This window comes from Triturus cristatus, chromosome 2_1, assembly GCF_964204655.1.
Source record: "Triturus cristatus chromosome 2_1, aTriCri1.1, whole genome shotgun sequence".
Taxonomy (NCBI): Eukaryota; Metazoa; Chordata; class Amphibia; order Caudata; family Salamandridae; genus Triturus; species Triturus cristatus.
Genome location: NC_140581.1, coordinates 65,038,035 through 65,326,392, shown reverse-complemented (window position 1 = coordinate 65,326,392; position 288,358 = coordinate 65,038,035). Strand labels below are relative to the sequence as shown.

The following is a 288,358-nucleotide window of genomic DNA, read 5'->3' as shown; positions in this document are numbered from 1 at the left end:
AATTGCACAGACAGCGTAAGTTAGGGATTGACAAATGTTACCCAGCTTTACCACATTCTAAGCAGAATGAGTTAGAAGAAAAGGAGAAAGATCCCCTGATGTCGCATTTGTTGAGTTCGCCACCCCCATATGCTCAAAATGCCATGGCACCTCCCCAGCTTGTGAATATACCCCCTCCAGTCAATATACTGCAAGCCTTGCCGCTACCGCCAGTTGCTTTGCAGCCGGCTCCTATCCCTATAGCGCAGCCCTCTCAAGGGCCGCCAGCTCTGTTCCCGACTGCCCCCGCGCTTCCTGCGACTTTGCCTAATTCAGCAACTGCCTCCCCTGACAGTCTTCTTTGCACCACTCCAGTACCTGTTTCTACATCCTCTTTTCTTCCCTCTGTTTTTCCCCCTGTTTCCGCCTCAACTTCTCCTTCAGCGCGACAGCGTTTAGCTAATGTGGTTACTACATTAATGTCGCCTCTCTTTGAGTCATCTGGTGCGACTCCTGGTTTACAGCGTAAGCAATTGCGTAGTCAATTGCCTAACCCTGATGAGAAAAAGGTAATAGACAGCATGGCGCGTAGATGGATTGTTTTCCCTTCATTGTATGATGTGGAATCAGTTGTCAACGTTTTCCATCAGTGGGATGCCCCAAAACAGAGATATGTGTTCGGGAAAATGTGCGAAATTCTCTGTGAAGAATTGGAAGATAGTGGTAAAAATCCGAGCCCGCAGGAATTGTGTAGAGTGAGGTTTGATTTTGGAACTGGTATAATTGTGGACCGCGAAGTAGATAAAGCCGTTGCAGTTGTATTGTCCTTCAGGAATGATGATTGTCACCAGTCATTGTTTGAACAAGATGTCCTTGTGGGGAAAAAGGTAAAAGCGCGACAATACCCCATGTGAGAAGTTCCCCCGGTATGGAAGGAAGCAGTTGCAGCTGGTGCCGGTATCGCCGCTGTGCCAGCGCATTTCCAGCGTGTTTGGGTGCATGTTCCATGGAAGCGCTCTGAGGTGTTAGCACTTAAGCAGTCCTTACCTGATCCCCGTAAAAACCCAGCAGGTTATTATAAAGAGTTGTCACAGACGGCAGGGTCATGCGTTATGAATCTGGCCGACATAGACATGTTATTTGGTAATGTTGTTCCACAGCCTCTATGGGGATCAATTCGTAATGCAGATCACGATGCAGAACTAGGGGATACATGGGCTAACATCGTTGCTGCTGATGCTAGACAAACTGGTGGCGCGAAACCAGAACCTTTAGTAGCTGAACTGCCTGGTAGAATCATTACGTATATGAAGACAATAATGCCCGCGATGCGCGTAAATTGGGAAAAGTTATCTGCATGCAAGCAGAAGAAAGATGAGACAGTGTCAGACTTCTTTACTAGGTTTGAAGAAACATTTATTGACCACAGTGGGCAGGATATGAGTACTGAGGGTGGCCAACGGTTATTTGTGGATAAGTTTGTGCAGAATTTACTTCCTGACCTGTGTAAAAAGTTGAAAGACTCAGAGAGTTCTTGGGCTGTTTCTTCTTCAGCGTAAATACTGGCTACTGCACAGTATTATGAAAATAGAGATAAGGACGAGAAAGATAGAACAGAGAAGAAAACGAAGGAATTAAAGACAAAAGTCCTTTTACAGCAGGCTTACCCACCACGAGGAGGTCAGAACAATTATAGACAACCCCAAGGTGTCTATCACCAACCCCAACAGTTTCAGAACAACCAGCAAATGAATGGGTATTATCAACCAAGTGTCCCTGTAGGTCCCAACCAATGTTCATACTGCAAAGAGGAAGGTCATTATAAATATAGTTGCCCTAAATTAATGCAGCGGAACGGTAATGCGTATGGCGCAAGAGGTAGGGGTGGTCAGCAAGCTCCTAGAGGCAGAGGGCGTGGAAGTGTTCCCCAGAACGCGCGTCCTCTTCCGCCCCAAAGCGCCATTAATAGCTTTGATCAGCAAGCTAACGCGACTAGTAATACGGCCCAGTATTATAATAATGATTATTATGCAGAGGAGGGCGATACAGAAAATAATGATTATTAGGACAGCCATGGACAGAGAGAGGGAGTTGTTTCAGTGCCAGTGGATCAGAGTGGACCGTATGTTGAGGTGACTACAGCAAATGTAACGGAGCCTTTTCAGCTAGACACTGGTGCTGCAAAGAGTTCAATCATGCATTCAAAACTCCCTGGCGCACCTTTGTCTGGCGATATAAATGTTTCAGTAGGTTTTTCTGGTGCCCCAGTTAGGAACCCGATTTCTAGTCCCATGTCACTCTCTGTTGGACCTTGCGAGCTGAAAGCACCCCTGATTCTGACAACAGGTTGTGGTGAGAATTTACTGGGATTAGATTTGTTGAAAAGATTGCACGCTACACTGTATTGTTCTCCTTCAGGAGTACAACTTACATTAGGCAAGAAAGTGATTTCCCCAATGTACTTGTCTAAAAACACAATGCCGCCTGAATTGTCATCCCTTAGGATGCCCTTTGGGCTACTGGTCCCAATGATGTGGGCCTCTTGGAGATACCGCCATATGTGGTGACTTTAAAGGCTAATGTCAGACTGCCACGTATTCCCCAGTACAAGATCTCTAATGAAGGGCAGAAAGCATTGTTAGACATTGTCAGCGACTTGATTAATAAAGATGTGATTGAGGAGACAAGAGGCAACGTTTGCAATAGTCCGATTTTACCTGTCTTAAAACGAACGGACCCTTCACAGCCACCTGTTTACAGATTTGTGATCGATCTCAGAGAGGTTAATAAGATTGTTGTGTCACAGTTTCCGGTTGTCCCTGATATAACTGCCTTGTTAACGATGATTCCAGCCTCTGCTGCATGGTTTTCAGTGATTGATTTAAAGAATGCTTTCTTTAGTATCCCAATTGCAGAAGAGAGCAGAGATATTTTTGGTTTTAGTCTGGGAGGCCGAAGCTTCCGCTTCAAACGCGCTCCCCAGGGCTACTGTGAAAGTCCATCAATATACAGTCAAGCTTTGAAAGCGCAGCTTGATGCACTTGTTTTACCTAGTGGCGCTATCCTGATTCAGTACGTGGACGATTTACTAATCGCTGCGGATACTGAAAAGATTTGTAAAGAAGCCACATTGTCATTGTTGCGCCATTTATCTGCTTTCCATCACAAAGTGTCTCTCTCTAAGCTGCAATATTGTCGACAAGAAGTGACCTATTTAGGTCATCTCTTATCGAAGGAGGGAAGGAAACTGACCCCAGAAAGAATTCAAGCCATTGCACAGTTGAGTGTGCCGAAAACACAGAGAGAAGTAGGTGCTTTCTTGGGCATCACTTCATACTGTAGGCATTGGATCCCTAGTTTTTCTTTGTTGGCAAAACCTTTAGTAGCCTTAACATGCAAAGACACATCGAATCCTATCCCATGATCTGAAGAGTGCCAGAGAAGTTTTGTGGAATTGCGTAATGCATTGTGTTCGGCTCCTGTGTTGGGTACCCCTGACTACAGTAAGCCTTTTACATTGTATGGTTACGAGAAAGATGGATTTGCGTTGTCAGTGTTAACACAGCCTTTTGGCGACAGACCGCGCCCATGCGCATATTTTTCATCAACCTTGGACCCTGTAGCGAGGGCATTGCCAAGCTGTCTGAGAGCGACAGCTGCTGCAGCAATGTCTATCCGACAATCTGCTGGTCTGGTAATGGACAACACATTGATCGTTATGGTTCCACATGCTGTAGACACATTATTAAATAGGACCAAGACACAACACTTGACTAGTGCGCGATTATCAGGCTATGAGCTTACACTGTTAGCAAATCACATACACATAAAGACTAAAGAGATGTAATACGCTGAATCCAGCTACGTTATTGCCAGTCCCAGCAGACTCAGACGAGATTGAGCAACATGACTGTCTGTTCAGGACAGAAGAAGAGACGAAAGGGAGAGTAGATCTAAAAGATACTCCCCTGACTGAGTGTGATGGTACTCTATGGGTGGATGGCTCGTGTTTCAAACTCCCTAATGGTGACACGACTGCTGCATATGCTATCACGACTTTACACACGGTCGTGGAAACTGCACGAGTGCCACATAATTCGGCCCAAGCAGCAGAATTAATCGCCCTCACGAGAGCATGTGTGTTATCTGAAGGAATGAGAGTAAATATATACACAGATAGCCAGTACGCCTTTGGCGTGGCTCATAATTTTGGGCGTGGGTTCCTGACGTCGCATGGAGCTAAAATTCAGAATGGCAAGTTGGTGAATGATCTCCTTGAGTCACTGACCCTACCGTTGCAAGTTGCGATCATGAAATGCAGTGCGCACAGGAAAGTCACAGATGATGTTGGACGTGGGAATGCGTTTGCTGATGAGACGGCGAAAGAAACAGCACAGAATGTGAAGACTAGAATGTATGTTGCAGGCCCCGCAAGATGGGTTGACGATGTTAGGATGTGTGAGAACACCATAGAGAGCGTGAAGTCGCTTCAAGCTGAAGCCACAGAGAAAGAGTTAAGCAAGTGGAGAGAAAGTATGGGTAAGTTGGATGAGAATGGTTGTTGGATTGATCTGACAGAACATAGGCGATGGTTGTTGCCTGACGCATATGTGCTCCCAGTGGTTACTATGGCACATGGAATGGCACACATCAGTACGAAAGGAATTTGTAAGTTGTTGGCTCCAGTATGGCAGAATGCTGGGATTCCCAAGTGTGCAGAGAATGTGGTCAAGAATTGCATAGTATGCTTGAAGTATAACCCTGGTAGGGGAACCCCAACTCCAGCTGGTCACTTTGCACCCCCATCATGTCCATTCGAAGTTTTGCAGCTGGACTTTATTCACATGGAAAGATGCAACAACCTGAAATATGTACTGGTGGTTGTTTGTGCTTTCTCAAAATGGATAGAGGCTTATCCTCTAAAAGATAACACTGCCCTATCCACAGCCAAAGCCCTTGTGAAAGAATTTTTCCCTAGGTTTGGGATGCCAAGAATGGTGTGGTGTGATAATGGAATTGAGTTTGTGGGTAAACTGATGAAGAATGTATGTGAAGGGCTAGGGATAAAGCAGAAGTTCCATGCTGCAAATCACCCCCAATCAGCTGGACTAGTAGAACGCTACAATAGAGCCTTAAAGCTCAAGCTGGCCAAAATCCAGGCGAGCACCGGTCTTAAATGGCCTGACGCTCTGCCTTTAGCACTCCTGTCCACCAGAATGACCATACACTCACGAGTGGGACTTAGCCCTTACGAGGTCGTCTTTGGCCGCCCGGCCAACGTATGGGGTGTACCGAGGCCTACGAAGTTTAGTGAGATTGAGCATCCAGTACTACTCGATTACTTGTATGATTTGACTGTTAAACTGCGTGTTTTGCACCAACAGGTACATGATACTCTTCCCCAAGCTTCTGAACCTCCCGGACACCCTATCAACCCTGGCTCGTGGGTCCTGGTCCGAAATTTCCAGCGTAAGAGCAACGACGAGCCTCGCTGGATCGGCCCTCACCTTGTACTTCTGTCGACAAGGTCAGCGGTGCGAGTAAAAGGGAAGAAGCACTGGATCCATGGTACCCACTGCAAAGTAGTCCCCTTGCCTCTGCCATATGACCAGTGGGTCCAGGAGGGTATCGCCGACTCTGAGACAGACACTGTGACTCGTTTTGTACCATTCAGTGACGCACGCCTAAAAGACACAGTTTCAGACCAAGAGAGTGACAATACTCTGCAGGAAGCTGTGCCACCATCAAATCGACTGGACACCACTGAGCCTGAACTTTTGTTTCAAGACCAAACAGCACCTGGCCGTCTCCGCTATAATTTGAGACCAAGACCCATGGACAAATAAAGATTTCCTTACTATTTCCTTTTTGACATTTTCGCTCTCCCATCTGAAGGACTTTCTTGATTTTTGTTTTTCGAACCACCATCCGGGTTCTGCCGCAGGGTCGCGGTGCCAAGACTTTGGGGTACAGGCCGAAGACGCTAGGTCAACGGTTCTGGTTGGTCTAGGGCGTTTCCCTGGACTGACAGGCGTACTCCTTAGCAGAAGAAACACATCCGCCGCGAGCGGCCCGATTAGAGAATGGAGTTTTTTAAGATGGAGAGACCCGTTGAGGAAATGAACTTCAAAGCAAGGATGTGTAGAATTGTAAAAACTAAATGTTTTGTATTTTTGTGCCTTTTTACACTGTAGTATCATGATGTTTATTGTAGGATTTGTGTTCTTCTCCGCTCAAAAGCCCATTGAACCCACCGAACAGCCTATACCCCTTTCTACTGCCTCCTCTCACTCTTTTCACCCTTTGCCTGAGCACGAACAGACCAGACGATCAGAGTTTGTAAATAACTCGTTTATCCAGCTCTTGCACCAGCACCAACTGGTAATGAATACGACCAATTGCTGGGTGTGCGGGTTAATGCCACATACCATTAACAAGGGTATTCCTTATTTGGTGCTGCCGTATAGTTACAATGGATCGTCATGGGCATTCCAGACCATGTTTCTCTATGCTCTAGATACGTACTCCCCTCGCCAACCGCGTTCCATTAGACCTATCACCAATAATAAGGCTTTGATGAAAGGAGTTGCTGATATGAGTAGGGATATTGATGCATACTCATCCATTCCCAAAGAAGAGCTGAGACCTTATGTAGGATGGAACGCGACGGGGTATAGTATTAGTCTGGGTGAAAGACAGCGAAAAATCTCATCTCCAATCTGGGTCGTACCCCACATGGGTCGGTTCTGCTTACAGGGTAATGGTCAGAATCCTAGAGCTCAACTGGGAAGAAGTGACTGTACTGAAACGTACACTTTCCCGTCACAGTTCTCCCCTGCGTTTTTGGCTGCCAAAGGCACATATTTCATCTGTAATGACCGAGCATATACATGGCTGCCCCCTGATTTCTCGGGCACATGTTATATTGCGAACTTGCTACCGCCGACGTTTACTGCTGCCTCTGACTATCACAAGACCAGAGTTGTGAGAGGTGTGATTATTAAGGAGGATACTGCCGGTCAGGAAGCGGGAGACTTCTTCTTGGGTTTCCTGCCGTTTTGGGGACCTATGGTCAATAGTAGGAACCTGAGACAGCTGACACGTGTGGTTGAATCCACTGTCAATGTAACGGCTGGTGCCCTTGGTAATCTGACAGCTGAGCTCCAAGCGGATCGCCTTATGACTTTGCAGAACCGCATGGTTCTAGACGTTATTCTCGCAGACCGCGGTGGGGTATGTAAGGTTATTCAATCTAGTTGTTGCATTTTCATACCAGATAACGCTCCAACAGTATATCAAGCCATCTCCAAACTCCATAAAATATCTGAATCCATACACGTGGATAAGGGAGATTGGTCACTAGTGGGGTGGTTCTGGGAATTGATATCTGCCTGGGGTTGGAAAGTTCTGATGGTCATTGGAATGATCTTAGCCATTCTTTTCCTGTTCTGTCTGTGTATACAGTGTGCTCCTACGATATGTGGCCTCTGTGCTACCTTATGTGTAAGGAAACCTGTATCGAGGGACGAGCTAAGTAATAGGATGATGCTACAGCAACATCTCCATGACTTCGTGAACATCGACCTGGACTCGGATTAAGATGAGTATAGTGATTGCCTATGTAAGGGCAAAAGGAGGGTCTGTCGTACTTTGATATTCGGGACCGCGTAGGGGACAGGGCACTACCCCTGTCTATCTTGGTATTAGCAAACCGCAAATGGTTAATGCGGTATGTACGAGTGCTTTATATATCGTTCTAGCTATGAATGCACTGTGTACGCGCTATTCTGCTTCACTACGCGGGTTCCATTTTGGAAGCAGTGGCCATCTTGTCATTGCCCTCACATAGGCTATAATGGAGTAAATACGGGCATCACAGTACATGGGCTTCTCCTCTGACTTCTCTGTGACCTGGGCAGCTGGCTCTGCTGCCCCGGGTCAAACTGGTCTCACGAGCTCCCCTTCCTCCGTCCACCTGTGATTAGCATCAGGGCTTGACCCGTCATAAAACCCTTTCATTCTACACAATCCTCCGGCTAATCTCTTTCACACCTGCTTGTTCCTGCTTTATGACTTGTTTCCCGAAACAGGAGATGCTCATGTTTAGTGGGGGCCTATTGATATCAAATGTGGGATCTGAACCTTACTGTATAAATCATTGTGGGCTGACCGAACTGGAATGTGGGATGTTCATCATGACTCTGCCTTTTCTTTGTAATTTACACTTGTAATGGCCGTATCATAAAACCTAGGAATGTATGCTTGAGGCAAGAAAAAGGGTATTTAAGATGAAGTCCGTTCCTATGATTTTCAGCAGTCTCCTGAGAAAATACACGCTGTTGTACTTCTAGGATACCTGTAATTGGTCTGCAGCCAATAAACAAATCTTTGACTTCACCCAGAAGACTCTGTGTTTCTGTAGGTCTGGAACAGGGTGAACCCAGAAGTCATAGGGTGTGTGCCCCTGCACCGCTGGGCCTAAAATACCCAGTACTTCAAGGTTCCTATATCTCACCATACACACACATATAAACCTATCAGCCACCCCTATGTCAGGCCCTATCAATCCTGAGGGCAGGGTGCTTGGTTTACTATGTGAGGGGGTGCTTCTGCATGAGCAGGACCCCTCTGCAGCTGGCAGAGTCTATTCTCTGTGGCTGTTTGTGGATGCGGTTAAACCATATACTCTTAAGTGCATTATAACCTAGCGGTAAATGCTAACTTTGGAATGACTGCATCAAAACATGTTGTGTTTGGTGTCAAACAACTTGGAATCATACCCCCACACCAGTAACTGGTGTGGGAGTATGATCCCACCCTTCTAGAGGGGATGATATGTACTCACTGTACTTAAATGATAGAAATTTCAAAGAGCCCTGGCATCACAAAATGGATGCCACCAGCACAGACACTGGGCTGCCCTCCTGCTGCTGACTGAAACTCGCAGTGGAGGAGGCCCAACAAAAGGCATCCTGTCACAGGGAGGTGTCACCATCTTCCAGACAGGATTTAGTGTATTGGAGCTGGGTGGGTGCACTCTTAGAGTGCTTTGAAGTCCTGCACTTGGGGAGCAGTAGGCTCCCTGTGCATATGCCAACTCAAACCAGTTCAGGGGCTACCTGCCCCTGCTCTGGTGTGAAACTGGACAAAGGGAAGTGGGTGTAACCACCCCCTACCCTGACCCTCCTAGAGGAGTGGTCATAGACCTAGTCCCTCCCCTATCTTCACCATAAGATAGCAAGCATTGCCATTGCAAAGCAGATAACTCTGGACGACGCTCTACAAAGAAGATTCCTGGCCCTTCGATGTTCCACTACCTTTGGAAGACAGAAGAATCTCCCTTGGAGTCAAGGAGTGACTCCCCTGCTTGACAGGCACCAAAAACCTTAATCAACAGTTGCAAACTTTCCCGCTCCCGCCGGAGTTCGAAGTCCCTGCTGCCCCAGAAGTGGATTTCCTGACTTCTCGATGGCCATTGTGAGTCCCCAGCAAAGCTGTGGCGAGTGGACCCCACGAGTGATGAGGAACAGCAATACCCGGGGACCGTGCACTATTGTCGAGTGCAAACCCTAAACAGTCATTTTGCAAGTCGACATTGTTATACCATTTTTTTAGTATATGGTCTGGTACGCCCCTAGGGCTCCAGCCATATTTGTGCTTAATTTATTGTGAAATGTTGACATTTGAATGTGTACCTGGCTTCTAATCTCATAAAGAGATTAGTAGAGTGTGTCTAGTAACAAATACATATATATGGGATATATATACCTGTGTGGTGTCCTTTCATTTGGTAATTCAAGAGATTATAAGGTAAAATAAGCTGCTTTATATTCCTCTGAGACTCTCCACAGCTATCACTAGGATATCTTTCTTTAAAAGGTTGTCTTAAACCTATCTACCATAAGAGTCGAATTGGACTGGTGCAAGGTGGTCACTATGACTAGTGACCAGCATATGCCAGGCCAACTTCTCACACTCATTCCACTGAATTATGGGACCTCATTCCCACCCTTGCACCCGACATAGTCTTTCTCATTTAGACCTGGCTCAACTCACATCCAGCCCAGACATTTCCACCGTGATCCGCGACTGATACAAAAAATCAGATACCAGGAACTTACCAACAAGCCAGGAGAAGGAACAGCCATCATCCACACAGAGAACATACAGTGTACCACCACCACTGACTACACCACCACCCTCATGGAACATCTCAACTTAAAGCTCCACATGGATGACAAGACAACCATCATAGCCACACTTGCATTCTGACCCTCAGGCCCACGCTGCAGCTTCTGCAACACTATGGCAGACTTAATTGTGCCACTAGCCTTTGACCCCAAGGACTACATCTTAATCAGCAACCAAAATGTATACATTGACGACCCCAATGAACCCAGTGACAAAACACTGCACTCCTCCTTGACAGTATGAGCAGCCTCGCATTGACCCAGATCATCGACGACCCTACACATACCGCAGGATATGTTAGACCCATTTTCACCAACAGCAACCGAGTCAAATGCAGCCAAGTCACAGAATTCAAGATCACTTTATCATCCACTTCAGCATCTCCAGACCACTCACAGACACCCCCAAGATAATCAATGTCCCCCACTGGAGGTGGATTAAAAATTCAGTGACTAGCTGCGTGAAGGCTCGCAACACCTCCAACCAAACTACCAGAACCTACCTCGAACAGTGAGTGAAAAACTCCAATGCCTAGTTCACCAATTGTGCAAACAACATCATCCCCATCAATAGCAACATTCAGAGAAAAAAGTCTAAAAAGGCCAGCTGGTATACACAAGAACTCAGAACAGTGAAACGAGGTAGCAAACAGTTGGAGAGGAGATGGTGTATCAACAAGCACATCTCTAACAAGGCAGCCTTCAACACCTCCATAAGTGAAAAGTAGAAACGTATCACCCCTTAAGGTTTCAAGGCACTGGGAACCATCAGGGAGAATAAGTGAGCTATTGCCCAGAGTCTCATGATGCTGAGATGCCCTAGGCACCTGGGGTCGGATCATGAGCCCCGTACTCTGGAGTCAGGCTCTCTGGCTGCTTTGCAACACCTCATGCAACCTCTACCATCGGCAGCAAAGAGTATAGGCTTTGACACGCACATTGAAACAAGCATCAAGAACACCAAGGAAGTTTTCAATTTTGTTAAGGAATTCTCCAACCCGTCTGCCAGCAAAAACAACATCACACCGTCACCCACTTCCTTCAGGACAAGATCATAACCATATACAGAAACTTTGAACTCCAACCCACACCTACGGATATTCTCAACAGATATGCCACCACCCTAACTGACACAAACCACACACTGACCACCTAGAACATCCTCTCTCCCGGGGACACCACCTCCACCATGAAATCCATCCACATGAGAGTTCTCATGGACCTATGCCCGCACCACATCTTCAACCTCAGAAACCAAAGGATCGGCCAGGTACTCACCACCCTACCCAACAACTCTATCAACATTGTAATATTTCCAGATGCCTGGAAACAGGCCAAAGTCAGATCACTGCTCAAAAAAACACTGTCGACCCCTGCAAACTCAAAAATTACTGGCCAATCTCCCCGCTCCCATTCCCAGCGAAGGTACTAGAAAAGATCATCAGCAATCAACTCATGACACACCTGGGGTAGGACCAGCTACTCGATGCCTCCCAATCTGGCTTCTGCAGCAACCATAGCACTGACACCGCCCTGAGAGCAGCCACTGACAACGTCCAAACCCTCCACGATAAAGGAGAAAAAGCAGCTTTGATGCTCCTCGGCCTCTCTGCAGCCTTCCACAGCATATCCCACCACACAGTGATACAAAGACTCCACCACCACCACCTCGACATCCAAGGGGACATGCTCAGATGGAACACCTTTTTTCTCACTGGAAGAACCAAGAGGTTCCATCTCCAACTTATCACATCTGAACCCAAGGAGATATGCTGTGTCCCCCAGGGCTCATACCTCAGCCGCACACTCTTCAATGCATAAATAACCCCACTGGCCAAAACCATAAGATCCCATAGTCTCAACATAATGTCCTATGCAGATGGCACCCAACTCATTGCCTCATTCACTGATGACCCAACCACCTCCAGAACCAACTTCCACAGATGCATGTAAAATATCACTGACCGGATAAAGTACAACTGCCTGCAACTGAACGCAGGCAAGAAAGAAGTACTGATCTTTGGAAACAGCAGTAACACATGGAATGATTCCTGGGACCCACACCTCCTCCCTCCAGCCACGCAAGAAACCTCAAAATCATTAATGACAACAAGCTCACCTTCAAATCACAGATCAACACCTTCCCCTCTGCCAGTTTCCTCACTCTATGAATGCTACATAAGATCTTCAAGTGCTTATACCTATACACAAGATGCACCATGACACAAGCCTTCATCACCAGCCAACTGGACTAAAGCATTGCCCTCTATGTAGGAATCTCGACATGCCTTCTACAGCAACTTCAAACTATACAGAACGCCGCAGCCAGTCTCATCCTCAGCCTTCCCCAATGAACACACATTATTTCCCACCTCAGGAAACTCCACTGGCTCTCTTAAATTAACCACCCCCTGAACTTCCACCACCCTTCAAGAAGACTATGGTCCACCTCCCTTTCACTTGCCCATACTTCCTGCATCTACCAAAGCACAAGTGGAGAGTGGTCCTCACAAATCACATCAAAGACCTGAAATAGCCTCCCCACACACCTCTGGACCATGGAATTCCTGGCTGTTCAAATATGCCTCCTGGGTCTGCAAGTGTCTGGATGACCAATTGGGTGATTAGCCACGCTTTATACATTTTGATTAATTGATTGATGCACCAATGATTAAATTGTATTTAATCCTGGATTTACTGAACTCAGAAAACCTGTGATTACACCAAAATGGTATACCACTCTAACCATGGTGCAAAGAGAAAAAATATATTTATTTATCCTTGTTATTTCCTCCTTCAATTCTTGATGCATTCTGTCAATTGCTTCGTTGGATTGTTTTATGCAGGAGGGTAATCCTTTCTGCACAAAAATAATCCTGCCCATAACGGAGGAACCTTTCCACCATGTGTCAGGGTGCCTGCATTGGCGCTAGGCAGCCACAAACTGTTAGTTGAGAGTTGAAGAGCACCATATCTTAGTATATCTTAGTATATTTAGGTCTCTCCGATTAACATAATAAAAAAATAGCAACTTTGCTTGCTGCCCTATGTTTGTGAACATCTAGTAACTATACTTCCTTTTTCCAAGGTCTAAAGGTCACCATCTGAGGGCACTAGGCCACCTCTCATTTCACCAGTCATGCTAATCCTTCCAAACTGTGGAAATGCTCTGACAGCTAAAGAAAATGTGGTCTCATACAATGCCTAGAGTAAAACTGGCTACAAGTGCGCATCGAGGAAATCCCCTTCCTGCTTAGATGTTGCACAGGACATTCACAGGCGAAGGACCTCGCCCTGCCTCACCGGTGTCTTCCTCACTATAAACAATGGAACCGGCACACTATCATAGATCAATTTCATATAACAAAATACCTGTCTGTAGGCTTTCTTATAGAGCAGAGGTATCCAACCTTTTGTTTAATAATAGCTTATTTTTTCAATTAAAAACATCACAAGCTACTTATATTATTCGTGTTGTAAAAGTGACCACATCAGACAAGATTACATTAGTGGGCACCAAATGCAAGATACCCATCTGTGATCAGTGCATCAGGCAGCATTGCCAGCAGTAATGTTAAAAAGGCTTTGTCAATTCAACCAAGTAAAAAGCTCTAATTTAGTAGGCTGGAATGCACAGTAGGGAGCTACTTACAGGTAGCTGCCGAGCTACCAGTAGCCCACGAGCTACTCTATGGAGGAGCCTTATATAGAGAATTAGCAATTTTCTTCTAAATGCGTATTGAGTTTAACAAATGCTTTCCATAATAAACAAATCTAACTTATTTTGTCAGAAATGTTGTTCTCCTAGTGAACCTCTCAGACTTCTAGATGTTATATTTGGCTTGCCACCATAAACAACCTCCACAAGGCAACCTCCGGTCACTAAATCTTGGTTGGCAAAGCAAAATACTATATCTCCTAAGGGGGCCTTACAAGGGCAAATCTTCTGCATCCTCTGTTTGTAGAGGGGGTAACTAGCACCAAAATCTTTGCCTACTAAGATAAACCTTGCGATTCCATGTAACAAAATATCTATCTGTAGGTTTCAATAGATAGATCTACCCCTCAATGCCTATTAACATTAACATATGCTTTTCAACATCAATATGTCAGGCCTACTAGATTTTGATTATAAACATTAAAACCAATAATTTTATTATTGGCTTGTCACCAAGCTAACTTAAGCCTACTATAATTCTTCATCATCCATATCCTCCAAAGCCGCACTATTCAAATGTTTGTTGCACATAACTAATTTAAAGATAGGAGCAAAATGCCCTTTTGAATTGCATCTGAAGCTAAATTGCCTTTTTTCCACATCTATAGCAAATCATGTCTTTTACATCTTCTGCAAGCTATCCACAGGCCAACTATCTGGGTTACAGTCATATATGTACAAATGTAAAGAAAATCATAGATGGCACAAACAGAAGACAATCTCTCCTAAGAGAACTTAACAAGGATTATTGAACTCACAGGCTGTGTTCGGGTGGATCAGCAACACCAAAACTCTTGCCTACAACTTAATCTGTGAAACTTCCATCTAACAATACACCCTCCAATAGCCTGAGCACAGTAAAATAACAATCCACCCTTATAAGGCTATTGTCTTTAACACATGCTTTCCACAATACATAGGTTGGGCTGACAAATTTTCCAAATTGATTCGTGATAAACAGATGAATCCTATAAAATCTGTCATGACTTTCACCTTTAACCCTTATGATTTCTTTACACCTTAACCATGACATGCTTATTCAAGTGCTCATAAACTTTCAACCATCATGCATACAGATATAAAGTTACAAATATATAATAACATAAAGTTGCAAAAAATAAGCAATCCTTCTTGATAAGGTCTGTCAAGGATAACCACCTCAACGTTTGCCAGAGTGGGTGGCCAGTGAAATATCCCTTGCCCTCTATGGTAATCTGTGAGATTACATGTAACTAAAAATCAGTCTATAGCCTGTAATACCATGTAATAACCAACTCTGAAAGGTTTGCCGGCTTTAACATATGCTTTTCACAATTAATGAGCTAGACAAACTGCCTTTGTCAAAATGTTTCATAATAAGAACACCAGACCTAAGTCATTGGAGATAATGCTTACAGTGCACCAAACAGGCATATCGTTTGTCACTATAACCATCTCAGGTTTACAGTTTTGAGAGTAAGCTTTTCTATAGGAGAACCATCACACACAGTTATAAAACTAGAAAGTTATACAAAATATGGTATGTCCAAATCGGGCCAATAAGGATTCTCACACAGCAAGCCATCTATATCCACAGTGTGTCATCCTAAGTGACCAACACAAAAACATTGCCTACTATGCCAAATATGTGAGATTCCATATTACATTATAGCATGAGGCTTTAAAATAGACTAAGAACATTCCAACCTTGTTATGTTATGTTATCCAAATTTAATATAGTGCAGGGGTATCTTGGTGCAAACCACTGTCCCAAGATAAGAAAGGAAAAGAAGAAATATAGTCAATAAAAGCTAGGTTTTAAGTAGCTTCTTAAAGCAGAAAAATCCGTACAAAGGCAAATGTGAGGTGGAAGCCTGTTCAATGAAAAGGACCCAGGTACGAAAAGGATCGACCACTCTGACTAACTGTTCGAATACGACATGGGCAGAGCACAAATTGATCCTTGAATCTCACATTTTTGGTAGGTTGATAAATTGACAGGCACAGAAGATTGAAAATCTCCCCCTGTCTAATGGGAAGCCAGTACAGAGATGTAAGCATGGGTACAGAGGGTGTATGAGTTGGAAGTTTGAGAACAAGCCCGGTTGTACTGTTTTGAACTACCTTTAGTCTAGTCAGGAGAATCATTGGCCACTGCCATGAGTGCATTTCCATAATCTAAGCAGCTGACCAGAAGGGCCTGCGTGAGAGTCTTTCTTGTATGGAGAGGCAGCCATTGAAATACTCATTATCCTGAAGCATCTCATTGAGAGGCTATCATTGATTAGAATGCCCAAGTTTGTGACTACCATTTTTGTTTGAGGGGTGTGGCTACTTAATTCAGGTGACCACTAATCATTTGTCCAGTAGTCATGGGACTTACAGAACAACACTATTTCTAATTTGTCGCGATTGAGCTGTAAGCAATTGTGTGACATCAATCAATCAATCAATCAAGCCATTTATAAAGCGCACTACTCACCCGGAGGGTCTCAAGGCGCTGGGGGGGGGGGGTGCCGCTACTGCTCGAACAGCCAGGTCTTGAGCTTCTTCCTGAAGGAGTGATGGTCTTGGGTCAGGCGCAGGTCGGTCGGGAGGGAGTTCCAGGACTTGGCGGCCAGGTAGGAGAAGGACCTTCCTCCTGTTGTCGCTCTTCGGATGCGGGGGACGGCGGCGAGGGCATGGCTGGCTGATCGGAGATGGCGTTTGGGAGCGTAGAAGTTGAGGCGGTTGTTGAGGTAGCTCGGGCCTTGGTCGTGTAGGGCTTTGTGTGCGTGGGTGAGGAGGCGGAAGGTGATTCTCTTGTTGACGGGGAGCCAGTGCAGGTCTCTCAGATGTCCGGAGATGTGGCTGCTTCGGGGGATGTCGAGGATGAGTCTGGCTGAGGCGTTCTGTATCCGCTGGAGTCTCTTCTGGAGCTTGGCGGTGGTTCCGGCGTAGAGGGCGTTGCCGTAGTCCAGTCGGCTGGTGACAAGGGCCTGGGTGACCGTCTTCCTTGTCTCGGTGGGGATCCACCGGAAGATCTTCCGTAGCATGCGCAGGATGTTGAAACAGGACGAGGAGATGGCGTTGACTTGTCTGGTCATGGAGAGGGAGGAGTCCAGGATGAAGCCCAGGTTTCGTGCGTGGTCTGTCGGTTTGGGTGCGGTGCCCAGAGCGGGGGGCCACCAGGAGTCGTCCCAGGCGGAGGGCGAGGAGCCCAGGATGAGGACTTCCGTCTTGTCTGAGTTCAGTTTCAGGCGGCTGGTCATCATCCACTCGGCTACGTCTTTTATCCCTTCGTGGAGGTTGGCTTTGGCGGTGGCGGGGTCGTTGGTCAGGGAGAGGATCAGCTGGGTGTCGTCGGAGTAGGAGATGATGTTGAGGTTGTGTTGGCGTGCGATGGCCGCAAGGGGGCTCATGTAGACGTTGAAGAGGGTGGGGCTGAGTGAGGATCCTTGGGGGACGCCGCAGATGACTTCGGTGGCCTCTGACTTGTACGGTGGTAGGCGGACTCTCTGTGTCCTTCCGTCAAGGAAGGAGATGATCCATTCCAGTGCCTTCTCCTGGATTCCGACGTTGCTGAGGCGCTGCACTAGGGTGCGGTGGCAGACAGTGTCAAATGCCGCGGAGAGGTCTAGGAGGATGAGGGCCGCTGTTTCTCCGTTGTCCAGCAGGGCTCGGATGTCATCGGTGGCAGCGATGAGGGCGGTCTCGGTGCTGTGATTGGCTTGGAAGCCAGACTGTGAAGGGTCGAGGGATCCATTCGTCTCGAGGAAAGCGGCCAGCTGCTTGTTGACGGTCTTCTCGATGACTTTGGCTGGAAACGGGAGGAGCGAGATGGGGCGGTAATTCTTGAGTTCGGTGGGGTCCGCTGTTGGTTTCTTTAGTAGAGCGCTGAGTTCGGCGTGCTTCCAGCTCTCAGGGAAGGTGGCGGTGTCGAAGGAGGTGTTGATGATGTCTCGCAGGTGGGGTGCGATGACAGCGTCGGCCTTGTTGAATACGTGGTGAGGGCAGGGGTCGGTCGGAGATCCGGTGTGGATAGAGTTCATTGTGTGGATGGTGTCTTCTGTGTTGATCGGGGTCCAGGCGCTGAGGGTGGTGGTGGGGGGCGTTGGTGCGGTCGTGGGTGGCGTTGTTTGTGGGGTGAAGCTGTTGTGTATGTCAGCGATCTTGTTGTGAAGGTAGGAGGCGAGGGAGTTGCAGAGGTCTTGCGATGGGGTGATGTTGTTGTTTCCGGCGTTGGGGTTGGAGAGCTCTTTCACGATGTTGAAGAGTTCCTTGCAGTTGTGTGCGTTGTTGTCCATCCGGTCCTTGAATGCAGTTTTCTTGGTGGCGTGGATTAGTTGATGGTGCTTCCGGGTGGCGAGCTTGAGGGTGGTCATGTTGTCCGGTGTTGGCTCCCTTCTCCAGGCTTTCACGATGGCTCGGCAGTTCTTTTTGGAGCTCTTGAGTTCGTCGGTGAACCATGGGGCCTTCTTGCTGCCGGGTCTGTTGGGCGGGGTCCTCAGTGGGGCGAGTTCGTCCGCGCAGGTGCTGATCCACTTCGTGAGGTTGTCGGCGGCCTGGCTAGGGTTCGCTGAGCTGGCTGGAGGGTGCTGTCTCAGGGAGGCGGCGAGCTGGTCGGCTGAGATCTTGTTCCAGCTTCTACGAGCCTCTTGTTGCTGGTGGTGGTGGATCGTGGTTCTTCTGAAGGTGAAGTGGACGCAGCTGTGGTCCGTCCAGTGGAGTCCAGTGGCGTGGCTGAAGGCGATGTCTTTGCTGGATGAGAAGATGGCGTTGAGTGTGTGTCCGGCGAGGTGGGTGGGGGTGGACACCAGCTGCTTGAGTCTGAGGTTGGCGAGGTTGTCAAGCAGGGTGGTGGTGTTGCGGTCGTTGTTGTTCTCCAGGTGGAAGTTGATGGCCCCCAGGAGGATGTAGTCAGCGGAGGGGAGGGCGTGCAGGCTGATGAAGTCGGCGATGTCTTCGCTGAAAGTTATGCGTGGTCCCGGGGGTCGGTAGATCAGGGTGCCTCTGAGGGTGGTCTTGGGGTCGGTGTGGATCTGGAAGTGTAGGTGTTCGGCGGTAGTCAGGGTGTCGTCAGTGTTGGTCGTGATGCGGATGGTGTTCTTGTGGACGATGGCGATGCCTCCTCCAGTCTGGTTGTTGCGGTCTCTCCGGGTGATCTTGTATCCCTCTGGGATGGCGATGGCGATGTCGGGCGCTGAGGAGTCGTTCATCCAGGTTTCCGTGAGGAAGGCAACGTCGTGGTGTCGAGGAGGTTCCAGAGTTCGATGGCGTGTCTGTGGATGGAGCGGCTGTTGAGCAGGATGCACTTGAGGTGGTTGCTGCTAGTGTTCGGCTTGGCGGGTGCTGGTACGGGACAGGTCCGGATGCAGGTGAACTTGCAGGCGAGGCAGCTGAAGGGTCCGTGGGTGCGTCTCGGGGTGGCTTGGTGGCATCCCGGGGTTCGGCCGGTGTTGAGTGCGTTGAGGGTGGCGGCGTCGTACGTCCGGCGGGTGGGGTGGGGTCCTCTGGGGCCAGGGGTTCAGGCGCTGGGTGCGGGCCAGGCACGGACGGGCGCAGACGGGCTTACCTTTGGCGCACCTTCGGCGCACAATCGGCGCGCCCACTGCGCGTGCACGCTGCGCGTTGGCCACTCTGCCATATGAGGAGAGTGGGGGGGCGGAGCAAGGGAGGGGCAGCTGGGAGGGGGAGCGGGGTGGCGAATGGGGAGTGCGTGCGAGGGGAGGGGGCGGGGCCGCAGGGGGGCAGCGGCGGGGAGGTGGCGGGAAACACGGCCGGGGCTGGGCGAGGGGGGGGAGCCCAGGGGCTGGGAAAACGGCGGGAACGATCGGCGGCGAAGCAAGCAGGTGGCAGGGGGCACAGACAGGAGATCCGCAAACCAAGCGGAACCGGCGGTCAGGGCACGGCAGAGGGGGCAGGGCCCAGCACAGGGTAGAGGTGGCACCAGGGGACGGGCTCACTCGCGGGGAGTGTGCTCGGGGGGTGACCTGTCCGGGGATCCAGGAAGCAAGCTCCTCTTGCACTCTCAGAACTTCAGTTTATTAGAGTGCGGGTTTGGGCCCATGGAGATGATAGGATAGGATAGGATAGGATATAGGTTTTTAGAGCGCTTGAATGCCGTAGCGTCTTGGCGCTGGTAAGTGTCGTGATAGATCAGTCTTAAGCGCAAACTCCCTAGAATAACCAGATTTTCAGTACCTTCCTGAAGCGTTGATGGTTTGCTATGGATTTTAGGGAAAGAAGGAGCTTGTTCCAGAGTCCTGCGGCACAGTTTGAGAAGGCTCTACCTCCCCACCTAACTCTCCTAACCCTGCTCACCTGAAGAAGACTCAGGGTGCTGGACCTTAGGGCATGGCTGGGGGTATAGGGAGTCAGTATTTTCTGACTAACCTTGGCTCCACCCCCGAAGACAGCTTTGTGGACCAGGCATAAGGCCTTAAATTCCACTCGCTGTTGTACGGGGAGCCAGTGTAAAGTTCTAATTCCCGCCGAGATGGATTGATCTCTGGGAATGTCCAAAAGTAGTCTTGCGGCGGCATTCTGCAGAGACTGCAACCTACTCAACTGGGCCTTGTTTATCCCTAGCAGTAGGGCATTACAATAATCCAGCTTAGACAGCAGGACCGCCAACACCACTGTCTTACGTAGCTCTAATGTAATGAAGGGGAAGATCTTTCGCAGGGTCTTTATTAAGAAAAAACATGATGAAGCAAGGCTGTTCACATGGGCCGATAAATTTAAGTTACAGTCGAACAGCATGCCAAGGTTTCTCACCTTGGACGCGGGGCGGGGGCATTCACCAGCCTTCGGGGGCCATCAGGAGTTGTTCCACAGGGGTTTCCCGTGGCCAAACTCAATGATCTCTATTTTATCTGTGTTGATCTTCAGGAAGCTCTCATTCATCCAGGTCATAATTTCCAATAGGCACGTATGGAATCTAACGGCTGTGTCATCTGATTGCTTGGCCGTCGATATTATGAGCTGGGAATCGTCCGCGTATGACACTAAGGCAAAATCATGCTTCCTGATGAGTCTGGCCAGAGGGGTAACATAGATGTTAAACAGCATGGGTGACAGCGCTGAACCCTGCGGAACCCCACAGGGTAGATGGAAACTGTCGGAATAAAGGCCGTCCCAGTATAAGCTCTGCTCCTTTCCTTCCAAAAATGATGAGAAGGGACAGCGTTGGGCCCTCAATTCCAACCTCCTGCAGTCTCTGTATCAACACCATGTGGTTCACAGTGTCGAAGGCAGCCGACAGATCTAACAGGACGAGAATCGCCCTACCCCCTTTGTCGACTATACTACGGATCTCTTCTGCTGCCAAGAGCAGAGCTGATTCCGTCGAATGTTGTGAACAAAAACCATGTTGGGTGGAGTCTTGTAAATTGGGAGTATCTAGGTACTCCATCAGTGAACTGTTAACTGATTTCTCTAAGATTTTAGCTGCAATGGGTAGCGCAGCAATAGGGCGGTAGTTCTTAGGTGCACAGGGATCTAATGTGGGCTTCTTCAGTAATGGCCTGATTGCAGCTATCTTCCAACTGGAGGGATAGTTACCAGACTCCAGCACTCGGTTAATTAAAGGGGTTAGTTCATCGGCAATTCTGTCAACAGCAAGGTGGAAGATCGTGGGGGGGAGGGGTCTTTTAGTGAACCTGATTTAGTAGCAGTGATAAGTTTACAGGTTTCTTCCCTTGAGATTGGTGGAAACGTCATCAAACTAGGATGTGTCGTGACTTTGTTGGTCAATGGTTGTTCTTGCTTCTCTGGGCTAGGGTGAATGTTCAAAAGTTCTTTGTAGATTAATCGGACCTTTTGCTGGAAGAAGGAGGCTAATTTATTACACATCGCTTGGTCGGGCTGAAACGTTTTAGCCTGAGGCGGTTTAGAGAGTAAGGTTACTGTTTTAAAAAGTTCTTTAGTAGAGTTACCTGATTCCCTAATCCTGGTTGCATAAAATAAACTTTTTGCAGCAATTATTGCATCCCTATACTGTTGAAGGGCACAGTTATACCTAATTTTCGTTTCAGGACTATAGTCCGCCCTCCAAAGGCGCTTGACCTTTCTGCAAACTATCTTTAAGCTTTGAGCTCTGAACTATACCACGGGGCAGACGGTTTTGATCTCCTAACAGCTAGCACCTTTTCAGGGGCTACCACGTCAGCTGCTGCCACCAGCCATTTGTTGAAAACAAGAGCCGCCTCTGAGTTGTCCTTACTAAGTGGAAGAGAGTAATGGCCAAGTACAGTGATTAAACTATCGGCATGAAACTTAGACCATTGTCTGGTATTTACCCTTACTGGTTTTGGACGGGTTGAGGTCTTAGTAAGCCTGACTTAATGGTGAAATTAATCGCTTTATGATCAGACCAGGGAAGAGCGGTAATTCTGGCCAGATCCAAATCTATACTGTTGGCAAAAATGCCTTCTAAAGTATGCCCGCCCTGATGGGTGGGCTCATTAACTACTTGACTAAAGCCCAAGGCTGCCAAGTTATCAAGTAGTTTAATAGAATCTGGATGGGTGGTTAGCCCAAGGTGATAGTTAGAGTCACCGAGAAGAATGAAGGGGTGGGGATCCATGCGAGATTCTAGATGGTTCATTAAAGCTTGTAGAAAGGAGGTCTTGGGCCCGGGTGGGCGATAAATCAGAAGACCCTGAAACTTAAAAAGATTACTTAAGTAAATGGTAAAATAGAAAGCTTCTGCCAGTAAGTCGAGATTAGCTTCTATTCGCAGTTTCAGACGATCCTGATGAATGATGGCTATCCCTCCGCCCCTCTTTCCCACTCTATCTTGTGCAGTAACGACATAGCCATTAGGCAATGCTATGTTCCAGTCTGGACCGGAAGTGTTATCGGTCCAAGTCTCGGTCATGAAAATTAAGTCAGGTAGGGTGTTGTCAATCAAATCCGCGATCTGGTATTTGTTTTTATTTATAGATCGCACATTAAGTAGGACGCATCGTAATGTATGATCCTGGCCCATCCTACTATCTACGAGGGGGATAAGCCTGGGAGAGTCATCAGTCATGATCAATTGAGTATCATCAGCATATGAGATGACATCAAATTCATAGGACCTGATTACTTGAGCCATAGGTGCCACATAGATGTTAAAGAGTACAGGGCTCAGTGAAGAGCCCTGACAGACTCCTCTGCCTAATGACATCACCCGAGATTTAAAGGGGCCTAAATTGATAACTCTGGAACGGTTGCAGAGGAGGCTGAAACCAGCCACAGGCTTTGCCGCTGACATCAGAGTATCCTTGAATCATGATCGAATGCGAGATGATGTTGAATGCAGCCGAGAGATCAAGTAACACCAGCATGGCTGGACAGCCCTCGTCAAGGGAGAGTCTTAAAGTATCTAGATCCCCATCAGTGCTGTTTCAGTGCAATGAAAAAGGCATTAAACCCAGATTCCAAGGGGTCAAATAGGGTATGATACAAAATATTGGGTAAGTTGTTGGCTAACTAGGCTTTTCATAATCTTGCCAAGTTAAGGGAAAAGGGAGATGAGCCTATAGTTTGCTGGCTTCAAAGGGTCTGCATTAGGCTTTTTCAGGATGGGCAATAACCTGTGCTATTTTTCACTCCTCAGGTAAAGTGCTAATATCCAGTGAAAGGTTACACAGTGCTGTGATGGTGGAGATGAGAGAATTGGCAAGTGCCACCATTATGCGAGGGGTAACCCAACTTAATCTTGCTAATCATGTCTAATACTGATTCCGGGGTGACTGATTAAAAATACTCCAGGGCAGTGAAGGAGTTATGAGTAGAGGGAATGATGGAAACAAACAGAGCCAGGAAAAGGGAAGCAGTTGGAGAGACTCTTATAAATATTCTCAATTTTATCCTCAAAGTGGTTAGCTAAGGTGTTGTACAGTTCCTGTGAGACTGGAGATGAGAAGTGAAAGCTGTTGGTTGTATGAATTCATTGAAAACTTCCAAAAGTTCTTTGCTCAAGTTTATAGCGTTATCAATGCTATTGATGAGATGAAACTTACGGGTGGCTCTAATTTTTTTATAATAGTTATTTAGGGCTGACTTGTAGATCATTTTGTCAGAGGGAGTGTGGAAAAATACCTTTTTAGATCGTGACCTTCACCTTGCGACCTGTCTGCAAGAACTTCCTGTACCTGCTGATAAATAGAAGACAAGCTGTCAGTTAACTGGGACAAATAGCCACTCATCAACACATGGGGTACCTCATATATAGGGCGAGGCTTAGGGACCCCCCAACTATTCATGGGCCTCCCAAAGAGTATTTCATGCGGTGTAAGGCCAGAACGTGTATGTGATATCAATCTGATGGAAAGCAGAGCTAGCGACAGTGCATCAGGCCATTTCAAAGACATGGAAGCCTGTATTTTGGCCAATTTCAATTTCAAGGTGGAGTTTTAATGCTCCACCAGGCCTGCTGATTGTGGGTGAAAAGCGATGTGAAATTTCTGCTTAATCCCCAACCCTTTCATGACATATTCTACAATTTGCCCAATGAAATGAGGTCCGTTGTCCATTTGCAGGATCTCAAAAGGTGCAGTTGGTGTCGCAAACCCTCCTGTTGGAGTTTGCGTTCACTTTCCAAGATTATACTGGAGACAGACCAGACAAGACTGGACTATCTTTTTAGCAGTGCCGGCAATATCAGGATGATCCCAAACTCACATAAGTTGTTTTGCTATTGAGGATGCATAAACATGTGCCAGTCCATGTGAATCAAGGGATATAAGTAGGCTGTGGGTAACTTCCATTTGGTCATATCTTTATTCCTCCAACAGCCCTCATCATCCAGTATTCCCTCTTTAGACCACTGATCTAGTTCATCAGCAGAAGCAGATTGTTGCATGTCCAGCACTTCCTGCCTGGTATCATGCCAACGTTTAGCTTGTGACTCCACCACATACATGGAGATGGTACTTCACTGCATTGCATTCTCACAGGCTGTTTGATCCGCAAATGTATTTACCTGCTCCTATTTTATCAGTCACTTTCCTCTGTGCACTACATTTAACAATTGCTACTTTCTTAGTATAGGTTAGGGCAAGAAGAAGATTATGCACTGATTCTCCATGCACGATCTGTGTCCCATGTGAGGTGAGGAAACCTCTTTCTTTCCATAAGCGACCAAAATGATATGCCACCTCGAATGCGTACTGGCTGTCGGTAAAAATATTGACAAGTATGTCTGTACTAAGCTCACATGCTCTTGTTAGTGAGTGTAGTCTGGAGTTCCTAATACTGGTGCAGAACAAAGAGCTTGGCGTGACTGTTGGAAGGCAATATGACATTCAGTAGTCCATGGGAAAGGTATCGGAGTGTCTTTAGTCAAAAGGGGGCAACAAAGTTTTAATAATGTGTGAAATAATGCCTACAAAAAGAAGTGAGGCCAATCAGTGCACAGCCATCCTTCTGAGTAAGAGGCACAGGAGTATTAAAAATAGTCTGAAAGCAATCTGATGTGGGTGCACGTCCCTCCTTAGACAGGAGGCGACCTAAATAGGTAACCTGCTGTCTACAATAATGCAATTTCTTTCTAGAGACTTTGTGACGATGGGAGGCAAGAAATAGGAACAATAGCAGTGTTCCTTCTTGTTATGTTATGTTATGTTATGTTAGATGTATTTCTATAGCGCACGACTCACACGGGGGCATCTCGGCGCTTACCTAGCAAAGAGAGGAAAAATCTGCCATCAATTAATGTGTGTGTTAAAACAGAAAGGTTTATAAATGTTTCCTAAAAGCAGTGTACAGAGTACATTTGCGCGGGGCTAATGGAAGCTGATTCCAGTACCGTGGGGCAAGGTACGAGAAGGCTCTGCCCCCAGTACGAGTTAGATGTATTCGGGGGACCTTTAGAAGAGCTAACAAGTTGGATCTGAGGTTACAGCCGAAACCTGCTTAGTGAACTTCTTTTGCAAATAATTTGGACCCTTGTCATTTAAGGCATTATAGGTAAGGCAACAAATCTTAAAAAAGGTTAGTTTCTTCACTGGTAGCCAGTGAAGCTCTCTCAGCAAAGGGGCTGAGCAGGAGCCTGAAGGGTGATTCAGATTCACCCTTGCGGCGGTATTTTGAATCACTAGCAGTTTTGCAAGCAGCGTCTCACCTACTTCAGCCAACAGTGCATTCCCATAGTCAAGGCAACTAATCACCATAGCCTGGACCAAGGTTCTACAATGTTTAATAGGCAAGTAGGAAGTATCTTGCGTAGAAGACGTAGGCTGTAATAGCAAGAGCTAATAGTGGCCGCAATGTGGTCTTTCATAGTTAGTGACTGATCCAATTGTAATCCAAGATTTTTCACGTATTGAGTTGGAATAGGGGCAGTTCCCAGCTGACAAGGCCACCAGTCATCATCCGTCCAGATGGTTGAGGCTTTACCCATAAGCATAACCTCGGTTTTGCTAGGATTCAGCTGGAGGCAGTTCTCCGTCATCCAACTAGAGAAGGCAAGCATACCTGCCGAGAAACGGATTTTCTCGTCTTCTAAATTAGAACCTATAGGGAACATCAGCTGACTATCGTCAGCATAGGAGATCATCTCAAACCCTAACGGTTCAACAATTTTTGCCAGAGGGGCCATATAGACATTAAATAATGTTGGACTTAGACAGGAGCCCTGAGGCACACCCTTGTCTAAACAAGATTTCTGAAACAGATAAGGTCCTAACTTTATCATTTGCCATCTATCTGACAAAAATGTTACCAGCTATTTTAAGGCTGTACCTCAAATGCTGCAAGAATATAGTGTCTCCACGAGCAGTATATGTGAGATAGTATCAAATGCCACAGAGAGATCTAGGAGGATCAGAACAACTGATCCCCCGGCATCCATTATCTGCCTCAAGGAGTCCGTTACTGCCAGGATAGCGGTCTCAGTACTAAAACCTGGACGCAATCCAGATTGTGAGGGGTGTAAAATTTTATTGGACTCGAGATATGTACTTAACTGCCTATTTATAATGGTTTCCAATTGTTTGCCAAACAGGGGTAACAAAGATATTGGTTGGTAGTTACTAAGTACCTGAGGGTCAGCTGTAGGTTTTTTCAAGGTAGGTCAAACATATGCTTCTTTCCAAGGGGTAGGAATAATGCTTGAATGTACAGAACAGTTGAAAATTTTAAGAATTTCTGTGACACAGCAGGGAGATAATAAGGCCATGGTTTTTGGAGGGCAAAGGTCACCAGGCAAACCAGATTTGGCAGAAGATAATAATTTAGAAAGCTCATCTAGCGTGATAGTTTCGAACTGATCCAGAGTACTTGCAGATGGTATCTCCAGTACTTCTGGTCCTGTAAGAAGTGCCAGCTTCTGAGACTTAATAGTTGGAAAATTAGCGTAAATCTGCATAATTTTTACCTGAAAATAGATTGCTAAAGAGTCACAGAGTTCTTGAGATTCAGCTGGGGATGGTCTACAGGCTTGAGGTGATACAAAGTCTTTAACTATGTTAAATAGGGGTTTAGATGAGTTACTAGACTGATCAATTTGATTCATGATATATGTTCGCCTGGCCGTTTTTATGATCTGGTGGTAATTGGATAAAGCTAGTTTGTACGTTTTTCTGTCAAGGGACTCTACTACATCTCCAACGTCTCTCTAGTGTCTTGCACTTGGATTTGTCCATTTTTAACTCAGCTGTATACCGGGGGCAGATTGCCGCTGCTGGGCTGAGCTGTGTTTTATTTGAGGAATTGCAAAGTCCAGTGCTGTCACTACGTCCGAGTTGAAACCTTCCAACATTCCGGAAATGTCGGAGTCATACGGGCCAGGTTCCAATGAGTAGGGATGGAATACCTCCTTCAAGGATCCCAAGGATAGTTTATGCCAAGGCCTGCATAGCTCTTTCTTCTTCTGTTCCAAATTTCCCATTAGGGTCAGGGTAGACGGAGATTGATAGGTAAACATGACCATACAATGGTCAGGCCAAGTTAAAGGGCAAGGGGAATAGGTGATGAGGTGATCTATATTGGTAAAAATTAGATCAAGAGTGTGGCCAGCCCGGTGGGTAGAGCCACTAACCCTTTGGGAGAGTCCAATTAGATTAAGACTGGTTACAAGCTTGTTCACTTCTGAATTGGCAGAGTCTTCGCCAATCAAAATTAAAGTCCCCCAACAGAATAAATTTGCTGGAAGTTTTGCAAGCAGCGTCTCACCTACTTCAGCCAACAGTGCATTCCCATAGTCAAGGCAACTAATCACCATAGCCTGGACCAAGGTTCTACAATGTTTAATAGGCAAGTAGGAAGTATCTTGCGTAGAAGACGTAGGCTGTAATAGCAAGAGCTAATAGTGGCCGCAATGTGGTCTTTCATAGTTAGTGACTGATCCAATTTTAATCCAAGATTTTTCACGTATTGAGTTGGAATAGGGGCAGTTCCCAGCTGACATGGCCACCAGTCATCCGTCCAGATGGTTGAGGCTTTACCCATAAGCATAACCTCGGTTTTGCTAGGATTCAGCTGGAGGCAGTTCTCCGTCATCCAACTAGAGATGGCAAGCATACCTGCCGAGAAACAGATTTTCTCATCTTCTAAATTAGAACCGATAGGGAACATCAGCTGAGTATCGTCAGCATAGGAGATCATCTCAAACCCTAACGGTTCAACAATTTTTGCCAGAGGGGCCATATAGACATTAAATAATGTTGGACTTAGACAGGAGCCCTGAGGCACACCCTTGTCTAAAAGATTTCTGAGACAGATAAGGTCCTAACTTTATCATTTGCCATCTATCTGACAAAAATGTTACCAGCTATTTTAAGGCTGTACCTCAAATGCTGCAAGAATATAGTGTCTCCACGAGCAGTATATGTGAGATAGTATCAAATGCCACAGAGAGATCTAGGAGGATCAGAACAACTGATCCCCCGGCATCCATTATCTGCCTCAAGGAGTCCGTTACTGCCAGGATAGCGGTCTCAGTACTAAAACCTGGACGCAATCCAGATTGTGAGGGGTGTAAAATTTTATTGGACTCGAGATATGTACTTAACTGCCTATTTATAATGGTTTCCAATTGTTTGCCAAACAGGGGTAACAAAGATATTGGTTGGTAGTTACTAAGTACCTGAGGGTCAGCTGTAGGTTTTTTCAAGGTAGGTCAAACATATGCTTCTTTCCAAGGGGTAGGAATAATGCTTGAATGTACAGAACAGTTGAAAATTTTAAGAATTTCTGTGACACAGCAGGGAGATAATAAGGCCATGGTTTTTGGAGGGCAAAGGTCACCAGGCAAACCAGATTTGGCAGAAGATAATAATTTAGAAAGCTTATCTAGCGTGATAGTTTCGAACTGATCCAGAGTACTTGCAGATGGTATCTCCAGTACTTCTGGTCCTGTAAGAAGTGCCAGCTTCTGAGACTTAATAGTTGGAAAATTAGCGTAAATCTGCATAATTTTTACCTGAAAATAGATTGCTAAAAAGAGTCACAGAGTTCTTGAGATTCAGCTGGGGATGGTCTACAGGCTTGAGGTGATACAAAGTCTTTAACTATGTTAAATAGGGGTTTAGATGAGTTACTAGACTGATCAATTTGATTCATGATATATGTTCGCCTGGCCGTTTTTATGATCTGGTGGTAATTGGATAAAGCTAGTTTGTACGTTTTTCTGTCAAGGGACTCTACTACATCTCCAACGTCTCTCTAGTGTCTTGCACTTGGATTTGTCCATTTTTAACTCAGCTGTATACCGGGGGCAGATTGCCGCTGCTGGGCTGAGCTGTGTTTTATTTGAGGAATTGCAAAGTCCAGTGCTGTCACTACGTCCGAGTTGAAACCTTCCAACATTCCGGAAATGTCGGAGTCATACGGGCCAGGTTCCAATGAGTAGGGATGGAATACCTCCTTCAAGGATCCCAAGGATAGTTTATGCCAAGGCCTGCATAGCTCTTTCTTCTTCTGTTCCAAATTTCCCATTAGGGTCAGGGTAGACGGAGATTGATAGGTAAACATGACCATACAATGGTCAGGCCAAGTTAAAGGGCAAGGTGATGAGGTGATCTATATTGGTAAAAATTAGATCAAGAGTGTGGCCAGCCCGGTGGGTAGAGCCACTAACCCTTTGGGAGAGTCCAATTAGATTAAGACTGGTTACAAGCTTGTTCACTTCTGAATTGGCAGAGTCTTCGCCAATCAAAATTAAAGTCCCCCAACAGAATAAATTTGCTGGAAGTTTTGCAAGCAGCGTCTCACCTACTTCAGCCAACAGTGCATTCCCATAGTCAAGGCAACTAATCACCATAGCCTGGACCAAGGTTCTACAATGTTTAATAGGCAAGTAGGAAGTATCTTGCGTTGAAGACGTAGGCTGTAATAGCAAGAGCTAATAGTGGCCGCAATGTGGTCTTTCATAGTTAGTGACTTATCCAATTTTAATCCAAGATTTTTCACGTATTGAGTTGGAATAGGGGCAGTTCCCAGCTGACATGGCCACCAGTCATCCGTCCAGATGGTTGAGGCTTTACCCATAAGCATAACCTCGGTTTTGCTAGGATTCAGCTGGAGGCAGTTCTCCGTCATCCAACTAGAGATGGCAAGCATACCTGCCGAGAAACAGATTTTCTCATCTTCTAAATTAGAACCGATAGGGAACATCAGCTGAGTATCGTCAGCATAGGAGATCATCTCAAACCCTAACGGTTCAACAATTTTTGCCAGAGGGGCCATATAGACATTAAATAATGTTGGACTTAGACAGGAGCCCTGAGGCACACCCTTGTCTAAACAAGATTTCTGAGACAGATAAGGTCCTAACTTTATCATTTGCCATCTATCTGACAAAAATGTTACCAGCTATTTTAAGGCTGTACCTCAAATGCTGCAAGAATATAGTGTCTCCACGAGCAGTATATGTGAGATAGTATCAAATGCCACAGAGAGATCTAGGAGGATCAGAACAACTGATCCCCCGGCATCCATTATCTGCCTCAAGGAGTCCGTTACTGCCAGGATAGCGGTCTCAGTACTAAAACCTGGACGCAATCCAGATTGTGAGGGGTGTAAAATTTTATTGGACTCGAGATATGTACTTAACTGCCTATTTATAATGGTTTCCAATTGTTTGCCAAACAGGGGTAACAAAGATATTGGTTGGTAGTTACTAAGTACCTGAGGGTCAGCTGTAGGTTTTTTCAAGGTAGGTCAAACATATGCTTCTTTCCAAGGGGTAGGAATAATGCTTGAATGTACAGAACAGTTGAAAATTTTAAGAATTTCTGTGACACAGCAGGGAGATAATAAGGCCATGGTTTTTGGAGGGCAAAGGTCACCAGGCAAACCAGATTTGGCAGAAGATAATAATTTAGAAAGCTCATCTAGCGTGATAGTTTCGAACTGATCCAGAGTACTTGCAGATGGTATCTCCAGTACTTCTGGTCCTGTAAGAAGTGCCAGCTTCTGAGACTTAATAGTTGGAAAATTAGCGTAAATCTGCATAATTTTTACCTGAAAATAGATTGCTAAAGAGTCACAGAGTTCTTGAGATTCAGCTGGGGATGGTCTACAGGCTTGAGGTGATACAAAGTCTTTAACTATGTTAAATAGGGGTTTAGATGAGTTACTAGACTGATCAATTTGATTCATGATATATGTTCGCCTGGCCGTTTTTATGATCTGGTGGTAATTGGATAAAGCTAGTTTGTACGTTTTTCTGTCAAGGGACTCTACTACATCTCCAACGTCTCTCTAGTGTCTTGCACTTGGATTTGTCCATTTTTAACTCAGCTGTATACCGGGGGCAGATTGCCGCTGCTGGGCTGAGCTGTGTTTTATTTGAGGAATTGCAAAGTCCAGTGCTGTCACTACGTCCGAGTTGAAACCTTCCAACATTCCGGAAATGTCGGAGTCATACGGGCCAGGTTCCAATGAGTAGGGATGGAATACCTCCTTCAAGGATCCCAAGGATAGTTTATGCCAAGGCCTGCATAGCTCTTTCTTCTTCTGTTCCAAATTTCCCATTAGGGTCAGGGTAGACGGAGATTGATAGGTAAACATGACCATACAATGGTCAGGCCAAGTTAAAGGGCAAGGGGAATAGGTGATGAGGTGATCTATATTGGTAAAAATTAGATCAAGAGTGTGGCCAGCCCGGTGGGTAGAGCCACTAACCCTTTGGGAGAGTCCAATTAGATTAAGACTGGTTACAAGCTTGTTCACTTCTGAATTGGCAGAGTCTTCGCCAATCAAAATTAAAGTCCCCCAACAGAATAAATTTGCTGGAAGTTTTGCAAGCAGCGTCTCACCTACTTCAGCCAACAGTGCATTCCCATAGTCAAGGCAACTAATCACCATAGCCTGGACCAAGGATCTACAAGGTTTAATAGGCAAGTAGGAAGTATCTTGCGTAGAAGACGTAGGCTGTAATAGCAAGAGCTAATAGTGGCCGCAATGTGGTCTTTCATAGTTAGTGACTGATCCAATTTTAATCCAAGATTTTTCACGTATTGAGTTGGAATAGGGGCAGTTCCCAGCTGACATGGCCACCAGTCATCCGTCCAGATGGTTGAGGCTTTACCCATAAGCATAACCTCGGTTTTGCTAGGATTCAGCTGGAGGCAGTTCTCCGTCATCCAACTAGAGATGGCAAGCATACCTGCCGAGAAACAGATTTTCTCATCTTCTAAATTAGAACCGATAGGGAACATCAGCTGAGTATCGTCAGCATAGGAGATCATCTCAAACCCTAACGGTTCAACAATTTTTGCCAGAGGGGCCATATAGACATTAAATAATGTTGGACTTAGACAGGAGCCCTGAGGCACACCCTTGTCTAAACAAGATTTCTGAGACAGATAAGGTCCTAACTTTATCATTTGCCATCTATCTGACAAAAATGTTACCAGCTATTTTAAGGCTGTACCTCAAATGCTGCAAGAATATAGTGTCTCCACGAGCAGTATATGTGAGATAGTATCAAATGCCACAGAGAGATCTAGGAGGATCAGAACAACTGATCCCCCGGCATCCATTATCTGCCTCAAGGAGTCCGTTACTGCCAGGATAGCGGTCTCAGTACTAAAACCTGGACGCAATCCAGATTGTGAGGGGTGTAAAATTTTATTGGACTCGAGATATGTACTTAACTGCCCATTTATAATGGTTTCCAATTGTTTGCCAAACAGGGGTAACAAAGATATTGGTTGGTAGTTACTAAGTACCTGAGGGTCAGCTGTAGGTTTTTTCAAGGTAGGTCAAACATATGCTTCTTTCCAAGGGGTAGGAATAATGCTTGAATGTACAGAACAGTTGAAAATTTTAAGAATTTCTGTGACACAGCAGGGAGATAATAAGGCCATGGTTTTTGGAGGGCAAAGGTCACCAGGCAAACCAGATTTGGCAGAAGATAATAATTTAGAAAGCTCATCTAGCGTGATAGTTTCGAACTGATCCAGAGTACTTGCAGATGGTATCTCCAGTACTTCTGGTCCTGTAAGAAGTGCCAGCTTCTGAGACTTAATAGTTGGAAAATTAGCGTAAATCTGCATAATTTTTACCTGAAAATAGATTGCTAAAGAGTCACAGAGTTCTTGAGATTCAGCTGGGGATGGTCTACAGGCTTGAGGTGATACAAAGTCTTTAACTATGTTAAATAGGGGTTTAGATGAGTTACTAGACTGATCAATTTGATTCATGATATATGTTCGCCTGGCCGTTTTTATGATCTGGTGGTAATTGGATAAAGCTAGTTTGTATGTTTTTCTGTCAAGGGACTCTACTACATCTCCAACGTCTCTCTAGTGTCTTGCACTTGGATTTGTCCATTTTTAACTCAGCTGTATACCGGGGGCAGATTGCCGCTGCTGGGCTGAGCTGTGTTTTATTTGAGGAATTGCAAAGTCCAGTGCTGTCACTACGTCCGAGTTGAAACCTTCCAACATTCCGGAAATGTCGGAGTCATACGGGCCAGGTTCCAATGAGTAGGGATGGAATACCTCCTTCAAGGATCCCAAGGATAGTTTATGCCAAGGCCTGCATAGCTCTTTCTTCTTCTGTTCCAAATTTCCCATTAGGGTCAGGGTAGACGGAGATTGATAGGTAAACATGACCATACAATGGTCAGGCCAAGTTAAAGGGCAAGGGGAATAGGTGATGAGGTGATCTATATTGGTAAAAATTAGATCAAGAGTGTGGCCAGCCCGGTGGGTAGAGCCACTAACCCTTTGGGAGAGTCCAATTAGATTAAGACTGGTTACAAGCTTGTTCACTTCTGAATTGGCAGAGTCTTCGCCAATCAAAATTAAAGTCCCCCAACAGAATAAATTTGCTGGAAGTTTTGCAAGCAGCGTCTCACCTACTTCAGCCAACAGTGCATTCCCATAGTCAAGGCAACTAATCACCATAGCCTGGACCAAGGTTCTACAATGTTTAATAGGCAAGTAGGAAGTATCTTGCGTAGAAGACGTAGGCTGTAATAGCAAGAGCTAATAGTGGCCGCAATGTGGTCTTTCATAGTTAGTGACTGATCCAATTTTAATCCAAGATTTTTCACGTATTGAGTTGGAATAGGGGCAGTTCCCAGCTGACATGGCCACCAGTCATCCGTCCAGATGGTTGAGGCTTTACCCATAAGCATAACCTCGGTTTTGCTAGGATTCAGCTGGAGGCAGTTCTCCGTCATCCAACTAGAGATGGCAAGCATACCTGCCGAGAAACAGATTTTCTCATCTTCTAAATTAGAACCGATAGGGAACATCAGCTGAGTATCGTCAGCATAGGAGATCATCTCAAACCCTAACGGTTCAACAATTTTTGCCAGAGGGGCCATATAGACATTAAATAATGTTGGACTTAGACAGGAGCCCTGAGGCACACCCTTGTCTAAACAAGATTTCTGAGACAGATAAGGTCCTTACTTTATCATTTGCCATCTATCTGACAAAACTTTTACCAGCTATTTTAAGGTTGTACCTCAAATGCTGCAAGAATATAGTGTCTCCACGAGCAGTATATGTGAGATAGTATCAAATGCCAGAGAGAGATCTAGGAGGATCAGAACAACTGATCCCCCGGCATCCATTACCTGCCTCAAGGAGTCCGTTACTTCCAGGATAGCAGTCTCAGTACTAAAACCTGGACGCAATCCAGATTGTGAGGGGTGTAAAATTTTATTGGACTCGAGATATGTACTTAACTGCCTATTTATAATGGTTTCCAATTGTTTGCCAAACAGGGGTAACAAATATATTGGTCGGTAGTTACTGAGTACCTGAGGGTCAGCTGTAGGTTTTTTCAAGATAGGTCGAACATATGCTTCTTTTCAAGGGGTAGGAATAATGCCTGAATGGATTGAACAGTTGAAAATTTTAAGAATTTCTCTGTCACAGTAGGGAGATAATAAGGCCATGGTTTTTGGAGGGCAAAGGTCACCAGGCAAACCAGATTTGGCAGAAGATAATAATTTAGAAAGCTCATCTAGCGTGATAGTTTCGAACTGATCCAGAGTACTTGTAGATGGTATCTCCAGTACTTCTGGTCCGGTAAGAAGTGCCAGCTTCTGAGATTTAATAGTTGGAAAATTAGCGCAAATCTGCATAATTTTTACCTGAAAATAGATTGCTAAAGAGTCACAGAGCTCTTGAGATTCAGCCGGGGATCGTCTACAGGCTTGAGGTGATACAAAGTCTTGAACTATGTTAAATAGGGCTTTAGATGAGTTACTAGACTGATCAATTTGATTCATGATATATGTTCGCCTGGCTGTTTTTATGATCTGGTGGTAATTGGATAAAGCTAGTTTGTACGTTTTTCTGTCAAGGGACTCTACTACATCTCCAACGTCTCTCTAGTGTCTTGCACTTGGATTTGTCCATTTTTAACTCAGCTGTATACCGGGGGCAGATTGCCGCTGCTGGGCTGAGCTGTGTTTTATTTGAGGAATTTCAAAGTCCAGTGCTGTCACTACGTCCGAGTTGAAACCTTCCAACATTCCGGAAACGTCGGAGTCATACGGGCCAGGTTCCAATGAGTAGGGATGGAATACCTCCTTGAAGGATCCCAAGGATAGTTTATGCCAAGGCCTGCGTAGCTCTTTCTTCTTCCGTTCCAAATTTCCCATTAGGGTCAAGGTAGACGGAGATTGATAGGTAAACATGACCATACAATGGTCAGTCCAAGTTAAAGGGTAAGGGGAATAGGTGATGAGGTGATTTATATTGGTAAAAATTAGATCAAGAATGTGGCCAGCCCGGTGGGTAGAGCCACTAACCCTTTGGGAGAGTCCAATTAGATTAAGACTGGTTACAAGCTTGTTCACTTCTGAATTGGCAGAGTCTTCGCCATGAAAATTAAAGTCCCCCAACAGAATAAATTTGCTGGAAGCTAAGACCTGCATGGCTATTTGCCCAATCAGATAATTAGGGAAATTAGCTCTCAGGCCAGGAGATCGATAAATGAATGCTCTGTTCCAGCTGTCCGTGGGAGACATGGTTATTTTAAAGATACCCAGTTCCAAGCTGTTGGTGCATAAGGTGGAAGTCCATTGCACCTTAAGATGGTTTTTAAAAGCTATGGCAATACCTCCCCCTATTTTGCCCTCTCTATCTAGGTGGATGTATTTGTAGCCATCCGGAATGGCTAAATTAATCGATGAATGGTTTGTGGGTGTTAGCCAGGTTTCTGTGAAAAAGCAAAGCTCTGTGGAATGCGAAGTGATCATATCCAATATTTCAATTGGATGTTTTGCCAAAGATATTACATTGCAAAGGATTTACTTAGGACTAATTGAGTCATGGTCAGATTCATTTTGTAGGTCAAATGAGCAAGTAGTGACCAAATAACTCTGAAAAAGGCAAGTTCTTCAGACTACAGGCAGACGGGTGCAGACGGGCTTGGCTTTGGCGCCCCTTTGGCACGCAAGCGGCGTGTACGCGCTAGTACAGCCATTTATACTATCAGGGCAAAGCAACTGGCCCGCAAGCTTTAATTCCCCCAAGATGGCGGCCCCATCGACCAACAATTCTCCAATGCAGCCGAGTGCCCCCCCGTTCAGCACCTAAGCGGCTGTTGCGGTGGGTGAGTGGGATGGCTGAACGCAGTTAAAAACAGTGAAAGTGCAATTCTAAAACCAAGCGCTAATGCTGGGAAAGTAAATTAAATGCCTCCCGGCTTCTGCCTCAGGAGTTGCTAGATAGGCCGCGTACACGCTAGCGCAATCATTTATACTATCAGGGCAAAACAACTGGCCCCCAAGATGGCGGCCCCGTTGACCGCCAATCCTCCAATGCAGCTGACTCCCCCCCGCGGTCAGCACCTAAGTGGCTGTTGCGGTGGGTGAGTGGGATGGCTGAACGCAGTTAAAAACAGTGAAAGTGCAATTCTAAAGCCAAGCGCTAATACTGGGAAAGTAAATTAAATGCCTCCCGGCTTCCGCCTCAGGAGTTACTAGATAGGGCGCGTGCGCACTAGCGCAGTCTTTCTACTATCAGGGCAAGGCAACTGGCCCGCAAGCTGTAATTACCCCCAAGATGGCAGCACCGTCGACCGACAATCCTCCAATGAAGCCGAGTCACCCGGTCAGCACCTAAGCGGCTGTTGCGGTGGGTGAGTGGGAGGGCTGAACGCAGTTAAAACAGTGAAAGTGCAATTCTAAAACCAAGTGCTAATGCTGGGAAAGTAAATTAAATGCCTCCCGGCTTCCGCCTCAGGAGTTGCTAGATCACACTAGGTAAGGACGCCAGAGCGGCATCTTCATTGATAAGACATGATCTCTCAACCATTGGATGATTGGTATTCAAAATAACACGCACACCTTCTGGAGAACAACGTATTTTGGCATGAAAATATTTAAGCACATCAATACTAACAATGTTGTCTGACGTGTTAGGGGAAAGCAGAAATGGCCATGCTGCAGTGAATCTATCAAGCCTGAATTCAAGTGGCTGTGAAAGTGGGATAGGTGTAGGTGTCCCATTGAATCCTATCGATGTTATCATGGTGCCGGACAGGCGGGCCGTAGGAACCAATTTGTTTAGACAGAGCACTACGGGTAGCCCCTGTGTCAACCAGAAACCAATCAGTAGATCCCAAGATGCTTGCATCAACATAAGAAACCATTTGATCTACTGGCGTCTCAAACGGTTCCTTACTCCGTCCTAGGCATCCCTTTGTGTAATCAGAATCTGCAAGGACCTCCTCAGAATAATCAGACATCTTATATTGATTTTGTCTATCAAAAGTTTTAGAGTAATTTGGTCCTTATTCAACTGCCTCAAACCTCGGACGAGCTCCTGTACCTCCCCTGTTTCCTGAAATCCCTTGGGCATCTTCAGATACTACCTCTTCCCTGTTGGTACTGCTGACCTCGCAAAAGAGGGCACTCAGAACACCAATGCCCAGACTCTTTATAATAAGCACACTGATCAGGGGACAAATTTGCTCGAGGGAAAGGGGATGCTCCAGGTGTATACATTACACGTCCTCCTCTTCCACCTCCCCTAAATGGTGGACCATATACTTGAGCCACCAAAACTTTTGTCTTTAATTCTTTAACCTTCTTATCCTCCCTGCCTTTTGCTTCCTGTTCCTTTTGCTCATAATATTCGGCCATAGTCAACTCCCTCCTTAAAATCTTTCTTTAATATTATGCAGCAAGTAGCTACTTCTAAGAATAAAGTAAACCCGCCCGCTGTATCTTCCAACACCTCTAGTAAAAAAGCCGATAATCAGATAAATTTCGACATAGTGCATCCCCAACTACGGGTTGAGAACAGATTTTCTCCCTTAATGTCTGAACCTAATGTGACGACCCAAATAACCTCTCCTGTAGAAATTATTCCTGAACCTCAAACCCCTCTAAAATCAGCCCGTTTGACATTACCAAGCCCACAAAATGAAGTCATTTTGATGGATATGGTGGATATTGAGAGGTGTTGCTCAGGGGGTTCAGATAGCGGAGGCAGTCAGCTCTCGCAACTTATCCAATCTCTCCGTGGAGATATATTGTCTACATTTGAAATCTCGGAGTCTATTCAGAAAGAGATAAACGAGAAGTGTACAAGTTTGGAGCAGAAGTTGGAGGATATTAGCAATCGAACAAAGGTGCTGGAGACTGAGGTCGCTACTTTATCTCAAGTTACTCAAGACCACTCTAAAGATATAGTGGATTTAAAGGCTCAAAATAGACTACTGCAAATGGATATTGAGCGATTAGAGTTACATGCCAGAAGAAATAACCTCAAATTCCTGAATGTACCCGAAGGGGCGGAAAATGGCGATGTTAAGACTCTGATCTGCACGCTCCTTAGAGATGGAATACTAAGAGACAAACCCGAGATTGACCTCGAAAAAGAAATCCAGAGGGCGCATAGGGATCCTTTTAGGCAGCATCCCAATAGGAAAGCCCCAAGGAAAATCTTGGTCAATTTTCAAACATATGCAGTCAAGGAGCTGATATTGGGCCGAGCGTTAACTGATAAATCCCTACAGATAGATTCCACTAAGTACCTTATCCGCTCAGATGTGGGCCGGGCAACAGCACAGAGACAGTGGGAGTTAGGTTCTAGAATGCCAGATTTGAGAAGCATGGGGGCTCAGGTACAAATGAAGTTCCCAGCAGCCCTGCGGGTCGTTTGGTGTAACAAAACACATAATTTCACATCCCCACAGGAAGTAGACACATTTTTGTCTGATAACAGAAAAACTCCACACTTATAAAAAAGAGAGAAAAGATTTAAAAAGGGGGAAAAATGAGAGAAATAAGAGATGTGATTGCTTCCTCTTCTCCGTCCTTTGTTTTTTGCTTTTTTATTCGATATATTCGAATTTCGAGGTCCCACTACTAACATCTCTCAAAGGAAGAGAAGGGAAGAAGAAAAAAAAAAAAAAAGGGGGGGTGTAAGTATAGACGAGAGAAATGAGTGGGACAGAAGGAAAGGAAAAAAGGAAAGGAGAAGGGGAGGGGGAAGGAAGGGAAAAGAGGGAATAGAAAAAAAAAGGGGGAAAACAATACAGAGTAAAGGAAGACGGCACATCACCGTATCTTGATCCTACTATCCATGGGAGGCTCTATCCCGGGTGGGTTCAGCGACTCCCGACAGGCGACAAGATCGCCAAAGATCTCAAGGGTGCGGTTCCTCAAGGGGCGAGGGGGGTTGCAGGAGGGAAAGGGAGTAGAGGGAGCAAAAAAGAAAAATGTCCTCATATAATTTTGGAAATGAAAGTAGGGACTGAAATTGGGGCAAGAATAGAGTCAGAAGGGAAAATGATCCACCGTAGGAGAAGCTTGGAAAAAAAAATAATAATCTCTAGATGAATATTATGCCCAATAAAATTAAAATTATTAGCTGGAATGTCAATGGATTGAGAGATAATAGGAAAATGGCTAGAGTTTATGATTTTTTAAATAAATCAGAGGCCCATATTTGTTTATTGGAAGAGACCCACCTGGAGGCACATGAATGCGAGGCAGCGTTTGGCAAGCATAGGTGGATTCAAGAGCTTCGCTGTTCGAAACAGATGGGAAACACAAGGGGAGTGGCAATTATAATTCGATCTAATAAGGGAATTAGAGTCGAAAAGTTTGAGACGGACCATTCAGGGAGATGGTTAGTTGCATCCCTTCTAGTTGAAAGCTCTCCACTAGCTTGTGCAGTATATTATGGGCCCAATCAGGATACACCCAGAGCTCTGTCATGTTTAAAAACTAGTCTCTCCGCTTGGACTATACCAGTTGTGCTGGGAGGAGACTTTAATCTGGTTTTGAATGAGAATCTAGACCGCACATCTAGGGCTAAATATATCCCCCCCCGTAAGTCGTTAATGGAGTTGAAAAATATTATTAAGGACTTCAACGTAATAGACATCTGGAGGGTAAAAAACGGTAACAGGTGGGATTTTTCCTTCTATAGCCGCAAGTATAGACACCACTCTAGGATTGATTACTTTCTGTTGGACCAAGTCCTCTATCCCGATGTGGAATCCATAGCATATATTCCAGCTATACTCTCCGATCACTCCATGGTGGAATTGACCATAAACCTGAAGAAAGAAAATCAGCAGAGAAGGTGGACATTAGATAGGTCTATACTATCACAAGAGGAGATCATAGGTAACTTAAAATCGGGGATAGAGGAATATTTCAGGTTCAGCAAACGATCAGACCATATGGGAAGCATTTAAGGCGTACATCAGAGGGACCATAAGTGCATGGATGATCAGGAGAAATAATGCTAGAAGGCGGATCGAAAAAGAGAGCCTTGTTAAGATTAAACAACAGGAAGAGCAGCTTCAGCAGGCCTCTGTAGATCCCCGAAATAATATACTCCTTATCCAAAGTGAACTTGATGGCCTGCGGGCAGAATACCAGGCAAGTCTTGATAAAATCTTAAAAGATAGGTGGGATTCAAGTAAGCTTCAGAATTTCTCCTATGAGGAAAAATGCGTCCGACTTCTTGCCTGGAAAGTTAGAACAGATAGAGTCCGAAATCAGATTGGGTGTATTCTGCTTCAAGATACAGGAGTCACCACGCATGATGACGTCCTTATCCGAGAAGAGGCCAGATCGTTCATGCAAAACCTATATAAAGAAGATACATGTCCTTCTATCTGGAAAATAGAAGATTGGCTAAACCAGATAGAGATTCCCCGGTTAACGGAAACAGATTGCATCTTCTTAGCTTCGATTATCAGGGAAGAAGAAGTCTCCGCCCAGATAACAAAAATGGCCAGGGGTAAGGCAGCTGGCCCAGACGGGCTCCCAATTGAACTATATCAGATAGAGTCTGAGGAAGTTGTCACTGCCTTGACGATTTTGTTCAATAAAATATATGTATTGGGTGATACTACTCCGGATACTTGGTCGGAAGCCACAGTCACTCTGATCCTAAAACCTAATAAAGATCCCCTGAAAATTGAGTCTTACAGACCAATCTCATCGTTGAACACCGACTATAAAATCTTCGCAGGGGTCTTAGCAGCAAGGTTGGCCAAAGTCATTAAAACAATAGTGCATCAGGATCAGAGAGGTTTCATCCCGGACAGACAGTTAAATGAGTTAACCTTTCAAGCTATCGCAGCAGTAGATGTTGCAGTGGCTAAGAAGCTCCCGCTGACCCTTACGGCCATCGACGCCGCTAAGGCTTTTGATCAAGTAAATTGGTCCTATCTATGGTCGGCTCTGTCCAGGTTCGGACTCCCTTCTAATTTTGTTTCAGCTGTTCGGTCCCTATATAAGAGCCCTCGAGCAAAAGTTTTGGTAAACGGAGTGCTCTCAGACTGGTTCAGAATCTCTCGCGGCATTAGACAAGGGTGTCCTCTATCACCTCTGTTATTTAATCTTTATATTGAACCTTTTGTCTGTCAGCTCAGGGCTGATTCTGTGATCCATCCTTTTAGAATTGCAGACCTAGAACTAAAATTTGCTTTATACGCTGATGATCTCCTTATGTTTACCTCCAATCCAGCCGAAGCTATCTCAAGATTGTTCGAGCAAGCAGAACTGTTTGGAGCAATCTCGGGGTATAAGGTAAATAAGGAAAAAACAGAGACTATGCATTGGAACCAAGTAGGAGGGGCAGTTGGAGCTAAGACACACATGAGGTATTTGGGCATAATTTTGGCCCAAAATATTTCGGAAATAGCTAAAATAAATCTCACGAGAGTCTATAAGGACATTTGTGGTCTATTGCAGCGATGGTCTGGCCTCTCCTTGAGTATTTTTGGCAGAGTAAATCTAATTAAAATGATTGTTCTGCCGAAGATTACTTTTTTGTTTGGCTCTATTCCATTGACATTTCCAGCATCAGACATTGCCAAAATACAGGGGAAAATAGGCTCATTTATCTGGAACACTAAGACATCAAGGATCTCCTGGAGAAAATTAAGGAGAAGCCTTAAAATGGGATGGTTGACTTTACCGGACTTACTTGTCTACTGCCACTCCTTCCACTTTAAAAAGTTCAGAATGTTAGCCGGAAAGACAGATGCCTCCTCTCTGGGTTTACTGTTTCAAGCCCTATTACACGGTATACCTCAAGGGCAAGAAGACATTTTATTCAAATATGGCGACCCAAGGTTTTTTAAGAGGGTTAGACTAAATATTCTGGATACTGCTCTTAGGAACTGGCTGTACGTTAGAAGGATTCTAAAAATCCCATACTATGCACCTCATGCTCCGATCTGGGATTCCCCGGGTACACCAGATTGCCTGAATGATCAACTATCTCGCCCTCTTAAAGTGGCAGGCTTGTTTTACTGGCAGGATCTGCAGAAAGACTCGCAGCTTCTGAATTGGGAGTCCTTATCTTGCCTGACAGGTGGAACCCTATCAAGGTATAAGTTTTATCGGCTGTCAGGATGGTGGGCAACTAAATCCTGGGAATCTGAATCATTGAACCCCAAGTTTGATTATGTATCAAGAAGTGGTAGATGGAAGCAGGAGGTATCCTTTTGGTACTGGGCCATGCTAGAGGTGGAAGCTATAACAGAATCCGAACTTTCTAAACTTTGGGGTAATGTCATAAACTCAGCTTCTAATTTAATGAAATTATGAGGGGATTCTTTTACCATGTTACATGCAGTGGTTTAATTAGCTCCACTTAAAAGAAATCATCTATATGCCGCATACAGAGTCTATATATCCCCAAAAAAGCTAACAAAGATAACAGGTTTATGTCATCATTGCCCTAGATGTAAACTGCCTGCAGCTGACGATTGCCATATGTTTATAGAATGTCCTGAGATAGTAAGCTATTGGGCCACGGTGCGAGATTTTTTAGTCGAGGTATTACATAAACATATTGAAGTCACCCCAGAAATGATTATGTTTGGATTGCATACAGACTATCATCTTAATGATCCGACATCCAAATTTATTTTTTACGTGATTATCTTGGCAAGACGAGAGATATGTAGAGCCTGGAAAAACATAAGTGCCCCTATCTTTAAAGAGTGCCTGAAATATATAATATATACTAGTGAATCCGATATGGCATGTGACGGAAACAGTTATGGAAAAATATGGGCAGCCCTTGTTGCATGGCGGAACAGATAAAGAATATTCCAATGATTCTACCTGGGCACTGTTGGTCTGGTCCCTCCAAATTGCGCCGGGTCATCTGGTAGCGCGAAAAGGAGTGGACACCGAAAACAGTGGTTGCCTGAGGGTTTGAGCTTCTCTCTCTCCGCACCGGTCTCCAACATCAGGTCTGGGTTACGTTGATTGGTGGGGAGAGGTTGTGGCCTCCCATCAGGAAAGCCCATCTTGGAATATGAGGAAAAAATTAAAAAAAAAAAAAAAAAAAGGGAAACAGGGGAAGACGCGGTCCAAGAACTCTCGCTGGCCTTTAAGCGACTAGCTATTTCTGGTAACATATTAGCGACAAATGTATCAATAAACAAATGTTTACCTGTATCATCAGCCAATGACTGACCACTAAAATCATGGAATGTCTCTTCAAAACTTGAAAAGAAGTCAGAAACAAACTTATCCTTTTTCTGTTTACAGGAGGCTAACGTAGTCCAATCTATTTTCTTAGGGGGTATGAGAGTCTTTAACTTAGTCACAATAGCTGTAGGAAGATCTAATATCTCCTTCTGAGGTTTCTCCGCAGGCTCCCTTTCCACATCTATTCTTTCTAATTCCACCCAGGTATCACCAAATGCTGCATTGTCATCTATTTTATATATTGTTCTCCACATGTCGGGGGGCAAAATAAGTCCAAAGAACATATCAATATCTGGCAAGGTCATAGTGCAGGAGCTAATATCTCCTTCCACCTCCTCATAGAAGGTGGCAGGATTTTTCCGGGGGTCGGGCAAAGCAGCTTTAAGAGGCATAACATCAGCTCTACTCCAAGGAGTATAAACCCAATATATAAAATATCCCTTTGGCTCTAATTCTTGAGAAATTTGTCTATAATCAAATATTACCTCCCAAATGAATTTTTCAACAGAATAAAATTACTATTCCACTGTTAAACCATAGTTACAATGAGCGATGACGCGTTAGGCCAGCGAGCCTCCTCCCTAGCAGCGGCTTTTAATGTATCTTTTTCTGCTCTAGTCAAAGTAGAGCGAATCTGTCGACCCTTCTCGTTTATCTTGTTCTCTGTCATCTGAAGACAAATTTTCATCGTCAGAAGCTTCATCAGGAGCACTTGGAGTTGGGAATGTATACGGGGGTGGGGGATGTTCTAATAGGATGCAGTCATCCTGAGGTTTATTAAGTATAGGATACATAGGGCGCCTAATAGGATAGTGGCCATTTACCCCTAATCGACGTTCCCTATCTTCTTTTTCAATTTTTTTCCTTTATTGTTTTTTTTATTCTAGCGCTTTTTGATATATTGTTTTTCGTTGCTCTTTTTCTGCCATAGCTTCTGCTCTTTTCACTCTCTCTCGTACTTCTTTCTCCCACATACACACACAATCAAACATATCCTGTCTATTCTTTCTTTCAAATAAACACTACTCTACATATTGAACCTTTTAAAATCAAATGACCCATTCACAGGCCATTGTATATCAGAATCTTTCTTTGTGTATTTGTCCCATAGTGTACTGTACATTATGGAAGAAATACCATATTTGACATATATGTCTTTATTAGGTGTCCCCTCTGGGGGAGCCGGCTGACTTTTTTCTAAACGTTGTTTTGGTACCACCAGAGCAGCAACACCACCTACAGAGTGTGCTGAGAATAGGCATGCATCACCAAACATTTAAAAATATTATCACTTCAAATACTTCAAAAGGAGAAAAATATCCACATTACCTGCCTTCAATTTTTGCAAAAAGTGAATCACAAATTCAAATAAAAAGCCCAGTTTTAACAAATCAAGGGTGCCGCTTTAGCGACCTTACCAGACAAAAGTCTCCAACTCCCACCTGCTGATCTCTGGTCGACCTAATAGTCACTAGAAAAGTGCGCTAAAGAAAACCCCAGTTGAGACCGGCACCACCTGTAGGGTCAAATCAGGAAAAACTGAAAAGTTACGTCGTCCTGCAAAGACAAAGATCTCCTCATGCAGTGCGCTTCCTCAGTGAAATTCCAATCCTCCGTCAAGACCACTCCTTCGGACGGCCGATGGGGTCCCACAACAGGCACCAACTGTGGAAATATACCTTTTTAGGGGTACACTAGTTCAGGGTCACACTTTTGTCCACGGGTTCAAAAACCAACAAAGTGGAGATCAGCACTGAAGTAGGAATAAATAACAAGATTATTAATCACTCACGAGAGGGACCACAACCACACTGCACTCTCAAGTGCTGTAGGATGTAGTACACTGAAGTCACAGAACACAGAGATTTCATATCATTTTTCTACAGTGTAAGCCCGTGAACAGAAATAGGAAGAGCAAGTAATGGAAAATAGTTATCAACAAACAAGGGCAGATAAAAACTACATGGTCAGCAAAGTAGGAGGGGGAGCCGAAATGCTTATGGCAGCAACAAATGATTGAAACAATCAGCATATAAAATGCTTGTAGCTGAGTCAGGGAGTCAACTAAAATAGATAGCAGAGGCAGGAAAAGACGAGCAGCAGAGGACGGGAGAATTACGAAGGAAAGGAAATGAACACCTCAGCCAAAATGGCTGCTGCTTATGCCAAATAAAATATTACACTTTTTCCACAGGAGCTTTAGATACTCACCATTTATTTTCTAGTTTCCTACAAGCTGAAGTATCTTTCTTAAGTTCCAACGATAACCATGAAGCAGGGGATCTACTGAACTTGTGGTGATTGGGTCTTAAACATGCAATATTTTCCAAAGTCTGAGTGACTGACTCATGAAAAGTAGTGAGTGCACTATTTTTGTTCAAGAATTCTGGAATGTATTATATTTAGAGGAGAAGAAAGATTCAGGAATTGTCTTCCAGTTTTGTGTGGTTCCTTTAGAAAATATACAGCATCTGCACGTTTAGACAACATACACTGTAGGATTGTTGTCAGACGAACTCTGATCACCCACCACCGGGTATGTTGGCCCTTATACCAACTAGCTCACAGTGCCACTAGAATCTCCCCTTACTAAGGAGAAAATAGTTCTTGGCAAACATCGGACATGACAACCCTGATCCATCAGGACCGTGGAAACAATATACTACTTTTCGCTCAGTCACTTGTGCTTACTTAGTCGGTCTCAGAAAGATACAACGAATAAAACAAGCTGGGCGTTTTTCAATAATGATTTATTGAACAGTTGTTATTCTGGTGAAAAAAAGATGTGCTGCAACAACTGATGGACAGTATAAGATATAAACAATTAACAGTACTATAAAGGTAAAAGTATGGTATAGTTCCACCATCTTACTAAATCATGAATACATTCAAGGATATAAAACACATGATAAAAGATGCGTACTCCTATGATGCCTCCATATCTAGATAACCCTAAGAGTACCTAGCATGGGTGTAGGTGTTAAGCCAAGAAGTCCTCTAGGATTCAGTCAACCTCATTACCTGAAGTGAGACTATGGGACCCAGTCCTGGTCTTGAGCTGGACACCAGGCAAGGAATGTTTGACCACTGCGAGCTGGGGCATTTGCATGCAGGAACCTCAGCTTCTCTGGTCAGTGTTTTGGCCGGGAGCTCTCAGTCTCCTCTAGCTATCTTAGCAAGATTTGATATACATATACCCATAGGGTTCCCCAGGGGTCCTACCTTGCTGTATTATTGTGTTGGCCTACAAATGATGTTGGCATGAACTTTGTACATAGCTTTTATACAGAAAATGGCAGTCCTGCTGTGCTTCCAAGAACCCTCATGAGATTTCGAACTAGCGAAAACCTGCATTCTGAATGAAGTGTAATATCTACTTAAAAGGTCAGTCCCTGTAAACCGTGACAAGTGTAATGTAGGGAGAGAATATAGGTGAAGGGTAACAAGTTTACTGAGGCCTATATCATAGTGTCTATATGGAATATAACACCCACTCCTCTTCCGAATTGATTACATAGTTTTAAATGTACGCGTATTACTAGGTGTTCTAGATATGTGTTCACAAATATATAAAACATTAGTTTGTTTTAGTGGTAAAAACATTTGTTTAAAAAGTGTTTCTAAAAAATCTATAAAAAAATTAAAAACGGAACGTATTAGAAGTTGACAGATAGGCTACTGCTCTAATATGTCTGTAGGTATAGTTCAAACTACTACAAGCATTTTGAAAACCATACATGCGTGAAAGGAATGTCAATTTTGATATAGAGTTTTAATCTTCCTGGTTTGTTTTTCAAAAGCCGAAATTCTTCCCAGCACACAACGGAAATGAGTCTTTACGTGTCCTTGCTGGTAGATGCAAACATTCTCGTTGCTTGCTTCCGAAGTTGGTGGTCCCTGTAAAACCTCGCAGATTAGGTCTATTGAGCACAGATGATTTTCCGCACTGTCCACAGCTGGTGCTGGGGCAGCCTGTGCAGCCTGTGTGCCATCCAAGGCCTGGTTGTCAGAGGAGGAGCCGGTGTCTGTACCAGCAGGTGCTGATATTACCTGCATTGGCTCTAAGAATGCCGACATCAACATGGGAATACGCTGGGGACACTGCAAAACATAGGCCGTTATCAGGTCCAGAAAAGGGTCAATGTCCAGTCGCGCACATGATGGGAGTGTCAGACAGAAATCCAAAACACATTCTTCTCCGCAAAACAGGCATCGGAGGACCGGTAAGATGCACCCCATCCAGACTGGCCTAAATGACAAGAACCAAGAAGCACTTAGTTCCCTTAGGTGATGTGTGCCTAGAAGTTTTACCATGCGAACACAGTAGTTTCACACTGGGAGTACTGTTTCCATCTCCTTGGTGACTGGGACATCCATTGCGTAGCAGAAACACGACAATCAGGATACCTGCTTTTAGAAACAGGATCAGCCACAGTCCTCCAAAATGCTTCCAAATACGGAGTGTATAAAGTTTGGTATAACTATGAGGACCGTCTGAAAGGTGCTTAACATTCCAGCGCCTATTTTCTTAAATAGATGGACAATGCCTGTCGTATTAGACATGTTAAAGATATGATTTACCATTTCTACAAAATGGAAAGGGTAATTTGTACTTATAAGTGCCTGTATCTCTGCTGAAGATCTTGCTACTTGGTGATCAAAAGTCTCTCGAGCGGAAGTTAAGGGCACAGATTTCTGTGTAAGCATGGCTTTCATTCTGCTCAAGGTATCAAACCACAATAGTGAAATATTTAATGAAGGCCATAGTGGCACCTCCTGACTGTATGTTTTGGGGGAACACTACTTGCATACAGCAAGTAACCCTGGAACTTACAGTTACCAGATATGCGATGCCCAGAAGCATCCCACAGAAACCTTGATCATTCAGCATCAAGTAACTGCCATTTGAAAGTAGTTTGAATACTGGAGTAATGATAGCAGCTGGGGCACCCTCTAAGTGATAGGACAAGTTTGCTGCTGAACTGTTACAGGCACCATGAAGCAGTATATCCTGGCATATAAGAGATCCACTTAAGCTATTCTCGCAGTTTGTATGACTTAGAAACACTTCTTTTTCCCCACTCCGGCATCAAAATCTGTACAGAAATTTCCAAGATTCCTTGATGAATTCCTTACCCATTTCTTCATATCTTCCTGCCTGCATTTGTTCTAGGCAATATTGGAATTGAAAGGTTGTGACTGTTAAAGTTATGTGGCCATGGATTAACCATTCAGTGAATGGGGATTCTGCCAATGTGAAAGTGAATCTGTCCAATTTTTCAATTAACAGCATCGTATACTTTGTTCCCCTCTGTGCCATTTCTATCTGTTTCTCTGTCAGATTGTACGAGGAAAACAGAGACGTGATGTTTATAAAACGCCATAGCACATAGCCTCCGCGCAAAGATTGCAGCATCCAGCTTAGTAACATAATAGAACGTAACTGTGATTGCCCGTGTTGTAATATAGACAAATCTTGATAGAAGAAGATACAATGTTGCCCAGTGAAGATATCCTCTGTGTTAATGTTGTTAACCCATTATTGACCACAGCTGGAGCTTTCTCCAGATTAATACAATCTATTTCTCGTAATCTTTCCACGGCCTCCAGTTGTGAAACCTTTCAAATCTCATTGTAGACAGCATAGTAGAAATGTTTGTGACGTGGTTTCCTAGGACCTAATAAAAAATCCTGTAGGTACACATCCCCTGTAAGTAAGGATAATTGTTGTTTCACTTGTGTGAGTGTTGAGGTTTGCAGCCAATCGAGGCATAACTTCCCATCACTGTATGATGTCACTACCCCCGGGTGTTGTCTTTGCACATAACGTGGATCTGGCCTATTGATACTAAATCCTTTAGTTTTACCCAAGACTCTTTTTTGACAGTTATTGGTGTCTACGGGCCAAACCAACCATTCCTTCTAATCTGATCTATTGCTTTGCAAAATGTCATCTACTGTAACCCCTTTTTGTGATGTTATGTTATACTCAGTGTGTGATGGTGCTGGCACCCGAGGTGTATTCAAATCTTTATTCCTGGCTAACCAAAGACAAGTTGTTTGTTGCAATGTTTCATTCAGGAACATTATTTGTTGAGGAATAAGACATGCTCTAAATAGTGCTTTTGTTCCTGGACCTGTCAGTCTCTAGTCCCCCAGACGGATTTTAAGTCTATAGTGTCTTTCCATAGGTCGAACCCTTTTTCTGACAACTGAGCAATAAAGGAAACAGAATAGATCTGTTTGGTGTTTTCAAATTTTTTTCTGTGCCGGTGTGTTTGAAACCTTAAAATAATATGCGGCTGGATCTGGTGTATTAAACCCTGAACAATATGTCATTTTTTGTGCAAACGTCTTTGAACTGCTTTTTGGCGGTGTCAGGCAATGTTCCCATTGGTGATGTGAAAACATTCCTATGGTTAGCAGATTTATGCAGAAAGTGATGACCATAATGTTGATAGCAATACATTTTTTCAAAGTCTTATGTGTCTTCTAACATTTCATTATTAGAAAAAGCAGCAGATTTCTCTAAATCAGACAACATATTATTTACAGTTTCATAATCCCAATCATCGGCAAATGTACTGGAGGTAATGATATCACTCAATGTTATTTTAAATAAATATGGTATTTTTAAAAGTTCAATCGGGCCAAATATATCAAAATCAACCTTGTCCCATTCTATGCCATCAGGTATAAGAACCGCTGTAATGTTCACTGACGGTAGGTCTCTTCTTTCACTATGTGATGATAGGTGCGGTTTCAGAATCACATTCATGTTTTGTGTTGCAGAGGTTTCTCGAAGATAATTTCCATTAATAATCATACTAAAAACAATTACTAGGCCTAACCAGAAAAGAAAGAAACATATTCCTGTAGATACCCAGAGTTCCACCCAAGGTGATACTTGGTAAGTCTTCTGGAGAAAGTTTAGAAAATCTTTAATTCACTGTTGGCGAGTTTATTTGGGCTGGCGTATTTTCAGGTTTGCTTGGATCTAACGAAAAGGTGTCAAAGTCAATGAAATAGCCATATGCAGTTTGATCAATGTTTGTCAGTTCCGCAGATTTTGTGGAAACTGTAGTTTGGTCTTGTTGGGGCATGTTGACGTTGACATCCCTGTTTGATCGAATTGAAATTTGTCTTTTAGTTGAGTTCTCATTTTGAACTTCAGTATCAAGAGGGACGAGTTCCATTGCATTGTTGCTAAGTCCTTCATTCCGTGCAGGTGACCCTTCAAACGTGATGAGTCTTTCTGTTTGAATTTCTTGTATAGTTGTGGCAGGAGTTTGTCTATTACTTCAGAGTCCACGAGGCCTACTACTCAGTATCAACCACATAGTGTGGTTTGATTAGGTCAATTGAGACAAATCTTTTCTCCTTCTTACTGGCAAGAGGTGGCAGAAGTACTGTTCTTGTTCCTTCTACTGCCAGGACAGGTACAGGCTTTCTGTATGATGGCCCAATTTATTTTTTGTCTGCTATCTTGTCTCTGCCCAGATCCCCGACTTTAGGGATATAGACCGGTCTTGCTGTGAGACTTTTTGCTTCCCCAGTGGCGTTCTTCTTTATATTGACATTACATTGTAGTGCCCTGGTTTCGTTCAAGTCCTGTAAAACAGCCAAACGTTTATGGATGTTAAAAGGTTTGTCATCCGTCACTGTGCGTTCACAATCAAGATCAGGTACCCACATTCTCATCCCAAATAGGACCTCATAAGGAGTGACCCCCTCCCCAGAGAGCTTCTTGGCTGATTGTTTAATGCCCTTTGGTCTCCATACAGATGTTTTACCCAATTTCCACCGAGCCTAATACTCTAGCTGTTAAAGATTGCTTTAAGTCCGGTTTTTGCCTCTCCACAACCAAATTTCACTTGGGATGGTAGGGAGAGCAGTACCACAATGCTATTCCCAGACTTCCCATAACTTCCTTGTAAGCCCTACTGCTAAACGTGGTGCCACGGCCTGAATGTAGTGTGCCGATTGCGTATATCCCTATTAAGACTTGCAAATCTTTTATAACAGTTTGAACATCAGCTGAGCGCTGGGGCCACACCCATAGGAACCTAGAGCAAGAATCGACTACAACCATGATATACTTGTAAGCCCCATCAGATTGTAAGGGGCCGCAGTGGTCCAAATAAATACACGTGAGTGGTTTGTTGATATTAGTAATGGTGTCTGCACTGGATGTGTTACGGTGGAGCCTTTCATCTGCTTACAGATGTCGTATTTCAAGACATAGTCTTTAGTCTGCCTTCTTAGCCCTGGCCACCAGTAGTGTTGTTTCAATAGAGAAACAGTAGTAGAAACTCCTGCTTATGCAGAACCTATACCCTTTGTGCTGCTAGAATTAATCATAACCTTTGATCCATATTTGGTATTACCCTTTCCCCCACTTCTGGAATCTGAGCAAATGGATCATTGTTTGAATCTAACTTGTAGGAGTACTTGAGTGGAAATCTTTTTGGTACTGCTGTATTATTGTGTGTGGCAATAATTGCAACCATTATCTCACCGTCTATCCTCGTTTTTTAAAAAGTGATTGCAGCTACGGAAGCCCTGTGTATAGCCCCCTTTGCGGCTTCATCAGCCAATGAATTCCCTTCAGCGTGAACGCCATCGAGCTGATGACTCAATGTGTGTATCACATGAGCCATTAGTAGTTTGTTTTTCAACTTCACTGAATGAATGAACGAATGAATGAATGAATGAATGAATGAATGAAAAGGCATTTGTAGAGCGCATGGCTACCCGGAAGTGTCCCAGCGCTATAGACTGATCAGGAAAGGAAACGGACTAAGGGAATAGCAAAGTCTTTAGTTGTTTGCAAAAAGTTTGGTGATTGGAATTTGTGCGTAGTTGAGGCAGGAGGGAGTTCCAGAGCTTGGAGGGATTGTAAGAAAAGAGCCAACCGCCGCTTCTGGCCCTTTTTACTCTGGGTACCTTGGCAAGATGCAATTCGTCAGATCTAAGTTCCCTGTTGGCTTTGTAGGGGAGGATCAAGGATGAGTTGATGGGAGGGCCTATCCCCAGCAGAGTCTTATGCGCAATACACAAAGTCTTCAATTTGATGCATTCTTGCATGGGGAGCCAGTGGAGGGAGTGAATTGAAGGTTTGGCCGATTGTCTGTTGGAGATCCCTGTTAATATTCGGGCTGCGCTGTTCTGGACTAGCTGAAGTTTGGAAATTACAGATGAGGGGGAGCCTAGGTAAAGTGTGTTCCCGTAGTCCAGCCTGGAAAGTATGAGGGATTGTATCATTACCTTTTTGGCTGGGGGGGAGATGGGGGAGGCATTTTTGAGCCATTCTAACCAGGCCAAAACAAGTGGCTGCTGTCTTCCTGGCCTGAGTCCTAAAGTTCAGATCCTGGTCCAGCTAGATACCCAAACTCTTGATCTCGGTTTTGGGAGGGAGGAGGGCCCATGCTGGGTGACCACATAAGGTGGGGCTGGAAACTACAGGAGTTACCCAGTACCATAATCTCCGTTTTCCCACCGTTCTGTTTGAGCTGGGATATGTCCATCCATTTAGAAATTTCTTCTAGGCAGGAGAGGAGCCTGTTAGAGTTGGAGTCTGACTGGTTGAGTGCGACCACTAGATGTGTGTCATCTGCATAGGTCACTATGCGGATTCCCGAAGGGGCTACGATGGCTGCTAGAGGGGGACATGTACACATTAAAAAGTGTCGGGCTAAGCGAAGAGCCCTGTGGGACCCCGCTAGTTACGGTGGCCGGTTTGGATAGAACATTATCCTCGAAAACCTGAAAGGTTCTTCCTTCTAAGAAGGAGCGTAGCCATTGAAGAACAGTGCCAGTGACACCGACATTTCTCAAACGCTGGATTAGGGTTGAATGGTTCACAGTGTCAAATGCTGCACTTAGGTTGAGGACAATAATGGCTGTGGAGCCTCCAGATTCAAGGATTTTTTTGCATTCCTCTGTGACTGCTAGCAGGGCCGTTTCGGTACTCTGATGGGGACGGAATCCAGTTTGGGAGGAGTGAAGCAAATTATGTGTTTCAAGAAAGTCTGAGAGGATCTAATTAACAAACTTTTCAGTCACTTTACTGATTCCAGGGAGGAGGGATATTGGACGGTAGTTACCCAGTTCGGTTAGATCTAGGCTTGGTTTTTTAAGTAGAGCATTGACCATAGCTTTTTTCCAGTTTGGGGGGACCATTCCGGTGTTGAGCAATGTATTGATCAGGTGCAATAGGTTAGGAGCTAGGGTGGGGACTGCCTGTTTCAAAATATTCAGAGGCACAGGGTCCCTAGGAGATCCACTCTTTACGGAAGCCAGCAAGGGTAGCAGAGTTTCCAGAGACAAGGGGGGGAAGGTTTCGAGAGTGGGCTTGGTGTTAAGTGGGTCTGAATTAATTAGGATCTCCGGGTCTTCATCCCTCTAAGGAAGGGATTCGATGATAGTTTGAACGTTGTCAGTAAAAAATTACGCTAGTTTATTGCAATGTTGACCAGTGAGGTCGAGAGTTGCACGGGGGGCGGGTAATTTGAGTAACCTATTGATGATGGTGAAGGTTTCCCTAGGGGAGTTCTGAGCGGATAAGATCCTATCTTCGTAGTAAGATGCCTGGGCTATTTTTGTCTCAGCTTTGTACTTGCGATTAACAGATCTGTATTCAAGTTTTTTCGAAGGGAGAAAGTCTTTTCTCCATTGTCTTTTCTTAATTTTACATTGCTGTTTATGAACACGAAGATTGGGGGTGAACCAGGGGGCATTATGGGACCCTTCTAACTTTTTTTGGGAGGACTGAATCGAGTGATTGATCCATCCAGTTAAGAAAATCTTCATTTGCTGTGATGGGGCAGGGATTAAGTCTTGGTTTGGTTCGTTCTAGTACTTGAATCCATTCCTCTACGGGAAGCTTAGACCAGGGTCTGCCGAGAGTCCAGGAGGGTTGAGGGGGGGGGTTTGGTATGTTGAGGGGACCAAGAGAGGTTGATCAAAAAATGGTCTGTCCAAGGAAGGGGGAAGGGATCAGACCATTGAAGGTCCTCTAAACTTGAGAACACTTGGTCTAGGAGGTGGCCTTTCGCATGTCTAGCTTGTGTAATTTTTGGAGTCAGTTGAAGCATTGCGAGATCCCTAGTCAGCTCAGTTGCATTTGCTGCTGATTTAACATTAAAGTGGAGATTAAAGTCTCCGAGTAGGGTGAGATTAGGCGCAGAGCTTGCTAAATTAGATGCAGCCTCCAGAATAGATTGGTGGAAGGAACCCAATGAGCCCGGGGGGGCGATAGATGAGGATGCCAGTAAATGATATGAGGGGAGAGAATTCTATGTTAAAGTGGGCATTTTCGCAGTCAGAGACTGGGTTCCCAAGCAGGCGGCAGGTGTAATTATCTTTATAAATAACTGCTATCCCGCCACCTCTGCCTATTGAGCGGGCTACTCTTTGGATTGCGAAGCCTTGAGGAAGGGTTTGAATAATGTCTGGTTCTGATCTGGTATTCAGCCAAGTTTTAGTCAAGAATAATACGTCTGGGTCTACGTCTTTGAGGAGCATCCAAATCTCCGTAGTGTGTTTAGGGACGGATCTACAGTTTAATAAGAGGATTCTGAAATGATCAGAGAGTGTTGAGGGTTCCGGACAAGTAGAGGTAAATTTGAACTGGCAGTGAGGGCAGTGGCCCAGGAACTGTTCTGGTGCAATGGAATGGGCACAGGAGGTAGCAATGATTCTATTGAACTGTCTGAGCTGGGAGATAGAGTAGTGGTAACGATGGGGGGAGGAGGATGCAGGGTTTCTGGCCCCTGGGCCCTGTCGGGCGCGGACAGGCGCAGACAGGCTTGCCTTAGGCGCATTTACGGTGCGCCAGCGGCGCGCCCGCTGCACGATCGCATCATCACGCACCTTTGAAGCGGAGGAGGGAGATGCCTCGGTCCTGCAACTAGAATGCTGACCTGGCGCTCACAAAATGCAGAAGAGAGAATGATCCCCAGCGCGCCTCAGAGCATTGAACACAGCTCTGCCCCCACAATACACAGAAGTATATGCAACAATATGGTTAAAATCACAGTTCTTTAAAAAGGCTTTGGTTAAAATGAAGAGACTTTTGTAAGGGACCAGGAGACTGACACAGGTGGTCCGCCTCCGATCACAGCCAGTCTAAGAAGGTTGCGTCATCACTACCTGTTCACATAACATTTTATGCTTAATTGTGCCACCTTTTGTATCTTTAAACCCATTCTGCACCAGTGATGTAAATATTGATTGTATGACTGTACACAGTAAAAGGAATTGCACACGATTAGCGTGGGGAATTCTCAATCCGTATTTACCAGTGCCAGTATTAGTGCTTTTAGTTCTCCCAGCTGTGCAGTCTCCGAGAGACTGTGTTTTGGTGTAATTCGGATGAAACTTTCCATCCCGCATCCGTCCTTTAATGATAGGAAACACGGCACTGTATTGTTGTTTACTTCCTATTGCCGTTTACGCAGAACCGCCATTGTAAATAATGTACTCATACTTATCTAGAGGCATTATTTCATTTGGTAAAGGATATTCTTGTTCCTATTGCAGAAATGCTTGTGTTTTTAAATTTTGGTCGTAACTGTATTCTACATCTGTTGCAGTGAGAGAATTAGCCCATTGTATCCATCTTGGATGTAAGGCTTTAGCATTGGGAGCGATTGCCTTTGTCGCAGCCCCAAAGGCTCGAACCGGGGTAATGACTATTATGCGTTTTCCTTGAGCCAGGGCTCTTTCTCAGTCTGTACTGCTGTTAGAATTTTTTTCTGTAGATGCAATACGCATCTCAGCATTTGTGTACAAATGTGATTTGTATGCTATTGGTACTGTCTAACCTTCATTATAAGTTAGATATGTGTACCCAGATTGACCCACAACTATATGGATCACCAGGTTACGTACGTGTACGCATGTCTGTAAGGGTTTTGAAGCTATCATGTCAGTTTTAAGGAACAAAGTATATCTGTGAGAAAAATCAGGTTGTATTAACTCATAGAAAGGTTTTACTCTTTCTGTTCAATCCAAAATGTATGTTCTGCCAAAATTCAAGAATCCCAAGATTGATTGTAAGTTTTTCAATGATTTTAGAGGTTGGAGCAGCGCACACTTTTCTCAAGAGTTTGCTGCCATGCTTTTTCCTTCACTTGAAAGCTCATATCCTAGAAAAAGTACATTAAGGTGGGCTTTTTTTGATTTTTTAAAGTTGAATTTGTAACCCTCAGAGGCGAATCCCAAAATGATGGTATTCACTCTGTTTAAGTGTTCCTCCAGGTCACCGTCCGTTAGATATACATCATCCACATAGGACAATGCCTCTTCATCCAGATTTTGAAGTAATTCAGTAACTCTGTCTGTTCTTATAACCCTGGGGGAGATGACAAAATTGCCGCTGAGACCCTAGCGCTGAGAATGCTGTCAAATATCTGCTCTCTGGCGCTATATTTTGGCAAAAGAATCCATTTGAGATATCTATTGTTGTTTTGTATTTTTTCCGCACAATATTATTCATTAATGCGGCACTGTGTGCATTTTGGACTGCAAACGTCTTAGTGTAAGTATTTAACTGTCTGTAATCTAAAACTAAATGATATGAATTGTCTGGGTTTGATACTTGAAACAAAGGGTTATTAATTTGAGTGGTGCAAGTTTCACTCACCCCTTTATATTCAAGTTGATCTAAGATCTCTCTGACTTGTTTTTTTAGCTTCTTGTTTTATAGGATACTGCCGTTGTGCAGTTGGAGTATTTTTCAACGGAATTATGTGGTGGGTTGAATCTTCATCCCATCCAACATGGTTTTTGCATAATGCTCGAGCCGGAGCTACCGCCTACCCCCACGCATATGCATATTTCAAATATTTTGGAAAGGGGTCAGAAAATACTGGTAAAATTACTGTTTCTGCTCTAGGGCAATCCATGAAGAATACTGGTGGTCAATCTTGTTCAGCTAACAAAATGTCATCGCTAAACGTTAGGTCCTCCCAAAAGAGACCTCTAACTATCCTGAACTTGTCCTCCTCCATTTGGAGTGTTAATTCATACAATTTATGTGGGACGCTTAACCTAGTATCAGGTGTTTCCACCGTGATATAATCATTCAAGTCCGCTGTCACCAGAAATATCATCAGGTTCTAATGAGCTATTGTTACTTCTGCCGCACTGTCTAGCATCGTCAGAGCCCATTCCCCATTCAGAAGTCCAGTCCTCAGAATTCTGGGCATGTCTGATCTTTAAATCTGCAACCTTCTTCTTTTTGAACTGTGGTTTTGGTTTGGCTTTTTCTTCTTTTTTAGAAGTAAAGTCTTGAGAGTTCTGCATGTCGCTGGACTTTGTACGCTATTCTTGTCTGTCTGACCGCCCTTCCCTCTCGGAGGAACATGTATCAGTATCCTGATACCTGTCAGGTTTCCTAATATTATTCCTATTCCTAAGGTTATACCTCCTTTTGGAGGGCTCCTGTGAAGGAGATCTACCTCTGGACTGAGATCTGTTTTCTTTAACATTTTGTTTTTTGTTGTTGTCCCACTTCTTTTTAGAAAAAGTAGGTGTCTGCTTGAAAGTCCCCTTCTCGGGACTACGCATCAGCTATGGTTTTAACGCTTTTCCAACCAAACTGTCCCTGCCTAACTCTGTTTACGCGTTTTCAATTATTTTGGGTAGTTTGTGCTCCTGTTGTAAAGGACTGAACTCCCTTAGGCGTTGGCGGATAGTCAGTGATGCTGCCTGCCTTTAATATTTGCTAATATTATGGCTGATACCTGGGTATAGTTACCTAGTAACTTCATCCCCAACTTCAGAGCAGGATCTGCTCCATACTCATTTTGTATTTGTCTTACTACATCTGGTATTACTACTAATGACGGGATACCATGAGTTCTGGTATATATGGCTGCGAAAACTGTATCACACGAGGTACAATCCTCTATCTGTGGTGTGATCCCCAAGGGCAAGCAAATTGTCAGCATTCTGTGTTTTTCATTAGGGGTTGTATTTGGGAATACTGCTTCTAGCTATGTTATTTTCTGAGCTATCCAGAATGGCATTTGTTCACGTTTTGCGGGCATCTTACCCATTACTGCGTATAACTTTTGTGGTGTAATTTTAGTCATAGTATTTTGAACTAGAGCTGTATTTGTTGTTGCCATTGCTGGCTGGACTGTAAATGTCCTCATAACGTATTGCATAATGTTTATGTAAAGTTTTATTAATTCATTGTAATGTATGAGTAAGTCTCCTCCTGGCATTGTTTCGATGCAAGGGTGTGGTGTGTTCGCTGTTAATTTTGGCCATGTCGCTCCTTCTCTTCCGAGCGGACTGAGTCTTACTCTTATTCTTATATGGGGTAGGTTTCCTTTAAACCAGTATAAGTGTTCCTGGTACGTGAGCGGAACCTCAATGTCCTCAAATGGACAGTATTCCACTGGTGCATCACCTTCTGTGTAGGTGAGAAATGTTTTTGTTCTTGCATTTGCTGCTGGGAATGTAACCCATGAATGAAATACCTCTGTTCTGTATAATTCGTGTGCCTCAATCACAACAGCTACTAAGCCACCGCTAGGTGTTAGACCATGTGCAAACAGTTTCAGGGTGACTGCATTTCTAATATTTGCTGCTATCTGTATTGCGTTTGCATCTTCCTCGTCTTCTGAGGGGGGCAGTGCTTGCTATAGTGGGTCTGTGTCCTGGTTAGTCATTGTGTTTAGAACACAAAATAACTTTTCAAAGAAACTAAGATAAGGTGTTTTGCACAATTTTAGGAACTTTGTGTCCTTCAAGCTTCATTAACCAGCAACTTATAAATAGGATCTTTTGCCTACTCAGCTGTGGCGGATTTTTGACCTACCCACTCCAGACGTCTCTGGTTTTTTGTGAATAGGGATTTTTGAGACTCCCCCTTGGTTGCCATGTGGTGTAGTTCCTATAGAAAATATACAGGATCTGCACGTTTAGACAACATAGACTGTAGGGTTGGTGTCAAACGAACTCTGATCACCCCCACAGGGTACGTTGGCCCTTTTTGTACCAACTAGCTCACAGTGCCACTAGAATCTCCCCTTACCAAGGAGAAAATAGTTCTTTGCAACCATTGAACATGACAACCCTGATCCCTCAGGACTGTGGAAACAATATACTACCTTTCGTTCAGTCATTACTTAGTCTGTCTCAGAGACATACACAAATAAAATAAGCTGTGATTTTCAATAATCATGTATTTAACAGTTGTAATTCTGGTGTAAAATAGATGTGCTGCAACAACCATTAGACAGTATAAGATATACATGATTAACAGTACTATAAAGGTAAAAGGATGGTATAATTCTACCATCTTACTTAAATCATGAATACATTCAAGGATATAAAACACATGATAAAAGATGTGTACTCCTACGCCTCCCTATCTAGATGTACCTAAGTGTACCTAGCATGGGTGTAGGTGTTAAGCCAAGAATTCCTCTAGGATTCAGTCAACCCAATTACCTGAAGTGAGGCTATGTGACCCCGTCCTGGTCTCGAGCTGGACACCCCACAAGGGATGTTTAGACCACTGCGAGCATCTTCATCCAGGAACCTCAGCGTCTCTGGTCAGTGTGTCAACCGGGAAGTCTTGGTCTCCTCTAGCTATCTTAGCAAGATGTGTTGTATAAATACCCATAGGTCTTCATAGGGGTCCTACCTTGCTGTCTTACTGTGTCGGCCTAAGGAAGACATTGGGCATGAAATTTGCACATAGATTTTATACAGGAGATGGCAGTCCTGTTGTGCTTCCAAGAACCCTCATGCATATTGTATGAGATTTCAAACTAGGGAAAACTTGCATTCTGATGCAGTGTAATATCTAGGTAAAAGGTCAGTCCTTGTAAACCTTGACAAGTGTAATGTAGGGAGAGAATATAGGTGGAGGGTAACAAGTTTTCCGAGGCCTATATCATAGTGCCAATATGGACTATAACAGCAGGGCCTGATCTGCCCTTGTGGCTTATTGTTCCTACTAGTTTGCATTCCATTGAACGACATCTGGAAAATGAGCATGCAGTAAGTAATATGACTAATTTAGGGGAAGCGGAGAATTAAACCTTGAATATCTATTGACTTAAACACAAGTTTTTACAATAAATGTGTCAGGTCTAATGCTTTTATCATAACATTTAATCATAGACAGTTCAGGCCTATAGTCATAATCGCTGGCTTGCCACTATAAAACTGCTCAGTCCTGATGCATTGAGTGTACATTTTGCCAAAAGCCAAGAAGTACAATACAAGTAGCACTTTGGTGGAAGAACACACATTTGGCGCATTCAAAAACAGTAGACAGAAGAACCATGGTGTGGGTGGAGCCTATGCCCCGCTCTCAGTAATACTTCCAAAGCTCTTTTTTGATGATCATGTAAGGTCAAGTAACAGTTGCACTTTCACATTAGAAAAAAAGCCCATGTAGATTAGCAAAGCCCTGGCTCTCAAACACAAAACTATAGTCTGAACTGCAAAGTGAATATTCAACCTCCTGTCATCTGTGCAGCCGCCATAGAAAAGCAAACATTGCAAATGGTATCTTAAATTAATACAATGTCATTTGTGAACCCATGAAAAATTAAGCTCTGGCAGCTGGCTAAATAAACAAAATAATCACATCTGTGTGGATGGTCAAGCAGGTTTTTTTTTGTATGAGCCAATAACTGTTGCCTAATCAAAATAAGTACTCCAGGCTACGAACATGAGGATGAAGCGAAAGTCTCTCACCTGTTAGCACTCTTTAAAGTCGGTTTTTTAGATTGATCGCATAATGTCCGGAAACCGCTGCAATATCAGCCAGATCCCATGAGCTTGCAGATGAATCCAGATGAATGTTTTTTACGTGATGGGATGGTAGTTGGTGAGGTCATCAGTGTTCAGTGTAGGATTCTTTAGCAGGGGAGTATCCGGCCTGGTTTGAAAACTTCTGAGGAGATACTTTGAGAGAGGGAGGCTTTGGCAATGGAGAGTACGGGTAAGAGGGAGTTCCCTGAGTGAGCTTTGATGAAGGGTGAGGGTAAGACATTATTTTTTATAAGAAGTGGCTTTGAGGAAGTACAATATGATGGTGATATCTGGTACAGATATGAATTTGAAGATAGTCTGATGCTGGATTTTGTAGAAAGGTGCAGTTGCAAGAAATGAAGCAGGGTTGGTGTTGGTGATCTGCTGTTGGATGTTCTGTATTTATTGACTGAAGAAGAGGTTAATGGGATGTCACTTTTATGTGTAATGAGGAACAGGGGGTTGATGCTGTGCTTGATTTATTGCCATCTTTAAGCTAGAGGACCTTGTCAGCTAGCAGCACATTGACAATTAAGGAGCGAAGTTTAACCAAAAGTGTTGCATAGCAAAATGCAAGAAAAGAAGCATATGGCAGGGATTTCAACATACTGCAGTGAAAGTTAATAAAATGCACTGCTTTTGGATGCTGCAGTTTCCTTCACCCTACTGTTAGCCTCTTCCATTTTATGTATGATGATTGGTAATCTAGCAGAGATCAGGTGTGAGTAATCTGTACTACTTTCAGTCAGAGGGCGAACACTCCCGACGATATTTTCAAAGACTCTCAGCAGACCATCAAGTATACCACTGAACTCCACGTACACGTTGGCTGCACTGGTCTTGACAGCCAGCATGCTCAGGAAATCGTTGCATTTCCTCAACAGGATGAGGGAATTTTTAAATTTTAGATACAGCTCCCTTTCCGATTTTACGTCCTGTTGGAGTACTTGAATTTTTTTATAATAGTTATTTAGGGCTGACTTGTAGATCATTTTGTTAGAGGGAGTGTGGAAATATACCTTTTTAGATCGTGACCTTCACCTTGCGACCTGTCTGGAAGAACTTCCTGTACCTGCCGATAAATAGAAGACAAGCTGTCAGTTAACTGGGACAAATAGTCACTCATCAACACATGGGGTACCTCATATATAGGGCGGGGCTTTGGGACCCCCCAATTATTCATGGGCCTCCCAAAGAGTATTTCATGCGGTGTAAGGCCAGACCGTGTATGTGATATCAATCTGATGGAAAGCAGAGCTAGCGTCAGTGCATCAGGCCATTTCAAATACATGGACGCCTGTATTTCGGCCAATTTCAAATTCAAGGTGGAGTTTTAATGCTCCACCAGGTCTGCTGATTGTGGGTGACAAGTGGTGTGAAATTTCTGCTTAATCCCCAACCCTTTCATGACATATTCTACAATTTACCCAATGAAATGAGGTCCGTTGTCCATTTGCAGGATCTCAAAAGGTGCAGTTGGTGTCGCAAACCCTCCTGTTGGAGTTTGCGTTCACTTTCCAAGATTATACTGGAGACAGACCAGACAAGACTAGACTATCTTTTTAGCAGTGCTGGCAATATCAGGATGATCCCAAACTCACATAAGTTGTTTTGCTATTGAGGATGCATAAACATGTGCCGGACCATGTGAATCAAGGGATATAAGTAGGCTGTGGGTAACTTCCATTTGGTCATATCTTTATTCCTCCAACAGCCCTCATCATTCAGTATTCCCTCTTTAGACAACTGATCTAGTTCATCAGCAGAAGCAGATTGTTGCATGTGCAGCACTTCCTGCCTGGCATCATGACAACGTTCAGCTTGTGACTTTACCACATACATGGAGATGATACTTCACTGCATTGCAGTCTCACGGGCTGTGTGATCCGCAAATGTATTTACCTGCTCCTATTTTATCAGTCACTTTCTTGTGTGCACTACATTTAACACTTGCTACTTTCTTAATATAGGTTAGGGCAATAAGATGATTATGCACTGATTTGCCATGCACTATCTGTGTCCCATGTGAGGTGAGGAAACCCCTTTCTTTCCATAAGTGACCAAAATTATATGCGACCCCGAATGCGTACTGGCTGTCGGTGAAAATATTGACAAGTATGTCTGTACTAAGCTCACATGCTCTTGTTAGTGAGTGTAGTCTGGAGTTCCTAATACTGGTGCAGAAAAAAGAGCTTGGCTTGACTGATGGAAGGCAATATGACATTCAGTAGTCCATGGGAAAGGCATCGGAGTGTCTTTAGTTAAAAAGGGGCAACAAAGGTTTAACAATGTGTGAAAAACTGCCTACAAAAAGAAGTGAGGCCAATCAGTGCACAATAACAATAACGGTGTTTCTTCTTGTTATGTTATTTTATGTTATGTTGGATGTATTTCTATAGTGCACGACTCACTCGGGGGCATCTCGGCGCTTACCTAGCAAAGAGAGTAAAAAAACGCCATCAATGAATGTGTGTGTTAAAACAGAAAGGTTTTTAAATGTTTCCTAAAAGCAGTGTACGAAGTACATTTGCGCAGGGCCAATGGAAGCTGATTCCAGTACCATGGGGCAAGGTATGAGAAGGCTCTGCCCCCAGTACGAGTTAGACGTATTCGGGGGACCTTTAGAAGAGCTAACGAGTTGGATCTGAGGTTACTGCCCGAAACCTGCTTCGTGAATTTCTTTTACAAATAATAGGGACCCTTGTCATTTAAGGCATTATAGGTAAGGCAACAAATCTTAAAAAAGGATCGCTTCTTCACTGGTTACCATTGAAGCTCTCTCAGCAAAGGGGCTGAGGAGGAGCCTAAAGGGTGATTCAGAATCTTCCTTGCAGCGGTATTTTGAATCACTAGCAGTTTTGCAAGCAGCGTCTCACCTACTTCGGCCAACAGTGCATTCCCATAGTCAAGGCAACTAATCACCATAGCCTGGACCAAGGTTCTCCGATGTTTAATAGGCAAGTAGGAAGTATCTTGCGTAGAAGACGTAGGCTGTAATAGCAAGAGCAATTAGTGGCCGCAATGTGATCTTTCATAGTTAGTGACTGATCCAATTTTAATCCAAGATTTTTCACGGATTGAGTTGGAATAGGGGCAGTTTCCAGCTGACAAGGCCACCAGTCATCCGTCCAGATAGTTGAGGCTTTACCCATAACCATAACCTCGGTTGCTAGGATTCAGCTGGAGGCAGTTATCTGTCATCCAACTAGAGATGGCAAGCATACCTGCCGAGAAACGGATTTTCCCATCTTCTAAATTAGAACCGATAGAGAACATCAGCTGAGTATCGTCAGCATAGGAGATCATCTCAAACCCTAACGGTTCAACAATTTTTGCCAGAGGGGCCATATAGACATTAAATAATGTTGGACTTAGACAGGAGCCCTGAGGCACACCCTTGTCTAAACAAGATTTCTGAGACAGAGAAGGTCCTAATTTTATCATTTGCCATATTTCTGACAAACATTTTACCAGCTATTTTAAGGCTGTACCTCGAATGCCGCAAGAATATAGTCTCTCCACAAGCAGTATATGTGAGATAGTATGAAATGCCAAAGAGAGATCTAGGAGGATAAGAACAACTGATCCCCCGGCATCCATTACCTGCCTTAAGGAGTCCGTTACTGCCAGGATAGCGGTCTCAGTATTAAAACCTGGACGGAATCCAGATTGTGAGGGGTGTCAAATTTTATTGGACTCGAGATATGTACTTAACTGCCTACTTATAATGGTTTCCAATTGTTTGCCAAACATGGGTAACAAAGATATTGGTCGGTAGTTACTAAGTACATGAGAGTCAGCTGTAGGTTTTTTCAAGATAGGTCGGACATATGCTTCTTTTCAAGGGGTAGGAATAATGCCTGAATGGATAGAACAGTTGAAAATTTTAAGAATTTCTGTGGCACAGCAGGGAGATAATAAGGCCATGGAGGGCAAAGGTCACCAGGCGAACCAGATTTGGCAGAAGATAATAATTTAGAAAGCTCATCTAGCGTGATAGTTTCTAACTGATCCAGAGCACTTGCAGATGGTATCTCCAGTAATTCTGGTCCTGTAAGAAGTGCCAGCTTCTGAGACTTAATAGTTAAAAAATTAGCATAAATCTGCATAATTTTTCATGAAAATAGATTGCTAAAGAGTCACAGAGTTCTTGAGATTCAGCCGGGGATTGTCTACAGGCTTGAGGGGATACAAAGTCTTTAACTATGTTAAATAGGGCTTTAGATGAGTTACTAGACTGATCAATTGGATTCATGATATATGTTCGGCTGGCCGTTTTTATGTTCTGTTGGTAATTGGATAAAGCACGTTTGTACGCTTGTCTGTCCAGTGACTGTTTACTACATCTCCAACACCTCTCTAGTGTCTTGCACTTGGATTAGTCAATTTTTAACTCAGCTGTATACCAGGGGGCGGATTGCCGCTGCTGGGCTGAGCTATGTTTTATTTGAGGGATTGCAAAGTCCAGTGCTGTCACTACGTCCGAGATGAAACCTTCCAACATTCCGGAAATGTCGGAGTCATACGGGCCAGGTTCCAATGAGTGGGGATGGAATACCTCCTTGAAGGATTCCAGGGATAGTTCATGCCAATGCCTGCGTAGCTCTTTCTTCTTCCGTTCCAAATTTCCCATTAGGGTCAGGGTAGACGGAGATTGATAGGTAAACATGACCATAAAATGGTCAGTCCAAGTTAAAGGGTATGGGGAATAGGTTATGAGGTGATTTATATTGGTAAAAATTAGATCAAGGGTGTGGCCAGCCCGGTGGGTAGAGCCACTAACCCTTTGGGAGAGTCCAATTAGATTAAGACTGGTTACAAGCTTGTTCACTTCTGAATTGGCAGAGTCTTCGCCATGAAAATTAAAGTCCCCCAACAGAATACATTTGCTGTAAACTAAAATCTGCATGGCTATTTGCCCGATCAGATAATTAGGGAAATTAGCTCTCGGGCAAGGAGATCGATAAATTAACCAGCTGTCCGTGGGAGACATGGTTATTTTAAAGATACCCAGTTCCAAGCTGTCGGTGCATAAGGTGGAAGTCCATTGCACCTTAAGATGGTTTTTAAAAGATATGGCAATACCCCCCCCTATTTTGCCCTCTCTATCTAGGTGGATGAATTTGTAGCCATCAGGGATGGCTAAATGAATCGATGAATGGTTTGTGGGTGTGTCAGATGCCGGGTTCTGGAATACCGGTTTTGCCTTCACTTGACCCACTGTCAAGAATTCCTGTCATGCGAGGGGAGGAAAACGGTAACCAGCGAAAACGGACTACATCTCCCAGGATGCTTAGCGGTTGAGAGGTTATGTAAACAGGAGAACTGTTACATAACTCAAGGAAAACACGCCCTTATGTAAACAGGAGAGCTGTTACATAACTCAAGGAAAACACGCCCTTATGTAAACAGGAGAGCTGTTACATAACTCAAGGAAAACACGCCCTATAAAGGGAGGAACCGGGAGGTACAACGCTGTCGGATATTGTGTTTACACCGACGTACCTGCTTCGTGAAGAGCAGTGTTCCGGAGTGGTGCTCCAGTAAGGCAAGAACGGAGGTAGGTCGAGTCGTTACTCCCTGGGCCGTGTCTTGCCCCATCGTCACCTGTGAAGGACCCGGAAGCTCTACTGGTCAACCTTTGAGCTTCGCTTTTTGACTCGGCAGAGTCAAGGCGCAGTGGCGCTTTTGCTGGTTAGAGTCGTAACTCCCAGCCAGACCAGAGATACAGGGACTGCCAGCTGTAACGCACACCAGGAGGTGTTTGCCGCGTTACAGACTCGGAAGTCCACAGGATCGATCGAGCGGCTGCTCTCGGTTCAGTCTTCTTGCTTTTGAGTGGGGTATCGGTGACGCATCACCAGGAGGTGACTCCGCGTCCTGGTGCAGTCTGAGGAAGAGGTTGAGCGGCTGCTCCCTTCAGGTAGAGACCCCGGCTGGGTGTTTCCCTGACTCCTCGATTCTCCCCAACACTCTTCGTGCCCCTCACAGCCTACCGATTGGCATTGTCGGCCATTTCATTTCTGCCCTCTGTTGGCATACGCCGGGATCGGCGTATATGCAGAGGACGGTTAGGACCATCTGTGCTGTGGGCTGGTAACGTACTTAGCCTGGAGGATTCCAGTGACTATAACTTTTGTTTATTCTTTGTATTAGTTTTGCCTTCATTAAAATAACTAACCCTTCACAAGTGGTTGCGTCCTCATTATCGTGTCTGTTAAACGATCCTGAGACGTTCAGGGCGTTACACCCACTCACCGCTGTTTTCCCCCTTGCAGTCACCAGACCCAAACACCGCTTGGACGCGTCTTCCGACTCTCCCTCTTCCGGGTTCTGGCCCTTTCAGGAAGAGACGGACAACTCCTGGCCCCGCCCCTGGGGGTGGAACCGCACCGCATCATCGGCTGCAAAAAGCACAGCGACCAATGAACACGGCGGCGTAACCGGGAAGGAGGAAGGAGCCGGGAGAGATGACAGACGGAGCCAAGAAGAAGAATCGAGGGATCCCATGGCATCGAGGATCTTGGAGGAGCCCGCTGCAGAGAAGCCTGGAGGTCATCGTCCCCGTGTAGCACCCTGCCTTGGTCCCGGAGGAACGTGGCTTGAGCAGGTATGGCAGCGTTTGCTGTGTACCGGGAGGCGGGTAGGGCCAAGAACCGAGGGAGGAGTGGGGCTGCCAGGTGGGGAGTCCTAGTATCTGCGCACTCCCGACTCCCTAACCCTCCTTAGGTTACGGAACCCCTCCCTACACAACCCACAGCCTTACAGAGACCGGTGATATCCCTCACACCCTTTCCCTCAGCAGCGTTACCTCCAAACGCACTAATTGGTGTCCTTACTTTTTTTGTTGTTCTGGTGACACCGCTGGCCAATCTCTACCCGGACGAGGGAGACAAGACAACGTGCATCAAAGAGGGAGAAAAAAACTCCCCCTGGAGGAACTTTGGTTCTCTCTGTACCCCTAAAAGTACAATTCCCCATTAAACTATAAGCAACATATCAAGCCTGAGTCGCGGTATTCCTGCCCATTCTGACAGGGTGTTAGCCAGGTTTCTGTGAAAAAGTAAAGCTCTCGGGGATGCGAAGTGATCATAACCCATATTTCAATTGGATGTTTTGCCAAAGATCTTACATTGCATAGGATATACTTAGGACTAATTGAGTCATGGTCAGATTTGTTTTGAAGGTCAAGTGAGCGAGTAGTGACCAAATTACTCTGAAAAAGGCAAGTTCTGCAGACTACAGGACCTTCCAGGGCAGTTGGGAACTTTGTTGGACAGCATATATTGGGAGAGTGACTAATTAGTCCTCTCTTTCCAATATCGAGCAGGGCTTTTCCAGAATAGGTGAGGCGGTTAGTAGTCAGAGTCTTGGTCCTAATTTGGCCAGCATTTCCTGCCTCTGGGCGTGTCCACTGTGCATAGGAGCTAGCGCAGTCATTTATACTATCAGGGCAAAGCAACTGGCCCGCAAGCTTTAATTACCCCCAAGATGGCGGCCCTGTCGACCGACAATCCTCCAATGCAGCCAAGTCCCCCCCAAGTCAGCACCTAAGCGGCTGTTGCGGTGGGTGAGTGGGATGGCTGAACCCAGTTAAAAACAGTGAAAGTGCAATTCTAAAACCAAGCGCAAATGCTGGGAAAGTAAATTAAATACCTCCCGGCTTCCGCCTCAGGAGTTGCTAGATAGGGAGCGTGCGTGCTAGCGCAGTCTTTATACTATCAGGGCAAAGCAACTGGCCCGCAAGCTGTAATTACCCCCAAGATGGCAGCACCGTCGACTGACAATCCGCCAATGCAGCCTAGTCCCACCCCCCCCGGTCAGCACCCAAGCGGCTGTTGCGGTGGGTGAGTGAGAGGGCTGAACGCAGTTAAAACAGTGAAAGTGCAATTCTAAAACCAAGTGCTAATGCTGTTAAAGTAAATTAAATGCCTCCCGGCTTCCGCTTCAGGAGTTGCTAGATCACACTAGGTAAGGACGCCAGAGCGGCATCTTCATTGATAAGACATGATCTCTCAACCATTGGGTAATTGATATTCAAAATAACACGCACACCTTCTGGAGAACAACGTATTGTGGCACGAAAATATTTAAGCACATCAATATCCACAATGTTGTCTGGCGTGTTAGGGGAAAGCAGAATTGGACATGCTGCAGTGAATCTATCAAGCCTGAATTCAAGTGGCTGTGAAAGTGGGATAGGTGTAGGTGTCCCATCGAATCCTATCGATGTTATCATGGTGCCGGACAGGCGAGCCCTAGGAACCAATTTGTTTAGACAGAGCACTACGGGTAGCCCCTGTGTCAACCAGAAACCAATCAGTAGATCCCAAGATGCTTGCATCAACATAAGAAACCATTTGATCTACTGGCATCTCAACCGGTTCCTTACTCCGTCCTAGACATCCCTTTGCGTAATCAGAATCTGCAAGGACCTCATCAGAATAATCAGACATTTGATATTGATTTTGTCTATCAAAAGTTTTAGAGTAATTTGGTCCTAGTTCAACTACCCCAAAGCTCAGACGAGCTCCTGTACCTCCCCTGTTTCCTGAATTCCCTTGGGCATCTTCTCATACTACCTCTTCCCTGTTGGTACTGCTGACCTTGCAAAAGAGGGCACACAGAACACCAATGCTTGGACTCTTTATAATAAGCACACTGATCAGGGGACTAATTTGCTCGAGGGAAAGGGGGTGCTCCAGGTGTATACATTACACGTCCTCCTCTTCCACCTCCCCTAAATGGTGGACCATTTACTTGAGCCAACATAACTTTTGTCTTTAATTCTTTAACCTTCTTTTCCTCCGTGCCTTTTGCTTCCTGTTCCTGGTGCTCATAATATTCGGCCATTGTCAAAAGGGAAACTGGGGAAGACGTGGTCCAAGAACTCTCGCTGGCCTTTAAGCGACTAGCTATTTCTGGTAACATATTAGCGACAAATGTATCAATAAACAAATGTTTACCTGTATCATCGGCCAATGACTGACCACTAAAATCATGGAATGCCTCTTTAAACCTTGAAAAGAAGTCAGAAACAAACTTATCATTTTTCTGTTTACAGGAGGCTAACGAAGTCCAATCTATTTTCTTAGGGGGTATGAGAGTCTTTAACTTAGTCACAATAGCTTTAGGAAGATCTAATATCTCCTTCTGAGGTTTCTGCGCAGGCTCCCTTTCTACATCTATTCTTTCTAATTCCACCCAGGTATCACCAAATGCCGCATTGTCATCTATTTTACATATTGTTCTCCACATATCAGGGGGCAAAATAAGTCCAAAGGACATCTCAATATCTGGCAAGGTCATAGTGCAGGAGCTGATATCTCCTTCCACCTCCTCATAGAAGGTGGCAGAATTTTTTCGGGGGTCGGGCAAAGCAGCTTTAAGAGGCATCACATCAGCTCTACTCCAAGGAGTATAAACGCAATATATAAAATATCGCTTTGGCTCTAATTCCTGAGAAATTTGTCTATAATCAAATATTACCTCCCAAATGAATTGTTCTACAAAATAAAATTGCTCTGCACTGTTCCACTGTTAAACCATAGTTACAATGAGCGATGCCGCGTTAGGCCGGCGAGCCTCCTCCCAAGCAGCGGCTTTTAATGTATTTTTTTCTGCTCTAGTCAAAGTAGAGCGAATCTGTCGACCCTTCTCGTTTATCTTGTTCTTTGTCATCTGAAGACAAATGCTCATCGTCAGAAGCCTCATCAAGGGCACTTGGATTGGGGAATTTATACGGGGTGGGGGACGTTATAATAGGATGCAGTCATCCTGAGGTTTATTAAGTAAAGGATAAATAGGGCACCTAAAAGGATAGTGGCCATTTACCACTAATCGACGTTTCCTATCTCCTTTTTCTATTTTTTTCCTTTATTTTTTTTTTAATTCTAGCGCTTTTTGATATATTGTTTTTCGTTGTTCTTTTTCTGCCATAGCGTCTGCTCTTTTCACTCTCTCTCGTACTTCTTTCTCCCACATACACACACAATCAAACATATCCTGTCTATTGTTTCTTTCAAATAAACACTACTCTACATATTGAACCTTTTTAAAATCAAATGACCCATTCACAGGCCATTGTAGATCAGAATCTTTCTTTGTGTATTTGTTCCATAGTGTACTGTACATTATGGAAGAAATACCATATTTGACATATATGTCTTTATTAGGTGTCCCCTCTGGGGGAGCCGGCTGACTTTTTTCAGAACATTGTTTTGGTACCACCAGAGCAGCAACACCACCTACAGAGTTTGCTGAGAACAGTCATGCATCACCAAACATTTTAAAATATTATCACTTCAAATACTTCAAAAGGAGAAAAACTTCCACATTACCTGCCTTCAATTTTTGCAAAAAGTGAATCACAAATTCAAACAAAAAGCCCAGTTTTAACAAATCAAGAGTGCCGCTTTAGCGACCTTACCAGACAGAAGTCTCCAACACCCACCTGCTGATCTCTGGTCGACCTAATGGTCACTACAAAAGTGCACCAAAGAAAACCCCAGTTGAGACCGGCACCACCTGGAGGGTCAAATCAGGAAAACCGGAAAAGTAACGTCGGCCTGCAAAGACAAAGCTCGCCTCATGCAGTGTGCTTCCTCAGTGAAATTCCAATCCTCCATCAAGACCACTCCTTCGGACGGCCGCGTCTCCATTGGGGTCCCACAACGGGCGCCAACTGTGGAAATATACCTTTTTAGGGGTACACTAGTTCAGGGTCACCCTTTTGTCCACGGGTTCAAAAAGCAACAAATTGGAGATCAGCACTGAAGTAGGAATAAATAACAAGATTATTAATCACTCACGAGAGGGACCACATCCACACTGCACTCTCAAGTGCTGTAGGAGGTAGCACCCTGAAGCCACAGAACACAGAGCTTTCATACCATTTTTCTGCAGTGTAAGCACATGAACAGAAATCGGAAGAGCAAGTTTTGGAAATAGTTATCAACAAACAAGGGCAGATAAAAACTACATGGTCAGCAAAGTCGGAGAGGGAGCAGAAATGCTTATGGCAGAAACAAATGATTGAAACTCTCAGCATATACATTTCTTTTAGCTGAGTCAGGAAGTCAACTAAAATAGATAGCACAAACAGGAAAAGACGAGCAGCAGAGGATGGGAGAATTACGAAGGAAATGAACACCTCAGCCAAAATGGCTGCTGCTTAAGCCAAATAAAATATTACACTTTTTCCATAGGAGGTGTAGATACTCACCATTTCTTTTCTAGTTTCCTACAAGCTGATTTATCTTTCTTAAGTTCAAATGTTAACCATGAAGCAGGGGATCTACTGAACTTGCGTTGAATGGGTCTTAAACATGCAATATTTTCCAAAGTCTGAGTGAAAGACTCCTGAAAAGTAGTGAGTGCACTATTTTTGTTCAAGAATTCTGGAATGTATTATATTTAGAGGAGAAGAAAGATTCATGAATTGTGTTCCAGTGTTGTGTGGTTCCTATAAAAAATTTACAGGATCTGCGCGTATAGACAACATACAATGTAGGATTGTTGTCAGACGAACTCTGATCGCCCCCACCGGGTATGTTGGCCCTTTTTATACCAACTAGCTCACAGTGACACTAGAATCTCCCCTTACTAAGGAGAGAATAGTTCTTGGCAACCATCGAACATGACAACCCTGATCCCTCAGGACCGTGGAAACAATATACTACCTTTTGCTCAGTCACTTGTGCTTACTTAGTCGGTCTCAGAAAGATACAACGAATAAAACAAGCTGGGCGTTTTTCAATAATGATTTATTGAACAGTTGTTATTCTGGTGTAAAATAGATGTGCTGCAACTTCCGTTAGACAGTATAAGATATAAATGATTAACAGTACTATAAAGATAAAAAGATGGTATAGTTCTACCATCTTACTAAAATCATGAATACATTCAAAGATATAAAACACATGATAAAAGATGCGTACTCCTGCGATGCCTCCCTATCTAGATGTACCTAAGTGTACCTAGCATGGGTGCAGGTGTTAAGCCAAGAATTCCTCTGGGATTCAGTCAACCCCATTACCTGAAGTGAGACTATGCGACCCCGTCCTGGTCTTGAGCTGGACACCCCACAAGGGATGTTTAGACCACTGCGAGCATCTTCATCCAGGAACCTCAGCGTCTCTGGTCAGTGTGTCAGCCGGGAAGTCTCGGTCTACTCTAGCTATCTTAGCAAGATGTGATGTATATATACCCATAGGTCTTCCTAGGGGTCCTACCTTGCTGTATTACTGTGTCAGCCTAAGGAAGACATTGGGCATGAACTTTGCACATAGATTTTATACAGGAGATGGCAGACCTGTTGTGCTTCCAAGTACCCTCAAGCATAATGTATGAGATTTCGAACTAGGGAAAACTTGCGTTCTGATGAAGTGTAATATCTAGGTAAAAGGTCAGTCCTTGGAAACCTTGACAAGTGTAATGTAGGGAGAGAATATAGGTGAAGGGTAACAAGTTTTCCGAGGCCTATATCATAGTGCCTATATGGACTATAACAGCAGGGGCTGATCTGCCCTTGTGGCTTATTGTTCCTACTAGTTTGCATTGCATTGAACTACATCTGGAAAATGAGCATGAAGGAAGTAATATGACCAATTTAGGGGAAGCGGAGAATTAAACCTTGAATATCTATTGACTTAAACACAAGTTTTTACAATAAATGTGTCAGGTCTAATGCTTTTATCATAACATTTAATCATAGACAGTTCAGGCCTATAGTCATAATCGCTGGCTTGCCACTATAAAACTGCTCAGTCCTGATGCATTGAGTGTACATTTTGCCATAAGCAAAAAAGTACAATACAAGTAGCACTTTGGTGGAAGAACACACATTTGGCCCATTCAAATACAGTAGACAGGAGAACCATGGTGTGGGTGTAGCCAAAGCCCACTCTCAGTAAGACTTCCAAAGCTCTTTTTTGATGATCATATAAGGTCAAGTAACAGTTGCACTTTCACATTAGAATAAAAGCCCAGGTAGATTAGCGAAGCCCTGGCTCTCAAACACAAAACTGTAGTCTGAACTGCAAAGGTAATATGCACCCTCCTATCATCTGTGGTGCCGCCAGAGAAAAGCAAACATTGCAAATTATCTCTTAATTTAATACAATGTCATTTGTGAACCCATGAAAAATTAGGCTCTGGCAGCTGGCTAAATAAACACAATAATCACATCTGTGTGGATGGTCAAGCAGTTTTTTTTTGTATAAGCCCATAACTGTTGCCTAATCAAAATAAGTACTCCAGGCTACGAACATGAGGATGAAGCGAAAGTCTCTCACCTGTTAGCACTCTTTAAAGTCTGTTTTTTAGATTGATCGAATAATGTCCGGAAACCGCTGCAATATCAGCCAGATCCCATGAGCTTGCAGATGCATCCAGATGAATGTTTTATACGTGATGGGATGGTAGTTGGTGAGGTCATCAGTGTTCAGTGTAGGATTCTTTAGCAGGGGAGTATCCGGCCTGGTTTGAAAACTTCTGAGGAGATACTTTGAGAGAGGGAGGCTTTGGCAATGGAGAGTACGGGTAAAAGGGAGTTCCCTGAGTGAGCTTTAATGAAGGGTGAGGGTAAGCCATTATGTTTATAAGAAGTGGCTTTGAGGAAGTACAATATGAGGGTGATATCTGTTACAAATATGAATTTGAAGATAGTCTGATGCTGGATTTTATTGAAAGGTGCAGTTGCAAGAGATGAAGAAGGGTTGGTGTTGGTGATCTGCTTTTGGATGTTCTGTATTTATTGACTGAAGAAGAGGTTAATGGGATCTCACTTTTATGTGTAATGTGGAAAAGGGGGTTGATGCTGTGCTTGATTTTTTGCCATCTTTAAGCTAGAGGACCTTGTCAGCTAGCAGCACATTGACAATTAAGGAGCAAAGTTTAACCAAAAGTATTGCATAGCAAAATGCAAGAGAAGAAGCATATGGCAGGGACTTCCACATACTGCAGTGAAAGTTAATAAAATGCACTGCTTTTGGATGCTGCAGTTTCCTTCACCCTACTGTTAGCCTCTTCCATTTTATGTATGATGGATGGTAATCTAGCAGAGATCAGGTGTGAGTAATCTGTACTACTTTCAGTCAGAGGGCGAACACTCCCGACGATATTTTCAAAGACTCTCAGCAGACCATCAAGTATACCACTGAACTCCACGTACACGTTGGCTGCACTGGTCTTGACAGCCAGCATGCTCAGGAAATCGTTGCATTTCCTCAACAGGATGAGGGAATTTTAAAATTTTAGATACAGCTCCCTTTCTGATTTTAAGTCCTGTTGGTGTACTTGAATTTTTACGGTGTTAGCCTCAATTGTCTGTTCTGTGGAAAGGATTGTCGTCCTGCATGATTGAAGCTGAGATTCATTCTTGTCCACAGTGTCCTGGTAGTTCAATTGCATCTGTTGCATTTTGAGCAGCTTTATTTGCATTACTGATCGTGATACCACCTAACAGAAATGGAAAAAGACTACATGTTTATTGGCACACTGTAACATTGAAGTGTCTGAATGCATATCAATTATGATATATTCAGGGCTATCAGTGGACAAAGCATATAGTTGAAAAGTTTTAGAACTTGACTATGAGGCACCTTCTTGAAATGATTTCATGGTTTACTTCTAGGATAAAATGCTAACTATTAATATTAGACCTGGGTAGATTTTTCAATTGCACCAGCGGAAACTGAAGAATTTGGTTACTCTTGTCACACAGAGTTACTGATAAATTCTGCTGCTCTGCTGGTGGAATTAATCTGCAGTGGCAGACATGACAGAGGGAGCAGTCCTGTTATGTTTAAAAACCACTGCAGAATAAAGTTTTAATATGCAGTGTTCTTTTAATGAAGAGGGGCCTCTCCCTCTTCCAGCCCTCTTTAGAAACCACAGACTGCACTGCAGTGATTACTGAGGAGTATGTAAGGGCATCAACAGGAATGCACTGCAGTGATTTCTGAACACTGCCAGAAGGATGAAGTAGTCCCTCTATGTTTAAAAAAACAACAGATTAATCTTTAATCTGCAGTGTCTTTTTAAAGTGGAGGGATGCTCCCACTTCCAGTTCAGATTAGAAACATACTCTGCAGTAATCCCTGTATAAAGGGCTGAGGGATATGTAATGCAGTGCATTTGGTATCTGGCTGAGCTAAGACTAAGCGCTAAATGCATCTTCACATCCATTGTTTGGACTCATGGGTGCATTTTCCATTAACAAAATTGTTTCAAATGCCCTTTCTGCCCCATCAGAATTCCAGGGAATCTTGTTGAAATTTTATGGAATTCAGCAAAATAAAACTCATATGGAAAAAACTATTAATTCCTTGAAAACAATTCAAATAACACTACATCTATGAATCATTTGAAATTCACTGTAAATGGTATGTGCAGATCATGAGTGAGGGTGTTTTCAGTCTGCCCCATGCAGATGAACCATGCGCTATTGATTGTAGACTATACTTCTCATGGACAGACTGAAACTTAATATATTTCGATATTGCATAGATTCAAGGTGAGCGTAACATAACATGTACATTTACTAAACGTCTATGCAATGTAGGGCAGCAAGCAAGATGCTGAGCTGCACTGCTTTGCATAAAATGGATAGAGCAGAAATACTCCACAGTTACAAAGATATCGAGCGTTTATGCTCTCTTCTTGAGCTGGTATACTATGTTCAGCTTAGCGCCAATGCGGACACCATTGCATCATAGTGCAAGGGGGCCTGCGTTGCAGGCAGGATTGTTTTTTTGCAGAAAGAGTAACTTTCTGGCAAACAAATTATCCTTAGAGGTATTTTCCTTTTTCTATGTCTGCTGCAGATTGCAGCACACCAGAAAAAAGTAAATAAGAAACATAAATAAAGATGTTTCTCCTTATGACACCTCAATTGGGAAGGTGCAACATTCTGACGCACTCCAAGGTGTACTGACCTTATTGAATATGGAATTGTGTCAAAATTCAAATGTGGACCCATGGAACACTTTCTCAGTTCAAAGCAATGCAAGGCACTGATTTGTGCTAAGCCACCTAGAGCCACTCAAGGTGGGTTTGCATGGCTTAGTAAATCCCATTTAAAGGCCTGTGTTGCCTTCTGTCGCCTTGGGCCTTGGTGTCTCTGTGTAGATATGCCTAGAGTTGGTATTTGTCCAGTGTGTGTGTGTGTGTGTGTGTATGTGTTTGTGAACTGTGACTTTGCAGCTGAGCCTCTTTCTCTGAATGTATGTGTGTGAGCATGGGGAGTGTCCGTGAATGTCTTTCAGTGTGATGTGCCTGTCTAGGTGAATGTGTGTGTAATAAACCAGGGTCCAAATTTAAACAAATTTCACATCTAGTGTGTGTTACTTTTTAAACAAAGACTGAAATGCATAAATCAATGCAAATGATGAGTTGTATTGGCATATGACCAAAAGTAATGCAGTGCAGTGCAACCCTCTGACTTGCAATCATTTGCATCAAAGCAGTGTTCAATGGACGGCGCATGGGCATTCCTGTGTATCCACCCTTAGATTGTGATGCAAATTGAAATCTATCAAGACTTGTCTACATGGATTGACACGTCTCTGAGTGTAGCATAATGAGAGAATTATTTGTACACTTCCTTCTTTCTTCCTCTCTGCATGTGGCAGCACCCATGGAAATTGCATTAAAGCATAGTTTTTTGCAGTAAGGATATCCTTTCTACCCAAAACTATCCTTCCCACAGCTCACATACCCTTGTTGTGTCTGTAAGGATGCCTGCCTTGACACATATAATAAGAAATATAGATATAGAAAGTGTACCAGCACATGAAGACACCTCCGGGTATTTGTGCGCTCAATAAGTTGCATTAACATAACGTAACACAACAAGAGATCATTACTGTGCCAATTCTTTGTAGATATGGCACAGTTCATCTCTTGCCAGGTCACACACACACACAAAAGCAACTTTTCTTGCTGCCCTTGTTTATTTGGGTGTAGCCTGTGACTAAGTAATATGAATTTGGTTTTGTTATTTCTTTTATGACATCCAATATGAGCCAAGAGCAATTCATACCTAGGATCGGTCCAACCATAGGAAAAAATAACAGGCCAATGCCCTTTTTTTCTCGTTCTCAGCATCATGCCATGCTTGAATTGCTCTGTGTTCTTGCACATTAACACTCAAAGCTTTCACTTGTGCCAGAGATGACTGCTCCGCCTTTGAAAGGCTTTTGTGAGATTAATGCAGGAGTTGGAGAACATTTTGAATGCCTTGCAGGAGGTCGGGGCTAGTCAGCAATTTTTCAGCAACAGATGTCCAGGTATTTAAGCCATCCACAAAGGGTGGCAGAACAGCCTGTTCATAACTCTTTTTTGACTCCTAAAATGTGACCCGGAAGCACTGTACCTTGAAGGGGAGAAGGGAAGAACAAAGGTTAGAGACCTATTCAGGAGGAGGCATTCATGTTTTCCAATAATTTGGGATAGGGGGAAGTCAAAATTCAAAGATTCTGCTCTACAACTTGACAATATTTGATAGATAACAAAGCTAAGATTTTTGGGGCTTCAAAACAGTGCTGTAAATGCAGGGTATCTTCCTGAATCTTGGATCTGGCTGCAATTACAAAGACAGATCTGGTTAGCACCAGTGAAATGTGCCAACTTTGTCCTGGTGCCGAGACCATGGCACTTTCAGCAGAGTGGCACATTAGGGGCCATATGTAGGTACTTAAATACCAGTCGGTAACGGCCGAAAATCGGTAAATATACCGTTACCGACCGGTATTTAGGCAATTGAGATGTAGGTGGCAGGATGTCAGGATTCAGTAATTTACCGAATCGGAATTTTAAGAAATCGGTAAAATACCGATTCGATGAATTACCGATTCCTGAAATCCTATGTAGGGGGCACTCAAGTGAGTGCATTTTTTGTTTCTGGATTTGTTATTTACCACCAACTACAAGTTGATGGTAAATGGCGAATACCTTTGAAAAAGCAAGTTTGTGCTGTTTGGAAAGTGCAATGTGGCAGACATACATGCCCTTAGGGCATGTATGTGCACCACATGTGCACACATGCTCGATTCAGGGGTGCAACAGGGTGTCAATGTGCCACCCTGCCACCCATGATTATGCTCCCCTAATTACCGATTTGGTATTTACCGAATCGGTAATAGTGAATGGCTTCCCATTCATTCCTATGGGCCTCCAGGCCCTTAGGAATGAATGGGAAGGGATGCATTATTACCGAATCGGTAATTACCGATTCATAAATACCGAATATTACCGATTCGGTAATAATTACCGAATGTTTACCTACATTCTATTTACCGATTCATAAATACCGATTCGGTAAAATTCGGTATTTATGAATCGGTAAATATACATTATCTACATATGGCCCTAGGTGCTTTGCATTCAGAACAACCTGTAAGGAGTAAAGAAGGCCTTTTTAGTTCAGTTTCAGCTGGGCTCCACATAAATGCCTCAAATAAGAGGTTGAAAAATACTTCACAAACAAATGATGGATGGAGTGCTGAACAAATCAAACATTTACCCAGTCAAAAGATATGGGTTAATTCCACTGTTCTTTTGCTCACCATGCCACCCTAGTTTGGACCCAGCCATAGTAATGTGTGTCTTGACCCTGCTTCTCATGGGAACAGTCCAGGCCAAAAGTCCAAGCCAGGTCCTCCTTGGACCAGAAAGAAGCATACTGGGGCTGTTTTCAGGGTATCACCCACCATCAGCCTAGGCTAGCTTGAATCTAGTAGTACAGCAAGCAAGGGACCAATACCTGGGGACACCCATCCCACTTAGGGTGAAAACTTCTGCACAAACAAATGATTCTTTTTACATCAGTTAAGAGGTGAGCACACCTCTTTTTGTTTGAGTCTTAGGGCCACATGTATGAAGCATTTTTGCAGTCAGAAATAACCCATTGGGCCATAACGGCCGCAAAAATGCTGATGCATATTTTCAAAACATGAATTGCAATTCAATAACGCATTACCGAATAAATATTTGTTTGCAATTTGGTATTTAGAAAGGCATGATTGAGGCATCCCTTTCAAACACAGAATCTGAATAGGATATATGAATGTTTTTCGACTGAATTACAGCCGCAAAACATTAATATTTTGCCGACTCCTTAAAGGAGGAGGCAACTCATTAGCAAATGGGAAGGGGCCCCCAGAGGATCCCTTCCCCTTTGAAAATAGAAATAGAATATATTTTTAGAGCAGACTGTGGTACGACAAACCACTAGCTACTTTCAAAAAAAGGAATCTGCAAAGTTTAAGTTTTTCTTTTTAAATGCATCCTGTTTTCCTTTAAGCCAGGCATACTGCATTTAAAAAAACAATTGCTTCATTAAAAAGCAATCACAGACATGGTGGTTTGTTAATCTCAGCAGGCCACCATCCCTGTGATGGCTTCATTTCCTAATTTCTTGCAAATTGTGACCTACCTCCTTAATATGCATGAAGTAGGTTGATTTGGGAACCACAAAGAATCAATAATGAAACTCAAAAGAGTTTCCACATAAGGAATACAAATATCCTAATAGTGATTGGGATGGTATTGTTGCAGGGATTCTGTTCATGCACAGAACTATGAACAGGAAACCAGGACCTCAGTGAATTGTGGTGTACCAAAAACTTACCTCAGTACCCAGAAGCCCTATCCGGCTAGCATCAGTGTCTCATTCTCTCTACGTACTACAGCGAAGCTACCAATGATTAGACAACCCAGAACAAGTGACTTAGGATATTCTCAGGAGTGGTGGGAATCAAGAACACTCTTTCATTTTTATTCTCATATCACTCCACAACGTGAGTAATCAGAGACACGGTTTATTTAGTGGATCATAGATGGACATGTATGTTTACAATACTACGTAGGTGTAACTATCCCACTAACCATGCACTGTTTCACCCACAGATGCATCTCCTGGGGATTCGGACGACAGCGGCCGGCTGATTATTTCCGAGACTCCTGCCGATTCCGACATGGATACAGCGCAGGATACGCACTCACCACCTCCACCTGCAACACCACCACCAGCACCACCAGCACCACCAGCACCAGCATCAGCTACACCTGCTCCTGCTGCAACTTCTACTAAAGCGTCGAGACGCAGGTCCCAAGTTCCACCCATGCAGGTGATGGAAACACCCGCTACACCATTGGGTCAAAGTCTGCGCAGCATCACACCCCCTGCTGCACCACCTGCACGTGCCAGACTCCCACAGCGGCGCAGGTCTCGGCACAGTTCACTCTCCTTAGGTGACGTTGCTATCACCCCAAATGCTGGCATAGAGGAAAGGATGCTGCGTGTCCAGCGCCTGCAGGGAAGACACATGGCGACAATCAGCTCCAACATAGCACACCTTGCAAAGGAAATGCGTTCCATGACTGCGGCGATGAGGGACATGACCACTGTGGTGGCAGAGGGCAATGGGTACCTGAGGGAGGACATCCATGAGCTCACCTGTGCCATGAGGGAAGGCCATGAGAGTGAGAGGAGGAGGCACTGTCAGAACTTGGTGAGGTCCGCGGCCTCTACAAAGGCCATCACAAGGCTGTGCAATAGCACCGCAGTGTTGGCACGCCGCTCAGTGTCACTGCAGGTGGACCTTGGACACTTTTACGGGGATGTTGCCATGGCTCTGGGGCAGGTCACCGCTGCAGTAGAACGCCTGCAGAGCGGCACATTCAGTGCTGGTGCTTTGGGAGGGGAAGACGGCAGTGAGGCTGCCTCGAGAGTGAGCAGTGTGTCTGTGGCAGAGGCCAGCACCAGGCGCCGCAGTTCGTGGTGCTCCACGGGGACAGGCCGTGGTGAGGCGTCGGAGACACCTGAGAGGAGGCTTGGCGCACGTGGCAAGCGCCACTAGACTGAATGACAGTCATACTTGACCGTGGTGGGGCAACCATGGTCCTCCCCTTCCTGACGCTGCACAGCCGTGACTGAAACGGACATTTGTTGTTACATTTTTCCTGGGGAGCATTCATTTCATTGCTTGTTTGGTCGCACATACCTCAGTGCACCTGTGCATTAAACAATTGCACCGCCAATGATATTGCAATGTTTCATTCTTACCTGCTTCAGAAATGATGTTGCATGATGTGTGTCCGCCTCCTATGGCCCTCTGCTGTGTTAGGGACGTGTGCCTGTCGGTGTTGGGCGGGTGGTTGGTCATCCCGGTGGTCGTCATTCCTGTCAACCTCTATGGGTATCCCCCTTCTGGTCGCAATGTTGTGCAGCATAGCACATACAGCTACAATCCTGCAGCAGGTATCAGGTTTGTATAGCAAGGCGCCGCCAGTCTTATGTAGGATTCTAAAGCGACTCTTCAGAATCCCAAAGGTCCTCTCTATGACATTCCTTGTGCTTATGTGGGCGACGTTGTAACGTTGCTCCTGTGGTGTTGCTGGATTGATGTAGGGGGTGAGTATATATTCACGCAGGGCGTATGCACTGTTGCCTAGAAGATAGAAGCAAAGACTTAGCAATGGCAATGTACAGACATGTGTGGTGCTCATGTGTGGAAGAGGTATGTGTACGTACCAAGCAGGAGTCCCTCTCCAAATTCTCCGTTGAGTAGACGCCTGTGGATGCCACTGTGTCGGAATATGTAGGAGTCGTGTGTGCTCCCCGGGAATTGTGCCACTAGGTCCGTGATGATGTGCTTGGCATCGCACACAACCTGCACGTTGATTGAGTGGTATAACTTGCTGTTACAGAATATGTACTCATTTGCAGAGGGTGGACAGATGGGGATATGCGTACAGTCGATGCATCCAATTACATGGGGGAATTGTGCCACCTGGTAGAATGCCTGTTTGGTGCGGTCCAACTGCTGTGGGGTTGTGGGGAAGCTGATGTGGGTGTGGATCATTGTCAGCATGGCGTCTAAGAATTTCTGGAAGAAGTGTGAGAGTGCGCTTTGCGATACGCCTCCGGCTACGGCGATTACCTCCTGGAAACTTCCTGAGGCCAGTAGGTGCAGGCTGCATAGGAACCTGGACATGCGCAGGGATTGCATTGGTCCGATGTGTCTGGTGCTGCAGTAGTGGTTCCAGGTCTGCAATGAGGTGCATGATCATGGCACGATTCAGTCGATACTTCTCGTACACCTCGTCCTCATTCTGTCCGAGCAAGGTGATGTGCAGTCTGAATACTCTCTCCTGGACCCTGTTCCTGCGGCATTGATTCGCATCCTCCTTACAAGCACATAGAGGGCTGCCATTTTGTGCTAGCCAACAGGGTCTCCTGGGCCACATTTAAGGGTTTGCTGATTAGCACAATCATTTGTACATGTGTAATTTTTTTTTTCTCTTTAATACATTTTTTTTTTTTACTTTACCTCCAGGTTCTGATTCCCCTTATTTTGCTCATGCTAAATTGCGATTTTTGGGATTTTCGGTATTTGCGAGTGGTGTTGCATTGGGTAGAGATTGGTTATTAGCCATTGGCACTTTCCGGGAGCTATTTGTGAGTTCCGGTAATTGCGACTTCGGTATTTAGCGATTCCGTCATTTTGAGGATTGGTTAATTGCGATTAGTTATTTTTCTGGTATTTATTTAGCGATTCTTTATTTGCTCACATTTTGGGTTGATGCATTGGAAATCGGTTTTTCACACTCGCTAACGGGTGATTTTAGCGATTCTGATTTTTTTGTGCCAGCAAGTTCATATTTTGCCAAACCGGATAATTGGTAGTGATAAGTTTGAAGTTCTGAGGTTAAAAAAAAGTAAAAGACCAAGCAGGGGCGGTAAACTGCCCAATCTGGAGCAATGAAAATAGTTTTAAAAAAATATTTGAGTAAGTACGTGTTGAAGATGGACAATTGCCAATTTAATCCATCAGCGTATAGGCACAGTATGTTGCAACAGACTCCAAGAGGAAGTCATTGTAATCTTCAGTAAAGGATTCAGCCATCCGATTTAATAAAGTAAATGAACATACATGTTCCTTGATAGCCGGAGCCTCTAGCACCATCAGAGGACAACTTGCGTGTTCTTCAAGACAACTTCGTGCCAGGAAGTCATGCACATATATACTAATTCCCTAGAACTCCATGCACAGCTGCGCAGGCCATAATCCCGATACGAGAACGGTACAACTCATAAGACACTGACTCATTATTCGATCATAACCTGGGGCATGAAACGCCGTGTTGGAGATGTACAAATCCAGGGCCCATTCAAATGAACAATCCAGGCAATGGAAAAAAGGTTGCACGCAAGTAAAGTATGAGAACCGGAAGGACAATCCATAGGCTACACTTAAGGTGGCCAGAGGTAGTGTTCCATAGTATTCAAGCATCCGGTAGCAAAGCTGTAGCAGCCGGGGTAGGCTGTCTTGTGACACAGATTGTGCAGCCATTGAGGCGCAAACAAATAAACAGCAGCACACCGGCAGCCAAGGCGAGAATTAATGGTAGCCCGCCATAGAGGCTGGAAAAAATAGAATGAAAAAATGCCGGTATCACACCAAATATATTTTTGGAACGAGGTCAAAAGGCCTGAGCCCACAACTTTGAAAAAATGTACCAAGCCAGTTGTTGACGAGGCATTGAATATAGTGTGAATCAGAGCACCAAAATGAAGTGGGAGATCAGTATTCAAAGGCGCATGCACCTCGGTGCGGGTGTTAGCTACGTGAACGACAAATGTATCACAAGAAGAAGATAGGCTGACCGCTTTTTGGGACAACAGAGCCCTTATTCTGCTCATCTTGTTGAACTCTGCTTTCAAGGTTGGTATGGAAGGCCAGATGGATATGTTGAGTCTCCCATGTGGGGGCAGGAAAAGCACATTTTTACAAGAAACTACACGTTGGGAGACAGTTACAATGTACAGAATCCCTGCTAGCATCCCGCAACACGCTTCATTATCTAAAAGCAAATAACTACCATTAGCTAGTAATGTAAAAGTGGGTGTAATACCTGGCACAGGATTTCCCTTTCAAATGCAAGCAAAATTCAGAGCTTTAATGTTACATGCGGTGTGTAATTATATATTTTTGCAAACCAATGAGTGATCAGGTGTAGAAGTGCACTCCTCTCCTTTTAAATAAACGTCTTTACCCTCTCTCAGGCACCTGTATGTGAATGGGAATGACCAAACTTCATGGAGAAAAGCACTACCCAATGGTTCATATCTGCCTAAGACATAGGGTTTCATACATGAACTGAATATAAACAGAGGAAAAGGTAATGTCATTAACACATGAATAAGCCATACAGCCGAGTTCGATTCGGCCATAGAAAATGGTAAAGGTTCCAACTTTTCAATATGCAATAGCGAATATGTAGCATTCTTCATCAACTTGAACTGTTGTTTATCAGTCAGATTAAACGTCAAAAACAACAATGAGGTATTCATGTAGTCCCAGGGAATTTTCCCAGACTTCAAAGTTTGTAAAGTCCATGCAAACTGCATTGTAGAACGCAATTGATTTTGACAATGGTATAAAACAGACACGTCATTCTGTACAATATCCACAACAGATGAAACAATATTATCTAATGTGTACATTCTGGAAGACAGAGTATTAATGTTATTTTCAATGACAGCAAGCACATTTTCCAAATTAGCTTGATCAATAGCTCTCAATCTAGAAGCAGCTTCAATTTGAGATAATTTCCAAACTTCCTTGTAAATAGTATATACCCATCTCTTGTACGTGCCTCCTACAGGGCCTTTAACAAAATCATTCAAATCAACATTGTCAGTCAATTGGGACAAATTAAGCTTAAGTGACGCTAAGGTGGAATGTTTAAGCCAGTTTTGACATAATTTACCTACTGAATAGGTAGTAACAGAATGGGAAGTTTCAAACCGGGGGTCCACTCTAACCTGTGTATAGCCTGATCTCAGACTTAGAAAACGATGTTGGCATGAATCTGAAGTTGGGGATCTAAATTGGAAATATTGAAGGACATATTAGTGATTAATGACTGCAATTCATCAAGGGACAGATCTGTGTGATTGCCCCAGGTAGGATAAGCACCCAGATCAGGAATGATAGGGGCATTCATTTTATTAGAAGGAGCCAATCCAAAGCAAGTGGTTTGAAAAATAGTAGAATTCAAAAACAACATATGGTTCGGGATAAGGCATGCACGATGTAAAGCTTTGGTGCCCTGCACTTGCCAGCATTTAGAACCCCAAACAGATTTAAGATCAATGGTATCTGTCCACAGCTCATTGCCCCCAATAGCTAATTCATCCAGAAAGGACTTTGAATACAGTAATTTAGTGTATGTAAGTCTAACTTTGAAAGCAAATTTAGCAGATATTTTGAAATAAAAGGCTTCTGGATTAGATTCACTGAAATCTGTAAAATATGTACATTTTTTCAATAGAGTTTTCGAACTACCTTCAATGGGAGCTAAGCAATTTCTAAATCAACATTTCTAAATTTATTGGCTTTATGCAGGAAATGATTGCCATAGTGCTGGTAACAAAACAACTCTCCATAATTCTAAGTACAAATCTTCAGCATCAAAAGCAGCATAATATTTCAAATCAGAAAAAAGAGCCTCAACGGTTTGGACATCCCAATCATCAGAGCGTATGTTTTGTTTCACAACATCTCCCATAGAAACACAAAGTACATTGGGGACACTAATCACCTCTGTAGGGCCATTAATTTGAAATTTTACAGCATCCCATACAATCTTATCTAACACAGGTCAGGCAGTAATATTAACAAAAGTCTGGTGCCTCTTCATGATGTGTGATGAGGAGTGGGGTGCCAAAGTTCCATGAATTAATCTAATTGCAGATCTTTCGGTAAGATAATGTCCATTCACTAGACGAAAAAAGACAACCACAAATCCAATCGATATAAACAAAAAAACAGATATGAGCCCCATCCAAATGTAAGTCCAAGGGGTGATTAAAAAATGTCATTTGATCCAAACAGCAAAAATAGAAAATTTCAATGGGGCACTTGATGTTGTAGAGTTAGGGTCAAATGAAAAATGTGACAGGTCAACTGCACTTGTCTGCACACCAGGCAACAACACATCTGTGGGATAGGTATACTCAGTATCTTCATGGTGATCACCAGTAAGTGTATTCACCAATGGATTAGTAACTGTATGCATCTCGATGGCAATGTCAGGTCTGTTCGTATTTGCCAGGGCCAGAACAGAATTTCTCAGCATTGCTGGAGAACAGACTGCTGGAGTCATACTAAGAAGAATCGGCCACTCGTCTTAGTTGGACATTGTCAATGGAGATGTACCTGTTATCCTTGCGACCAGGAAGTGGAGGTAAAATGACTGTTCTTGTACCCTGCATGCCAAGCACTGGAACAGGTGCACGATAAGAGGGGCCAAACTCCTTCTTGTTCTCCACCTTCTCACGGACCAGGTCACCGACTCGAGGTAGCCAGCCATCTACCGGAATCTGAAGTGCAGCATCAGTTTGTGGAGGGCAAGTGTTCCTTTGCAAGACTGTCTCGAGCCTCTTGTATATTCTGTAACACAGCAGAATGATCATCTACATCAAAGGGTGCGGCCGATGCCGCCATGTCTAGACCATCAAGGTCCGGGACAAACATTTTTATGCCAAAGAGCATTTCGAATGGGGTCCGCCCACCCAGAGACCTTCTTGGGAGATTATTAAGTGCACATTGTACGCTATACAAATGGGCCAACCAGTTTCTGCCAGTACCTAAAACCCTAGCTGTCTAGGATTGCTTTAAATCACGGGTCATTCATTCCACAACAGAATTGCCCTCAAGCCGGTATGGAGACAATTTTTTTTTTTACTTGGAACCCCAAAGACCTCATGGCTTCTTTGTACGCCTTACAGGCGAACGCCGGACCCTGGTCCGAATGGTGGGTACCACATGCAAAAATTCCCACAAAGACACACAAATCCCTGATGACAGTTCGAGCATCAGCACTCCGTTTGTGGCCAAACCTATAGAAAGCGTGTGCACGATTCCACCGCAACTAAGATGAACTTATACACAGTATCAGAGGATAAAGGACCACAGTGATCTAAATAAACACACCCAAATGGTTTATTAGATATGTACAACTGTGTTTGAGGTGGACGTGTAGCAGTCAAAGGTTAATCTGCTGGCAAATGTCACAAATAAGGACATAATCACGAGTCTGTTTATATAATCCGCGCCACCTGTAATGTTGTTGCAAGATAGTGACAGTCGCTGAGACGCTTGCATGAGCTGAGGCCAGACCGTTCTCATGTGAAGAAAAAGCAAGCAAGCCATTTTACTTATAATAACAGTTACCTGTAGTGTCATGTGCAAAAGCAACAAAGTGGCAAGATGGCGTTTAACTTCTAATGCGCTCATGCTAACATAGCAATGTGTGCAAGCAGAAACCTGTCTTCACTACAGTATCACAATAAGGAAATCAGATATTAATGCAACTGGCCTTAAGTCTTGCCTAGGCGCTCACTGGAGCTTTAGCATCTTTTACATCTTGATGCCAGGAAGCAAACACACTCATATACTCACTGCATAGGTAGTCAAGAGATAAACTGGGAGTGTTCCAGTCTAAACAACTGCCATGGCCCAAGCAGGTAAGAGCGGCGGGGCCTGGTTTGGGGGATTCCAATGGACGATGACCAGGGAAAATGTATTATTTATTTCATTTTCACCCCTTCATCATCGTCCATCGAAATCCCTCTCCACCGGGTTTGTCAACCCCACCACCCTAACCTGCACGGGCCACGGCTGCTAAACCTCAATATTTGTTTAGTTTTGAGGAATGCGGTATAGCCGTACTACTAGGAATCTTTTAAAAACCATCAATTGAGACTTATAGCTCATCTAATGGCTTGTGGTATCATTACCAAGATAATTTCAGCCAGGGCACTTTAGTGACCTGTTCAAATCGTTATGCTCCCCTTTAAAGCCTGAGTGAACAGGATTAACTTAAGGGGGGGCCGTGGTGAAGAAGCTGCAATTAGAAGCATGAGTAATATAAATCATGAGAATAATAACCCTGGGCTGAATAAGAATGAGACTGTATCACCAGCTCAATAAAAATGAGACATTGGAATGTAGCAGGGATTAAATACAAATTTAAAGATAAAGAACGGTTAGGTAACAAAGTTAGTGCAACTCTTGTGTCATCAGGAAACAGCATACACAACCTTTCTATATTGATGGTTTTGTTACTATATCCATCCCAGTCACACCAACTTCACATGGGTGAGTCAAAGCAATGCCGGGTCCCGCAGGAGGCTGGGAGCCGGCGGGAACCACGGGGACCTTGAGGCTCCCCCCGCGGTCCCTGATTACCTGGCCATGCCCCAGGGGATGGGGTCACCAGGGCCAAAATAGGCCAGGGGAGCAGGGCAATGTGGCCCCCCTATTTTTAACCCCTTAACTGCTGGGACTTTTCCCCCCCAGTGCTGAGCCCTTTTTTGGATATTTTGGGTTAGTTTGTGATTAGGCCTCTGTAACCTTTTGACCACATAAGGTATCCACGCCAAATTTGCGTCCTTTTCTTCCAACATGATGGTAATTCTAAAGGTACCCAGGGTTTGTGGATTCCCCTGGAGGGGATCCAGAAATTAGCCAAAATACAGGTATATTTTGTTTTTTGGGTGAAAAATGGGAAAAAGGGCTCCAAATGAAAGCGTCTGTTTTTTCCCTGCAAATGGTATAAAAAAAGGGGTTGTGGTGTTGAAATCACCATCTTACCAGCTTTCAGGAACAAGCAGACTTGTATCATAAAACCAAAATATTTTACACAGTTTTGGCATTTTTCTGGGACGTACCCCATTTTTGGGGCATCAAAAGTGCCTATCACAAAACAACCTGATTTTGCAAGGGGGTCACCTCGGTTTTTGACTCCGTGCTCAGTGGGCAGCTAGGAAAACCTATCAAACCAACACATTTCTGAAAACTAGACACCCGGGGGATTCCAGGGAGGTATGCCTTACGTGGATTCCCCCAATGTTGTCTTACTCAGAATGCCCTGCAAACCTAAAATTTAGCTGAAAAAATCACTTTTTCCACACATTTTTGTGAGGGAAAGTTGTGGCATCACCGGGAAGAGACAAATTTCCTACCATCCAGCGTTCCCCAATGTCTCCCGATAAAAATGGTGCCGCACTCGTGTAGGAGGCCCAAGTACCCGCGACAGGCTAGGGCCCAAAACGTATTAAGGGGACATAAAAAATGCCTATCACAAAACAACCCAGTTTTGCAAGGGGGGGTCACCTCGGTTTTCGGCCCCGTGCTCGGAGGCTAGCTATGAAGTACTGGGTTTTTAAAACCCAGCGGTGCAGGGGAACACACCCTAAGACTTCGAGTTCTTCCTGTTTCAGACCCACAGAAACACAAAGTCTTCTAGGTGAAGTCAAAGATCTTGTTTATTGGCTGCAGACCAATTACAGGTGTCCGAGAAGTACAACACAATGTATGTTCTCAGGAGACTGCTTAAACTTACAGAAACGACCTTCTCCTTATATACAAAATATCATGCTTCAGGCACACATTCCTCGTTTTACGATATGGTCATTCATATGTATTCATTACAAACGTGATGACCATCCCACATTCCAGTTAAGCCATCCCACAATTATTTACCCAGCGAGGCTCAGATCCCACATCAGATATCAGCAGACCCCAATAAACACGGGCACCTCCTGTTTGTAAAACAAGCCATAAAGCAGGAAGAGTCAGGTGTGAAAGAGATTAGCCGGAGGCTTGTGTGGGATGAAAAGGCTTTATGGTGTGTCAAACCCTGATGCTAATCACAGGTGGCCGTAGGACAGGGAGCTCGTGGGACCGGACTGACCTGGGGCAATGGAGCGAAGTCGCACAGGTCACAGAGAAGTCAAAGGAAGGCACATGTGTTCTAAAGGCCGGTGTTTGTCCTTGATGTGCAGCCTATGTGAGGGCAACCATATGATGGCCACCGCTCCAAGATGGAACCCACAAAGTCAATGTGTAATATCGTATACACAGTGCATTTATCGATGAAACGTTATGCAAAGTACTTGTACATACCGCATTGGCCATTCGCGGTTCGCTGATACCGGAATAGACAGGGGTAGGGCCCTGCCTCCTACGCGGTCCCAAATTTTAAAGTACCACAGCTACGGAAACCTACCAAACCCACACATTTCTGAAAACTAGGCACCCAGGGGGTTCCAGGGAGGTATGGCTTGCGTGGATCCCCCAACTGTTTCTTACCCAGAATCCCATGCAAACCTCAAATTTAGCTGAAAAAATCAATTTTTCCACATATGTTTGTGTGGGAAAGTTGTGGCATCACGGGGCAGACACGAATTTCCTACCACCCAGCGTTCCACAAGGTGTCCCGATAAAAATGGTGCCTCACTTGTTTGGGAGGCCCAAGTACCCACGACAGGCTAGGTTCCAATACGAATTGAGGGGACATCAAAATTACCTATCACAAAACAACCTGGTTTTGTAAGGGTGGTCACCTCGGTTTTTGGCCCCGTGCTCAGCGGCCAGCTAGGGAAACCTATCAAACCCACACTTTTCTGAAAACTAGACACCCGGGGAGTTCCAGGGAGGTATGGCTTGCGTGGATTACCCAACGTTTTCTTACCCAGAATCCCTTGCAAACGTCAAATTTAGCTGAAAAAATCACTTTTTCCACATATTTTTGTGTGGGAAAGTTGTGGCATCAATGGGCAGACATGAATTTCCTATCACTCAGCGTTCCACAATGTCTCCCGATAAAAATGGTGCCTCACTCGTGTGGGAGGCCCAAGTACCCATGACAGGCTAGGGCCCAAAACGTATTGCGGGGACATCAAAATTGCCTATCACAAAACAACCTTGTTGTGCAAGGAGAGTGACCTCGTTTTTTTGGCCCCGTGCTCGGCAGCCAGCTAGGAAAACCTATAAAACCTCACATTTCTGAAAACTAGACACCTAGGTGGTTCCAAGGAGGTATGGCTTGCGTGGATCCCCCTTCGTTTTCGTACCCAGAATCCCCTGCAAACCTCAAATTTAGCTAAAAAAATCAATTTTTCCACAAATTTTTGTGTGGGAAAGTTGTGGCATCACCGGGAAAACACAAATTTACAACAAGCCAGCATTCCCCAAGGTCTCCCGATAAAAATGGTGCCTCACTCATGTGGGAGGTTCAAGTACCCGTGACAGGCTAGGGCCCTAAACGTATTGAGGGGACATCAAAATTGCCTAGAGTTGTAACGTGTGACTTTGGAAATCCTTTATAAGGTAAGACCGCTGCGTTTTACTACCTGGTCACCTCTTTCTATGGCCCACCACTTGTTCCCTGGTAGTAACTTCTGCACTTGTCCCCTTCCCTCCGTCCCATAGACCTCACCTAAGCCACTCAACGCTGCCTCCCTTTAAGTGATGATTTTACAGCGGCTCCAGGCGAGCGGAGTTGACCCTCTGGATTCATGCGCCCCTCAGTGCCTTCAGGTATCCTCCTTACCACCTACCTAGCGCTCTCCCTCGTTCTTTTGCTTCAGTCTTCCTTTCTCTGGGCTTTCATGCAAATTGATTATTTCTCGTTTCCTTCCCAATTTTACAGAGCACTTTTCAAAAATTATGTAACCATCGTCCTGTTGATGACCTTAAGTTAAATAGGTCGAAACGCTGTCAACTCCACAACGCTATTCGCGGCAACCGAAGGGTCTCTTTACAAACAAAGAAACAATGAAATTGTACCTGTAAATTGTAAATACTTTAGTTTGACCCCCACTGTTTATTGTTTCCTCACCGCTTCACGTTGTTTCATAATCACTTGTGTCACTGCACCGTTCACTCACTGCAACACTTCCAGTGCACATTGGTTGTTATGGTTACCACAATCTAGTTGTATTTAGTGCTTCTATATGCAAATAACAACCCTTCCACCTTTTTCTGGCCTCCCTTGTCCCTTTTCCTGTGCTATGTGATTGATACCCTTTGATGAACAGTCCCCCTGTTTGATATACCAGTTGAGTCGTTGTTCTATTGTTATCCCACATGAGTGAGGCATAATTTTTATCGGGAGGCCTGGGGGAACCCTAGGTGGTAGGAAATTCGTGTCAGCCCGGTGATGCCACAACTTTCCCACACAAAAATGTGTGGAAAAAGTAATTTTTTCAGCTAAATTTGAGAATGCAGGGGAATCTGGTAGGGAAACGTTGGGGGATCCACACAAGCCATACCTCCTTGGAACCCGCCTGGTGTCTAGTTTTTAGAAATATGTGGGTTTGGTAGGTTTCCCTAGCTGGCCGTCAAGCACGGGGCAAAAACCAAGGTGACCCCCCTTACAAAACCAGGTTGTTTTGTGATAGGCAATTATGATGTTGCCTCAATACGTTTTGGGCCCTATCTGCAGTGAAGGCAGCGATTTAGATACATACATTGCTATGTTGGCATAAGCGCGTTAGATGTTAGAAATGCCGTCTTGCCACTTTTGTTGGTTTTGCACACGACACTGCAGATACATGTTATTATTTGAAAGCTGCTTATTTGCCTTTTCTTTGCATGGGAACTGTCTGTTGTTCACATCCCTAGACGTGCACTGCGACCTTGGTCTGAACATTGTGTGAAGAAACAGTATGGGTCGCCAGACAATGCATGTTTTTGAGTTCAGGTTGATCGGCCCACTCTTTAGCCATAACACGCACACAGCTGCAAATACCTGAAAGTCGAGAGCCTTTAATATTGGAGTCTGCATGCATTACACACACATTCTGGAGAAGAACCTTTCCAGGCGCAGAGCAGAGCTGATCTTTACAGTATGGGGTTCCCCATTCAAATCTAGAGACCTTCTATTAGTCTAATAATACTAGCTTACTAGTGAAGGGAAGGTGGCTGTATTCCACTGTCATTTATAATATGCTTTCTCCTTTCATTTTCTATGGAATTGTAGCAATGCTGATGGTTTTAATTTTAATCATTTGTCTGCTTATGTTAGCCAAAGTACTGCATCTTAGGACACGTAGTTTATAAAATAAACGTTTTAAACTTTACCGTGTCTCTGATTTCACTTTTTGTGGATTGATATGAGAATAATAACGAACAGGTATTTCCGATTCCCACCATTCTTGAGAGTACTCTAAGTCGCTTGTTCTGGGTTGTCTATACATTGGGAGCTCCGATAGAATACGGATAACGATGGGACACTGATGCTGGTCAGATTGGGGTTCTGGGTTCTGAGGTGAGTTTTTGGTACACCACAATTCACTGAGGTCCTGGTTTCCTGCGCATAGTTCGGTGCATGAGCAGAATCCCTGCAACATAGCGCACCTAATGTTTGGTCTTTTGATTTGAAATGCCTTAGTAGTGCTTATATTAGTCCACGACACCCTCACTCTTGTTTCCGGATAGCGGGAGTTACGGATTTAACCTGCCTATTAATACGATAGGTTTCTCTCAAGCTTGTTCATTAAAAAGTTTTTTTTATATTTCTGTACCCTTGTACTACAGTGATATCCATTGTTGTTCTTCTCTGTACCCTTATGGCGTTCGAAATTGCAGCGCATAGCTGTACACCTCTGCGACGTGATTTGACACAGTATGGGGTGCCGGACAATGGCATGGCCGTTATTTTTGTGGTGAGTGCCAATGCGTCTTACCCCTACGAGTTGTTTTACTCTTGGGTGACACTGCTGGCAGTGAATGCGGATCATAAGATGTTTCACTCGTATACACACACACGGGTCCCAGCAAATTATATACCATTTAGGACGCAAGAGATTCCCCTTTCAGCCTGGCAGCATAGCATTTGGTTTAATGGCGCCCTTCCCCATGCGGTTGCACATGGCCGGTGCTGGCCGGTTTCACGCCTGACCCCCGCTATTTGACTATTGCGGTGGATGAATTGCGTGTACTCCATACAGCCCTCATTGCCGTATATAGGGCTTTAGTGCAATGCGTTGCACGCAACGTACTGGTGAGGGCACCTGCTGTTGTGGGACTATCAGCTGGCCACCCTGCGGTTGTTATTAGCCCCGTCATGGTTAATTCGGTAATGGCCAAGCGCCCCCAGAATAAGGACGATTTGCTTTATTGGCTTGCCGAGAAGTTTGACCAACTGGAAGCAGTATTTCCGCACTCTACTCCTGTGGAGAAACACAGGATCCTCACCATTAGTTTGCAGAAGGACTTAGTCCCAGAGGTTTCCGATTATGACAACTGGGGTAAGGTTTTTGCCGCAGTCTACTCGAAGTGCTTTGGCACTCCGTCTATGGCTGTGCTTCCCTCCGTCATTAAACGTGTTGTGGTAAATAAAAATTCCTTTACCGGGACTGAATTTGATACAGAAACATTATAAAATAGCTCAGTAAAATGAGAGGCAGAATCCGTGATATTAGAGTTTCGGAATGGGCTTTATTCCAGTGATCGATTATAATCGGATGCTCCAAGTTCCATCACCACGGGGGTTCAGGAAGTGAAGTACATACTTTATTGACAAGAAGTAACTTTTATAGTACATACATTATAATGAAGTGAATACAGTAGGCGTAACAATTGATAAAGAAATTGACGTTTTGTCTGCGTAACCGAAAATGGGTGTAATAATGAGTAAAAAGGAACATAATTGGTTATGATGTCATGTATAGGTGGATCTATAAGATAATACTTGGCATAGATGCGCGCGCAGCAGTATGACGTGTAATTGACGTGTAACTAGGGGGTGAAGGGGACTTGACATTTAGCTCTACATGTGGAGACGAAAAGTCTGGGGGGTCAAGTCAACCTAATCCCAAATCATATCTAACATCCTATGTTTAAAGAACTATGTTATCCACAAAAGAAGGACTCTCGGACAGAATCTATTCTATACTGACTGTGCGTGCGTGTACAAGCGTCTAAGTGTCTACACTGAATGCGAGGGGGTAGGAATATTCCATGGTAACAGGGCTATGAATTACTTGCATGAGGACAGAGAAGCCGGGCCTTTTGCTTGGTAACTGGAAGAATGTTTACTTAAACTACTAGGCAGGAATGCATCGGCTGAGGGGGAAGCAGATAATTCGAAGGTGAAATACAGTTCTTGGCAGAGAATAGGCTGATGTCAGGCTTCGTGAGCCGCGCAGAGAATGAGACAAAGTTCATGGTCACAGATGCAGGCTCAGACCGGAGCTTTCAGAGGCAGAAGGCAAGAGGAGTTTTGATGACAGAATCAGGGCCTACTTGCCTGGACTGTAAAATGGCATAAGTGAACCATACAAAGCCGGTGGCCTTTCATATTTAGGAATGGAATATCCGGCCTATTCATGGCGGATCTGACAGAGGACATGTTGACGGTGGACGCACATGTATTTGCGTCTTCATAACTGGAACTGGAGGGAACATACATGTACTTGTGACATGCACATGGAACCGTTGGGGTCCAAGATAGGGGACATAACTGACCAGAAAAATCCATATTTCCACATTCCCTCCTTGTCCCCTACTTGCCCTTCAAGAGATATCAATCTTCATCAATCCATTGATCTGTTCATATAGCATCATTTGTTCTTCTTTCTTCTTCCGTGACGAATGAAATCTTGGTGGTGGAATACACGATGTGGCACACAGACCACAAATCGCTGGTCCACATTGTAGACATAGACAGCAACTGAATAGTATGAGAAGGCCAATACCTAGGAAGGATAAAACTCTCCATCCCCAGGCTGATACCACATTCCAAAACCAACTGGACCAAGTCCAAGTGCCTGGGTTCTGGTGTATCTGGCTTACAATCTTATGAAGGCGAGTGATGGCTTTATATACAGATGGCGAATTTTCTGGTATGAATACGCAGCAGCTTGATCCGATGACCCTACAAGCTCCGCCCCTATCAGCCAGGATGACGTCAAGGACAAGACGATTTTGAAGCACAACAATCCGCATAGCAGACTGCTCTTCCGTTAAATTGCCTAAGGCGGAAATAGTCTCATTCACTACTGCTTCGAGGGTTCTAGTTAATCTACGTATCAGCTTACTATTAGTAACAGTACCTATATAGGGAAAGATACCTTTATTAAAATCTACATACTTGTCCCATGCCGTCTCAGTGTAATCGACAATGGGGAGATCTCTCCGCTCTCTGTTGTGTACTAAATGAATATTTCTGTAATAATCAGGAGGAGCTAGGAAAACAGGTGGCAAAAGGAATGCAATGTAGCAGGTACCATCCCAATCTAGAGGTAGACGCATATATGCAGTCTGACCACATATAAAGTAGGAGTGGCGAGAAGCTTTAAATGAAGATTTGCCTTGATCACTGAATTCTACTATAGTAGTGCATTTACTATGGCCCATATGTATGGAACCAACCTTTCTTACACACAATTCACCTTTCGCTGGGAATACTGACATGGTGGGTAAGACTAGTTCAATCTCGGATTCGACATTTAGAATCATGAGATTAGGTGTAAAATTACCTAATCCATATACTTCATTTTCTAGATCAGTTCCTGTTCTTTTGGGGCGACCCTCCTTGTCAGGGTAGCAGACCTTGAGTAAAACTAGGTTCAGGTTTCCCCATATCCAATGATCTTGGTAAACTGCTGTGTCTGAGTCTATGGAATTGATTAAACTGAACCATGCTCCACAGGAGCCATTATGTGTAAATGGATGTGGAAAGAAAGGCAGGACTCCTTCATAATTCTGATAGGGAGGGAGTCGGCCACACACCCAACAATTAGTGGCATTACTAGTCTGATGGGAATGATGTAACATACTAATGAAAGTGTTATTGCGCAGCGCAAGTCTATAAGACAATTCATGCGGAGGTAAGTCACTAAAAGAATGTTCAGCAGCAACATTATAAACATGTCTAGGGATAGGGTAATATATGTGCAACAACATACTTGTAATAATTATTATAAGACTCAATAAAAACAAAATTAATAATGTCACTATGCAGTGGCTACGCAGTGATTTACAATACGCCTGTCGTTTCAACATTTTTCGGGTATTTTCTCTACTCAGGTCCAAGGGATACATGTCAGAGACAATTCAACCGCTTCACCTTGGAGAGGACTTAAACAATCAAATTGCTCGACTTGTTGGGCCTAAGCTTTAGTTTGTAATTTTCAGAATTGTTCGGTTCAACAAAAGGAAGCTTTGTATCAGTCTGTGAGGGAGTGCAGGGCACAATGTCTATATCCGAGGATAGTCCATGAAATTTCTTGATATGGCTTGAATGAATCCAGCCCTTGCGGCCCTCGATCTTCACTGCTGTCCTCGTGGTCAGCAGGACCAACTTGGGTGTCTTCCACCTGGGCTCCAGCTGAGTCTTTCGGTCGAAATTCCTCACAAAGACAAGATCACCCGGAACAACGTCATGGGGTTTCACCTCAGTGTTGTCGGGAAAGGCTGCAGCTACCTGTGAACGAGAAGATTGTAGTGCAGACATCAAGGAAGCCAAGTAATCTGTCAGCATATTACAGTCAATATCAGTTATTTTGCGTGGTATAGGCGTCCCCCACATATTCGGTGGTCTGCCGAAGATCACCTCATACGGGGATAGCCCTGTTCGAGAGTGTGCTACCATTCTCATGTAAAAGAGTGCAACTGGTAACGCTACTACCCAGTCGACACCTTTTTCTCTGCATATTTTGGACATTCTGATTTTCAGTATCTGGTTATGTCTTTCTACGAGACCTGCTGCCTCGGGGTGTCGGACACAGTGGAATTTCCACTGATATCCTAACAGAAGTGAAACGTGTTTCATTAATTCGGATGAGAACGGCTGGCCGTTATCTGAGTGAACAGCACGTGGTAAACCGTATCGTGGGAAGAATTCTCGAACCAACTGTTTGGCAGTAGTCGGGGCAGTGTAATCTGAAACCGGGTATGCCTCCGTCCAACGGGACAGAGCGCAAACAACTACGAGAACATATTTGAATCCTCGACATCGTTCCATCTGGATATAGTCCATCTGGAGTACTTCAAAAGGATGATTAGGAGTATGAAATCCACCCTGTTCTACGGGAACGCTTTTTCCTGGGTTGAACTGACAACAGATCATACAGGTACGGACCTTTTGTTTAGCTGCTGCTCGTAAATGTTTATTGAACCAAATGTGTTGAATGCTGTCTAGCATAGCTTTTTCTCCTAGATGTGCTGGACTATGTATAGTGTTAATTATAACTTGGACCATTGAATCAGGAAGGAACCATACAGACTTTTCCTTCATCATCCATCCTTGGTCCGTTTGGATCCCTCCTAATTCAGTCCATTTCTTTATTTTGTCTGGTGTAGCATGTGTCTGTATGTCAATTACGTCAAGAGTAGGATCTTTAACTGTCATACAATGTGTCGGTGTCGGGACTATTGTCTTTGTCATGTCGGGGGTTTGAGTTTGAGCAGTCAGTTTAGCTGTTCTGTCGGCTAGATCATTGCCTTGGGAAATGATATCAGTAACCTTCGTATGAGCCTTACATTTCATAATTGATATTGCAGTGGGTAGATGTATTGCATCTAATAAGGCATGAATAAGGGGTCCGTGCTGAATGTGGGCACCGTGGGAAGTTAAATAACCTCTCTCTCGCCACAGCACGCCGAAGTCATGTACAACTCCGAATGCATAACGTGAGTCAGTGTATATGTTGACTTTTTTATTCGTGGCTTGAATACAGGCTTGTGTCAGAGCGATAAGCTCTGCGGCTTGAGCTGACAAAGTATTTATACGATTAGTTTCAATGACTTCAGTATCTGTGGTGACTGCGTAAGCAGCCACTAACTCTCCTGTACTTGTTCTCATACATGAACCATCTACATACAATGTTAGGTCTGGATCTGACAATGGGACATCGGTTAAGTCTTGTCTGGGTTTTGTCGTTATTGTAATAACTTCAATACAGTCATGAGCTAGTGGGTCTGTTCCGATTACAGGTAAAAGTGTGGCAGGATTCAATGTGTTACAGCGTCTGATTTCTATATGTGGCTGAAACAATGTAAGTTCGTACCCTGTAAGTCGCGCTATAGTCAAGTGTTTTGTTTGCGTTCTATTCACAAGAACCTCTACTGCATGTGGTACTTGAACTGTCAATGGATGTCCTAACACTATGGCATCGCTTTGTCTGATTGCTAAAGCTGTCGCTGCTACTGATTTCAGGCATGCAGGCAAAGCCTGAGCTACGGGATCTAATGTACTAGAAAAATAAGCACATGGTTTGTGTGCTCCTGCTTGTTCCTGTGTGAGTACTGACAAGGCAGTACCTTCGCGTTCTGTAACAAAGAGTGTAAACTGTTTTCTGTAACATGGCGTTGCTAAAACGGGTGCTTGACATAAAGCTTTCTTTAGGCTTTCAAAAGCTTGTGTGTGTTCCTGAGTCCAAGGGAGAACAGTCGGTGTGGCTGCCTCCTGTGTGGTTAACTGAATGAGTGGTTTTGCTAGAAATGCATACTGAGGGATCCACTGCCTGCAATATGAAGTGAGGCCTATGAAAGCTCGTACCTCCTTTTGTGTCTTGGGTATTGACATGTTAGCTATCAACTGAATGCGGTCGGGTGTAAGCTGCCTTCCCTCCTTGGACAGCGAGTGTCCAAGATAAACAACTCGCTGGACACAGAATTGCAGCTTAGAAGGGGACACCTTGTGCCCCTTTTCGGCTAGAAATTGTAAAACTGTCAGTGATGCTGTTTCACATTCCGGTTCGCTTCTCGCGGTGATCAGCAGATCATCGACGTATTGAAGCAGAGCAGTGTTAACTGGCATGTGGATACTGTCAAGTTCTCGTTTCAGTGCTTGGCTATAGATGCTGGGGCTTTCTGTAAATCCTTGAGGTGCGCGTGAGAATTTAAAGCTACGCCCATTTAAACTAAATCCGAATAAATATTGGCTTTCCGGATCTATTGGGACGCTGAAAAAGGCATTCTTGAGATCAATTACAGTAAAGAATGTTGCTTCGGAATCAATAGCTGTCAATAATGACGAGATATCTGGGACCACAGGAAATTGTGGCACAATGCATTTGTTTAACTCGCGCAGATCAATAACCAATCGATATACTGGCGGGGCTGTGGGATCTGTTCGTTTAAGAATCGGAATTATCGGTGAATTACATACATTGGAGTCTGTTTCTACAACTACTCCTTGGGCAATAAGCTCGTCAATGATTTGTAGTAAAGCCGCTACAGCATCTGGTGGTAACTTGTATTGTCGCATTCGTGGTAGCACCACTCCTGCCTTTAATGTGACTCGATATGGTGTAATATTCATGCAACCAACATCAGTAGGGCCTTGTGCCCATAGATGTGTAGGTAAAGTCTGCAGTCGGGGATCCATGTCTCTAGACACATAGTGACCTTTAAAATCACGTAAAAATAACCTTACTCCTTCCGGAGAACAACATATTATGGCTCCTAGAGCTTTCAGGGTTTTTATTCCTAACAAGTTTTCTGGACATGATTTAGTAAGCAATAAATCTGTAGTTCGGGTCAGAGGTCCTATCGTAAGTGGAAGAGGCTGTGATACTTCATTAACAATAGGTTTTCCTGAAAAACCAAGGGAAATATTCTGAGAGCCTGAGAGGGGTGCCCCTGGAACTTCACTACGTTTTATAGTTGTTCGACTTGCCCCTGTATCGAGTAAAAATTTTCTATCTTGACCTAATAATTCACTATGTACATAAGGTCCTTCTTGGTCTACAGGAATCTCGATAAGGGGTAAGTCAACTTCCCTCTCTAGGCTAGTTCATGCGTAACGCTGATACTCAGGATATTCATACTGTGCAGTCTGATACATTTGTCGTGTTGTTGTCTGTGTGGCAGCAACAGGCAACGGTGGTGCAGCTGGCACAAACTGTATTGGCTGTTGTGCGGCTGGCATGGCCTGGGCATGCTGCATAGCTCCTTGTTCATTCTGATCTTGTCTTAGTGGCCGTGATCTTTCTTGTGTTTTACCTATGGCGATATTATGTTTTAAAACTGGACAATCGTGTACGTAATGACCTGGCTTTTTACAATAATTGCATGTCCCTTTTACAGGTCCTGCTGAATTGGAATGTGTCATACCCTTTTTATGTCCTTCAGCTGGAACTGTCTGGGAAACTAGCATTTTCATTTTCGTGTCTTTCATGCGTCTGTGTTCATGTTCTTGTTCCTCTCTAATTCTATTGTGGTGGTACTGTAACATTTGTAACATTTGTGTTGGAGTGTTACCTTGCCAGGTACTCTCGAATTTTAATACTCTATTCTTTACTGGGGGCAGGGCATTTTCCACTAATTTTGTTACAAACAGATGTGGGTATGATTCGCTACTTGCTTTTATGCCACTATTTATACCAAAACATTTCTCGAATCGGGCATAGTAATCACTAGTGTCTTCATCTTGCTTCTGTTTACAGGCTAAAATTGTACCCCAATCTTCCTTTTTCGTAGTTAATAAACGTGGCAGTACCTGTACTAATAAACCTGGTAGTGCTTTAGTTTTATCCCCAAGTCCTGCTCCTGCAGTTCGGGCCTTTTCTTCTGCTTCTAACACTGACCATTCTATCTTTTGGTCACCTACCTCCCACTCTTTTTCCTTGAGTTTCTCGTAAATACCAGCAGGCATCAATACCTTTAGTATTGTCATAATGTCGGGATAGGTATACTCTCCCATGAGTAACATGTCTTTAATTTCTCGGTGAAAACCCGCTGGATCTTTGTCATGACTGGGTACCACTTTCTTCATTTGCAACAATTCTATTTTTGATATGGGCGTATATACAAATACGCGCCTAAACTCGTTGTCCTCGCCTTTTATTGGGTGTACTTCTCGTAAGGGATTCTGTCTATCCATGTGATACGTGGTTCTTTCCTTGCCGGGCAATGAGACATGCTCTGAGCATACAAAAAGAATATACTGCTTTCTTGATACTAGAATTTCTTTAATTAATTTAGTACCTGGACCTCTCCATTTATTCATAAGCAATTCAGTCAATATGTCAGGTAAGGGACCAGGGTCCGAATGCTGACTCTGATATAGTATAATGAGTTGTTGAATCATATAAATCCCAGCTAACCTCTGTTCATCTGGGGTGAGATTCAAAAATGTGCGTACTACTGTCTCATCACTATATTTTCCGGGACTGTCCACCCAATGGACAGCTGCCCTTGCTAAATCTTGTTCATCCATAGAATCGAGAAAATGATAACCCCTTCGTTCTCGGAGTAGTTTGTCGGCGGTTTGGAACGAATGCTCGTTAGACCTTATATTAATTATAGGTATTTGGAAATTCCTGTCATTATCTGGACATATCGGACGTATTGAGTCAGTATGACATCTAGTCTGATTCCTATTACAAGATCTTCCTCTACCTACATAGGCTATGGTGTCCGACTGTCCTGCGGGCAGTCCTGACCCTTCTTCCTCACTTTGTTCGAACTCGTCTGTCTCTAATCTCTCTTCGTGTAGGCGTTCTATTTCTTTACGGATCTTTCGGCACATGGCTATTATACAATTTTGCTTATCGTGTCTCCCTTCTGATATATTCTGGCTCCACCTTGTAAGAATTTGCATTGCATCCGGATCTACCCCCGGTCGGTCTTGATTTCTGATCACACAGTTTATGAGGAAACGTAACAGTTCCCCCTGTATCTCTACTTTCTGGTATTCCATAGCTCTGTAAATACATTCTGGATCTCGCCCTGTTTGGACAAAATGGTATATTTTATCTAGATGCGCAGTCATTCCTGGTAACTTCGCTAAATACGCTGCGGCTCGTCTGATACGCAAGGATGCCAGGATCATTTCGTCATCTATACCGGGCACCGGGTCATATCTACAATCTACAAGGAGTTCTTTAAGCGCTCGGGCACTTACGAATTTGGGTGTACGTGAATGTGCTGACTCTTGAAAAGTAAGTTTATTTATTCTAGGTGGCGTAGAAAAAATATTGGTAGCACCTCCCGTGGCCCCATCTGGGGCGTCGGGTGTGAAAGGATTCGTCGAACGTGACACGGCAACTATAGGTGTGGACTCAGCTATAGAAGTACCTGTAGGAACAGATGCAGAAACAGATGTGCTTGCCGGAACTTGTGACTCGATTTGTTGCTGTAGGGATACGGGTGCTGGATCTTGGCGTTGGACCTCCCTGGTATGCGGTCTATGTGGGGCGGAATTAGCATACTCGGGAGCTGCGTCATCTAAATATGAGGAAAGAAAAACATCTTCTGCGGTTCTAGGATGCCCCTTAGGATGTACCTTGATTGGGAATAGTGGGGGTGGCAAGTCTTTCGGTATCTCTGGAGTAGCCTTAGGTAATCCTTCGGCCAGAAGGGGATACATACCATTCATAAGGGCATTTCTTTGTCTGTCTACTTGTTCTGATTTCACTCGGATACCTTCCTCAATTAATAGATTTTCTTGAACTTTGTTTGAACTTTCTTTACTCTTCTCTTCCTGTCTACGTGCTTTTTCCGTACGTCTATGAGATTCTTTACGCCATAACTCGACGGCGTCTTTCTGTGACTGTCTGACTTTCCTTTTCCATAACTCTTCCTCGACTTTCATGATGCACTCTGCATCCCAGGTTCCCGCTGCGGGCCATCTCTGACTTTCTGGCAATCCCTTGGTGTAGTCTACCCATAAATCAAGAAATAATATAGCGTCTAAGCCATGTTTGTGATACATGAAGTGCCCTGGAGTATCCCTAGGAGGAATAGGGACGGCTTCTTCAAGTACCCCTTTTCTAGTAGTGATCTGTCTTAATTTCGAAAAGAGCGGCATATTGACAATCTGATCTGATACTTAATCTTGAACACACTTAATACAAAAGCACAATAATGAACAACCATTCATACCACAATAGGCAGGACGTTTAACACATTAAACATTAAAACATTAAACCTTTAACTGAAACAACAATGATGATCGTCTGCATAACTAATCACCACGCTTAATTCTTGACACTAACTAGATACTTCGGAATACTTGATATACTGCTAAACAGTACAGATACACTGCTAAAACAGTGCAGACCGGATTTGTGTACCCAAACCCGTCTTGACCGGCACAACCTATGTGCACGTCAGAAATGCCTCCCCAGTAATGGTACTCACCGGGTAGCTTCGGAAACAGAAGGCCTCGGTAACTTGAACTTGAACCGGACTGGACTCGACTCGACTCGTCGGAAACTGGGCTTGACTTCGAACTGGTGGGTCTCTGTATACCTCGGATCTTGCTCTCTCAGCTAGGCTCTGGTCGGGATACTTCGCACTTCTCACCGCCTCGTCTGGGTGTTGATCGCAGTCTCAGTCGCCCCCGCTTGACCGGAGGGAGATACAGGAAATCCTGCTGGTACGCGTTATTGTCCGTCCAGCTGTGGCAGGAGACCGGGCCTGCTACTCACCGCCGGCGCGTGAGATGAGAAAGTGTCCCTGTTCGGGCGCCATCATGTGGTAAATAAAAATTCCTTTACCGGGACTGAATTTGATACAGAAACATTATAAAATAGCTCAGTAAAATGAGAGGCAGAATCCGTGATATTAGAGTTTCGGAATGGGCTTTATTCCAGTGATCGATTATAATCGGATGCTCCAAGTTCCATCACCACGGGGGTTCAGGAAGTGAAGTACATACTTTATTGACAAGAAGTAACTTTTATAGTACATACATTATAATGAAGTGAATACAGTAGGCGTAACAATTGATAAAGAAATTGACGTTTTGTCTGCGTAACCGAAAATGGGTGTAATAATGAGTAAAAAGGAACATAATTGGTTATGATGTCATGTATAGGTGGATCTATAAGATAATACTTGGCATAGATGCGCGCGCAGCAGTATGACGTGTAATTGACGTGTAACTAGGGGGTGAAGGGGACTTGACATTTAGCTCTACATGTGGAGACGAAAAGTCTGGGGGGTCAAGTCAACCTAATCCCAAATCATATCTAACATCCTATGTTTAAAGAACTATGTTATCCACAAAAGAAGGACTCTCGGACAGAATCTATTCTATACTGACTGTGCGTGCGTGTACAAGCGTCTAAGTGTCTACACTGAATGCGAGGGGGTAGGAATATTCCATGGTAACAGGGCTATGAATTACTTGCATGAGGACAGAGAAGCCGGGCCTTTTGCTTGGTAACTGGAAGAATGTTTACTTAAACTACTAGGCAGGAATGCATCGGCTGAGGGGGAAGCAGATAATTCGAAGGTGAAATACAGTTCTTGGCAGAGAATAGGCTGATGTCAGGCTTCGTGAGCCGCGCAGAGAATGAGACAAAGTTCATGGTCACAGATGCAGGCTCAGACCGGAGCTTTCAGAGGCAGAAGGCAAGAGGAGTTTTGATGACAGAATCAGGGCCTACTTGCCTGGACTGTAAAATGGCATAAGTGAACCATACAAAGCCGGTGGCCTTTCATATTTAGGAATGGAATATCCGGCCTATTCATGGCGGATCTGACAGAGGACATGTTGACGGTGGACGCACATGTATTTGCGTCTTCATAACTGGAACTGGAGGGAACATACATGTACTTGTGACATGCACATGGAACCGTTGGGGTCCAAGATAGGGGACATAACTGACCAGAAAAATCCATATTTCCACAGTGTTCAAGATAACCATTGTCTGGAGGCGGCTGTCGAGTTGCGAATGCGGCTTGTCGGTGTGCCTCTCTCGTCCTTGGTAACCTCAAGGGAGATGCGGTACAATTCCAAGTGGCTAATGGCTTAGCCCGTGTCGATGAGCTTGATAAGCCCAAAGATTTGCCTAAAATTATTGCGGAAGCTTATAGAACTATTGGCCGCAGTAGCTTAGGGATTAAGCCAACTATAGTCATTCCTGACTTGATACAGCACACTAAGGTGAGCTTGTCTGTTAAAGACAATCGTCCAACTTTTCCAAAGCAAAATTGGCGAACAAAGAAACAGGGGAAGCAGCAACAGAAACAGGGGTCTCATCCTGCGTCTCCCGTACAGCCGACTGGTGAACGCAGATATGATTTGCGCGACCGCACTAGTATTAGGTCACCTGATATATTTCAGGTTACTGAACAACGTTCTCATCATTCTTCACAGGAAACATTGGCCTCACAGTCCGGTGGTGGAGAACGTGGCAAAGGTCGGGGTGCCCAACAAGGGCGGGAGCAACCCTGTCAGGTTGACGGTAAAGGCAAGCAGAATGAGTTTGCACGACAACTTCCCCCGTTTCAGAAGAAGAAAGTTGCTGCACTAACAGTGAGGTATGCCACAGATAGTGAGAACGCAGCTTCGGAACCTGACATGGGCTCTAATGCTGCTCGATAGCGCAGTGGAGGTTACAGTAGTGCGGCAAGCACTGCGTCCATATCTGGAGACAACAGCAACTGACACGTTCATTACTGTAGAAACTGCTGACACTAGAGTGGCTCCCCCTGACAGACTATATGACATAGTCCTCTTAATTGAGGATGACATACAACGTACAATTCAAGGGATTTTCTGGGATAATCTGACCTCTTCCTATGATATTATCTTGGCAGAGGCAGACTGGCCCCCGGCTTTCATTTTAGATGCTCCTAAAGGGGAGGAGGTAATCATCCCGTCCTTTGTGCACACAGTGCCAAAGGAGCATGCTGACAAGTTTGCAGAGGAGTGGGCTCAGGTGCTTGCTCCGGCTTTGTATCGTACTCAGGTAGGCTGGGATAAATTGTCCCCCAGCCATGAGATTCCCTTGCGGTCTATGCCCCAGCCACAGCCCCAATATCCCATGCTCCGCGAAGCTAGATCTCACGTCGCGGAAATCCTTGAGCAATTGGAATATCAAGGTGTTATTGAAACACGTGTGTCACTAATGAATAATCCTTTATTCACTGTAATGAAGCCTGATGGGTCTTACCGCCTAGTTTTGGATCACCGGCATTTGAACTCTCATTGCCGGGCGTGTGCTGTACAGAAAACCCACAGTTCTGCTCTTGTTGATAGTCTCGTGAGAAAACGGTTTAAAACCACACTTGACATTTCCAATGGCTTTTACAGCCATTACCTGTCCTCCAGTAGTAGTCAGTGGACAGCGTTTACTTCTGGCGGCAAACAAAAACAGTTTAAGAGATTAGCCATGGGCTATAAAACAGCCCTGAAGTCTTTGCCGCACGTGTTGTCTCTCTGTTAGAGAGCATTGACCCTGATGCGTACTCGTATGTTGATGATATCTATCTCACGGACGACGAGTTGTGGCCGCATCTGTGTTGCGTTAATCGCATCGTTGTTATGTTTGCAAACTTCAGTTACCAGTTCAACTTTGCAAAGTCTCACATTGCAGAGTATACAGTGTTGTTCTTGGGCTACGAGCTCAACAATGAGGGTCGAGGATTAGCTCCTCACTTTCTGGAGAAGTGTGCATGCTTGCGTGCGCCTACAACATTGAAAAAATTACAATCTTGGCTGGGTTTTCAGAATTTCGGTCGTACTTACATTCCTGATTATGCCCAGCGTATCAAGCAGCTTTATGCCTTGGTACAACCTACTTTTTCCAAATCGAGCTGGCTGCCAGAGCCTTCAGCTATTTTGCAATCTCTGCAAGCTGATCTTCTTGCTTCGAAATACTCGTGATTACCACACTAACCTGGTAATAAGAATTGTGCCAGGCGCAGTAGGTTTCACGTATTTAACGTTCATTGAGGGCGACACCGTCCCGATTGCATACAAATCACACTTGTACACTTCGGCTGAACTGCGCTTTTCCTCGGTCGAGAAACTTTTGACGGCAGTGCAGATGGCGATTCTTAAAGAACGAGCGCTGTCGCAAGGAAAACGCATGCTGGTGGTTACACCATATCCTGCCCTAGAGGCAGTGACGAAAGCAAGTGTACCCAATTCTAAAGCTTTTCATCCACGTTGGATACAATGGGCCACTTCTTTGACATTGCCCGTTGTCACCTATATCTTTGATGCCTCATTGCAGACTCAGGAGTACTTGCAGTATGAGTTTGTTCATCCAGCTCCTCTGTCTTTGCGCACGCTTAATGATTACCATTATGTCATTTACACTGACGGTTCGGCGCAACCGGCGACGGAATCGAAGCATGCCTATGCAGCGGCTTGCGCAATTGTGGCGGGTACTTTCGTGAATGGTGAATTCCAATCATATGTCGTGATTACACAGTCATTGGGTGATTGTACCGCACAGTTGGCGGAGCTCCGTGCTTTGGTGCTTGCACTGGAGTTTGCTGATCCTCGGGTCACTACTCTTATAGTAAGTGACTCGTTTTACTGTGTTCTGTCCTTTAACGACAATCTATTCTTTTGGTCTCAAAATGAATATCGGGATTCCAAAGGTAGCACAATTAAGCATAAAATGCTTTGGGTTTGAGTGGCAGAACTTAAAGAACATCTGCCTCTCGTGAATGTAATTCACACTCTTGGTCACCAGCCAGTTGGTGTCCACGCTGTTGGCAACAGCTTAGCTGACGAAGCAGCAAAAGCAGAAGTGGCGACATATCTGGTAGCAGCAGTTACAAGATCCAAAAGTAAGATCAATGATGACATCTTGGCAGCTATTGCTGCTAAAGAGAAGGGAAGTAATTACCCGAGAGGTTTCCCTTCTCGGTACCATTATCACTTAAGTCCTGATAACGTCCCATTAGTGAGAATTAACGACGTTGGTGACAGATTGATTCCCAACGCGGGCTGCAGACCATCCTTGATAACAGCAGCTCACGAGGGTATGGCCTCTGCCCATGCCAGTGTTGCAGCAACTGTTACTCTGTTACAACAACGTTACTGGTGGCGCGGGTTATATAAACAAGCCCGCACTTATGTTCTTGATTGTGACATCTGCCAGCAAATTAAACCTTCAACTGCTGCGCAAACTCAGTTGTACATATCTAATAAACCACTTGCGTGTGTTTATCTAGATCACTGCGGTCCTTTCTCCTCTGATACTGCCTACAAGTATATCTTAGTTGCAGTGGATTCGTGCACACGTTTTCTGTGATTATGGCCACAAAGGAGTGCTGACTGCTGATGCCCGTACTGTCATCAGAGATTTGCATGTCTTTGTGGGAAGTTTTGCGTGTGGTACCTTTCATTCTGATCAGGGCCCTGTGTTCGCTTCTAAGGCGTACAAAGAAGCCATGAAAAATTTGGGGGTCTAAGTCAAATTTTCGTCTCCATACCGACCGGAGGGTAATAGTGTAGTGGAGCGAATGAACAGTGACTTAAAGCAATCCTTGAAAGCTAGGGTTTTAGGCACTGGCCGGAACTGGTTAGCCCATCTGTATAACGTCCAACGTGCACTTAATAATCTCCCTAGAAGGTCTCTGGGTGGGCAGACCCCATACATGATGCTCTTTGGCATAAAAATGTTTGTCCCGGACCTTGACGGTCTAGACATGGCGGCATCTGCCGCGCCCTTTGACGTAGATGATCACTGTGCTGTATTACAGAATCTACAAGAAGCCAGAGACAGTCTCGCGAAGGGACACTTGCCCTCCACATCTGATGCTGCGCTTCAGATTCCGGTAGTCGGCTGGCTGCCCCAAGTTGGTGACCTGGTCCGTGAGAAGGTGGAGAACAAGAAGGAGCTCGGCCCCTCTTATCGTGCCCCGGTTCCAGTGCTTGGCGTGCATAGTACAACAACAGTCATTTTACCTCCACTTCCTGGTCGCAAGGATAACAGGTAAATCTCCATTGACAATGTCAAACTACAGCGAGTGGCCGATTATTCTTAGTATGACTCCAGCGGTTTCTTGCCCAGCGATGCTGAGAAATTCTGTTTTGGCTCCGGCTTCTACTACCATGTCTGATATTGCCATCGAGATGCATACAGTTACTGATCCTTTGTTGCTACCACCGGCTGGTGGTCCACCTGAAGATACTGAGTATGCTTATCCTGCGGATGTACCACTGCCTGTATTACAATCCACCGCAGGTAACCAGTCACGTTCCTCCTTTGATACTAACTCTATGACTTCCGATGCCCAATCAAAAGTTTCTATTTTTGCTGTTTGATTTAAAAAACATTTTTTGATACCACCTTGGACTTACATTTGGCTGATGCTCATATGTGTTTTTTTGTTCATGTCCATTGGATTTGTGGTGGTATTTTTCCGTCTTGTGAATGGACACTACCTAAAAGAAAGATCTACAATTAGACTAATTGATGGAACTTTGGCCCCCCACTCCTCTTCGCACATCATGAAGAGGGACCAGACTTTTGTGAATATTACTGCCTGCCCTGTGTTAGATGGGATTGTGTGGGATGCTGTTAAGTTTCAGATTCATGGACCCACTGAGGTTATCAATGTTCCGAATGTATTTCGTGTTTCTATGGGTGATGTGGTTAAGCAGAACATCCGCTCTGATGATTGGGACGTTCAGGCCATAGAAGCACTGTTTTCTGATTTGAAATACTATGCCGTGTTTGATGCTGAGGATTTGTATTTAGATACTGCTAATTATGGCGAGCAGTTTTGCTATCAACATTATGGCAATCATTTCCTACACAAAGCCAATACGTATCAAAATTGTGTTAATTATACGCAATGGGAACATTGACCGACGCCACTGCTAGGCAGCTCCACCACATTGGTGAACAAATTCACATATTTTTCTGATTTCAGTGTTTCAAATCCTGCCTCTTTTTATTTTAAAGTGGCAGCAGAGTCTGCCTCGAAGGTTAGGCTGACACACACTAAATTATTGTATTCCAAAACCTTTATGGATGATTTGTCAATCAGGGGTTATGATCTGTGGAAAGCTACTATTGATCTCAAATCGGTTTGGGGTTCTAAACCCTGGCAGGTACAAGGAACAGAAGCTTTGCATCGTGCCTGCCTCATACCGAACCACATGTTGTTTTTGAATTCCACTATTTTTCAGACAACCTGCTTTGGATTGGCTACTTCTAAAAAACTGAATTCTCCCTCTACTCCGGATCTGGGTGCTTATCCACATTGGTATAATCATAGAGATCTGTCCCTTGATGCGTTACAGTCATACATCTCAAATACATCCTTCAGTATTTCCAAATTAAATCCGGAAGGAAGGTTAACATGGCAGACGAGCTCAGATTCCTGTCAACATCGTTTTCTGGTTCTGAAACCTGGGTATACGCAGGTTCGTGTGGACCCCCGCTTTGAATCTTCTCATTCTGTTACTACCTACTGTGTAGGGAAGTTATGCCAATCTAGGCTGCAACATTCCACCTTGGCATTTGTTAAACTTCATTTATCTAAATTACATGACAAAATAGATTTGAATGATTTTGTTAAGGGTCCTGTAGGTGGCAGGTCCAAAAGATGGGTTTATGCTGTTTATAACAAAGTTTGGAAGTTATCACAAATTGAAGCTGCTTCCAGAGTGAGAGCTATTGATCAAGCCAATCTGGAAAAAGTACTAGCTGTTATAGATAATAGCATTAACACCCTTTCTTCCAGAATTTACACATTAGATAATATTGTTTCATCTGTTGTTGATATTGTGCCGGATGATATGTCTGTTTTGTATCATAGTCAAAATCAATTGCGTTCTATAATGCAGTTTGCATGGACATTGCAAACGTTAAAGGCTGGGAAAGTCCCCTTGGACTACATGAATACTTCGTCTTTGTTCCTTCCCTTTAATCCAGCTGCGAAACAACAATTCATGTCCATGAAGGATGCAGCATACTCGTTACTGCATATTGAGAAGTTAGAACCTTTACCTTTCTCAGTGGCCGAATTGAACTCCGCTGTGTGGCTTATCCATGGGTTAATCACGTTACCATTTCCTTTGTTTAAGTTCGGTTCTTGCATGAAACATTATGCCCTAGGCAGATAAGAACCATTGGGTACTGCCTTCCTGCATGAAGTTTGGTCACTCCCATTTACATACAGGTGCTTGAGAGACGGTAAAGAAGTATATTTGAAAGGTGTGGAATGCATTTCTACACCTGATCACTCTGTAGTATATAGGCACATTCAATTGCACGGCGCATGCAATGTGCTCGCTCCTAATTTAGCAGGCGTCCTGAAGGGGATTCCAGTGCCAGCTATTACACCCTCTTTCACGTTACTAGCTAACGGTAGTTATTTACTTTTAAATAACAAAGCTTGCTGCGGAATGTTAGTGGGAATTCCCTACATAGTGACTGTATCACAGAGAGTTGTCTGCTGTAAGAATGTCCTTTTCCCACCCCGGCACGGGTGGCTGGATGTATCCATCTGCCCTTCCATTCCAACCTTGAAAGCAGAGTTGAACAAGATGAGCAGAATAAGGGCTCTATTGTCTCAAAAAGAAGTCGCACTGACTTCTTCTCAGGAAACATTTGTCCTTCACGTAGCAAATACGCGCACCGAGGTGCATGCGTTTTTTAATACTGATCTCCCACTTCATTTTGGTGCCCTGATTCAAACTATATTTAATGCCTCGTCAACAACGGACTTGGCGCATTTTTTCAAAATTGTGGGCTCCGGCCTCGTGACCTCCTTCCAAACTATTTTTGGTGTGATACCGGCATTTTTTCATTCTATTTTTTTCAGCGTCTTTGACGGTCTCCCGTTGATTCTCGCCCTAGCGGCTGTGGTGCTGTTGTTGGTCTGCTTGCTGCGCAATGGCTGCACAATTTGTGTCTCACGACAGCCTGTCTCGGCTGTTCCATCTTCGTAACCGGATGCTTGAATACTATGGAACATTACCACTGGCAACCCTTAGCATAGCCTATGGCTTGTCCTTTCCGGTTTTCTTACTTTACATGCGTGCAACCTGTTTTTCATTGCCTAGACTGTCCATTCGAATGGGCTCTGGATTTGTGCTTGTCAAACTCGGTGTCTCCTGCCCCGGATTATGATCGACTAATGAGTCCCTTAGAGGCTCATGAGTTGGACTGTTCTGGTGTCAGGATTATGGCCTGTGGAGCGGCACACGCCAGTTGTCCTCTGATTATGCTAGAGGACCCAGTTGTCGAAGAACATGTATGTTCATTTCCCTTACTAGACTGGATGGCGGACACTTTTACAGAACATTCCAATGACTTCCTCTTGGAAGCTGTTGCTACTTACTGTGCTTATACGTTGATGGATTAACTTGGATGTCGTCCAAATTTCCTCGTCCATCACACACACATTTAAAAAAAATATATATATTTATTTTTTTGAATCAACATTTCGGCTCGCTGAGCCTATCCAAGATGTTACGATTTGCCATTATTTTCCCCATTCAAATTTTTTTTCCTATTATCGTTTTTTTTTTTTTTTCTCTTCGAACCTTCACTGCCCTTTGTATGGATCTCCAATTTGTGCACTTGGTTCCATTCTATGGAACTTGAACTCTGCGTTCCTTAATTGTATCCCTATTTGTTCGTGGTCCGATCAAGGGGGGGTTTAGTGAAGGCAGCGATTTAGATACATACATTGTTATGCTGGCATAAGCGCGTTAGATGTTAGAATTGCCGACTTGCCACGTTTGCTGCCTTTGCAAACGACACTGCAGATACATGTTGTTATTTGAAAGCTGCTTGCTTGCCTTTTCTTCGCATGAGAACTGTCTGTTGTTCACATTCCTGGATGTGCACTGCGACCTTGGTCTGAACATTGTGTGAAGAAACAGTCTGGGTCGCCAGACAATGCATGTTTTTGAGTTCAGGTTGATCGACCCACTCTCTAGCCATAACACGCACACAGCTGCAAATACCTGAAAGTCGAGAGCCTTTACTTTTTGCAGTCTGCATGCTTTACACACACATTCTGGCGAAGAACCTTTCCAGGCGCAGAGCAGAGCTGATCTTTACGGTATGGGGTTCCCCATTCAAACCTAGAGACCTTCTATTAGTCTAATAATACTAGCTTACTTGTGAAGGGAAGGTGGCTGTATTCCACTGTCATTTATAATATGATTTCTCCTTTCATTTTCTATGGTATTGTAACAATGCTGATGGTTTTAATTTTAATCATTTGTCTGCTTATGTTAGCCAAAGTACTGCATCTTAGGACACGTAGTTTATAAAATAAACGTTTTAAACTTTACCGTGTCTCTGATTACTCTTGTTGTGGACTGATATGAGAATAATAACGAACAGGTATTTCCGATTCCCACCATTCCTGAGAGTACTCTAAGTCAATTGTTCTGGGTTGTATATACATTGGGAGCTCCGATAGAATACGGATAACGAATGGGACACTGATGCTGGTCGGATTGGGGTTCTGGGTTCTGAGGTGAGTTTTTGGTACACCACAATTCACTGAGGTCCTGGTTTCCTGCGCATAGTTCTGTGCATGAGCAGAATCCCTGCAACATATCCTGTCACGGGTACTTGGGCCTCCCACAAGAGTGAGGCACCATTTTTATCAGGAGACCTGTGGAAACGCTGGGTGGTAGGAAATTTGTGTCAGACCAGTGATGCCACAACTTTCCCACACAAAAATGTGTGGAAAAAGTGATTTTTTCAGCTATATTTGAGGTTTGCAGGGGATTCTGGGTAAGAAAACTTTGGGGGATCTATGCAAGCCATACCTCCTTGGAACCCACCCGGTGTCTAGTTTTTAGAAATATATGGGTTTGGTAGGTTTCCCTAGCTGGCCGCAAAGCACGGGGCCAAAAACCAAGGCGACCCCCCTTACAAAACCAGGTTGTTTTGTGAGAGGCAATTTTGATATCGCCTCAATACGTTTTGCTTGGGCCTCCCACACGAGTTAGGTACCATTTTTATCGGGCGACCTCGGGGAACGCTGGGCAGTAGGAAATTCATGTCAGCCTGTTGATGCCACAACTTTCCCCACACACAAATGTGTTAAAAAATAGTTTTTTTTCAACTAAATATGAGGCAGCAGGGCATGTTGAGTAAGAAAAAAGCAGTGAGAGCCACGCAAGTCATTCACCCTTGTACTTCTCCCTTTGTCTACTACTCAAAAATGTGAAGGTTTGCCTAGGTGACGACTGCGCTAGGACTGAAAGTCCCCTGCTACCCATTTTGACAATAAGATGCTAATCCACCAGTTACACTGGTTGGTTTTAGCACCTCCAGAAATACTGGCTTCAAAGCACAAATACTTATCAAAGTATAAAAATATTGAAGCCAAGTCTTCTGAAGGTGAGCCATAAAGCCACTTCATGGCACCAATCGCTTTGTGGTCCATTCACACACTATTCACACACCACACACAAGACTTCCACACTGCCAGCCACGGGCCCAAACAACAAAATCACTTCCACTTATACAAACATACCACCGCCATGCAAGAGCCCATCACATTCATATGCCACAAGACATAATGAGTTTGACTAAATTTTACCACCTGTCAAGTCTCCCCCTCCTTCTTCCTGAACATTACCGAATGCATGCTGAGTGAGCCTTTACTACTGGCTTCCAAGAAAGCCATATGAGGTTCAGGAAGACATGTCATTCATGCGCCTTTGGCGCACTCACTATGCTAAATCCAACTTCTTCCAGTTTGTGGATTGAATTTGGGGGGTGTCCGAGTATCCTTATAGGCCATATATCAAACTGAGCGAGCATATCTACCTTTGAAACTAAGGCAAACATGCTGGAACTTTTCAAAAGATAACATCCTAAACTATGAAGAACGGATGAATTTGAAACACGGGTAGTCTGTGATAACGTAGCATATGTCCAATCCACCGTTATGTGCAGTGACTGTAATGCACTTATCATACAGCAAACTGACCACCTACTAAGTTCTAACGGAGGATGAACATGGCAAGCAGCATTGACCCATAAGTAGTACAGTAAATTCAGTGTGAGTGAGGAAGCAATGGATTTGAATCTATGGGTGAAGATGAAGTCAGGACGTGTATCTATACTACCTTTACTATCTGCCTTCTACCTTTGTAATATTCCTCGGAAAGCGCACCTACCGTAAGCTGTTCTAACCTGTTTGTGTGTCTGTCCTCAGAGTCCTGACTAATCCTGTCCAATTGTTAAGAGACCCTATACTAATGCCTTCCATCTCTAGCTGCTTGAAGCTTGAGTGAACATTTCTGTCACGTGCTATCAATGCTCTACCAACTCCTTCCAGTTTGTGGATGCAAGTTAGGGGGTGCCTGAGTATGCCGCAAAAACATTTCTCGCGCTGAGCAAGCGCGTCTACCTTTGAAACTAAGGCACACATGCTGGAAATTTTCAAAAGCTTCCAAATGAGAATATCATAAACTACAGAGAACGGTTGAATGTGAAACACGGGTACTCCATGACAACATGGCATATGTTCTGTCCACCAGTATGTGCAGCGTGGGGAAACATCGCCCCCAATGGCTTGATTGTGAACAACTTTCTTCGCCTCTTTCTGGATGACCCTGTGTTAAAAAAAGAATGGTCCCTAACGTCATGGAAATGCACTAGGCCCTTACTAAGTTTAATAATAAATAACGCTAAAAGGATAGCTGATGCTCTCCTGGCTCGAATACAATTAGCGGAAGGTGCTTTGAAGGCTGCTATCCAGAACACTGTGTTCAAGTGTAAACTAACTGAGATTAATCACGAAATCAGTGAAAGCAGGGAATTTCTGATGAAGCAAAAAATTAGCAAATTGCAAAAAGACATCAATAGGTTTGACAAAGAAAAAGTCTATCCTTACCTTAAGGCTGACTTTACCTCTAACAAAGCCAGCTATTCATCTGATGAAAGCGTGACTGACACAAGAAGAGGCTCCTCTTCGAACAGTTGGGGCAGTAACTCCTCCAGATGTGCTACACGCCCTAACTACTACAATTATCCCATGCCACCCTACCAGGGTCCTCTTATGTGGCAATACCCAGGGTTTCCACCAGGACCACCAGGGTACCCACATGGACCACAACAATTCTTCCAGGGTAACAACCAACCTTTTTTAGGAAGAGGTTGGGGCAGAGGAAGAGGGCGGCGAAGAGGCAACACCAAACAAGTGCACTGGCAGGAACAGCCTCAGAATGCCGTAGAAACCCGGAGCATGACGAGGGGGAACAGAAACTCAGGGAACTGACTGAGATAGAACATGATGTCCTCCAAAAAGGTTTAGGCTATGTTCCAACACCGAAGCCTGATAACTTCAGAGTTCATTGTGAAATTCACAATCTCTTTTGCAAATTAAGACTGAACACGTTCTTCAAAGATAGACAATCCCCTGATAACAACGATACAGGGTTGCGCAATCCTTCAACTTTTACACCTAACTGTAGCATGGTACCCAATGAGGTGCTCACATTTGAACAAGCCATGCTTAAAGACTTAAAAAACCTGACTCCACATGCCCCCTTTCAGAATATGTCTAACGCTGAATGGAAAGCTGTGAAATCATTGGCGAATGATCCTAACATAACCATAAAACAAGCAGACATAGGGGGAGCCACCGTCATAATGTCTACTTGTGACTACGACACAGAATGTCTCCGCCAACTGTCTAATGACAGATATTACACCCCCATCAGTGAGAATCCTACCAAAAGACTGACTACCATCATATCTACCATGGTATTCACTGCGGAAACTGAGGGGTGGATTTCCAAAAATGAGTCAGACTTTTTGTTGACAAAAGACCCTAAGACACCGTACTTCTATATCCTCCCCAAAATACACAAAGGGATGAATCCGGTACCAGGGAGACCAATAGTCTCGGGCATAGGGTCGCTTTTGGAACCACTCTCTAAGTTCTGCGATCACTTCCTCCAGCCTCTAGTGAAACAAACACCAGCCTTCCTCCTCGATACCACGTCTGTACTACAACTAATTGATGAATTCCCCGACAAAGTGAGATTGACTTATTAGTAGGCCTGGGCAAAATTTCCGTTCCGTTCGCAGAATTTGCGATCATTTGGCATTTCCGCGTTCCGCGGAGAGCGCGGAAATGTCAAAATTTCCGCATTCCGCAGCTTTGCGATAATTTGGTTCTTGCTCGCGCTGTAAAATAATACAATCTCGCGCGCGCGCGATCGCCTTACCTGAATACTCGCGTTCGTCGACAAGTTTTCCCGATCCGGTCGCCTTCTCCATGAGATGTTGTATTGTTTTAGCCATTTGTGCTGTCTCGCGACAGTTCGCGTCCGCAGTGACGTCATGTGTCGGGTGATCACGTCTTTCTTCTCGCGATCATGCACCGCGAGACAACGGAAAACAAGATGGCCGCGCCCGCGAGCAACCGCAGGGGTAAGTTAGCGACCCGCAACCATGCAGAAAATATCGTGAACGGGCGGGAAAAAAACTTCTGCATCTTCGTGATATTTCCGCTTGTTTGCGGAGATTTTGAACATTTTCGCGATAATTTGCGAAAGTCGCTTTCGCAAATTCCGCCCACCCCTACTTATTAGTCACCCTTGATGTGGAATCACTCTACACAAACATACCCCAGCGTGCCACTCTTGAGGTCATTGAAGATGCCTTTGGTTCCTCAGAATGGACATCACCCACACCAATACTGTTTGTAATAGAATGTGCTACCCTGGCCCTTACTGAAAAAGTTTTTGAATATGACAAGAAACTTTACCATCAAACACAGGGTACATCCATGAGCAGCACATTCGCTCCTAGTGTGGCCTGTCTGTATGTGGCAGCATTTGAGTCCAGATCCATCTTCAACCCTTCCAACCCCTACACTAGCAATCTCATTCTATGGAAGAGATACATTGATGACATTCTAGTGTTCTGGAAGGGAGACATGGGTAGCTGTGTAGACACCTTGAATCCCTACCTTAAGATTACTCATACCATCTCAGACTCCAGTGTCCCCTTCCTAGACCAGAACATTAATCTGGTGTCAGGGACACTAAACACAACACTCTACAAAAAACCTACTGACTGCAACAGTCTTCTACTTTCAGCAGCCACCACCCCAGGGCTCTAAAAAACAATCTACCATTCGGACAATATCTCCGCATTAGGAGAAATTGTACGTATATTGAGGACTACAAGGTGGAAGCCACCAAACTAGCATCAGATCTACGCCAACGAGTCTATCCAAAACAGACTGTCTCCATGGCCATGAATAGAGCTAGAAACAATAGGGAGGCACTGTTGGAGAAAACTGAAAAAACACACACTGAGGCAATCACATGTGTAACCTCATTCACCCCTGCGTCTAATCATATCAGAAAGATTATATGCAAACACTGGGACATTCTGAATGCAGGGGATTTGTCACTACCACCCCCTAGTATTGAATTTAAAAGAACAAACAATTTGAAGGATCTACTAATACACAGCAGACCAAGATCCAAGAATGTACCAGGCCAAACATGCCTATGGGGCTTACCTCCTGTGACTGGCCATTACCCATGCGGATCTTGCTCAGTTTGTCCCCAGACTAAACTCACTAAGGAGATAACATTGGCTAACAATTTTACATGGCAAATGAGGAAACATACCAATTGCAACACGGCAGATTGCATCTACCTACTATCCTGCCGATGTAACCTCACATACGTGGGTATGACTACTAGACCAGTGAAGACCCGCATAACGGAACATAAGAGTAACATTAGGTGCCACAAGACCACAACACGCCTTTACACCTATTTCCTAACATGCCAACATACCTGTGTTTCACTCAAATGCTTGATCCTGGAAGCACATACATCTATCACCCCCGCAGCGCTATTCCAAATTGAACAATGCTGGGTCCACCGTTTGAACTCTGACAGAAATGGGTTAAACGAGGAGATCCCCTGGAGCACCTTAAATAGCCACCAGCCTGGGAGATAACTGACACACATCTCTATAACCTTGCAGCAAACACCTCTGAGGGTCTAGCCCTACTGATATCAGCTACATCTATGACACTGGACCTCCTAGGGGTATGCCCCACTGTTCCCAGCTACATCTCCAACACTGGACTTGGCAATTTAACATTTTCACTTCCAACGCATGCCTGCGTAGAGAGACCCAATTTCCATGAGTCCACATGCCTGCATTGTACTTATACCCTGGCAAGCCACAGCGATTCCCCCTTCGCATCATTAGCCCCTAGCGATGGTCACCACAGAAGACGTTTTATGATTTTATCTGTGCTTCTATTTTTATTCTTATTTGACTGCCATTAAGCTGGTTCATCATGACATCCAGACAAGGTGTGCACATATACCACCGTCATACCACGCTTAGATGGCGCCCGTTTCTATTGGCTTCCCATGACCTCAAAATGGCCGCCAACCACACTCCCCACGAGACTAGAAGGTTGGCACTCTAGCTCCCGCACCATGACGCGGACGCATGACTTTGCGTGCCATTTCCCGGGAAAACATCGGCAGGTCCCGGACTGGTCAGTTACCTTCCCAGAACTGGCATACAAGGTTAGGTCTTCTGCCTAGTTTCAGTGAATTTGCAAGGTTTTTTGAATGCTAATTCCTAACTATAACGTGTGTGAAACCTACGTTTTTTTAAGTGAATTTGCAAGGTCTTTTAAATGCTAATTTCTAGCTATAACATGTGTGAAACCTATGGTTTTTTAGTGAATTTGTAAGGTTTTTTAAATGCTAATTTATGTATGTATTATTATATTTTTTATATATTGATTTTACAATAAACTACCTATGTATATAGTTATAGATTGACTATATCCTGTAATATGGAATGGCTCAGCTCTTTTTTTGGGGGGGGATAAAGTTGAACAGCATAGTTAATATCTTCTATAAACTTATAAACAGGTAAAATGTTTTTTTTTTTAACCGGCAATTTTTTTTATTAAAGGAAATGTTTTTTTTTATGTACGAGGTCCTTTAGGGACCCCCTGAGACGGACTAGGGGGTCAGGGAGTGTCTTCCCTGCCTCCTTTTCATGTTTTAGAAATCGGGTTTAAAGTAATTCATTTCTGATGCGTGCGTGCACCATGCGCGCATGCGTGCGAGCACCGTGCGCGCACCGGCAATTGTTTTTATTAAAGGAAATGTTTTTTTTTTATTTACGAGGTCCTTTAGGGACCCCCTGAGAAGGTCTAGGGGGTCAGGGAGTGTCTTCCCTGCCTCCTTTTCATGTTTTAGAAATCGGGTTAAAAGTAATTCATTTCTGATGCGTGCGTGCACCATGCGCGCATGCGTGCGAGCACCGTGAGCGCACCGGCAATTTTTTTTATTAAGCAAAATGTTTTTGGGGGATTTACAAGGTCCTTTAGGGACCCCTGAGAAGGTCTAGGGGGTCAGGGAGTGTTGTCCCTGCCTCCTTTTCATGTTTTAGAAATCGAGTTAAAAGTAATTCATTTCTGATCCGTGCGTGCACCGTGCGCGCATTCGTGCGAGCACCATGCGCGCACGGCAAGTCATGTGATTACGAAACAACACTTTTCATTGGTTAATAGTAGTTTCTGTTCCAGAAACTTCAAACACCACACCCACTCCCCTCACTATTTCTTCTTATTTCCTGGGACAAGGAGCTGAACAGCTACTCTAGTAAAATTTTACTTGAAAATGGCAGAACAGCAGTCTACTTCAGGGAGTGAGGAGAAGACCAAGGAAGACCAAACAAAAAGACTCTTTCATCTGTAAATTCTTCACCTTTCCAGAGGGCTAAAAGAAGGTCAATGCCCCGAAGGTGACATGCACTATTTGTGGAAGTGTCTTATCCAGAGGAGATCCCAGCAAGAAATACTCGTTTAGTATTTATTCAATGTTGAGACACTTCAAGACAGTGCATCCTGTACCTTATGCTCGAGAGTCAACTAGAGCCCTAAGAGACAACCCTCCACCTGCTCAGCCGAGCAAATCATCTGCGGCCGCAGCTTCTTCGTGTACCAGATCACTGGACATCCGCCCACTTTTCCAGAAGGTGCACATACATTGTAATGTCTGCAATGCTGTTCTTTGCTATGGTCGGAGCAGTATTAACTTGATCAAAAACAAAATACAGCAGCACACATTCTCCAGCCCATAATTGTTTTCATTTATTGTTTTTGTTCCTGTTGAACAGTTTTTCATTACCAGTTTTTTTTGGTGCTCTAAAAAAATTTAAAAAAATACAAAATTGTTAAAAAAAAAAAAAAGTACAAAACAAAAAGCTTCACTTCTCCAAGAAGAGCTATATTCCTAAAATTCTGTGTTGTAATTTTATTGAATGAATGTGTAGTGTATACATGAATGATTGAAATGATTGAAATGACTGAGTGAAGAGGAGGAAAGGACAGACAGAATGAGTGAGAAAAGGAAAGTATGATCAGTCATGAAAGGGAAGTGAAAGACAGACTGCAACAAAAGGACTAAGGGTAGAGGATACAGGTAAGAAGAGTAAATGAGTAATGGAATGGCAGTGTGTAATGGAGAGTGATGGAGGGGGAGTGAGAAAAGGGGAGTAAGGGACGGAGATAGGAAAAGGGAGTAACAGATGAAGCGGATGAAGTACAGCAGGGTAAAGGGATTGAAAGTAAGTGAAGTGTAGTGATGGTGAGATAAATGGTATGAGGATTGGAAAAGGGGGTAAGGGAAAGTGAGAGATGGGGAGTGAGGGGATGGAGGGATTTAAGAAACTGGAGTGAGAGAAAGGGAGTCAGGATTTCAATGAGCAACAGAGAGTGAGGGAGAGTGAAGGAAAGAATGCGAAAAGATGAAGGGGTGTGAGATACAGACAGGAGGAAGTGAAGTAGGAGAATAGGAGTGACTATGAGTAAAGGATAGTGACAGTTAGGGAAGGTGAGGGAAGGAGAATGACGGAGAAGGTTAAAAAATTAACATAGATGGAAAATTTGTGATGGAGAGAGGAGGAGTGGTAGAAACAGAGATGTTAAGGAAATTAAGGGTAAGACAGACAAAGGGAGAGAGACAGAAACAGAGACAGAGAGCAAGGAACTGAGAAGGAGTAAGGCAGTTAGAAGGACTGAGACATATGGAGACAGGGAGAGAAACATGGTTGAAAAAATAGTGATGGAGGCAGTAAACCTAGGGTAGTAGTAGAGAAGGAGTGAGGGAGTTACGAAAGAGCAGTAAAGGAAGAAGAGAGAGGGAAGGGGAATGAGAAAAGCAGAGTGAGGAGAAGTGAAGAAAAGGGAGCATGAAAGTGAAGAGGTGAGAAATACAGATATTTTAAACTTACCTGACCAGCAAAATAACTTAATTAGAAATAAATGTTTTTTTTTAATTACAAGAAAAATGGATTCAATTTCCGACATTTTCTTTTTAGATCTGAAAAAAATGAAAAAAAGTAGTAATATTTAACAATTCATTTTAGGATACAGTACACATATTTTCATATTTAACAAAGTAATTTTTTGCCCTTTTTTTGCTGTTTTCAGAATATATTGAATTTCACTGAAAATAGTGATATCAATTGTATTCATCACTTAACAGCGGGAAAAAAAATAAACAATCTGAAAGATTGTTTAAAAAAGCCCTGAATCTATCCTCAGTAAAACATACCTTGATAGAAATGTAACATATATATTAAAAATATCTTCTAAGAACAATAACTATTTGCAATAAATAACGTCTGTAAATCTTGTTGCTTAAGCACATACACCAAAATAATATCCGTCAATGAAGTCCACAATAGAAACATTTACCTTTCCATGAGGCCAAATGGTAAAATATCCAATATCCAATCGAAATAATGGTTTCTTCAGATGCTGCAATTTGTATCTAAAATTTTGGTTTTAGAAAAATTAAGTAGGAATTTGGTAATTCTGCAGACAAACGTTGCTTGAAAATCAATTGAGAATCATTACACAGTGTCCAGCCTTTTTCACATTTTAGATAAACTGTGTAATGACCAGAAGTGATAGAAGGTCCATCATGGAAAATTATTGCAACTGCAACAAAAGTCTTTCCTGATATTGATAATTGATTTCCTACAAACTTCTTTATTAAAGTGTACAATTTTGTTCCATCAGCTCTACAAAGTTACATCATTAAAATTATATACTGTCCATATTTCTTTAAAAATAACGTTGATAACATTTCTGATTTACATTGAGATCATTCCATGTTGTGATTTGCATCTTTAACTAATTTACTAAAAGTCACTCATTTACTCTCTGGTAATGTTAAATGTATGAACCTTTCAGAATCAACATTAGTGCTGCATGTGTTCATACAGTTTTGACAACAATGTTCCCATTTATAAGAGAGACCAAACATATTTTCTATTTCTACCCCTTCATCTTCCAGTACCATAAGCATATACATTAAGAATTCCTGTGCATCTTGCTGGACATTTTGTGTAAACTGTGTACATCCAAAAGATTTCTAACATCAGAAGCACTTTCTATTTTTAGTTTTATCATTACTCAACTTCTCATAAAGGAAACTCAGCAGAGAACAAAATCTTTTTTCATGATTTAGTATTATCTGCTCTTGCAAACTTTCAAGATAAAATACAACATTCAGCACTACATTAGCGTAGCAGTTGACACCAGAGCTATTTTCAAAATGACAACCAACAAGCTCTTCAAAATTGTCCTTTTTCTTTTTGCTTGCAATCACATCACTCTCCTTTTGTTTTCTCTTCTGTACATCCTCATTACATATATTCTCAATTCTCCTTTTCCGACAAACAACAAATTTTTCAAACACAGGATACTGACTAGGGGTGGGCGGAATTTGCGGAATTAACCTTCGCAAATTATCGCGAGAATGTTTAAAATTATCGCAAACAAGCAGAAATATCGCAAAGATGCGGAAGTTTTTTTCCGGCATGTTCGCGAGATTTTCTGCATGGTTGCGGGTCGCCAACTTACCCATGTGGTTGCTTGCGGGCGCGGCCATCTTGTTTTGAGTTGTTCTCGCGGTGCATGATCGCGAGAAGAAAGACGTGATCGCGCGACGCATGACGTCACTGCGGGCGCGAACTGTCGCGAGACAGCGCAAATGGCTAAAAACAATACAACATCTCATGGAGAACGCGACCGGATCAAGAAAACTTGTCGGCGAACGCAGGGATTCAGGTAAGGCGATCGCGCGCGCGCGAGAATGTATCATTTTACAGCGCGAGCAAGAAACAAATTATCGCCAAGCTGCGGAAACCGGAATTTTTGACATTTTCGCGCTCTCCGCGGAACGCAAAAATGTCAAATTATCGCAATTTCCGCGAACGGAACGAAATTTTTGCCCAGGCCTAATACTGACCTAAATGAGGAGCATAGCTTCTTCTTAATCTATTATACTCATTTACACAATTTGCATCAGCACTAACTAAACCAGATATTTTTTTCACTCGTGACAAAGCAACATATGCCATACCTTCTTTAAACACACTAGATCCAATGTTTTCAAAAGCACAATCTACAGTTAATCCTAGAGATTTGTGAATAGTTACAGCATATGCTAGAGAAAACGGAAACTGCTTCCTACGTACATATAAGTCTTTCACAAGCAAAAAACGAACTGAATAACGACTAATGTCTTTAACCTCTTCAATCTGATCAAATTTTATTTTTAAAAATTCAATTCCATCTTTTTTCTGGTAATTAACAAAACCCACAACTTTACCCATAGCTCCATTCCCTAAACCTTTTTCTACATTCAAATTATGTCTTAAAATTACTTGACAGTTCATACATACATAAAGATTCTTTTCTAAACCAGCTGTTTTTGATATGTTTTTCTCTAGAGAATCCAATTTAGTTTTCAATTTGCCTGTCAATATAATAGTTATTCCTTTATGCTGTATTTTATCCACGGCTTCCATTTTCATAATCTCTTCATTTTCCAATTTCAAAAGTTCTTCATTGAATATAGAGCATTCATGTAGTGTTGGCATTAAGCAGATTACAGTATTTTTTTCTGTAATTTTCTTGTATATTTTTATATTTTCTCTGGAACTATTTGTTATGTTGGAAAAAAATTACATAGCAATCGACTCTGTAAAGCTTTTCTGCCATGTTCTGTGAGTAGTCCAATTCTGATATCTTTGAGAATACTTACATAATCATCATCATTTGCTTGCCGCATATTGGTAATGAGTTCTTTGTACTCAAAGTATGACTAAATATTCACATTACCTATACTTCCTAATGACTTTTTCGAGTCTTCTTGTGCAAGAGTATTACATACTGGTTGTCCTTTAACTGGAGTGAGCTGCAGTAGATCCCCAAAAACTATAACATGTTTTCCTCCAAATAACACGTCATAGTCTGTCTTTAGAATTTGCTGCATTCTTAAATGCACAAAGGCAACCATTAAGTTTGATACCATGCTTACCTCATCAATAATGATAACTTTCATTTTCTTCAACGCTCTTGAAACTTCAAAACATGCTTCTCATGTTAGCTTGTGGTATTCTATTTTGTTCTCATGCTCTACTGGTAACATTAGCAAACGATGTAAGATAATTCCTTTTATGTTATATGCTGCTAACCCAGTTGGAGCAGTAACAACACAAGACAAAGTTGAATCAGTTTTTTTCTGTAGGTAGCTTCTAATTACTTTAATTAAGAAACGTTTTCCAGTTCCAGCTTGTCCACTCACATACATTCTGATTGGTTCAAATGATGTGCATGAGCACTCTTTATTTTCATGTATTAATCAATGATCAATTTGTTTTGTGACTTCTTCATAAATTTGTTGTTGTTCATCATTCATTTGTTGGTCCAAATTTGGTAAGTCTATTAAATCTTACTGAGCTTGATTCATAGCTGTTTCCACTTCAGTCATGGCTATTGCAGCTTCATTTTCTACGATCGGTTGTCCTAGGGGATCCTCACTGAGGGTACCAGAACTGTGACTGTCTTGAGAACTGTCTCTAGCTACTTCAGCTGCAATTGTAGTTTCTTGTTCAATTTCTTCATTTAACATTTGTACATAATTTGTGAAAGTACTGCATTCTATGCTATCTTTACATGCATTAAGGGAATCTTCATAGCTCTGAAAATCTCCAAGTAATTCATCCTCTGAACGCCATGGTTTAAACAGCTGTAAAAGCGCTAAGTAGTAAAATTCCTTTTTGTCAGTAGTGTCGCAACTCAGCTTCCTGTGATTAATCAAATTTCGTTTTGTTTGTTTCATCAAACATCCTTCCTCACCAATGACTTTATATTTTCCATTGTTGATGTCTTCTGTGGCATTCCATGTAAAAATGTAGTTCTGCAGCACTTCATAGAGACACATGTTCTCAAGATGATGACTTCTGTTTGGGTAATATGTGTCCAGCATATTTGTTTTCAAAATGTCTGTACTTTCTCGTTATTCTCTGCTAAATATTCAATTTCTCGAATGGATTTCAGTACCAGATTTCGCATTCCTGCAAGGCCTAAACTTACCCAAATTATTCTTCTGGATTTGGAGTACGGACCTGCAGATGATAACCTATCTGAGCATTCGTATGACCCAATTTCTCGATGCGATAACATCTTTAAACTGAAACTCTATAGCTTTTTACTGACAGTCTTCTTGTGAGAAATCTCTTACCACATTTCTTTCAATTCCGTTTTCCTCCGATTTAGTGATGTAAGATGTGACATACCGAGCAACAGCAATAGAATTGACAGCTACATACTGAATATCCATGTTAGCATTCCACATGGATAAAATGACTGGGTTCTAGTCATTTATATATTTTGACTCTTCTTTTCTTCTTAGGTTGTAGGTATTTTTTGGAGATTTTCTTGTAATGGTATGTCACACAGATGACATAAAACTGTTTACTCTTCCTTTTGAAAGAACAGGTCGTGGAAATCCAAATCGACATTTTGTGTAAAATTTATCTTTACTCTTGTACTTTCGTCGACAGTATTTTCCACACCGATGACTTCGGAAACGTAAAACTTGCTCTTTTAAGTTTTTTTCTTCTGTGCTTTTAGGTATAGCACATGTTGCATATTCTTCAATGAAAGATAAAACTGCATCATCAGAATCTGTTCCAAATGTTGGGGCATGCTTGATCCACAACAGCATATGAATATGAGGAGCACCTCTTGCTTGGTACTCTTTTCTCCAAAAGAAATCCACAACTTCTCCAAGAGGTGGATATTTTTTAATTGCAGATGAAGGACATCATAGCCTCAAATCTATGATTGAAATATCTGCAAACATTAACCGGATCCAATGAGCACAATTCTCCTGCTGTCTTCTATTGGATGTTTTCAATATTTGAATTTGCCTCTCGAAGAAAATCCAGTAAATCATCCCAAGCGTACTCAGCACAGCTTAGGGTAAGGAACCATGTAGGAGTTCCCTAAATTCCGTAACATACATTTCAATTCTCCATGGCGTCGGTACCAATATTCATTAGTTCCACGCTGACAAGCCATCAGATTAATCAATTGAGATTCCAAATAATCATCTCGCTGTTCCACTTTGTTCATAAAATCCTTTGCAGACACATTATGTAGATGTACTCCAGTTTTTAAAATGTGATTTCCCGCATAAAAGATGGAACAAATAAGGAATACTTTGACGAAACCTTGGATCTTCTGCATATAATCTTGTAGTCCGATACTCAGAATCAGGAATCTGTACGGGACGTTCATCATATCGTCCACCTTTTCCTGTAGGAAACAGCTGGGGAAAACAACGAGCTTCCAAGCTCTCCCCCATACACTCACGGGAGTTCCTTTTGCTTTTTTCATCTGAAACAGATAAATAGTGTTTCCCATAACTTCTTTAGAATGAAGAGGATGTATGCTGAAATGTTCATTAATGTCTTCTTCGTTTGACTTATCCACTTTTTCAATTTGCCCAGTTGGTATTCCTGTGTCTGCTAGTAAAACTTCTTCATCTTCATCCATATAAATTGACTCATAGTACTTATTATTTCTTTTCAAATATAAATTTTCTCTTTGTACTTTTCGTACATCTACTAGCTCCTGCCAAATGTTCTTATTCTTTGTAGGCTCACCATTAACCAGAATACCTAATGGTTCAGTTTCCAAACTATCTGCATCAATTGTTTCAATATTTTTTTTCAAATCTAAAGGCAAATAGACAACTCTTTTAAACCTCTTTGTAAATCTGAAGGAGGTAATTTACCTGTTTTGGGCTCCATACGAACTACAGTCTGAAACGGATGGACACATTGAATGAGTATAGACTCATACGTATTTAAATCACTAAGTTCTGCAGGAATATCAACCAATTGTAAATTCTTATATACAGCTCTAGCTGGCATTTATTTTCTTCTAACTTGTTAAAACAGTATTTACAAATACGCTGATCTTCACCCAAATCAAAACAATTTTCCAGAAACAAACATGTAGCAAAATCCATCCACTCATAATTATTTTCTTTTTCACTTTTTTTATAGAGATCAACATTCCTTGTTTGAGTTTTATAATGGCTTCTCCAGTAACAAATACAAGTAATATTTGGTCTTTCATTAGAGATGATAGTAAATTTTGTCACTTGATCTTCAAAATTTTTACTAACAGTGGGTTCTACATTCTCTTCCACATTTTCTTTAATAACTGTGTCATTTCCTGCACTTTCTTGTTCTGGACCAAAGTAACAAAACTGAATATCATCAGTAACCTTCTCTACATCTGATACAGATCCACGCAACAGAGCACTATTCAACTCATTTAACTTTAGTGCTGAACTTTTAGCAAAATCCAATCCTCTCACAAACTTTCTCATTTCAGTATGCTGTACTGCCAGCATCCTAAAATGGTGAAAAACACTTTGACAAACTTTCCTAGAAAGACAAGCCAGAGAATGTCCTTGCAAACCAGTATTCTTTCTCACTCTGCATGGATCTAGTCTTTGAAGCACCTTAATCTTCTGTTTAACACTTTTTTTTACTATTTTCTCTTAGAAAGTCACGTAATTTATCAATTGATTCTTGTCGTACAGTACAAATACTACTACAATTCCAAGTGTACACAGGGGCTTTAGGACGTTTCCCCATAACCTCATCAGCTAACACTTCTTCCTCATTTCTTGGAACCATTTTCTCCTTTTCCATTACACAACCATCTTTAACTTCATAACTTTGACCACTGGTGTCAACTGCATGCAGCAAACTATTACTTTGAAGATAAATCTCTTCATTAAAAAATGGTTCAGTACTTGAACTATGCTTCCATTCTCCTAAGAACACATTACAAAAGTTATTTTTTTTCACTACTCTTTTCTTTTTGCTTTTTGACTTCATTACATTGACTATTTTATCTAATGTACGGATCCTGTTCAAAATTAAAATGAATAGTTTTCTTTTTAATTCCAAAGCCTTTGCAACAATTGATTCAATATGTTTCTTTTTCTTATAAAATATTGCTTTCTTCCTATATTTTTTCACATCCTTTAGCAAATTGAACACCACTCTTCTCTGAAACATTTTTTTACGAATGTTTTGAAATTCTGTTTTTCTTTTTGAGTCATTCTTCCTTGCTTCTGATTGTACATTAGCATTTAGTATTTTCTTTCTATTGTCTTGTTGTTTTCTTCTTGAAACACTATTTGCAGTGGATATACTTTTTTCATTTGTTCTATGTTTGAGGATATTTTTTTTAAAAATCCTTAGTCTGCTTACCAGAAGACTTTTTCTTTTTTCCAACATGAGGTGCTTCAACTAATTTCTGTTGTCCAGTTTTGTCTTCAAATATAGATGTTTTTGCTGTTCTTTTCTCTTTCTTGACTTTATAGGCATTTTTAATTTATTTCAGTGTTGTTCAGCAATATCTAAAGGAAAAAATACCTTTATGTAATTTAAATATATTACTATATTTTTTTTTAGCTTTTCAAATCCTTTCATATGAGCTGCCCCTTTCCTACGAGTGGAAGTCTTACAGAACAAGAGCAACACTAATTAATTCTCTGACAACAATTCCTGTGTGCAGACAGACTCATGGTGTGATTCTAGGCAGAAAACGATATTTGATTGGCAATTTCAAAGCACATTAACTACTGTGGTAGAGCAAGTGATAATTACTGTAACAGCCTGACACATTTTCCTTATAGTTTAGAGAGGCAGAAAAGAGCACATGTCCTAACAGCTACTTGAGACCATAAGCATGTGGAACCTGGGTGAGTGATTAGACTAGAGGAAAGGAAATGAGCCTTGGTGATGTTGAATGTGTTAGCATTACACACTGCTATCTGAAATACCACACAGTGCTGAATAGTAAGCATGGGGGTGCAGGAGAAGCAGCTGCCTGTGTGCTAAGAGTGTGTTTCTGGAGACTGTGTATTGTCAGGTGCAAGAGAGATCTGCATGGATGCTTGCACAACTGCATGAAGACTGCAGAGATGTATGTAATATCACCTGTGGTAAGGGTTAATTGGAGTTTTGAACATGTAGGAACTACCTCACCCATTGCAGGAGTGGAAGGAAAATCTACCCTGTTGTTTTCAAATGTGTTAGCATTTGACTCTCATCTGTGATATAGTGATTTCTGCTGAATGCTAACCATCACAGTTCAAGAAAACAAGCTGCCCCTTTCCTACGAGTGCACGTCTTACGGAACAAGAGCCACACAAATGAAATCTCTGACAACAATTTCTGTGTGCACAAAGACTCATGGTGAGTTTTCAACATGTAGGAACTACCTCACCCATTGCAGGAGTGGAAGGAAAATCTACCCTGTTGTTTTTAAATGTGTTAGCATTTGCCTCTCATCTGTGAGATAGTGATTTCTGCTGAATGCTAACTAAGCCTGGGCAAAGCACTATGCTACGCTCGCGTAGTTTGCGAAGTTCGCGCTACTTCGCACTACGCGAACTGCACGTAGCACAGTGCGAACACGCGTAGCATAGTGTTGCGTAGTGCTGCAAGCAAAATGACATCCCGGCGAGACTTTTTCCTTGTTCGCGATCGCGAGCATGGAAAATAAACCTCCTAACGAGATTCCCAACGCAAGGAGGTCAGGTTTCTCATTGCGAGTAATCGCGTATGCTTGTGACCGCTCGCGATACGAAACTACCAGTTCGCGTTGAGAAAGCTGCCGCTCGAGTAAAAATCTACTCGAGCAGCAGAAAACTACAGCTCGCACTGTGCAAGATGCCATTTTCAATGATTGCACAGTGCCGGTTGCTTGTCCGCACTATACAATCATTGAAAACGACATCTGGCACAGTGCGAACAAGGTACTACGCAGTTCACGAAGTGCTACGCGTAGCTCGCGTAGTGCGAACTGCACTTTGCGTAGCTTCGCGAAGTGCTACTTCACGAACTACGCACAGGGTTAATGCTAACCATCACAGTTGAAGAAAACAAGCTGCCCCTTTCCTACGAGTTCAAGTCTTACAAAACAAGAGCAACACAAATTAAATCTCTGACAACAATTCCTGTGTGCGCACAGACTCATGATGTGATTCCAGGCACAAAACAGTATTCCTGGGTGATACCAGTACACCTTAACTTATGGTGAAGACATACTCCATAATATCTTACAAGTTCAAGGCAGTTAAATATCTTCCAAAACATAAAATGTAAAACACAACTTTAAAAAAGAAGAAACAAATTTCTATTATGTATATCAAAATGCACAACATACATCCCCTCTCAAATTCATAACTCACCTTTAAAAGTAGTTAGTTGAGAAAGAAATGTGCTCACACAGCAGATTATCATAGCCAGAATCTCTGAGCTGTACTCCTCTCACCAGAACCACTAAATGGCAAAATTTTCCTCTCTTTTTTCACATATATACATGTTAACTTCAAATCACATTGCTTCCCACATTTTTTTAAATGGAAACACACATTTCTATTGGTTGCAAATTTCAACCCTTTCCAAATGATTCCTACCCCCAACATGACTCCTGCCTGCTACCATAGCAACAGATCATGGAACACTGGTGTGAGCAGAGAGGTCAGAAGTTCATCACACAATGTTTCTAATCCAAAGAGCAAGAGTGCTTGACTTTTCAAACCTAACAGCATATCCAAAGTAATCTTCTGTGGGAATACATTTTTCTGAACCAATAGAAAACATGCTTTTAAAAATTTTAACATACAGCCTAGTTTTTAGTGTCGAATGGTCTGAAACAGCCAATGAGTTCTTTTTATTTAAAAAAAAGTATGTAAGCCTCCATTTTACAACTATCTTTCTTTTCATATTGCCATTCTACTGAAAGACACCTTCTGAGTGCATCCAGACCTCCTTGAAAGATGTTCACAGTGTGGATTGTAGGTCATAGCTATGTCTACTGGAGTGAAAAGTATGCAGAAAAAAGAGGTATTGTGAAATACCTTGTTTTGCCAAATGTAGACATTAAATGGATTGGTCAGAGAGGGTTAAAGTGGCACCAATTAATGCCTTTGGTGAAATCCTTTCTACATCTCCCACAGCCTGACCTTATAATTGTGCACTGTGGTGGAAATGACCTAGGCACTTTAACTGGGGTAGGTATGGAAATGCTTGTTAAGGACACCTTTGCGCAATTGATGTCACTTTTTCCACAAACTACCTTTGTATATTCTAATATATGCCAAAGGCAAAAGTGGAACTGGTCCAAACAATATTGACCGCAGTTTGTGAAAGCAAAAACGCATGTCAATAAGTCTGTTTCTGCTTTCCTCAGAGACTATGGTATGGGTTCTATATACCACAACAACTTGCGTTACAACATGCAAGGCATTTATAGAGGAGACGGTGTTCATTTCACAGATGAAGGGAACAGAGTCTTCCTCTTGAACTTTAGACTCTGCATCGGTACTTACTTGTTGGTACAAAAAAAGACTCAATGAACACAATGGCTCTTTTTAGAGCCAACCAACATCTAAACACTTAAACTTGATTTTTAATTCTATTTTTTTAATGAAATTTTTGCCGCCGTGCGCGCACCGTGCGCACACAACGCAATATTTATATTTTTTTTATTTTTTGGGGGGTCCTTGGGGGTCTTTCATGGTCCCCCTGAGAAGGCCTAGGGGGTCAGGAAGTCTCTACCCTGCCCCCTTTTCACGTTCTCCACTTGTGTTTTTAGCTCTCTTCTGTCTCTAAAACTCAAAATGGCAGCTGGGGGGTGCGCGCACCCCACGATTTTTTGAAAAAAATAAATGTTTTTTTCACCCTTCGGGGTCCTTCAGGGACCCCCTGACAAAGGCTAGGGGGTCAGGAACTCTCTACCCTGCCCCCTTTTCACATTCTCCACTTGTGTTTTTAGCTCTCTTCTGCCTCTAAAACTCAAAATGGCGGCTGGAGGAGCGCGCACCTCGCGATTTAAAAAAAAAAAATAATGTTTTTTTCACCCTTCGGGGTCCTTCAGGGACCTCCTGACAAAGGCTAGGGGGTCAGAAACTCTCTACCCTGCCCCCTTTTTACATTCTCCACCTTTCTTTTTCACTGTCACACACAAAATGGCGTCCGACACTTCCTGATTTCGACCGATTGAAATGTTGACTGACATCTAACCACCAATCAGAATTACGCTCACGGACATTTGGTGCGCGCCCCCTGCGAGCATCGTTCGTCCACCTACCCTTTTCACGGGCATTACATTTTGCGATGGGGGTGGAGGGTTAGGGGGTGTTTCTGCCAAGTGAGCCCGGAGTCACAGTCACAAACATCCCCTTCTTCCTGAATAAAAGTGAGATTATGCTGCATACTTGTTCATATTTTAAGTGGTTCGCACAGACACACATTTTAAAAACAATAAAGTTCCTAATACCCACCTTCTCTGAACAGTTAGCTTGCTGCCCCATCCACCTCCTCCCTATCCTCTGTTGTCTGAATCCATGGACTAGCCTCCTCCCTCCTGCCATGCATGGTCTGATGTGCTGCCACTGGCCTCCATTTAGCATGATGTACCAGTCCACTCCTCCTGCCCTCCGTTGCCCAATTCTATGGCCCATAATTGACCTCCTTCTTAGCCTCTGTGCTTAGCTTGCTGCCCCAATTCTCCTTCCCCCTGCCCTCCGATGTCTTTGTGCATGCCCCTGCTCCATCCTTTTTGCCCACCATGTTCCATGGACCTGCCACTCCTATCTACTCTGAATGTTCTGTTGAGCTGCCATTCCCCTCCCACCTGCCTAGCATTGTCAGATGACTGTAACCTGTCCCTGCCACCTCCACCCTGACTGTCCACATGCCATGCCCCTATCCCCTTCCTCCAGTCCTCCATGGTCCATTTTACTGCCACACCCTTCTGCCCTCCCTGGTCTGTTGTGCTGCAATTGCTCCTCCTGCCTGCCCCGTGGGGTCTGTTGTGAGGCCCCTTCCCCTGAACGCTCTTGTCTGTGCCCAGGTCCTGACCCTCCCTTCTATCCTCCATGGTCCTTTGTGCATGCCCCTGCACCCTCCTTCTTGCCCATCATAGCCATTGTGCTGCCACTAACCCTTCCACTTGCCATGCATGGTCTTCTGTGCTGCCATGGCCCCTCCCACCTTCCCTGTGTGGTCAGCTAGCTGCCCCTGACCCCCTCCCACCTTCCCTCCATGGTCTGTGTGTATGCCATCATAGTCTCATTGTGGCTCTCCATGGTGTATCTTGTTTCTAGTGCCCATCCTGCCTGACTTCCACGGTCATCTTGCTGCTCCTGCCCTGCCCCCTTGTCCACAGCCCTCTGTTTCCATGTGCAGACCCCTATTCCCTCCCTCCTGGCTTGTCTGTTCCATTGTAACGCCCCTGATCCGTCCCTCCTGCCCTTTATGGTCTGTTATGCTGCAGCTTTCTCTCCTGTCTGTCCATTATGTTCAGCTAGCTATGATTGCCTCTTTCCCCCTCTGTTCTTTGTTGTCCATGTGCATGGTCCTTATTGCTTTCTATGGATTGTTGTGCTGCACTCCCGTCCCGCATGCGCTGTGTGGTGTATTGTGCTGCTGCAAACCCTGATGCCTGCCCTGTAGGGTCAGTTTTGTGCACCTCTCCATGTCCCTCCTGTCCTCTGTTATCTGAGTCCATGTCCCTACCCCAATTCCTCCTGCCTACCAATGTACCATACTTGCGAACATTTTGAACTTGGTAAGAGGGAGATTTTGAAAAAAAACTGGGGTATTGATTTTCCCCTTTGAGTTACATTGAAAAAGAGGAGATTGTAGATAGGAGACAGATCAAATAAAGCCCATTTGAGCTTAAAAACATTGGACGTTTCCTGGCTGAAACGGGTCTGTTGGCATGTATGGTTGTACTACCACTGCCTCTTCCTTCTGCCCACAATGGTCTATTATATTGCCACAGCCTCACTTGCCAGTCCTGTATAAGTTGGTTTGTTGCCCCTGCCCCCCTTTCCACTGTCCTCCATAGTCTGTAGTGCTGCCACTGCCCTTCCTGCCTGCCCAGTATGGTCAAATTGTTGCATCTGCACTCTACTACCTGCCTCCAATTTTCAGAGTCCGTGCCCCTGGCCTCTGCCTCTCAACAGTATCCCAATGAACAACTAGATTGCTAACATTCTATATTTATTACAAAAGTGTGGAACGCCTGACGTCATCTTGATGTAATCAAAACTGTAATACCTAGAGCATTTCCTTTAGAAATTACATATATGAGAGGGTCTTATTTGCATCAAAATTATGGTTAGTGCTCTAAAAAACTTAAATGAGGACATATTTTCTGAGTTTTCAAATAGCGACAAAGACCTTTTAAATTATTTGTAATCTTTATGTTTTTTTATCCAGTTGACCACTTGATTAAATGTTGCACCTAGGGGAGAGGATGTGGTATTACTTCCAGAGCTGCAGACTTTGCAACTGGGGAACAAGGTTGGAGTTTCTGCTTCAGCTCAACATTCTGTGATTCTGGTCAAATCACTTAATCTCCCCATGTCTACAACCAAAATGTATTTGTCTTCTGTGATGTAACCAATGCTCATGTAAAGCACTCCAATACCTCACAAGTCTGCACTATATAAAACTGCAAATACCCAAACAATAAGTGTTTTGCACACTTCTGTCATTGGGCTACATGTGGGCTACATCTGGGTGATATTTGGGCTACATTTGGGCTCTTTTGTCTCTGGTGGCCATCTTGGGAGATTTATTTGTAATGAAGTTTCCTCATTTCATCATTTACTGCTCAGTAGGAAAAACTTTCAGTTTTTTACTTTGGTTCAATCAAGAAGGCATTCAGATGTGTCACACATTTGCCATAAATTCTGAATATTAGCACTCTAGTTGCTCATTAGATCACTGTAGTAAAGCTACTGCTCACCAGGGAAGTCTGCTGCTGGTATTCAAAGTGCATGTTTCAGTCTGCATGTCAGAATTTTTTCATGAAATAGAAGAGGATTTGAGAAGTCATGAAAATTATATATTTGTACTTATAATAAACGTATTTTCTTTTTAAATATATTTTCACGAAGTCGGTGCGAGCATCGTAAGCGCAGAGAACCAGGTCAGCAGAGCTGCTGTAGAGCCAGAGAAACCAGGTCAGCAGAGCCGTTGTAGAGCCAGAGAACCAGGTCAGCAGAGCTGCTCTAGAGCCTAAGAAGCAGGTCAGCAGAGCTGCTCTAGAACCAGAGACCCAGGTCAGCAGAGCTGATCTAGAGCCAGAGACCCAGGTCAGCAGAGCTGCTCTAGAGCCAGAGACCCAGGTCAGCAGAGCTGCTCTAGAGCCAGAGACCCAGGTCAGCAGAGCTGCTCTAGAGGCAGAGAACCAGGTCAGCAGAGCTGCTGTAAAGCCAGAGAAACCAGGTCAGCAGAGCTGCTTTAGAGGAAGAGAACCAAGTCAGCAGAACTGCTTTCAAGCCAAAGAACCAGGTCAGCAGAGCTGCTCTAGAGAAAGAGAACCAGGTCAGGAGAGCTGCTTTAGAGCCATAGAACCAAGTCAGCAGAGCTGCTCTAGAGCCAGAGAACTAGGTCAGCAGAGCTCTTTAGAGGGAGAGAACCAGGTCAGCAGAGCTGCTTTAGAGCCAGAAAATCAGGTCAGCAGAGCTGCTCTAGAGCCAGAGGACCAGGTCAGCAGTGCTGCTTTAGAGCCATAGAACCAGGTCAGCAGAGCTGCTTTAGAAACAGAGAACCAAGTCAGCAGAGCTGCTCTAGAGGCAGAGAACTAGGTCAGCAGAGCTGTTTTAGAGCCAGCGAACCAAGTCAGCAGAGCTACTCTAGAGCCAGAGAACCATGTCAACAGAGCTGCTCTAGAGCCAGAGAAACCAGGTCAGCAGAGCTGCTTTAGAGCCACGGAACCAGGTCAGAAGAGCTGCTCTAGAGCCTAAGCACCAGGTCAGCAGAGCAGCCCTAGAGCTAGAGAACCAGGTCACCAGAGCTGTTGTAGAGCCAGAGAAACCAGGTCAGTAGAGCTGCTTTAGACTGAGAGACCCAGGTCAGCAGAGCTGCTCTAGAGCCAGAGACCCAGGTCAGCAGAGCTGCTCTAGAGCCAGAGACTCAGGTCAGCAGAGCTGCTCTAGAGCCAGAGACCCAGGTCAGCAGAGCTGCTCTAGAGGCAGAGAACCAGGTCAGCAGAACTGCTTTAGAGCCAAAGAACCAGGTCAGCAGAGCTGCTCTAGAGAAAGAGAACCAGGTCAGGAGAGCTGCTTTAGAGCCATAGAACCAAGTCAGCAGAGCTGCTCTAGAGCCAGAGAACTAGGTCAGCAGAGCTGCTTTAGAGCCAGAGAACCAGGTCAGCAGAGCTCTTTAGAGGGAGAGAACCAGGTCAGCAGAGCTGCTTTAGAGCCAGAAAATCAGGTCAGCAGAGCTGCTCTAGAGCCAGAGGACGAGGTCAGCAGTGCTGCTTTAGAGCCATAGAACCAGGTCAGCAGAGCTGCTTTAGAAACAGAGAACCAAGTCAGCAGAGCTGCTCTAGAGGCAGAGAACTAGGTCAGCAGAGCTGTTTTAGAGGGAGAGAACCAGGTCAGCAGAGCTGCTTTAGAGCCAGCGAACAAAGTCAGCAGAGCTACTCTAGAGCCAGAGAACCATGTCAACAGAGCTGCTCTAGAGCCAGAGAAACCAGGTCAGCAGAGCTGCTTTAGAGCCACAGAACCAGGTCAGAAGAGCTGCTCTAGAGCCTAAGCACCAGGTCAGCAGAGCAACTCTAGAGCTAGAGAACCAGGTCAACAGAGCTGTTGTAGAGCCAGAGAAACCAGGTCAGTAGAGCTGCTTTAGACCGAGAGAACAAGGTCAGCAGAGCTGCTTTAGAGGGAGAGAACCAGGTCCGCAGATCTGCTTTAGAGCCAAGGGACCAGGTCAACAGAGCTGCTCTAGAGCCAGAGAACCAGGTCAGCAGAGCTGGTTTCGAGCCAGAGAACCAGGTCAGCAGAGCTGCTCTAGAGGCAGAGAACCAGGTCAGCAGAGCTGCTGTAGAACCAGTGAAACCAGGTCAGCTGAGCTGCTTTAGAGGGAGAGAACCAGGCCAGCAGAGCAGCTTTAGAGCCAGAGAACCAGGTCAGCAAAGCTGCTTTAGAGCCAGAGAACCAGGTCATCAGAGCTGCTCTTAGAGCCAGCGAACCATGAAGGCAGGGCTGCTTTGGAGCCATAGAACCAGGTCAGCAGAGCTGCTGTAGAGCCAGAGAACCAGGTCAGCAGAGCTGCTCTAGGGCCTAAGAACCAGGTCAGCAGAGCTGCTCTAGAGCCAGAGAACCAGGTCAGCAGAGCAGCTGTAGAGCCAAAGAAACCAGTTCAGTAGAGCTGCTTTAGAGGGAGAGAACCACGTCAGCAGAGCTGCTCTAGAGGGAGAGAACCAGGTCAGCAGAGCTGCTCTAGAGCCAGAGAACAATGTCAGCAGATCTGCTTTAGAACCATAGAACCGGGTCAGCAGAGCTGCTTTACAGCCAGAGAACCAGATCAGCAGAGCTGCTCTGTAGCCTAAGAACAAGGTCAGCAGAGCTGCTCTAGAGCCAAAGAACCAGGTCAGCAGACCAGCTGTAGAGCCAGAGAAACCAGGTCAGCAGAGCTGCTTTAGAGGAAAAGAACTAGGTCAGCAGAGCTGCTGTAGAGCTAGAGAACCAGGCCAGCAGAGCTGCTTTAGACCCAGAGAACCAGGTCATCAGAGCTGCTCTAGAGCCAGCGAACCATGTAGGCAGGGCTGCTTTAGAGCCATAGAACCAGGTCAGCAGAGCTGCTGTAGAGCCAGAGAACCAGGTCAGCAGAGCTGCTCTGGAGCCTAAGAACCAGGTCAGCAGAGCTGCTCTAGAGCCAGAGAACCAGGTCAGCAGAGCTGCTGTAGAGCCAAAGAAACCAGGTCAGTAGAGCTGCTTTAGAGGGAGAGAACCACATCAGCAGAGCTGCTCTAGAGGGAGAGAACCAGGTCAGCAGAGCTGCTCTAGAGCCAGAGAACCATGTCAGCAGAACTGCTTTAGAACCATAGAACCGGGTCAGCAGAGCTGCTTTACAGCCAGAGAACCAGATCAGCAGAGCTGCTCTGTAGCCTAAGAACTAGGTCAGCAGAGCTGCTCTAGAGCCAGAGAACCAGGTCAGCAGACCAGCTGTAGAGCCAGAGAAACCAGGTCAGCAGAGCTGCTTTAGAGGGAAAGAACCAGGTCAGCAGAGCTGCTGTAGAGCCAGAGAACCAGGTCAGCAGAACTGCTCTAGCTGACACTGACTGACTGACACTGACTGATTGACACTGACTGACACTGATTGACTGACACTGACACTGGCACTGACTGACGCTCACTGACACTGATTGACTGACACTGAGTGACTGACACTGATTGACTGACACTGACTGACACTGACTGACACTGACTGACTGACACTGACTGATACTGACTGACTACTCTCTACTACTCTACTACTCACTCTCTACTACTCTCTCTCTACTACTCACGCTCCACAACTCACTCTCCACTACTCTGAACTACTCACTCTCTACTACTCTCTACTACTACTCTCTACTACTCACTCTCTACTACTCACTACTACTCACTCTACTACTCTCTCTCTACTACTCACTACTACTCACTCGACTACTCTCTACTAGGCCTGGGCAAAAATTTCGTTCCGTTCGCGGAAATTGCGATATTTTGACATTTTTGCGTTCCGCGGAGAGCGCGAAAATGTCAAAAATTCCGGTTTCCGCAGCTTGGCGATAATTTGTTTCTTGCTCGCGCTGTAAAATGATACATTCTCGCGCGCGCGCGATCGCCTTACCTGAATCCCTGCGTTCGCCGACAAGTTTTCTTGATCCGGTCGCGTTCTCCATGAGATGTTGTATTGTTTTTAGCCATTTGCGCTGTCTCGCGACAGTTCGCGCCCGCAGTGACGTCATGCGTCGCGCGATCACGTCTTTCTTCTCGCGATCATGCACCGCGAGAACAACTCAAAACAAGATGGCCGCGCCCGCAAGCAGCCACATGGGTAAGTTGGCGACCCGCAACCATGCAGAAAATCGCGCGAACATGCCGGAAAAAAACTTCCGCATCTTCGCGATATTTCTGCTTGTTTGCGATAATTTTAAACATTCTCGCGATAATTTGCGAAGGTTAATTCCGCAAATTCCGCCCACCCCTACTCTCTACCACTCACTCTACTACTCTCAACCACTCACTCTCTGCTACTCTACTACTCACTCTCTACTACTCTCTACTACTCACTCTCTACTACTCTACTACTCTCTCTCTACTACTCACTCTCTACTATTCACTCGCTACTACTCTCTACTACTCACTCTCTACTACTCTCTACTACTACTCTCTACTAATAACTCTCTACTACTCACTATTACTCACTCTACTACTCTCTACCACTCACTCTACTACTCTCAACCTCTCACTCGCTGCTACTCTACTACTCACTCTCTTCTACTCTCTACTACTCACTCTCTACTACTCTACTACTCTCTCTCTACTACTCACTCTCTACTATTCACTCTCTACTACTCTCTACTACTCACTCTCTACTACTCGCTCTCTACTACTCTCTACTACTCACTCTCCACTACACACTCTCTACTACTACTCGCTCGCTACTACTCACTTTCTACTACTCTCACTCTACTACTCTACTACTCTCTCTACTACTCACTCTCTACTACTCACTCTCTAATACTCTACTACTATCTACTACTCTCTCTACTACTCACTCTCTACTACTCTCTACTACTCACTCTACTACTCTCTACGTCTCTCTACCACTCACTCTCTACTACTCTACTACTCACTCTCTTTTACTCTCTCTCTACTACTCTATACTACTCACTTTCTACTACTCTGTACTTCTCACCTTCTACCACCCTCTCTACTACTCTACTACTCTCTCTAATACTCATTCTCTACTACTCACTCTCTACTACTCACTCTCTACTACTCACTCTCTACTACTCTCTACTACTTACTCTACTACTCTCTACTTCTCTCTACCACTCACTCTCTACTACTCACTCTCTACTACTCACTCTCTACTACTCTCTACTACTGACTCTCTACTACTGACTCTCTACTACTCACTCTCTACTACTCTCTACTACTCACTTTCTACTACTCACTCTCTACTACTCGCTCTCAACTACTCTCTACTACTCACTCTACTACTCACCCTCTACTAATCTACTACTCTCTCTACTACTCACTCTACTACTCTCTACTACTCACTCTCTGCTACTCTCTCTACTACTCTCTACTACTCTCTACTACTCACTCTCTACTTTCTATTACTCATTCTCTACTCTCTATCTCTCTCTACCACTCTCTACCTCTCTACCTCTACCTCTCTAGCTCTACACCTCTACCTCTACACCCCTACCTCTCTTCCTCTCTCGCACACATATGCACATATATATATATGCATTTAAGAAAGAAATTCTGTAGCATCCCCCACCAAGATATCCTCGGCACCAAGGAAGTCCACAGCACCGCAAGGTCAGTCAATAACATTTATTTCATCTTCACCAAGTGCACAACAACAGGGACATATATGCATATGCATTTATATATTTCGCGCTCCAGCGCACCAAAAGGCAAAAGCACTCCACAGGCGGGTGCCTCGTTGCGGCGGTGCTCCGCAATGATATAAACGCTCCAAAAACCCTTTCCACTACGGGAAGGATACCAGCAGCACTCGCTGGGTTTTTTCAGATCACAGTGGTTATTTTCGTAACAGTCAGTGACGAAGGAGTATATCCAAAACGCGTCTGTTCCGAAAATAAAAGTCACCGCTGTGATCTGAAAAAACCCAGCGAGTGCTGGTATCCTTCCCGTAGTGGAAAGGGTTTTTGAAGCGTTTATATTATTGCTATTGATGGTGACCATCTTGGGAGACTTATTTGTTATGAAGTTTTCTAATTTCCTCATTTACTACAGTCTCCTCAGTAGAAAATACTTTCATTTTTTTACTTTGATTCCATCAAGAAGGCATTCAGATGGTTCACCCATTTGCCATGAATTCAGAATGTTAGCACTCTAGTTGCTCATCAGATCACTGTAGTAAAGCTACTGCACACCAGGGAAGTCTGCTGCTGGTTTTGAAAGTACATGTTTCAGTCTGCATGTCAGAATTATTTTAGCAAATAGAAGAGGATTTGAGAAGTCACTCAAAATGTGCCCGAATTTTTCTTTCTGCAGCACTAATCATACTTTCTTTGAAAAAATGAACCCCCTCATTTTTTTCCTTTTTAAATTACATTTTTTAAGAGTTACCACTTTATTCCAATCAAGATGGCTTCAGGTGTGCCATACGTTTGTCATAAGTAGGACTATTAGTGCTCTAGATGTTCTTTAGAACACTCTGGGAATCTGCAGTAGAATAAAAAGGAATCAACTGACAGTCTCTGCCCTTGTTGGATGTACATGTTTTACCGAGAATGTCAGACTTCATTCTCACATGACTGAGAAAGATAATGTGAATTTACAGAAAATACGCTCTCATTTTAGCTTATAGATCACCTTCCAAACCTCTGTGGGAAAAGCATGAGAAAATATTTTTCTCTCAATCATGATATCCCAGCAGAAGGCTTTTTCACATGGTGAAATCACCTTAGAACATACCACAATTCCTAAAATGAGTATGGTACCATCAACAAATGATTTAGAATGTAACTAAAGTCATAAAACCTTCAATTAACTGCAATGCTTTTTAATGAGGTGCTATCATGTATATTGGTCCCAAGATGGCTGCCAACACTTCTTGGATGAAGTGCTGACAGCCAATCAGATCTCACGATGAGATATGTGGTTAGGCTCTGCCCAGAGATATATGTTTTTACTTTTGATTTTCTCAGGAACTACTGAACGGATTGACAGAATTTAACTAAAAGTCATGACTCTCAACCAAGGGCTACCTTTTTGTCAAATTTGGTGTAATTCCGTTCAGCAGTTCGGGCTGTAGCTGCGACTAAAGGTTCATATGGAAAACCGCATGGGGTAAACACATTTTGGGACCCCCTTTTTTCTCGGCCCCCACTTTCCAAATCACCCCAAGACTTTCAGTATAGGAGCGGACTGGTGCGGGCCACGAGTTTTGAAACTTTTGCGAAGATTCGTCAACAGGCGCCAAAGTTATTCCAAATAGAATGTTGCGGATTTCCTATGGATAATAGGTCCTAACTATAACTACCTACTGGCGAGTATATATATATTCACTTAAAAAACCATAGGTTTCAGGAACGTTATCGTTAGTTGGACATTTCACTTCTATAAAACCATAGAAATGCCCGCGTTTTAGTAGTTCAGCTAACTATAATCGCGCCCCCGCAATGCAGTGCTGATGACGTCACATATTACATCATTCATGACATGGTCAGTGACATCACTGATGACATGTCAAATGACATCACTGATGACATCATCCAGTGACTGTGTGTTTCTGTAAAGTTTACATTCATTTTATATATCTATGCCAAGACGTTTTGAAGAATGAGTGAGTGTATAAGTGTCTGTATGTAGGATTTAGTAGGTACATGCCTGACTGTATAAGTGAGTGATAAAATGTGTCTTACTGAATGCATGGGTTAGTGAATAAACTGAGTGAAGTCTGTATCAGTCTGTCTGTTGCTGTGTAAGCTGCTGCATGGGTTGGTGAGTAATTGCATGAGTGTCTATATGGGTTATTGATTGTTTGCCTGAGGATTTGCATGGCTGCCTGTGTGTGTGAGTGGGTGGGAGGTGTGTGACTCTTTGCATAGATGTGTGAGTGGTTGATTCACTGGGTGTATGGATTCAAGAGTGCATGTGGAAACAGCTGTCTGGGTGGGTGAGTGTGTGTATTGGTGTGTTTGTGAGTGAATGGCTGTCCCAGTGGTACACGTGCAAATAACTACATATGTAAAAGGCAGTATATGTGAGTGATGGTGTATATAAATAACTATATGTGAGAGTCAGTAATTGTGAGAGTAGCTGCATGGATGACTGTGTATTTGTATAAGTGAGTCTGTTAGAGAGTAATTATGTGTTAGTATCTGTATGAATAATTGAGGTGGTGTCTGTATAACTGTATAGGTGAGTAAATGGAAGTATGATTGATTTTTTGCACGACTGACTGGGTGTGTGAGTAACTCTGGATATGTGGCAGTATGCAAGTGTCTGTATAGGTGTATGAGTGCATATGATAGTGATATATTGATGAGTGACTGCATGTATGAGTAACTGTATGGGTGAATGAGTGGATGTGTGTGTAGACCTAGGAATCAGTCAGTGCGTATTTAGTAACTGGTACTGATGTGTCTATTTTTTCGAAAATGGTAGTCTGTATTTTAGAGTGGGTGCATCAAAGGTTATATTCAGGTGTGAGGCGGTGCACCAGATTTTCACGTGGATAATGTCATCAGTGATGTAATTTTATGTGTCATCAGTGATGTCATCAGTGATGTCACTGACCATGTCATGAATGATGTAATATGTGATGTCATCAGCAGAGCATTGCGGGGGCGCGAGTTATAGTTAGCTGAACAAATTATAACAGCGTAATTTCTATGGTAAGCTTTACGGCAATTAAAAAATCCAGACTGTTATGAATCAACCAATGTAACTGTATATCAAGACAGTATTCGACAACTGCGTGCTCTTATAAAGTGGCACAATAAACAGATGTTGGACTCAGACGAACATTTATTTTTGAGAACGACTAACCCGATTCTACCCACTTTTTATCACCTCCCGAAGGTGCACAAAGATAAAAACAAACCACCTGGGAGGCCAATAGTCTCCTCCATGGGTAGTCTCACAGAAAATCTTTCAAGATGTTTAGATCATTTTCTGTTTAGTGCTGTACTTGAATTGAAATCATACATTAAGGACACCACCGATATCTTTAACCACATAGAAGCACTTGAATGGCAGCCATCGTACTGTCTGGTGGTCCTAGAAATCACCAGCTTATACACTTGCATTGATTATGTACATGGCTTGCATGCTGTAAAATATTTTTTACAAAAAAAACCCCTAAAATATGCGGTTCATAACAGCACGCTGCTGGAGCTAATAGAGTTCGCCTGTTTAATAACATCTTTATTTTTCAGGGCGAGCTTTATAGGCAGGTCTCGGGGACCGCGATGGGCACCTGCTTCGCTCCCAGTTACGTGAATTTATTTGTGGGCTGGTGGGAGGAGCAGGTGGCTTGGTCCCATACCAATGAGAAGTGGACTACCAAAATAGTATCATGGTATAGATATATCGATGATCTTTTCTTGGTATGGAGAGGCACAGTAATTGAGGCTAATGAGTACATAGTACTTCTGAATGATAATGAGTTTAACCTGCGGTTCTCGGGCGAGATTAGTTTGGTGGCAGCTAATTATCTCGACCTGAGAGTTGAGATCAAGGATGGAAAGGTTACTACGGCTCTATTAAGAAAGCCTACTGCCGGGAATAGTACATTGCATGCATCCGGTAGTCATCCACAAAAATTAAAGAACAGTATTCCCTATGGGGAGTTCTTGAGGTTAAACCGGAACTCCTCTAGGGAATTGGATTTCGACCTAGCAGCTCAAGAAAGTACTAATCGATTCCTAGCAAGAGGATATCATGCAGGACTTCTAGATAAGACTTTAAAGAAAGTGAAATTGCTATCTAGGAAAGACCTGTTAGAACAGAAAAAACACAGACAGGACAATGGAAAATTCCACATGATAACTACCTACTCTGATGATGCTGATACACTTAGAAACATACTGAGAAAGAATTGGCATGTGTTAAAAACGGATGCCATTATTGATGCTGATATTCCAGTGACACCATTGATGACGTTCGAGAAGGCACGCTCACTGAGGGATAGATTAGTACACAGTCACTTTGACAGTATTCCAGCCAAACAGGGTACTCTGAATGAATTGAAGGGGTGCTATCCCTTTGGGAAATGCAAGGCTTGTGCTTTCAGCAGAAGATTTTTAACTGATAAGGTCAATGGTCTAAAATCAGACAAAAAGATCAACAAATTCATGACCTGCAAACAACATATGCAGTTTACTGTCTCAAGTGTCCCAGTAGACTTAGTTACATAGGGAGTACTATCAATAGTGTAAAGCTGAGGGTCTTGGAACACATGCGTGCCATCGTGAAAAAGGATTTTAACTAAGGGTGGGCGTAGTTCGCGAAGTAGCACTTCGCGAAGCTACGCAAAGTGAAGTTCGCACTACGCGAGCTACGCTTAGTACTTCGTGAACTGCGTAGTAACATGTTCGCACTGTGCAAGATGTTGTTTTCAATGATTGCACAGTGCGGACAAGCAACTGGCACTGTGCAATCATTGAAAATGGCATCTTGCACAGTGCTAGCTGTAGTTTTCTGCTGCTCGAGTAGATTTTTACTCGAGCGGCAGCTTTCTCAACGCGAACTGGTAGTTTCTCATCGCGAGCGGTCGCGAGCATACGCGACTCCTCGCAATGAGAAACCTGACCTCCTCGTGTTGGGAATCTCACCGGGAGGTTTATTTTCCATGCTCGCGATCGCCAACTTGATGTTGCTGATCGCGAACAAGGAAAAATTCTCGCCGGGATGTCATTTTGCTTGCTCGCGGTCGCCAACTTGAAGTTGAGGACCGCGAGCAAGCAAAAAATGACCGCAGCACTATGCAACACTACGCTACGCGTGTTCGCACTGTGCTACGTGCAGTTCGCGTAGTGCGAAGTAGCACGAACTTCGCAAACTACGCGAGCGTAGCGTAGTGCTTCGCCCAGGCCTAATTTTAACTATCCGGTGGCATGCCATTTTGCTATTAAACATTAAAGTGACAGGGATCTGTTACAGTATTTTAGCATTGATTGTATACCTTTAAATGACAGAGGAGGTGATAGAGTGCTGAGGTTAAGGAGACTAGAGTCCAGTTACATCATGGACGAAATCCCCTAATGGACTGAACAGTGGGGAAGAACTAACAGTACATCTGGGTAATTAATCAGCAATTTGTGATAATTGGTCTTTTCTTGAATAGCATCGAGTTCATGCTGATATACAGCAGAATCACATATGAAATTCAAGGGTTTGTTAGCAATCGGTAATAACGATTGCCAATGCCGATACACGTCGAGACTGTTAATTTGTCACTTTTGTAATGCGTCACCCAAGAGAATTTTGGTGCCATGATTAATTTATATATTTTGACGTGTGATGCACTGTTATCGTATATTTATATCAATTAAGAGATTTACTCTTTCAATATGGCGCGCATAGTAGAGCGTCTTGGTATAAGCCCTTGTTTATTTCCATGACGTCGATGATGCTTTAAATGTTGCCTCCCTATGCGTCATGTAAACAACACTGATGAAGGAACTTTTCTGAAACGCGGTTGTTGTACGAAGATTAAAATTGCTACAATGAAGCCCCAAGAGTGCCGTTCTTCCTTTTATGAATGTTGAAGGAGGGTTGGAGCATTTATATATTTTGCGGAGCACAACCGCAAAACCGGCACCCGTCCGCCGAGTGCCTCGCACACTTTTGTGCACTGGAGCGGGATATATATATATATATATATATATATTCACTGAAAAAAGGTTTCAGGAACATTATAGTTAGTTGGACATTTCCCTCGTACAAAACCATAGAAATTCCAGTGTTATAGTTAGTTCAGCTAACTATAACTCGTGCCCCCGCAATGCACTGCTGATGACGTCACATATCACATCATTCATGACGGGGTGAGTGATATCTCTGATGACATCACTGATGACATCTCAAATGACATCACTGATGACATTATCCAGTGACTGTGTGTTTCTGTGAAGTTTATTTTTTTTTATATATATGCCAAGCTGTATTGAGGAATGAGTGGGTATATAAGTGTCAGCATAGAGGATTTAGCGGGTATGTGACTGGCTGTATATGTGAGTGATTAAATGTGTCTTACTGAATGCATGGGTTGGTGACTAAACTGTGTGAAAGTATGTGTCAGTCTGTCTGTTGTGTAAGCTGCTGCATGGGTTGGTGAGTACCTGCATGAGTGTCTATATGGGTTATTGATTGCTTGCCTGAGTATTTGTATGGCTGCCTGAGTGTGTGGGTGGGAGGTGTGTGACTGTGCATAGATGTGTGAGTGGTTGATTCACTGGGTGTATGGGTTCAAGAGTGCATGTGGAAACACCTGCATGGGTGGGTGAGTGTGTGTATGGGTGTGTTGGTGAGTGAATGGATGTCTCAGTGGTACATGTGCAAGTAACTACATATGTAAAAGGCAGTATATGCGAGTGATGGTGTATATAAATAACTATATGTGAGAGTCAGTAATTGTGAGAGTGGCTGCATGGATGAGTGTTTATTTGTATCAGTGATTCTTTAAGAGAGTAAGTTTGTGTTAGTATCTGTATGAATAAGTGAGGTTGTGTCTGTATAACTGCATAGGTGAGTAAATAGAAGTATGATTGATTCTTTGCATGACTGACTAAGTGTGTGAGTAACTCTGGATATGTGGCAGTGTGTGACTGTCTGTATAGGTGTATGAGTGCATATGATAGTGTTGTATTGATGAGTGACTGCATATATGAGTGACTGTATGGATGGATGAGTGGATATGTGTGTAGACCTTGGAATCAGTCAGTGCGTATTTATTAACTGGTATTGATGTGTCTATTTTTTCAAAAATTATAGTCTGTATTTTAGGTATATTGGGTATATCAAAGGATATATTCAGGTGTGAGGAAGTGCATAAGATTTAAACGTGAATGATGTCATCAATGATGTCATCAGTGATGTCATTTGAGAGTCATCAGTGATGTCACTGACCATGTCATGAATGATGTAATATGTGGCGTCATCAGCAATGCATTGCGGGGGTGCGAGTTATAATTAGCTGAACTACCTATACCGCCGGAATTTCTCTGGTTTTGTACGAGTGAAAGGTTCAACTAACTATAATGTTCCTGAAACCTATGGTTTATCAGTTAATTTCTATGGTTTTTTAAATGTTAATTTCTAACTATAACGTGCCTGAAACCTATGGTTTTTTCAGTGAATTTTTAGGTTTTTTAAATTAAAATTTGTAAGTCTAATGTACCTCAATCCTAAGGTTTTTTATTTTCTCTCTCTCTCTCTTCCCATAGGAAATCTGAAAATTCTATTTTGAATAACTTTGGCGCCGGTTGACTTATATTCGTGAAATTTTCAAAACTAATGGAGCGCTCCGCTCAGCTCCTACCCTGAAAGTCTCGGGGTGATTCGTCAAGCGGGGGCTGAGAAAAAAGGGGGTCCAAAACGTGTTTTCCCCATGCATTTTCCCCTAGGACCTTTAGTCGAAGGTACAGCCCGAACAGCTGAATAGAATTACTTGAAATTTGGCAAAGAGGTAGTGCTCAGGTCAGGCATGTGCCTTTTGCATATATGGTGTCAATCTGTTCAGTAGTTCCAGAGAAAATTGCAGTTAAATGTACAGAAATATCTATATGCATACACCGTGCACGCACGGTGCTCGCATGGGGCGCGCACCAAATGTACGCGAGCATAATTCTGATTGGTGGTTAGATGTCAGTCAACATTCCAATCGGTCGAAATCAGGAAGTGTCGGATGCCATTTTGTGTGTGACAGTGAAAAAGAAAGGTGGAGAACGTAAAAAGGGGGCAGGGTAAAGAGTTCCTGACCCCTTAGCCTTTGTCAAGGGGGTCCCTGAAGGACCCTGAAGGGTGAATTTTTTTTCAAAAAATCGCGGGGTGCCCGCACGGTGCGCGCACCCCCCAGCCGCCATTTTGAGTTTTAGAGGCAGAAGAGAGCTAAAAACACAAGTGGAGAACGTGAAAAGGGGGCAAGGTAGAGAGTCCCTGACCCCCTAGGCCTTCTCAGGGTGACCATGAAAGACCCTTAAGGTCCCAAAAAATAAAAAAAATGTTATAAATATTGCGCGGTGCACACAGGCAGCTGCTTCTCCTGCACTCCCATGCTTACTATTCAGCACTGTGTGGTATTTCAGATAGCAGTGTGTAACGCTAACACATTCAACATCACCAAGGCTCATTTCCTTTGCTCTAGTCTAATCACTCACCCAGGGTTCACATGCTCATGGTCTCAAGTAGCTGTTAGGACTTGTGCTCTTTTCTGCCTCTCTAAATTATAAGGAAAATGTGTCAGGCTGTTACAGTAATTATCAATTGCTCTACCACAGTAGTATATGTGCTTTGAAATTGCCAATCAAATATCGTTTTCTGCCTAGATTCACACAATGAGTCTGTGTGCACACAGGAATTGTTGTCAGAGATTTAATTTGTGTTGCTCTTGTTCCGTAAGACTTGCACTCGTAGGAAAGAGGCAGCTTGTTTTCTTGAACTGTGATGGTTAGCATACAGCACACATCACCACCTCACAGATGAGAGGCAAATGCTAACACATTTGAAAACAACAGGGTAGATTTTCCTTGCAGTACTGTAATGAGTGAGGTACTTCCTACATGTTCATAAGCCCAATTAACCCTTACCACATGTGCTCTTACATACATCTCTACAGTCTTCATGCAGTTGTGCAAGCGTCCATGCAGATCTCTCTTGCACCTGAAAATACACAGTCTCCAGAAACACACTCTTAGCACACAGGCAGCTGCTTCTCCTGCACTCCCATGCTTACTATTCAGCACTGTGTGGTATTTCAGATTGCAGTGTGTAACGCTAACACATTCAACATCACCAAGGCTCATTTCCTTTGCTCTAGTCTAATCACTCACCCAGGTTCCACATGCTCATGGTCTTGAGTAGCAGTTAGGACACGTGCTCTTTTCTGCCTCTCTAAACTATAAGGAAAATGTGTCAGGCTGTTACAGTAATTATCACTTGCTCTACCACAGTAGTAAATGTGCTTTGAAATTGCCAATCAAATATCGTTTTCTGCCTAGAATCACACCATGAGTCTGTGTGCACACAGGAATTGTTGTCAGAGTTTAAATTAGTCTTGCTCTTGTTCTGTAAGACTTGCACTCGTAGGAAAGGGGTAGCTCATATGATAGGATTTGAAAAGCTCAAAAAAATATAGTAATATATTTAAACTACATAAAGGTATTTTTTTTTTAGTTTCCTTTAGGTATTGCTGAACAACACTGAAATAAATTAAACATGCCTATAAAATCAAGAAAGAGAAAAGAACAGCAAAAACATCTATATTTGAAGACAACTGGAAAACAAAAATTAGTTGAAGAACCTCATGTTGGAAAAAAGAAAAAAACTTCTTGTAAGCAGACTAAGGATTTTTTTAAAAATATCCTCAAACATAGAAAAAATGTACAAAGTATATCCACTGCAAATAGTGTTTCAAGGAGAAAACAACAAGACAATAGAAAGAAAATACTAAATGCTAATGTACAATCAAAAGCAAGAAAGAGTGACTTAAAAAGAAAAACAGAATTTCAAAATATTTGTGAGAAAATGTTTCAGAGAAGAGTGGTGTTCAATTTGCTAAAGGATGTGAAAAAATATAGGAAGAAAGCAATATTTTATAAGAAAAAGAAACATATTGAATCAATTTTTGCAAAGGCTTTGAAATTAAAAAGAAAACTATTCATTTTAATTTTGAACAGGATCCGTACATTAGATAAAATAGTCAATGTAATGAAGTCAAAAAGCAAAAGGAAAAGAGTAGTGAAAACAAATAACTTATGTAATGTGTTCTTAGGAGAATGGAAGCATGGTTCAAGTACTGAACCATTTTTTAATGAAGAGAGTTATCTTCAAAGTAATAGATTTGCTGCATGCAGTTGACACCAGTGGTCAAACTTATGAAGGTAAAGATGGTTGTGTAATGGAAAAGGAGAAACTGGTTCCAAGAAATGAGGAAGAAGTGTTAGCTGATGAGGTTATGGGGAAACGTCCTAAAGCCCCAGTGTACACTTGGAATTGCAGTAGTATTTGTACTGTACGACAAGAATCTATTGATAAATTACGTGACTTTCTAAGAGAATATAGTGAAAAAAGTGTTAAACAGAAGATTAAGGTGCTTCAAAGACTAGATCCATGCAAAGTGAAAAAGAATACTGGTTTGCAAGGACATTCTCTGGCTTGTCTTTCTAGGAAAGTTTGTCAAAGTGTTTTTCACCATTTTAGGATGCTAGCAGTACATCATACTGAAATGAGAAAGTTTGTGAGAAGATTGAATTTTGCTAAAAGTCCAGCACTAAAGTTAAATGAGTTGAATAGTGCTCTGTTGCGTGGATCTGTATCAGATGTAGAGAAGGTTACTGATGATATTCAGTTTTGTTACTTTGGTCCAGAACAAGAAAGTGCAGGAAATGACACAGTTATTGAAGAAAATGTGGAAGAGAATGTAGAACCCACTGTTAGTAAAAATTTTGAAGATCAAATGACAAAATTTACTATCATCTCTAATGAAAGACCAAATATTACTTGTATTTGTTACCGGAGAATCCATTATAAAACTCAAACAAGGAATGTTGATCTCTATAAAAAAGTGAAAAAGAAAATAATTATGACTGGACGGATTTTGCTACATATTTGTTTCTGTAAAATTGTTTTGATTTGGGTGAAGATCAGCGTATTTGTAAATACTGTTATAACAAGTTAGAAGAAAATAAAATGCCAGCTAGAGCTGTACATAATAATTTAGAATTGGTTGATATTCCTGCAGAACTTAGTGATTTAAATACGTATGAGGCTATACTCATTCAATGTGTCCATCCGTTTCAGACTATAGTTCGTATGGAGCCCAAAACAGGTAAATTACCTCCTTCAGATTTACAAAGAGGTTTAAAAGGAAGAGTTGTCTATTTGCCATTAGATTTGAAAAAAAATATTGAAACAATTGATGCAGATAGTTTGGAAACTGAACCATTAGTTATTCTGGTTAATGGTGTACCTACAAAGAATAAGAAAATTTGGCAGGAGCTAGTAGATATACGAAAAGTACAAAGAGCAAATTTATATTTGAAAAGAAATAATAAGTACTATGAATCAATTTATATGGATGAAGATGAAGAAGTTTTACTAGCAGACACAGGAATACCAACTGGGCAAATTGAAAAAGTGGATAAGTCAAAAGAAGAAGAAATTTATGAACGTTTCAGCATACATCCTCTTCATTCTAAAGAAGTTATGGGAAACACTATTTATCTGTTTCAGATGAAAAAAGCAAAAGGAACTCCCGTGAGTGTATGGGGGAGAGCTTGGAAGCTCGTTGTTTTCCCCAGCTGTTTCCTACAGGAAAAGGTGGACGATATGATGAGCGTCCAGTACAGATTCCTGCTTCTGAGTATCGGACTACAAGATTATATGCAGAAGATCCAAGATTTCGTCAAAGTATTCCTTATTTGTTCCATCTTTTATGCGGTAAATCACATTTTAAAAACTGGAGTACATCTACATAATGTGTCTGCAAAGGATTTTATGAACGAAGTGCAACAGCGAGATGATCATTTGGAATCTCAATTGATTAATCTGATGGCTTGTCAGCGTGGAACTAATGAATATTGGTACCAACACCATGTAGAATTGAAATGTATGTTACGGAATTTAGGAACTCCTACATGGTTCCTTACCCTAAGCTGTGCTGAGTACGCTTGGGATGATTTACTGGATTTTCTTCGAGAGGCAAATTCAAATATTGAAAACATCCAATACAAGACAGCAGGAGAATTGTGCTCATTGGATCCGGTTAATGTTTGCAGATATTTCAATCATAGATTTGAGGCTATGATGTCCTTCATCTGCAATAAAAAAAATCCATCTCTTGGAGAAGTTGTGGATTTCTTTTGGAGAAAAGAGTACCAAGCAAGAGGTGCTCCTCATATTCATATGCTGTGGTGGATCAAGCATGCCCCAAAATTTGGAACAGATTCTGATGATGCAGTTTTATCTTTCATTGAAGAATATGCAACATGTGCTATACCTAAAAGCACAGAAGAAAAAAACTTAAAAGAGCAAGTTTTACGTTTCATCGGTGTGGAAAATACTGTCGACGAAAGTACAAGAGTAAAGATAAATTTTACACAACATGTTGAATTGGATTTCCACGACCTGTTCTTTCAAAAGGAGGAGTAAACAGTTTTATGTCAGCTGTGCGACATACCATTATAAGAAAATCTCCAAAAAATATCTACAACCTAAGAAGAAAAGAAGAGTCAAAATATATAAATGACTACCACCCAGTCATTTTATCCATGTGGAATGCTAACATGGATATGTATGTAGCTGTCAATTCTATTGCTGTTGCTCGGTGTGTCACATCTTACATCACTAAATCTGAGAAAACGGAATTGAATGAATTGTGGGAAGAGATTTCTCACGAGAAGACTGTCAGCAAAAAGCTATACAGTTTCAGTTTAAAGATGTTATCGCATCGAGAAATTGGGTCATACGAATGCTCAGATAGGTTATCATCTGCAAGTCTGTACTCCAAATCCAGAAGAATAATTTGGGTAAGTTTAGGCCTTGCAGGAATGCGAAATCAGGTACTGAAATCTATTCGAGAAATTGAATATTTAGCAGAGAACGAACCAGAAAGTACAGACATTTTGAAAACAAATATGTTGGACACATATTACCCAAACAGAAGTCATCATCTTGAGAACATGTGTCTCTATGAAGTGCTGCAGAACTACATTTTTACACGGAATGCCACAGAAGACATCAACAATGGAAAATATAAAGTCATTGGTGAGGAAGGATGTTTGGTGAAACAAACAAAAGGAAGTTTGATTAATCACTGGAAGCTGAGTTGAGACACTACTGACAAAAAGGAATTTTACTACACTTTTACAGCTGTTTAAACCATGGCGTTCAGGGGATAAATTACTTGGAGATTTCACTTGTACAAAACCATTGAAATTCCCCCGTTATAGTTAGTTCAGCTAACTATAACTCGCGCGCCCGCAATGCACTGCTGATGACGTCACATATTACATCACTCATGACATGGTCAGTGACATCACTCATGACATCACTGATGACATCTCAAATGACATCACTGATGACATCATTGATGACATCATCCAGTGAATGTGTGTTTTTCTGAAAATTAAATATGTTTTATATATGTATATCTCAAGGTCGATGGAAGAATAAATGGGTATATAAGTGTCTAAATGGATGATTTGTTTTTGAAAAATTGATTGTGTAACTGACTGATTAAGTGTATCATAGTGAATACATGGCATAGTGAGTAATGTTTAAATATGTAAATATCTGTATCAGTCTCTCACTTTGTGTATAAGTGGCTGCATAGGTTGGTGAGTAGCTACATGGGTGTCTATATAGGTTATTAGTTGGTTTTTTGAGTATCAGTCTGAGTGTCTGCATGGTTCGGTGGGGGGTAATACGTAGTGCATAGGTGCATGAATGAGTGACTCACTGTTTGTATGTGTTGAACACAGCATGTGTGCAGGACTGTATGGGTGGATGAGTGTGTGTATGGGTGTGTTAGTGAGTGAATGACTGTCTCAATAGTGTCTTTATGAGTAACTACATATGTTTTAAACTAGTATATGTGACTATTGGTGTATATATGTGAGTATATGTGAGAGTGAGAGATTGAAAGAGTTCCTGTATGAATAAGTATGTGTTTCTATAAGTGATTGTTTAAAAGACTAAGTATGTGTAAGTTTCCGTAGAAGTAAGTGTGGTGGTGTGTGTATAACTGTATATGCAAGTAAATGTATGTTTGATTCTTTATTAGCATGAGTGACTATGTGTGTGAGTAACTGTATGGATGAGTGGCATTGTGTAACAGGATGTATAGGTGTATGAGTACATATGATGAGTGAGTACATGTATGAGTGACTGTATAGGACTGTTGGTAAATGAGTGGATGTGTATGTGGATCTTAGAATTACTAAAGAGGTTGTTGTAACTGGTATTGGTATGTCCATTGTTTTGAATATTTTAGTCTCTATTTTTGAATGTGTGTATCAAAGGGTATATTAGGGTGAGAGGAGGTCTGCCACTCTATCACAAGGATGATGTTATCAGTGATGTCATCAGTGATGTCATTTGAGATGTCATCAGTGATGTCATGAGTGATGTCACTGACCATGTCATGAGTGATGTAATATGTGACGTCATCATCAGTGCATTGCGGGCGCGCGAGTTATAGTTAGCTGAACTAACTATAATGGGGGAATTTCAATGGTTTTGTACAAGTGAAAAGTCCAGCTAACTATAACCTATGGTTTTTTCAGAGAATTTCTGAGGTTTTTTAAATGCTAATTCCTAACTATAACGTGCCTGAAACCTATGGTTTTTTCTGTGAATTTCAAAGGTTTTTTAAATGCTAATTTCTAACTATGCCTACAGAGATAGGACATGTGAAGAAAGAAGAAAAAATGCACAGAAAGAAACAAAAGAAGTGCAGAAAGAAGCAACAGAAGTCCTCAAATACGAAGATAAATGCAGGAAGAAGGATAATGTGCAGAAAGAACAAAAAGAAGATCAGAAAGAAGCCTTGTTGCAAAATCATCCTGTACCCTCAACTTTTTCAGACGGATACTGGTGGTAACTGAGTCTGACTAACCAGTCCTAGAGCCAGTGCTATGTTAAAAGACACTTAGAATACAGTGAAAACACCTACATACACTAGGGAACATTATGCGTTGGGGTCCCCCTGTGATTAGCATGAACTCCTCTGTAAGCCCCTAGTATATAATAGGGCATGGGGATTAAAACTACCTCTTAAAACAGACCACAGGGCGTTTTTGCACACGTTAACTCAAGCCCCGTCCCCTCCCTTCACCACTGTGTAAACACGCCCTGTGTCCATTTTTAGTTGGGAGATTAAGTTCATTTGAATCCTGAGGGATCCTAGGGTCCAACTAGCCCACTAGGTACCTCCAGTAAGTGCCACAGAGCTGCGTTGCAGAGAGGTGTAAAAAGTGGCACGGCCTGGACCACCTCTCTGCAATGCAGCTCAGTGGCGCTTACTGGAAGCACTTGGTGGGCTAGTTAGCCCCCAGGGGCCCTCAGTATTGAAGGGAAATTATATCCCCAATTTAAAACCTGCCATAGTGCGTGTTTGCACACGTCACCTCAGGCCCCGTCCCCTCCCTTTACCACTGTGTAAACGCACCCTGTGGCTGTTCTAAGTTGAGAGATTAAGTCCCCTTGAATCCTAAGGGTCCCTAGGGTCAAACTAGAGCACTAGGTACCTCCAGTAAGCGCCACAGGGCTGCGTTGCAGAGAGGTGTAAAAAGGTGCTTGGCCTCAGAACACCTGTCTGCAGCGCAGCTCCCTGGCGCATACTGGAGATGCCTGTTGGGGGCGCGTTTGCAGAGTGCTGCACGGAGGGGTAATGGCCTCCGGCACGATGCCAGTCTTTTATTTATTTTATTTTTTAAGAAGGGGGCTGTGTGGTTCCCCTTCTTATTCTAATTTATTGGCCGTGATGACCCCATCCCCCAGGGCCTGTCTCCTAATTATATTTTTTTGACCCCAATCCCCAGGGCCGGCCACTGTTTTTTATTATTTTTAAAAAATATATATTTATAGACACACCTAGGACATGCCAGACAAACCGTACGTACCTATCACCATGACGATTTGCGTGATATTCATTAAAAGGCGAGTATGCATGCAATGAATCCACGTGGAATGTATTTACACCACTAGTGAAGCTCTGACATGTCTGATGCCCTACCGTGCCTAATCCCGGTAGACACCCTTGTCGTTTATTTATACAAACATGGGTAGCTATTGACAGGCACATTTAATACGCATGCACACCAAGCCATTCAAAGGGGATTCGACAAAAATTCGACCAAAACTATGCAACAAACCCCCCTCACAGTTAATAAAACACACATCCACTGCCGGATGTGTAATACTTTTTATTTTACTCTCTGGAAAGGGGACGAACATCACTTGAGAGTCACAGCGCGCTCCTGACAGAGCCCAATGCTGTGTTACTCCCACCATTGCCTGCCGAGTGCCACACACCTCTGTGTTGTATTCCACTAGCTAGTGCATATGCTATGACACTCTCTAGCCCATGTGCACTGTAACACCACCCCGTGAATATGTCATGCCACACTTGTCTTCGCACGGGTTATATTGCCCCATCTAACGTGCCTTCCTCGATGCCTATGTTATAACGCACAGTGCTATGCCATACATATTACAATCTGGGATCCATATCTTTGTCACAGTGCATATGCAACGTTACACTCCCCAGCACATATTTTATATTACAACTTTAGAGACTAGTTAGGTTACACAACACTGCACTGTGCATATTACACTCCAAGGCGCATATCGCATAGCACGCGCTAGTGCCTGTGCTATCTCGCGCTCTCCAATGAATCTGTCATTGCGCACAATGTATTGCGTATTATATTTCACGCCCGGTTCATCTTATATCACACTTTTTGGTGCATAGTTTATACCATACACTATATCTAGTTTTCATTTTCAATGGTGCTCTCAGGACTATGTTCTATATAACACTGTGTTCACCTACCATTTTCACGGGCATTACATTTTGCGATACGGGGTGGAGGGTCAGGGGCTGTTTCTGCCAAGTGAGCCCGGAGTCACAGTCACAAACGTCCTCTTCTTCCTGAATAAAAGTGAGATTATGCTGCATACTTGTTCATATTTTAAGTAGTTCGCACAGACACAATGTTTTAAAAACAATAAAGTTCCTAATACCCGCCTTCTCTAAACAGTTAGCTTGCTGCCCAATCCCCCTCCTCCCTATACTCTGTTGTGTGAATCCATGGACTAGCCTCCTCCCTCCTGCCATGCATGGTCTGATGTGCTGCCACTGCCCTCAATTTAGTATGATGTACCAGTCCACTCCTCCTGCCCTCCATTGCCCAATTCTATGCCCCATCATTGACCTCCTGCTTAAACTCTGTGCTTAGCTTTCTGCCCCTATTCTCCTTCCCCCTGCCCTCCGATGTCTTTGTGCATGCCCCTGCTCCATCCTTTTTGCCCACCATGTCCCATGGACCTGCAACTCCTATCTACTCTGAGTGTTCTATTGAGCTGCCACTCCCCTCCCACCTGCCTAGCATTGTCAGATGACTGTAACCTGTCCCTGCCACCTCCACCCTGCCTGTCCACATGCCATGCCCCTATCCTCTTCCGACTGTCCTACATGGTCCATTGTACTGCCACACCCTTCTGCCCTCACTGGTCTGTTGTGCTGCAACTGCTCCTCCTGAGTGCCCCGTGTGGTCTGTTGTGAGGTCCCTTCTCCTGAACTTTCTTGTCTGTGCACAGGTCCTGACCCTCCCTTCTATCCTCCATCGTCCTTTGAGCATGCCCCTGCACCCTCCTTCTTGCCCATCATAGCCATTGTGCTGCCACTAACCCTCTCACTTGCCATGCATGGTCTTCTGTGCTGCCATGGCCCCTCCCACCTTCCCTGTGTGGTCAGTTAGCTGCCCCTGACCCCCTCCCACCTTCCCTCCATGGTCTGTGTGTATGCCATCACAGTCTCACTGTTGCTCTTCATGCTGTGTCTTGCTTCTAGTGCCCATCCTGCCTGACCTCCATGGCTATCTTGCTGCTCCTGCCCTGCCCCTTGGCCCCCAGCCCTCTGTTTACATGTGCAGATCACTACTCCCTCCCTCCTGGCTTGTCTGTTCCATTGTAATGCCCCTGATCCGTCCCTCCTGCCCTTTATGGTCTGTTATGCTGCAGCTTTCTCTCCTGTCTGTCCATTATGGTCAGCTAGCTACCATTGCCTCTTGCCCCTCTGTTCTCTGTTGTCCATGTGCATGGTCCTGTCCCCTCCCTCTTGCTTTCTATGGATTGTTGTGCTGCACTCCCGTCCTGCATGCCCTGTGTGGTGTATTGTGCTGCTGCAAACCCTGATGCCTGCCCTGCGGGGTCAGTTTGGTGCACCTCTCCATGTCCCTCCTGTCCTCTGTTATCCAAGTCCATGTCCCTATCCCATTTCCTTCCATGATCCAATGTACCATACTTGCAAACATTTTTAACTTGGTAAGAGGGAGATTTTGAAAAAAAACTGGGGTATTGATTTTCCCCTTTGAGTTACATTGAAAAAGAGGATATTGTAGACAGGAGACAGTCAAATAAAGCCCATTTGAGCTTAAAAACATTGGACATTTCCTGGCTGAATCGGGTCTGTTGGCATGTATGGTTGTACTACCATTGCCTCTTCCTTGTGCCCACAATGGTCTATTACATTGCCACAGCCTTGAAGGAGGGTAGATTTTGTATCACAGGGGGCCCCTGGCCCGTTCTGTCCACACCTGAAGTATGAGACCCTTGTCCTTGCCCTGCCAGCCGCATTTGTAGGCCGTATTAAATTGACCAGCGGGTCCTGTGTTGCTATATAATTATCCTGAGACATCCTTACCACTCAGCCAGCATAAAACCCCTGTGTGGGCCCTTCTGTTCAATATGTAGGCCTCTTTGTTAAATTGACCATAGCTCTGCAATTTTAGTGTATAGCAGTCTGAAGGCAGGTCTGCGAGGCCTTCTGCTCCAAACTAGTAGCCCCCACCCTACCCGAGTGCTCCGTGCTCGGTATCAAAGTTCAACATCCCCCTGAAGCTGTCGACATACAGTAGGCTGCATCCTGGACTGGTACTTGCTTCCTGGGCAGGTTTCCCGCTTTTAAGGAAGTGGCAACTGCAGAGCGTCAAGTTAGGAGAACTGAGGAGATTTTATACATGAATATATTGAATTCCCGTACAATACCCATTATTTTCTGCTTGCTCTATGGAACTTACGATAAGCGATTGGCCTGAGAGACTGACCTTTTCACCCAGTCCATTCTCAGCATTAAGTGGGTAAATGACGAAATGTCTGGTAAAATCTGCAGACAAAGCTTTTGGGTAGCATACGTAGGTAGATGTAGCGTGCAAAGGAGCCCACAAAATGATATAAAAAGGGAGCAACCACAGATATCGACGGACTACCTCGCCGTCTGTATGTAGGTTAACAGGCTGTGCAGGTTTTCCCCAAGAGCTGGAAGCTCTTATCTTCCTTTGCTTAAAATGTCTTGCTCTGCTTTGCTTGAAGTATCTTATTCTATTTTACCTATATGAAATGTCATGTTATGTTTAACCATTGTTCTCTTTTGCATTTAAAAGATTTAGTATTGTAATTGCAGGAATGCTTGCTCTAAGAGTAAACGTGAGTGTTCCTAGGTAACATTTTCCTTGGTGTAACTTGTTTCTCATGATGCATTTATAGATGTGTTTTCTCTCTCTCTCTGTCAGTACATTAATTGAGATACAGAGAATATCATGACAGCTGTATGATTATCTGGATTCTGTATTTTGTACTTTATGTCTCTATTCTGCGGTTTCTTTGAAGTTGCATCTTCTCATTAAACTGCCATTGTATTCTGCCTCCAATTCAATGTCTCATATGTCTGTTTTCTTCATTTTTGGAGCAAGCGTTCCTAGGCACGCCGGCTCAAATTAAGGTGCCCCTTTTGTCCCTGACTCACTCTCCTGCTCAGTTCTGTGGTGGCTCCCGGGGCTCTGGGGACCGCCCCTAGCTTCCTTGACCCGTAATAGATCTTCCCTCCAACAGCCTCTCTTGCAAGTCCTGTATTGTTGGTTTGTCGGCCCTGCCCCACTTTCCACTGCCCTCCATAGTCTGTTGTGCTTCCACGGCCCTTCCTGCCTGCTCAGTGTGGTTAAATTGTTGCCTTTGCACCCTCCTACCTGCCTTCAATTTTCAGAGTCCGTGCCCCTGGCCTCTGCCTCTCAACAGTATCCTAATGAACAACTAGATTGCTAACATTCTATATTTATTACAAAAGTGTGGAACGCCTGACATCATATTGATGTAATCAAAACTGTAATACCTAGAGCATTTCCTTTAGAAATTACATATATGAGAGGGTCTTATTGGCATCAAAATTATGGTTAGTGCTCTAAAAGCCTAAAATAAGGACATAATTTCTGAGTTTTGAAATAGCGACAAAGCACTTTTAAATTATTTGTTATCTTTATGTTTTTTTATCCAGTTGACCACTTGATTAAATATTGCACTTAGGGGAGAGGATGTGGTGTTACTTCCAGAACTGCAGACTTTGCAACTGGGGAACCAGGTTGAAGTTTCTGCTTCAGCTCGACATTCTGTGATTCTGGTCAAATCCCTTAGTCTCCCCATGTCTACAACCAAAATGAATTTGTTCTTGTGTGATGTAACTAATGCTCATGTAAAGCACTCCAATACCTGACAAGTCTGCGCTATATAACACTGCAAAAACACAAAATAATAAGTGTTTTGCACACTTCTGTCATTGGGCTATATTTGGGCTACATCTGGGTGATTTTGGGCTACATTTGGGCTCTTTTGTCTCCAGAGTAGATAGGAGTGGCAGGTCCATGGGACATGGTGGGCAAAAAGGATGGAGCAGGGGCATGCACAAAGACATCGGAGGGCAGGGGGAAGGAGAATAGGGGCAGCAAGCTAAGCACAGAGTTTAAGCAGGAGGTCAATGATGGGGCATAGAATTGGGCAATGGAGGGCAGGAGGAGTGGACTGGTACATCATACTAAATTGAGGGCAGTGGCAGCACCTCAGACCATGCATGGCAGGAGGGAGGAGGCTATTCCATGGATTCACACAACAGAGGATAGGGAGGAGGGGGATGGGGCAGCAAGCTAACTGTTCAGAGAAGGCGGGTATTAGGAACTTTATTGTTTTTAAAACATTGAGTCTGTGCGAACTACTTAAAATATGAACAAGTATGCAGCATAATCTCACTTTTATTCAGGAAGATGAGGACGTTTGTGACTGTGACTCCGGGCTCATTTGGCAGAAACACCCCCTGACCCTCCACCCCCTATCGCAAAATGTAATGCCCGTGAAAAGGGTAGGTGAACACAGTGTTATATAGAACATAGTCCTGAGAGCATGATTGAAAATGAAAACTAGATATAGTGTATGGTATAAACTATGCACCAAAAAGTGTGATATAAGATGAACCGGGCGTGAAATATAATATGCAATACATTGTGCGCAATGACAGATTCATTGGAGAGCGCGAGATAGCACAGGCACTAGCGCGTGCTATGCGATATGCGCCTTGGAGTGTAATATGCACAGGGCAGTGTTGTGTAACCTAACTAGTCTCTAAAGTTGTAATATAAAATATGTGCTGGGGAGTGTAACGTTGCATATGCACTGTGACACAGATATGGATCGCAGATTGTAATATGTATGGCATAGCACTGTGCGTTATAACATAGGCATCGAGGAAGGCACGTTAGATGGGGCAATATAACCCGTGCGAAGACAAGTGTGGCATGACATATTCACGGGGTGGTGTTACAGTGCACATGGGCTAGAGAGTGTCATAGCATATGCACTAGCTAGTGGAATACAACACAGAGGTGTGTGGCACTCGGCAGGCAATGGTGGGTGTAACACAGCATTGGGCTCTGTCAGGAGCGCGCTGTGACTCTCAAGTGATGTTCGTCCCCTTTCCAGAGAGTAAAATAAAAAGTATTACACATCCGGCAGTGGATGTGTGTTTTATTAACCGTGAGGGGGGTTTCTTGCATAGTTTTGGTAGAATTTTTGTCGAATCCCCTTTGAATGGCTTGGTGTGCATGTGTATTAAATGTGCCCGTCAATAGCTACCCATGTTTGCATAAATAAACAACAAGGGTGTCTACCGGGATTAGGCACGGTAGGGCATCAGACATGTCAGAGCTTCACTAGTAGTGTAAATACATTCCACGTGGATTCATTGCATGCATAGTCGCCTTTTAATGAATATCCCGCAAATCGTCATGGTGATAGGTACGTACGGTTCGTCCAGCATGTCCTAGGTGTGTCTATAAATAAATATTTTTTTAAAATAATAAAAAACCAGTGGCCGGCCCTAGGGATTGGGGTCAAAAAAATATAATTAGGAGACAGGCCCTGGGGGATGGGGTCATCAGGGCCAATAAATTAGAATAAGAAGGGGAACCACACAGCCCCCCTTCTTAAAAAATTAAAATAAATAAAAGACTGGCATCGTGCCGGAGGCCATGCCCCCTCCGTGCAGCACTCTGCAAACGCGCCCCCAACAGGCATCTCCAGTATGCGCCAGGGAGCTGCGCTGCAGACAGGTGTTCTGAGGCCAAGCCCCTTTTTACACCTCTCTGCAACGCAGCTCTGTGGCGCTTACTGGAGGTACCTAGTGGTCTAGTTTGACCCTAGGGACCCTTAGGATTCAAGGGGACTTAATCTCTCAACTTAGAACAGCCACAGGGCGCGTTTACACAGTGGTGAAGGGAGGGGACGGGGCCTGAGGTGACGTGTGCAAACACGCACTATGGCACGTTTTAAATTGGGGATATAATTTCCCTTCAATACTGAGGGCCCCTGGGGGCTAACTAGCCCACCAAGTGCTTCCAGTAAGCGCCACTGAGCTGCATTGCAAGGAGGTGGTCCAGGCCGTGCCACTTTTTACACCTCTCTGCAACACAGCTCTGTAGCATTTACTGGAGGTACCTAGTGGGCTAGTTGGACCCTAGGGACCCTCAGGATTCAAATGAACTTAATCTCCCAACTAAAAATGGACACAGGGCGTGTTTACACAGTGGTGAAGGGAGGGGACGGGGCCTGAGTTAACGTGTGCAAAAACGCCCTGTGGCCTGTTTTAAGAGGTAGTTTTAATCCCCATGCTCTATTATGTACTAGGGGCTTACAGAGGAGGTCATGCTAATCACAGGGGGACCCCAACGCATAATGTTCCCTAGTGTATGTAGGTGTTTTCACTGTATTCTAAGTGTCTTTTAACATAGCACTGGCTCTAGGACTGGCTAGTCAGACTCAGTTACCACCAGTATCCGTCTGAAAAAGTTGAGGGTACAGGATGATTTTGCAACAAGGCTTCTTTCTGCTCTTCTTTTTGTTCTTTCTGCACGTTATCCTTCTTCCTGCACTTATCTTCGTATTTGAGGACTTCTGTTGCTTCTTTCTGCACTTCTTTTGTTTCTTTCTGTGCATTTTTTCTTCTTTCTTCACATGTCCTATCTCTGTAGGCATAGTTAGAAATTAGCATTTAAAAAACCTTTGAAATTCACAGAAAAAACCATAGGTTTCAGGCACGTTATAGTTAGGAATTAGCATTTAAAAAACCTCAGAAATTCACTGAAAAAACCATAGGTTTCAGGGGTGTTATAGTTAGCTGGACTTTTCACTTGTACAAAACCATTGAAATTCCCCCGTTATAGTTAGTTCAGCTAACTATAACTCGCGCGCCCGCAATGCACTGCTGATGACGTCACATATTACATCACTCATGACATGGTCAGTGACATCACTCATGACATCACTGATGACATCTCAAATGACATCACTGATGACATCACTGATGACATCATCCTTGTGATAGAGTGGCAGACCTCCTCTCACCCTAATATAACCTTTGATACACACATTCAAAAATAGAGACTAAAATTTTCAAAACAATGGACATACCAATACCAGTTACAACAACCTCTTCAGTAATTCTAAGATCCACATACACATCCACTCATTCACCAACAGTCCTATACAGTCACTCATACATGTACTCACTCATCATATGTACTCATGCACCTATACATCCTGTTACACAATGCCACTCATCCATAGAGTTACTCACACACATAGTCACTCATGCTAATAAAGAATCAAACATACATTTACTTGCATATACAGTTATACACACACCACCACACTTACATCTACGGAAACTTACACATACTTAGTCTTTTAAACAATCACTTATAGAAACACATACTTATTCATACAGGAACTCTTTCAATCTCTCACTCTCACATATACTCACTTATATACACCAATAGTCACATATACTAGTTTAAAACATATGTAGTTACTCATAAAGACACTATTGAGACAATCATTCACTCACTAACACACCCATACACACACTCATCCACCCATACAGTCCTGCACACATGCTGTGTTCAACACATACAAACAGTGAGTCACTCATTCATGCACCTATGCACTACGTAATACCCCCCACCGAACCATGCAGACACTCAGACTGATACTCAAAAAACCAACTAATAACCTATATAGACACCCATGTAGCTACTCACCAACCCATGCAGCCACTTATACACAAAGTGAGAGACTGATACAGATATTTACATATTTAAACATTACTCACTAAGCCATGTATTCACTATGATACACTTAATCAGTCAGTTACACAATCAATTTTTCAAAAACAAATCATCCATTTAGACACTTATATACCCATTTATTCTTCCATCGACCTTGAGATATACATATATAAAACATATTTAATTTTCAGAAAAACACACATTCACTGGATGATGTCATCAGTGATGTCATCAGTGATGTCATTTGAGATGTCATCAGTGATGTCATGAGTGATGTCACTGACCATGTCATGAGTGATGTAATATGTGACGTCATCAGCAGTGCATTGCGGGCGCGCGAGTTATAGTTAGCTGAACTAACTATAACGGGGGAATTTCAATGGTTTTGTACAAGTGAAAAGTCCAGCTAACTATAACACCCCTGAAACCTATGGTTTTTTCAGTGAATATATATATATATATATATATTCACTGAAAAAACCATAGGTTTCTGCTGGACTTTTCACTCGTACAAAACCATTGAAATTCCACTGTTATAATTAGTTCAGCTAACTATAACTTGCGCGCCTGCAATGCATCACTGATGACATCATCCAGTGAATTTGTGTTTTTCTGAAAATTACATATGTTTTATATATGTATATCTCAAGGTCGATGGAAGAATAAATGGGTATATAAGTATTTAAATGGATGATTTGTTCTTGAAAAATTGATTGTATAACTGACTGATTAAGTGTATCTTAGTGAATACATGGCTTAGTCAGCCTTAGTGAGTAATGTTTAAATATGTAAATATCTGTATCAGTCTCTCACTTTGTGTATAAGTGGCTAGATGGGTTGGTGAGTAGCTACATGAGTATCTATAAAGGTTATTAGTTCATTTTTTGAGTATCAGTATGAGTGTCTGTAAGGTTTGGTGGGGGGTATTACGTGGTGCATAGGTGCATGAATGAGTGACTTACTGTTTGCATGTGTTGAATACAGCATGTGTGCAGGACTGTATGGGTGGATGAGTGTGTGCATGGGTGTGTTAGTGAATGAATGACTGTCTCACTAGTGTCTTTATGAGTAACTACATATGTTTTAAACTAGTATATGTGACTATATAAGTGAGTATATGTAAGAGTGAGAGATTGAAAGAGTTCCTGTATGAATAAGTATGTGTTTCTATAAGTGATTGTTTAAAAGACTAAGTATGTGTAAGTTTCCATAGAAGTAAGTGTGGTGGTGTGTGAATAACTGTATATGCATGTAAATGGATGTTTGATTCTTTATTAGCATGAGTGACTATGTATGTGAGTAACTCTATGGATGAGTGGCGTTGTGTAACAGGATGTATAGGTGTATGAGTACATATGATGAGTGAGTACATGTATGAGTGACTGTATAGGACTGTTGGTGAATGAGTGGATGTGTATGTGGATCTTACAATTACTGAATAGGTTGTTGTAACTGTTATTGGTATGTCCATTGTTTTGAAAATTTTAGTCTCTATTTTTGAATGTGTTATATTAGGGTGAGAGGAGGTCTGCCACTCTATCACAAGGATGATGTCATCAGTGATGTCATCAGTGATGTCATTTGAGATGTCATGAGTGATGTCAGTGACCATGTCATGAGTGATGTTATATGTGACGTCATCAGCAGTGGATTGCGGGTGCGCGAGTTATAGTTAGCTGAACTAACTATAACGGGGGAATTTCATTGGTTTTTTACGAGTGAAATGTCCAGCTAACTATAACGTCTGTGAAACCTATGGTTTTTTCAGTGAATGTGCAAGGTTTTTAAAATGCAAATTCCTAACTATAACGTGTGTGAAACCTATGGTTTTTTCAGTGAATTTGTATGGTTTTTTAAATGCTAATTCTTATATTTAACGTGTGTGAAATCATTTTTTATTTTTTTATTTTTGCAAGGTTTTTTACATCTTTTTTTTTACTTTAAATTCTCTTTAAACACTATTGTAAAATTTTTAAAATTCTGCAATATATAATTTTTCACCTTTTTTTTAATCAAACAGGTAAGATATAGTAGTATAACATAGTGAATCTTTTTTTTCTTTTTTGATTTTTTTTTGTATTTTATTTTTTTTACGCGCGCGTATGGTAAGCTTACCGTAAGCGCACGTTTTGCTTTACGCACGTAATATTTCTACTCTGTTTGTGTATGGTTACGCAATTTACGTAGACGTCTGTACTGCGTACGCGACGCGTAAGCGCATACGTTACACGCGCATGTTACGTGGAAGTGTTGGAGCGTGCCTGTTATGCGCATGCGAGCATGCGCGTGTCTTTTATACGTGCATGCGTACTTTTACCGTAAGCGCTCCGTAAGCGCTCCGTAAGCATAACGTACGCGCACGGTTGGTCATGTGATCAAGAAACAGCACTTTTGATTGGTTTAAAGTACTTTCAGTTCTAGAACTCTCCTACACCACACCCATTACCCTCATTTCTGCTTGTGATCCCTTAGGAGAAGGAGCTGAGTTGTCTTTGTGATACGATGGCAGAACAGCAGTCCTCTTCTGAGAGTGAGCCAGGTAGCAGCATCATCAGAGAGAGAAGGAGGAAACAAAAGACTTCTTTTGTATGGGAATATTTCACCTATCTAGAGGGGCAGAAAAAGGTAAATGCTCCTTTAGTCACCTGCTCACTTTGTGAGCGTGTCTTATCTAGAGGGAATCCTAGGAAGAAGTATTCCTTTGGAATCACTCTATGGTTAGACACATTAAGGATAAACATCCCAGGACTTATGCTAGACACACTGGAGAAACATCTCCAGTAAGTCACCCAAGCACACCTGCAGATGCTCAGCCGAGTACTTCTTCGGCAGCTCAGCTGAGCACTTCCTCTGCAGTGGGAGCATCACCCTTTTCTGGTCCTCTGGATATAAACCCTCATTTTGGGAGGGTTACAATGAGGTGCACAAGATGTCATGGCCTAATTGTTCATGCGGAGACCAGTGTTTCCCTCATAAACAATAGGATAGACCAGCACATCTGTGGTCCTTGTTAGTATTCCCATTCTTTCTTTCCTCTTTCCCTTTATGAACACAACGGTTCTTTTAAGAGCCAACCTTACTTCTTAACTTTTTTTTAAATTTTTTAATTGACTTTTTTAATGTTTTTTTTTACCGTGCGCGTACGGTACGCGCATTTAATATTTTTTTTTTTTTAAAAACCCCAAAAATGTAATTAACCTACAAGGTCCATGAGGGACTACTACAGAAATGAAAAAAGCACAGAGAAGAGTAGTGAAAAAAGTGAGCATTAAAGTAAATGTGTGATAATTCCTGAAATTTAACACTTACCTGACAAAGAAAATAACTAAAAGAAAAATAAGTGATTTATTTTACTTGCTGTAAAGAAGTTTATTTTTATATTTTTCCTTTCTCAATCTGTAAAAAAAGAAAATGTATTAATATTTAACAATACTTTTTAGAATACAGTGCACATATTTTCATTTTTCATCAAACATATTTTTGCCCTTTTTTTGCTGTTTTCAGAATATATTGCATTTTACTGTAAATCGTAAAAGCAATTGCATTCATCACTTAACAGCGGGCAAAAAAAAAAACAATCAGAAAGATTGTTTAAAAAAAGCCCAGAATCTCTTCTCATTGAAACATACTGTAATATAAACGTCTCGTAAGAACAATCACTAGTTTCAGTAAATATCGTCCGAAAATTGTGTTGCATAAGCATAATCACCAAAATAATTTGTGTCAAAGAAGTCCACAATGCAAATTATTACCTTTCCATAAGGCCAAATGGTAATTTTTATAATAATATTTGATGACATTTCCGATGGTAATCCAATTAAATGGAAATAATGTTTTCGACAGATGTTGCAATTTCTTTCTACAATTTTGGTTTCAGAAAATTTAAATAGGAATTTGCTAAATCAAAAGGCAAACGTTGCTTGAAAACCAATTCAGAATCATTACACAGTGTCCAGCCTTTTTCACATTTAAGAAAAACTGTGTAATGACCAGAAGTTACAAAAGGCCCATCATGGAAAATTATTCCAACTGTGACAAAAGTCTTGCCAGAAATTGATAATTGCTGTCCTGTAAATTTCTTTATTAAAGTGTCCAATTTTGTTCCATCAGCTCTACAACGTTGCATCATTAAAATTACATACTGTCCATATTTCTTTAAAAGTAAGGTTGAAAACATGTCTGATTTACATTTCGAACATTCCATGTTGTGATTGGCATCTTTAACTAATTTACTAAAAGTCACTGATTTAGTCTCTGGCAATGTTAAATAGATAAACCTTTCTGAATCAACATTAGAGCTGCATGTGTACAAACAGTTTTCACAACTATGTTCCCATTTATAAGACAGACCAAACATATTTTCTATTTCTACCCCTTCATCTTCAAGTACCAAAAGAATGTACATCAAGAATTCTTGTGTATCTTGCTGGACATTTTGTGAAAACTGTGTTCGTCCTGAAAAAACATCTAATAGATTTCTAATTTCATTTGCACTTTCTATATTTGCTTTATCAACACTCAGTTTCTCATCAAGAAGACTTAGCACAGAACAGAATCTTTTTTCATGATTTTCTATTATCTGCTCTTGCAAACTTTCAAGATAAAATACAACATTCAGCACTACATTTGCATAGCAGTTGACACCAGAGCTATTTTCAAAATGGAAACCAACAACCTGTTCAACATTGTCCTTTTTCTTTTTGCTTGCAATCACATGACTCTCTTTTTGTTTTCTCTTCTCTACATCCTCATTACAGATATTCTCAATTCTCCTTTTCCGACAAACAACACGTTTTTCAATCACAGGATACTAACCTAAATGAGGAGCATAGGTTCTTCTTAATCTATTGTACTCTTTAACACAATTTGCATCAGCACTAACTTTTGAGTCATCAAAGTCTATCATGAATAAACCAGATAATTTCTTCACTCGAGACAAATCAACATATGCCATACCTTCTTTGAACACTGTAGATCCAATGTTTACAAATGCACTATCAACAGTTAATCCTTGACACTTGTGAATAGTTACAGCATATGCTAGAGGAAATGGAAACTGCTTCCTACGTACATATAAGTCTTTCACAAGCAAAAAACGGACTGAACAACGACTAATGTCTTTTACCTCTTCAATCTGATCAAATTTTATGTTTAAAAACTCAATTCCTTCTTTTTTCTGGTAGTTAACAAAACCCAAAACTTTACCCATAGCTTCATTCACTAAACCTTTTTCAACATCCAAATTTCTCCTTAGAAATACTCGACAGTTCATGCAAAGATATAGATTTTTTTCTAATCCAGCTGTTTTCGAAATGTTCTTCTCTAGAGAATCCAATTTATTTTTCAGTTCGCCTGTTAATGTAATAGTAATTCTTTCATGTTGGATTTTGTCCACTGCTTCCATTTTCTTAATCTCTTCCTTTTCCAATTTCAAAAGTTCCTCATTGAATATCGAGCATTCACGTAGTGTTGGCATTAAGCAGATTACAGTATTTTTTTCTGCAATGTTCTTGTATATTTTCTCTGCAACTATTTCCTCATTTGGAAATAAATTATGTAGCAACCGACTCTGTATTGCTTTTCTTCCTACTTCTGTGAGTAGTCCAATTCTGATATCTTTCATAATACTTCCATATTCTTCATCATTTGCTTGCCTCATATTGGTAGTGAGTTCTTTGTACTCAAAGAATGACCAAATATTCGCATTACCAATGCTTCCTAATGACTTCTTTGTGTCCTCATGTGTCACAGTATTAAACACTGGTTGTCCTTTAACTGGAGTGAGCTGCAGTAGAGCCCCAAAAACTATAACATGTTTTCCTCCAAATAGCACGTCATAGTCTCTTTTTAGAATTTGCTGCATTCCTAAATGCACAAAGGCAAGCATTAAGTTTGATACCATGCTTACCTCATCAATAATGAGAACTTGCATCTTCTTCAACACTCTTGAAACTTCAAAACATGCTTCGCCAGTTAGCTTGTGATTAGGCCTGGGCGGTAAATTCCGTTCCGTTCGCGGAATTTGCGGAATTTGGGTAATTTCGCGTTCCGCGGAGAACGCGAAATTGCCCAAAATTCCGCTTTCCGCGATTTCGCGAAATTTTTGCTTGTTCGCGTTCTCAAAATGCGTGTTCGCGAGATATTTCTCCCCGAGCACGCAAACAGCGATTGTGAACAGGAAAAAAGCATCGCGAACAAGCAATTCCGCGTCTTCGCGGAATTTCTGCGTGTTCGCGGAGATTTTTTACCATTTCGCGGAGATTTGCGTAGCGCGATTACGCAAATTCCGCCCACCCCTACTTGTGATATTCTATTTTGTTCTCATGCTCCACTGGTAACATTAGCAAGCGATGGAGAGTAATTCCTTTAATTTTATATGCTGCTAATCCAGTTGGAGCAGTAACAACACAAGATAAAGTTGAATCAGTTTTTTGCTGTAGGTAGCTTCTGATGACTTTAATTAAGAAACTTTTCCCAGTTCCAGCTTGTCCACTCACATACAACCTAATTGGTTCAAATGCTGTGAATGTGCACTCTTTATTTTCATGTAGTAATCCGTGATCAATTTTTTTTCGGACCTCCTCATAAATTTGTCGTTGTTCTTCATTCAGTTGTTGTTCCAAATCTTGTAAGTCTATTGAATCTTCCTTTGCTTGATTCATAGCCGTTTCCACTTCAGTCATGGCTATTGCAGCTTCATTTTCTACGTTTGGTTGTCCTAGGGGATCTTGACTGAGCGTTCCAGAACTTTGGCTGTCTTGAGAACTGTCTCTAGCTACTTCAGCTGCAATTGCAGCTTCCTGTTTAATTTCTTCGTTTAACATTTGGACATAATTTCTGAAAATACTGCATTCAATGGTATCTTTACATGCATTAAATGAATCCTCATAGCTCTGAAATTCTCCAAGTAGTTCGTCCTCTGAACGCCATGGTTTAAACAACTGTAAAAGTGCCAAGTAGTAAAATTCCCTTTTGTCAGTAGTGTCACAACTCAGCTTCCTGTGATTAATCAAACTTCCTTTTTTTTGCTTCACTAAACATCCTTCCTCACCAATGAGTTTATATTTTCCATTGTTGATGTCTTCTGTGGCTTTCCGTGAAAAAATGTAGTTCTGCAGCACTTCATAGAGACACATGTTCTCAAGATGATGACTTCTTTTTGGGTAATATGTGTCCCACATGTTTGTTTTCAAAATATCTGTGCTTTCTGGGTCATTCTCAGCCAAATATTCAATTTCTCCAACAGATTTCAGTACCCGATTTCGCATTCCTGCAAGGCCTAAACTGACCCAAATTATTCTTCTGGATTTCGAGTAAAGACTTGCAGATGATAACCTATCTGAACATTCGTAGGATCCAATTTCTCGATGCGTTAACATCTTCAAACTGAAACTGTACAGCTTCTTAATGACAGTCTTCTCGTGAGAAATCTCTTCCCACATTTCCTTCAATTCTGTTTTCTCAGATTTAGTAATGTATGATGTGACATACTGAGCAACAGCAATAGAATTGTCTGCCACATACTGAATATCCATGTTAGCATTCCACATGGATAAAATGACTGGGTTGTAGTCATTTATATATTTTGACTCTTCTTTTCTTCTCAGATTGTACGTATTTTTGGGAGATTTTCTTGTAATAGTATGTCGCACAGCTGACATAAAACTGTTGACTCTTCCTTTTGAAAGAACAGGTCTTGGAAATCTAAATCAACATTTTGTGTAGAGTTTATCTTTGGTCTTGTACTTCCGTCGACAGTATTTTCCACAGCGATGACTTTGGAAATGTAAAACTTGCTCTTTTAACTTTTTCTCTTCTGTGCTTTTAGGTATAGCACATGTTGCATATTCTTCAATGTAAGATAACACTGCTTCATCAGCATCTGTTCCAAATTTTGGAGCATCCTTGATCCACAACAGCATATGAATGTGAGGAGCACCTGTTGCTTGGTACTCTTTTCTCCAAAAGAAATCCAAAACTTCTCCAAGTGGTGGATTTTTTTTGTTGCAGATAAAGGACATCATAGCCTCAAATCTATGATTGAAATATCTGCAAACATTAACCGGATCCAATGAGCACAGTTCTCCTGCTGTCTTGTATTCGATGTTTTTAATGTTTGAATTTGCCTCTCGTAGAAAATCCAGTAAATCATCCCAAGCGTATTCGGCACAGCTTAGGGTTAGGAACCATGTTGGAGTTCCTAAATTCCGTAACATACATTTCACTTCTCCATGGCGTCTGTACAAATATTAATTCGTCCCACGCTGACAAGCCATCAGATTGATCAATTGTGATTCCAAATGATCATCTCGCTGCTGCACTTTGTTCATAAAATCCTTAGCAGACACATTATGTAGATGTGTTCCACTTTTTAAAATGTGGTTTACTGCATAAGATAATGCGGACAAGTCACTTTCAAATAACAGATGGAACAAATAAGGAATACTTTGACGAAATCTGGGATCTTCTGCATATAATCTTGTAGTCCGATACTCAGAAGCAGGAATCTGGACTGGACGTTCATCATATCGTCCACCTTCTCCTGTAGGAAACAGCTGGGGAAAACATCGAGCTTACAAACTCTCCTCCCATACACTCACAGGAGTTCCTTGTGCTTTTTTCATTTGAAACAGATCAATGGTGTTTGCCATTACTTCTTTTGAATGAAGAGGATGTATGCTGAAATGTTCATAAATTTCTTCTTTTTTTTTGACTTGTCAAATTTTTCAATTTGCCCAGTTGGTGTGTCTGTGTCTCCTTCTAAATCTTCTTCATCTTCATCCATATAAATGGCTTCATACCATTTATTATTCCTTTTCAAATATAAATTTGCTCTTTGTACTTTCCGTACATCTACCAATTCCTGCCAAATTTTCTTATTCTTTGTAGGTACACCATTAACCAGAATAACTAATGGTTCAGTTTCCAAAGTATCTGTGTCAATAGTTTCCATATTTTTTTTCAAATCCAACGGCAAATAGACAACTCTTCCTTTTAAACCTCTCTGTAAATTTGAAGGAGGTAATTTGCCTGTTTTTGGCTCCATACGTACTATGGTCTGGAACGGATGAACACATTGAATGAGTATAGACTCATACGTATTTAAATCAGAAAGTTCTGCAGGAACTTCAACCAATTCAAACTTATTATGTACAGCTCTAGCTGGCATTTTATTTTCTTCCAACTTGTTGTAACAGTATTTACAAATTCGATGATCTTCACCCAAATCAAAACAATTTTCAAGAAATATATATGTTGCAAATTCCTTCCACTTATAATTATCTTCTTCTTCACTTTTTTTGTAGAGATCAACATTCCTTGTTTGGATTTTGTAATGGCTTCTCCGGCAACAAATACAAGTAATATTTGGTCTTTCATTAGAGATGATAGCAAATTTTGTAATTTGATCTTCAAATTTCTTATTTACGGAGGGTTCTACATTCTCTTCCACATTTTCCTCAATAACTGTGTCATTCCCTGCACTTTCTTGTTCTGGCCCAAAGTACCAAAACTGAATCTCATCAGTAACCTTCTCAACATCTGATACAGATCCACGAAACAGAGCCTTATTCAACTCATTTAACTTTAGTGCTGGACTTTTAGCAAAATACAATCTTCTCACAAATTTCCTAATTTCAGTATGATGAACTGCCAGCATCCTAAAATGGTGAAAAACACTTTGACAAACTTTCCTAGATAAACAAGCCAGAGAATGACCTTGCAAACCAGTATTCTCTCTCACTCTGCATGGATCTAGTCCTTGAAGCACCTTAATCTTCTGTTTAACACTCTTTTTACTATATTCTCTTAAAAACTCACGTAATTTATCAATAGATTCCTGTTGCAAAGTACAAATACTACTACAATTCCAAGTATACACTGGGGCTTTAGGACGTCTCCCCATAACCTCATCTGCAATCACTTCTTCCTCATTTCTTGGAACCATTTTCTCCTTTTCCATTATACAACCATCCTTAACTTCATATGCTCGACCACTGGTGTCAACTGCATGCAGCAAACTATTACTTTGAAGATAACTCTCTTCATTAAAAAATGGTTCAGTACTTGAACTATGCATCCATTCTCCTAAAAACACTTTACAAAAGTTATTTCTTTTTACTACTCTTTTCTTTTTGCTTTGTGACTTCATTATATTAACTATTTTTTCTAATGTACGCATCCTGTTCAAAATTAAAATGAATAGTGTTCTTTTTAAATTTAAAGCCTTTGCTACAATGGCTTCAATATCTTTTTTCTCTTTAAAAATGTTGCTCTTTTCGTACATTTTTTCACATCCTTTAGCAAATTGGACATCACTCATCTCTGAAACATTTTCCTACGGCTCTCTTTAAATGCTGATTTTCTTTTCAAATTAATTATTATAGCTTCTGCTTGTACATTAGCATTTAGTAAATTCTCACTATTCTCCTGTTGTTTTCTACTTGAAACAGTTTTTCCAATGGGGGCATTTTTAAAATGTTTCCTTTTTTTGAATATATTTTTTAAAAATGCCTTTGTCTGCTTACCAGAAGACTTTTTCTTTTTCCCAACATGAGCATCTTCAACTAATTTAGGTCCTCCAGTTGTCTTCAAATAAACCTTTTTTTTCTGTTGTTTTCTTTGTCTTGATTTTATAGGCATCTTATATTTCCTTCACTGCTCTGCAACAATACCTGAAAGAAACTAAAAAAAAAATACCTTTTTTGTAATTTATATATATTACTATATTTGTCATGATCATTTATTTTCTTATAACACTATCTACCCCTTTCCTACAAGTGAAAAACACAAGAAAACCAACACGAATGTAATCTCCAAGATCAATTCCTGTGTGCACACAGACTCTTGGTGTAATTCTAGACAGAACACGATATTTCTTTTGCAATTCAAAAGCACACTTATTTTTATTTTTTTTTGCAATTGTTAATTACTCTAACAGTCTGACACATTTTCTTTATAGTTTACAGAGGCAGAAAACAGCATATGTGCAATCTGCTTTTTTCGAGCATATACATGTGTAACCTGGCAGACTGACTGCACTCCTGCAAAGATAATTAACCTTGGTAATGTTGAATGCATTAGCATTTGTCATGGGGTCCAAAAATGCCATAAAAGACTCATGCTGTGACTTTACGCACAAAATGAAATTTGCTTTCCAATTTCAAAGCACACTTAGTACTGTTTTTTCCTGCAAGCGTTAATTACTCTAACAGTCGCATACATTTTCATTACAGTTTTCAGACACAGAAAACAGCACATGTCCAAACAGCTTTTTCTGACCATGAACATGTGTGACCTTGGTGACTGACTACACTCCAGCAAAAGAAATCAGCCTTAGTGATGTTGAATGTATTAGCGTGACTCACTGCTTCCATAAAACACAAGTCACTTGTGAATACTCAGCATGATTCTACAGGATAAACTGCTGGGTGTGTGCTAACAGTCTGCTTATGCAGACTGTGTATTTTCAGTTGCAAGAGACATACGCATGGTTACTTCCCAAAAGAACCAGAGAGACACCAAATACATCTCTGACAGCAATTCCTTTATGCTCACAGACTCATGCTGTGATTTTACGCGTAAAATGAAATTTGCTTGTCATTTTCAAAGCACACTTACTACTGTTTTCTGTGTTTTTAGGCAGAAAACGAAATTTGCTTGCCAATTTCAAAGCACACTTAGTACTGTTTTTTTCCTGCAAGCGTTAATTACTCTAACAGTCGCATACATTTTCATTACAGTTTTCAGACACAGAAAACAGCACATGTCCAAACAGCTTTTTCTGACCATGAACATGTGTGACCTTGGTGACTGACTACACTCCAGCAAAAGAAATCAGCCTTAGCGATGTTGAATGTATTGGCGTTACTCACTGCTTCCATGAAACACCAGTCACTTGTGAATACTCAGCATGATTCTACAGGATAAACTGCTGGGTGTGTGCTAACAGTCTGCTTATGCAGACTGTGTATTTTGAGTTGCAAGAGACATACGGATGGTTACTTCCCAAAAGAACCAGAGAGACACCAAATACATCTCTGACAGCAATTCCTCTATGCTCACAGACTCATGCTGTGATTTTACGCGTAAAATTAAATTTGCTTGCCATTTTCAAAGCACACTTACTACTGTTTTCTGTGTTTTTAGGCAGAAAACGAAATTTGCTTGCCAATTTCAAAGCACACTTACTACTGTTTTTTTCCTGCAAGCGTTAATTACTCTAACTGTTGCATACATTTTCATTACAGTTTTCAGACACAGAAAACAGCACATATCCAAACAGCTTTTTCTGACCATGAACATGTGTGACCTTGGTGACTGACTACACTCCAGCAAAAGAAATCAGCCTTAGTGATGTTGAATGTATTAGCGTTACTCACTGCTTCCACGAAACACCAGTCACTTGTGAATACTCAGCATGATTCTACAGGTTAAACTGCTTGGTGTGTGCTAACAGTCTGCTTATGCAGACTGTGTATTTTGAGCTGCAAGAGACATACACATGGTTACTTCCCAAAAGAACCAGAGAGACACCAAATACATCTCTGACAGCAATTCCTCTATGCTCACAGACTCATGCTGTGATTTTACGCGTAAAATGAAATTTGCTTGCCATTTTCAAAGCACACTTACTACTGTTTTCTGTGTTTTTAGGCAGAAAACGAAATTTGCTTGCCAATTTCAAAGCACACTTACTACTGTTTTTTTCCTGCAAGCGTTAATTACTCTAACTGTTGCATACATTTTCATTACAGTTTTCAGACACAGAAAACAGCACATATCCAAACAGCTTTTTCTGACCATGAACATGTGTGACCTTGGTGACTGACTACACTCCAGCAAAAGAAATCAGCCTTAGTGATGTTGAATGTATAAGCGTTACTCACTGCTTCCACAAAACACCAGTCACTTGTGAATACTCAGCATGATTCTACAGGATAAACTGCTGGGTGTGTGCTAACAGTCTGCTTATGCAGACTGTGTATTTTCAGTTGCAAGAGACATACGCATGGTTACTTCCCAAAAGAACCAGAGAGACACCAAATACATCTCTGACAGCAATTCCTCTATGCTCACAGACTCATGCTGTGATTTTACGCGTAAAATTAAATTTGCTTGCCATTTTCAAAGCACACTTACTACTGTTTTCTGTGTTTTTAGGCAGAAAACGAAATTTGCTTGCCAATTTCAAAGCACACTTACTACTGTTTTTTTCCTGCAAGCGTTAATTACTCTAACTGTTGCATACATTTTCATTACAGTTTTCAGACACAGAAAACAGCACATATCCAAACAGCTTTTTCTGACCATGAACATGTGTGACTTTGTTGACTGACTACACTCCAGCAAAAGGATCAGCCTTGGTGATGTTGAATGTATTAGCGTTACTCACTGCTTCCATGAAACACCAGTCACTTGTGAATACTCAGCATGATTCTACAGGATAAACTGCTGGGTGTGTGCTAACAGTCTGCTTATGCAGACTGTGTATTTTCAGTTGCAAGAGACATACGCATGGTTACTTCCCAAAAGAACCAGAGAGACACCGAATACATCTCTGACAGCAATTCCTCTATGCTCACAGATTCATGCTGTGATTTTACGCGTAAAATGAAATTTGCTTGCCATTTTCAAAGCACACTTACTACTGTTTTCTGTGTTTTTAGGCAGAAAACGAAATTTGGTTGCCAATTTCAAAGCGCACTTACTACTGTTTTTTTCCTGCAAGCGTTAATTACTCTAACTGTTGCATACATTTTCATTACAGTTTTCAGACACAGAAAACAGCACATATCCAAACAGCTTTTTCTGACCATGAACATGTGTGACCTTGGTGACTGACTACACTCCAGCAAAAGAAATCAGCCTTAGCGATGTTGAATGTATTGGCGTTACTCACTGCTTCCATGAAACACCAGTCACTTGTGAATACTCAGCCTGATTCTACAGATTAAACTGCTTGGTGTGTGCTAACAGTCTGCTTATGCAGACTGTGTATTTTGAGTTGCAAGAGACATACGCATGGTTACTTCCCAAAAGAACCAGAGAGACACCAAATACATCTCTGACAGCAATTCCTCTATGCTCAGAGACTCATGCTGTGATTTTACGCGTAAAAAGAAATTTGCTTGCCATTTTCAAAGCACACTTACTACTGTTTTCTGTGTTTTTAGGCAGAAAACGGAATTTGCTTGCCAATTTCAAAGCACACTTACTACTTTTTTTTTTCCTGCAAGCGTTAATTACTCTAACTGTTGCATACATTTTCATTACAGTTTTCAGACACAGAAAACAGCACATATCCAAACAGCTTTTTCTGACCATGAACATGTGTGACCTTGGTGACTGACTACACTCCAGCAAAAGAAATCAGCCTTATTGATGTTGAATGTATAAGCGTTACTCACTGCTTCCATAAAACACCAGTCACTTGTGAATACTCAGCATGATTCTACAGGATAAACTGCTGGGTGTGTGCTAACAGTCTGCTTATGCAGACTGTGTATTTTCAGTTGCAAGAGACATACGCATGGTTACTTCCCAAAAGAACCAGAGAGACACCAAATACATCTCTGACAGCAATTCCTCTATGCTCACAGACTCATGCTGTGATTTTACGCGTAAAATGAAATTTGCTTGCCATTTTCAAAGCACACTTACTACTGTTTTCTGTGTTTTTAGGCAGAAAACGGAATTTGCTTGCCAATTTCAAAGCACACTTACTACTTTTTTTTTCCTGCAAGCGTTAATTACTCTAACTGTTGCATACATTTTCATTACAGTTTTCAGACACAGAAAACAGCACATATCCAAACAGCTTTTTCTGACCATGAACATGTGTGACCTTGGTGACTGACTACACTCCAGCAAAGGAAATCAGCCTTAGTGATGTTGAATGTATAAGCGTTACTCACTGCTTCCATAAAACACCAGTCACTTGTGAATACTCAGCATGATTCTACAGGATAAACTGCTGGGTGTGTGCTAACAGTCTGCTTATGCAGACTGTGTATTTTCAGTTGCAAGAGACATACGCATGGTTACTTCCCAAAAGAACCAGAGAGACACCAAATACATCTCTGACAGCAATTCCTCTATGCTCACAGACTCATGCAAAATTCACCACATACATCCCCTCTCAAACTCATAACTCACCTTTAAAATGTGTTAGTTGAGAAAGATATGTGGCACTCAAACAGCAGACTATCACAGTCAGAATATCAGAGCTGTACACCTCTCTCCTCTGAGCAGAACCAATTAACGGCAATGTTTCCCTCTCTTTTTTCACACTTATTCATGTTAATTACAAATCTCTGTGCTTCCCACTTTTTTTTAAATGAAATCATACATTTCTATTGGCTGAAAACTTCAACCCTTTTCCAAATGTTCCCTTCCCCCAACTTGACTTTTGCCTGCTACCATAGCAACAGCTCATGGAACACTGCTGTGAGGAGTGAGGTCAGAAGTTCACCACACAATGTTTCAAATCGAAAGACCAAGAGTGCTTCACCTGTCCAACCTTTACAGCAAATCCAAACTATTCTTCTGTGGGAACACAATTTTCTAAACCAATACAAAACATGCTTCTATAAATGTACACATATAGCCTAGTTTTTAGTGTAGAATGGTGTGAAACAGCCAATGAGTTCTTTTTATTTTAAAAAAATATGTATGCCTCCATTTTCAAACTGTCTTTCATTTCATTTTGCCATTCTACTGAAAGACACCTTCAGAGTGCATCCAGATCTCCTTGAAAGATGTTCACAGTGTGGATTGTAGGTCACAGCTATGTCTTCTGGAGTGAAAAATTTGCAGAAAAAAGAGGTATGGTGAGAGACCTTGCTTTGCCAAATGTAGACATTAAATGGATTGGTCAGAGAGGGTTAAAGTGGCACCATTTAATGCCTTTGGTGAAAACCTTTCTACATCTCCCACACCCTAACCTTATTATTGTGCACTGTGGTGGAAATGACCTAGGCACTTTAACTGGTGTAGGTCTGGAAATGCTTATTAAGGACACCTTTGTGCAATTGATGTCGCTTTTTCCTCATTCTGCCTTTGTATATTCTAACATATGCCAAAGGCAAAAGTGGAACTGGTCCTACCAATTTTGTCCGCAGATTGACAAAGCAAGAAAGCACGTCAACAAATCTGTTTCTGCTCTCCTCAGAGACTATGGTATGGGTTCTATATACCACAACAACTTGCGTTACAACATGCAAGACATTTATAGAGGAGACGGTGTACATTTCAATGATGAAGGGAACAGAGTCTTCCTCTTAAACTTTAGACTCTGCATCGGTACTTACTTGTAGGTACCAAAAAACACTCAATGAACACAACGGCTCTTTTTAGAGCCCCCTAATATCTTATCACTTAAAATTGTTTTTTTCTTCTTTTTTTGTTATTTTCTACCGTACGCGTACGGTAAGCTTACCGTACGCGCACCCCGTGTTTTTTAAAAAAAACATTGTAATGTATTTTTCATACTTTTATGGCCTTCTTGGACCCCCTGACAAACGCTAGGGGGTCTGCAACTCTCTTCGTTGCCCCCTTTCCACGTTCTCCTCCTTTTTTTATCAGTGTGAGACACACAAAATGGAGGCCGACACTTCCTGATTTCGACCGATTCGAATGTAACCACCAATCAGAATTGAGCTTGCGCATGGCACCGTGCGCGTACGGTAAGCTTACCGTAAGCGCTCGGAGCACGCCTATAGATATATATATTGATTCAAATGCTATTTTCTCAGCAAATACTGAACACATTTATACCAGACCTACAAAAGGCACATCCCTGACCTGAGGACTACCTCTTTGCCAAATTTCAAGTAATTCTGTTCAGCTATTCGGGCTGCAGCTTGGACTAAAGGTCCTATGGAAAAATGCATGGGGGAAAAAGCGTTTTGGGACCCCCCCTTTTTCTCAGCCCCCACTTGACGAATACCCCCGAGACTTTCAGGGAAAGAGCGGAGCGGTGCGCCCCACCTATTTTGAAAACTTCGCGAGGATTCCTCAATCGGCACCAAAGTTATTCAAAATAGATTATTGTGGATTTCCTATGGAAACACGGTCCTAACTATAACTACCTACTGGCGACTGCCAGTAGGTAATATATATATATATATATATATATATATATATATATATATATATATATATATATAGTTTAACAATTTTTGAATAATCTTTAGTTAGGAAAACTATATTCATTTAAAAAAATATATATATATTATTCAGAAATCGCACACCCTTCTCACACCCTACACGATGGCTGCACGCATCCCGGTTGCCATTTTGAAAATTCGCGCTGGGGGTCTCGACTTCGGCGTAATTTGTAAAGTATGAAATATCTTTAAATTAATTATAAATAAAAGTTTTCCTTTAAGTGTTTGTCTAAATTTATTAATAAAAGTATTTTTAAAGTATTATTTTCAATATAATTTAAACTGAAAATTATTCGATTATTATTGGTTTCGGAGGTTAGGAGGGAAGGCCATTTTGCTTGATCTGTTTTGCAAGAATTTTTGGTCTAGTCAGGTGGACAATTTTCTCCAGGTGAGGTACGGCTTGAGGATTCTATTCAAAGGTGAGGAATCAACAGGCAGAAGTATCCATCAGAAGAGCACGTTAGATACTTTCGGTAACACTTTTTCTGGTGCATACAGTATCTGCCTGTGGATTCCTCACTGTCCCACCTGCCTCCCTGTTGTCCACCTGTTCCTACCAAAAAGATGCTTTTACTGTTTGGCATGAATGTTTTTAATATGTCTTAATCATGCTTATGTTTTAATAGTGAGAAATGCTTGATCTGTTGCTATTTCTTTATGCCTTTATTGGTTATGCATTTGTGTATATATATATTCACTGAAAAAACAATAGGTTTCAGGCCTGATATAGTTAGGAATTAGCATTTAAAAAACCTCAGAAATTCACAGAAATAACAATAGGTTTTACGGGTGTTATAGTTAACTGGACATTTCACTCGGACAAAACCATTGAAATTCCTCCGATATAGTTAGTTGTACAAACTACATCTCGCGCACCCGCAATCCACTGCTGATGATGTCACATATTACATCATCATTCATGACATGGTCAGTGACATCACTGATGACATCTCAAATGACATCACTGATGACAGCACTGATGACATCATCCAGTGAATGTGGTGTGGTTCGTTATTTAAATATGTATTATATATATATTAATTTGCATTGAAGAATGAGTGGATATATAAATATAAATATCTGGATGGAGGATTTAATAGCAGTGTGACTGACTGTGTACTTGACTAATTTATAGTGTCTCACTAAATATATTGGATAGTGACTAAACTGTGTGAATATCTGTATCACTTTGTCAGTTGTTGTGTAAACTGCTGCACCGGTTGGTTACTAGCTACGTGAAAGTCTATATTATTTATTGATTAGTTAACGGAGTACTTGTATGGGAGAGTGAATGTGTGTGTGGTTCGGTGGGGAGGTGAGTGACTGCCCAAAGATGTGTGAATAGTTGATTCAGTAGGTATATGAAGTTAAAACTACATGTTATAACAGTTGTTTGGGTGAGTGAATATCTTTATGGGTGTGGCGATGAGCCAATATATGTCTCAATGGTACATGTCCAACAAACTAGGAAAATAAAAGCCAGTGTATGTGTCAGTTGTTGCATATAAATAAGTATACATAAGACTCAGTGATTGCATGAGTGACTGTATGGATAACTGTATACTTGTAGTAGTGTTTTTATAACACACTAAGTATGAGTTGTAAACTATATGAATAGATGACGTGGTGTTTTTATAAGTGTATAGCTAAGTAAAAGTAAGTATGATCCATTGTTTGCATAACTGAGTAGAATGACTTCATAAGTGATTAGGATGTGTGCTGGTGTGTAATGTCGATATAGGTGTATAAGTATATTTGATAGTTTTCTATTGATCATTGACAGCAACTATGAGTGAATCTATAGGTAAGTGATTAGATGTGTGCATAGATCTAGGAATCTCTGAGTGGGTGCTTAGAAACTTGTATTGGTGTGTCAATGGTTTTAAATCTGGCACTTTTGTTCCAGTGAAATGTCCAGCTAACTATAACACCCCTAAAACCTATTGTTTTTTTAGTGAATTTCTAAGGTTTTTTAAATGCTAATTCATAACTGTATCAGGCCTGAAACCTATGGTTTTTCAGTGAATTTCAAAACAAATTTAAATGCTAATTCCTAACTATATCAGGATGAAACCTATGGTTTTTTCAGTGAATTTCAAAGGTTTGGTAAATTACAATGTTTTAATGTATTAATTGTTATACTGATTTTTTTTATACTGATTTACTACATTTTTTAAACTATTTATTTTTAGATATATTTTTTTAATTACATTATAAATTACAATACAAAATATACTTTCTCTGAATGAATTACTTTAGTTTAACTACTTTGCAAATAGGCAATAGACTTTTAAGTACAGTAGTTACAGTTGTTGCAATGGACAACACAATTTCAAACACAATGCAACACTGCGCTCAATGTGAATTATTAGTCAAATGCAATTAGTTACTTTATGGATTACTTTTCTAACCAGAGGACTGGGTCCTAGATTCAGTCCTTGGACCTCTCCTGTAAACAGTTGAGTAAAAGCGTTTTAGTTAAAATAGTTATTTTTAAGGAATATTATTGTATTTTTAAAGTTGACACTTTGAAAAATGTTCACATAGAATCACCAATGTTACCCTATGGTAGAAAATTAACTTAGCAGGTAAGTAGTGTTATCGTTACTTTTTCTTACTCAGTGGTGGATCCTGAATCCAGCACTGGCCAATCTCCTTTAAACAATTGAAAGAAAGTGTTTAAGTTATACAGACGATTTTTTAGGAATATATTTAGTTTGTGAAAATAGACACTTAGAAACTTATCTGGTGAAAACTACACAATGGATTCCTATGGAAGGAAATACAAGTTACTGGTAAATATGCTCAGAATTACTTTTCAGGGTCAGTGCTGGTCTAAAAGATGCAGCCCTGGTTTCCCTCCTGATAACAGGTGAGTAAATCGGAATTCGTAGTTCGGCTGCTTTTAGAGGAATATTCGTACGTTTCAAAAATGGACACGTAGAAACTTTTCTGCTGAAAACCACACAATGGATTCCTATGGAAAGAAATACAAGTTACTGGTAAGTACGCTTAGAATTACTTTTCAGGGTCAGTGCTGGTCTAAAAGATGCATCCCTGGGTTTTATCCTGATAACAGGTGAGTAAATCGAAATTTGTAGTTCAGCTGATTATAGACGAATATTTGTACGTTTCAAAAATGGACACTTAGAAACTTTTCTGCTGAAAACCACACAATGGATTCCTATGGAAGGAACTACAAGTTACTGGTAAGTACGCTTAGAATTACTTTTCCGAGTCAGTGCTGGTCTAAAAGATGCAGCACTGGGTTCTCTCCTGATAACAGGTAAGTAAATTGGAATTCGTAGTTCGGCTGATTTTAGAGGAATATTTGTACGTTTCAAAAATGGACACAGAAACTTTTCTGGTGAAAACCACACAATGGATTCCTATGGAAGGGAATACAAGTTACTGGTAAGTACGCGTAGACTTACTTTTCAGGGTCAGTGCTGGGTTAAAAGATGCAGCACTGGGTTCTCTCCTGATAACAGGTGAGTAAATCGGAATTCGTAGTTCGGCTGAATTTAGAAGAATATTTGTAAGTTTCAAAAATGGACACTTAGAAACTTTTCTGCTGAAAACCACACAATGGATTCTTATGGAACGAAATACAAGTTACTGGTAAGTACGCTTAGAATTACTTTTCAGGGTCTAAAAGATGCAGCCCTGAGGTGACGTGTGCAAACACGCCCTGTGGCGCGTTATAAATCGGGAATTAATTATTCTTCACTCCTGAGATCATCATTACACCTCTCTGCAACGCAGCCCCCTGGTGCATACTGGAGATTCCTGGTGGGCTAGTTGGCCCCCAGTGACCCCCAGTATTCAAGGGGAATTAGATCCCCCTCTGCAAACGCGCCAGGGCGCCAGAGTAGTGCAAGGAGGGGGCGTGGCCTCCGGCCCGATCCCATCTTTTTTTTTTTTCTTTTTTTTTAATGGGGGCTAAGTGTGGCCCCCTTATTTTTCTAATTTATTGGCCCTGGGGACCCCATCCCGCAGGACCTGCCCCCAATTTTTTTTTATAAAAAAAAACAAAAATCGGGAAGGGGCCACGTGGCCTACCTCCCGAGGCCATAATTTACCCTGGGGACCCCATCCCCCGGGGCATGGCCCTTTTTTTAAAAAAAAATGTATTTTGGAGGGGGGCTGCCTTGCCCCACTCCTGTGGCCCCTTTTCGCCCCGTGGACCCAATCCCCCTGGGCTGTTTTTTAGGATGGGGGCCGCGTGGCCCCCCTCCCTTCCCCCACGGTCCCATCCGGCTCCCCGCCTCCTGCGGGAGCCGGCATTGCTTTTCCACATGGGGAGCAGCTAACTTGCTGCTCCCCATGTGTAAAAGCAATTTGCTTTGCTTCATTGAAGCGAGAGCAGGTTTCCCTGCTCTCGCTTCAATGAAGTAAAGCAGTTTGCAATGGCAGGGTAGGAGCTGCGAGGCTCCCGCCCTGTCATTGCAAACAGCAGTGTGCTGGGGGTGGGCACCCTGGGACACTGCAGGAGCCAGCCCTGGGGGGTGGCGGTCCCCAGGGCCATCATTGGCTCCAGGGGGGCGCCACGCAGCCCCCCTCCCACTTAATTTAGAGCCTTGGGGATGGTGGTCCCCGGGGCTTGGGGGTCTGTAACGGACCCCCTATGTTAAATAATTAGTGCCCCGGGGAGGTGGCGGTCCCCGGGGCATGTGGGGGGTCTCGAGCCCCCCCCCCCCCCACCCACACAGGTTTTTTTTTTTTTTTAAACAAGCCCCGGGGGTTGGAGGTCCCCGGGGCTGCGGGGTGGCCATGAGCCCCCCTGCATACATTGACATAAAGCCCTGGGGGGTGGTGGTCCCCGGGGCTTGGGGGGGTCTTTGAGCCCCCCTACCCATGTATAATAAAGCCCCCCATAATTTAGATAAGCCCCGGGGGTGGCGGTCCCCGGGGCTAGGGGGCCCCTCTGAGCCCCCATTTTAATATACATATTGCCCCCGGAACTTGGCCCCCCCGGGTGCTAAATAAAAATGAAGCGCAGATCCTGAGTACTGGGGTGAAAGTATGACATTGTTCTGCATTCCGTTACCATAAGTAAGCTGAGTAAAAAACATTTTTCCCCAAACTAGGGCACCCACCGCCCTGGCATCCCCAATTTGCTGGGCATATATACCCTCCCTACCAGTAGAACACGTAAGTCAGCCAATTACCACTCCTCGGTAGAGGTAACTTGAGGGTTTGCCCTCGTGTGAAGGTCACTAGGGGCTCACAACTTGCCCACTCTCCTCCTCTATTTCACCCGCAAGCCACTCCACTTCAGTAGGCGGGCAGCTATAGCGGGATGGAGGCGAGTGTCCAGTCTGAAAAAATTACAGTGCATTATCGAATGCAATACTTCACCAGTTCAAAAGAGTTCACAAAGGAGAGACATTCTGCAGTAGCAATGTGTGCATCAGGAGAAGCTGTCCTCTTCAGTCTGGGTCCGACATTGGTGATTGGGATCTGAAACAGTGCGGGTCTCCACCTCCTTAGATGTTGCTCGACGATTTTGTTTGAGGTAGTCCTCCGCTTGCTGGGGATTTTGGAAGAAATGTGGCTTCCCACGGGGCGTGATCTTCAGTTTCGCTGGATACATCATGGCGTATGGGATCTCATGTGCCTGCAGTTATTTCTTGCTGCAAATTTATGCCGTGCCTCTTGCACTGTCTGCGTAAAATCCGGGAAAAACGCCAAAGTGGCGTTTTCGTAGTGAACCTGTTTCTTCTCTCTGGCAAGACACAGGACCGCGTCTCTGTCGCGGTAGTTCAAGAACCGCAATATCATAGGAAGCGGCTGCACTCCTGGGGGCGGGCATGCAGCTAACGATCTATGTGCCCTTTCCACTGTCATATGTGCTGAGAAGGAGTCTATTCCAAACAACCCTATAATTAGTTTTTCAATAAAATCTTCCATGCGGCCCATGTTGGTTAATTAGGCCAGGCCCTAAATACGGACATTGTTCCATCTGGAACAAGCTTCAAAGTCCTCATTCTTCTCCGCAATTATCTGGAGCAATCTGTCCATTTGGTGAATATGCTCCCTATCTGCTATGGTTCTATCCTCCAGCTCAGATACCTTGGTTTCGGCTTCTTTAATCCGCTGATCATGCTGGTCGAGTTTATTTACCACCGAATCTATCCTTGCATTCATTGAGTCTATTTTTGAATTGATAGATGATAGGTTCCGTTTCATATCAAGTAACAGTGATTTCCAATCTTCTTCCTGATTTTCTGCAGTATCCGAGTCCGTCTGATCTGTTGAGTGTGACCGAGGTGCTTTGCGCGGTTCAAATGGTATTTTTGTTTGTTTGGTATCGGTGCGCCCCATGGTGACTGATCGATATTGCCCAGGAAGTGAAAGACAGAAAGGGTATGGACCCGAGGTGACATCTAATAGGCAACTCGAACCTGGTACCTCCAGCACCACGTACCTAGGATACGCAGTAGACCAACCTGCCCAGACAGGGTACACAAGTGGTAGAAGCAGTTCACTACAGCTGGGGTTAGGCACACCCTGGCGTCAGTTTGGGATAAGACAGCACCCAGTCCTTGGTCTAACACATCTGTCTGTAAGATGAACGGTTTCCTGTAATCCAGGCTTAGCAACACAGGTTTGGAGGTGATGGCCGTTTTTAGGGTCTGGAAGGCGAATAGATATGTATTCGAGGGGGAACGGAGGACCCTCTCAGTGTTCACATTTTTCTGGAGGAGGTCTGTTAATGGGGCGGCCTTTTGGGAAAAATCGGGTATGAATCTCCTGTAGTAGCCCAGAATGCCTAGAAATGCCCTGAGGTCTTTCTTGGTTTGGGGAAACAAGATACTGCTATGGCTAAGGAGATACCCTAAGTACTTTACAGACCTAGCTGCTAGTCTGCTTTTAGCAGGGTTGGTGGATAGGCCACTGTTTTTCAGGGTCTGGATAACTGATGCGAGGTGGTCAAGTTGTTGTTCTTAAGTCCCACTATATATGACGATATTGTCTATATAGCCTGCTGCGTAATCAGCACAGGGTTTGAGTACTGTGTTCATTAATTTTTGGAAGGTTGCCGGAGCCCCGTGCAACCCGAGAGGTAGAACTATGAACTGATATAGGTCCCCAGGGGTTGAGAATGCTGTTTTTCTCTGTCTTCTTGTCTTAAGGGTACTTGCCAGTATCCTTTACTTAGATCCAATGTACTGATGAATTGTGCTTTCCCAAGCCTCTCGATCATTTCATCGACCCGCGGTAGTGGGTATGAATCAAACTGAGAGTTTATTCACCTCCCGGAAGTCGATGCAAAACCGGATTGACCCATCCAGTTTTGGCAAGAGTACGATGGGAGAATTCCACTCACTTGTTGATGGCTCGATCACCCCCATCTGGAGCATCTGTTGTATTAATATTATTATTAGTGTGTTTTATAAAGCGCGCAGCGGCCCCAATGGGGCATCCCGGCGCTGAAGACTCTGACAGCCGGCTGAACAGGGTCGGGAAAGCAGTCTTAGGAAGAAAAGAGGTGGGTTTTCAGAGATTTGCGAAAAGGAGTTTCTAGGAGAAGTAGGGAGTTGGAGCGTAGAGTCCTGGTTTTAACGTAAGGACGTAAGGTGTTTTTCAGGTGGGCTGATCCGCTGCCTTTGGAAGCACGGAAGGCCAGCGTCATTACTTTGAAAACGCATCTCTTTACGATGGGCAGCCAGTGCAGTTTACGGAGGTGAGGAGAGATGTGATGTCTGGCAGGGATTCTCTCCACCAGCCGTGCGGCGGTGTTTTGGACTGTCTGTAGTTTGTGACACAGGCGGGCCGTAATGCCAAGGTAGAGGGCATTGGCATAATCGAGATGGGATATGATTAATGCCTGGATCACAGTCTTACGGCAGTCCACCGGCAGGTAGTTAATGAGCTGTTTGATTGTTCTAATTTTGGCGAAGCAGGAGGCTGCAACTGTTTGTACCTGGGTGCTGAAATTGAGATGGTTGTCCCAGCGAACTCCGAGGTTTCTCACCGAGTCTTTCGGCGTGGGGGCTTGGCATAGTTCATCTGGCCACCAAAGGCTGGAGTCCAGGGGAGAGGGTGAGTTAAATAACAGGATCTCCGTTTTACCTGCATTAAGACGGAGGGAGTTGGCATCCATCCAATGAGAAATAGCTCTGAGGCAGGATTTCAGCGGTTCGAAAGCAGAGACGGAGGGGGTGTCGAACGTGAAAAGTAGCTGAATGTCATCAGCGTAGGATGTGGATTTAATTCCTGTCTGAGCAATCAGCTTGGCCAGGGGGGTGAAATAGACATTAAACAAAAGCGGGCTTATAGAGGAGCCCTGTGGGACTCCCCATTTGAGGGGTCTGGCTGAGGAAGTGAAGGGAGGGGTGAAAACTTGTTGTGTACGGTCGGACAGATAGGATGACAGCCATTTCAACACAGAACCGCCCAGCCCTAAGTCCTCCAGCCATCCCAGCAGGATCTTATGAGAGACGGTGTCGAATGCTGCTGAAAGATCCAGCAGCACTAACACCGCTCTCGACCCTCGGTCGAGCGTCCACCTCACAGAGTCGGCCGTTTCAATAAGGGCCGACTCCGTGCTGTGGCCCGACCTAAAGCCATGCTGGGAGTCGTGGAGAAGCCCTTTGGACTCGATAAAGTTCGCCAGTTGGGAGTGGACAAGCCTTTCCAAGATCTTAGCTGGGGCGGGCAGGAGGGAGATGGGCCTGTAGTTACTGGGAAGGTCAGGGTCCAAATTGGGCTTCTTCAAGATGGGGACTAAGGAGGCATGTTTCCATTTAGTAGGGAAGCTTCATGTTCGGAGGGAGTCATTCCAGATGTGATTTAGGTAAGGGTTAAATAGGGGTGCCAGTTTTTTGTATTCCTTGGCTGGCCAAGGATCGTTTGGCGAACCTGATTTACATTTGAGTAATTCTGTCATAGATTCAGCTTCCGATATCACTGCAAATTCAGACATAAGGTGCGACGGCGGCGGCTGTGTCAGGGAAGTGGATCGCTCGTCATCTCCTTCACTAATGGAGGGGGGAAAAGATGAACAAATGATCTCAATCTTGTCCTCAAAAAATTGAGAAAGTTTATTGCAAAGCGCCTGTGAGGCGGGCTGAGATCGGGTCAGTGCAGTAGGGTCTGTGAAAGATCTAACAATATTGAAGATCTCTCTGGCGCTGTTGCTAGCAAGTTTAATTCGGGAGGCCAGAAAATCCCGTTTATGCTCCTCTATCATTCTCCGGTATTGTTTGAGGGCAGTTTTGTAGAGAGTTTTACTGTCTGGAGAGTAATTCCGTCTCCAGTGGCGTTCAAGGGATTTGCAGAAAGCCTTTTTCTGCCGAAGTTCATCGGAGTATCAGGGGGCTGATGGTGCCGTCCTGTAGGTTTTAATCGGTTTAATGGGGGCCAGGGCATCCAAGGCCTGTCCAATCCATGTGTCCAGGTGGTTAATAGCTAGGTCAGGGTTAGGTGCCGGACATGGTAGGGAGTTGTGGAGGTGTTTCTGGAGTGCTTCCAGGGTGACGCGGCTCCAGGTTTCTGCCTAAGGTTTTAGGAATGATAGAGGGTCTGGTGGGACGGAGAGAGTCAATCTCAAAGGAGATGAAGAAGTGGTCCGACCAAGTGACCGGGATGGGAGGGTCCACCCGGATGGAGGGGAGATTGGAACAAATTAGATCCAGTGTGTGACCCGCTTTATGCGTGGGTAGGGTTATGATTTGAACTAAGTTGCAGGCCGCAAGCGTGGAGATAAAGTGACTGCTGTGCGGGCAGGAATCATTGTTAACGTGGAGATTAAAATCTCCTAAAGCGGTAAAATTGACATAGCGAGTACTGAGCTGAATGATATAGTCCGTCAAAGCCGGTAAGTGCGATAGATTGGAGTGAGGGGGACGGTAAATGAGTATTCCCGAACAGGAGGAGGATGGGGAAGTTTGGATGCTGAAAGGCAAGCCTTCTATACAGTCAATGTGGTTGAATGGGGGAAAAGTAGCCGTCCATATAGATTTATGGATTAGGGCAACACCGCCTCCCGATTTGCCATTAGGTCTATTGGCGCAGCTAATACTGTAGCCCTCCGGTAGGGCAAGGGAGATGGCGGGGTTCGTGGTGTCATTCAGCCATGTTTCCGTTAGGAAAAGCAAATCCCAGTTGTTGTCTCGGAGGGACTGCCAGATGTCGATGGCATGTTTAGTCAGTGATCTGCAGTTGATAAGAGCAGATCTAAGGGTCAGGGGGGGTGGACACCCGAAGTAGTGGCCGAAGTTGGGCCGAGAATTGGACGGGTTGTGAGACCTGAGGATAAGAAGGTGAAGTGACAGAGCGAGCAGACATAGTTCCGACACTGAGCGTCTGAGAGAGAACATGGATGGGTTGTACAGAGGGGGGGTCTTATGGACAGCAAATCTGTTCGAGTGTAAGACGACCACCTTTCTATGGGACTCCGGGAGGCGGTAGGTGTGAGAAAGTGGCTCTGTATATACCTTTCCTTAATAGGTACAGGGTGTACAGAGTCCACAGTCTCCCAGGGTTTGACAGAGGCTAAAGTTAGATATAACCTTACTCTCTAAAGTGGTAGCTTGGTCGAGCAGTAAAGCAGTATCAGAGGACAGTGTAAAGCATTTGTTGTACACATTCAGTCAGCAAATGGTCTCACACACTCAATAACTGAACTCTAGGCCAATGGTTTATATATAAAAAATATATGCTTGTTTTACTTTAGAACCCACACTTGGATTTAGAATATACTTTCTCAGAATGAGATGTTTCATATAAATACTTTTGCAATATGCAATTGACTTTTGTAAACAGTTACAAGTGGTTGCAATTGGCAACTCTGTTTTAAACACAACAATGCATTGAGCTCAATGGAAAATTCAAGTTATTTGCATCAGATAAATTTTTAGATTACTTTTGGAATTCCAGGACTGGATCCTAGATTCATCCCTGGTTCAGTACTCAGAATCAAGTGATGAAAGTCGACTTAATTACTGTGATGACTTTTAAACAATATTTAGCTATTTTAAAAGTTGAGTTAGAAAAAAAGCTTTCCCTTTGGACACAACCAATACTCAATCATTCACACATCAGAAATACCCAGCCAACAAGGACTTCTAAATGTTCACCATGAATGTATATGTATAAGAAACCAATTATGAAAAAATATACGTCTTTTTAATCATAAAACCTGGTCACCTGATACACCGTATATCATACATTAAAAAACATCTCATTATTTATAAAAACATGTGTAAAAAACCCACAATTCATCAGAATTATAACATCCCTAAAGGAGAACAAACATAGACAATACACTTTGTCATTTATATGTTAATCCGGTTATCTTATATACAGCAGATAGCATAGATCTAAATATCCTGTCTTTTTGAGGCTGCTGAATGATCCGGATTTAACAAAACAAGTAGGCGTCCACGCGTTTCAGTGGTATATATATGTTTAAACCACCTTCATCAGGACAAATAGAAGTATTTTCTCCTTAAGTTGGTTGTACTCTTGCCGGTGCAACAGCACTGTAGTGAGTTATACTCCCGCTGTTTAATGGAGTGAGGGTAAACCATCTAATCTCATCTGTTAGATTAAAAATCCAACTGTTCCCAAAATCCAGATTGTTTATTTTGTCTCAATTGGATGATGTTTTCACTCTAAAAATCGATAACAAATTTTTGCATTCTGTGGTCTTTTATCAATTAGACTCCACAAGCATTATGTTCTTCATATTAGATTTGGTTATGCATTGATCACGAAATTCCGGCATTCACGTCTTTTCAATTGCGGGGATATTCTTCGCGCCTTTCCAGCCTGACGTGTTCTTTTACCCGATACGTGATTTCGTTGTGCCGTGAATTCAGTATTTAAAAGTTGACACTTAGAAAATATTATAAAGAAAACAGTCAATGATTCTCTTTGGAAGAAAATTCAAGTTGCAGGTACAGTATGTTCTCGTTACTTTTGTAATCCAGTACTGGGTGCCTAGACTCAGTACTGGGACCTTTATCCAAAACAGGTAAGTAATTACGTTTTCACATATTATACGATTTTTGAAGAATATTTAAAGATTGCAGAAATTGATACTTAGAAGAAATTTCACAGAAAAACAGTCAATGATTTCCTATGGAAGAAAATTGGGTTACGGGTAAGTACAGTTGTAAGTATTTTTCAGAGTCAGTGCTGGGCACCAAGATCCAGCACTGGGAGCTCACCTAAGAGCAGGTGAGTAATTTTATTTTCGTTACTCGGCTGATTTTTGGTGAATATTTTAAGATTTGAAAAGTTCACACTTAGAAGAAATTTCAGGAAAAAGCCAGTCAATGTTACCTTATGAGAAAAATAGAGTTATCGGTTGAAGGGTAAGTACTCGACTGGCAGAGTTGAGGTTCTGGGCATAGACTCCGGGGTCCCCCAAGGTCAGGTAGGTACAGTTGGTTCACCCTCAGTGACTCTAGGGCGGCCGGGTGCTGAGTGAGTTAGGCCCAATGTTATCCTATGAGGGATAGGGGGGCCTTGGTTGGTGGCTGCTGACTGGCAAGCCACGCGGCTGTGGGAGCTGGGCTCTTGGTCACTTACTCAGGGCAAGTGGGGAAGTAGGTAGGTGTAGAGGTTTCACTGCAAGGGCCACTCGGGCAGCTGGGTGCAGGGTGCTTTTCAGCCTTCGGGCGCTCAATTGATTTCAATGGGAAATCTCCGGTTTGGAAAAAGGCTGCAACCTCGGGGACGAGGATTCTTCGGGTGCCACCACCACTTCGAGAGGTAAGTTGGGTAGTTGGAGGATAGGTAGGTACCCCGGGATTGGGCACAGGGGGCCGCGGGGCGCCATGTGCAGGGGTGGCTTTTGGTGTCGAGAAATCTCACCCTCTGTTGATCGCGGTTGAGGGGGCACCTGGTTCTGAGGCTGCAGGCTCCTTCAGGAGTGAGGAGGGAGGTCCTTGGGTGCTGGACTCGGGGTCACAGTCACTATGGGGTCGTCCTCATGGTCTTTGTCCACTCCGGCACTGGCCAGGCTTGGCTGGTGCAGAGTGTGCTGGGTTCGCGGTTCCGGGCTGCTGCCAGGGATTAGAGGTAGGTTTTGAGTAGAGCCTCTACTCATGGGAGTCCCAGGGCTTAGAGCCAAAAGGTAGCCAGGTCCTCCGGGGTTTGTGAGGTTGCTGGCCACAAGAGATGCCGGGTTGGAGCAGGAGTAGGTTCGAGGGTCGACAGGCCGGTAGGGCTGGGGCCAAAGCAGTTGGTGTCTTCCTCTTTTTAGCAGCTGCAGGGCAGGTCTTCTTTCTTCTTGCTCTTCTTTGTAGTTTTGAATCTGGAATCTCCAGAAGGAAGGTTCAGGGTGCCCCTACATACTAGATTTAGGGGCATTACAGGTAGGTGAAGGGCAGGGACCAATGGGTCCCTGTCCTGGGGTTTGTACACCCCCTATCCTGCCTCTCTCCTGTGGGAGGGGGGAAGTAGCCTAGTCCTGATAGGGTAGGGCTCCCCATCTTCAAGATGGCGAGAGCCCGGAGATGTGCTTCACCTCGCCTCCCCCACCTCGGAGATTTAGCACCTCGCCCAAGATGTGCATTGTTGCAGGCCCAGGAGAGCAGGGGCTCTCCTACCCAGGGGTCCAGCAACATGTCTGCTGGGTGGCAGCCTAGGCAGCCTCAGAGCAGACATGGATTGTAGGTTATGTTTAAGGGGACACCTCTAAGATGCCCTCTGGGGTGCTTGGTACATTAAATCCCACACTGGCATCAGTGTGGGTTTTATGTGCTGAGAAGTGTGATAGCAAACTTCTCAGTCTTTAGTGTTGCCATAATGGTGCTGTGGAGCTCGTGTTTCACGAGCTCTCAGCACCATGTACTCTTAAATGGCAGCACTGCACTTACAGTGCTCAGGAATGGACCTGGGCACTGTAGGGACACAGGGCTCCTGCTCCTGTGCCCACACCATTGGCATAAGGCACCCAGCTAGAGGGGTGGCTGATGTATGCCATGGCAGTGTAGGTGATGGGCATGGCACACAGGGATGTGTGTCATGTCGACTTTGTTTTTGTCTTGCACCCAAACACTCAGCCTGCAAAGGCAGTGTGTGTGTAAAGGTACAGGGCCTCTAAGGGTGGCACAAGGAGTGTTGCAGCCCTTAGAGGCCTTCCCTGGTCACAAGGCCCTGGGTACCTAGGGTACCATTTACCAGGGGCTGACATGTGGCCAGGGTTTGCCAATTTGGGTTTGGTTTGTTTTAGGGAAGGAACATAGGTCCTGGGCACCTGATTGGCAGGAGTCCAGGGCACACTCAGTCAAAGTACATTCAGCAATTCAGCAAAAAGTGGGGGCATACCATGCACGAAAGATGGCACTTTCTCACAGTGGGGGCGTAGTTTCACTATCTTCCCTGGTTGTGTCATGATAGCATGCTTGATAAGAGCGGTTATCCCTAGGGTGGTGGAAAACACAGCCTGCAACGGCCATAGTCTGCTATGCAAGTCGTTTTTTTGTTACTCAGATAGGTCTGTATCTAAACTCGGGGCATAAGAGGGGGGGGGATTTTGAATAGGGCTACTGTCTGCTGTACTTCACCTTCCCATTTCTTCAACAGATTTATATGGAAAATCTAGGTGTTGGACTCCTTTCCGGGGTCCATCTCAAGGCGATACGTCACTGGAGTGACTGCCTCCATGACCCGAAAAGGACCCTGCCACTGTCCTAGGAGTTTGCGATCTGAGGTGGACATCATGAGCAAAGCAAAATCACCTACTTTCAGGGAACGGTCTCAGTTGGTTTTATCATACTGAAGCTTCTGCGCTTCCTGTGCCTGTTCCATGTGTGTTCTACAAATGCTTCTAATTTCCTGAATGTGGGTTTTTAGGTTCAGGAAATATTTGTGAAGGGGTTTGATCCCTTCTGATGCTTCCTCCCAACTCCTCCCTTGCCATATCTAAAAGGATGCGAGATGGCTGACCATACAAAAGCTCAAACGGGGAATACCCCGTACTTTTTGGGGTTTACACCGTATCGCAAATAGAGCCACAGGAAACATATCCTCCCACCTGCGGGTTTCTAACTCTAGGAGTTTTTTTAGAGTAGTTTTGAGGGTGGCGTTGTAGCTTTCTACTAACCCGTCTGTTTGGGGGTGATATGCCGCTGTGCGGATTTGCTTGATATACAGCTGTAAGCAGACCTGCTTCATAAGTTTGGAGACAAAAGGTGTCCCCTGGTCTGTTATAATCTCTCGGGGAAACCCTACCCTGGAAAAAATGTTTACCATGGCCTTTGCTATGTGTAGCGCATTCGGGTGTCTTAGGGCGACTGCCTCCGGGAAATGGGTGGTATAGTCGACCAATACCAGCACAAACCGGCAACCACTCCTGGATGGGAGCAGGGGTCCGATTATATCTATTTCTACTCTGGAAAAGGGCTCACTGTTGATGGGCAGAGGACGTAGTGGGACCTTGGAGGGTGTATATCTACTGTTTTTTTGACACACAGGGCACTCTTTGCAGTATCTACAGACTTGTTGGTAAATACCGGGCCAAAAGAAGTTCACCAATATTGCTTTCTCGTTTTTTTCTTCCCCAAAATGTTCCGCTAAGAGATGACTGTGGGCAAGAGACAGCACTTTTTCCCTATAGGATTGGGGAACCAGCAGCTGCAGGGGCAGGCACTTCCCTCCTTTTCTATACAGTAAGCCTTTCCTCAGGAGGAACTGGGGACCTACTTGTTCAGGATCTCCATCATCTGTAGCCTTCCCTAAGTGTGGGATCTTCCCTTTGGGTGGCAAAGAAACCCTGGTCATACTGCCACATGGCTTCTTCCTTTTTCTGGGCTAGGGCGACTTTAGTCCACTACCTTTTCTCTCTCTTTTTTTGTTTCCCGCTTTTTCGGGGTTTCAATTGAGGAGCGATCAAACAGGGTAGCTCAGAAAAGGGCACTCTCAGGCACCAGTCTTCCTTCACAGCCGTGGTCCTCGGTAAGATCGTAGAGAGGTAGGGGTAGTCTGACCCAAGGACCAAAGGTTCTGGTAGCCGGGGAATCAGCCCCATCCTCAGGGGAACTGGTGTGTAGGCAGGACCATGTTCTATTTGTATGTCGGTGGTGGGGTACTTTTTATTGTCCCCGTGTTCACACTGGATGTTGACCGTCCCAGTTGTTTGGGTGAATCCTCCAGGATTTGCTGATGGCTTTATCACACTTTCCAGGCAACCAGTGTTCATTAGGGCTTGTCTGTTTTCCCCATTGACCCTTACAGTGCGATAGTGGGATGGCCTTTTCCCTGTCGGGTTACAATAAGAGGAACGGGTGAGCCCAACCTCCATGGGCTCTTCTTTTTGAGGACACACTCTGGCAATGTGTCCAAAGCCTCCACAGGCAAAACACTGGGGTCCGGGATGGGGTGTGGGTTGGATGGGGACGGGCAGGGGACCATGTAATAAGGTAACAGTATCATGCTTTTGGGGTGCGGGTGGCCTGGTTGTTTTGGAAGGGCCTCCACTGGGTTGTTTCCATGCATGTTCATCCCGACCTCGTTGCAGTTCCTGAGGTCAACTGAATGCGCCTGCGATTTCCACTGCCTGATCGAAGGTCAATCCAGTATGCTTACGCACCCATCTCTGCATGAGAGGGTGTGAGGAAGATAAGAACTGTCGTACTTTAATCTCTGGGACCGCGTAGGGGACAGGGCTCTACCCCTGTCTATCTTGGTATTAGCGAACCGCAAATGGTAGATGCGGCATGTACGAGTGTTTTATATACCGTTCTAGTTATGAATGCACTGTGTACACGTCATTCTGCTTCACTACGCGGGTTCCATTTTGGAAGCAGTGGCCATCTTGTCATTGCCCTCACATAGGCTATAATGGAGAAAACACGGGCCTCACAGTACATGTGCTTTCCCGTGACTTCTCTGTGACCTGGGCAGCTGGCTCTGCTGCCCTGGGTCAAACTGGTCTCACGAGCTCCCCTTCCTCCGTCCACCTGTGATTAGCATCAGGGCTTGACCCATCATAAAACCCTTTCATTCTACAGAAACCTCCGGCTAATCTCTTCCACACCTGCTTGTTCCTGCTTTATGACTTGTTTCCCAAAACAGGAGATGCTCATGTTTATTGGGGGGTCTGCCAACATCAGATGTGGGATCTGAACCTTACTGTGTAAATCATTGTGGGCTGGCCGAACTGGAATGTGGGATGGTCATTATGACTCTGCCTTTTCTTTGTAATATATACTTGTATATGGCCGTATCATAAAACGTGTGCTTGAGGCCAGAAAAGGCCTATTTAAGATGAAGTCCGTTTCTATGATTTTCAGCAGTCTCCTGAGAACATACACGCTGTTGTACTTCTAGGATACCTGTCATTGGTCTGCAGCCAATAAACGATTCTTTGACTTCACCCAGAAGACTCTGTGTTTCTGTAGGTCCGGAACAGGGTGAACGCAGAAGTCATAGGGTGTGTGCCCCTGCACCGCTGGGACTAAAATACCCAGTACTTCAGTTTGGCGCCCAACTTGGGACGATTTCAGTGGTACCAGTCCAAGCCAGAGGTTCGTGAGGAGCTTCGTGTGGAAATTCCGGAGGAAGGCCACCACTTCATCGACCCCTGCATGTCGACGTGGTCCAAAAGTCTTTTCTGCGAGGTTCTCCGCGTCCCGATGGCTACGAAGGACTGCTGCCCTGATTAATCGACCTGTTTTGGACCCTTGACGAGTTTGAGAGAGCGAAACAATCGAGAGAGTCTTCTGGTGACGCCATCGATCAGCAATATTCAGTTAAGTATAAGTGGAGCGTCTCCCATTTGTTTTGGTATCCTTCGGGATCATTTGAAATTAGTGATTTGGAGTTTGCAAACGCCAAAGCCAGAGGACTCGTGTATTCACGAGACTATCGTAATCGATAATCCTTTGACGTTTGGGATCTAGACTAGTGGGCGAAGATGCCTGGTTCTGGAATATTTGGTAGATTATTCTGTTTGGGTTGCGGAAAGGATTTCCAGCTGGAGGAATCATGTCCGGTTCCTCCGGTTGGAACTCCAACTTATGAGCTCTATGTGAAGCATGGCGTAGGCCCCATTGCATATAACGAAGTATGGATCCACTACACTAGAAAAGACAGTGTTTTAAAATGGCCCCAAAATGGTAGTTTCAATACCGATATTTTAGATAATTTGGAAATTAAATTGTTCAAGAAGAAAGCCCGGCCGGCGATGTTTGACTCTTTCCGCTTATGGCGAAAGGAAGCCAAACAGAAGGAAATTAAGCTAGCGAAAAAGAATAAAAGGGAGAGAGGTATGACAGTAATGCAAGCAGCTGTACAATTTAAAGATAATGAGGAGGAGCAAATGAGTGAGCAATTGCACAGGCAGCGCAAGTTAGGTATCGACAAATGTTACCCAGCTTTACCACACTCTAAGCAGAATGAGTCCGAAGAAAAAGAGAAAGATCCCCTGATGTCACATTTGTTGAGTTCGCCACCCCCGTATGCTCAAAATGCCACGGCGCCTCCCCAGCTTGTAAATATGCCACCTCCAGTGAATATACTGCAAGCCTTGCCGCAACCGCCAGCTGTGTTCCCGACTGCCCCCGCGCTCCCTGCGACTTTGCCTAATTCAGCAGCTGCCTCTTCTGACGCTATTCCTTGCACTACTTCAGTACCTGTTTCTACATCCTCTTTTCTTCCCTCTGTTTCTCCCCCTGTTTTCGCCTCAAATTCTCCTTCGGCGCGACAGCGTTTAGCTAATGTGGTTACTACGTTAATGTCGCCTCTCTTTGATTCGTCTGGTGCGACTCCTGGCTTACAGCGTAAGCAATTGCGTAGTCAGTTGCCTAACCCTGATGAGAAAAAGGTAATAGATCGCATGGCGCGCAGATGGATTGTTTTCCCTTCACTGTATGATGTGGAGTCAGTGGTTAATGTCTTCCATCAGTGGGATGCCCCGAAACAGAGATATGTGTTTGAGAAAATGTGTGAGATTCTCTGTGAAGAATTGGAGGATAGTGGTAAAAATCCGAGCCCGCAGGAATTGTGTAGAGTGAGGTCTGATTTTGGAACTGGTATAATTGTGGATCGCGAAGTAGATAAAGCAGTTGAGGTTGTATTGTCCTTCAGGAATGATGATTGTCAACAGTCGTTGTTTGAACCTGATGTCCTTGTGGGGAAAAAGGTAAAAGCACGACAATACCCCATGAGAGAAGTTCCCCCGGTATGGAAGGAAGCGGTTGCAGCTGCTGCCGGTATTGCCGCTGTGGCAGCGCATTTCCAGCGTGTTTGGGTGCATGTTCCATGGAAGCGATCTGAGGTGTTAGCGCTTAAGCAGTCCTTACCTGATCCCCGTAAAAACCCAGCGGGTTATTATAAAGAGTTGTCACAGACGGCAGGGTCATGCGTTATGAATCTGGCCGACATAGACATGTTGTTTGGTAATGTTGTTCCACAGCCTCTATGGGGGTCAATCCGTAATGTAGATCATGATGCAGAACTAGGGGACACATGGGCTAACATTGTTGCTGCTGATGCTAGACAAACTGGTGGTGCGAAACCGGAACCTTTAGTAGCTGAACTGCCTGGTAGAATTATCACGTATATGAAGACAATAATGCCTGCGATGCGCGTAAACTGGGACAAGTTATCTGCATGCAAACAGAAGAAGGATGAGACAGTGTCAGACTTCTTTACCAGGTTTGAAGAAACGTTTATTGATCACAGTGGGCAGGATATGAGTACTGAGGGTGGCCAACGGTTATTTGTGGATAAATTTGTGCAGAATTTGCTCCCTGACCTGTGTAAAAAGTTGAAAGATTCAGAGAGTTCTTGGGCTGTTTCTTCTTCAGCACAGATACTGGCTACTGCACAGTATTACGAAAATCGGGATAAAGACGAGAAGGATAGAACAGAAAAGAAAACGAAGGAATTAAAGACAAAGGTCCTCTTACAGCAGGCCTATCCGCCACGTGGAGGTCAGAATAATTATAGGCAACCCCAAGGTGTCTATCACCAACTCCAACAGTTTCAGAACAATCAGCAAATGAACGGGTATTGTCAACCACGTGTCCCTGTAGGTCCCAATCAATGTTCATACTGCAAAGAGGAAGGTCATTTTAAATATAGTTGCCCTAAATTACTACAGCGGAACGGTAATATGTATGGCGCAAGAGGTAGAGGTGGTCAGCAAGCTCCTAGAGGTAGAGGTGCTATGTAAAGAGCTCTGATACCTGATTGGATTCGGGTCAAGTTTGTGCTATATAAAACTACAGGCAAGTTTGGGGACAATGCCACTCTCTTTGGGCCTGTGACCCCTCCCCAGCGGAGATTGACTATGGCCATGGGATGATCTGTCCTGATACCATCTATGTTGGTCACCTGGTATTTAAACTCAGGTAAAAGCTGTTGAGGGGGGAGTAGTTTCCCTGTCACCATGGTGACACTAGCCCCGTGTCCCTGAATGCCAAAGATTGTTGACCATTGATCAAGGGCTCCTGTCTGTATTTGTCCAAAGGGTTGGGACCCATGGTAAAAGTAGCAAATCCCATACCACCATCATAGACTAAGGAGGCTTGTGAGGGGGACCTGTCTAAACTAGGGCCCACCTCTGTTCACCATGAAAATGCACCTAACTTTTTGGGTGCAATACTACCGTCTGGGGGATTACTACTAGTAGTACCAGGAGGACTGGTAGTATTAGTTGGAGGAACATTTTCTTTATTGCCAATCCTGAAGCAACTGGGATCAGTTTTCCTGTGGCCAGGCTTTTTACAAACATGGCAATATGGTGTCTTTTCAGGAGAGGAAGGAGTTTGGGACCCACCCCCAGCTGAGGACTTTTGGGGCCCTGTAGGGGACTTGTCTTTAGATTTATCCACACCTTTCTCTTGGAACTTGGTAGAATCTTTCTTCTGGTCACCACCCTGATTTTTAGGCCTCACCCTGGTTATGGATGACCCATTTGTCTGTCTTCTTTCCCAATTCTTGGGGAGAAGTCAGATCAGAGTCCACCAGGTACTGGTGTAAAAGCTGTTTTTGACAATTATTAAAGATCTGCTCCCTCATAATCAAATTGTACAAACCTTGAAAGTCATGCACTTTGGTGCCATGTATCCGACCTTCCAGAGTCTTAGTAGCACAATCTACAAAGTCAACCCAGTCTTGAGTCTGAGCCTTTTGGGTATCTCTGAACTTCGACCTATACTGTTCAGTGGATAGGCTAAACCCATCAATCAGAGCATGCTTCAAGACCTTGTAATTGGCAGCAATTGCCTGCAAAGGAGAGCCATACAATTGTTTCCCACTGCTCCTAGGGGACCCTTTGAACTTTACAGGCCATTTCCAGTGCAGTTATCCATTTGTGGATGTCATCCACACTCTGGCACTTCTGGTTTCTATGGTAATGAGACCTCTCCCTATCTCTAGGGATGTTGCTGCCACCATGGACCTATAGTCCCAACTTTTTCCTAGCTATGTAGAGCTCTACGGCCTCCTTATCTAGGGCTACCTGCTTTCTTCTGATTTCAAGTTGAGCTTCCTCATACTTATGCAGTCTCTCCCTCCTCTCCTGGGTAAGTTACCCCCATATGAGAACAGATAGAGCTCCCTATAGATGAACCAGAATTGTTAGACTCCCTGAGGAAGATCTAGACCTTCTAGGCCCACCACCTACTCTTCCAGGAGGGACATGGAGGGGGCCAGTTTGACCCTCCCCCTCATCTTCCAGGGGAGCTGGATTTTATAGGTCAAGATCATTATCATCTTCCTGGTCAGCATTAGAGGTCAGGTCATGGGGAGTTTCACCCCTAGGCCCTCCCTCATGTACTGCCCCATCCACTCTGCCTGGCCCTTCAGACCCTATAGGTCTTCTGAGATCATCCAGTCTGATGCTGGGTGGTTGGACTTGTGCCTGTCCTCAGTTTCCTAGCTGTGCATAATGCTTTCATTTCCATGAATGGGAGGTTATCATACTTGGAAACTAGAAGCCGATTGGCTTATGGCAGATACCCACTGGTTCCTGGCCTTGAGGACGTTACTAGTGAGGAGTGGTGTATTACACTACCTACTCTAGTGTGTCCTACTAAAATCTCTTGAGTTGTAGAAAGAGTGTGCTATCCCTTAAAACACAACTCTAAGTTCGGTAGCACTTACTGTATTCTAAAGCTTGTATTATATGTACCTAGGGTACCTTTAGTGGTTTTCAGTTAGTCACTCAACTTCGATTATCTGGTAAAACAATAGCAAGCTGGAATCCCACACGCTGCACATCAATGTGAGAAGTTGGCCTTGTATATGCTGTCCACTACTTATAGTGGGCACCTTGTACCAGTCCAAACAACTCCTTAATGGTTATAGTTTAAAGACAACCTTTAATGAAAGCTATCCTAGTGGTAGCTATGGAGAGCAGCCTTCAGGCTAAGTCTTGAAGGAATGTAAAGCAGCTTGTTTTACCAGTCTATAATCTCTTGAATGGCTATATGAAAGACATTCGCATCAGGTGTATATATAAAATATATGTTGTTATTTCTAAACACACCCTCCCAGTCTCTTTATGAGACTAGAGGTCAAAACACATAAGTTACACTTCAAATATGACAGTAATAAGCACAAATACACATCAGGCCCTAGGGGCGAGCCAAACCATATACTAAAATAGTGGTATAAGAACCACAACTTAACTAGATGCAAGGCCTAGAGCCTGTAGAATCGCTGGGACCCCAAGGAACCATCAAGGTAGTGACAGAGGGGACCCACGGGGGCCGTGTGCAGTGTGAGAACACAGCCGCGAGCTCCCGTTAGCTTCTATGGGGAAAGTCGAGGTTAGATTTTTAAAGATTAGGGACACTTAGAATCGAACTAGGACCAAACCCTTTGGGACCTAGGAAGTTCTAGGGCCAACACCCAGGGGAGCACCGGAGTACTCGTGTTACCTCACCCAGGGAAGCTGGGTGCATAGGTGTCAAATGCTGTCAGGTCATGTCGTCGATTTCAATGAGAGCTGGCAAACAAGTGCTGCTACCAGGAAGATGCGAAGTGTCCAAAGAGACCCAAGTCTGGATTGAAGGTGAGAAGAACCTGAAAGCAAGGGGGACAGAGTCTGGGTCACTTGCCAGTGACCAGGAAGGCGATAGGCGAATACCCACCGATGTCAGGTGATTTCAGGTGAAGAAGGTGAAGCTTGACGCTTCAGCCACGAGGACCAGGAGGTGTCGAGGATGACCAGTAGCTGGATTCGAGCTGTCCCACATAGGATGTCGAGTGCTGCAGCGTTGATTCCCGGATTGGACACAACAAGCCTTGGCAACAGCAACCCACACAGAAACGAGAAAGATGCTTCGGTGCAGAGCAGGAAGGTCTGTGGAACTCACCACTTGGTTGGGAGTCAGGGCACATTTAGAGCAACCAGGGAAGCCCAATGAAAAACCAAGTTCCACCTCAGGGACCCACCAGTCGACGGAGCAGGGATCACAAAGGGACCTCCAGAGGAAACACAAAATGGCGGCCCACAGGTCACTCTGAGTGACTAGGCCAAAACTTTTTGGTGGATCTTCTGCTCGAGGTGGGGGCTACAAGTAACCCCAAGCATGACTTCAAGAGACATCGAGAAGTCCATGCACCTGCAAAAGTAAGCGGTGACCAGGAGTTCCGGTTCCACGCTACTCAAGAGGGCTGCGGGTCTCAGTTTTGCTGGAGAATGGGGACGGCCTCTGAGAAGTCTGGAAATCCTCTTCATGGGTTGCAGATACTTCGGAGTCTGGTGGGAGCTTCAGAAATGCAAACCGGCAAAATGCTTCATTGGTGCCTGCCAAGCAGGGGAGTCCCTCCTTGATCCCAAGGGAGATTTCTTCAGTCCTCTAGTCTTTAGTAGAGCATCGAAGTTCCAGGATTCAGCTTCCGAGTTTCGTCCAGGGATATCTAAAGTTCTGGTTACAGAGGTTCCTTACTTATACCTAAGGAAGGGGTTGGACTATCTCTGGGGACCCACCTATGGGAGGGTTTGGAAAGAGGGGTGGCTACACCCATTTCCTTTGCCCAGTTTCACACCAGAGCAGGGACTGGAAGCCCCCAAACCGGTTTGAGCTGGACTATGCACAGGGACACCAAATGTGCCCCCAGTGCAGGACTTCAAAGCACTTTGAGAGTGCTCCCACCCAGCCCCAATACACATCATCCTGTCTGGGAGGTGGTTACACCTCCCTGTGACAGGAAGCCTATTGTCCAGGGCTCCCCTTCCGGAGTTTCAGTCAGCAGCAGGAGGCCAGACCCGTGTCATGTGGCTGCAGCATCCATTTTGTGATACCAGGGCTCTGTTAAGTTTCTACCAGGTAAACCAGTACTGCCATGTCTCTCCCTCTAGAAGGGTGGGATCATACCCCCACACCAGTTACTGGTGTGGGGGTAAGATTCCAAGGTGTTTGACACCAAACATGACATGTTTCCGTGCAGCCAGTCCAAAGTTAGCATTAACCTCTTAAGATATAATGCACTGAAGAGTATATGATCAGGCTGCACCACTGACAACCCCGGAGTAGAGATTCCGAAGGCTGCAGAGGGGCTCGGCTCATGCCTGGGCACCCTCTCACATATAACCAAGCACTCTGCCTTCAGGATTGTTACGGCATGTCATAGAAGTGACTGATAGGTTTGTATGTACAGTGATAGGTGAGGTATAGTGAACCTATACCTCAGTAAGGGGTGCATTCACCACCTTACCCAGGCAGCAGTAGCAGACCTGTGGTGTCATTTTGGGTGGCCTCACAGCGGTGGCATAATACATGCTTCAGCCCCTGGTAGGCCTCTGGGGTACCTATGCCCTGGGTACATAGTATACCATATACTAGGGACTCATAAGGGTACCTCAGGAACCAATCTGTGGTGTACCTAAAGTACAGGGAATCAATTTATAAGAGAAAGCAGATAGGCTGGGGACCTGAATAGTAGGTTCCCAGGAAAACTAAGTCAAAAACCATCAAAACACCAGGAAAAAAGTGGGGGCAACCATGCAGTCAGATTCCACCTTCCTACAAAGCAGAATTAAATTAGACAGACAGGACGATAGTGAGGACCAGATAGGTCAAGAAGGATATGCTCAGGAAGAAAAGAAGAAAGCAGATCCAGAACCTGAGCAAGAACAGTCAGGGCAAGAAGAACATACTCAGGTAAATGAAACTGAAATTATTTCAAATCCTGAGGAGGGATAGATAGGAGAGGAAGAACACGATTGGGCAGCAGCCAAGCAAATTGCAATAAGACAGGATCACGACGAATTAGGTAAAGAAGAACAAGTTTGGGAAGAAGAATAAGAACAAGCTGAAAATAGTCCCAAACAGGACCACCTAGAAGAATGTGAACATGTTCAGGCGGATGAGATAATAAACAAAAGACCTGAACAGAACAAGTAGTGCCAAACATTTGTAATAATAAAAGAACACTGAATAAGGACCAGGAGGGAGAAAGTGCAGTACAAAGTTGACAATTGGCCAGGAGGAGTGAAAAGACTGAAATATGCTCTGAGAAGGATAAATGAAAGGCCAGAACAGGTGAATGAAATCTCAAGTCGGTCCCGGACAAGACAAAAGAAAGAGAGAAACTTAAGAAGTCCAAGATTGAAAACTCTTAACAATAAATATCAAGGCCATGAATGGACTTGTATTGCATTGGCAAAGTTTGAGAATCTGGACATAAGAGAGGAATCTGTCAATCAGAATCCTACAACAAAATGGCAAGAAAGCGAGTTACAGAGCAACCGAAACTAAATTGTGTACAAAGATGTTGTAAAGCATTCATATGTAGTATTATAACAGTGATACTAATATGGTTAGTTTTAACCGTAGCCGTTTTATTAGTTATGACAACAAACAATAACAAGCATTTGAAATGCAGTAGGTCTCACATTTGCGAGAGTTATAGCTATTGGCTTTGTAAACGTCAACGTATTTTACCTAGGTGTTTTGGTTTGGAGTGTCGTGGATGATTGCGATGTGGAGTGGAATTATGTGGGTTGTATTGGAATTGATAGTTGTGGAATTGTGTGGGGGTAGAGTACATTTGTGTAATGGAATTATGTAGCATGTTAAATAGGGGTGAGAGCTGCACAGAATAGATAGAAAGGAAGACAGAGTGGGATAGGTAGTTTATGCAGGAAGTGGATTTTAAACTGTGACTTGCAGATGCAGCAAAATCTTCACTACAAGTGCATATGCTGCTGTGCCACTGTGACAACTTGAAGGTTACATGGTGTTTATTTTGGGGCAGGGGAGTGGCTAGAAGTTGCACAAACACAGTGTATCTATTCAATAAACACATTTAATTCACCATTGTCTTCTGTTATTCAACTGTGCTCTTAGAATGCAAACTTACCATCTTATCGGCTCCTGCTCATCACTCTCTTGATTTGCAGTGAGGTCTGTGTTAAAACTAATTTGTAATTATAAGACATTAATTATAATGCTGAGAGGGGAAATGCTGTCGGACTTATTGATGATGATGATGATGATGTTGTGAGATGCTGAAGAAGATTCAATAGAGAATTACATATCTTAAGCTAATAATTAGAAGAAGATCGCTCAAGAATCTCAAGGAGGAAGAGCGTGTCAAAGAGGGGTGCGGCGAGTCGCCGGTTCTAGAGAGGTCCACTATCCTGTCCTAATACCTGTCCTGAAGCCTTTGTCACATGATCTTTCCCAGGGGACCCTTACCAGCCCTTTGGCCAGGGGGTTGATCTTCACACCATCTGTGGTAACTATAAATTCATATATTTTCCTGATGTACTGCTGTCTCTATCCTCTCCTTTTCTAAGCAACGTCAATCTATTGAAATTGCGAGAATATTTAAATTGACTGAGTCTTCCTTCCTAATGATTGATGGTATCCGTGGTGTATTTGAATGGTTCACTCACATTTAAACTTTAGATAAAGGTTTTGGAAACTTCCTGAGTCTGTGTTCATTATCATAGATGAATTGTTTGCAAGAAAAATGATATGCATCATTACCATCAACTAGTTCCAACTAATTTGGATCATCAACCAAATGGAAACAACTTATTGATCAGTGATCAGCAAAAACACCCCAGCGGTTAACCAAGGGAATTTGAGTGTATGAGTTATTGATGGGCCCAGGTGAATATATGGTATTGGAGTATCTGTTATTGGTGCGCCGCTGGATCAACGGTGTATTAGAGCTGTACTGTGGTGGTGATGTTGCGTATGAGGCAGATGTGCTATGAGCATGTCGATTGTTGTGGTAGTGGTTTCTTGCCACAGAAAGTATGTGTGAGCAGATAGTGTGACTTTACACCACTAGTGGCCATGCAAGAATGAGTGGTAATTGTTGATGAAGTTCTGTATGCCACTATGATGTCACTGTGCAAATGTTGGGAGATGGGTATGTAAACATGTAATCCACACTAACCCCAGTGGATAGCCAGAGGAGGGAACTAGAGGCACAGGGCGCTAGGAGCAAGCCGGCCTCCAACATACAATGCTACACACAAATGGGGCTGCTTCCAGAAAAGAATGACAACTAGTGCTCAAAAATCAAAGTCACACTGTGAGTTGTGGTACTTTGAAATTTGGGACCGCGTAGGAGGCAGGGCCCTACCCCTGTCTATTCCGGTATTAGCGAACCGCGAATGGTCAATGCGGTATGTACAAGTGCTTTGTATAACGTTCTAGCTATGAATGCACTGTGTATACAATATTATACATTGACTACGTGGGTTCCATCTTAGAGCGGTGGCCATCTTATGGTTGCCCTCACATAGGCTACATTACAAAACAAGTACGGGCCTTTAGAACACATGTACTTTCTGTTTGAATTCTCCGTGACCTGTGCAGCTTGGCTCCACTGCCCCAGGTCAGTCCGGTCTCACGAGCTCCCCGTCCTACGGCCACCTGTGATTAGCATCAGGGTTTGACACACCATAAAGCCTTTTCATCCCACACGAGCCTCCGGCTAATCTCTTTCACACCTGACTCTTCCTGCTTTATGGCTTGTTTTCCAAACAGGAGATGCCCGTGTTTATTGGGGCCTGTTGATATCTGATGTGGGATCTGAGCCTCGCTGGGTAAATAATTGTGGGCTGGCTTAACTGGAATGTGGGATGGTCATCATGACTCTGCCTTTTCGTTTGTAATGAATACATGTAGATGACCATATCATAAAACAAGGAATGTGTGCCTGAAGCATGATATTTTGTATTTAAGGAGAAGCCCGTTTCTGTAACTTTAAGCAGTCTCCTGAGAACATACATTGTGTTGTACTTCTCGGATACCGTTAATTGGTCTGCAGCCAATAAATCGATCTTTGACTTCACCCAGAAGACTCTGTGTTTCTGTAGGTCTGAAACAGGAAGAACCCGAAGTCTTAGGGTGTGTTCCCCTGCACTGCTGGGCTTTAAATTCCCAGTACTTCCGTTGGCGCCCAACTCGGGACGATTTCAGCGGTACCAGTCCAAGCCAGAGGTTCGTGAGGAGCTTAGTGTGGAAATTCTGGAGGAAGGCCGCCACTTCATCGACCCCTGCATGTCGACGTGGTCCGAAAGTCTTTTCTGCGAGGTTCTCCGCGTCCCAACGGCTACGAAGGACTGCTGCCCTGATTAATCGGTACAAAAGGGGGTGGTGATGGACGGAGCAACAGAACCAATCAAACACTCACACCCAGTCAACAGATCTGGGTTTGATCCATCACCGTTCTTTAGCCCACTCTGCCACCCCAGTTCAGACATGGCCATATGCAAATCAGCCTGACCCTGTGCCTCATGGGAACAGTCCAGCCCGAACTGCCAAGCCATGCCTTCCCTGGACCGGAAACAAGCTTCCTAGGACCGGTTTCTGGCATTTCAGCCATCTTCAGCCAGGCTTGCTTGAAACCAGTGGCAAAGTGAGCAAGGGACTCACGTCTGAGCATACCCTGCCAACTTACGGCAAACAAAGCGGTACAAAAGGGTGTGGTGATGGACGGAGCAACAGAACCAATCAAACACTCACACCCAGTCAACAGATCTGGGTTTGATCCATCACCGTTCTTTAGCCCACTCTGCCACCCCAGTTCAGACATGGCCATATGCAAATCAGCCTGACCCTGTGCCTCATGGGAACAGTCCAGCCCGAACTGCCAAGCCATGCCTTCCCTGGACCGGAAACAAGCTTCCTAGGACCGGTTTCTGGCATTTCAGCCATCTTCAGCCAGGCTTGCTTGAAACCAGTGGCAAAGTGAGCAAGGGACTCACGTCTGAGCATACCCTGCCAACTTATGGCGAACAAAGCGGTACAAAAGGGGGTGGTGATGGGCGGAGCAACAGAACCAATCAAACACTCACACCCAGTCAACAGATCTGGGTTTGATCCATCACCGTTCTTTAGCCCACTCTGCCACCCCAGTTCAGACATGGCCATATGCAAATCAGCCTGACCCTTTGCCTCATAGGAACAGTCCAGCCCGAACTGCCAAGCCATGCCTTCCCTGGACCGGAAACAAGCTTCCTAGGACCGGTTTCTGGCATTTCAGCCATCTTCAGCCAGGCTTGCTTGAAACCAGTGGCAAAGTGAGCAAGGGACTCACGTCTGAGCATACCCTGCCAACTTATGGCGAACAAAGCGGTACAAAAGGGGGTGGTGATGGACGGAGCAACAGAACCAATCAAACACTCACACCCAGTCAACAGATCTGGGTTTGATCCATCACCGTTCTTTAGCCCAGTCTGCCACCCCAGTTCAGACATGGCCATATGCAAATCAGCCTGACCCTTTGCCTCATGGGAACAGTCCAGCCCGAACTGCCAAGCCATGCCTTCCCTGGACCGGAAACAAGCTTCCTAGGACCGGTTTCTGGCATTTCAGCCATCTTCAGCCAGGCTTGCTTGAAACCAGTGGCAAAGTGAGCAAGGGACTCACGTCTGAGCATACCCTGCCAACTTATGGCGAACAAAGCGGTACAAAAGGGGGTGGTGATGGACGGAGCAACAGAACCAATCAAACACTCACACCCAGTCAACAGATCTGGGTTTGATCCATCACCGTTCTTTAGCCCACTCTGCCACCCCAGTTCAGACATGGCCATATGCAAATCAGCCTGACCCTGTGCCTCATGGGAACAGTCCAGCCCGAACTGCCAAGCCATGCCTTCCCTGGACCGGAAACAAGCTTCCTAGGACCGGTTTCTGGCATTTCAGCCATCTTCAGCCAGGCTTGCTTGAAACCAGTGGCAAAGTGAGCAAGGGACTCACGTCTGAGCATACCCTGCCAACTTATGGCGAAAAAAGCGGTACAAAAGGGGGTGGTGATGGACTGAGCAACAGAACCAATCAAACACTCACACCCAGTCAACAGATCTGGGTTTGATTCATCACCGTTCTTTAGCCCACTCTGCCACCCCAGTTCAGACATGGCCATATGCAAATCAGCCTGACCCTGTGCCTCATGGGAACAGTCCAGCCCGAACTGCCAAGCCATGCCTTCCCTGGACCGGAAACAAGCTTCCTAGGACCGGTTTCTGGCATTTCAGCCATCTTCAGCCAGGCTTGCTTGAAACCAGTGGCAAAGTGAGCAAGGGACTCACGTCTGAGCATACCCTGCCAACTTATGGCGAACAAAGTGGTACAAAAGGGGGTGGTGATGGACGGAGCAACAGAACCAATCAAACACTCACACCCAGTCAACAAATCTGGGTTTGATCCATCACCGTTCTTTAGCCCACTCTGCCACCCCAGTTCAGACATGGCCATATGCAAATCAGCCTGACCCTGTGCCTCATGGGAACAGTCCCGCCATGACCCGTGCTCACTACGCCACTGGAGTCAAGCTATCCTGGCTGATGACGGCTGATAGCCAGAAACCGGTCCTAGGATGCTTGATTCTGGTCCATGGAAGACATGGCTTGGCAGTTCGGGCTGGACTGTTCCCATGAGGTACAGGGTCAAGACTGATTTGCATATGGCCATGTCTAAACTGGGGTGGTGTAGTGGGCAAAAGAACGATGGATTTAACCCAGATCTCTTGACTGGGGGAGAATGTCTGCATTGTCAGCATTCGGTCCATCAATTGTTTGTTGTAACGCTTTTCGCCCTAAGTGGGATGGGTATTCCCAGACGTGGGACCCGTGCTCACTACGCCACTGGAGTCAAGCTATCCTGGCTGATGACGGCTGATAGCCAGAAACCGGTCCTAGGATGCTTGATTCTGGTCCAGGGAAGACATGGCTTGGCAGTTCGGGCTGGACTGTTCCCATGAGGCACAGGGTCAAGACTGATTTGCATATGGCCATGTCTAAACTGGGGTGGTGTAGTGGGCAAAAGAACGATGGATTTAACCCAGATCTCTTGACTGGGGGAGAATGTCTGCATTGTCAGCATTCGGTCCATCAATTGTTTGTTGTAATGCTTTTTGCCCTAAGTGGGATGGGTATTCCCAGACGTGGGACCCGTGCTCACTACGCCACTGGAGTCAAGCTATCCTGGCTGATGACGGCTGATAGCCAGAAACCGGTCCTAGGATGCTTGATTCTTGTCCAGGGAATACATGGCTTGGCAGTTCGGGCTGGACTGTTCCCATGAGGCACAGGGTCAAGACTGATTTGCATATGGCCATGTCTAAACTGGGGTGGTGTAGTGGGCAAAAGAACGATGGATTTAACCCAGATCTCTTGACTGGGGGAGAATGTCTGCATTGTCAGCATTCGGTCCATCAATTGTTTGTTGTAACGCTTTTCGCCCTAAGTGGGATGGGTATTCCCAGACGTGGGACCCGTGCTCACTACGCCACTGGAGTCAAGCTATCCTGGCTGATGACGGCTGATAGCCAGAAACCGGTCCTAGGATGCTTGATTCTGGTCCAGGGAAGACATGGCTTGGCAGTTCGGGCTGGACTGTTCCCATGAGGCACAGGGTCAAGACTGATTTGCATATGGCCATGTCTAAACTGGGGTGGTGAGAGTGGGCAAAAGAACGATGGATTTAACCCAGATCTCTTGACTGGGGGAGAATGTCTGCATTGTCAGCATTCGGTCCATCAATTGTTTGTTGTAACGCTTTTCGCCCTAAGTGGGATGGGTATTCCCAGACGTGGGACCCGTGCTCACTACGCCACTGGAGTCAAGCTATCCTGGCTGATGACGGCTGATAGCCAGAAACCGGTCCTAGGATGCTTGATTCTGGTCCAGGGAAGACATGGCTTGGCAGTTCGGGCTGGACTGTTCCCATGAGGCACAGGGTCAAGACTGATTTGCATATGGCCATGTCTAAACTGGGGTGCTGTAGTGGGCAAAAGAACGATGGATTTAACCCAGATCTCTTGACTGGGGGAGAATGTCTGCATTGTCAGCATTCGGTCCATCAATTGTTTGTTGTAACGCTTTTCGCCCTAAGTGGGATGGGTATTCCCAGACGTGGGACCCGTGCTCACTACGCCACTGGAGTCAAGCTATCCTGGCTGATGACGGCTGATAGCCAGAAACCGGTACTAGGATGCTTTATTCTGGTCCAGGGAAGACATGGCTTGGCAGTTCGGGCTGGACTGTTCCCTTGAGGCACAGGTTCAAGACTGATTTGCATATGGCCATGTCTAAACTGGGGTGGTGTAGTGGGCAAAAGAACGATGGATTTAACCCAGATCTCTTGACTGGGGGAGAATGTCTGCATTGTCAGCATTCGGTCCATCAATTGTTTATTGTAACGCTTTTCGCCCTAAGTGGGATGGGTATTCCCAGACGTGGGACCCGTGCTCACTACGCCACTGGAGTCAAGCTATCCTGGCTGATGACGGCTGATAGCCAGAAACCGGTCCTAGGATGCTTGATTCTGGTCCAGGGAAGACATGGCTTGGCAGTTCGGGCTGGACTGTTCCCATGAGGCACAGGGTCAAGACTGATTTGCATATGGCCATGTCTAAACTGGGGTGGTGTAGTGGGCAAAAGAATAATGGATTTAACCCAGATCTCTTGACTGGGGCAGAATGTCTGCATTGTCAGCATTCGGTCCATCAATTGTTTGTTGTAAAAGCTTTTCGCCCTAAGTGGGATGGGTATTCCCAGACGTGGGACCCGTGCTCACTACGCCACTGGAGTCAAGCCATCCTGGCTGATGACGGCTGATAGCCAGAAACCGGTCCTAGGATGCTTGATTCTGGTCCAGGGAAGACATGGCTTGGCAGTTCGGGCTGGACTGTTCCCATGAGGCACAGGGTCAAGACTGATTTGCATTTGGCCATGTCTAAACTGGGGTGGTGTAGTGGGCAAAAGAACGATGGATTTAACCCAGATCTCTTGACTGGGGGAGAATGTCTGCATTGTCAGCATTCGGTCCATCAATTGTTTGTTGTAACGCTTTTCGCCCTAAGTGGGATGGGTATTCCCAGACGTGGGACCCGTGCTCACTACGCCACTGGAGTCAAGCTATCCTGGCTGATGACGGCTGATAGCCAGAAACCGGTCCTAGGATGCTTGATTCTGGTCCAGGGAAGACATGGCTTGGCAGTTCGGGCTGGACTGTTCCCATGAGGCACAGGGTCAAGACTGATTTGCATATGGCCATGTCTAAACTGGGGTGGTGTAGTGGGCAAAAGAACGATGGATTTAACCCAGATCTCTTGACTGGGGGAGAATGTCTGCATTGTCAGCATTCGGTCCATCAATTGTTTGTTGTAACGCTTTTCGCCCTAAGTGGGATGGGTATTCCCAGACGTGGGACCCGTGCTCACTATGCCACTGGAGTCAAGCTATCCTGGCTGAATACGGCTGATAGCCAGAAACCGGTCCCAGGATGCTTGATTCTGGTCCAGGGAAGACATGGCTTGGCAGTTCGGGCTGGACTGTTCCCATGAGGCACAGGGTCAAGACTGATTTGCATATGGCCATGTCTAAACTGGGGTGGTGTAGTGGGCAAAAGAACGATGGATTTAACCCAGATCTCTTGACTGGGGGAGAATGTCTGCATTGTCAGCATTCGGTCCATCAATTGTTTGTTGTAACGCTTTTCGCCCTAAGTGGGATGGGTATTCCCAGACGTGGGACCCGTGCTCACTACGCCACTGGAGTCAAGCTATCCTGGCTGATGACGGCTGATAGCCAGAAACCGGTCCTAGGATGCTTGATTCTGGTCCAGGGAAGACATGGCTTGGCAGTTCGGGCTGGACTGTTCCCATGAGGCACAGGGTCAAGACTGATTTGCATATGGCCATGTCTAAACTGGGGTGGTGTTGTGGGCAAAAGAACGATGGATTTAACCCAGATCTCTTGACTGGGGGAGAATGTCTGCATTGTCAGCATTCGGTCCATCAATTGTTTGTTGTAACGCTTTTCGCCCTAAGCGGGATGGGTATTCCCAGACGTGGGACCCGTGTTCACTACGCCACTGGAGTCAAGCTATCCTGGCTGATGACGGCTGATAGCCAGAAACCGGTCCTAGGATGCTTGATTCTGGTCCAGGGAAGACATGGCTTGGCAGTTCGGGCTGGACTGTTCCCTTGAGGCACAGGGTCAAGACTGATTTGCATATGGCCATGTCTAAACTGGGGTGGTGTAGTGGGCAAAATAACGATGGATTTAACCCAGATCTCTTGACTGGGGGAGAATGTCTGCATTGTCAGCATTCGGTCCATCAATTGTTTGTTGTAACGCTTTTCGCCCTAATTGGGATGGGTATTCCCAGACGTGGGACCCGTGCTCACTACGCCACTGGAGTCAAGCTATCCTGGCTGATGACGGCTGATAGCCAGAAACCGGTCCTAGGATGCTTGATTCTGGTCCAGGGAAGACATGGCTTGGCAGTTCGGGCTGGACTGTTCCCATGAGGCACAGGGTCAAGACTGATTTGCATATGGCCATGTCTAAACTGGGGTGGTGTAGTGGGCAAAAGAACGATGGATTTAACCCAGATCTCTTGACTGGGGGAGAATGTCTGCATTGTCAGCATTCGGTCCATCAATTGTTTGTTGTAACGCTTTTCGCCCTAAGTGGGATGGGTATTCCCAGACGTGGGACCCGTGCTCACTACGCCACTGGAGTCAAGCCATCCTGGCTGATGACGGCTGATAGCCAGAAACCAGTCCTAGGATGCTTTATTCTGGTCCAGGGAAGACATGGCTTGGCAGTTCGGGCTGGACTGTTCCCATGAGGCACAGGGTCAAGACTGATTTGCATATGGCCATGTCTAAACTGGGGTGGTGTAGTGGGCAAAAGAACGATGGATTTAACCCAGATCTCTTGACTGGGGGAGAATGTCTGCATTGTCAGCATTCGGTCCATCAATTGTTTGTTGTAACGCTTTTCGCCCTAAGTGGGATGGGTATTCCCAGACGTGGGACCCGTGCTCACTACGCCACTGGAGTCAAGCTATCCTGGCTGATGACGGCTGATAGCCAGAAACCGGTCCTAGGATGCTTGATTCTGGTCCAGGGAAGACATGGCTTGGCAGTTCGGGCTGGACTGTTCCCATGAGGCACAGGGTCAAGACTGATTTGCATATGGCCATGTCTAAACTGGGGTGGTGTAGTGGGCAAAAGAACGATGGATTTAACCCAGATCTCTTGACTGGGGGAGAATGTCTGCATTGTCAGCATTCGGTCCATCAATTGTTTGTTGTAACGCCCTGATTAATCGGCCTGTTTTGGACCCTTGACGATTTTGGTAGAGCGAAACAATCGAGAGAGTCTTCTGGTGACGCCATCGATCATCGATATTCAGTTAAGTATAAGTGGAGCGTCTCCCAGTCTGTTTGGTATCCTTCGGGATTTTTGGTATCCTTCGAGATCGCTTTGATTTGGAGCTTGCAAGTGCCAAAGCCAGAGGACTCGTGTATTCACGAGACTATCGTAATCGATAATCCTTTGAAGTTTGAAACTACACTAGTGAGCGAAGATGCCTGGTTCTAGTGTATTTGGAAGATTGTTTTGTTTGGGTTGTGGAAGGGATTTCCAGTTAGAGGATTGATGTCCGGTTCCTCCAATTGGAACTCCAACTTATGAGCTTTATGTAAAACATGGCGTGGGCCCCATTGCATATAATGAAGTATGGATCCGATACACCAGAAAGGACGGTGTTTTAAAATGGCCCCAAAATGGTAGTTTAGATACAGATATCTTAGATAATTTGGAAGTGAAATTGTTTAAAAAGAAAGCCCGGCCGGCGATGTTTGATTCTTTCCGCCTATGGCGAAAGGAAGCCAAACAGAAGGAAATTAAGCTAGCGAAAAGGAATAAGAGAGAAAGAGGTATGTCAATGATGCAAGCAGCTGTGCAATTCAAAGATAATGAGGAGGAACAAATGAATGAACAGCTACATAGACAGCGCAAACTAGGGATCGATAAATGTTACCCTGTTTTGTCACCCCTTGTGCAAGATGAAACAAAAGAGAAAGAGAAAGATTCCCTAATGTCCCATTTGCTAAGTTCGCCACCCCCGTATGCGCAAAATTCCACAGCGCCTCCACAGCTTGTAAATGTGCAGCCTCCAGTAAATGTGCCACAAGCCTTCCCACAATCGCCAGCTCCTCCTCAGCTGGCTCCTATCCCTGCAGTGCAGCCCTCTCAAGGGCCACCAGTTGTGTTACCTATTGCCCCTGCACTTCCTGCGACTTTGCCTAGCACATCAGCTGCATCCCCTGGCGCTATTTCTTACACTACCCAGGTACCTGTATCTGAATCCGCTTTTCTTCCCTCTGTCTATCCCCCCGTTTTCGCCTCAACTTCTCCTTCAGCACGACAACGACTAGCTAATGTAGTTACTAGTTTAATGTCGCCTCTCTTTGGGTCATCTAGTGTGACTCCTGGTTTATAACGTAAGCAATTGCGTAGTCAGCTGCCTGGTCCTGACGAGAAAGAGGTGTTAGATCATCTGGCGCGTAGGTGGATTGGGTTCCCTTCACTCTATAATGTGGAATCAGTTGTTAACGTTTTTGACCAATGGGATGCCCCAAAACAGAGGTATGTGTTTGACAAAATGTGCGAATGCCTCTGTGAGGAATTGGAGGATCATGGTTCAAGCACAATCCCGCAGGAATTGTGTCGAGTGCGGTTTAATTTTGGAACAGGTACAATTGTGGGTCCCGATGTAGATAAAGCGGTTGCGACTTTTCTGTCCTTCAGGAATAGCGATTGCCAGCAATCATTGTTCGAACAGGAATTACCTGTGGGGAAGAAGGTAAAAGCGCGCCAATACCCGATGCGTGAGGTTCCCCCAGTTTGGAGACCTGCTGATCCAAATGCTAATCCACCTGTCTTAGCACATTTTCAGCGTGTTTGGGTGCATGTCCCTTGGAAACAATCTGAAGTAATAGCGCTTAAGCAGACATTGCCTGACCCCCGTAAAAACCCTACAGGATATTATAAGGAGTTATCACACACTGCAGAATCGTGTGTCATGAATCTGTCTGACATAGATATGTTGTTCGGGAATGTTGTTCCACAGCCTTTATGGGGATCCATCCGTAATACGGATCATGCTGCAGAACTAGGGGGCACATGGGCTAATATCGTTGCTGCAGACGCTAGACAAATTGGTGGCGCGAAGCCTGACCCTTTGGTAGCAGAACTCCCTGGTATAATTATTACATACATGAAAACTTTAATGCCCGCGATGCGCGTAAATTGGGATAAACTGTCCGCATGCAAGCAGAAGAAAGATGAGACAGTGTCCGATTTCTTTACAGGGATTGAAGAAACGTTTATCGACCACAGTGGTCAAGACATGAGTACTGAAGGTGGCCAACGGTTATTTGTGGATAAATTTGTGCAGAATCTACTTCTCGAGTTGTCTAAGAAATTAAAGGATTCAGAAAGTTCTTGGGCTGTTTCCTCTTCAGCACAAATACTGGCTACTGCACAGTATTATGAGAATAGAGATAAAGATGAGAAAGATAGAACAGATAAGAAAACGAAAGAACTGAAAACGAAGGTCCTTTTACAGCAGGCTTATCCGCCACGTGGAGGACAGAATAATTATAGGCAAACCCAAGGTATCTATCAGCAACCCCAACAGTTTCAGAATAACCAGCAAATGAATGGGTATTATCAACCACGTATCCCTGTAGGTCCCAATCAATGTTCATATTGCAGAGAGGAAGGTCATTTTAAGTATAGTTGTCCTAAATTAATGCAGCGTACCAGTAATGTGTATGGCGCAAGAGGTAGAGGTGGTCAGCAAGCTCCTAGAGGTAGAGGGCATGGAAACGTTCCTCAGAACGCGTGTCCTCTTCTGCCTCAAAATACGATAAATAGCTTTGATCAGCAAGCCAACGCGACTGGTAACAAAGCTCAGTACTATAATAATGATTATTATGCAGAAGACGACAATGTGGAAGGTAATGATTACTAGGACAGCCATAGACAGAGGGAGGGAGTTGTTTCAGTACCAGTGGATCAGAGTGGACCATATGTTAAGGTGACTACAGCGGGTGTAACGGAGCCCTTTCTGCTGGACACTGGTGCTGCAAAGAGTTCAATTATGCATTCAAAACTCCCTGGCGCGCCTTTGTCTGGCGAAATGAATGTTTCAGTAGGTTTTTCTGGCGCCCCAGTAAGGAACCCGATATCTAGTCCTATGACACTCTCTGTTGGACCTTGTGAGCTAAAAGCACCCCTGATCCTAACGACAGGTTGTGGTGAAAATCTGTTAGGGTTGGATTTGTTAAAAAGATTGCATGCAACACTATATTGTTCTCCCTCAGGAGTACAACTTACATTAGGTAAGAAAGTGATTTCCCCAATGTATTTGTCTAAGAATGCAATGCCACCTGAATTGTCATCCCTTCCGGATGTCCTTTGGGCTACTGGTCCCAATGATGTGGGTCTTTTGGAAATACCGCCATACGTGGTCACTTTAAAAGCCAATGTCAGATTGCCACGCATTCCCCAGTACAAGATCTCCAATGAAGGTCAGAAAGCGTTGTTAGCGATTGTCAGTGATTTGATTAAAAAGGATGTAATTGAAGAAACAAGAGGAAAAATATGCAATTTTTGTGATTGATCTTAGAGAGGTTAATAAGATTGTTGTGCCACAGTTTCCAGTTGGCCCTGATATAACTGCCTTGTTAACTATGAATCCAGCTTCCGCTGCATGGTTCTCAGTGATCGATCTAAAGAATGCCTTCTTTAGCATCCCAATTGCAGAGGAGAGCAGAGACATTTTTGGCTTCAGTTTAGGAGGTCGAAGCTTCCGCTTTAAACGTGCTCCACAGGGCTACTGTGAAAGTCCATCAATATACAGTCAAGCTTTAAAAGCGCAGCTTGATGCACTTGTTTTACCTAGTGGCGCTATCCTTATTCAGTATGTTGACGATTTACTAATCGCTGTCGATACTGAAAAGATCTGCAAAGAAGCTACATTGTCATTGTTGCGTCATTTGTCTGCCTTTCATCACAAAGTGTCTCTCTCAAAGATGCAATATTGTCGACAAGAAGTGACCTACTTAGGTCATCTCTTATCGAAGGAGGGAAGGAAACTGACCCCAGAAAGAATTCAAGCCATTGCACAATTGAGTGTGCCAAGAACACAGAGAGAAGTGCGTGCTTTCTTGGGCATTACTTCATACTGTAGGCATTGGATACCAAATTTTTCTTTACTGGCAAAACCCTTGTTAGCATTAACATGTAAAGACACACCGAATCCTATCCCATGGTCTGAAGAGTGTCAGAAAAGTTTTTGGGAATTGCGAAATGCATTATGTTCAGCTCCTGTGTTGGGTACCCCTGACTACAGCAAGCCTTTTACATTGTATGTTCACGAAAAGAACGGTTGCGCATTATCAGTGTTAACACAGCCTTTTGGCGACAGACCGCGTCCATGCGCATATTTTTCGTCAACCTTGGACCCGGTAGTGAGGGCATTGCCAAGTTGTCTGAGAGCTACAACCGCAGCAGCTATGTCTATTCGACAGTCTGCTGGACTAGTGATGGATAATACATTGATTGTTATGGTTCCACATGCTGTGGACACATTGTTAAACAGGACCGAGACACAGCACTTAACTAGTGCGCGATTGTCAGGATATGAATTGACACTGTTGGCAAATCATATACACATAAAGAGATGCAACACGTTGAATCCAGCTACATTATTGCCAATTCCAGCAGACCTAGATGAGATTGAGCCACATGATTGTCTGTTCAGAACAGAAGAAGAGATAAAAGGGAGAATAGATCTTAAAGATACTCCCCTGACTGAGTGTGATGGTACCTTATGGGTGGATGGTTCGTGCTTTAAGCTTCCGAATGGTGATACGACTGCTGCATATGCTATCACGACTTTGCACACGATTGTTGAAACTGCACGAGTGCCACATAATTCGGCTCAAGCAGCAGACTTGATTGCCCTTACAAGAGCATGCGTGCTGTCTGAAGGAATGAAAGTGAACATATATACTGACAGCCAGTACGCCTTTGGCGTGGCGCATAGTTTTGGGCGATTGTGGAAAGAACGTGGGTTCCTGACTTCGCATGGAGCTAAGATTCAGAATGGCAAGTTAGTGAATGATCTCCTTGAGTCACTGACCCTACCGTTGCAAGTTGCGATTATGAAATGCAGTGCACACAAGAAAATCACTGATGATGTTGGTCGCGGTAATGCGTTTGCTGATGAAATCGCGAAAGAAACAGCAAAAGATGTGAAGACTTGAATGTATGTTGCAGGCCCTGTAAGATGGGTTGGTGATGTTGGAATGTGTGAAAACATGATAGAGAGTGTGAAGTCCCTTCAAGCTGCAGCCACAGAGAAAGAGTTGAGCAAGTGGAGAGAAAGTACGGGTAAATTGGATGAGAATGGTTGTTGGGTTGATTTGTCAGAACATCGGCGATGGTTGTTACCTGATGCATATGTGCTTCCAGTGGTTACTATGGCACATGGAATGGCCCATATCAGTATGAAAGGAATCTGTAAGTTGTTGGCTCCAGTATGGCAGAATGCTGGAATTCCCAAGTGTGCAGAGAATGTGGTAAAGAATTGTATGGTATGTTTGAAGTACAACCCTGGTAGGGGAACCCCAACTTCAGCTGGTCATTTTGCGCCTCCATCATATCCATTTGAAGTTTTGCAGCTAGATTTTATCCGCATGGAAAGGTGCAACAACCTGAAATATGTATTGGTTGTTGTTTGCGCTTTTTCAAAATGGATAGAAGCATATCCCCTAAAAGACAACACTGCTTTATCCACAGCCAAAGCTCTTGTGAAGGAATTTTTTTCCTAGGTTTGGAATGCCAAGAATGGTGTGGAGTGATAATGGGAGTGAATTTGTGGGTCGAGTGATGAAGAATGTGTGTGAGGGGTTAGGGATCAAGCAAAAGTTTCACGCTGCAAATCACCCCCAATCAGCTGGATTAGTAGAGTGCTACAATGGCACTCTAAAACTCAAGCTGGCCAAAATCCAGGCGAACTCCGGTCTTAAATGGCCTGACGCTCTGCCTCTAGCGCTCCTATCCACCAGAATGACTGTGCACTCACGAGTGGGACTCAGTCCATACAAAGTGGTTTTTGGCCGCCCGACCAATGTATGGGGTGTGCCAAGACCGACGAAATTCAGTGAAATCGAACATCCAGTACTGCTTGATTATTTGTATGAATTGACTGCTAAATTGCGTGTTTTACACCAACAGGTGCATGATACTCTCCCCCAGGCCTCTGAAGCTCCAGGACACCCTATCGAACCTGGCACGTGGGTTCTCATCAAGAACTTCCAGGGAAAGAGCATCGATGAGCCCCGTTGGATTGGCCCTCACCTCGTACTTCTGTCTACAAGATCAGCTGTTCGAGTAAAGGGGAAGAAGAATTGGATTCACGGCGCCCACATCAAGAGGATCCCTTTGCCTCTACCATATGACCAGTGGGTCCAGAAGGGTATCACCGATTCTGAAACAGACAATGTACCTCGTTTTGTACCATTCAGTGATGCACGCGTAAGAGGCACAACTTCAGCACAAGAGAGTGACAATATTTTGCAAGAAGCTGTGCCACCGTCAATTCGATTGGACACCACAGAGCCTGAACTCTTGTTTCAAGACCAGACAGTAGCTGGTAGAAACCGCTACAATCTGAGACCAAGGCCTATGGACAAATAAAGATTCCCTTCCCTCACTATTTTTTTGGTATTATCGCTCTCCCATCTGAAGGACTTTCTTGATTTTTGTTTCTCGAACCACCATCCGGGTTCAGCCACAGGGTCACAGTGCCAAGACTTTGGGGTACAGGCCGGAGACGTTAGGTCAACGGTTCTGGTTGGTCCAGGGCGTTCCCTGGACTGACAGGCGTACTCCTTAGCAGAAGAGACTCACCCGCCGCGAGCGGCACGATTAGAGGATGGAGTTTTTCAAGATGGAGTGACTCGCTGAGGAAATGAACTTTAAAGCGAAAATATGTAAAATAATGAAGAGCAAACGTTTTGTATTATTATGTCTGTTTATACTATGTAGTATGATAGTGTTTACTGTAGGATTTGTGTTCTTCTCCTCTCAAGAGCCCTTTGCACCCACTGTACAGCCTATACCTCCTCCTACTGTCTCCTCACACTCTTTCCACCCCCTGCCTGAACACGAACAAGCTAGACGATCAGAGTTTGTAAACAACTCGTTTATTCAGCTCCTGCACCAGCACCAACTAGTCATGAATACAACCAATCGCTGGGTGTGTGGGTTAATGCAACATACCATTAACAAAGGTATTCCGTATCTAGTGCTGCCGTTTAGTTACAATGGATCGTCATGGGCATTCCAGACCATGTTTCTCTTTGCACTAGATGCCTACTCCCCGCGACAACCGCGTTCCATCAGACCTAGCACAAATAATAAAACTTTAATGAAAGGAGTTGCCGATATGAGCAGAGATATCGACGCATACTCATCTATTCCCAAGGATGAATTGAGAGCTTATGTAGGGTGGAACGCGACAAGGTATAGCATTAGTCTGGGTGAAAGGCAGCGAAAAATCTCATCCCCAATCTGGGTCGTACCCCACATAGGTCGGTTCTGTTTACAAGGTAATGGTCAGAATCCAAGAGCTCAACTGGGGAGAAGTGACTGTACTGAAACGTACACTTTTCCATCACAGTTTTCCCCTGCGTTTTTGGCTGCCAAGGGTACATATTTTGTCTGCAATGACCGAGCATATACATGGTTGCCCCCTGATTTTTTGGGCACATTTTATATTGCAAATTTGCTACCGCCAACATTTACTGCTGCCTCTGACTATCACAAGACCAGAGTTGTAAAAGGCGTGATTAGTAAGGAGGATACTGCAGGTCAGGAAGCGGGAGACTTCTTTTTGGGTTTCCTGTCGTTTTGGGGACCTATGGTCAATAGTAGGAACCTGAGACAACTGACTCGTGTGGTTGAATCCACTGTTAATGTTACGGCTGGTGCCCTTGGTAATTTGACAGCTGAGCTCCAAGCGGATCGCCTCATGACTTTGCAGAACCGCATGGTTCTAGACGTTATACTTGCAGACCGCGGTGGGGTATGTAAGGTTATCCAATCTAGCTGTTGCATTTTCATACCTGATAACGCTCCAACAGTTTATCAGGCCATCTCCAAACTGCATAAAATATCTGAATCCATACACGTGGATAAAGGAGATTGGTCACTGGTGGGGTGGTTCTGGGAACTGATATCTGCCTGGGTTTGGAAAATTCTGATGGTCATTGGAATGATCTTAGCCATTCTTTTCCTGTTCTGTCTGTGCATACAGTGTGCTCCTGCGATATGTGGCCTTTGTGCTACATTATGTGTAAGGAAACCTGTATCGAGGGACGAGCTAAGTAATAGGATGATGCTACAGCAACATCTCCATGAATTCGTGAATATAGACTTGGACTCGGATTGAAATGAGCCTAGTTGTTGCCTATGTAAGGGCAAAAGGAGGGTCTGTGGTACTTTGAAATTTGGGACCGCGTAGGAGGCAGGGCCCTACCCCTGTCTATTCCGGTATTAGCGAACCCCGAATGATCAATGCGGTATGTACAAGTGCTTTGTATAACGTTCTAGCTATGAATGCACTGTGTATACAATATTATACATTGACTACGTGGGTTCCATCTTAGAGCGGTGGCCATCCTATGGTTGCCCTCACATAGGCTACATTACAAAACAAGTACGGGCCTTTAGAACACATGTACTTTCTGTTTGACCTCTCCGTGACCTGTGCAGCTTGGCTCCACTGCCCCAGGTCAGTCCGGTCTCACGAGCTCCCCGTCCTACGGCCACCTGTGATTAGCATCAGGGTTTGACACACCATAAAGCCTTTTCATCCCACACGAGCCTCCGGCTAATCTCTTTCACACCTGACTCTTGGTGCTTTATGGCTTGTTTTCCAAACAGGAGATGCCCGTGTTTATTGGGGCCTGTTCATATCTGATGTGGGATCTGAGCCTCGCTGGGTAAATAATTGTGGGCTGGCTTAACTGGAATGTGGGATGGTCATCATGACTCTGCCTTTTCGTTTGTAATGAATACATGTAGATGACCATATCGTAAAACAAGGAATGTGTGCTTGAAGCATGATATTTTGTATTTAAGGAGAAGCCCGTTTCTGTAACTTTAAGCAGTCTCCTGAGAACATACATTGTGTTGTACTTCTCGGATACCTGTAATTGGTCTGCAGCCAATAAATCGATCTTTGACTTCACCCAGAAGACTCTGTGTTTCTGCAGGTCTGAAACAGGAAGAACCCGAAGTCTTAGGGTGTGTTCCCCTGCACCGCTGGGCTTTAAATTCCCAGTACTTCAGAGTGTTGACATTTCACAAAAAGTGAAAGACTGGCCTCACACACCACCTGGCGTCATGCTTCATCATCGACAGTCCTCGCCCTCTAAAAACTTGGCTTGATAGAGAGTGGGCATACACCTGACGACAGGGATGCACTTCTAAACTAAGTGGGGGTCCGTGACTAGTGAATGTGATTTAAAAATCATTACATTTTTCAAAATAATTTTAATAAGGTGGGCAACTGTATTATATTTAAAAAGAGGTACGGTGACTCGGGGAATTTATTATCCCCTCACCGTGGTGTATAGGGTCAACATGTTTCTGCCTAGTGTCCCGAAAGGGTACGCGGCATTCATCAGGACCTGTTCAAAAGCGGGCTCCGGCCTTACCAATCTCGTGATAAGGGAAAACCACTATATGGGGTGACCTTTTGACACTCCACTAGTTGAGGGGGCTCCACGTCAGTCTAAGTTTCTTAACCTATGTGCTCCATGGAATGAGTGGAGGGAAGGGTCCTTTAGTCACACTTACGTCAAGGAAAACGCCTAGCTCTCTCCAATCCTCCTTTCCGTCGATGTAAACATGTTTCAAACATGTTGTATACAGTTTTTTCTTTATTTACTGAGCTGGGAAGAGGAGACTGTGCAGACAACTTTGTGGAGGCAGCTAGACAGCGTGGCCCTGGTCAGGAGACGGATGGCGGCGGAGTCACAGTTTCAGAGGGTGATGGGCATGCTCTGGATGACGTCATCGTCATCCTCGATGGAGTCAGGCTCTTGTGCCAGCCCTATAGTGGTTGTGAACTGTGGAAATGTGGATTTTCCTGATCAGTTATGTCCCCTATCTTGGACCCCAACGGTTCTATATGCATGTTACAAGTACATGTATGTTCCCTCCAGTTCCAGTTTCTAAGACGCAAACATATGTGTGTCTACCGTCGACATGTTCTCTGTCAGATCCGCCATTAATGGGCTGGATATTCGATTCCTAAGTATGAAAGGCCACCGACTTTATATGGCTAAGTTACTACATTTTTACAGTTCAGGCAAGTAGGCCCGATTCTGTCCTCAAAGCCTTTCCCTGCTCTCTGTCTTTGACAGCTTCAGCTTGAGCTCGCATCTGTATCCATGAACTTTGTCCTACTCCCTGTGCAGCTAACGGTGCCTGCCTCGGCCAGTTTTCGCATGCCTGCCAAGAAGCTGTATTTCACCTTCGAATTATCTATTTTGCTCTTCAGCCGATGCATTCCTGTCTAGTGATTTAGGTAAACATTTCCTTTAGCTCACAAGCAAGGACTCAGCCTTTCCGTCCTCCTGCAAGTGATTCATAGCCCTGCTGCCATGGAAAGTTTTCTGCCCCTCGCATCTCATATAGACACTTAGACGCTTGTACACGCACACACAGTTAGTATAGAATAGATTCTGTCCGAAAGTCCTTCCTTGTGGATAACATAGTTCTCCAAACATAGGATGGTAGATATGATTTGGGATTAGGTTGACTTGACCCCCCAGACTTCTCGTCTCCACATGTAGAGCTAAATGTCAAGTCCCCTTCACCCCCTAGTTGCACGTCAATTACACGTCATGCTGCTGCGCGCGCATCTATGCCAAGTATTATCTTATAGATCCACCTATGTCTGATAATGCAAACCAATCATGTTTCTTTTATTCCTTATTACGCCTAGTTTCGATTACGTACCTGTTTTGTCACTCTTCTTATCAAATGTTACGCCTTCTACATTCGTTTCATTGTAATGCACTTATTATAAAAATACATGTCTGTCAATAAATTATTGTACTTCACTTCCTGAACCCTCGTGGTGACGGAACCTGAAGGCCGCGACTCGAGTCGGCCATTTTGAATGGAATAAAGCCCATTTAGAAAACCTCTTATACCACGGATTCTGCCTCTTGTTATTTTGAGCTATTTTACTTTATTTTAGGATTCCGTATGAAATTCAGTCCGGTATTTTATTTACCACATAATGGCGCCCGAACAGGGACACTTTCTCATCTCACGCGCCGGCGGTGCGTTGCAGGCCCGGTCTCCTGCCACAGCTGGACGGACCATAAACGCGTACCAGCAGGATTTCCTGTAAGCTCCCTCCGGTCAAGCGGGGGCGACTGAGGCTGCGATCAACCCAGACGAGGCGGTGAGAAGTGCGAAGTATCCCGACCAGAGCCTAGCTGAGAGAGCAAGATCCGAGGTATACAGAGGCCCACCAGGTTTTCCGAAATCCCGATGTCCAGAGGGTCCGCTGTCCGTATCGAGTCCTGTCCATTCTCTGAGGCCTTCCGTTTCAAGGAGCTACTCGGTGAGTACCATCGCCGGGGAGGCGTGTTGACGCGCACATAGGTTGTGCCGGTCAAGACGGATTTGGGTACACAAATCCGGTCTGCACTGTTTAGCAGTGTATATGTACTGTTTAGCAGTATATCAAGTATTCCGAAGAATTCAGTTATTGTCAAGAATTCAGCGTGGTGATTAGTTAGGCAGACTGTCATCATTGTCGATCATTGTTAAAATGTTTAATGTTTAATGTTTAAAGTATTCAGAAATGTCTTGCATATTGTGGTATGAATGATTGTTCATTGTTCACCGTTCATTATTGTGTTTTTTTCATATTAAGTAAATTCAAGAGTAAGTATCAGATCAGTTGTAAAATATGCCGCTCTTCTCGAAGTTAAGACAGATTACTACCAGAAAAGGGGTGCTTGAAGAAGCAGTTCCTATTCCTCCTAGGGACACTCCAGGGCATTTTATGTACCATAAACATGGCTTAGATGCCATATTGTTTCTTGATCTATGGGTAGATTATACCAAGGGATTGCCGGAAAGTCAAAGGTGGCCCGTAGCGGGAACCTGGGATGCAGAGTGCATCATGAAAGTGGAGGAAGAGTTATGGAAAAGAAAGGTCAGACAGTCACAGAAAGACGCTGTTGAGTTATGGCGTAAAGAATCTCATAGACGAACAGAAAAAGCACGTAGACAAGAAGAGAGGAGTAAAGAAAGTTCAAATAAAGTTCAAGAAAATCTATTAATTGAGGAAGGTATCCGAGTGAGATCAGAACACGTAAATAGACAAAGAAATGCTCTTATGAATGGTATGTATCCCCTACTAGCCGAAGGATTACCTAAGGCTGCTCCAGAGATACCAAAAGACTTGCCACCCCCATTATTTCCAATTAAGGTACATCCAAAGGGGCTTCCCAGAACCGCAGAAGATGTTTTTCTTTCCTCATATCTAGATGACGCAGCTCCCGAGTATGCTAACGCCGCACCACATAGACCGTCTGGCGGAGGGGTTCAACGTCAGGATCAGGTATCTGTCCCCGTGCAACAGCAAGTTCCGACACAAGCGTCGGCAAGCACATCTGTTTCCGCATCTGTCTCCGCAGTCGACTCTACAGGGGTATCGACACCCATAGTTGCTGTGTCACGTTCAACGAACCCATTCACACCCGACGCCCCAGATAGGGCCACGGGAGGTGCTAGCAGTACTTTTACACCACCTAGAATAAATAAACTTGTCTTTCAAGAGTCAGCACATTCACGTACACCTAAATTCGTAAGTGAACGTACGCTTAAGGAACTCCTTGTAAATTGTAGATATGACCCGGTGGTTGGTAAAGAGGACGAAATGGTCCTGGCATCATTACGTATCAGGCGAGCCGCAGAGTATTTAGCGAGGTTACCAGGGATGACTACGCATCTAGACAACATATATCATTTTGTTCAAACAGGACGAGATCCAGGATGTATTAACAGAGCTATGGAATTCCAGAAAGTAGAGATACAGGGGGAACTGTTACGTTTCCTCATAAACTGTATGATCAGAAATCAAGATCGTCCGGGGGTAGACCCGAATGCAATGCTTATTCTTACAAGATGGAGTCAGAATATATCAGAAGGGAGACACGATAAGCAAAATTGTATAATAGCCATGTGCCGAAAAATCCGTAAAGAAATAGAGCGTATTCATGAAGAAAGACTGGGAACAGACGAGTTTGAGCAAGATGAAGTGTCCGAATCAGGGAATTCCGCAAGACAGTCAGAGACCATAGCCTATGTAGGCAGAGGAAGATCCTGTGATAATGCTAGATGTTTTCCTGATCCAATACATTCTGTATGCCAAAAAAAAAAAAAAAACAGCAGAACGTATCCGACGCCTGTAATAAATCTGAAGTCTCCTGAACATTCGTTTCAAGCCGCAGATAAGATACTACGAGAACGAAGGGGTTACCACCTCCCCGATTCCATGGATGAGCAAGAATTAGCCAGATCAGCCGTTCACTGGATTGACAGTCCTGAAAAATACGGTGATGAGACCGTAGCACACACGTTTCTCAATCTCAGTACAGATGAACAACGCTTAGCTGGAATCTATATGATTCAGCAACTCCTCATATTATATAAGTGCCAACATGCTGACCCTGGTCCTTTACCTGATATATTAACGGAACTACTCACAAACAGATGGAGAGGTTCTAGTAACAAGCTAATTAAAGAGATATTAGTGTCACGTAAACAGTATGTCCTTTTTGTAAGTCCGGATTCTCTCTCGCTGCCCCACAGAGAAAGAACGCGTACTATATGGATAGACAAAATCCTTTACGAGAAGTGCACCCAATAAAAGGCGAAGACAATGAGTTTCACCGTGTATTTGTTTACACACCCATATCAAAAATGGAATTATTAGAAATGAAGAAAGTAGTACCTAGTCATGACAAAGACCCAGCGGGTTTCCACCGAGAAATTAAAGACATGTTACTGATGGGAGAGTACACCTTTCCTGATATTATGACGATATTAAAGGTGCTTTTGCCTGCTGGCATTTATGAAAAACTGAAAGAAAAAGAGTGGGAAGTAGGAGACCAAAAGATAGACTGGACAGCATTAGCAGAGGAAGAAAGGAGCCGAACTGCAGGTTCGGGGCTCGGGGATAAAGTTAAACTGTCACCAGGTTTACTAGTACAGGTACTGCCACGTTTATTAACTACAAAAAAGGAAGATTGGGGTGCAATCACAGCCTGCAAACAAAAGCAAGATGAAGACACAAGCGATTATTATGCTCGATTTGAAAAATGTTTTGGTATAAATAGTGGTATAAAAGCAAGTAGTGACTCATATCCACATTTATTTGTGACAAAATTGGTGGAAAATGCATTGCCTCCAGTGAAGAATAGAATATTGAAATTCGAGAGTACCTGGCAAAGTAACACTCCGTCGCAAATGCTACAAATGTTACAGTATCATCACAATAGAATTAGGGATGAACAAGAACATGAGCATAGACGCATGAAGGATACAAAAATGAAAATGCTAGTTTCTCAGACAGTACCAGCAGATGGTCACAAAAAGGGTGTGACACATTCTGGTGATTCTGCAGTTCCTGTAAAAGGAACCTGCAATTACTGTAAACAACTAGGCCATTATGTACATGATTGTCCAGTCCTGAAACGTAATATAGCTACAGGTATTGCAAAAGAGAGACCACGATTAGTTAGACAAGATCAGAATGAACAAGGAGCTATGCAGCATGGACAGTCCATGCCAGTTCAGCAACAGTCCATGCCAGCCTCACAGCAACCCATACAGTTTGTGCCAGCTGCACCACCGTTGCCTGCTACTGCCACACAAACCACAACACGACAAATGTATCAGACTGCACAGTGTGAATACCCTGAATATCAGCGCTACGCATGAACCAGCCTAGAGAGGGAAGTTGACTTACCGCTTATCGAGATTCCTGTAGATCAAGAAGGACCTTATGTACATAGTGAATTATTAGGTCAAGATAGAAAATTCTTACTCGATACAGGGGCAAGTCGAACAACTATAAAACGTAGTGAAGTTCCAGGGGCACCCCTCTCAGGCTCTCAAAATGTTTCCCTTGGTTTTTCGGGAAAACCTATTGTTAATGAAGTATCACAGCCTCTACCACTTACGATAGGACCTTTGACACGAACTACAGATTTATTGCTTACTAAATCATGCCCAGAAAATCTGTTAGGAATTAAAACTCTGAAAGCACTAGGAGCCATAATATGTTGTTCTCCAGAAGGAGTAAGGTTGTTTTTACGTGATTTTAAAGGTCACTATGTGTCTAGAGACATGGATCCCCGACTACAGACTTTACCAGTACATCTATGGGCACAAGGCCCTACGGATGTTGGCTGCATGAACATTACACCCTATCGAGTTACATTGAAAGCAGGAGTGGTACTACCACGAATGCGACAATACAAGTTACCGCATGATGCTGTAGTGGCTTTGCTGAAAATCATTGATGAGCTGATTGCCCAGGGAGTAGTTGTAGAAACAGACTCCAATATATGTAATTCACCGATAATTCCGATTCTTAAACGAACTGACCCTACTGCCCCACCAGTATACCGATTGGTTATTGATTTGCGTGAACTAAACAAGTGTATTGTACCACAATTCCCTGTGGTCCCTGATATATCATCATTGTTGACAGCAATTGATTCCGAAGCAACATTCTTTACTGTAATCGATCTCAAGAATGCCTTTTTCAGCGTCCCAATAGATCCGGAAAGCCAATACTTGTTCGGATTCAGTTTAAATGGGCGCAGCTTTAAATTCTCACGCGCTCCCCAAGGATTTACAGAAAGCCCCAGCATCTACAGCCAAGCACTGAAACGAGAACTTGACAGTATCCACATGCCAGTCAATACTGCACTGCTTCAATATGTCGATGATCTGCTGATCACCGCGAGAAGCGAGTCAGAATGTGAAAAAGCTTCTCTGACAGTTTTACATTTCCTAGCCGACAAGGGGCACAAGGTGTCCCCTTCTAAGCTGCAATTCTGTGTTCAGCGAGTTATTTATCTTGGTCACTCGCTGTCCAAGGAGGGAAGGCAGCTTACACCAGATCGCATCCAGTTAATTGCTAACATGTCAATACCCCAGACACAAAAGGAGGTGCGAGCTTTCATAGGCCTCACTTCATATTGTAGGCAGTGGATGCCTCAGTACGCATTTCTAGCAAAACCACTCATTCAGTTAACCACACAGGAGGCAGCCACATCGACTGTTCTCCCTTGGACTCAGGAACATACACAAGCTTTTGAAAGCCTAAAGGAAGCTTTATGTCAAGCACCTGTTTTAGCAACACCATGTTATAGCAAACATTTTACACTCTTTGTTACAGAACGCGAAGGTACTGCCTTGTCAGTACTCACTCAGGATCAAGCAGGATCACGCAAGCCATGTGCTTATTTTTCCAGTACATTAGATCCCGTAGCTCAGGCTTTGCCTGCATGCCTGAAATCAGTGGCAGCGACAGCTTTAGCAATCAGACAAAGCGATGCCATAGTATTAGGACACCCATTGACAGTACAAGTACCACATGCAGTAGAGGTTCTTGTGAACCGAACACAAACACAACACTTGACCATAGCAAGACTTACCGGTTATGAACTGACATTGTTTCAACCACACATAGAGATCCGACGGTGTAATACATTGAATCCTGCTACACTATTACCTGTAATTGGAACAGACCCACTAGCTCATGATTGTGTTGAAATTATTGAAATAAAGACGAAACCTAGACAAGACTTGACAGACGTTCCATTGTTAGATCCAGACCTGACGTTGTATGTAGACGGATCGTGCATGAGAACAAGTACAGGAGATTTAGTGGCCGCGTATGCAGTCACAACAGACACTGAAGTTATTGAGACACATTGTATAGATACTTTGTCAGCCCAAGCAGCAGAACTTATTGCTCTAACGCAAGCCTGTATTCAAGCCACAAATAAGAAAGTTAATGTATACACTGACTCACGTTATGCATTCGGAGTTGTACACGACTTCGGCGTGCTGTGGCGAGAGAGAGGTTATTTAACGTCCCATGGTGCCCACATTCAGCACGGACCCCTCATTCATGCTTTGTTAGACGCAATACATCTACCCACTGCTATATCGATTATGAAATGTAAAGCACACACGAAGGTTACTGATACCATTTCTCAAGGCAATGATTTAGCTGACAAAACAGCTAAACAGACTGCTCAGAATCGCACATTAGACATGACAAAGCCAATAGTTCAGACACCAACACAGTGTATGACAATTAAGGATCCCGCACTTGACGTAATTGACATACAGACACATGCCACAGCAGAAGAAATAAAGAAGTGGACTGAACTAGGAGGGATCCAGACAGATCAAGGATGGATGACGAAGGAGAAATCTGTATGGTTTCTCCCTGATTCCATGGTTCAAGCCATTATAGCTACAGTTCACAGTCCAGCACATTTAGGAGAGAAGGCTATGCTAGACAGCATTCAGCACATTTGGTTCAATAAACATTTACGAGCAGCAGCTAAACAAAAAGTTCGTACCTGTATGATATGTTGTCAGTTTAATCCAGGAAAGAGTGTTCCCGTAGAGCAGGGTGGATTTCAGCCTCCTGACCATCCTTTTGAAGTCCTCCAGATGGATTATATTCAGATGGAACGTTGTCGAGGATTCAAATATGTTCTCGTAGTTGTCTGCGCTCTCTCCCGTTGGACAGAGGCGTATCCCGTATCAGATTACACTGCCTCGACTACTGCCAAGCAGCTAGTTCGAGAATTCTTCCCACGGTACGGTTTACCACGTGTTGTATATTCAGATAACGGTCAGCCTTTCTCATCCGAATTAATGAAACATGTCTCACTCTTGTTGGGATATCAGTGGAAATTCCACTGTGTCCGACATCCCGAGGCAGCAGGTCTCGTGGAACGACATAATCAACTTTTAAAAATCAGATTGTCTAAAATATGTCAGGAAAAGGGTGTGGACTGGATAGTAGCCTTACCAGTTGCGCTATTTTACATGAGGATGGTAGCACACTCTCGAACAGGGCTATCCCCTTATGAGGTGATCTTTGGTAGACCACCGAATATGTGGGGGACGCCTATACCCCGTAAAATAACTGATGTTGACTGTAATATGCTGACAGATTACCTGGCTTCCTTGATGTCTGCACTACAATCTTGTCGTTCACAGGTAGTCGCAGCTTTTCCTGACAACACCGAGGTGAAACCTCATGACGTAATTCCCGGCGATTATGTTCTCGTCAGGAATTTTGATCGGAAAACCCAACTGGAGCCAAGGTGGAGGCTTCCTAAGTTGGTCCTGCTGACGACCAGAACAGCTGTGAAGATCGAAGGAAGAAAAGGATGGGTGCATTCCACCCATATAAAAAAATTTAATGGACTTCCTCCTGACACAAACAGTACTTCCCGTGTGTCTTCCCCCATTGACTCAAAGCTACCTTTGGCTGAGGCCAGTAGCACCGAACTCTATAAACAGAAACTCAGGTCCAGATCTAAACTGTCGGACGATTTGATTGTTTAAGTCCTCTCCAAGGTGAAGCGGTTGAATCTGTCCCGACATGTATCCCTTAGGTCTGAATCATGTAGAGTCCAGAATCATAATGAAACGACATGCTTATTGTAAATCACTGCGTAGCCACTGTATTGTGACTTTATTAATTTTGTTTTTCTTGAGTTTTTTAATAGTTACTGCAAGTATATTGTTGCATATGTATTATCCTGTTTCTAAACGTGCTTTCAATATAACTGATGAACATTCTTTTAGTGACCTACCGCCACATGAGTTGTCCTATAGACTTGCGCTGCGTAATAACACATTCATTAGTATGTTACATCATTTCCATCAGACTAGTAATGCCACCAATTGTTGGGTGTGTGGCCGACTCCCTCCCTATCAGAATAACAAAGGAGTTCTGCCTTTCTTTCCACATCCATTCACACACAATGGCTCCTGTGGAGCATGGTTTAGTTTATTAAATTCCATAGACCCAGACATAGCAGTTTATCAACAACATTGGATATGGGGAAATCTGAATCTAGTTTTATTCAAAGTCTGTCACCCTAATAAGGAGGGTCACCCCAGTAGAACAGGAACTGATTTAGAAAATGAAGTGTATAAATTAGGTAATTTTACGCCTAATCTTATGATTTTGAATGTCAAATCCGAAGTTGAACTAATTCTGCCCACTATGTCAGTATTTCCAGTTAAGGGTGAATTATGTGTAAGAAAAGTTGGTTCCATACATATGGGCCATAGCCAATGCGTTACTATAGTAGAATATAGTGATCAAGGTAAATCTTCATTTAGAGCTTCTCGCCATTCTTACTTCATATGTGGTCAGACGGCATATATGCGTCTGCCTCTAGATTGGGATGGTACCTGTTACATAGCATTCCTTTTGCCACCTGTTTTCCTAGCTCCCCCTGATTATTATCGAAATGTTCATTTAGTACACAATAGAGAGCGAAGAGATCTCCCAGTTGTCGATTATACTGAGACAGCATGGGACAAATATGTAGATTTCAATAAAGGTATCTTTCCCTATATAGGTACTATATCAAATAGTAAGCTGATACGCAGACTCACCAAGACTCTTGAAGCTGTAGTAAACGAGACTATAGCCGCCCTAGGCAATCTGACAGAGGAACAATCAGTGATGAGAATTGTTGTTCTCCAGAATCGTCTTGTCCTTGACGTCATCCTGGCCGATAGGGGCGGAGCTTGCAGGGTCATCGGATCCAGCTGCTGCATATTCATACCAGAAAATTCGCCATCTGTATATAAAGCTATAACACGCCTTCATAAGATTGTAAGCCAGATACACGAGAATCCAGGCACTTGGACGTGGTCCGGGTGGTTTTGGAGTGTGATATCAGCCTGGGGATGGAGAATTCTATCCTTCCTAGGTATTGGCCTTCTTATGCTCTTCAGTTGTTGTTTATGCCTACAATGTGGACCAGTGATTTGTGGTCTGTGTGCCACATCATGCATTCCATATCAAAGTTCTCGTTCAGAATGCCGGAAGAAGAAGGAAGAAGAAATGATGCTCCATGAGCAAATCGATGGAATAATGAAGATTGATGTCTCTTGAAGGGCAAGAAGGGGACAAGGAGGGAATGTGGAAATGTGGATTTTCCTGATCAGTTATGTCCCCTATCTTGGACCCCAACGGTTCTATATGCATGTTACAAGTACATGTATGTTCCCTCCAGTTCCAGTTTCTAAGACGCAAACATATGTGTGTCTACCGTCGACATGTTCTCTGTCAGATCCGCCATTAATGGGCTGGATATTCGATTCCTAAGTATGAAAGGCCACCGACTTTATATGGCTAAGTTACTACATTTTTACAGTTCAGGCAAGTAGGCCCGATTCTGTCCTCAAAGCCTTTCCCTGCTCTCTGTCTTTGACAGCTTCAGCTTGAGCTCGCATCTGTATCCATGAACTTTGTCCTACTCCCTGTGCAGCTAACGGTGCCTGCCTCGGCCAGTTTTCGCATGCCTGCCAAGAAGCTGTATTTCACCTTCGAATTATCTATTTTGCTCTTCAGCCGATGCATTCCTGTCTAGTGATTTAGGTAAACATTTCCTTTAGCTCACAAGCAAGGACTCAGCCTTTCCGTCCTCCTGCAAGTGATTCATAGCCCTGCTGCCATGGAAAGTTTTCTGCCCCTCGCATCTCATATAGACACTTAGACGCTTGTACACGCACACACAGTTAGTATAGAATAGATTCTGTCCGAAAGTCCTTCCTTGTGGATAACATAGTTCTCCAAACATAGGATGGTAGATATGATTTGGGATTAGGTTGACTTGACCCCCCAGACTTCTCGTCTCCACATGTAGAGCTAAATGTCAAGTCCCCTTCACCCCCTAGTTGCACGTCAATTACACGTCATGCTGCTGCGCGCGCATCTATGCCAAGTATTATCTTATAGATCCACCTATGTCTGATAATGCAAACCAATCATGTTTCTTTTATTCCTTATTACGCCTAGTTTCGATTACGTACCTGTTTTGTCACTCTTCTTATCAAATGTTACGCCTTCTACATTCGTTTCATTGTAATGCACTTATTATAAAAATACATGTCTGTCAATAAATTATTGTACTTCACTTCCTGAACCCTCGTGGTGACGGAACCTGAAGGCCGCGACTCGAGTCGGCCATTTTGAATGGAATAAAGCCCATTTAGAAAACCTCTTATACCACGGATTCTGCCTCTTGTTATTTTGAGCTATTTTACTTTATTTTAGGATTCCGTATGAAATTCAGTCCGGTATTTTATTTACCACAGAACACCACAGAAACTGTGTTACAAACACCCTTGTCCACCACCACTAGTTTCATATCCATCCTCAATGATGTTCCCCACAAAGTTGGCGCTACCAAAAGGAGAGTGATTTCTCCTTTACCCCAGACTCCTGGAAGGGAGTTGCGTCTCTTTGGTTAAGGTAAGTTTGTTTTAAACAATTTTTTAGGTAATTTAAGGGTAGGGGAGTTAATAGAGATGTATTTAGAGCATGCAGTTTGTTATTTCATTTTTATTGTGTAGTATTTAGGCCTTCATTACAAGGTCGGTCGAAAAGCATTCTGACCGTGCTCGGTGTCGGAATGGTTTCCGACTGAATCAGACTGACCGATTACGATGTCTCTTAACCCTGTTTGGTCAGACTCCCATGGACTTCAATAAGAACCTGTATTCCGACCGACAACACAGGCTCCCATTGCACAATAGGGTAGCTGCAGAAAACTCTGCACCCTGTGGCTGGCACCCCATGGTGCCTGCCACACTGTGCATGGTTCTAAGAGGGGACCCATAGGTACCCCCACAGGCCCCAACAGTAGGGCTCCATGTGAAAAGGGGCCAGCTACTGGCCCCCAAAGTCAGTTTCTGACAGCCGATCCGTGTCGGACAAACTGAATTGGAAAGTCTGCCCAAATCCGACATCGTAATCACTCGGTCTAAAACATGGTCCATAGAGCCGTACAAGTCAGCTCCAACCAAATCAGATCCTCCGAATGCCGGTCAGAACCGAGTCACAGGGACCGAACGGCTATCTACTATAGTAATAGGCCGGTCGGAAATGTTTCCGAGTTGGTCGGAAACGCGGGTTCAGACACTGATTCCGACAAACTAAATGGCGTTTGGAGACTTTCCAACCGACATCGTAATTGGGCCATTAGTGTTAGTTTTGCCTCTCATTACTAGTGGATAGTGTACTGGTTTATTAATTATGTGTTGTAATTTATGTTTTATTGTATTAAATTATATGGGAGAATGTATATGTCTTTGTAAGAGGATGTTGTGTTTTTTTTTTGGAGGTTTACGTTCCAGAGTTATAGTGCAGACAAAAATGAGATTTTTTTTTTAAGAAAATGTTAAATAGTTTCATTAAAACTATTATTCTTAAATACATTTCCTTTTATTTTTCGGGATTCTTGGAGAGTATCTTTTTTTAATCTATTTTTCAGGTTATTGATGGTTCGACAACAGAGAGGATTGCCTCATTGGATCTGTATTTCTACAGTTCTATTTTTTCACTTTTTGCGGGATTTTATCTTTTTATGGAATCAGATTTGGATCGTTTTCATTTGGGATTTCTACCGGTTTTAGGACAATCTACTGCAACAAAATCTTTGAAAACAAGGGTGGGAAATATTACATTTTTAATGCATTTTGCTGTGTGCTAGAACTGGGGGTCTCTAAAGGCAGAGGTAGGTACCTTTGACCAAATAGGGACCCTTGTTTCTAAGTCAAGGAAAGGGGATTAGCCTACTGGATAACCCCTGCTCACTCCCTTGGTAGCTTGGCACAAGCAGACAGGCTTATCTCCGAGGCAGTGTGTTAAGCATTTTGAACACATATAGTAATACAGTGAAAACACTACAGATGGACACCACACAGGTTTTATAAAAATAAAAATTCTTTATATAGACTTAACACAAGACCACAAACGACAAAAATCCACAATACTGTACTCAAAATTGACTTAAAGAAAGTAGAATTAAGTTAGTTCAAGTTGATGGTAAATGCGACACAGTTCTCACAAAAATACCTGGATGCGTAACGCAAAATAAACAAAAGGCTCGCAGAATTGGAGATGCATCGGTTCCTTGCTTCGGGGAGATGATGCATCGCACCTCAATGCTTGCGCAGAGTAGGGGATTCATCTTGATCCTTACCGGAGAGGAGGTGATGCATAGCTTCTCGTACTGTGGCCCGGTTGCAATGCAGGAAGATGGCGCCTCAATGCGATGCGACAATCCGGTGCAATGCAATAAGATGGTGCCCATGATGCGATGATGTGAAGACGATGCGTCAACGCCCTGGCAGCCTTGCATTGACTCTGTAGTTTGGAGCCGTGACAAGCCCTGCGACAAGCTTCTCCGTTGATGCAACAGTGATGCTCATGGTGGCGACACGCTTCTTCGGTGATGCAACAGCAGACAGCTGTGACGAAGACACACTTCTGGGAGATGCAGCAGCTACAGCTGCGGGGGCGACACGCTTCTTCTTGTTGCGTCACCCTTCCAGCTCCCAGCGACATGCAGGCTTCTGAAAACAGAATTCCCAGCAAGGAAATTTAGAGGGGAGCTGGTGGTGAAGTCTTTTGTCCCTGAGACTTCAGCAGGAGGCAAGCACAAGTTAAATCCCTTGAAGTAATATTCTGCAAGATGATGAAGTACACACAAAGTTCCTTCTCCTCTAATTGGCACTGAAGACACCACTGTAGGCCAATCCAGCAACACAGCACACTGGCAGTACAACTCTTACAGCTTCCTTTAGTTCTTCTCCTTGGTAGAGGTTCGACTTGTTGTTCTAGAAGTGATCTAAAGTCTTGGGGTCTGGGCCCCCATATTTATACTACTTTTCTCTTTGTTTTCTGAAGGCAGAGAGGCCTTTGCATAGTACAAACCAGTTCCGGTCAGTCCTGGAGCACTTTGGTGACAAGACTCCTTCTTTCCTCTCACAGTGTAGGCCAGGGACATCAGACGTACCTCAGGAGGTGGAGCCAGAATTATGGAGGGAAGGCACAGCCCTATTCAGGTCCCAGGTGCAGCTCCTTCCACCCATCTACATGCAGATCTCTCTTTTCAGCACTGTGCTGACTCACCCTCTCTCCTAGAATCCCCAGCCCCTGTCACTCACAGAACCAGACACACAATACACAACCTAGCAGAAGCAGGCTTGGACAGTTGAGCAAGAAAATACCTACTTTCTAAAAGTGGTATTTTCAAACACAGAATATTAAAACCAACTTCACTAAAAGATGTATTTTCTCATTCTGAGTTCAGGCCTACTAAATTTAAATTTCTACCTAGTTCCCCAAGTCAGTTAGGACAATAAGATGTAATAATCAAACTGCCTATTCTGGCCTATGGGGAACAGGTAGCCTTGCAATAGTGAAAAACGAAAATGGCTGTAATTCACTATTAGGACATGCGACACATACCAGGGCATGTCCTACCGAATACTTACAAGGCACCTTGCCCTTGGGCCTACCATAGGGGTATCTGATATGAAGAAAAGGGAAGGTTTAGGGAGTGGCAAGTGGGTGCCCTTGGCCAGTCAACATGGCAGTCAGAGATTGCACACAGGCTCTGAAGTGGCAGACCTGAGAAACACTTCACAAGCTGCGTCTGTGGGTGGCACAACCAGTGCTGCAAGCCCACCAGCAGCATTTGATTTACAAGCCCTGGGCACCCCTGGTGCACTGTACTAGGGTCTGATAGGGTCTGATAGGTAAATCAAATAACCCAATCATGGAGTCACTAATTAATACATCAATTTAACATAGGGAGCACTTGCACTGTGGCACTGAATAGAAGTGGCACAGTGCCCAAAGCATCTTAACCAGCAAAACATATCTAAAACAGAGGAGGCAATCAGAAAAAATGGAAGGGAGACTCACGCCAACGGTACCAGGTCTAACACTGTGGATACATTTTATGTACTAATTTATGTGGAATATGTTTATTATTATTGATGGTCTATTTACTTTATTTTTTTATTCAGTTATTTGGTAGTAATTTTCTTTTTTAATTTTAATTATATAATTGTGTAAATTATTATGGTTAAAATACTTTTGGCATAATACATCTTTTGAAATCTATTTAAAATTAAAAAATATATATACATTTGTAGTTAGTGTATATTGGTTATTGTGGTAGGTAATTTCCCTGTAGGTATTCATTTTAAAGAATCGATTTTGTTATTGTTTCTAGGTATTATATTCCTTGTGTGTTTGAGTATAGTCTTTTATATGGCAAATGGTATGTTTGGTGCTGCGGCTCAACGCCGGCTCAGCTACACCAAACCTGTGCAATGACCGTTGACCTGTGGAAATATGGATTTTTTCTGATCAGTTATGTCCCCTATCTTGGACCCCAACGGTTCTATGTGCATGTCACAAGTACATGTATGTTCCCTCCAGTTCCAGTTATGAAGACGCAAATACATGTGCGTCCACCGTCAACATGTCCTCTGTCAGATCCGCCATGAATAGGCCGGATATTCCATTCCTAAATATGAAAGGCCACCGGCTTTGTATGGTTCACTTATGCCATTTTACAGTCCAGGCAAGTAGGCCCTGATTCTGTCATCAAAACTCTTCTTGCCTTCTGCCTCTGAAAACTCCAGTCTGAGCCTGCATCTGTGACCATGAACTTTGTTTCATTCTCTGCGCGGCTCACGAAGCCTGACATCAGCCTATTCTCTGCCAAGAACTGTATTTCACCTTCGAATTATCTGCTTCACTCCTTAGCCGATGCATTCCTGTCTAGCAGTTTAAGTAAACATTCTTCCAGCTACTGAGCAAAGGCTCGGTTTCTCTGTCCTCATGCAAGTAATTCATAGCCCCGTTACCATGGAATATTCCTACCCCCTCGCATTCAGTATAGACACTTAGACGCTTGTACACGCACGCACAGTCAGTATAGAATAGATTCTGTCCGAGAGTCCTTCTTCTGTGGATAACATAGTTCTTTAAACATAGGATGTTAGATATGATTTGGGATTAGGTTGACTTGACCCCCAGACTTTTTGTCTCCACATGTAGAGCTAAATGTCAAGTTCCCTTCACCCCCTAGTTGCACGTCAATTACACGTCATGCTGCTGCGCGCGCATCTATGCCAAGTATTATCTTATAGATCCACCTATATGTGACATCATAACCAATTATGTTCCTTTTTACTCCTATTTTACACCCATTTTCGGTTACGCATATGAATCGTCAATTTCCTTATCAATTGTTACGCCTACTGCATTCGCTTCATTGTAATGTATGTACTATAAAAGTCATTTCTTGTCAATAAAGTATGTACTTCACTTCCTGAACCCCCGTGGTGATGGAACTTGGAGCAACCGATTATAATCGTCCATTGGAATAAAGCCCATTCCGAACCTCTAATACCACGGATTCTGCCTCTCATTTTACTGAGCTATTTTATTATGTTTCTGTATCAAATTAAGTCCCGGTAAAGGAATTTTATTTACCACATGAATGGCGCCCGAATAGGGACACTTTCTCATCTCACGCGCCGGCGGTGAGTTGCAGGCCCGGTCTCCTGCCACAGCTGGACGGACAATAACGCGTACCAGCAGGATTTCCTGTATCTCCCTCCGGTCAAGCGGGGGCGACTGAGGCTGCGATCAACACCCAGACGAGGCGGTGAGAAGTGCGAAGTATCCCGACCAGAGCCTAGCTGAGAGAGCAAGATCCGAAGTATACAGAGACCCACCAGTTCGAAGTCGAGTCCAGTCCGGTTCAAGTCCAGTTGCCGAGGCCTTCCGTTTCCGAAGCTACCCGGTGAGTACCATTACTGGGGAGGCATTTCTGACGTGCACATAGGTTGTGCCGGTCAAGACGGGTTTGGGTACACAAATCCGGTCTGCACTGTTTTAGCAGTGTATATGTACTGTTTAGCAGTATATCAAGTATTCCGAAGTATCTAGTTATTGTCAAGAATTATGCTTGGTGATTAGTTATGCAGACAATCATCATTGTTGTTTATTTTAAAGGTTAAAAAATGTGTTCAATGTTTAATGTTTAATGTGTTAAAACGTCCTGCATATTGTGGTATGAATGGTTGTTCATTATTGTGCTTTTGTATTAAGTGTGTTCAAGATTAAGTATCGGATCAGTTGTCAATATGCCGCTCTTTTCGAAATTAAGACAGATCACTACTAGAAAAGGGGTACTCGAAGAAGCCGTTCCTATTCCTCCTAGGGACACTCCAGGGCACTTCATGTATCACAAACATGGCTTAGACGCTATATTATTTCTTGATTTATGGGTAGACTACACCAAGGAATTACCAGAAAGTCAGAGGTGGCCCACAGCGGGGACCTGGGATGCAGAGTGCATCATGAAAGTCGAGGAAGAGTTATGGAAAAGGAAAGTCAGACAGTCACAGAAAGACGCCGTTGAGTTATGGCGTAAAGAATCTCATAGACGTACAGAAAAAGCACGTAGACAGGAAGAAAAGAATAAAGAGAGTTCAAATAAAGTTCGAGAAAATCTATTAATTGAGGAAGGTATCCGAGTGAAATCAGAACAAGTAGATAGACAAAGAAATGCCCTTATGAATGGTATGTATCCCCTTCTAGCCGAAGGATTACCTAAGGCTACTCCAGACATACCAAAAGACTTGCCACCCCCATTATTCCCAATAAAGGTACATCCTAAGGGGCATCCTAGAACCGCAGAAGATGTTTTTCTTTCCTCATATTTAGATGACGCAGCTCCCGAGTATGCTAATTCCGCCCCACATAGACCGCATACCAGGGAGGTCCAACGCCAAGATCCAGTACCCGTATCCCTACAGCAACAGATCGAGTCACAAGTTCCGGCAAGCACATCTGTTTCTACATCTGTTCCTACAGCTACTTCTATAGCTGTGTCCACACCTATAGTTGCTGTGTCACGTTCAACGAATCCTTTCACACCCGACACCCCAGATGGGGCTACGGGAGGTGCTACCAATATTTTTTCTACGCCACCCAGAATAAATAAACGTACTTTTCAAGAGTCAGCACATTCGCGTACACCCAAACTCATAAGTGCCCGTACGCTTAAGGAACTTCTTATAGATTGTAGATATGACCCTGTGCCCGGTAAAGAGGACGAAATGACCCTGGCATCATTGCGTATCAGACGAGCCGCAGTGTATTTAGGGAAGTTACCAGGAATGACTGCGCATCTAGATAAAATATATCATTTTATCCAAACAGGGCGAGATCCAGAATGTATTAACAGAGCTATGGAATACCAGAAAGTGGAGATACAGGGGGAACTGTTACGTTTCCTCATAAATTGTGTGATCAGAAATCAAGACCGACCGGGGGTAGACCCGGAAGCAATGCAAATTCTTACCAGATGGAGCCAGAATATATCAGAAGGTAGACATGATAAGAAAAATTGTATAATAGCCATGTGCCGAAAGATCCGTAAAGAAATAGAACGCCTACACGAAGAAAGATTAGAGGTAGACGAGTTCGAACAAAGCGAGGAAGAAGGGTCAGGACTGCCCGCGGGACAGTCGGACACCATAGCCTATGCAGGTAGAGGAAGATCTTGTAATAGTAATAGATGTCTTACTGACTCGACACGTCCGATATGTCCAGATAATAACAAGAATTTCCAAATACCTATAATTAATATAAGGTCTAACGAGCATTCGTTCCAAACCGCCGACAAACTACTCCGAGAACGAAGGGGTTATCATTTTCTCGATTCTATGGATGAACAAGATTTAGCCAGGGCAGCTGTCCATTGGGTGGACAGTCCCGGAAAATATAGTGATGATACAGTAGCACGCACATTTTTGAATCTCACCCCAGATAAACAGAGGTTAGCTGGGATTTATATGATTCAACAACTCATTATACTATATCGGAGTCAGCATTCGGACCCTGGTCCCTTACCTGACACATTGACTGAATTGCTTATGAATAAATGGAGAGGTTCAGGTACTAAATTAATTAAAGAAATTCTAGAATCAAGAAAGCAGTATATTCTTTTTGTATGTTCAGAACATGTCTCATTGCCCGTCAAGGAAAGAACCACGTATTACATGGATAGACAGAATCCCTTACGAGAAGTGCACCCAATAAAAGGCGAGGACAACGAGTTTAAGCGCGTATTTGTATATACGCCCATATCGAAAATAGAATTGTTACAAATGAAGAAAGTGGTACCCAGTCATGACAAAGATCCAGCGGGTTTTCACCGAGAAATTAAAGACATGTTACTCATGGGAGAGTACACCTATCCCGACATTATGACAATATTAAAGGTATTAATGCCTGCTGGTATTTATGAGAAACTCAAGGAAAAAGAGTGGGAGGTAGGAAACCAAAAGATAGAATGGTCAGTGTTAGAAGCGGAAGAAAAGGCCCGAACTGCAGGAGCAGGACTTGGGGATAAAACTAAAGCGCTACCAGGTTTATTAGTACAGGTACTGCCACGTTTATTAACTACGAAAAAGGAAGATTGGGGTACAATTTCAGCCTGTAAGCAGTAGCAAGATGAAGACACTAGTGATTACTATGCCCGATTTGAAAAATGTTTTGGTATAAATAGTGGCCTAAAAGCAAGTAGCGAATCATACCCGCATCTGTTTGTAACAAAATTAGTAGAAAATGCCCTGCCCCAAGTAAAGAATAGAGTATTAAAATTCGAGAGTACCTGGCAAGGTAACACTCCATCACAAATGTTACAAATGTTACAGTACCATCACAATAGAATTAGAGAGGAACAAGAACATGAACACAGACGCATGAAAGACACGAAAATGAAAATGTTAGTTTCCCAGACAGTTCCAGCTGAAGGACATAAAAAGGGTATGACACATTCCGATTCAGCAGGACCTGTAAAAGGGACATGCAATTATTGCAAAAAGCCAGGTCATTACGTACATGATTGTCCAGTTTTAAAACATAATATCGCCATAGGTAAAACACAAGAAAGACCACGGCCACTCAGACAAGATCAGAATGAACAAGGAGCTCCGCAACATGCACAGGCCATGCCAGCCGCACAACAGCCAATACAGTTTGTGCCAGCTGCACCACCGTTGCCTGCTGCTGCCACACAAACCACAACACGACAAATGTATCAGACCGCACAGTATGAATATCCTGAGTATCAGCGTTACGCATGAAAAAGCCTAGAGAGGGAAGTTGACTTACCCCTTATTGAAATCCCAGTAGATCAAGAAGGACCTTATGTACATAGTGAATTATTAGGCCAAGATAGAAAATTTTTACTTGATACAGGGGCAAGTCGAACAACTATAAAACGTAGTGAAGTTCCAGGGGCACCCCTCTCAGGCTCTCAGAATATTTCCCTTGGTTTTTCAGGAAAACCTATTGTTAATGAAGTGTCACAGCCTCTTCCACTTACGATAGGACCTTTGACCCGAACTACAGATTTATTGCTTACTAAATCATGTCCCGAAAATCTGTTAGGAATAAAAACACTGAAAGCTCTAGGAGCTATAATATGTTGTTCTCCGGAAGGAGTAAGGTTGTTTTTACGTGATTTTAAAGGGCACTATGTGTCTAGAGACATGGATCCCCGACTGCAGACTTTACCTACACATCTATGGGCACAAGGCCCTACTGATGTTGGTTGCATGAATATTACACCATATCGAGTCACATTAAAGGCAGGAGTGGTGCTACCACGAATGCGACAATACAAGTTACCACCAGATGCTGTAGTGGCTTTACTACAAATCATTGATGAGCTCATTGCCCAAGGAGTAGTTGTGGAAACAGACTCCAATGTATGTAATTCACCGATAATTCCGATTCTTAAACGAACAGATCCAAAGGCCCCGCCAGTATATCGATTGGTTATTGCTCTGCGCGAATTAAACAAATGCATTGTGCCACAATTTCCTGTGGTCCCAGATATCTCGTCATTACTGACAGCTATTGATTCCGAAGCAACATTCTTTACTGTAATCGATCTCAAGAATGCCTTTTTCAGCGTCCCAATAGATCCGGAAAGCCAATATTTGTTCGGATTTAGTTTAAATGGGCGTAGCTTTAAATTCTCACGTGCACCTCAAGGATTTACAGAAAGCCCCAGCATCTATAGCCAAGCACTGAAACGAGAACTCGACAGTATCCACATGCCAGTTAACACTGCTCTGCTTCAATACGTCGATGATCTGCTGATCACCGCGAGAAGCGAACCGGAATGTGAAAAAGCATCACTGACAGTTTTACAATTTCTAGCCGAAAAGGGGCACAAGGTGTCCCCTTCTAAGCTGCAATTCTGTGTCCAGCGAGTTGTTTATCTTGGTCACTCGCTGTCCAAGGAGGGAAGGCAGCTTACACCCGACCGCATTCAGTTAATAGCTAACATGCCAATACCCAAGACACAAAAGGAGGTGCGGGCTTTCATAGGCCTCACGTCATATTGTAGGCAGTGGATCCCTCAGTATGCATTTCTAGCAAAACCACTCATTCAGTTGACAACACAGGAGGCAGCCACATCGACTGTTCTCCCTTGGAGTCAGGAACATACACAAGCTTTTGAAAGCCTAAAGAAAGCTTTATGTCAAGCACCCGTTTTAGCAACGCCATGTTACAGAAAACAGTTTACACTCTTTGTTACAGAACGCGAAGGTACTGCCTTGTCAGTACTCACACAGGAACAAGCAGGAGCACACAAACCATGTGCTTATTTTTCTAGTACATTAGATCCAGTAGCTCAGGCTTTGCCTGCGTGTCTGAAATCAGTGGCAGCGACAGCTTTAGCAATCAGACAAAGCGATGCCATAGTGTTAGGACATCCATTGACAGTTCAAGTACCACACGCAGTAGAGGTTCTTGTAAATAGAACGCAAACACAACACTTGACTATAGCGCGACTTACAGGGTACGAACTTACATTGTTTCAGCCACATAGAAATCAGACGCTGTAACACCTTGAATCCTGCCACACTGTTGCCAGTAACCGGAACAGACCCACTAGCTCATGACTGTATTGAAGTTATTACTATAACGACAAAACCTAGACAAGACTTAACCGATGTCCCATTGTCAGATCCAGACCTGACATTATATGTAGATGGTTCATGCATGAGAACAAATACAGGAGGGTTAGTGGCTGCTTACGCAGTCACAACAGATACTGAAGTCATTGAAACTAATCGTATAAATACTTTGTCAGCTCAAGCCGCAGAGCTTACCGCTCTGACACAAGCCTGTATTCAAGCCACAAATAAAAAAGTCAACATATACACTGATTCACGTTATGCATTCGGAGTTGTACATGACTTCGGCGTGCTGTGGCGAGAGAGAGGTTATTTAACTTCCCACGGTGCCCACATTCAGCACGGACCCCTCATTCATGCCTTATTAGATGCAATACATCTACCCACTGCAATATCAATTATGAAATGTAAGGCTCATACGAAGGTTACTGATATCATTTCCCAAGGCAATGACCTAGCCGACAGAACAGCTAAACAGACTGCTCAAACTCAAACCCCCGACATGACAAAGACAATAGTCCCGATGCCGACACATTGTATGACAGTTAAAGATCCTACTCTTGACGTAATTGACATACAGACACATGCTACACCAGACGAAATAAAGAAATGGACTGAATTAGGAGGGATCCAAACGGACCAAGGATGGATGATGAAGGAAAAGTCTGTATGGTTCCTTCCTGATTCAATGGTCCAAGTTATAATTAACACTACACATAGTCCAGCGCATCTAGGAGAAAAAGCTATGCTAGACAGCATTCAACACATTTGGTTCAATAAACATTTACGAGCAGCAGCCAAACAAAAGGTCCGTACCTGTATGATTTGTTGCCAGTTTAACCCAGGAAAAAGCATTCCCGTAGAACAGGGTGGATTTCATCCTCCTAATCACCCTTTTGAAGTACTCCAGATGGACTATATCCAGATGGAACGATGTCGAGGATTCAAATATGTTCTCGTAGTTGTCTGCGCTCTGTCCCGGTGGACAGAGGCATACCCGGTTTCAGATTACACTGCCCCGACTACTGCCAAACAGTTGGTTCGAGAATTCTTCCCACGATACGGTTTACCACGTGTTGTTCACTCAGATAACGGCCAGCCGTTCTCATCCGAATTAATGAAACATGTTTCACTTCTGTTAGGATATCAGTGGAAATTCCACTGTGTCCGACACCCCGAGGCAGCAGGTCTCGTAGAAAGACATAATCAGATACTGAAAATCAGATTGTCCAAAATATGCAGAGAGAAAGGTGTCGACTGGGTAGTAGCGTTACCAGTTGCACTCTTTTACATGAGAATGGTAGCACACTCTCGAACAGGGCTATCCCCGTATGAGGTGATCTTTGGCAGACCACCAAATATGTGGGGGACGCCCATACCACGCAAAATAACTGATGTTGACTGTAATATGCTGACAGATTACTTGGCTTCCTTGATGTCTGCACTACAATCTTGTCGTTCACAGGTAGCTGCAGCCTTTCCCGACAACACTGAGGTGAAACCCCATGACGTAGTTCCGGGGGATATCGTACTTGTGAGGAATTTCGACCGAAAGACTCAGCTGGAGCCCAGGTGGAAGTCGCCCAAGTTGGTCCTGCTGACCACAAGAACAGCCGTGAAGATCGAGGGCAGGAAAGGCTGGATTCATTCAAGTCATATCAAGAAATTTCATGGACTTCCTGCAGATGTAAACAGCCCACCTCGTGTGTCTTCACCCATTGACTCAAAACTTCCTTTTGTTGAACAGAGTAACTCTGAACACTATAAACTAAAGCTTAGGCCCAACCAGTCGAGCAATTTGATTGTTTAAGTCCTCTCCAAGGTGAAGCGGTTGAATTGTCTCTGACATGTATCCCTTGGACCTGAGTAGAGAAAACACCCGGAAAATGTTGAAACGACAGGCGTATTGTAAATCACTGCGTAGCCACTGCATAGTGACATTATTAATCTTGTTTTTCTTGAGTCTTTTAATAATTACTGCAAGTATATTGTTGCACATATATTACCCTATCTCTAGACATGTTTACAATGTTACTGCTGAACATTCTTTTAGTGACTTACCGCCGCATGAATTGTCTTATAGACTTGCGCTGCGCAATAACACTTTCATTAGTATGTTACATCATTCCCATCAGACTAGTAATGCCACTAATTGTTGGGTGTGTGGCCGGCTCCCTCCCTATCAGAATTATGAAGGAGTTCTGCCTTTCTTTCCACATCCGTTTACACATAATGGCTCCTGTGGAGCATGGTTTAGTTTAATCAATTCCATAGACTCAGACACAGCAGTTTACCAAGATCATTGGGTATGGGGAAACCTGAACCTAGTTTTACTCAAGGTCTGCTACCCTGACAAGGAGGGTCGCCCCAAAAGAACAGGAACTGATCTAGAAAATGAAGTATATGGATTAGGTAATTTTACACCTAATCTCATGATTCTGAATGTCGAATCCGAAGTTGAACTAATTTTGCCCACCATGTCAGTATTCCCAGCGAAGGGTGAATTGTGTGTAAGAAAGGTTGGTTCCATGCATATGGGCCATAGTAAATGCACTACTACAGTAGAATTCAGTGATCAAGGCAAATCTTCATTTAGAGCTTATCGCCACTCCTACTTTATATGTGGTCAGACTGCATATATGCGTCTACCTCTAGATTGGGATGGTACCTGCTACATTGCATTCCTTTTGCCACCTGTTTTCCTAGCTCCTCCTGATTATTACAGAAATATTCATTTAGTACACAATAGAGAGCGGAGAGATCTCCCAATTGTCGATTATACTGAGACGGCATGGGACAAGTATGTAGATTTTAATAAAGGCATCTTTCCCTATATAGGTACTGTTACTAATAGTAAGCTGATACGTAGATTAACTAGAACCCTTGAAGCAGTAGTGAATGAGACTATTTCGGCCTTAGGCAATTTAACAGAAGAGCAGTCTGCTATGCGGATTGTTGTGCTTCAAAATCGTCTTGTCCTTGACGTCATCCTGGCTGATAGGGGCGGAGCTTGTAGGGTCATCGGATCAAGCTGCTGCATATTCATACCAGAAAATTCGCCATCTGTATATAAGGCCATCACTCGCCTTCATAAGATTGTAAATCAGATACACCAGAACCCAGGCACTTGGACTTGGTCCAGTTGGTTTTGGAGTGTGATATCAGCCTGGGGATGGAGAGTTTTATCCTTCCTAGGTATTGGCCTTCTCATACTATTCAGTTGCTGTCTATGTCTACAATGTGGACCAGCGATTTGTGGTCTGTGTGCCACATCGTGTATTCCACCACCAAGATTTCGTTCGTCACAGAAGAAGAAAGAAGAACAAATGATGTTATATGAACAGATCAATGGATTGATGAAGATTGATATCTCTTAACGGGCAAGTAGGGGACAAGGAGGGAATGTGGAAATATGGATTTTTTCTGATCAGTTATGTCCCCTATCTTGGACCCCAACGGTTCTATGTGCATGTCACAAGTACATGTATGTTCCCTCCAGTTCCAGTTATGAAGACGCAAATACATGTGCGTCCACCGTCAACATGTCCTCTGTCAGATCCGCCATGAATAGGCCGGATATTCCATTCCTAAATATGAAAGGCCACCGGCTTTGTATGGTTCACTTATGCCATTTTACAGTCCAGGCAAGTAGGCCCTGATTCTGTCATCAAAACTCTTCTTGCCTTCTGCCTCTGAAAACTCCAGTCTGAGCCTGCATCTGTGACCATGAACTTTGTTTCATTCTCTGCGCGGCTCACGAAGCCTGACATCAGCCTATTCTCTGCCAAGAACTGTATTTCACCTTCGAATTATCTGCTTCACTCCTTAGCCGATGCATTCCTGTCTAGCAGTTTAAGTAAACATTCTTCCAGCTACTGAGCAAAGGCTCGGTTTCTCTGTCCTCATGCAAGTAATTCATAGCCCCGTTACCATGGAATATTCCTACCCCCTCGCATTCAGTATAGACACTTAGACGCTTGTACACGCACGCACAGTCAGTATAGAATAGATTCTGTCCGAGAGTCCTTCTTCTGTGGATAACATAGTTCTTTAAACATAGGATGTTAGATATGATTTGGGATTAGGTTGACTTGACCCCCAGACTTTTTGTCTCCACATGTAGAGCTAAATGTCAAGTTCCCTTCACCCCCTAGTTGCACGTCAATTACACGTCATGCTGCTGCGCGCGCATCTATGCCAAGTATTATCTTATAGATCCACCTATATGTGACATCATAACCAATTATGTTCCTTTTTACTCCTATTTTACACCCATTTTCGGTTACGCATATGAATCGTCAATTTCCTTATCAATTGTTACGCCTACTGCATTCGCTTCATTGTAATGTATGTACTATAAAAGTCATTTCTTGTCAATAAAGTATGTACTTCACTTCCTGAACCCCCGTGGTGATGGAACTTGGAGCAACCGATTATAATCGTCCATTGGAATAAACTTTAGCCCATTCCGAACCTCTAATACCACGGATTCTGCCTCTCATTTTACTGAGCTATTTTATTATGTTTCTGTATCAAATTAAGTCCCGGTAAAGGAATTTTATTTACCACAGACAGCTGACCATATCACAAGTTGAACCCATGTTACACGAGTTCATCTCTTGATCTGGTCAGCGGTCATCTGCCTTTCCCATTATGGTGCCTGGAAAGCAGGCACTGTAATGGGAACAGCAAAAAAGTTCCAGCACTATATGGATGTGGAAATCCATGCCCTGCTAAACCTTTGTGGGATATAGATGGGGGGACACATGTTTTCCCCCTGAATGTATACCCACGGTGGGGGCCCTATAGGGCCCCCTTTGTTCTTGCTCTGCTAGCCGGTTCATGGCTGAGCTCCGCCATGAAATGGCTTTAAGCAGAAACTTTAAATATGTTGTGCCAGTCCCTGCTCAGCATGTTGTGGTGCTCCTGTCTCACTGCCAGGGAATGACTGTTCCATGACTCAGCAGGCGGTCTACAGCAGATACGATTTATAAAGTTGTAATATGTAAAATAGTGGGCCATCACTCCCTCTGCCACCGTGAGTATGGTGGTCGCAAGACTGCCAGACTTGTGATAAGGCCCCAAGTTCCTGGAAGCTTTGGGCATGATTATGGCATTTGCAGCTGTTGCACGATGGCGGGCTGGACAGAGCCAAGCAAAGAACACCCGCCTGATTAAGAATTCAACTCATGCAGGCAGACAGTCTTTTTGCCATTCTTATGGCAGAGCCCTGAAAAAAGGCACCACGAGGGGGAACAGCAAAAATGTTCCAGCACGACATGGACTATGAAGTGCATGCTGTGGAGGAATGGAGGGTGCAAAACGACAGGAAAGCCTCGCTGAAAAGTAACTCGCAATATGCTCTGCAGGACTGCATCAGTCCTGCTCAGCATATTACATTGCCCCTTCGTCATGCCAGTACAAGGTAAAAATCGGTTCCTTGGCGCAGGCAGTGGTCCACCGCCGGTATGACGGGAAAGTCATAATGCGGCACATGGTGGACCACCACGGCTGCGCCACCGTGAGTGCAGTCAGAAATTTTTTGTTACTGTGATAACTTCTTTTATACTGTTGTTTTAATTAGTTGAACAGTTCTATTGGTTTTCGTGGTTTATGCTCTCACTGTGCTGACTGCACCAGTTGCACTGAACACACGTTCAGCAGACACACTGGTTAGAGGACAAGCCAGATATTTTGACAGCCTGCTGAGCTCTGGCCATTGGCACATCTTCCCATGGATCCAATGGATTTTGATCCACATATACCAGTTTTAGATCATCCAGATACTCCAGGAACATCCTATTGATGATCATTGTTTCTGCCACTTACTCTACCTGTTTTGCCATTGCCTCTGCACTGGACTTGAGCCCTGCCAATTGAAACCATTATAATCCTCCTTTTTGAGGAAGTCTTGCACCACCAGGTTGATGCAATGGGGCAAACAAAGGCCCTTGAAATAACCTCAGTCTGACATGGCCTTGACTAAGTTACTGTTGTTGTCTGTGGCAACAAACCCAATTCTAAGACCTCTGGGTCGCATTTTTCATAAACCTTGCTGTTAAATTCCTCAAAGATGTTTACAGTTGTATGTGATTTCCCCATAGCGAACATGGCCACTGTTGCCTGCTGCCGAACGCTCTTAAAACTTTCTTCAGGGCCAAAACTTGAAGATATCTTTTGCTATACCCCTGCACAAGAGATCCACTGTGCAGTGATGCACATGAAATCAGTCACCTGACAACTGGTCCACATGTCTCATCAGGTGGATGGTGTGAACATTTTGCTGCAAAGCTTGTCCAATCAACTGCAGCACATTGTGATGCAGCACTGGAACAGCTACTCTGGCAAAACAAGTCATACTTGGTACCTTCCATTTTGGGGAGATACCTGCCACAAATTCAAAAAATCCCACTCCTTCCACAACTGAAAAAGAGAGGTCCAGTGCTAATATTTTTGCCAGCTTTCTATTGTAAATTGTAAATTGATACTTGTATAGCACACTACTCACCCGCAAGGGTCTCAAGGTGCTTGTACGAATACCGCTGTGGAACCCATCCTGGCTTTCCCTGTGAGGCGTCCACTCCTGGGCACCCCCAAGGTGGAGGCCAGGCATCCTTAGCGTTGTGGGGGCCGTTGTGGAGATTAAGCAAGCTATTGCACAGAGTTGCAGAGTGGGACTCCATGATTGGAATAGCACCGAGGCGAGAATTATCAGGTCCGTGGAATTTTTGAGCCCAAGACCCGCCGAGGTGGGGAATTGAACCCTGGTCCCGGGCTAGATCTCTGCATCCGGGTCTGCCGCTCTAATCATTGAGCCACACTTCTATTGTACAAACATACGGTGGGGGAGTTTCACTTGTAGGGCCCCTCCTGCCTAAACATACCCGTAATAGTAGCCTGGATTTTCTTCTTTTCTTTGGGCACTCACTCAGGCGTCTTTTGAGAAGTAGATGCTAGTAGTAAACTCAATGTGTGTGGTGGTGGGGCTGTCACCGAATGCCACGGTGTCTTCATCATCTCTTCTTGTGCCATAGTGATATCACTGAGGTGGGCGATTCTGCTGGTGCACTAATGGGAACAGGGCTGCTTTGCAAGAAGATGTCACCCTCTTCTTCCTTATCATCACCCTCCAACATGATTGGACTTGTAGCTGATGATCCCCGGCTCTCCCCACCACCACGTTCAGCAATTTTTTTTAAGGTGCTCCTCCCAATTGATTGTGTGTTTTTTCATATGGGTTGACTGGCCTCCAGTACTGTAATGTGTACCAGGATTACATTGACTTACATTAGTATGGCAAACAGTGCATACTGCAAAATGCTCCCCTCTTTGCTAACTGTAAAAAAGTCCCAAACTGGGGAGGAGTACCTTTGTACAGGTCCACTGCCAATGCCTGAAGTCAAAATGAAGGTAAGTGGGAATGTTGTCAATTGCCTCTATGCTTCTCCTGAGGCAAGAGTTCGTACAAGTCTCAGTTGGGGCTTTGAAAATATGGGAGCTGGTGGCGGGGCAACCTGTGCCATAGCCCTCAAAGTTGGTTGAATAGGAATGCCAGATGCCTCTGTGTCATCTTCCACCATGACAACTTTGTCATCATCCTCTTCTTTATCCCCTTCCATAAGTCAGTCTTTCTGAACTTTTATTTTCCCTTGCCTCTCCTGGTATCACTTGGGATCCGCTCCATGTCCCTATCTTCATCATCAGAAGTGGTGTTTTGGAGAAGATGGTGCTGTAGTATCCTTCCTTTTACTTTCTGGAGATCTAGGAGCCAATGATTCTGAAAGACAGGTTTAACTTCCTGATATGAATGAAGCTCAATCTCTTGTTCTGCTCCCACATCAGACAAATCCATTTCTGGCTGCAGCTGCTGTCCACTTTGTTGTGTTTCCCAAAACGATTGTGTACTACTTTGTGAAAGGGACAAATCCAACTCAACATTGCTACTCGTATATATATATATATGCTATTTTTATGTCCAGATTGGACTATTGTAATGCTATGTTCCTGGGCATTGATAAGCACCAGGTCAGCAAGATCCAGTCACTGCAAAATGCTGCTGTCCGTGTTATTTTAAATCTACCTAGGGGTCACCCAACTTCATATGGAAGAAGGTCATTACACTGGTTTCTGGTTCAGCAGAGAATTGAGTTTAAGGCGCTCTGTTTGGTGCACAAGGCACGGTTTGGAGGGGGCTGTCAGGATAGGTTTAGGCCTTGCACCCCCTCCCGGGACCTACGTTCGGCCAACCTTGGCCTTATATGCACCCCCAGATACTGACTGGCAAGATGGGGCGGCCGTTTATTTGCCAGCTGAACAATCCAATTATGGAACAAGTTACCTGTGGCTATGCGACTTCAACAGAATCTTCCCTCTTTCAGGAAGGCCCTAAAGTACCAGTTGTTCAATATTCACTAGCTACTAGCTCCCCCTTCCGCCGACTTCACACACCCCAGCGCCAAGACGCTTCATAGCATTCGAACGCTTAATAAGCTTCTTTATACTTATACTTATATATATATATTACCTACTGGCGGTCACCAGTAGGTAGATATAGTTAGGACCTATTTTCCATAGGAAATCCGCAACATTCTATTTGGAATAACGTTGGCGCCGATTGACGAATCTTTGTGAAATTTTCCAAACTTTTGGCCAGCTCCGGTCCGCTCCCATCCTGAAAATTTCACGGTGATTTGTCAAGCGGGGCCGAGAAAAAAGGGGGTTAGGAATTAGCATTTAAAAAACCTTTGAAATTCACTGAAAAAAACATAGGTTTCAGGCCTGATATAGTTCGGAATTAGCATTTACAAAACCTTAGAAATTCACGGAAAAAACAATAGATTTTATGGGTGTTATAGTTAGCTGGACATTTCACTCGAGCAAAACCATTGCAATTCCTCCGATATAGTTTGTTGTACTAACTACATCTCGTGCATCCGCAATCCACTGCTGATGATGTCACATATGATATCATTCATGAAATGGTCAGTGACATCACTGATGACATCTCAAATGACATCACTGATGACATCACTGAAGACATCATCCACGTGACAATCAGATACACCTCATCATACACTAGTATAACCTTTCATCACTCACTGTAAAATAGAGAGTGCCAGATTTAAAACCATTGACACACCAATACAAGTTTCTAAACACCCACTCAGTGATTCCTAGATCTATACACGCATCTAATCACTTACCTATAGATTCACTCATACATGCTGTCAATGATCAATAGAACACTATCAAATATACTTATACACCTATATTGACATTACACACCAGCACACATCCTAATCACTTATGAAGTCATCCTTCTCACTTATGCAAACAATGGATCATAATTACTTTTACTTAGCTATACACTTAGAAAAACACCACTTCATCTATTCATATAGCTCATACTTAGTGTGTTTTAAAATCACTATTACAACTATACAGTTATCCATACAGTCACTCATACAATCACTGAGTTTTATGTATACCTATTTATATACAACTGACACATACACTGGCGTTTATTTTTCTAGTTTGTTGGACATGTACCATTGAGACATATATTTGCTCATCGCCACACCCAAAAAGATATTCACTCACCAAAACAACTGTTATATCATGTAGTTTTAACTTCATATACTTACTGAATCAACTATTCACACATCTTTGGGCAGTCACACACCCCCCACCGAACCACACACACACATTCACGCTCCCATACAAATACTAAGTTAACTAATCAATAAATAATATAGACTTTCACCTAGCTAGTAACCAACTAGTGCAGCAGTTTACACAACAACTGACAACGTGATACAGATATTCACACAGTTTAGTCACTATCCAATATATTTAGTGAGACACTATAAATTAGTCAAGTAAACAGTCAATCACACTGCTACTAAATCCTTCATCCAGATATTTATATTTATATATCCACCCATTCTTCAATGTAAATTGCTATATATATATATATCATACATATTTATATAACGAACCAAGCCACATTCACTGGATGATGTCATCAGTGATGTCATTTGAGATGTCATCAGTAATGTCACTGACCATGTCATGAATGATGTAATATGTGACTTCATCAGCAGTGGATTGCGGTCGTGCGAGATGTAGTTAGTACAACTAACTATATCGGAGGAATTTCAATGGTTTTGTTCGAGTGAAATGTCCAGCTAACTATAACAACCCTAAAACCTATTGTTTTTTCAGTGAATTTCTAAGTTTTTTTTTTAAATGCTAATTCCTAACTATATCAGACCTGAAACCTATGTTTTTTTCAGTGAATATATATACATATACCCAAATAAAAAAAAAATGTTTTTTAAAAATTATTTTTAATAATTTAAAAAAATGAAATCAAATTAAAAAAATACTAATAAGTGACATTATCCTCAAGCATACCATTTGTTTTAATTTATTAAACTGCTTGTTCAACCATCCATGCAAGCATATGGCAATGGGCCATACTGGCTGGACACACAAAGTGGCTGCCTGCCATTGCCACATGGTCATCAACAACACAGAGCAAGTAGGCCTTGAGAATGGGAACAAAGAGAGGACATGCAGGCCTATGGAAAAAGCACTCTGGCTACCTACACAAAATGGCCACAGGCTGACCACATGGTGAACCAATAAGTAAAAAGGATTGGCCATAACATAATGATAGAAAAAACACCCATGCAAGCCTATGGCAAAAGCACACTGAATGCCTACCTACGCAAAATGGCCACCAGCCACATGGTCAAACAGCAAGCAAGGGGGCACTGCTAACACAGAGAAGATATACAAGGCAATGGGGAAAGCAGTAGCACAATGGCTGGCTACACAACTACCAGCAAGGGCATGTGGCCACAAACCGAGACGACATGCAGGCATATGGGAAAGCACACAGGCTGGCTATACAAAATGGCTGTCAGGCACATGGTCAAAACAACTAGCAATGGGGCATGGCCACAAAGAAATGAAAAATTCAGATCTATGGGGAAATCACACTGGCTGGCTATACAAAATGGCCACCAGCCACATTGGTCCCAACTCCCAACAAGGAGGCCTTGAAAAAAAACACATGCAGACCTAGGGTGGAGACGGACTATACAAAAGTGCCCCTAGCCATATGACATACTGATTCTTGAACAACAAAGGCAAATGGTGGCCTATGACAAACACACATACACACACACACACAGTGGCCAGGCAAGAGAGGCCTGGTAACACAGAGAACACAGCATTAGTTCAGCCATGCCAAAAACAAAAATTAACAGTGCTAAAAATGTTCCCAACCCAAATGCTCCAAAGGCATTATCCCACCTTAACACTGTTTGCACAGGGAAAACACGTGAAAACCACAAAAATCACTTTTGTTATTTTAATCCAATGCAACCAATGGCCTGAATGATGTTTCAAATCTACAGAAACCACTCAAAACAGTTGTTTCATGCATCCATGAATAGTATTTGACTTACTGGCTAAAAGGCCCACTGGCAGACTAGGCAACATAGTAAATTAAATCAATCAATATTGCAAACTTAATAAAACAGGGAGAAGGAAATTTACTGACCTGTGAAACACTATATTTTACAAAATAAGATACATTTCATGCACAATAAAACTAGGTTTCTACTAAAACTACAGGCCACCGACCACAATAAATTGCAACAAGCATTTGCAATGCAATAGGTCTCGCATTCTCAAAAGTTTAAGCTAATAGCATTGCAAATGACGATGCCTTTTATTTATGTTTTGACTTTAAAAACATAAATAAAAAGCATTGTTATTTACATTGTCAATAGCTCAAACTTGTTAAATGTGAGACCTATTGCATTGCAAATGCTTGTTGTCATTGATCCTGCTTCAAGTAAGGTTTTTTTGTCCTGTCGTTGCTTGCCCATCTCCCCATCCCTTCCTGCTTCCCTGCTTGACTCGTCCCCCACTATATTCCTTGTTGCCACTGCTTTGTGTTTGTGTTTTTTGCCGGATCTGATGGTATTGGGGCGCTTGTTCTGTCTTCCATCTTTCCATAATGCTAACACCAGCTGACGGTTTTGGAGCGCTGTAAGTGCTGACATATTCATTTTCGTAGGCAGGGGGAAGCGTAAGTGATTTGCCCAGAATCACAAATTGTCCAGCCGACCCAGAGATTCAATCTTGGTTCCCTAGTTTCCCTGTTGGCAGCTTTGGCCGGTATGCCACATCCTTGCTTCACTTCAAAGCTCCTCAACTGTTTCTCGCCATCACTTCCACATTTGTTCAACAAGACCCCGTCAACACCGGAAAAGCATTGGCAAAGAAAATAGAGCTTGACAATGGCCGAGCTATTGGCCTTTTCAATGTGAATGTTCTTTAGCCATGTTGTCTAGCAGCACATCTCTTCAGCGTGGCTGAAAGTCACTGAAAAAAGTGCTCCGATGCAGCCAGGGAAGGCACCAGCATAGCACTTTTTTTTTTCCTTAGGAGGGACAGGACGGCACACTCAACATGGGGAGTGAAAAGTCTCTGATTCGGCTCAGCATCCAGTGAATTTGGATTTTCAGTAACTTTTTCAGCTATGCTGAACAGCAGATGCGGTACTAGACAACATGGCTAAACAACATTCACATTGTCAAGGCCAATAGCTCGGGCATTGCCGAGACCTATTAGCTTTGCCAATGCTCGTTTTAATACCGGAGTTTGTTGTGAAAAAGAGAGTTTCCCTTTCTATGGACGGGGCTCCAGTATATAATGAAATTCCAATCAGATTCTGTTATGCTGACCATGATGAGGAAGATTCGTGTAGTGGGAGGCCTTCTGTGTGCACAGTGACCAGTGGTAAGCATTCAGAAACAAAGATCATTTTGAAGAGTGTTAGGGCTGGTGGTCTTTGCACTGTTTAAAGCGTGTTTACATTTAAGATACAGTAGCTCTTCTTTATTCATTTATTTTGTTACAATTCATGCAGTTTTTATTTAATTATATAAATCATACATTTTTTACTGAATAACATTTCAGTTAAAACCATGCAAGCTCAGCCTTTTTAAGTATTGCCAAACAATGTCCAACAGAATAAAACAGCTTAATGATGAAAACAAGCAATTAATCCATTGGTCTATGAGTGTTTTGTTCAGAATATTGTACTGACGGGAATAAGAGCAGATCCCTACGCGGGACCGTTGTAGGGGTGTGGCAAAATTACACCCGGAAAAAGACATATTGCGCATTCCTGTGTAATATGTGCCGGATTCACAAAGTGCAGATGGACATGTATACCATACATGAGGCCACTGTGGTAAGTTTACTTATAAATATGACGCACAGCTTTTTTACCTTCAATCACAGAAGTTAGGAGTCCCAAGATGGTGCAAGAGGAGTAGTCGGATAAATCTTGTGCAGATGTGGCATTCGCCCGGTCTCAATTTAGTGGCCATTTTGAAGACGTTCTTTCAGGTGTAACTATAGTCTTGAGAAGTTCTCACCTAAAAATTCCAGGTGCTTCATGTGTGAGAAAGTGTGCCAACTCTCTAGTTTTAACAAGGAATGTCTAGGAAGGTGAAACATGTTAAGGGAAGTAAATGAAGTAACCAAAGAAACCAAGTTAATTTTAAAAAATAAATCTTATGCGAAGGCGTGAGTACTCTGCACATTCTGAGCACTGCTTACAGAGACGGTTTGGTAGACATTTGTCAGTTATCTTTTTGTGCGTCACATACACCTACTTTTTTCCACATGCTTAAGTTACACATGTATAAATGAAAGTTTTTTTGAATTGGGCAAACTTGTGTTTATGATGATCTGGAGTAATTTGAGATGCCATAATTTACACCGCTTCAGTTCTGAGATGCACTTGTAGAGGGGTAGGTGGGGTGCATCAGCAGAGCTGTGAGTGAGTTCCAGCATTGTATTCGCATGGGAGCTTTAGGTCAGAACGGAGGGGTTTCGGCCTAGCACTCGAGGGACATTGCTGGACTATCTGGGGCTGTGGCAGAAGGGCTGCGATGCATTGGTGTAGCTGTGTGAGAATCCATGGGCTGCAGCCTTGTGGGTTATGTTCAGTTTATGCTGCTGCAACATTTGCCATCTCATTTTTGCTGTAAAACCGACCCCTGCTGGATGCTTTTGTTTCATTGGCATTGAGGAAGGAGCTATGTGCCTCTCCAAGTATTGAAAGCGTCATGGGATGCTGGGCATGACTGATGTCCATCGGCCGTGCGGCGTGCCAGTCCTGCTACTGAAATAAAGGGGCTGCAGCTCAGAATTGAGAAGATAAACTATTGTTTCATATAGCACCTTCCACCCTAGTTGTATAGTTTCAAAGTGCTGTAAATGGCAGCTGGTGGGGGTACTTAATGAATTGTCACTCAGTTAATCACCCTCCAAAGGATGAATGGTGGAACCAGCCCTTTTCAGATACACTCTGTTACCAGCAACATTGTTTAACTCTCCGAGCTATCTTTCCAACATGTTGGAAGAGACGCGGGTGCTTCATTAATGCATATATGTGTCTCTCTGTATCCCTGCACATCTTGTGTCTTGTCCAGATCCACAGATCATCATTATAGGGTGCTTTTCATCCTACTTGTGTTTTCTGCAGCACTTTCCCGAATTTTTTTTTTTTAAACAGAAACTGCATTGTAATGTCAACATCACTAATGAGATGTAGTCAGGGTGGTTGGGATTTTGGTATAATCACGGCACTTATAACATTAAAAGTATAGTGCGGGTGCCGCGATTATACCAAAAGTAAAGAAATAGATGGCGGGGGGGCAGGCATGCTGAATATCTGGCGATAAGAAAATGGTTTATCCGTTGTTTTAAATACTGGGACATTCTGTGTCTTTCTCTGTGTCTGTGTAGCACCAAGAAGCGCCTATAAACAACACAAGAGCTCACATAAGTCGCTTGGGGGTTCGGTGAAACGGACATCCACGGAGTAATCATTTGAATGGAAAATGAAGACTTAGGAATTGCGCTTTCTCGTTTTTTTCGCTTTCAAATTCGTCCCCAGGGCAGTGAGGGCTGTCATTGACTCAATTTATGGCTGCTCATATTGTCCACAGCTGCCACAGGCTCAAACCTGTGAGACAATATGTGAATGGCTGCAAATATACCCCTATCGTAGCAGTCCTACTGTCGGCGTAATCAAACTGAAAGCAGTTAACAATGGCGCCTTTTTTGCATACAAAATAGACATGTTGGTCTTTTAAGGTTGCTCTGAATGCTTTATAAAGTACACGTTGGCATTTGTACAGCCAGAGAAGGGTCTGTTCAGGGAGAGAGACAGAGGAAGGGGAAACAAATAGTGCTTACCCATTATTTAAAGGCTACAGTATCATGCCGCCAGTAAAAGATCAAATCCCAGTGGGCGGGGCCAAAAGGAGACAAGGCAGAAACAAGGAGAGACTAAGAAGCTCTTTTTTCAATCGTAAGCCTGCGTTTTGCATGCAGGATAAAGCCAGCCAGTGAGGAAGATGGGTGGGGCTTCAACTCTGCCTCCGAGAGCTTTGGAATCTTGATTGATTACAAGAAGCTCTCGTATGACGAGAGCAGCACATGCGCGCTGCTTTCGCCAGCCGAGACCTAAAAACCGAGCTTTGGACTTTACCATTTCCCACTGAAAGGCAATATTTCTCTCCATGTGTTCCCATACCTGGCGAGTAACGCAGTTTGGTGCTTACTTTCCATCCATGTTAAAGAACAGTAGATGTTTCAACACTCAGGCTAATGTGCTGCATACCTAGATACATATAAATTCGCAAAGGCGAGACCGATTGCATTGAAAATGGTGGTTGATCTCAGGCGTTCATGTTGCTTATGTTGTCAAAATGAATTCTATGCAGTTCATCGAACTGAGAATAATAAAGGGGTGAGTAGGAGCTGCCGTGAGTCTGACCCATGCTAATTATGGCCTCTGAGTAGAGGCACACTGTGGTTAATATTCTATTTTTATTCACAAGCATAACAGTGAAAATTGGTTATGAAAGAAACATTAGTTAGTGTACAGTCAACCATAAAACAGAAAAGTGCTAGTCACATGGAGCGCAGATATTCTGTGAAAAAACTCAATGGCATCATCATCAAGAGGCATAAATTACATAACAAGAGAAACAGAGGTGCCACATTTAATTTGGATGTATTGGATCATTAATTAAGGTAGATGTCCATGTGTTTATTTTAGGAAAAAAGGCCATGTGCAGCGCATCATACTGATAATCTCAGATTATAATACATTGGAAAAATACAAGTTAGTGTGTGAAAAAGTCTAAATTCATTCAGACTATTAGGGCCAGAATTACAATTCTTCCCTGTTCCCTATTAAGGTTAGTGGATGTGTTTCAGGTTGGAATCATTGCAGTATTGTTTTCTCAGTGTCATACTGGGCGGACCTGACCTGAGGGCATTGGAACATTTTGCAAAAGAATGAAGTGTACAGTCATGGGGAGGTTAAGTGACTTGTCCAGATTTGCAGGATGTTGAGCCGCGGTCCAGAATTCAACCCAGTGCCTTGTCCTTGCGTCAACAAGGTAAAGGCTTATGTAAGATTTACAAAAACCAAGCAGGGGGTGATATGAATGACTTTGTAAATAAATGTAATGCGGCACATTGGCTTGTGCCACGTTGCTTTAGAATTCATAGTAGTAGGCATTTGATGGTTGAAGCAATTAGCGTTCCCGACCATCCACGTGAAGCATGAGTATTCCTGCACATGCACAATTAAATTTGATGTAATTCTAAATTTATTGAAATCAGAAAATCTGGGACTACACTAAAATGGTACACCACTCAACCATGGCACAATGAGGACAAAAATATTTATTTATCCATGTTATTTCCTCCTTTAATATGTGATGCATTTTGCATCATGCATCGAAAAAGGAAATTGCTTCTTTGGATTTTTTGATATATATATCACAGGAACCCTTCCTCCTTGTGCGCTAGGCTTCCTCAAGTTCAAAAGAGCTAGGCGAGAGGTGAAGAACACCATGTTTTAGTAAATATTCCTCTCTCTCCCATTGATGTAACAAAGAGCAGCGACTTGCTCGCTGTCCTATATTTTGAATTTCTAGTAAATATACCTCATGGCTTCTTAAGTTTAAAAGTTGGCAGCTCAGGCCACTAAGCCACATCCCATTTCACATGTTATGTTGATCCTTCCAAAGTGTGGAAATGTTCTGAGAGCTAGAGGAAAAGTGTCCTCACACAATGCGTTCTAGAGCAAAACTTGCTGCATTTATAGGAAGTATTCCTGCAGATGGGAGCAAAATGTATTATAGAATTGCATCTTCTGCATACTCAAGCCTGTTTGCGACATCTAAAGCAGAACATGTCTTACTTCTGCTGTAAGCTTTGCACACGCCAACTATCTGTTATGCAGTCACGCATATGCAAGTATAGAGAAACTCGCAGTTGGCAAACAAAAGACAATCACTCCTAGGAAAGCTTAACAAGGATGATTGAATTCACAGACTGTGCTCGGGTGGATCACCAACACCAAAACCCTTTCCTACTACGACATCTGTGACACTTCCATCGAACAATGTACCTGCTTATAGGCTGCTCACAGTATAATAACAATCCATCCTTACATGGCTAGTGTCTTCAACACATGATTTTTATAATACATAGTTTGGGCCTACTGACTTTATCATATTGTTTCATGATAAACAGATGAAACCTATGAAATGACGTTCAGCTTTACCCTTTGTGGTTGCTTTACACCTTATCCATGGCATGCTTATTCAAGTGCTCGTAAACTTGCAACCATCATGCATACAGATATAAAATTACAAATATGTAATGAAATACAGATGCGAAACAAGAAACAATCCCTCTAGATAGGGTCTATCAAGGATCATCACCTCAACGTTTGCCAGTGGGTGGCCAACGCAATAACCCCTACCCACTATGGTAATCTGAGAGATTATATGGAACTAAAAATCCGACAATAGCCTGTAACGCCATGTAATAATCAACCACTGAAAGCTTCCTGGCTTTCACATTTGCTTTTCACAAATAATTAGCTAGACCAACTGCCTTTGTCCTAATGTTCATAATAATCAGACCAGACCCAAGTCATTCGATGTATCATTTCCAGTGCACCCAACAGATGTATAGCTTGCCACCCTAACCATCTAAGGCTTGCAGCATTGAAAGTAAGCTTTCCTACAATACAGCCAACAGACAGTCATAAAACTGGAAAGGTTTGCAAGATACTGTCTGACCAAATACCCGCAAACAACGATTCTGACACAGCAAGCCGTCTACATGAACAGTTTGTTACTCTGAGTGACCGACACAACAACTATTGCCTACTATGGCCCTTATGTCAGATTCCATATTATATCCCTAAATGTAGGTTTAAAAGAGACTAATAACATTCCAAACTTAAATATCTATCGACCTAAATACATACTTTTCACACTAAATGTGTCAGGCCCAGTGCCTTTATCATAACATTTATTCATAGACAGTTGTTGTGAGTGTACACTTTGGAATACAAGTAGTGTTTTATTGGAAGCACACATGTTTGGCCCATTCAAATCCACACGTTATGAGAACCATGATGTGGGTGGAGCCTATGCCCCACTCTCAGTAAGACTTCCAAAGCTCTTTTACGATGATCATATACGTTCAGGGAACAGTTGCACTTTCACGCTGGAAAAGGAAGTCCATGTAGATTAGTGAAGCCCTGGGTCTCAAACACAAAACTGAAGTTTGAAGTGCAGAGGTAATAACCACACTCCTCTCATCTGTGCTGCTGCCCGAGAAAAACTAACACTGCAAATTATCTTGTAATCTAAGACATTGTTGTGTGTGTGTCTATGAATGTTTACGCTCGGGCAACTGGCTTCATAAACAAAATTACCACAGCTGTTTGTAGGGCAAGCAGATTTTTGTAGAAGCACGTATCTTTTGCCCAATCAAAATATGTACTCCAGACTATCAACATAAGGATGAGGTCAACGCCTCTCACCTGTTAGTGCTTCTTAAAGTCTGTTTTCTAGATTGATCGCATAATGTCTGGCAACAGCTGCAATATCAGCCAGATCCCATGAGCTTGCAGATGGACGCAGATGAATAGTATGTGAGTGATGGGCTGAAAGCTGGTGAGGTCATCAGTGTGCAGTGTAGGATTCTTTAGGAGTGGGAGTATCTGGCCTGCAGTGAGAGCTCCTGAAAAGATACCTTGAGTGAGGGAGGCATTGGCAATAGAGAGTATGGGTAAGATGGAGTTCCATGAGTGAGCTTTGATGAAGGGTGAGGGTAAGACATTATAGGCTTCATTTACAAGGTCCTGCACTGCCTGAACGCCACTTTAATGATGCTCCGTTGGGACATTCTGCAGTGCCATAGCTACAAGGTCAGTAAATCCACCCTTCTTTGCTTTTCATGGCATTGTAGATATGGTGTTAGGCAAAGCAGCGCAAGTCGCTGAGATGCTTTGCACTGAGAAGAGGAGGCCTGCCATGGGCGTTTTTTCGGGTGTTCCCACGTAACACCAATGGCACTACACACATTCCTTGATTTACAATTTTCTGTAAACTTGGGAATGCGTCAGAAGCCTACGCATGGTGAGGAGTAGGGGAGGCGTAACAAGGAGATATAACTTTTTTCTCCACATTTATTTCCTCTGCTATAAGCAGATCACAGAGGAGGAAATGGCCTCCATGGATTTCTTTTGTGCAGGATGGTGTCCTTTCCTGCACCATAACAATTCCCACAACACAGACACCCTTGCACCATGGTGCGTGATAGTCACTTTAGTACCAGTGCAGGGAAAGAGGACAGGATTGAGCCGTATCTGATCAACAAGGCTCAGTCCTGCCCTTTCTTTTGCTGTAAGGCAGTGCCGCAGAAAGACTTGCAGTGCTGCCTTTCGGCAAAATATTGTGAATGCATCTCTATCTTCATAAGAAGTGCCTTTGAGGGAATATGATGGTGAGATAGGAATTTGAAGATTTATTGTTGTTGGATTTTAGGGCAAGGTGCGGTTGTAAGAGATGAAGCAGGGTTGGTGCGGTCGATGTGCTGTTGGATGTTCTGTATTCATTGACTGAAGACAAGGTTAATGGGAGTACACTTTCCTGTGTAACAAGGAAAAGGTGGGTCTGGCAGGGGGTTGATTCTGTGCTTCATTTTATGTCTTCTTTAGGCTAGAGGACCTGGTCAGCTAGCAGCACATACACAATTAAGGGGAGAAACTCAGGAGATGTGAGAGCTCCACCCAAAGGTATTGCAGAGCAAAATATATTAACAAAATCAGATTACAGGGATTGCCACAAACTGCAGTGCTATAGGAACGCACTGATTTAGGACGCTGCAGCTTTCTTCAGCTTACGGTTAGCCTCTTGCAGTTTTTGTATGATGGTTGGTAATTTACCAGAGATTAGGAATGAGTACTCTTTACTACTTTCAACCAGGGGGCGTAAAGTCACTACGATTTCATCCAAGATTCCCAGCAGACCATCAAGCACTCCGCTGAGCTCCAGGTACATATTGGCCCCACTGGTCTTGCCAGCAACAGTGCTCAGCAAACTGGTGCATTTCCTCAACGAGATGAGGAATTTATTCAAATTTTGATGCAGTTCCTTTTCCGAGTTTAGATCCCTTTGGAGTTCTTGAATTTTTTCGATGTTATCTTCAATGCTAAATTCAGTGTTCCGGATTGCAGTATCATGGGGTTTAATCTCAGATGTAAACTTCTCCACAGCTTTTGTGTGTATCCTTCTCTTCGATTGAGCTTCTCTTAGTTCCTTGTATGCCTTTTTTCGAGCTTCTTCACCTTTACCCATTATGAGACTACCTAACAGAAAGGGAAAAAAGACTTCATGTTTATTGGTACACCGTAACACTGAAGTGTGTGAATACATATAAATGAAGGGATTATTCAGACCATGCACTTACCAGAGGACAAAGCATATCATTGCAAATGTTTAAAATTTGGATATGAGGCACCTTTTTCAAAGGATTTCATGTTTTGCTACTATGATAACATGCTAACTATTAATATTAGCCCTGGACGGATATTTGGGTAATTCTGAGTTACTCTTGTTATGTAGAATTTCTGATAAATTCTGCCACTCCGCTGGCTGAAATAATCTGCAGTGGCTGGTTTCTAAACTAGGTCGCAAGAAGGAGCAGTCTCTCAATGGTTAAGGTTCAAGTTTAACCTGCAATACTTTTTAAACATGGAGGGACTGCTCCCTCTTCCAGCCCTGTTTGGGTGTAATGGTAAATTTTGCATTAAGAAAATAGTGCCAAATGCCCACTCTGCCCTGTCTGAATTCCACAGAATCTCACAGAATTTTAATGAAATTCTGAGAAATCAAACTCTGCCAATTCTGCCCGCTGCTTGTTATTATATGGAACAAACTATCAATTCCTTGAACATCAACCAAACACTAGTGTTGTCGCTGTCTAGTTTTAGCCAGACTGCCATCACCAGGCATGTTTCTGGACCCCTGGGAGGAGAACTAGAGCTCTCCAGATCCAGAGACAATGGCTGCTTTGGGCAGAGGTGGTGACACCTCCCCCCAAAAGATCTGCCTCTGCTGAAGAGGGAACTTCAGAGGACATGCTACCTTTGAACCCTGCCCCCAGCCCTCTGCTGTTAGAAGTAGATGGCAACTCCCCCAGTCTTGCTCCACTGTTGGTGGGAAAATTAGGTAAAGTAGGAGGTGGGTCTACCCTCACCTTGTACAACCCATCAGGTCGGGTAGGCAAGGTAGACCCTACTTTTCACTATCTGTAATCTTACGATTGGGGATAATAGCTTATTAGGAGTCGGGATATGCCAACTCCCTATGTGGGTGAGCATAAAGAGGGTGTAGGGCCGGCACCCTACAGTTAGGCAGCCCATTAGCTACTACCTGGCCTCCCCTATAAACACCCCCAAATTCAGTATTCAGGTTGCTCCCTGAGAACCAGACATCAAATTCAACTGACCAATAAAAGACAATGGAAGAAGACTGCTGGCAGACCAGGAGCTGAGCCCTACTGAAGAAGAAACCGGCGCAGATCCCTGCCAACTGCAATCAGACTTGACAACTGGAAATTGCTCTTCTTCCTGAAGCCTGCAAGGCCTCCAAGAAACCCCGGAGCCCCTGCAGACTTTGTAAATTGCCAAGATCCTCCATTTAGGCTAGAGGCTCCCGGCCCTGGCACATGCCAGTAAAGAAACCCCCCTGGGTGAGGACTAGCACACTCCGTGTTGATGCAGCTCACCACTGGAAAAGAAACATTGCAGCTTCCCAGGCCTGTTGGTTTGGGAATTGACCCCTGTACAACTCCATCACCTTGAGAGATCCTCTCAGCAGGATGACCACTGCTGGAAACAGCCCAGTTCCTGAGAGCTGTATCCTCTTGCCAATGACACTGATGGTGTACAGCAGCAACATTGGCATGACCGCCTACTCCGTGATGGTCTGCTCTGTGTCACACCGGTGGCCTGTCAGTACTGGTAAACTTTCCAGTGACCGCGAGGGCATCTGAGTGGCAGTCCTCCAGCATCCAAATCTACACCACCCGTCCAGCAAACATGACCGCCGAGTTCGCGGTGTTTGGCATCCATAGACCTACAGTCACTTGCTGCCGGTGACCGAGATGGTAACTGCATTCATGGCCTACGGAACTCCATTCAAGCTATACTCTTCCACTGCTTTCTCCGACAAATGCAATGGTAAATATATGACATCAACCACCAAGTGCCTATATACTGAAAGTACTGCATGTTTTGAACTGCACTGCATTTCTCTCCATAACTAAAAGTCTGCAAGTATTTATTCAAGTTACTGGAATCGTATAAAACATATTTCCAATTTGAGGTCTTGCTTCTCAAAAACATATATAAACAATCTTAATATTTACCCTTCAGTACGCGTCTCATTTATTGCCTCTGTGACTACAAGAAAAGGTTAACACTGTCCTCTGATGAGAATGACTGCTTGCTCATATTACCACAAAAAGAGAGTTAGTATTAGTTACTCGTTTACTCCATCTTCCTCTGGGAATATCTCACACACTATAAACAGTTTATTTCATTTTAGTAAACTATACAGACAGGCGGTATCTAACATTGGTGGATCAGCGGTGGGGTGCAGAAATCTCATTTGCTGGACTACTTGGTCAATGAGTGAACACAGGAGTAAATCCAAAAATTGCCTTTAGATAGATTAATTGAGTTTACAAAGGGAAGCATTTACCTAGACTACAAAGGACTTTACAAGTTAATTATGCAAGAGCAATTTGAGTAATTGTAACAATGAGAAGTTACATCAGCATCTGGTAGATCTGGATCTACTTTCTCCAGTAGAGTTGGAAAGAAATAAACCAGTGAATCAAAATTAGCATGACCAGAACTACCATTGGTGGGGGAAGTCCAAAAGAGGGAGGCCAGAAAGCCCTCACCCAGGTAAAGAGCGTAATCCTAAGAATAAAGAGTCTTCATCAGGCCCTAAAATCAGTTCAGAAGGGTGGGCCTTGAGACAATTTACCGCCCAGGGGTTTGCCAGGGGAAGAATTGGGATGCTTAGAAGGCTTGGTGTCAGGACTGTTGGTCCTTTGGGCGCCAATCTGGAACAAGAAAAATGCCTCAAATTCTTCTGCAGTAAATGCAGTGGCCAGCCTCCAGATGGGATATCAGGAGGGCCCTGACCATTTCAGAGAGCTCACTGAGGGGACTCTCGTGGGGGATGTGGACTTAGCCATCTTAGTTGTCTGGCCCAATCCCATGTAAAAATACAGACAGTATCCTGTTGTTAATGGGATTAGGGTGGGAGGATTGAGAGACCCTGGTGCTCGTGTCACCATCCTGACTCAGAATCTAGTGTCCCTTGATCAGTGCATGCCTGGAAGGTCCTATCCAGTCACAAACATTGACAATGTGACGACAAACCATCCCATGGCAATGGTGTCCTTTGACTAGGCGGGGTTGCTGGTAAGAGAAAGCAGTCTCTCCAACACTCCCAGCTGAATGTTTGCTTGGTAATGATTTGGAGACCTTGCCATTGGCTGAGGCTCTATGCCAGAATCCTTGGAATCACACTCTGAGCATGTGCAAAAACCTGAGTAAACAGCAGAGCTTTGAGTGCAAAATAGGTGCTGGAGTCTGGAAGAATGAACCAGTCCTCCAAGAGGAAAGGCAGGAACACTGGGAAACCAGCTTCTGAACGGACCTCTCTCCTCAGAGAGAAGAGTCAGCCTCAGCACGATCTAAACCACAGGAGTTTGAGCCTTACCAGCCTGAGCTCTTGGGCCCAGGGGGACCCTCTCGGGAAGATCTGTGCCAGAGGCAGAGGACCTGTCCCACTCTTGAAAGCCTGCAACAGCAACCTGCTGAACAGAAAAGTGGTGATGTCAGTGGTTCCCACAAAACCTGGGGAAAGGAGGGGACACTTTACACTGATGCCGAGACCGAAAGCTTCTACAGCGTTCAGCAGTAACGGTGGCATGACTGCCTACTCCATGATGGTCTGCTCTGCATCACACCTGTGGCCTGTTCGCTGACAGTGAACTTTGAAACTCCTTCCTGGAACCCTCCTTCCAGTAACTGTGAGAGCATCTGAGTCGGTTGGCGGTGTTTGGCATCCATAGACCCGTTGAGACCTTCTGCCAATCACCACGATGGTAACTGTGTTGGCGGCTGCATTCAAGCTATACATTTCCATTGCTTTCTCTGACATCCGCAATAGTGAATATCTGACGGTATTGACTGCCAAGTGCCTAGATACTGAAAGAACTGCAGATCTGGCACGGGGGAACATGGCGGCCGCTAGTTAGTGTCGGGCGGTCGCGGTCTCCCCTCTCCTGACGGAAGGGAAATTTACACTATAATTGGACGAAAGCCTCGGAATGTGAGTCTTGGGGGTGTAATGCAATATACTTTGTGGATCACGGATTGATTACCTGGTGTGCGTCGGCTTCTCCGGAGGTCTTTGTCTCGCAAGTTGAGGTCGGCTGTCGGCTGCTGCTGGGTCGATTTTCTCTGTGGCTGCAGTGGCTGGAGGCGCCGACCCGCCACCGAGAGGTGGGATCTGGGCAGAGGTGGCGCTACGCATTGCCAGGCGTCGTCGCGCGGCAGCTAGGATCGGCTTCCCCTGATGCGGAAGCCCTTGTACGGCCCTAGTTGCGGTGGCGGCTGGCGAAAAATTAAACTCCCTGGAAAACGGTAGGGAAGACGCCAAGGAAAAGCAGTGCCCCTCGCAGATGACCCCGGTAAGAAAAAAGAATAAGGGGGCACGGGGGCTGCACCTAGAGGGTGGGATTGTAGGGAATGAAGCTGGCAGCGATGGTGTTCAACAGTTTTTAGGGAGTGCAGAGAGCTCTGCGGCTGTAGGTAGTAGCAGTACCCTTAATAGATACACTTTGCGTCGGAGAGGTGTGCGGGAGCAGGACTTGTCTTGCACTAAATTGCCACCTAATATATCACAAGTGGAGAAAACAGCTATCCGACCTAAAGTAATAGAGAGAAAAAACACAAAACCCGTAAAATCTTTAAAAATGAAACATAATCAACCCAAGTTAACTAATCAAGTGAGTACTCGGGTTACGCCATCTCTCCGCACTTACTTTAAAGTCCAAGCCCAGACCTGTATCCAAGCTGCCCAGGCCCCTCACAACCACGATTGTGAGTGAATAAACGGTGGCTTGGGAGCCATGGAGCAGGGAAACGATATGATTCAGCTGGAGAATAGGCTCTCCAGTTTAACAGATATGGAGGACGCATTAGCAGAGCCACAAATCAGCATCGCAGAGCAAGATTGAATGCAGAAAACCTCAGAAACCATTAGCACTAGCTCCAATCCCACTTCTGCTTCCAGTTTAATCCTAACCCCTGCTATAAGTATTTCCCCAGATAATCTGCCATGACAATCAGCCGAGCAGGGAGGAGGGGTAGGAGGACAGGCGATAGGACCTAGCTCCACCACAGAGAATCTACTCTTAAAACTGATCTCCGAGATGAGAGAAAATTTCACGTCATCTGAAAAAAAACAGCAAAAGATCCAGGGGGCCTGCGAGGCACTTGAATTGAGAATCAATGAAGTAATGGGCAGAGTGGAAGCAGTAGAAGCCACAGTTGAAGACCTCTCAAAGCAGGCTAAGGAGAATATAGTGGAAATTAAGAGATTAAAAATGAAAGAAAGAGCATTTGCAGACAAACTGGAGAGTTTGGAGAACAACGCTAGAAGGAATAACCTTCGAATTCTAAACATTCCAGAAGATCTTGTGGGAAGAGACATAAAAACTTTTGTAATCGATCTCCTAAATGACTTCCACCCTGAAATTGGGAGGTCCAAAGAATTCACGAGACCCCTTTACTAAAAAGCCCGGAAGGAAAAACCCCAGGAAAATACTAGTAAATTTTAAAACATATGCTATAAAAGAAGGGTTAAAAAGGGGGGGTCTACAATAAGGGGGATTGGTCTTTCCGCATTAGATTGGATATCTCACGCACCACCCAGGAGAGGCAATGGGAACTGGGAAAACAGATAAAGGAATTGAAGGCCTTGGGAGCCACTGCAAAGCTCCAAATTCACTGCCTCTCTGAAAATGATGTGGGATAACAAAATGTTTAATTTTAGAGACCCCGAGGAAGTCCGCACCTGGATTAATCAGATTAAAGGCTCGTCCATTTAATTAAAGATTAACTCACAAATTCTATCCTATCCATCAGGGGAGGGTGTGAGCCCATTGGAAAGAGACTTGATATGTCTCTAGACCTGAGGGAGGGTTCCCCAGGGAGCGATATTGCAAGTAAGAAGACACTCTTAATGGATCTCATGATAAAGTATGGCTAAGCATGGATAGAGTACAAAACTTAAAAATCCTATCTTGGAATGTGAATGGGCTTAGGTTTCTCGCTCGAAGGAAGAAAGTCTTGCGTATTACTAATCACAACATTATATTCATTCAGGAATCACATCTTAACAAGGAAGAGTGGCCGGGAATACTTAAAGACCATAAATGGATAGAACACTGTTTCTATTCAACACAAAAAACGCCGACAAAAGGCGTAGCTATCATTTTTAAGAAAAGTATCCGAGCAGCTATTGGGAATGTAACATCAGACACTCATGGCAGGTGGGTAACCGTTAGGGCAAAGATTAATGCAACTTGGTTTACGTTTGCCAGTTACTATGGCCCCAATACTGATGATCCAACTCATCTTCAATCTCTGTTCCTCCACTTGGGAGATGTAAATGATAGAATCATTATGGGAGGAGACTTTAACATAGCTTTAAATCCCAATTATGATTCTACGTCTAAAAGGGCCGCATCAAAAACCCGTAAAGCCCTACAACAATTAATGACTCAGGGAGGACTTTCGGATTTATGGGGTGAAAGGAGATCTACATCAAGGACTGCAGGGGGAAAATTCACCTTTCATAATACATTACAACGAGCGCCAAATGACCCAAATAGAAGACAACAATTATCTCTAGCCAAGAATGAGTTAAAAGACCATCTAGAGGCAATAAATAAAAAAAAATGGGAGGCAAGTAAACTTGCCCACCATGAGTACGGAGAGGGTTGTGGTAGATTCCTAGCATGGAAAACTAAATCAGACTACGTCCGAAATATGGTGAAGAGCCTCAAATGCTCAAGTACTGGGACAATCACTGAAGAGGATTCCGAGATTGAGGAGGCCTTTGTCCGCTTCTTCTTAGATCTATACTCTGAAGACTCAATCCTGAGTAAAAGAAGTCTGGAAGCCTTCTTCCAAGATCTTCAACTCCCTATTCTTTCGACTGCTGATAGCAGCAGTTTAAATAATCAAATTGGGTTAGAAGAAGTATCGCAGGTTATTAAAAATCTAAAAAAAGGGAAAGCAGCTGGCCCAGATGCCATCCCGAACGAAGTTTATATCATTTTGAAAGAAGAGCTAACACCCTTTCTACTCCAACTTTTTAATTCTGTGTTTTCCCTGGCTCAGGAGTTGCCGGCATCCTGGAATGAGGCCATAATTACAATTATCTTAAAACCTAATAAGAATCGACAACTTTGTGAATCATACAGACCCATTTCCCTTTTAAATAGTGACCATAAACTTTATACCCAACTCCTCACTAAGAGGCTAGATAAGGTCGCTGGCTCCATAATACACCCCGACCAAAGGGGTTTTATGATGGGGAGACAATTGCATGAATTAACCCACGATCTTATCAGGGCAATAGATCAAGCAAATTTATATGAGATTCCACTGGCAGTTCTAACATTTGACGCTGCTAAAGCTTTTGATAGGGTCAGTTGGCCCTTCCTAATAGAAGCAATCCAACGCTTCAATCTAGGTAAAATCTTTGTAGCAGCAATAGAGGCTCTTTACAATAATCCTTCTGTCAGGATTCTCGTCAACGGGACTTTAACTAAACAATTTAAAATCTCCCGTGGGACTAGACAGGGTTGCCCCCTCTCTCCCCTTCTCTTCAATATGTACATCGAACCACTGCCATGCAAATTAAGATCTTGTCATAATATTTCCCCCTTTGGTTGTATGGGTTGGGAAAGGAAAATAGGTCTATATGCGGATGATCTCATGGTCCTAACAGGAGATTTAGAACAAACACTTCCTGAGATCTGGGACCATTTGGAGAGTTTTGGGAAAGTTTTGGGATATTCTATAAACCAGCAGAAAATTGAGCTAATGATATGTAATTCCTCTTATAAAAGCGATCTGGAAAAACATCAAATAAGATATCTTGGGCTTCAAATTATTAAGAACATAGATAAGATAGCTCAGTTAAACTTTGATAAAACGGTTGCAAGTGTAAGACAACAGTTACAGATATGGGACCTTCTCCCTCTTTTTATCATAGGCAGATCTAATCTGCTGAAAATGTAAATTCTACCTAGATTCACTTTCTTATTTGATACTATCCCCTTAGAATTCTCTAAAAGTTGGTTTAAAAAGGTACAAGGCTTATTTTCCTCTTTCATATGGAGTAGGAAAAATCCTAGAATTTCCCAAAAGAAACTCAGGAGGAAAAAATCTAAGGGTGGAATAGCCACTCCTGATCTATACCTTTACTATTGCGCTTTTCATCTTAAGAATTCACACCAACTTCTAAACGATAGTCAGACCTACTCACCCCTTTTTACCGCCTTAACACTTGCTTATAATATACAACCTGACTCCTTTCTTTTAAAATTTGGACATCCGAAATTTTGCAAAAAGGTTAGACTGAAGATCCTCATAGCAGCTATTAGAGTATGGGTTCAAGTGAGAGCACTATTAGATATTCCCTACTATAATGAAGAAACACCGATATTGGATAGCCCGGGCACTCCGGCCTGCTTACAAGATGCCCTCACACTTCCCCTACGTAGAACCGGGATACTAAGATGGGGAGAGCTAATAGTGGACAATGAGCTAATCCCTTGGCAGTGCTTTTCTATTTTAATCAACAACTCGGTTTCCCGATTTAAGTATCTGCAAATTAGCAAAGAAAAGGCTGGGAATGGAGATCTGGTCAAAGGAATCAGCACAAGACCAACACGAAAGGAAGTAGCAGCATGGTACTGGCTAATGATCGAGACTGGAGAGGAAAAAACTAATCATTTTACAGAGAGCTGGAAGAAGGACATGCCGGGCGACGACCTTGAAACTCTCGGGCAAGTATCTATGTCTTCTCTTTGGTCATACGTGAAAGCTGCCCCCCTAAAAATAAATCATCTCTTTACTGTCCACAAGGCTTACTGGACACCACTGAAACTATCTAAATTGGGGAATAGAGCGACAAAGAAGTGCCCGAAGTGTGACGAAATCAACATAAACAAGGTACATATGTTCTGGCAGTGTCCTTCTTTGGAGCTCTTCTGGGATTACGTGAGCAAGACCATTTTTGAAATTATGGGAAAAGAGGTCCGATTAACAGTACTTATTGTCATTTTTGGGGTAACTCCAGGGGGGATAGACAATTTGGTTCTATCAAGAAATCAGAAGGCACTTCTTTTTGTTTTGATCCTTCTGGCAAGTAGGGAAATTTGTATAAAGTGGATTGTACCTATCCCACCTACTAAATCTGAATGGATAAGCTGAGTCCAGCGTATTTCAACTCTAGATCGAGCAAGTAAGACCAAATTCTGGGATTTATGGGATATCTGGTTTACAATTTTTATTTATAACTCATAGTTTTTAATTTAATGTGTATCGTTTTTTTTTTCCCTCTCTGCCATTTTCTGATCTGTACAGATTTGGTTGCTTATCATCTATTGGACTTATTTAGGTAAAGAAATACAATTTATACACTTTTTAGTCCAATGATTATGAACTTGCTCTCTGGGCCGAGATGATGGGAAGCTAGCTATAGCTAGGAGTAAATGCCCTTTGAACGAGTAGGAGTTTTGGTCATGTTGGATAAGCCCTTACTGAAGACACCTCCCCCGGGGGTCATATTCACCCATCCTTCAACGAGAAGAGACCGAGGGTAGATGTTTCTTCTCTTCGGGCTATAATATGGTCTAAGAAGCTCAATCTCCCTGAATTAATTGATCATTCATGCTCTCTTCTTGAGCTGGTATACAGTGTGCAGCTTTGTGCCAATGCGGACACCCGTGCAGCATAGTGCAAGGGTGCCTGTGTTACAGGCAGGATTGTTTTTATGCAGAAAGGGGAGCCTTCTTGCACAAAAACAATCTTTAGAGGTGTTTTTCTCTTTCTATGTGCCCTGAATAATGCAGCACAACAGAAAAGAAGAAATAAAGAGAAATAAAAATGTTTCTCTCTGTCAAACCTCACTTGGGAAAGTGTAATATTCTGCTGCAATCCCAGTAAATATGGGATAGTGTAAAAATTCATAGCTGGATCCATGGAATGCCTCCTCAATTCAGATTAATGAAAGGAAGTAATTAAAGCTAAGCCATGCATTGCCACGCAAGGTGGGTTTGCATAGCTTAGTAAATCCCATTTAACCCCTTCGATGCTGCGCAGATTCCGCCGCTGTGCTGACGGAATCTTGCGCGGGTGTGGTCATGACGGAATGGTTCCGTCATGAGCACAGCTCAACCGTGGGTCATGACGGAACCATTCCGTCATGAGCACCGAAGGGGTTAAAGGCTTGTGTTGTCTTCTGTCTCCAACGACCTTTTTGTCTTTCTGTAGTTAAGCCTAGAGAGTTGGTATTTTCCCCTCTATGTGTGTGTGCGTGTGTGAGTTATCTTTCCAGCTGAGTCTCTTTAAATGTATGTATGTATGTATGTATGTATATATGTATGTATGTATGTATGTATGTATGTATGTATGTATGTATGTAGGTATGCCTTCCAGAGTGATGTAGCCGTGAACGTTTGTGTGTTAGAAACCAAGGTCAGATTTTCACAGATTTTGTATCAGTTTGTGTTGCTTTTCAAACACAAACCCGGATCAAAATCCAGGATGACATTTATAAACTAACACAAATGATGAGTTGTGTTGCCATAAGACCAACGGTAATGCATCAAATGAGTGTTCAGTGGATGGTGCATGGGCATTCCTGTGGATCCACCCATGGATTCTGAAGCCAATGTATATCCATCAAGATTTGTATACATGAATTTACACCTCCCAGAGGCTGGCATAATGGGAACACTGTTTTTATGATAGCTCCTTTCTTCCTCTCTGCATGTTTGCTGCATTCTGCAGCACCCATAAACAGAGGAAGTAGCATTAACCCCTTCTGTGCCCATGACGAGCTGGACTCGTCATGGGCCGCGGTTGCGCTGTGCCCATGACGAGTCCAGCTCGTCATGAACCCCGCCCGCTAATGGAACGCCCGGCACAGGGAGGGGAAAGGGCGTGGCACACAAGGGGTTAAAACATAGTTTTTGTGCAGGGAGGAAAGCCTTTCTGCACAAAACTATCCTGCCCACAGCTCACTTACCCTCGCCCTAGGGTGCAAGGGTACCTGCCTTGATTCATGGCTGCAGAAGGTGTGCCAGCACATGGAGAGAGCATTGCTGTGCCAATCCTTTGTAGCTATGCCATACATTTCAGCTCTCGCCAGTTGACGCAAAACAGCGCAGCAACTTTTTTTGCTACTCTGTGTTGCGTAAAATCTTTGAAATTTTGGCCCTAGGTGTTTATATGGGTTTTGTTTGGGACTAAGTGATATGAATGTGGGTGTGTTATTTCTTCAATGACATTCAATACAAGTCAAGAGCAATATATACCTACTATTGGTCCAGCTATAGGAATAAACATCATGCCAAGGCCCTTCCTCCTTTCTGCCTGTGCAACGTTCCATGCATTCTTTGCTCTGTCTATAGCATCATTTGCATCCTTGAGATCTTTCGTTGCTGTTTGTAGTTGTCTGGTAATGGACTCCTTGTCTTGCTGTCCACTTTTTAGCTTATCTTGTAGCACCTTCTGTTCATCATTCAAACGGTTTATCTCGACTGAGCGCTCTTCCGCATTTGCGCTCAATGATTTCACTTGCGCTACGGATGACTGCTCTGCCTCTGACAGACTTTTGTGCGACGTCTCTAGGAGTTGGCGAACATTTTGAATGACTTGCGGAAGGTCTGAACTGGTCAGCAAGGTATCAGCAACAGACGTCAAGGAATTTAAGCCAGCCACAAAGGGTGTCAGAACAGCCTGTTCAAAACTCTTTCCTGTAACAGGAATGAGACTCAGAATTTGACCCGGAAACACTGTACCTTAAAGGGGAGAAGAAAAGAAAAAGTTTAGAGATGTATTCAGGAGGCGGCAGTGGTGATTTTCAATATTTTTAGATAGGGAGGATGTCAGTCTAGAAAGGGTACTGCGCTATAGCTTGACAATATTTTACAACTAACAAGGTTAAGATGTTTTGGGATTCAAAACTATGCTGGAAATGCAGGGGGATCCATATGGATCTTGGATCTGGCAGCTATTCAATCAATCATGGGTTTTAAAGCGCAGCTACTCCGCTGGGGGGGGGGGGCTGCTCAGTTGGGTGCTCGGTCATCTGAAGAGCCAGTTCTTGAGTTCCTTCCTGAACTGGAACAGTGTAGGGCTTTGCCGGAGGGGGAGGTAATTTCAGTTCTTGACTGCGAGGTAGGAGAAAGACTTTCCACCCATTCTGCTATTGTAGTTGTGTGGAATAGTGGCCAGAGGGAGGTCATCTTGGTGGCGTGGAAGGAGAGGCGGTTGTTTAAGTATGCTGGTCCGATGTTGTCGAGGACCTTGAATGTGTGCGTGAGAAGTTTGGAGAGCAGGGAGGTGTTGGGTGATGTGGTTCTGATGGGGGCTGTCTAGGATCAGTCTGGCTGCGGACTTCTGGCATGTCTGGAGCTTGAAAAGGAATTTTTTGTTGATTTCGGTGTAGAGGGCGTTGCCATAGTCCAGTCTGCTAGTAAGGAGGGTGTGCCTTACCGTTTTTCTGGATTTGAAGGGGATCCATTTGAAAGTTTTTGGGAGTATGAGAAGGATGGTGAAGCAGGCAGAGGATACGGCGTTGATCTGGCTGGTCATAGTGTGTGATGTGTCCATGGTCGGGGGGTTCCAAAGGCGAGGAGCCACCAGGTGTAATCCCATGCTGAGGGGGTGGAGCCAAGGATGTGGACTGTTTTCTCTGAGTGGAGTTTCAGACAGCTCTTCTTCATTCAGGTGGCGACGGCTTTTGTCCCTTCTTGGAAGTTGTGCCTGGCGAAGATGGGTTCCTTGGTGAGGGAGAGGATGAGCTGGGTGTCGTCGGTGTAGGAGACTATGTTGAGCCCATGGTTTCTTACAATGGTTGCGAGGGGGGACATGTCGAAGTTCAAGAGGGTGGGGCTGAGGGAGGATCCCTGGGATACTCCACATCTGATCTCTGTTGGTTCTGAGAAGTAGGTCAGGAGTCTGATTCAGTGAGTTCTGCCTGCAAGAAATGAGCGTGACCAGTCGAGGGCCTTTCCTTGGATGCCGGAATCGAGGAGTATGGTGGCTAGTGTGGGGTGGGAGACAATGTCAAAGGCAGCTGAGAGGTTCAGGAGGTTGACTCCTTTCACTGACCTTGGCTGCAAATAGAAGCAGTGAGATGGGCCTGAAGTTCTTGAGGTCCGTCAGGGCTGCGGAGGGTTCCTTCAGGAGGAGGTTGACTTCGGTGTGATTCCAGTTGTCGAGAAATGTGGCGGTCTTGAGGAAGCAGTTGATCGTCTGGCATAGTTTGGATGCAATGGACGTGGTAGCCCTGTGGAAGAGGTGTGTGGGGGGGCAGGGTTGTGAGGGTGCACCGGAGAGGATGCTTTTCATGGTCTTTTAAGATGTCTTCTGTCGTAAGCGGAGTCCAAGTGAGTGGGTTCTGTTGGGTGGGGTTGCTGGGGGTGGGGACTGAAGTGGTGCAGAAGTCTTTATTGTCATAAACCACCTCAATCTTGATGTAAAAAGGGTACAGGGTCTGTTGCAGAAGTCTTGGGAGGGTAGGATGTCTTGTTTTACTGCGGATTTTGCAAATTCCTGGATGATGGAGAAGAGTTATTTGGAGTTGTGGACATTGGTGAGGATTCTGTCATGGAGGCAGTTCTTCTTTGTGGATTTGATGAGTTGGTGGTGTGCTGTGCTGGCTGTTCTGTAGGTGGTGCGTGTTTTAGGGTTTTGCTGTTTCTCTGTGTCTTTTCAAGTTGTTGGCAGGACCGCTTGGATTCTCTGCAGTGGTGAACCAGCTTGTTTCTTTTTGTGTTGTCCTGTAGCTTCTTGATGGTGCAAGGGTGTTGGCGCAGTTAGTGACCCAGCGGCGGAGGTTACTTGCCGTGTTGTTGGTGACTTGAGTCATTGGAGGTGCAGTGCTGATGAGGGTGGAGGTGAGCTGTTCTTCGCTGACTTTGTTCCAGCTTCTGCGGGGGAGGCGGAGCGTGCTTGTGTACGGTGAGTTTTCCGAAGGAGAAATGGATGCAGTGGTGGTTCATTCAAAGAGGTGCCATGGTGTG

At 43.7% G+C, this 288,358-nt stretch overlaps 1 pseudogene; it reads right to left on the bottom strand.

Moving 5' to 3' along the window:
• Positions 1–75,997: 75,997 nt before the first annotated feature.
• On the bottom strand, positions 75,998–191,652 carry LOC146863742 (uncharacterized; annotated as a pseudogene).
• Positions 191,653–288,358: the final 96,706 nt, after the last annotated feature.